This window comes from Microcaecilia unicolor, chromosome 5 (assembly GCF_901765095.1).
Source record: "Microcaecilia unicolor chromosome 5, aMicUni1.1, whole genome shotgun sequence".
NCBI lineage: Eukaryota > Metazoa > Chordata > Amphibia > Gymnophiona > Siphonopidae > Microcaecilia > Microcaecilia unicolor.
The window spans coordinates 61,743,434-62,031,791 of record NC_044035.1 but is presented as its reverse complement, the minus strand read 5'-3'; the positions used below and the strand labels follow the sequence as shown (position 1 = coordinate 62,031,791).

General features: G+C 43.3%; 2 protein-coding genes across 2 annotated transcripts; both read right to left on the bottom strand.

The window, feature by feature from the left end:
• Positions 1–35,245: 35,245 nt before the first annotated feature.
• On the bottom strand, positions 35,246–37,383 carry FOXI2 (forkhead box I2). The gene is made up of 2 exons (XM_030204801.1): positions 36,789–37,383; positions 35,246–35,806 (listed from the first exon to the last, which is right to left on the bottom strand). Exons 1-2 carry the CDS (start codon positions 37,381–37,383, stop codon positions 35,259–35,261), a joined length of 1,143 nt encoding a protein of 380 aa, XP_030060661.1. The 3' UTR covers positions 35,246–35,258.
• An 18,648-nt stretch (positions 37,384–56,031) lies between these two features.
• Positions 56,032–267,965, bottom strand: LOC115470067 (WASH complex subunit 2A-like). Its single transcript, XM_030202955.1, has 31 exons — positions 267,868–267,965; positions 267,463–267,599; positions 260,397–260,561; positions 259,853–259,918; positions 248,375–248,548; positions 241,032–241,125; positions 240,836–240,894; positions 224,287–224,334; positions 207,718–207,816; positions 206,091–206,175; positions 194,326–194,400; positions 187,396–187,511; positions 186,578–186,647; positions 182,362–182,427; positions 174,169–174,324; positions 166,811–166,956; positions 157,957–158,049; positions 148,203–148,307; positions 145,009–145,125; positions 141,882–142,048; positions 135,213–135,318; positions 132,211–132,390; positions 115,935–116,105; positions 110,531–110,659; positions 109,987–110,085; positions 105,016–105,129; positions 103,459–103,521; positions 102,836–103,039; positions 84,342–84,971; positions 67,801–67,993; positions 56,032–57,641 (listed from the first exon to the last, which is right to left on the bottom strand). The coding sequence occupies exons 2-31, from the start codon at positions 267,577–267,579 to the stop codon at positions 57,502–57,504; spliced, it is 4,047 nt and encodes a 1,348-aa protein (XP_030058815.1). The 5' UTR covers positions 267,580–267,599; positions 267,868–267,965; the 3' UTR covers positions 56,032–57,501.
• Between the last annotated feature and the right edge of the window lie 20,393 nt (positions 267,966–288,358).

The following is a 288,358-nucleotide window of genomic DNA, read 5'->3' as shown; positions in this document are numbered from 1 at the left end:
TGTTAAATTTGTGCATGCAACTTTAGTGGCCATATATAGAATCTGGAGCTCACTGCACGTTCTGTTGGTGCATTTACCACTTCCTCAAGAGGAGGAAGTAAGTGCTTCCAGGCTAATTGCAAGTAATCGTAACATGCAATAAAATCTAAGAGGCCCTTTTACTCAGCTACGGTAGTAAATGGGCTTACTGCGTTTTAACACGGGACTTTCCCACATGCTATGCAGGGTCCCCGAGAGAGGGGCAGGGTGGGGCAAGATTTCTCAGGGCCTGGCCTCCAAAGTGGGCCCGGTGCTGGGTTCTGTCTCTCTCCTGTTCCTGACAGGACCCGGGTGATCGTGTCCCCTCAGGAGCAGGAGACAGAAAACGCCGGCACCAGGCACCCCTTAGAGGCTGAGGAGGAACAGACACAGAGCTTTGGGGCTGCTTTTTCCCTCATGTCATGCAGGCTCAAACTGAGCATGCATGGCGTGAGGGGAAAAGCAGCCACAAGGCAGGCAATGTGGTGGAGAACAGCGCTGGAAGAAGGCTTCTGTTGGCGGGGACCCCCCCCAGCCAAGGTATGTTGGTTTGCAGTGGGGGGCAGGGAGGTGGGGCAAAATGTGCCCCCCCCCCACTTTGGGCTCTGCCCCCCCCCCCCCCCAAGTTTTGTAGTCTGGCTACACGGCAGTCTGGGGGGTGGCAGTGGTGGTCCTTGGGGGACCGGCAGCGGCAGCCCTGCCCCGGGCCCGGCTTAGTCTCTCTGCGGCCCTGGTGCTAAGCCCATTTCTTATATCTTTTTTTGGCCAAGCACACAGCCACTGAAAAAAAGTAATGCAGAAGCACTTACCATCTCCTATTTAGGAGGTGCTAAGGGCTCCTGCATTAAGTCAGCATTATTCAGCTAGCGTGTGCTAATGTCAGCGCAGTAGCTGAATAGCACTTCCATGCCCACTCTCCGCACCTGATATGCCCCTCCCCCAAAAAATAAATGTTAAAAACCCACATGGCTAGTGTGCACAAACGACAAAACTAATGCAAAATACTTAATGGCATCCTACGTTAGGCCATTTTTCCCACATTAAGGGGTGAATTCTATAAATCGTGCCTAAAAAATTGGCACGGAAAAACAACCCACTTAAATGCTATTCTGCTATAAGTTAGGCACATTTTATAGAATAGCGCTTATGCGTAGTGGTCATACCTAAATTTAGGAGCGTCCATTTGCACCAATGAAAATGTGGTGCAAATGCCCCTGCCTAAATTTACACACGGAACTCCCTTATTCTATAATTGCACATGTAACTGGAATCCATGCCCACGCACTGCCTCAAAATGCCAATGACTCTCTCTTTTCCACACCCCCTTTTCCGGGACACACGTTAAGGTTAAGTGTGGATCATGCGCTTAAATTTATGCACATACATGTTAATTAATTTCAATTAACACCTATAATTGTTTGTCATAAAGCCAATTATTGGCACTAATTGGCTTGTTATTCAATTAAATTGCACAAGCAAATTGGGCACATACTCAAATTTGCACGCGCAAATTTTGGCGACTTTTATAGAATTAGGGGGTAAGTGCACATTAGCGCTTAATGTAGCTTAGTAAAAGGGCTCCAGGGGTCTTTTACTAAGCTATGCTAGGTGGTAATATGTGCCTAAGACCGCCATGGGATGCACTCAGGCATCCTGCTGTAACTCCAAAATGTGCGTGCATTAACCATGCACTAAAAAATATTTCATATATTTAAGGGGGCATCATGAGCTGAGAGTGGGCATTCCTGTGCTAACCAGTTAGCGCATCCACATTACCATGCACTTACTGGTTAGCGCAGGAGTAACGCGTGAGTTCTTACCGCCTTCAAAATGGGTGGCGGTAAGTGCTCATGAAGTAATTTAAAAAAATAGTCACATGGTAATGATGAAATGGAGAAGCTCTGTCAAGCCAAGCCCATTACATTTAAGTTGCATTTTTTTTTTCAAAAGAAATGTTGTTGGCTGCTGAAAAGTCTTATTAGCTGCTAAAAAAAATATAATTATTATTTTTAAAAAATGTCCATAACAGAAAGAAAATGTGAGTATGGGAGGGTTTTATGACTGATGATGACAATGTCCAGTTTACTATTAAAGAGGTAACTGTGCTTCTGAAGTCTTTTCCTTCTCCTCAATAAGAATTCAGTAGTTGAAATATTATAGTATAATAGTGACAGAAATAAAAAGACTTAGGGCCCTGTTTACTAAGCAGTGTTATAGGCATGTTAATGTTTTTAACACGTTAACCATGTATGCATGTTAACCATGTACGTGCCTACAATATCCCTATAGGCGCCTACATGGTTAGCACGAGCACTAAGTATGGGTGTGCTAAAAACACTAACACACCTTAGTAAACAGGGACCTTAGGGTCCTGTTTACTAAGCCACTCTGTAGGCGTGCTAACTTTATAGCGCACAATAACACTAGAGACATATGGGTGTCTCTAGCATTAGTGTGCACGCTAAAACGTTAGTATGCCTATAGTGTGGCTTGGTAAACAGGGCCCTTATATTTATAACATTAGCACAAGACCATTAATACAAAAAATAGAAAATCGGCCATTTTACGGCTGCAGTAAAAATTACCTTGGTGCGTGGGAAACACCCATATAAGGGCACACTAAGGCCACTTTTTGCGTAAGCTTAATAAAAGGTCTCCTAAAAAAAATAAAGCCTAAGAAGGTGTTGCCATGATAACATATGGGTCCTTCTGATTTCAACTACCAAGTTTTGGCCATTAGACCATGCCTCATCCCTCCTGCCACCTATTCATGAGAGGAAAAACCAAACCTCAATTAAAACAAAGCCAAGACATGTTTAGATAATGCTTTTTGGTATCTCAATGATTTGTGAAAAATATTCACCTCACAGTTTCACACAGAAGCCTTAATTACACAACACATTGCTTTCTTTTAGTTGAAAGGTCATGCTGATATAATAAACTTCAGATTTTTAAGTTTTGTTTTAGAAACAAATAACTGTGCTTACGCCAGACACAAAGAAGGCCTTTTTAATGGCTTGTCATTGCATATACATGTTTTAACACATTTTTGATGAACCTAATAATATTCCCAAGCATAAATAATTGTACTCATTAAGAAAGCTACTTGGGTTTTTTTTTTTGTAATTTTAAATAAATTTCACAGTTTTTGAAGCAAAGGATTTCAGTTTATGTGCTGGAAGGTTTCGCATAGGCACTCACTGTGACATCTTGAACTTCCTAGTCAACCCAAAGACTTGGGTGTTGCCTGCTACATTGGGCATCTGATGTCAGGACCCCGGAAGGGGCTCACAGATACTACGGTGATTTTAGCACATTGGATTAGGGAAGTGATTGTGTCAGAGTATGTGCCGGAAGGGCACTGGGTTCTGGGGGCCTTGTGTGCATATTCAACGTATACGGTAGCAGCCTCTTGGGCGGAGTAGGATTTTTTCCTTGGAAGATATCTGTGGTCACTTGGGTCTCTCTGCATTCTTTCTCTTGGCACGATGATGACGATGGTGGCACAATGGGATTCTCTGTTTGGCGCAGCAGTATTCTCTGATGGGGGTATCTGATCACCTCCCTTTTTAGGGACTGCTTTGTTACATCCCACTAGTTCTGCTGCTGATGTTAAGGAAGGTAAAATTATGCCTTACCTGATAATTTTCTTTCCTTTAGTCACAGCAGATGAATCCAGCTACCCTCCCTCTCTGCTGTCTGTGCAATAAGTCTTGCCTTTCTCATGTTTAGTCTTTGATTTCTTTTTCTGCATGTGTGTTCAACACAACCTGAAATCTGCAATTCCAATTTCCTAAAACAACAACAGCAAAAAAAAAAAAAAAAAAAACCCCTACAAAAACAAGAACAACCCCTGAGGTTTCTGTTTCCTTCCTCTTTTGGAGGATTTTTACATCTGACGAGCTGCTTTGACCTGTCCGCATTAGCTCAGTCCTGGTCCTGGAGGGTCAAGTTCATGGGGTCTGCATAGAACAGAGGATGGCCGGAGGGCCAGGGTCAGACCAGGCCCGTTTCAGGCAGTCTCAGGCCTGGTTCAGTGGCTGCTGTGGTAGTGAATGTGCTGGCTTTAGGAGGAGCTGTCTGTCCTGTGTCACTGGGATGGAGGTCTGTGATCTCTGTCTCCGCCTGCTGGTGGACGGATATCAGGGGCGTAGCTAGGTGGGGTCACAGGCCCCCACAGATTTAGTCCTGACCCCCTCTACTTTCAACCCCCCCCCGCTGACCCTTCCCCACCACTTTCGACCGCCCCCCCCCCCCACTGCCGCCGCCAGGTACCTTTGCTGGAAAGGAATGGGCAGGACATGCTGGACGTCAGGACTCACAGCACAGATCAGCGAATGGGCCGGAGACCGGCGCTGAAGAAACCTAAGGCTGGTGGGGGTTGGGGACCCCCGCCAGCAAAGGTACCTGGCAGCAGTGGTGGCAGGGGCGGCGGGGGGGTTGAAAGTGGTGGGGGAGGGTCAGTGGCTGGGGGAGGCTGGCTTAAATGTGCCCCCCCCACCTTGGGCTCTGGACCCCCTTCCCGCTGAAGTCTGGCTATGTCCCTGACAGATATGGCCCACTGGTTTCTGGATTCCTCTGCTGTGACTAAATGAAAGAAAATTATCAGGTAAGGCATAATTTTACTTTTCCATCCATTGTGAGCTTGCCTTTAAAAAAATTCAAAATAGAAACAAAGACATGGTTATTTCACCAAGCCTTCAGTAAGGGGTAGGTACAGGGTCTCACTCAGTGGTCACAATAAAGTGGTTGTGTTCGTTATCTCTGTCATTCTTATCAAATTAATGTTATTTTATGATAGTGTTTATACCTTTTTTCTCTGTCTCTTCTCCTATTCTTCTTCTTTTAGCATTACTAGTGTGATAGATTTTCTTTCCTGTTATATGTTTTCTAATTTTAGCCTGTACACCGCTCAGTTCTGCTAGTTAGTTTGAGTGGTATAGAAAATGTTTAATAAACTATAGATATTTTGCCCTCACATCGGACTCTTGGCTGGCGATGGGATCATTTGGCTCATTGTTTACAGGAGTCAGATTTAATGCACTAGTGAACTACTTCACCCCTCCTCCTTCTTCCACCTTCTCTTCCAAAAAAAAAAACAAAAAACAAAAAGAAAAAGAAAAAAAGTCAGGTTTCCCCGGAGCACCTGAGGCTGTCTCACCCAGGCCCCATTGTCAGTCACCTTTCCTCATCAAGGATGGAAAAAATACTGCCTAAAGCAACCCAACTTCCTCCACATTCTTTCTGAGAAAGCATTTCTCTCTTTCACATTCCTTTATTAAAAAAAAAAACATGTTCAGAGAAGGACTATTTTGCAAATGTACTAAATAATGGCACTTAATTTGTCAGTGTCAGGGCAGGGCAGGGCAGCGGTCTGCTATTTTCTAGCAACAATAGTCCTACTGGCTGCTAATGCAGTTTAGGACTCTCTAGTTTGGGGTTTTTAACCTTTATTGGCTTCCACACCCCTTTATCTAATCAATGAAACCCTTACATCACTTTCCTAAGGGGTCCCTTTACTAAGGCGCGTTGAAAAATGGGCTGTGCTAGTGTAGGCGCGTGTTTTGGGCGCACACAGATCTATTTTTCAGCGCACCTGTAAAAAAGGCCTTTTTAAAGTTTTTGCTGAAAATGGACGTGCAGCGAAATAAAAATTGGCGCAAATCCATTTTGGGTCTGAGACCTTACCGTCACCCATTGACTTAGTGGTAAGGTCTCATACGGTAACTGTGTGGTATTCATCTACACGCATAGAATGACGATTACTGCCCGGTTTCTGCCACGCGCAGGAAAATAAAAAGTATATTCCAGCACGCTCAGCGGACGCGCATAAAAAACAAAATTACTGCCCGGACCATGCGGTAGCCGGGTGGTAACTCCAAATTGACGCACTTAGGGCGCACATAGGTGCCTATGCGGCTTAGTTAAAGGACCTATAAACCAGGGGCGTAGCCAAATGACAAATTTTGGGTGGGCCTGAGCCTAAGGTGGGTGGGCACAGAATTCCCCCCGCCCCCTCCGATTTGCTCCTCTCGCCACCCCTCCCTTCCCACAAACCCCAAATATTAAATATTTGAGCTGGCGGGGGATCCCCAAACCCTGCCAGCTGAAGATTTCCTCCTCCTCTTCGAGCAGCCAGCACTCTTTGAAACAGCAGACTCAAACTGAGGCTGCTGCCAGCAGACTGTGCATGCTCAGTGCTTTTGCAATGTGCGAAAACTGAGCATGTGCAGAAGGGTCATCTCAGCATCAGCTCAAGGTAAGTGCTGCAGGCTGACATTTGGAAGAGCACTGGCTGCCCATGGAAAGAAAATCTTCAGCTGGCAAGGTTTGGGGATCCTCACCAACCACAGCAAGAGTGTTACGATTTTGAGTGGGCCTGAGTCCAAAGTGGGTGGGCCCCTGCCCACCCAGGCCCACCTGTGGCTACGCCACTGCTCCAAACCACATATCGACTAATGACAGCTACATATGCCGTTAGTTGCTAACAGTACTAACTGCTAATATGTCACTACAATTGCAGAAGTACACAGTTATACTACCAATAACTGTCTTAATAACTACCTTCATTCTGTTTTGAAAGCTTCAATAAATTGCCTCAGATTTCGAGACCCTTCTTCGTACCCTGTTTGAGCCAATAGCATAACTAACCAGGGGGCACTTTTACTAAGCCGCGTAAGCATCTATGCATGCCCAACGTGTGCCAAAATGGAGTTACTGCCCGGCTACCATGGGGCTCATGCGGTAATTTCATTTTTTGTGCGCATCCGATATGCGCATCTGAAATTTTTTTGGGACGCGCGTATTGGATGTGCGCCAAGTGGCATTTGATGCGCATAGGTCATTACCGCCAGGTTACCACATGAGTCTTTACTGCTAGGTCAATGGCTGGCGGTAGTCAGACATTGCGCTAGTGATAAAGCTTTTTGAATATTTTAAAGAAAAGTTAACAAAATTCAAAAATGTATTAAAAATAAAGGATGGAGCGATGAAGATTTACACATCGTTGCTTTTGAAGATTTTGACAGCAACGTTGATGCTGTGAAGTCTGATGATCCTTGTAGGAGTTATTTGAAAACTGTGAAAATATGCTGAGTATATTGTAAGAAATTTATGAAGGGTTTCTGATTTAATCCATACTCTGTTGTTGAATTGTGCTGAGGTAAACAGTTGCCTGGGATAAAGATTATTGCAGTATTTATGTCCCTGCACAGCTAAATACTTTGTCCTTTCTACTGGATTTATTAAGCAACACAGGCAGCAGCCATTTGTGAAAAAACTTAGATTGAGCAAGATCACGGTCAGAGGCACAGGTGTCAATATTAGAGCTAGGAATAGTACAATGAGAAGTAATAGCAGCTAGTGCTAAGAATAATTTCATAAGAGGAGTGTATAAGGATCAATCAAGAACCAATATTTGGGGTTATAGCGGTCCCCAAATACAATATATAAAATAAGTAATTCAATATTGACAGTAACTCTGGCCTGCGCTACTGTCTACTGCGTTGAAAACCTCATGTTAGATGCGTAACACAACTTAGCAGAAGAGCCCCTAAGTGTTGCATTATTAGAAAAGACTATTTTTAAAATCTCTTCTTATGCCTTGGAATGTACTTGCTCAGCATGGGGAACAGTGCAGATCAATGTTTAGGCTGCATTCCAGTCTTTCTTATGAAGAAGTACAAAGACCTTCCATGTGCATAAAAAGTAGGTTCTTGGTATCCAGCTCTCCCAGGCAAACCTGTCTATAGCGACACTCGGATACTCTTCTTGCACCCCTCAAAAGAACCCATTTTCCACAACACTCTGACCCATAACCCTCTTGGTACTTCTTTGCCCTACTCATAGAGGATCTGGGAGGTCCATGCCAATATTGGTACCACTGTAACCCTCTCCTGGTGCCTTGGGGTCCTCCTATTGTTGTCAATGCTGTTTTGCCCCTCTTTTGCTGCCTTGGGGTCTTCTCTGCCAATGCTGGTGCTTCTTTATCCTTCTCCCAGGGCTTTGGAGTCTTTCTGACAATATTACTGCAGATTTTCCCTCAATTTATGTCTTGGGGTCTTAATTCCACTCTTTGTTCCACTTTAATCTTCTCACAGTGGCTTGGAGCCTTGATGCCATAATTTAGTGCCATTTACTCCTCTTTTGGTGCAGTGAGGTCTTCAATCCACTCTTGATGCCTTGGAATGCTTTGGAGGTATGTTTATATTTTGTTTATGTTTATTAAAACTTTATTAATCACTTTTTGTTTCATATAACAAACTTTATTAATATCAGTATATACACAGGCAGAATGCCAACTTGAACTGCAATCACAACATAAAACCAAATAAAATAAAGACAGAGTTATAATAGCAAATTAATCACTTTTTAATGAGTAAATCAAAGCAATGTACATAAGAAAAATAAAAATCATCAAATATTAAAAGAACTCCAATCAATGATAGGAAAGAGCGCATTCACAACAAGAACACACACCCAATATAGCAACACACAAAACACGTTTTAAGCAATTGTGATTAAAAATAGATGGAAAACCCTATTGTTAGAATGTTAACTTGCTTGCCCTGTTAAGTTTATGGATTTGAATGATCTGAGTAATTTAGAATTAAAAAAACCCAAAACAAAACAAAAAACAAATAGGTGAGTGAACTACGCTTCAATTCTTTTTGCTAAGGATGTAAAAAGAATTGAAGCGGTGCAAAGAAAAGCTACAAAACTGGCGTGGGATTTGTGTTACAAGACGTATGAGGAGAGGCTTGCTGACCTGAACATGTATACCCTGGAGGAAAGGAGAAACAGGGGTGATATGATACAGACGTTCAAATATTCGAAAGGTATTAATCCACAAACGAACCTTTTCTGGAGATGGGAAGGCGGTACAACTAGAGGACATGAAATGAGATTGAAGGGGGGCAGACTCAAGAAAAATGTCAGGAAGTATTTTTCACGGATAGAGTGGTGTATAGTTGGAATGCCCTCCCGCGGGAGGTGGTGGAGATGAAAACGGTAACAGAATTTAAAAAATGCATGGGATAAACATAAAGGAATTCTGTTCAAAAGGAATGGATCAACAGAAGCTTAGCAGAGATTGGGTGGCAGAGCCGGTGGTGGGAGGCGGGGCTAGTGTTTGGGAGGCGGGGCTAGGGCTGGGCAGACTTCTACGGTCTGTGCCCTGAAAATAGCAGATACAAATCAAAGTCAGGTATACACATAAAGTAGCACATATGAGCTTATCTTGTTGGGCAGACTGGATGGACTGTACAGGTCTTTCTCTGCCATCATCTACTATGTTACCACGTTACACAGGAACAGAACCAACATTTTTTGGCATGCACATTCCTATGTTATCATGCATTCATTGGGGGTGAATGAAAGCACAAACCAGACCCAACCCATTAAACTAGTTAAACAATGTTTCACTTCTGACAGAGAACATCATGAACACTATTGCAAACTGTAGGTATTTATGTCCATTCATTTAATTTTTATGGCACTGATACCTGCAGATTCCCAAAAGAGTTAATAATTCCCATAAAATAGCAGCTGATAGTATAGGTTTCTTAAGATTATTATGTTTCTTTCAGTCATCTGATTACTTGATTTGATTTATTAGAGGTGACCTTGGGTGAAATCATTCTATGTACTTTGAACTATGTTGATAGTAAATATAATCAGGACTTGATATGACTATTAGACAGAATAGGAAGGCAGGTGTCTTCATTTAATCCCATTATAAAAAAAACAAAAACATATATTTTGTCTTGAAATATTTACTGTAAATCACAGTGCATTGAGAGTTCATGTATGACCAACACAAATAGGCCTGATCTGGAAAGAAAGCATGTCCTGCAAGATGTTCCATATACTTATATATATATATATATATATATATATATATATATATATATATATATATATATATATATACACACATATATATACACAATTCAGGCATGGTACATTTTCAAACTGTGTGATGCAAGGCATTCGATTGGATCAGACCTTTAGCATTCTCTGTTGAATTACATTACATAATAACATTTATTCCCCAACACATACTGGTGGGATATAAATGGTTCATGTAGCTTACAGAATAAGAAGCTGGGCATACCCAAGACAGTGCTATAACATAGTAGATTAAAAACAAAAGTCCACTAGAATCAACTACATCCCTAAATACTTTTTAAACAATAGGGTCTTTAACATCTTATGAAAGTGCCTATAATTCATTTCCATCCTAATCAGGCATGGAAGATCATTGCAGTGGTTGGCTGCCTGAGAGCATATAATGGGCAGACCACACTGGGGAAAGCAGATTTGAATTCTCACTCGAGCGTGTGCCTTTGGGCTGTTTTTGTTTGCACTATATCTCTTTGAGCTGATACCTTCGGGCAGTTTTGGCAACACATTACTAACAGAAGAACCTTACGAGACTGGGAGACTGGGCGGCTAAATGACAGATGACATTTAATGTGAGCAAGTGCAAGGTGATGCATGTGGGGAAAAAGAACCCAAATTATAGCTACATCATGCAAGGTTCCACGTTAGGAGTTACGGACCAAGAAAGGGATCTGGGTGTCGTCGTCATCGATAATACACTGAAACCTTCTGCTCAGTATGCTGCTGCGGCTAGGAAAGCGAATAGAATGTTGGGTATTAGGAAAGGTATGGAAAACAGGTGTGAGGATATTATAATGCCATTGTATCGCTCCATGGTGCGACCGCACCTTGAGTATTGTGTTCAATTCTGGTCGCCGCATCTCAAGAAAGATATAGTAGAATTGGAAAAGGTGCAGCGAAGGGCGACTAAAATGATAGCAGGGATGGGACGACTTCCCTATGAAGAAAGACTAAGGAGGCTAGGGCTTTTCAGTTTGGAGAAGAGACGGCTGAGGGGAGACATGATAGAGGCATATAAAATAATGAGTGGAGTGGAACAGGTGGATGTGAACCGTCTGTTCACGCTTTCCAAAAATACTAGGACTAGGGGGCATGCGATGAAACTACAGTGTAGTAAAAGTTTTCTTCACCCAACGCATAATTAAACTCTGGAATTTGTTGCCAGAGAACGTGGTGAAGGCGGTTAGCTTGGCAGAGTTTAAAAAAGGGTTAGACGGTTTCCTAAAGGACAAGTCCATAAACAGCTACTAAATGGACTTGGGAAAAATCCACAATTCCAGGAATAACATGTATAGAATGTTTGTATGTTTGGGAAGCTTGCCAGGTGCCCTTGGCCTGGATTGGCTGCTGTCATGGACAGGATGCTGGGCTCGATGGACCCTTGGTCTTTTCCCAGTGTGGCATTACTTATGTACTTATGTATTTGATGTAGGTGTTTTGTGACGCCGAAACACGGACCATGTCGGGTCCCCTGTATCAGCAGTAATAAAGTTTCGTAGCACTAGCTCCAGCATTGGACTCGTCTTTTGATCAGGCTCCACTCTTGCTTGCTTGGACGATTTGATGTAGAGGTTCTTTCCTGTTTTGGTGTTCCTGAGAGGCAAATGTAACAGAAAAAAACTGTTTTATAAATTAACCTCTTCGGACTAGGAAAATGCAGGATTAAGAATTCTCTCGATACAGGATCAGAATTCCTAGCAGATAAACATATCAGTGATAACATATAATTTGAGGCTAAACCATGTAGTATTAAAAATACCAGAGAACACATTTTTAAAGTAAAACGTTAATGTGTTGGTAACCAATGCAAACACCTGAAAAGAGGTGTCGCTCTTTCAAATTTTGACCACCTAAAAATCAAATGAGCTGTAATATTTAATAATATTTGAAACTTCTGTATAACATCCTCTTTGCAACCAGGACTGGTGTTAGACATTCAGGGGCCCTGGGCAGAAACCGTGGAGGTACCCCAAAAGCTATTCTTCAGCTTATCAGGCTTATTTTCGAAAGAGAAGGACGCCCATCTTTTGACACAAATCGGAAGATGGGCGTCCTTCTCACAGGGTTGTCCAAATTGGTATAATCGAAAGCCGATTTTGGACGTCATCAACTGCTTTCCGTCACAGGGATGGCCAAAGTTCACGGGGGTGTGTCGGAGGTGTAACGAAGGCGGGACTTGGGCATACCTAACACGTGGATATCCTCAACCCATAATGGAAAAAAAGGGTGTCCCTGACGAGCACTTGGACAACTTTACCTGGTCCTGTTTTTCTTACGACTAAGGCACAAAAAAGTGCCCAAACTGACCAGATGACCACCAGAGAGAATCGGGGATGACCTCCCGTTACTCCCCCAGTGGTCACTAACCCCCTCCCACCCTCAAAACAAATCTTTAAAAATATTTTGTGCCAGCCTTTTTGCCAGCCTCAAATGTCATACTCAGGTCCATCACAGCAGTATGTACTGTAGGTCCCTGGAGCAGTTTTAGTGGGTGCAGTGCACTTCAGGCAGACGGACCCAGGCTCATCCCCTCCTACCTGTTACACTTGTGGTGGTAAATGTGAGCCCTCCAAAACCCATCAGAAACTACCCACTGTACCCACATCTAGGTGCCCCCCTTCACCCATAAGGGCTATGGTAGTGATGTACAGTTGTGGGGAGTGGGTTTTGGGGGGCTCAGTACACAAGGGAGGGAGCTATGTACCTGGGAGTAATTTATGAAGTCCACTGCAGTGTCCCCTAGGGTGCCCTGGTTGGTGTCCTGGCATGTCAGGGGGACCAGTGCACTACGAATGCTGGCTCCTCCCACGACCAAATAGCTTGCATTTGGTCGTTTCTGAGATGGGCGTTCTTGGTTTCCATTATCACCAAAAATCAGAAATGACCAAGTCTAGGGACAACCATCTCTAAGGACGACCTAAATTTCAAGACGGGTGTCCCCGACTGTATTATCAGAACGAAAGATGGATGTTTCCCTGCCCCTTCATCTGGACATTTTGCGAGGACGTCCTCAGCAAAACTTGGGCGTCCCTTTTGATTATGCCCCTCCACGCCTCCTTTAGCTTTAAATAGGTTTGGGGCCCCCTATGGTATGGGGGCTCAAGGCAATTGCTCTGTTTGACAGCCCTCCTAACGTTGGCCCTGTTTGCAAACCAAATAGATGCTGTTGCGATAATCCAGATGAGCTAAATTCATGGGGGCTCCTAAAAGCTTCTTGCGCTCTAAATGCTAAGAAGTCCAGTTTATTATCTTTGGGTTTCTTAGCATTTAGAGCAGACTCAGGGCTGCTGAGGGGGGGGGGGCAGGGGGGGGGGGGCAAAATTCCCTGGGCCCGGGCCTCCAAGATCAGGATCAAGGCTGGAGCAGGCTTCAATGGCAACTCCAGTAGTTGGGAATTAGGACCAGTGTCAGGCAGACCTTCTACAGTCTGTACCCCAAAATTAACTGGGGAGAAATGGAGATTAAATATACCAGTGTTTAATCATGAAGAAGTGGACTCTGTGCAAAGTGCCAGATTCAACTCTGGCCATCTTGTTGGGCAGACTAGCTGGACTGAGCAGGTCTTTATTACTACTACTACTACTACTATTTAGCATTTCTATAGCGCTACAAGGCATACGCAGCGCTGCACAAACATAGAAGAAAGACAGTCCCTGCTCAAAGAGCTTACAATCTAATAGACAAAAAATAAATAAAGTAAGCAAATGAAATCAATTAATGTGAACGGGAAGGAAGAGAGGAGGGTAGGTGGAGGCGAGTGGTTACAAGTGGTTACGAGTCAAAAGCAATGTTAAAGAGGTGGGCTTTCAGTCTAGATTTAAAGGTGGCCAAGGATGGGGCAAGACGTAGGGGCTCAGGAAGTTTATTCCAGGCATAGGGTGCAGCGAGACAGAAGGCGCGAAGTCTGGAGTTGGCAGTAGTGGAGAAGGGAACAGATAAGAAGGATTTATCCATGGAGCAGAGTGCACGGGAAGGGGTGTAGGGAAGGACGAGTGTGGAGAGATACTGGGGAGCAGCAGAGTGAATACATTTATAGGTTAGTAGAAGATTTATCTGCAGACATTTCTACATTACTATATTCAAATGCACTGAGCAGATAAGGTTTTCAAGTTCTCAGTAATGTGAGAACATTTCAAAAGCATGAAATACCTCACACCCTTGGTGAAATTCTGACCTATTATCCTTTCAGGGGAAAACTGTTGGAACTGTTTTAAATTGATGACTGGATCATTTTGGATCATAAGTCATTTTTGTATCCCTTTCATGATATGTCTATAGACTGTGGTTTTTTGATGATTTGTGATTGTATTTAGCTAAACTTTAAATTATATCATGTGTATCTGCAACGCCACACATTAAAGTTGAGAAGCACATTAAAGATGAGATGGGATTACAATACAGTCATTTTGAAATATGATAAATTCACTTCCACTGCTGACAGGGTATTTGAGTAAGGTTTTATATATATAACTTTTGACAAGGGTATTAAAAAAACTAGAAACTTTTTTTCAGACAGATGTTCCTTCCTCTCCTTCATATTTCCAGCTTAATCAGAAATAGAGCTTTGATCTAATTCCTTGAACCTTCATTCACAATACAAGAGGATTTGTCCCCTATTTTTTTTATTCTCCCCCCATGTACCTAGTCTAGTCCACTGCTTATTTCTAGGATAAGCAGCATAAAATCTGTTTTACTGTTTTGAGATCTTACCAGATATTTTTGACCTGGATTGGCCACTGTTGGAAACAGGATACTGGGCTTGAGGGACCTTTGGTCTGTCCCAGTATGGCAACGCTTATGTTCTTATATTCTTATGATGTACACAGTCTCACAAAGGTGAGATTTTAGAAAATATCTAATTATTTTCTATTTTGAAAAGTCTTAAAAACTTATTTATTCTCGCTGTAAGCACTATGTTATAAAATTTAAAGGAATAATGTAGATCATATCTGATTGAGATATAATCTTTTGTTGTAAACTGCCTTGAAGATGAGATTAAAGGCGGTATAAAAATATCAAAATAGAATAGAATAGAATAGAATAGAATAGATTTGAAGATGGCCAGAGCTGGAGCTTGACATACTGATTCAGGAAGGACTTTCACATGGAGGACTATAGCTGATTTTTCTGTGTTACTGAGCATATAGAGGGGCATTTTCGAAAGGGACGTCCATGTTTTGATTTGGACGTCCTAGCAAAACGTCCCGATCTAGGGGCGGGGAAACCTGTATTTTTGAAACAAGATGGACGTCCATCTTTCATTTCGAAAATAACATCAGGGATGTCCAAATCCTTAAATTTGGTCATCTCTAGATTTGGTCGTCCCTAGACATGGACGTTTCTGATTTTCGTCGATAATGGAAACCAAGGATGTCCATCTCAGAAACGATCAAATGCAAGCCATTTGGTCATGGGAGGAGCCAGCATTTGTAGTGCACTGGTCCCCCTGACATGCCAGGACACCAACCGGGCACCCTAGGGGGCACTGCAGTGGACTTCATAAATTGCTTCCAGGTACATAGCTCCCTTACCTTGTGTGCTGAGCCCCCCCAACCCCCCCGAAATCCACTCCCCACAACTGTACACCACTATCATAGCACTTACAGGTGAAGGGGGGCACCTAGATGTGGGTAGAGTGGGTTTGTGGTGGGTTTTGGAGGGTTCGCTGTTTCCTCCACAAACGTGGGGGGGCGGGGGGGGGGGGGGCGGGGGGAAATGGTGCTGGGTCCGCCTGTCTGAAGTGCACTCGCACTAAAACTGCTCCAGGGACCTGCATACTGCTGTCACGGACCTGAGTATGACAGTTGAGGCTGGCATAGAGGCTGGCACAAAGTATTTTGAAAGCTGTTTTTTGAGGGTGGGAGGGGGTTAGTGACCACTGGGGGAGTAACAGGAGGTCATCCCCGATTCTCTCCGGTGGGCATCTGGTCATTTCGGCCACCTTTTTGTGCCTTAGTCGTAAGAAAAACAGGTCCGGGTAAAAACGTCCAAGTGCTCGTCAGGGATGTCCTTCTTTTTTTCGATTATGGGTCAAGGACATCCAAGTGTTAGACACGCCCAAGTCCCACCTTTGCTACACCTCTGATATGCCCCCCTTGAATTTTGGCCATCCCTGCGACGGACTGCAGTTTGGGACATCCAAAATCGGCTTTCGATTATACCGATTTGGCCGTTTCTGTGAGAAGGACGTTCATCTTCCGATTTGTGTCGAAAGATGGGCGTCCTTCTCTTTCAAAAGTGAGCCCATTGGTGTCTCATAGGCTCATGTAGCCTCTCATATGCAAACAACTAAATGTGTTCTGAATTGTTGCATATCTTTACTCTCACCAAAATGACCTTGGAACACATGTAAGAAGTACTTCAGAGCTAGATAAGTAAACAGACTGTCTGAAACTGTCCACCCTGTATGCAGGAAAACTTACACATCCTGTTCAACACTGCATGTACTTTTACTGCATGTTTTTGTGAAGGTGTTCCCACAGTGAGATAACTTGGTCTGAGCAATAATATATATACCAGCTGATATCCAGCCTGCAGCAGTCAGCTTTTTTTCTGTGAGCAGAAACCTCCCCTCCCCAAGATTCCAATCCCCTTCCCTCCCTTCCTCTGACCCACCCCCAACAACTGTAAAGCCCCTTCTGATTCCCCTGCCTCCCTCCAAGCAACCAGAACCCCACCCCCAGAATCCTTTTGGGCCTACCTGTGCCCAATCCTTGGTGGTTGTTATCGTGGGGGAACGGGCTGGAGTGATGTCCATTTGCTCCTGCCTGCAGCGACTGCCTCTGTACAATGGCTGTCGTGACCTCTAGCAGAAGCTTCCACTCTACTCATGATTTTGTAGACCTCTATTACATCTACATTTCAAGGCAATTTAATATCTAACAGTCAGTATTCAAAAGCACCTGCTACCTGTCTAAGGGCTGCTGATTGGGACATTTAGCAGCACTATCTGGATAGTACCTCTGAATATCTTTAATGACCACTTCTGTGCTGCCAGGGCAGAGCATGGGCGGAGCCAGGACAGTCCTGGAACTTATCTAGATAGCGGCAATATAAGCATTAGGGAAACTGGTTTACCAAAGGAGAGACAACCACTTGTCTGTGGGGGTAAAAGGAAAATTTAACTTAAAGTTGTAGGCAGAGACCTGATACTAAAGTGCATCCCTGTTGTACCCTTGAAGATTTAAGCACTGTGCATGGAAAGGGCTCACAGGTGCATCCTTAGCCTCCCAATCAGAGTTAGTTACTACCTGTGCGACTGACTGGGTTTTGTACTTGTGCACATGTGGATGAGAACAAGTGACTCCCCAAGTCACATTACCTCCTTCTAAGAGGCACACCCTTCTTGGTCAAAGGGCATAAAGGAGTTTGTGGTACTATTTTGTTGTCCAGAGCAGAGTCTATATGCTGCTGGCGTGATACAAGGGCCAATAACTATTTGAAGGGGAAGTACTGTCTCTCTAAGGAAAGAGGAGATAGAGAGAAGAGTTCAGTACCCACTTGGGAGCCAACAGAGGAGAATCAGGAAGGAGAGGGTAAATGAGAGCCTAAGTACATAGATTTATTTTTCTTGTTTATTGTTTGCCTGAGGTATGGACTTTGTGATCTTCTTTTGTTTGGGGATCACCCAATAATGGAGTTTCACTTAAAGATACTATTTGAACCTTTTTGCATTTTTGTCTTTTATCCTTTATTTGCTCCAGTTTAGGCCCTCAGCTAAGTCTCTCCCTGTCCCCCAGGACCATTTTCACCATTCTTAGGTGCTCTGCTGGTTGTTTTGTACTTTTCTCCTTTAAAGAGACAGGAAACCTTACAAATTTTTCTTTTGTGCCCAGTGTGTTTTTTCTAGCAAAAAAGGTGCCGGTACTCACATGCCAGGCCACCCTTCAGGGGTGGGGTGATCACTGAAGGACCCACCCCACAATAGCCAGGCCCCCTGCAACCAGTCACAGAATCTATGACAAGGCAGAATTGTTGTGTAGAGCCTGAGCTCTTTCATTATAATTTGGGGACCATGGGTCAATTTTAGCAGACAATGGAAAAGGTGCCAGTACTCAGTACCCTCAAGTACCCCCTCAAAAAAAGCCCTGTTTGTGCCACACCTCCAGGATTACCCTCACCCCTTAGGGAGAAGTTGGCTACAGAGGTAAGAAAAGTCCAGAAAGGTAGGGTGTGGACTGGAATTTAGTGTGATGCTTATTACTGCCCACCAGATTCCTGAATCCTTACTTCCCCAGTCATGTTCAGGTTTTTCTCAGAGGGTAGCAAATTGTGTGTTTGCGACCCCCCCCCCTCCCTTTTCCTTTTCTTCTTTGGTGGCCCCATCCTTAGATGACCAGTACTTCAATTTATCTGAGGGGGGGGGGAGGCACTACACTCCTGATCATTGTCCTGACATATGCTATGCCTTTCCCTATAGGTGGTTCCCCACTCAAGAATTTGTCAGAGACAAGGAAAATTAGGGAAAGAGCAGCAGAGCCTGTCAACAAGGACCCAGCAGAATCCATTTCATTATCCAGGGGAAACAGCTCAGACTTTCAATAACTGATTAGAAGTTCTGGGTCCCAACTAGGTGATGTTTAGGGAAAGCAACAGGTAACAAGATGAATCCAAATGAATTCAGTGGCAGGCTCCAGAGAAGATAAGCCTTTTTTTTTTTTTTTTACTGTAGTGTTCTTTTCAGGCAGCACTAGCACTGGATTGAATCACATGGAGCTCAAGTTTGATGCCAGCAGCTTTCCAAGCCATAATGTGAACACAAATGAGAGCAAAACAAAGAGGAAGGTAAGTAATTCTGCTCACCTCCTTTAAAATTTTGTTTTCCCCTGTTTCTTTCTCCCAGCTTAAATGCCAGGCATAACATTCCCCATTGACTTCTGATATGAAAATCAGAAGTCCCATGCTCTCATGAAACCTCATGAAAAGACCCTTCGAAGGAGAAGCGTAGTGTTGTTCTAGATTTGCTGCCTTTGCAAGCAGTACATGAGCTTGCAACTTCCATTAGGATTGTTCTTTTAGGAGGCATAAGCCAGAAGGATGATTGGGTGCATGAAAAGAGGAATGGCCAGCAGGGTAAAAGGAGGTGATAATGCCTCTAAATGAAGTCTTTGGTGAGCCTTCACCTAGAGTACTGTGTACAGTTCTAGAGACCATACCTTCATAAAGATATAAACAGGATGGAGTCGGTCCAGGGGGCAGCTACTAACATGGTCAGTGGTCTTTATCGTAAAGCATATGGGGAAAGACTTAAAGATCTCAATATGTATACTTTGGAAGACAAGTGGGAGAGGTTAGATATGATAGAGACATATAATTTTCTCCATGGCATAAATGCATAGCACATAAGTCTCTTCAATTGAAAGGAAGCTCTGGAATGAGGGGCATAGGATGGAGGTAAAAGGAAATAGACATAGGAGTAACTTAAGGAAATGCTTCTTCGTGGAAAGGGTGGTGAATGCATGGAACACCCTCCTGGTGGAGATGGTGGAGCAAAGACTGAATTTGAATTCAAGAAAGCATGAGACAAGCACATAGGATCACTAAGAGAAGTGAAGGGATAGTAGATGGTATAGGTAGACTAGATAAGCCATATGCTCTTTATTTGCCATCAATTTTCTCTGTTTCTGTGTTTCAGTTTTCAATATCTGACATTGTGCACCAACTCCTATTTGGTTTCCCTTTGAATGTAGCAGATGCATAAGAACATAAGAACGTAAGAATAGCCATACTGGGTCAGAACAATGGTCCATTTAGCCCAGTATCCTGCTTCTAGCAGTATCCAATCCAGGTCTCAAGTACCTGGCAGAAACCCAATTAGTAGCACCATTCCATGCTACCAATCCCAGGGCAATGTCCATCTCAATAACAGACAATGGACTTTTCTTCCAGGAAGTTGTCCAAACCTTTTTTTAAAAATATGCCAACCACTGTTACCACATCCTCCAGGAATGAGTTCCAGAGCTTAACTATTCTTTGAGTGAAAAAATATTTCCTTCTATTTGTTTTAAAGGTATTTCCATGCAGTTTCATTGAGTGTCCCCTAGTCTTTGTACTCTTTGAATGAGTGAAATATTGCTTCATCTCCACCTGCTCCACACCACTCAGGATTTTGTAGACCTCAATTATATCCTCCCTCAGCCATCTATTTTCCAAGCTGAAGAGCCCTAAGCTCTTTAGCCTTTCCTCATATGGAAGGATTTCCATCCCCTTTATCATTTTGGTTGCTCTTCTTTGAACCTTTTCTAATTCCGTTATATCTTTTTTGAGGTGCAGCGACCAGAATTGAATGCAATACTCAAGGTGAAGTTGTACCATGATGCGATACAGAGGCATTATAACATTTTTAGTCTTATTTTGCTTTTTAAAAACATCCATGTACTTTGTTGTACAAGGACAAAATAGCATGCACACTTTTGCAAATCTTATGCATGTTTGTTATTTCCTCCTTAGATCTAAACATGCTCATGGGAACACTTTTTTTTTGAAGTGGTTGATGGTAGGCATGCTTTGGAAGCTGCACTTATTTTCAGTGACATTTGAGTAGGGCCATTTTCAGTCAGGCAAACACAAAAGAAAGGCACCGATCTGCCTACTTAAAGCCAAAAATCAAAAGAAAGCAGACCAAGTAAATACAAAGAGAAGTGGTTTATTATAACAATTACCCAACGTGGCCATGTTTTGCCCTCGGGCTGCGTCAGGGGTAAGAACTAAAAGGGATTAAAATAAGGCAGACCCCTAAAAGTTAACATTTAAAAACTCTGCTCACTTCTCTAACCAGCGTGCATTACTCGCATCTGTTAACTGGCAGCCCGAGGGCGAAACGTAGCCATGTTGGGTAATTGTTGTAATAAACCACTTCTCTTTGTATTTACTTGGGGGCCCTTTTCTAAGCTGCATAGGCACCTACACATGCCCAGCCTGTGCCAATTTTGAGTTACCGCCCGGCTACCACATGGCCCTTGTGGTAATTTCATTTTTGACGTGCATCCGCTAGGCACACCAGAAAATATTTTTATTTTCTGGCGCACGGGTGGTAATCATCATTTTATGTGTGTAGACCATTACTGCCCGGTTACCTCCTGAGACCTTACCACTAGGTCAATGGCTGGTGGTAAGGTCTCAGACCCAAAATGAACACGCGACAATTATCATTTAGCTGCACGTCCATTTTCAGCAAAAATTTAGAAAAGGCATTTTTTACAGTTGTGGTGAAAAATGATTCTGCACTGCCCAAAACGCGCATCTACACTACTGCAGGCCATTTTTCAGCTTGCCTTTGTAAAAGGGACCCTGAGTCTACTTTCTTTTGATTTTTTTCCATTTTCAGTCAGGACACTTTATCCATGCACTTATTTCCCCAGACAAATGCTATTGAAAATTGCTGTTGTAAGCCATATGTTAGGATTCATTGCACATTTCTGAGCATACAGATAAAAAGAAGATTGAAGTACTTTATAGATACAGTGGGGGAAATAAGTATTTGATCCCTTGCTGATTTTGTAAGTTTGCCCACTGACAAAGACATGAGCAGCCCATAATTGAAGGGTAGGTTATTGGTAACAGTGAGAGATAGCACATCACAAATTAAATCCGGAAAATCACATTGTGGAAAGTATATGAATTTATTTGCATTCTGCAGAGGGAAATAAGTATTTAATCCCTCTGGCAAACAAGACCTAATACTTGGTGGCAAAACCCTTGTTGGCAAGCACAGCGGTCAGACGTCTTCTGTAGTTGATGATGAGGTTTGCACACATGTCAGGAGGAATTTTGGTCCACTCCTCTTTGCAGATCATCTCTAAATCATTAAGAGTTCTGGGCTGTCGCTTGGCAACTCGCAGCTTCAGCTCCCTCCATAAGTTTTCAATGGGATTAAGGTCTGGTGACTGGCTAGGCCACTCCATGACCCTAATGTGCTTCTTCCTGAGCCACTCCTTTGTTGCCTTGGCTGTATGTTTTGGGTCATTGTCGTGCTGGAAGACCCAGCCACGACCCATTTTTAAGGCCCTGGCGGAGGGAAGGAGGTTGTCACTCAGAATTGTACGGTACATGGCCCCATCCATTCTCCCATTGATGCGGTGAAGTAGTCCTGTGCCCTTAGCAGAGAAACACCCCCAAAACATAACATTTCCACCTCCATGCTTGACAGTGGGGACGGTGTTCTTTGGGTCATAGGCAGCATTTCTCTTCCTCCAAACACGGCGAGTTGAGTTCATGCCAAAGAGCTCAATTTTTGTCTCATCTGACCACAGTACCTTCTCCCAATCACTCTCGGCATCATCCAGGTGTTCACTGGCAAACTTCAGACGGGCCGTCACATGTGCCTTCCGGAGCAGGGGGACCTTGCGGGCACTGCAGGATTGCAATCCGTTATGTCGTAATGTGTTACCAATGGTTTTCGTGGTGACAGTGGTCCCAGCTGCCTTGAGATCATTGACAAGTTCCCCCCTTGTAGTTGTAGGCTGATTTCTAACCTTCCTCATGATCAAGGATACCCCACGAGGTGAGATTTTGCGTGGAGCCCCAGATCTTTGTCGATTGACAGTCATTTTGTACTTCTTCCATTTTCTTACTATGGCACCAACAGTTGTCTCCTTCTCGCCCAGCGTCTTACTGATGGTTTTGTAGCCCATTCCAGCCTTGTGCAGGTGTATGATCTTGTCCCTGACATCCTTAGACAGCTCCTTGCTCTTGGCCATTTTGTAGAGGTTAGAGTCTGACTGATTCACTGAGTCTGTGGACAGGTGTCTTTCATACAGGTGACCATTGCCGACAGCTGTCTGTCATGCAGGTAACGAGTTGATTTGGAGCATCTACCTGGTCTGTAGGGGCCAGATCTCTTACTGGTTGGTGGGGGATCAAATACTTATTTCCCTCTGCAGAATGCAAATAAATTCATATACTTTCCACAATGTGATTTTCCGGATTTAATTTGTGATGTGCTATCTCTCACTGTTACCAATAACCTACCCTTCAATTATGGGCTGCTCATGTCTTTGTCAGTGGGCAAACTTACAAAATCAGCAAGGGATCAAATACTTATTTCCCCCACTGTAAGTAGCCTAACCTAAAATGATTATCCAGACTAACAAAAAAAATGTCTTGGCTCTTGGAAAGTTCATCACCCCATTCTACATCTGCTTCAGAACATTGATCATCCTTATTGTCCATCACTTCCCAGAGACTGGCAGCATGAGCTCCCTGTATCATGTGGTCATTCCCAGAAATACTCATGGTTTGTGAGCATACTTTGAGAAATTATGTAACTGAGACGATTTACGGTTGTAGAGAGCTATTAGATTCAGGTATCGGATATGCATTTCATCTCTATTACAGTGGTGTGAAACGATGAGTCCATCCCTCATGGAACAGCAAGGATTCACCCTTAGCTGTCATCATACTGTACAGGTAGACGTTCAACTGCCTACGGAGAGTAGAAAGATGTGCCTGAGCTTACCAGCACTGCGCAAATGAACAAAAGACTTTCAAGACTATTTACAAGTTTTCGACTGGTGTACTTTCTTTTTAAAAATTGTTTTAATCTATATTTTCAGACTTTTACAAGAGTAGAGAGATGTGGTAGCCGTATTAGTCCACTGGGAAGATTAGGATATATAACTGTTTGTTTATTGAGCCTCAGCAAAGAGACTTTTACAATAAAGTGTACAAGGAAAACAAACATTATAACATAAATTAGGATAATTCCACTAAACAAAATAAAAATAAATGCAATGAATCATGAAAAACAATAATATCAGATCCCTGTTGCCATTCTCTGTACTCACCCCTCCCATGCCCCCATCTACCTTCCTCTGACTCTCATTCCCTCCCTAGCACCGGCACCAGCACCATCCCTGTCATACAACCCTCCTAACATCCAATATTGCAGCCGGGAATGAGAATGGCAAGAATATTGACAACAATGTTCTAAGCAGGGGGTATGCCTTGACACAGTTGAAAAGCAAAACATAGTCTATGTCGGATCCCCCTCTCCCCCCCCCCTGGCAGTTTTTCATCTTTAAGATGAGTATTGAATTCTAACTAACTAATGGATGCATATACATAAAAAAAATCTTTTGATATAAAATGCATAATAAATGATATCAGAGAGAAAAAAATTATTACCACATACGAGTCTAGAAGTGGATGTGTAATTCTCGCTGACTTGAGATACGTATCAGTAAGTGACACCACTGAAGTTGTGGTGTAGTTTATCCTATATGGGAGATTTATTGTGATTTTACAATTGGAAAATGCATCAGAAAATTACCGTTGTGAATGGCCAAATTTAAGAGTATTCTCTTTTATTCAAAACTTGTGGGAAACATTGGACAAGGTTTAATATTTAGACATTACTGCTTATCTAATTCTTCCTACTTTTGAAAAATCTTACTCAAGGTGGCCATAAAATACACTTACTATGATAAAAGTAAGAAAACATTAGCATGTCAGAGAGCAGACAGCTGGCGTGATACTTAAACCCAGCCATGCTGGGCATCCTGTAAAACTACTTGGCTAAACTGTTTATTTTCTCAGTCTTTTAACCCCCTTGTGATAGTTTTCTCCCTCTTCCTAAAATATAGGTAGGCAAAGTGTCACCTAAAGGAAAGGTCCTGACTCCTTTCAAAACTACAAAGAAATAGATCCTCCAGTTTAAAAAAATCCTTAATTTAAAACTGTCCCAATGAATCTGAAACCTTTCATTAAAGTATTACTCCTGCTTGCTCTTAGGTCTGTTTTCATCTAGTACATGTCCTGAGGCTTGTCATAGTGGAAAGGTTTCAGCTAACAAACCAAGGTTAAGTCAAACAGGCAGAGGCCTTCTGGCTTAGCTGCTAAAGTTAATGTACACCTTAGGGAGATGCAAAGCACTGATGCATGTACAGTAGCAATGAAAACCTAAGCTGCACCTCATAAATTACGTTTCCTCAAAATCTAATGTTGGTGATGGCCTGCTTATTTGACAACTGGAGCATCTGATATATTATATACAAGTAATATAGCAAGGATTGTTTGCTTTCTTTGCAGATGTAGATGGACATGGTTTATCTACAATAAATCTAGCCTAGTGTCTGTGTATGTACAGTCCGGTACATTTTGGATGTGACGCTGACTGAAAGGATGGGAGGAATTAGGTTTCCCTGTTTCAAAAATCCACAGACTTAACTAGTTTATTACACTTGAAGGAGTTAATTCTCTACAGGTCGCCTAAAGTTAGGCACTGAGATGATGTGGGCTAAGGGCCAGATTCTATATATGGCACCTAGAAAATCCACGTGGAAAATATTTCCATGTAAGTGTAGTCTATAAGCGGTGCCTAGATTTAGGTGTAGTATATAGAATATGCTTAGTTGATATCCTAGCGCCTAAAACTACATGCCTCCATTTACACCAATGAAAATGTGGCGTAAATCCTGGCACGTAGATTTAGGCGCAGAGGGCTATATTCTATAACAGTGCGCATGTATTTTGGAATGCCCATTTTCCCACCCATTTTCCGCCCATAACTATGCCCCTTTTTGCCTGCACGCTTTAAAAGTTAGGTGCAGTGCGTTACAGAATACACTTAGGGAGTTATGCGCATAAATTCAAACTATTGCCAATTAGTTCCCATTCTTGCTTGTTAAGTGCTGTTAACAACGCTGATTGACTTGTTAAGTGAATTAAGTTACATGCGTTGTTACAGAATACGCTTGGATTTCGGCATGGAATGCTAGGCACACTATATAGAATCCAAGGGTAAGCGCAAATTTTATATCAACAATTACACACGTAATTGACATTATAGAATACTAGCGTTACGTCCACAGTTGAATGCTTAACTTTAAAGAACAAAAATGGATTTTCGATCTGAATACACTTCACCCTGCGGGGTTGAATTCAGAACTAGATTGGTGGTCATTGATCTGATTGGTTAGAAGAGGTGGGTTAAACACACCAATCAGGGGTCTGATGATGATCAGCTGACGAACTTTAAATGGCTGGCTTACGGAAAAGACGCCGCAGCCATTTTCTCTAATGATAATGAAGAGGTTAGGAAAGCGCTGAAAGTGAGTACTGGAAGAAGGAAGAGAGAACATTTCAATAATAGTAGGAAGATTGGTTGAATTTATAACTAATATCTACATTATTGTTTGCAGAGGACCTGTACCCTGACAAAGAAATAGCGAAACCTAGCCAAGTCGGTTGGGGTTTCTGGGTTTACGGTTTGCTGCCTGCCACCAGCTAAGTAGTTGATTATGTTGAATACAATTGACTAAATTAGATTAAAGATTGTTCCCTAACGATAAGTGAAGAAGTGACGTGGGATAAAAAGGAAAAAAGAAAAAATGGAGGTGACAAAGTAGTAAAATTAAATCTGGTTTAAAAAAAGAAAAAATGTTTTTAAAAAAAGGTGTTTCACATAATAATGGATCAATGAGGATTTGCAAATGATTGCTAAAAAATGTATGTTTTGCAATTAAGAAGCATAAAGTTTGAAGATCCATCACAGTACTCCACTCTGGTATAGCTGAAGATATGTGATCCCCGCACCGTCTATTGCATATTGTTCAAATCTAGGTAACTTTAAGCCTGAGCACTTATGGAGTAACCTAATGGTTAATGCAGAGGACTTTAATCCTGGGGATGTGGGTTCCATTCCCACTACAGCTCCTTTTGCTTTCATTGCCACAGGTACAAATTAAGTATCTGTCTATAATATGTAAACCGCTTTCAATGTAGTTGCAAAAACCACAGAAAGGCGGTATATCAAGTCCCATTTCCCTTTCCCTATTTGAGATTCTAGATGGAATGTTGCTACTATTGAGATTCTGTTGCTACTATTTGAGATTCTACATGGAATGTTGCTATTCCACTAGCAACATTCCATGTAGAAGTCTGCCCTTGCAGGTCAGCAACGCGGCTGCGCAGGCTTCTGTTTCTGCGAGTCTGATGTCCTGCACATACGTGCAGGACGTTAGACTCACCGAAACAGAAGCCTGCGCGGCCGCATTGCTGATCTGCAAGGGCAGGCTTCTACATGGAATGTTGCTAGTGGAGGAGTAGCCTAGTGGTTAGTGCAGTGGACTTTGATCCTGGGGAACTGCGTTCAATTCCCACTGCAGCTCCTTGTGACTCTGGGCAAGTCACTTAACCCTCCATTACCCCTGGTACCAAATAAGTACCTGAATATATGTAAACCGCTTTGAATGTAGTTGCAAAAAAACCTCAGAAAGGCAGTATATCAAATCAAATTTCCCTTTCCCTATTTGAGATTCTACATGGAATGTTGCTACTATTGAGATTCTGTTGCTACTATTTGAGATTCTACATGGAATGTTGCTATTTCACTAGCAACATTCCATGTAGAAGCCTGCCGCATTGCTGATCTGCAAGGGCAGGCTTCTACATAGAATGTTGCTACTGGAGGAGTAGCCTAGTGGTTAGTGCAGCGGACTTTGATCCTGGGAGAACTGAGTTCAATTCCCACTGCAGCTCCTTGTGACTCTGGGCAAGTCACGTAACCCTCCATTGCCCCAGGTACAAAAATAAGTACCTGTATATATGTAAACTGCTTTCAATGTAGTTGCAAAAACCTCAGAAAGGCGGTATATCAAGTCCATTCTCTTTCCGTTACACTAGCTCAATGGCTGGTGTAAATGCTCGCACCTAACTGCTGTCAGTAGATGCCTAACTGATAGTATTCTATAAGCTGCACAAAGAAGTGCTAGGCACTCCCCTGACTCACTCATGCCCTTCCCAGATCCACACCCTCCTTGCGGTTGCTGCAATGGATTTTGCACGCTGAGGGGACAGATGCTCGAAATTCCAGCACTGTACAAAACAGTGCTGGAAAATACTGCCCTTCAACGCCAAAAAAAGAACTCTCCAAATCTGAGTGCTAATGATATGCAAATGTTATGCATGCTGTTAGCGCTGAGCATTGGGAAGTAAGGGTGGGGGAACATGTTCAGCACATGTGCACTAGACCTGTGCATCCCATTTCGCGAATCAATATTGATAACAAAATATATGCAAAGATTCTGGCCATGCGCTGGAATATTTTAGCCTCCGCTGAGCACTCCAATGATTCCTTTTTGGCTGTCTCTCTAGATGCTGAAAAGGCATTTGACAGGATTGAGTGGGAATATTTATTTTAGGTTTTGCATTGGTATGGTTTCAGTTCCAAATTTTTTGCAATGATTCAACTTCTGTATCATATGAAAATCTACTGGCAACTATTGCTCTTAATGGTACAGTTTCTAAATTTTTTCCACTTAAAAGAGGAACTAAGCAAGGTTGTCCCCTATCCCCCCTTTTATTTAATTTAGCCCTGGAGCCCCTGGCCACTGTTATTGGAGAGACCAACCTGACATTATAGGTATTTCTGCAGGAGAAGAAAATTACAAACTTTCCATTTATGCGGGTAACATTCTCACCTACACCACATAGAATCCCTTCCTGTTTTACTTAATGTCAATGATTCTTCTTCCCCAATTTCAGGTTATAAAGTTAATTGGCTAAAGCCTGCTGTCATGCCCTTAAACCCCCATATTCTTAAACATCAATTAGATCATTTCCCTTTTTTCTGGGGTGGTGGGGGTGGGGGTGGGGTTAAATATTGAGGTATTTGGTAGTCCATGTCATTAATCAGTGAATGTATTCTCCCAACTACTAAGACCCTATTAAATTCCTGGTCACCTCTATATCTCACCTGGTGGGGCAGATCAGAAGCCATCAAAATGGTTCTGGCTCCCAAATAAAACTGTATTTTTAGTATGACTCCTTTGTTTTTCCTAAGTAGTCTATATAAATAGATTGATTTGTTTATAAATAAATTTCTCTGGAAGTATAAACCTCCCAGCATCTCGCTTAATAAACTCAAGCTTAGCTGTGAAAAGGGAGAAATTAATCTTCCTGATCTAAAAAAATATCATACCATCTTTAGATTTTCTCAGTCATTGCTATGGACACAAAGAGGGGTCCTTTTACCAAGCTATGGCAAAAGGGGGACTGCGCTGGTGTCAGTGCGTGATTTTGACGTGCGCCGAGGCCCCCTTTTACCACAGCAGGTAAAAGGCAGGTCTTTGTTTTTTTTTTTCAAGAAATGGCCGTGCGGCAAGTGAAACGCTTGCCGTATGGCCATTTTTAGGGGGGGGGGGAACACTTACCATGACACATTGAGGTGGCGGTAAGGGCTCCTGCGCTAACCCGGCGGTAACCGGGCAGTGTGCGTCTCTGCTCCATTACTGCCAGGTACACACTGGCACTACAAAAATTGAAATATTTTTGTGCCCTCTGGTGGTAATTTTGGACTTGGCATGCACCCATACCACCGGGACAAATCTTTTTATTATTATTTTTATATTTATAATGTATTTATAATTATTTGGGAAATATTTTTGCAACTCCGGAAATGGCGTGCACTGGGGGAGGGAACTACCACTGGGCTGCTGTGGTAGCCCAGTGGTACATCCCTTTTAGCGAGCAGTAAGCCCGTGTTGGGCTTACCCGCTGCTTTGTAAAAGGGTCCCTGAGTATCTATGGCAGAGATGTATCCAGATGGCTTTTTTTTAAGGCATATTTGCTGCCTACTTCCTGTAATGGATAAATACAACTACCCTAAGCCCCCTTCGTCTCCTGATGGCCTCGGCCTACACTATTTGGGAACTCTGGAGCACCATTAAGATTAAAGATAATTATTTGAGGAAGTCCCTCTGTGGCTCAACTCTTTATTTGATTCATCCTGTTTGTCACAACAAGAATTTATTTGTAAATCCAAAGGCTTATGGTATCTGTCACAATTTTTCAAAGATGATAAGTTACTTTCCAATGATGATTTAAATATGTTATTTTACTTGCCATTAACCCAATTTATTCAATGGACACAGGTTACTTCATATATTTCCAGAAAAACTCCTCTTTTCACTCCACCATCTCCAAGTTCTCCTCACTTTGCCAACACATGATAATGGGCAAAAAGAAAGCATCAATCCTATACAAAAAAATTATACGATTCTCTTACTAATAGTTCTCCCCTGGGTGAATCTACACGGGAGAAAGAATTTGATATACCTGCTACTGAATTTGTCTGGGCATCCTTCTGGTATAAAGTACTCCGACCAACAAAATCTGCAGCAATTACTCAATCCTCCTTCACAATCCATAAGGCTTATTGGACTCCCTTCGAGACTTGCCAAAATCAAGAACATGCCAACTCTGGATACATGTTAGTCCTGCTCTTCTGCACAAGGCTCCCTATTACACATGGTTTACTATTGCAATGATGTTAAAGCCTACTGGAGCCTTATTTGGAAGAGAATGGTGACTATTTTTGACCTACCTATTAATTTTAAAATTAGTTACAGAATAATTATTCTACTTTCATCTGACCCTAGCATTCACTTTGAAGCTGATTAATGCAATTTGTTTAATATTATCCCCCCTGTTTTCTAAGCCGCGCATCAATGCCAACACAGCCCATTCAAAGTGAATGGGCTGTGTTGGCATTAGTGCATGACTTAGTATAAACAGTGGGGTATGCTTGCGACTGCTCTGCACCTCATTATGTGTAAATGGAAAGACAACTCGCAGTTAAATTTTTCAGAATGGTGAAGCCACATTCATGTAATCAGAAAATATGAAGCTCCTGTGGCTCCCAATCAGACTTGGGCACTACTGGACTTTTATTGTGTAGAGTTAATAACTAGAATACTCAGGGGTCCTTTTACTAAGCCTTGGCAAATAGTGGCCTGCGGTAGTGTGAATGTGTCTTTTGGGCACATGTTGGGCCAGTTTATTCCACGTCTGGGGAAAAAGGGCTTTTTTTCAATGGCCGGGAAAAGGGTCTGTGGTAAAATCGAAACCAGCGTGCATCTACTTATGGCCTGAGCCCTTAAGACCACCCATTGATGTAGCAGTAAGGGTGCATGTGCTACACGTGCGGTGACTGGTCGGTGTGCGCCAACTTACGCCTGAAATGTTGTGCGCAGTAAGAAGTAAAAAATGATTTGTTCCGGTGGTATGGGCGCATGCCAAATCCCAAATTACCACCAGGGGGCATGCTAGCCTGGCAGTAGTCTCATTTTTGCACAGGTTGCACTAGCATAGAGCCTACCGCATCTTTGTAAAAGGGCCCCTCACTTACCTGCACTCATAAATAGGTTAATGTTTATTACACATTTTTATAAATGTAGCCTACTAGTAATTTTATATTACACTTGATGGATGCTCTCTGTTACTGTTTTGTTTTCTAGTTTCCCCCATTCTCTATCTCTGTTAATGGCTTTCACATCCTCCCTGTCTCCTCGGCTCGTAACCTTGGAGTCATCTTTGATTCCTCTCTCTTCTTCTCTGCGCATATTCAACAGATTGCCAGATCGTTTCTTTATCTACAACATTAGCAAAATTCGCCCCTTCCTTTCTGAATACGCTACCAGAACCCTTATCCAAACCCTTGTCACCTCTCGCTTGGATTATTGCAATTTGCTTCTCACTGGTCTTCCACTCAGCCATCTCTCTCCTCTCCAGTCTGTCCAAAATTCTGCAGCACGACTCATTTTCTGCCAAAATCGTTATACCCACACTAGCCCACTACTCAAGTCACTTCACTAGCTCCCTGTCCGCTTCCGCGTACAGTTCAAACTTCTCTTACTGACCTTTAAATGCATCCATTCTGCAGCCCCCCATTACCTCTCTACTCTCATCTCTCCCTACATTCCTCCCCGTGAACTCCGCTCACTAGACAAATCTCTCTTGTCATCCCCCTTTTCCTCCACTGCTAACTCCAGACTTCGTTCCTTTCCCTCGCGGCACCTTATGCCTGGAATAGACTTCCTGAGCCTGTACGTCTAGCCCCATCTCTACCTGTTTTCAAATCTATGCTGAAAACCCACCTTTTCACCACTGCTTTTGGCTCCTAGCCACTACTCAATTGCCCTCCCCTTGTTCCTTCTCACCCAGTACTTCCCTCGCCCTTAATTGTCTTGTCTGTCTGTATTTTTAGATTGTAAGCTCTATTGAGCAGGGACTGTCTCTCTGTGTCAGGTGTTCAGCGCTGCATGCGTCTGGTAGCGCTATCCAAATGCTAATAATAATAATAATAATTATTATTATTATACTTACAAAAATCTCAATAAAATGTAAGAAAAATGTGTAATATGTAATATTTCAGTAGACTTTCCAAGAAAGTTGAAGATACAGTATATTAGAGGAAACAGAATCATTTCACGATGCTACATTGAGAATCTATGACTGTCCGCATCACCTTGAGGCCACCTGCCAACCTGTCACATTTTCTGCTGGCTACCTTCTGTTTTTGTGACACCTTACCATAGGGAAAGGAAAGGGGATGGAATTTGATAGATACAAATGAAGTAAATTGCACACAAAGCATTTTGGCAGTCAAAACCCTGAAAAAAAAATTAACTACAATTTTTGAGGGACAGTTATATATATATATATATATTTTTTTTTTTCCAAAAACCAATGTTCCAACACAATTTCCCATGCCAGGTTTTCAGAAAGCGTGTTAATAAGAGCAGCTTTGAGTTCGACATTGTAGCAGCTCCACCTGCAGTGGTCTGTATCTCAACAAAGGATGAGCCCAAATTTGCACATCTTTTTCACAGGCGCACTGCACGAAAAAAGGTACAGTATGATGAAATGTCAGCCTTTTTGGTGCATTTCCACGTGTTGAAGGGTTTTGGTTTGCAGGACACCTCTGCTGCTAAAGGTTTGGCCTCCTTACTGATCGGTGTAGGTTTCCTTTCAACACCTATTTATAGAATTTCTCACACTTGATTTCTTTGTTTCCCTCTGTTCTTTTTTTTGGGGGGGGAGGGGAGGAGCGGTGGGGGTTACAGTGGTGGTAGGGGGAGGGATAGTTCTCTCAAAACGCATAGAACAATTTCTACAGTATTACTTGCATGCAGAAAGCACTTTGCTAAATAAAATTACAAGAAACTGTCCTCCTACGCTCCACCCCCAAAAAAGCAGCCAATAAGAAATATGCTACAGAAATAAGTTAGAAATGCAGTCGTAAAAACTGATTTTTAAGGATCATTAATTAAGAACACGGAAAAAACCATGAGCAGAAGACAGAATGAAATGTGTAGGTTTCTTATGATTCTTAGATTAAAAACGAGCATATATTTTTTAAGTCACCTTTTTAAAGTCAACTGCCTTTGTCAATGCAGATGTAAAGGTGAAAACCTGCTAACATCTTTTCCCTGTTCATTAAATCTTCCTTTAAAGTCACAATAAATGCTAACTTTCAAAACGAAAGAGAAATATGTCATTTCATAGTTTCCAGCAGTTAGTTCACATTCGTTTGCAAATTAAATTTACTTTTGTTGTGGAACTACATAAAAATGATTTTAGATAAGTCATTTTTGGACTAAATTGATTTCTGAAACTGGTATACCAAATGCCCTTTTAAACTTATAGATAAAACAAGTATGGAAAAATAAGCTTGCAAAGTTGTATGGAGAATGTCATTACTGAAGAGGTCAACATTTCGGACACCACTAAAGGACATGAGAGAGCAGCTGAGGTTTTTTTTTAAACTTTTTAATACAAGTAACTTGTCAAGTCTCAGAACTGCCACATAGATGATATAAAATAGCACCTCCGAGTTAAAACGGTTACTGTAATCACTGGAAAGTTGAAATATCATTCCCGGGTACTCTGAAATATAAAACTGCCATGAACTTTTAGGGCAGGGTTTCCGAAAAAGTTTTTTCGGCGTGTAGATAAAATGGAAAAATATGTTCTCTGTAGGAAGCTAGCAATTGCAAATCTGACCGACCCTGGTCTTTCTTTAGAAGAAACAACTTTGTATCAGTTCTTTATTAAAATAAGGACTGGTTAATGTTAGTTTTTATTTCTTACCAAGCGCATTATTATGTGAAATATTTGCATGGCGAGATCGCTTCAAACATTATATTTACAGACGTCAGAGATGCAATACCTATATAACTAATAAATTTGAGACAATTATCCAGCCCCCGACTGTACATTGTGGTATAAATGTTTCTAATATTGTAATTCTACTGTTTCTATTTAGGTTTTGCTGTACAATTTAATTTAAAAATATGCAGATCCCATATTTACAGAGTTAGCAACTGTCTTTAATAAACCGCTGTATTATTGGAGACAAAAAAAGGTGAAATTTCACAATCGTAAAAGAAAGTAAAACACTACAGCATACACGTTACAAACAAACCTTCAATATAAAATGAAAGCAGGAAATCAGAAAGGCTATTTCCAGTCATGCAAAGTACAAACTGCTTAACCTTTCCCGCACGATTTCTCATCTTGAACTTCGACATTTTTTTAAAAAATTTGGTTGGATCTTTGAGATTTTATGACAGCGGTGAAGTAAAATCTGTAGCAATGCCTTCTATCCGACTAAAAAAAAACAGTCTGATTAACTCAGAATGAAAGTTATTGCTTCAGATTCTACAAATTATTGATATGTTAACCATCCAGGTTAGTGGGCACGAGAGAGATTTAGATAATCAAACTAAGATGTTACTGTATAGCAATAAATGCCCCTGAGAACATTGGGGGAAGAATTATTTAATCGGTTTTCGATTTAATAATTCATACATATTGATGCATCCAAATACGTAAATAATTCTCATTAACCGGGCTGCTTTAAGGAAGCTCTGAAAGTGATGTAAAATGACCTCACCTGTAGCCATTAATTTGATTTGACGTCCCGGAGAAGGATTTCTTTTGGTATTAATAAGCTATAAGAAACCCATAGTTCATCCTTCCATTCGAAGATAGTGCTTAACAAAATCAATAGGATTGCGGGGTGTTTTTTTTTTTTCATTGTGCATGTTTCAATAACACCTAAAAGAAACGAAAGTCTATCACTTTCTCTTTGAGAATGATTTTAAATCAAATTATGTCAAAATTTCAGAACTTTAATTACAAGACGGTGCATGCCAGAAACTGATGCAGCAGAAAGGTATTTATAAACTGAGAATATTGTTGCATGGATGAATGATGGGACACTTTGAACACAGGTAAAGTCTAAATCCCTCTTACTTATTCAAACATGGTCGAATTATTCTTAGAAAGGAATAAGCATGCCTGACTTTTAATACAAATATCTCTATTTTGCCCATTAGTGCATTTTCCTTTCCCTCCGATAACCTCAACCTATTTGCATAGTGCCGACACAGTAAACAAACCATTGAATTAGGGCTGTAAAAAGATTTCAGAATGAGTCTGCAGGCAGCTGCATTTTTCCCCCTTTAAGATGTGGTAGCGCAGTATTTGGAAATAGTCAAGAAATTAAGCGCAACACCGTTGCAGCCTGCGCTTTCCGGTTCCGATGTTGCTTTTCACACTTCCGCGTCTTCCTTGTTGTACATCAGGCTGTTGACGTGAAAATTGTTCACGAGGGATATGCTGAGCCCACCTTGCTGGCTGGAAGCATTGCAGTTCATTCTGGAAAGGGCCTGAGGAGTCAGTTCGGGGCAATGTGCCAGGCCGTGAGAAGAGGAATTAGAACTGAGTCCAGGTAAGTGCTGCCTTCCATAGGTGAGGTCCCCTACCAGGCCGCCCGAGAACGCCCTAGTGAAGCCACTGGCACTAGTGAGCACAGCGCTCATACTGGAGGTAAAGTTGGTGAAACACGGGTTGGAGTCCGGAGTTTCTGCTGGAGAAGCTTTGGGCTCAACCCCAGAGGCGCGGGAGCTCTGTGGCTCGAGGGATCCAGATCCCTGAAGCCCAGCTCTGTCTGCAGGGCTGAGGGAGCCGTCTCCCTTCTGGTTAGCTTTTGAAGCACTCGCTCCCACACTTTCACTTCTTCTTTTCCTCTTCCTTCTAAAATTTCCGTTATCGAACATTTTCTCACAGTTGGCGTCTAAAGTCCAGTAATTTCCCTTACCTGTAGAAAAAGATAAATAATTGAAAAGCATCAACTGAAGTTAAGACTCGGAAAAAGTTTTTTTTTATTTGGGTTGAAAAATAGATACCGATCACAAGCCCAGCACCCTTCAATCCCCCCTCCCCACCCTGTACGGCAAATGCAAGGGTCATGCGAAGCATCTGGCCTGCAGTTACCGCTCGGCAGACAGCATTAGGGCAGTGTTACATGCCTGGGCCAATGGTGTCCTGCTCTGTGTGGGGCATTAACCATGCGGTAAGTGCAAAATTAATCGTGGCTTTAATTCAAGGGGGGAGGGATTGGAAACTGCAGAGGGAATGGAGGCTGCAAGGATAATCAGAAGCTAAAGGGGAGGATCAGAAGCCGTGGTGGGGAATCAGAGGCTGCAGGGGGGGATTCGGATGCTGCTGAGGGCACTGAAAGCTGCGAAGGATCTGAGGCTGTGGGTGTGTGTGTGGGGGGGATCAGAGGGTGCCAGGCTTGTGCGAGGAGGGGGGGGGCACCAATTTGTAGTGACACCCCTGCCAACTGTTAATGTCACAGTTAGTACCGGGGCTGTGTTACATACCTGGGCGGGTAGGTGGAGAGTCATGTAAAAAGGTGCCCCATGCGGTAATTGCAGTGTACATGTAGGGTTCACCCCTACATTTACTACACAGCCTTTGCACTTATGGCATATAGCTGTATGGATGTAGTTTAGCCACATTTCCTATTTCAACATGCAGGTTTTGTATTAAACACAAAATATGCACACAATGCAAATAAAAGACTGAACTCAAAATATACAGTGTAAATAGATGAATGACAGGTTAAGAGTTGTTCAAGGTTTATAGCAAAGCATGTTCAGTTCAACTTTTTAAAAACTGACCAAAAAACAACGCAATAATTTATACAGATAGATAGATCTATTTAACAAGTTTGGTTAACTGATATTCAAAGGACATATGTCTACAAACAGGAAGGGAAACAGATCTTTCGTTACCTGGATCGTTTTCATCTCTGGGCACCTTCTTGAAACAATCATTGAGTGACAAGTTGTGTCGGATGGAGTTTTGCCAACCAGCTTTACTTTTCTTGTAGAATGGGAAGTTTTCTGCCACGTATTGGTAAATTTGACTTAAAGTCAGTTTCTTGTCCGGAGCATGTTGAATAGCCATGGCAATGAGAGCAGAGTAAGAGTAAGGTGGGCGCACCATCTTGAAAAAATCCTGTTGGCTTGACAAAGAGAACCAGTTGAGATCTGCCCCCCCAAACCCTGAAGTGGGCGCTAAGAACTGTCTCTGAGGCCCACCGTAACCAGACGGGATGTAAGGAGCCCCATTAGATCCCCCCAGGTAAGGAGACGAATTGATAGCTGCACCATTGAGCCAAAGGTAAGGGTTGGTGGTCGGGGTGCTGTACTCGCTCAGCCCGTAACCTGGTGGGTGTGTGGAGGGTCTCTGAGGGTGGTGGTGGTGATGCAGGTTTTGCTGATACACACTGAAATTATCACAGTACACCGCCATCTCCAGTAAATCCTGAGCATTTGGATGCGGAGCTAACTGGGAATTCGTAGACTGCTGGCCAAAAGCGTTCATAATCCCTTGTGACGGATGAAGCTGAGAAGAGCAGGTCCCTCCGACACCTCTCAGTTTAAAGAACTCTTTGGCTCACTGAGGTGTTTAAATCAACAGCTGGTGCAGAACTTGCAGACCAGACCTGGGGAAACAGCTACACAAGGTAGCACCGCCCATCTCCCTCCCTCTCCATTACACACAACATTTCACACCTTCACTGGGAACTTGCACTGTGTTGACAGCCCAGCTGGACAAAAGTACTGCAACCGATACATTTTGGATCGTGAACGTTTAGTTGGTTCTCTTCCTCACCCCAAGTAATTTAGACGCACAATACAACACGGATATCGGTCAATTTTGTGCTTCACTTACTGACTTTCTTGCTCCTTGACACTCCTTAATAACCAAGCGACTTCGGTTTATCAAATGACCAAATCCTGTGCTACCCGCCCCCCTTAAAAAAATCAATCACTAATTTTACTATAAGAAAAAGGTTCGATCTCACAGAGAAATCAAACGCCAGCCAGGCATATGTACCCGATGAGATAAAAAGCCAAGAAGTTTTCTTGTTTACAAACTAGTTGAATAGCTTGATCTGATAGGTTAGAGCTGTAGGTTAGGTTAATACATTAAAAGAAATATAAAATGATGGCCTTTTTATTGTACTAACAACACAAATCTTAACTAGCTTGCATGAGCCAACACCCCCTTTCTCAGGTCAGATGAAAGACTTCCAAAACGGAGCTTTCCCGGGGGGGGGGGGGGGGGGGGGGGGGGGGGGGGGGGTCGTCTGTCATCCTTCTTTTAGTGCAGGATACAATTACTGAGTTTTGCCAGAAGAGAAGGAAAGGTCCTGCCAGCCTTTGTTTACCAGAAAACAACTGGGTTTGGAGAAAAAAGTACTATTTCTTTTTCAAAAGTGTAAGTGTGATTAGTGCTGTCCAGGAAGAAAAAAAAAAACAACACATGGGTCCATTATGTAGGTCGTTGTTATTATTCTAAAACAAGGTGTTGAGATGTTACCGACATTTCCGAAAAACTATGCATTACTTTTCTAACATGAAACCCATTCATTTGCATTTCAGTACAAGATGCAGCCTACTCTTTTTTTTTTTAAAGATTACTCCTGCTCTTAAAGCAGTGAAATCTAAGTAGCATCCTAAACTGGTTAGTGAAGCCCTTTTATACAATGGGGCTCTTTTACTAAGGTGCGCTGAAAAAATCGCCTGCGGTAGTGTAGACGTGTGTTTTGGACACATGCAGAATCATTTTCAGCGCACCTGCAAAAAATGTCTTTTTAAAATTTTTGCTAAAAAATGGACATGTGACAAAATGAAAATTGCCGTGCGTCCATTTTGGGTCTGAGACCTTACCGCCAGCCACTGACTCAGCGGTAAAGTCTCAAGCGATAACCGGGCAGTAATGACCTATGCGCGTCAAATGCCACTTGGCATGCACCCAATGCGCACAACCGAAAATAACAATTATTTTTTCGGATGCGCATATCAGTCGCATGCCAAAAGTGAAATTACCACAAGAGCCACACAGTAGCCAGGCGGTAACTCTATTTTGGCACGGGTAGACACTTTCGCGGCTTAGTAAAGGACCCCAATGTTATTTATGCATGCTGCTGGACTGGTAGTTCATTGTCACTGACTTTTAGGTATCATAGTAACATAGTAGATGACGGCAGAAAAAGACCTGCACGGTCCATCCAGTCTGCCCAACAAGACAAACTCATATGTGCTAGTTTTTGTGTATATCTTACCTTGATTTGTATCTGTCATTTTCAGGGCACAGACCGTACAAGTCTGCCCAGCACTATCCCCAACTCCCAACCACCAGCCCCGCCTCCCACCACCAGCTCTGGCACAGACCATATAAGTCTGGCCAGCACTATCCCCGCCTCCCAACCACCAGCTCTGCCACCCAATCTCGGCTAAGCTCCTGAGGATCCATTTCTGCTGAACAGGATTCCTTTATGTTTATCCCACGCATGTTTGAATTCCGTTACTGTTTTCCTCTCCACCACCTCCCACGGTAGGGCATTCCAAGCATCCACCACTCTCTCCGTGAAAAAATACTTCCTGACATTTTTTTGAGCCTGTCCCCCTTCAATCTCATTTCATGTCCTCTAGTTCTGCCACCTTCCCCTCTCCGGAAAAGTTGCTTGTTGAGTATTAAGGCTGTCTTTTTAAAGGAACAGAGTCTTTGGGATACAGAATTTCAAGGGTGGAAGACATGAGATGAACTCGGTTGTTAGAAAAAAACATTTATTGCTACCAGAAGCGGAGCCAGGTTGACAGCACAGGAGGAGCGAAAGCAGCGCGAGAGTGGACTTCCGCCGGCGCACATTTTCAATACAACACGATGAGAAAGAAATAGGCGCCGGCAGAACTCTGTTTGGGGGAGGGGGTGGCAGCTCCCCTGGAGCCCCACCTAGCTACATCACTGATTGCTACCCTTTGGTGGAACTGGATGAGCTGTTGGGGCTGGATTCACCCTGAGTGGTTTTGGATCCAAGGACGCAAACAGAAGCCAAGTATTGTATTTTTCAAAATATCTACTTTTATATAAGGGAATATTCAGCTGCTGTTTGGTGTGTTTTTAAACCAGTGTCACCTTTAGGCTGGTCAAAATTGTGTGATTGCACCAGACCTCTAGGCTAGAGGAGCACCATAGTAGTCACATCATTATTATTATTATTTATTGCACTTGTATCCCACATTTTCCCACCTCTTTGCAGGCGCAATGTGGCTTACAAAACATCATGGATAATGGAAATGAAAAGAGAAAAGGCATTTGGTGTTACAGAGGAAGTTGGATTGCATGGTAATGGAATACATGATAGTAATATAATAGAAGGCATTATTAACATTTCTAGAAATGTATAAGAGTATCACATGATTTGATCTTTGTGGTATATCTTGTCGAAGAGATGTGTCTTTAGTAGTTTACGGAAGTTGGTCAGTTCATAGGTTGCTTTTAGGTTGCGTGGCAATGCGTTCCAGAATTGCATGCTCATATAGGAAAAGGTTGATACGTGCATTAATTTGTATTTTAGACCTTTACAGTTAGGGAAATGAAGATTAAGGAATGTGTGAGATGATTTTTTAGCATTCCTGGGTGGTAGGTCTATCAAGTCTGACACGTAGGCTGGGGCATCGCCATGGATGATTTTATGTACTAGGGTACATATTTTGAACGTAATACGTTCTTTGAGTGGGAGCCAGTGTAACTTCTCTCGTAGGGGTTTTGCACTTTCGTATTTTGATTTTCCAAATATGAGTCTGACCGCCGTGTTCTGGGCTGGCAAACCAAAACCAAAAAGAAAGACCGACACACCTGGGGCTGGCAGCAGATAGAGTAAGCATGTGATATGGCTCTCCTTGGGACAGCTAGTAGGTAGATAGAAGATAATGGAATTAGAAAAGGTACAGAAAAGGGTGATGGAAATGATAAAGGGGATGGGACGACTTCCCTATGAGGAAAGGTTAAAGTGGCTAGGGCTTTTCAGCTTGGAGAAGAGACAGCTGAGGGGAGATATGATTGAGGTCTACAAAATAATGAGTGAAATGGATCAGGTAGACATAAATCACTTGATTATTCTTTCCAAAAATACTAGGACTAGAGGGCATTTGACCTGTTGATACTTGCTGACTCTCTTGCTTTTCCTCCACAGCGGAAATTAAGTTGGTTATGCATTGCTGTGGAGGAAAAGCAGTCGATTGATTTGAGTTTAGTAAGGCCAGTTTTATTGTTGGCTTTAGATGTGATTTGAGATCATTTATGATCTCCCGAATGGTTCACAGATTGTTGTCCCTTCTTCAGTGTTGCATCCTTGAGCAGCCAATCATCCCCAAAAGGGAACCATATACCCCCAGTCTGCTATGAGCACTGTTAAATGTTTGGTGAACACTCAAGGTGCTGACCCAAGGGAAATGGCAGTATGTAGTACTGGTAGCTGTGTTCTCCTATGATGAAGAACAGATACTTTCTGTGGCTTAAGCCATTTCAAATAGATATGAGAATCTAGGATATGTTTTTATGGAGGCCATAAAAGTCCTGTCTCTGGATTTAGATGTTACACAGGTTGGGACATTTGAGTCCTCTGCTGCTTGGGATGAGAATGAGGAATGTGTTGAGACTAGGAGTGGGAGGGTTGAGAAAATCTGTACCTGAGAGTAATAGGATTTCTGTTGCCCTCTGCTCTGATACCTCTTAGAGGATACTTTCTGAGAAGGTCTGAGAGAAGAGGACATCTCTGTGGGTAAGTGACATTATTTTATTTTGAGCTCGGTAACTTAAAGATTAGGGTTTAAAAGAGGAATTATAGGATATTGACAAACACAGTTAGAATTTTAAAATAAAACAACAACAAAAAAAGCAAGCAAACTTTATTAGCTAGTCTCCTTACCCTTTTCCCCATAGTTATAAAACTTCAAGTTTCTGTCACAGCTTAAAGATTAGGGTTTAAAGGAAGAATTGTAGGATATTGATAAAGGAAAAGTCCATAGACCATTATTAAATTGACTTGAGGAAAATCCACTGCTTATTTCTGGGATAAGCAGCATAAAATGTATTGAACTTTTTCGGGATCTTGCCAGGTACTTGTGACCTAGATTGGCCACTGTTGGAAACAGAATGCTGGGCTTGATGGACCTTTGGTCTGTCCCAGTGTGGCAATACTTATGCACTTATGATATGAACTGGGCCTGGAGAGAAGTGGGCCTGTTGAAGGTTTTAGGGGTGTCACTATGCTGCTTGATGAAAGTAGCAGCTTCTTGAACCTTATCTCAGAAGAGATTCTCCCCACGGCATGGCAAGTCAGCCAGCTTTTTCTGCATATTTTGTCTGAAGTCTGAGGACCACAGCCAGATGAGCCCGTATACACCAATACCCATACCAGACTCTCAAATCCTGTAGGGTTTTTTTTTAAGATACTATAGTCTTTATTATTAATAGAAGAAACAGAGAGGAGGATCTCCCATACTTTCATCTGTATGTCCTTTAGGAGTCTGAATGGGCTCAGTCACAGCTTCCTTAGGGGGCTTGGGGAATTGGAGGATATCTAGTGTTTCTACCCTGGGCTCCTCCTCAATCTCTGAAACTGAAATAGGATGGCCTGAACCATTTTTGATATAACATACCATCTTGGGATGCCAGCTAGGCTGTTTAGGATGGTTGAAAAACATGACATTAAATGCAAGAAGAAAACCTAGGATAAATAGAAAAAGGAGAAAAGAAAATATGCATTGTTGAAAAGCATAACAAAGAAATGTAATAAAGAGCCCAGTTCCATCCTTACTTACCCCATGTTTGCAGGCATAGAAGACAATTATTGGAAAAACTAAACTACCTGTAGCAGAGACACATTGGGTCCGAAGAGCTGGTGGGTCTTCACCCATTTGAGGATTTTTTGCATCAGCTGGGGTAGCCACAGTTCCCTTACCTTTCCAGAATAAAGCAAAAGATCGACACCACACTCCGCTGCTCATCACTTTCCTTTATCACTGGGAGAAGAGCCCCAGCACTCCAACATACACCACTCATTGCTTTCCACAAAGAATCAATTCCACTCACCAACTGCTATAACATGAATGAAAGAGAGCTCCTTTGGTGGGGATTTGTGTCTCTCATGTGATGGAGAGGGCTGGATCAATCCTCCAAAAAGCTCGAACTTTTCTTCAGACTTTCAGGAGCATTGTGACTCAGACACATAGAAGAACTCAGTGAAGTTTGAATTTCTTCTTGTCTTGCACTACTGATAGAATGGTCAGGCCTCCTTTGACAGCAAGACACCAAGGATTACCAGTGCCTTAGTGAGGTTTCCTCCATCAGTGCACTAGAAATAAATACTGGTGCAACCAACCTCAACTCTGAACCCCATCCAGACCTAGACGTCAAGGTATCTCCTTCAGACAAGGCATGGTTGGATCTTGGTTGGATCATCCCTGCTGTCGACATTGACGATGTTGACACTGCAGCACTGCATCAGTCAAAAGAAGTGCTATAACTTTTGCATGAGTTGCTCCTTGAATGCTGCCATCAACAACGGGGAGGGGAGGGGGGGGGGGTACATTTCACTTTAGGAATATTGAAACCCAGTTCTAGGGTACATGGATATTGACACATCCTCTATGATGGCCCAAAGGGCCTCAAATCGATGTCAAGACATCCAGCCTCCACCCAGTGCCCTGCACTGCACACTCTTAGCACCAATGAAGATGAAGTTGAATCCTCTTCTTTGGGTGTGAACCAGACAATAACCATTCCTAGTAGGATCTACTGATGTTCAATATTGAGGGTGACTGAGGCACTTGATGTCAATGCATTCTTAATGTCCAATTCAACTCCTGGACACATGGAGTCCAATGTTTCCAATATCTTATCTCTGAAAAGCTTTCCTCTACCACAAATCCCTCCAAAATCTGCAAACAAAGAATTCAATGAGAGGGATCATGATCAGGTTTATGAACAAAGAATACGATGATAGGGATCATGGTTGGATCTCAGGAATTGCAGGCAACATGAGTGGGTATCCATAACTGATATGGTCCAGTTGCACCAGGAACACCCATCAAAGCCACCAGGGCACTTCTTTTGGGATATTACATTTGGAAAAATAGCCACAGTGAAATCAAATGACTCAATTTGTGACAATGATACCCCGCTGAGTGCTGAAGGCCAAAAAAGTGGCTGACACTGAGCTGAGGCAGAAAAGAAAAGAAATAAAAATTCAACAAAACCTTAAGAAACTATTGAATAAATATGAAATACCATGTGACAGTGACATGATGTACAGATTTTAACTGAATATAAACTGAGGTGACCATGATGCACAAACAAGTCTGATCAGCTCCATGGAAAAGATTACACTGAGGAGATCCCACATCACAGACGCTGGCGGGTACAGACATATGCACAGTAAATGTCCCAATTTCTTCTAGAAAAGTTGCTGGGGTATTGTTTCCCACACCGGAGTCCATCAGTGACATCACCCATATGTGAGGCTTCACAGTCCTGCTTATCCTCAGAGAAATAAATAGTAAAGAACCTCAGAGCAATGGAGTTGTTAAAGCATTCAGTACAATAACTGTTTTAAAGCAACTCCTGCGTTCCATCATTGTTTTAAGTTTATTTTTTGTTTACTACCCCACCCATCAGATGAGCCTTACAATCTAAAATGAGAGTATAGGGAGACTGACAACCAAGATAATGGAGAGGAGAAAGGGAGAACTACAATATTGAAAATAGGATAGGAGGAGAGGGAAACAAATGAGGTTGCAGGTTCTTCAACTAACAAATACATTTGTTTAGACAAATTTCTATCTATATATACAAATATGTCATAAATTGTAAGACACTCATCTGAAGCTCAAAGTTGCCCTCCCCTCTCCTCCAATGATCTTCTGCATGCAGCCAACTCTTAACTGTGGAGTTTTAGAACCAGCTGCATGCAGATGATTGTTCAGCTTTGAGCTGCAGATAAGTGTTTTACACTGTATGATATATTTTTATATGCATATAAATTTTTCTAAACAAATATAGGGCTCCTTTTACTAACAGGGGGATGATCAGAAGCAAAGGCCAGTGCTAGAGGCTGTTAGCACCATACTAGCACCGGCGTTTGCTACCACCCCATGATCAGAGTCCCCGAGTGCGTAAAACAATGCGCTCAAGGGCTCTGAATGCAACTAGCATGCAAATGCAAGCAAAACAGGGCTAAACATATTCATCCCCAATGATCAGTGACCAGCATGCCAAAGATTGGGTTGCTGGCTGCGGCAAACCCTACGCCAGCTCCGAGCTGGCGTTAGACTTTGCAAACCATTGGGGAGGAATGGTGAGCCCTGTCCAGCATGCATTTGCATGCTAGCAGGCCCCCATTTCCCCCAGCAAAGCAAACCCAAAGACCCCCCAGCGACAGGGGGCTGGAGGTCCAGCAGACCTCCTGTCCCCCGACAATCCCCTCCAGGTTCAGGGAGATCTGGTGGGTCACCAGCCCCCCTAACTCCCCTCAACATTTCCAAAAAAGTCCCTGGTGGACCTCCGGACCCCCCGACTCCACCCTGACACAATTCAGGGAGGGCTGGAGATCCAGTGGGTCTCCAGCCCCACCTAACCCCCCAGCATTGGCAAGGGTCCCTGGTGGTCCAGTGTCAATCCACTCCCATCCCTACCCCCTACCTTGGGTTGGAGGAGGGAGGTAGCCTGTCTCCCTCCTCTTCCTTCGACACCGCAAAATGGCAGTGCCCAGCTCTGCCCAGTGTATCCTGGGATGCACTGGGTGGGGCTTCACACCATATAAGGGAGAAACCTCTACCCCATGATCAGAGATAATTGCATGCTTAAATTTGCATGCAATTATCTCTGATCATAGGTCTAATGATGCCCTACGTTATTCCAGCGCTATTTTTGGAGTGCTGTTTGGAACAGCGCTGGGCTTTTGATCATCTGTCTGTAAGTGCGCTAACAGATTTAGTGCATGCTAATCATTAGCACGTGCAATGCTAAGACGCCCATAGGAACATAATGGGCGGCATGGCATTTAGTTCACACTATTACTACTACTACTTATGATTTCTATAGCGCTACTATATGTACGCAGTGCTTTACCCTGGACCATGGGAGCCAACTTTTCAAAATTATCAGGGGTGCTAAGCCCAGTGGAAATAACCCCTCCCTGGCCATATACAAGGAATTTTCTCAATATTGGGGGTGCTCAAGCAATCAAAGAGCCGGCTTCTATACACTGGACATAAAGAGACATTCCCTGCTCGACAGGGCTTACACTCTAATTAGGACAGACAAAAGTACACATAAGAGATAAGGGAATTACTAAGGTGGGAATGATAAAACATAGGCACCTTAGTAAAAGGACCTGAGATTTTTTGAAGGACTTTGGACTGATGGAATGCTGAAGTTGCTTTAAGCAGTTACTGAACTGAATGCTTTAACTCCATTCTTCTGAGGGCTGTTTTCTGTAATTTATTTTGGCTGGTTGGTCAGAGTGCATTTTTGTTACTGTTTCTTCTGCTTTCACCATTTAAATGTAATTTTTGTTAATGATACATATATTTCTAGTTGTTGCTATGACACACTTGAGAATATCAATATTGGACTACTAGATTAACACAAAGACAGTAATAAAGTACTCTTTAGGCTAAACAAAATGTTTCTAGCTTTAAGCCTTTTAAGTACAAGCATTTAACTAGAAGCTACATAAAATAGTTCAAGCACTGCAACATATGTATGTAGTTAAGGTAACTCAATATTTTGGCCTAGAGTGTTTCAATACTGCTGGTAGCTCAGTAGGTTCCTAAGGCATCATGTGACGAAGCGTATTTTCAAAGCACTTAGACTTACAAAGTTCCATAGGTTACTATGGAACTTTGTAAGTGCTTTGAAAATGTGCCCTCGAAAGTCAACAGATTATTTTACAGGGTTAAATAACAATAGACAAATTTGTGCTAGAACTGGCAAAAAAATGTGTGACAGACAGTTGGAAAGTGCTGTAATTCTCAGACACTTGAGTGTCATCAGAGGAGGAAATTAGTAGAAAATTAATCCCTCTAGTGAGGTGGAGAGCTTTTTGAAAAAAAAAAAAAAAAGCTTACTTGGATAATGATGCTTCAGGGCAAAGTACAAGAGTAAATGAATTAACACCTCACAGCCTCAAGGTAGTAGGTGAAACAACTTACCAGGCACTTTACTAAGCAAGCAGGAGAGACATATAAGTTAAGGACATCATTCACAATAGGACACAGCCCTTCTGGTACAGATAGTGTCTCCAACAAAATGTAACTTTATCTTTCTCATGTCACTACAATTGATGGAATTTTAGGTCAGAGACTGAGATTTTAACACTCTACAAAGTTCAAACACTCAGCCACCCTATTATTCTTACTGGTGACTGGATATGAATTTGTGTCACATCTCAGATGTCTGGGTGCTACTTTTCAGTAATCAATCACATGCAGATTGGAAATCTAGAAGCACCATAAAGAAGTAAGTGAGACAAATGCTACATTTTTCAACAAAGATACTTTTGTTCATACAGAATTGGCCTTTAGGGTTTTGTTGAAGGGGGAGGTGGGAGTTTGTATCAGCCCACTAATGTTTTTGAAATTGAAATTTAGTATCATCTTTTTAAGGATAATAATTACAAAATAAAATAAAAACAAATCATAAATTAAGAAAAAATAACAAGAGATTTATTTATTTTTGTTACATTTGTACCCTGTGCTTTCCCACTCATGGCAGGCTCAATGTGGCTTACATGGGGTAATGAAGGGTTAAGTGACTTGCCCAGAGTCACAAGGCGCTGCCTGTGCCTGAAGTGAGAATTGAACTCAGTTCCTCAGGACCAAAGTCCACCACCCTAACCACTAGGCCACTCCTCCACTATATAAGGTATCATATATAACATATCATATCCTCTATATAACATATCATATAATCCACAAGAAGGCGAGACAAAGGTCAGCATGTAAAAAGAAAAGAAAACTATACAGTACTGGCTAGTGCCATTGAAATTTTAATGCATCTATACTCTAGAGCAGGTGGAAGGATGGACAATCTCTAGGGCTGCCTCTCTTTCCAAACCAGTCTTGTGTAAGAAGACAGACCAAACCAAACTCTTTCCAACACATTTCTCCAGTTACACATTATAGAAATGATCAGCATGTGGAGGATAGCCTAATGGTTAGAGCAGCCAGCTAAAACAGAGTTTAACTGTACTGGCTCAAAAAAGTTCTTACACTGATATTTCACTAAACATTTTAGAAAACATAGCCTAATGGTCAGTTCAGTAAACTGAGATCCTGGGGGATTGGGTTTGATTCCCACTGCAGCTTCTTGTGACCCTCCATTGCCCCAGGTACAAAAATACACCTTAGGATACTGAGCCCACTAGGGTCAGAGAAAGTACCCGCATACAATGAGCACAGCACTGCATATGTCTAATGGCGCTTTAAAAAACTGAAAAGCTCCAAAAGAAATCACCTGAGGACATAACTGGAGAAATTCCTTTTTCCCTCATCTGTGTACTAGGGGATAAATCAAGGAAGACCCTAATCTTGTGCTCTGACTCATTACCCAATGGTGCAGTTTAAGGGGTACACTTAACACATTTAATCCAATTATGACAATGAGTTTGGTGAAGTTACATTGAGAAACAAATCTGTCCACTGGTCAGATGATCAAATGTCGGCATTCCATATAAAGGACTGTCAATCAGAACTGACATCATATAGGTTTACTGTGATAAGAGGGCATTGTACCCAAATGCTAGAAAGGGGTCAGGATTAAACCCCTATGGATGAAACCACAATTGTATCAATCTGATCTTTTACACTACCAATTTTTCTCTACTAACACTTTCTATTAAAAACTGCAGCAAAGGAAATCTTTAGGCAACTGACTGACTTGCTAAAAAAGGTTAATGCATTCACACAATACAATCCAGGCTTAGGAAGTTTCATGGTATGGAGTCAACTTTATTACCCGGGTAAATGAAACTGTGATAACTCTAGATGCTAACAGAATTACAAGGTTAGTAGGTCTACATTTAAGCACTCTATTTAAGCTTGTAGATGGCTGTTACAATCATGTTGTGTTAGACAGGCATCTGCGATACAGCTCTTAAGACAGTTTACATTTTTAATGCAAAATCATTCATTTTCAATATTCCGGAACTCTGGAATTTTCAACATCTCTTTCCAGTGGCCATAGCCAGAAAGATGCTAGGTTGCATCAAGAGAGGAGTAACCAGCAGAAGAAAAGAGGTGTTGAATCCCCTATACAAGTCGTTGGTGAGGTACCACCTGGGGTATTGTGTTCAGTTTTGGAGGCTGTATTTTACTAAGGATATAAAAAGACTAGAAGCAGTCCAGAGGTGCTCGATAAAACATATGAGAATAAACGAGAAGACCTGAATATGTATAGACTAGAGGAAAGATATGATACAGATGTTTACATACTTGAAAGGTATTAATATAAAAACAAATCTGTTCCAGAGAAGGGGAAATGGTAAAACTAGAGGACATGAGCTGAGGTTGTGGGATTGGTAGACTCAGGAGTAATGTCAGAAAATTCTTTTTCACAGAGGTGGTCGATGCCTGCAACACTCTCCTGAGGGAGGTGATAAGAGACAAAAACAGGGATGGAATTCATAAGGGCATGGGATGAACACAGAGGAACCCTAGTTAGAAAATAGATGGTAGAAAACAAAATTAAATTAAAAACCCCAGCCTTTAAATGGCTGCAGGGGGTGGATGTGTGAGTGACACTTGGACGGTGAAGAACTAAGGCCAGTGCCAGACAGACTTTGTAGGTCTGCATTTGTATATGGCAATCCAGTTTAGGATAGGCTGGAAAGGGCTTCAATGGCAACTTCAATAGGTGGAACCGAGGACAGTGCTGGGCAGACTTTTACGATCTGGGTCTCGCAAATGACAAGATGGATTTGGATAGGCTGGAATGAGCTTTGACGGTCACTCTAATAGGTGGAACAAGTGGACTTCTACGGTCTATGTCCCAGAAACGCCAAGGAAAGACTTATGATAAAGTATATATCACATTCATTGTTGATTTAATCGTGAATTGATAATGAGTGTGATTGTTGGGCAGACTGGATGGACCGTTCAGGTCTTTATCTGCCGTCATTTACTATATTATGGGGCTCATTTTCAAAGCACTTACTTCCAAAGTTCCATGGGTTATCATGTAACTTTGTAAGTCTAAGTGCTTTGAAAATGCGCCTTAAATGTTAGACTTTGGACTGCCTCAGGGCTGAATTCTGGCTTTGACATTATTCAACATCTTTTTGGGCCCACTATCTACTCTAATCCAGAGCTATAGTATCAGTGGACACTATTAAACAGATTACATCCAGTTGGTGTACTTTCACTGATCCTACTGTTACAGACCTTACAAAGTTGCTGTGTCATGTTCTTTGAAAAAATACAAATGAAAATTAAATCTTTGGAAGTCTGATTATTATGTGTAACATGTAGTGGGCACGTCCCTTCCATGGCTTCAGTCTTAGGTGTAATAATTATTTTGCAGAATCATATTTCTTAACTAGTATATTGTAATTTTTTAAAATATTTGGATTAGATCATTAGGTCCATATTTGCAGGATATAGATTTACTATAGCAAATATATATTCTGATTACTTTCATCTCAACAATGGAAATGTACTCACTCCCTAAAACAGCTGCAGCAAATTTATTAGGATTTATTTACCACCTTTCTGAAGGAATTCATTCAAGCTGGTGTATACAATTCAGTCATAAAAATGGTTTCTCATACACATCACTCTTTTTAGTAATCTATCATTAGCTACCTATCAACTACAAAATTCTGACTAAGATCCTAATCATAGTGTTCAAGGTGCTGATGACCGATTGTCTTCCATACTCAGTTGATCTCTTGATTCCATATTTGCCTTTAGACACATTGGAGGGACTCTACAAATGGCACCCAGAGTTAGGCACTAGGAAGATCCGTGATAAACTAGTATTCTGCAAAGGGTGCTTTGTGCAGAACGCCATTTACAGAATACTAGCTTAGCACGGATCTCGCGCCTAACTTTGGGGGTTTGGCATTTATGCCTGCTGAAACCTGGTATAAATGCTGCTGTGCAACTAGTGGCAGTTGAACAACTATTAAATTATCAGGAACCAATGCTGGATTTTTCAATTAAAAACGTTACAACTTCAGGGATTAAATGCAGAGTTGGCCCTCCCCCCTCTGATCAGTATTGGCCTTCTGTGTCTCCATCCCCTCTCTGTCCAGCATCTTCCCTCTATCTCTGTCCCTATGCTCCTTCCATGCCCAACATCTTTTCTCTGTGCATTTCTCTCACCTCTCTATTCTTTTCCGCACACATCCCCCAACCCTTTGGCTAGTATGCCTCCCTCTCTCTTCCTTGCTCTCTCCGTGATTCGTATCTCTCCCTTCAAGTCCAGTGTCTCTCCTCCTCTTCCCCCAATCCAGTCTCCCTCTCCCTTCTCCACCCCTTCCCCCCAGTCCAGAAGAAGCCAATCTCCTAACCCTCTCCACCCCCAGGAACCAGCAGCACCTCTCCCTCTCTACCTGCCCCTCTCAGGAACAAGCAGCACCTCTCCCTCTTTACCCCCCCCCCCCAGGAACCAGCAGCACCCGTCCCTCTCCACCCACCCCTCCCAGGAGCCAGCAGCACCTCTCAATTTCCACCCCACCCCAGGAACCAGCAACACCTCTTCACTTCCTCCCACCCAGATCCAGCAGCAGCAGCTCCCCCTTTTTGCCTCCCCCCAACTAGCAGCAGAACTCCCTTTTTGTCCCTCCCACAGACTGATTTAATATGGCTGGAATGCTGCCAATAGCGGTAGCACAGCAAGTCACTCAACCAGCCTCGGGGGCCTTTGCTAGGCTACAGCCTGCCTCCAAGGAAAGAGGAAGCTGCATCATTGGAGGTTAAGAATGGCCTAGTGAAGGTTCATGAGGCTGGCTGAGTGAATCACAGCGCTGCCACTATCGGCAGCATTTCAGGCAAGCTGGTTAAAACAAATCGAGGGAAGGACAGAAAGGGAGAGCTGTTTGTCCGGGGAGGGGGGGGGGGGGGGGGGAGGCAAAAAAGCAAAGGTGCTGCTGGACTAAGGGGAGAAGGAAGGAAGGTAGGAGACATGTGTACCACATGTTGTGAACCTCTGCCCCAAGGGAATACTGATCTCTAACTGGACTACTGCCTTCCATGACCCACCACCTTCAGCTTGGAGAAAAGGCAACTGAGGGGAGATATGATAGAGGTCTATAAAATAAAAAGTGGAGTTGAACGGGTAGATGTGAAGCATCTGTTTACGCTTTCCAAAAATACTAGGACTAGGGTGCATGAGATGAAGCTACAAAGTAGTAAATTTAAAACACATCAGAGAAATTTTTTCTTCACTCAATGTGTAATTAAACTCTGAAATTTGTTGCCAACGAATGTGGTAAATGCAGTTAGCTTAGCAGAGTTTAAAAAAAAGGTTTGGACGGCTTCCTAAAGGAAAAGTCCATAGACTATTATTAAATTGGATTTGGGGAAAATCCACTGTTTCTGGGACAAGCAGTATAAAATATTTTGTATTTTTTGTGGACCTTGCCAGGTATTTGTGACCTGAATTGGCCACTGTTGGAAACAGGACGTTGGGCTTGATGGACCTTTGGTCTGTCTCAGTATGGCAATACTTATGTATTTAAGAGAGAATTTGGGGGTTACCAGATCCTCACTCTCTTACCAATTCCAAAAGCCCTTATTTAATGAGAAGGTGATCGGTCATGCCTGCCAAGTCAGCAATCTTCTCCACTACTTGGTTCACACAGTGAGATGCCCCAGCACCCAGAATCCTGTTCAGGACAACCTGCAGCTCCTGCAAGTTGGGCACAGATTAGGGTTAAGGAAGGAACAAGGAAGACTCTCTTATCCTTTTTCTTTATTCATGTCTCCCTAAGTAGACTTAAGACCCCTCAGGTGGTCATACACATGGCATTAGCAGCAGAGAGAACCACAAAATGGAAAGAACACCAGAGTCCCACAGGAAAAAAACACAGCAAATGTTTTTAAAGACTCCTGAAACACTGCTGAAACATGGTACCATGTTGAGTCACCCTCAATAAAACTGTTTAACTTCACACTGAGACTCCTTAGTCTGTTTAGAAGAGCTTGATCCAGTTTCCAGTCATCAGCAGTGGACAGTCAGCGATGCAGGCCACCCCCAACACCATTTCCCTGAGTGGGGAAGGGGGCGGGGCACAGAAAGATATGAAGACACAGGCATAGAAGCTCCAGCAACAGTATACTGGATCCTGATCCTCCAATCCTCACTAACAACCCAGAGGCTAACGAGGAGCATAAACCCTCTTCATGCTGCATACAACATCCAGTGTCAAAGCAATCTAGAATTGGATGCCTCTCCAACTTTGTCTTTTTCAAACATTTTTTTTAATATACTTTTTGACTTATCACCACTTACTGCCCAGGCTCCGCTATCAGCGTGGTCCCCCGTAGGGAGAGGTTCGACTGCCTCTCCCTGCACCGAGGGCAATGCATCAAATATATACAGCACAAAGTTTGTGAACCTTGAGTAGAGAATTATATATTTTTATTATGATACCTTTGTTTGAAACAAATATTTCTTCTTATGTAAAAGTATAAACAATTCTATATTTCTTCAGCTAAAACATACATTCTATGAATGCCTACTTCAGAATCAATGTGTAAACACCAGTGCTCTGATTTACTAAGCTGCGCCAGTAGCTGTCTGTGTGCTAGTGCTGACACAGCCCATTCACTTTGAATGGGACAGATAACACGTAAACCACCCTGCAGAATAAAATCTGTACAACTAAGTTTGGGCATCCTGCTCTACCTAAGTCCAAAATGTCAGAGTTTGAGTTTCATTAAATAAAGTTAGTGGGTACTCATTGACATAATCAAAATAAATTTTAGAAGACCTATGAAAAAGTAGTTGATGCTCATCGGTCTGGAGAGGGTTGCAATAACGTTTCTAAAAAGTTGGGGTACTATCTCTTCACCGTCCAACAGATAGTTTACAAATAGAAAATGCTGAATCTACAACAGAGCAATTGTCTTGCCAAGAGCAGCAAACCCCCCAAAAATCATCCATGAAGTCACAAAGTACCCCAGAGAAATATCTAAAACTTTGTAGGCCTCTTTCACAGTGGATGATGTGTGGGTTCATGCACTAACCATCAGAAAATGATGAATGGGAACAGTGCTCATGGAAGGATGATTAGAAAGAAACTACTATACTCTAATAAGGAGAGTATTGCATCTAACTTCAATGTTTTATCTTACTTGGATCAACAGTCACCAGTTGAGGAAAGAGCAATTGAAACATTAGTGAAGAATTGCATTTGGAAAGATGGCTATGAAAGACATGGACACAATTTTCAAATGCAGTCGCCCCCCCCCCCCCCCCCTCCCCAACTGTATGTCTGTGAAAGTTGAATAGTAAAGAGACAACATGTGAAAAAGATCAATCCATTTGAATTATGATGTTTGAGAAGATTACTAAGAGTACCACGGACTGTAAAAAGTTCAAATCAGTCTGTTTTGGAAGAAATACAACCAAATGCTCCCTAGAGGCCCAGCTGGTTATATTTTGCTTATATGAGAAGACGACTCAGTTGAGGATTTTATGCTGGAAAGAACAGAAGGACAATGTAAAAGAGGAAGATCAGCCAGATGAATCAGCTTAACTACAGCGATGAATACCACTTTAACAGCAAACATCACAAAGATCAGCACATGTAACTGTACAATCGTTAATATATATAGGATTGTCTTATAACGTCTTTTGCTGTAATACAACCATGTACTTCACCACCATGTAACCCTAACCTTCCATAAACCAAATGTATATTCTCTTCTATTTCCAATATCCACGACGAATTGTAAGCCACATTGAGCCTGCAAAGAGGTGGGATAATGTGGGATACAAATGCAATAAATAAATAACATCACAGAAAACTGAATACTGTATTGGGGTCCAGAGAGTTGCTATGAGTTGGACTCAACTTGTCGGTACTTAGGACAAGATGCACAAAGGCACCCTTATATGGTGCTTAGGCCCCTCTCAGTGCAGCCCAGGATGCACAGGTTAAGGGCTGGGCTCTGCCATTTTGGAAGCAGGTAGGCCCGAGGCGGTCCTTAAGCCTCCTGCGTCGAGTTAGGTGGAAGGTTTGGGGGTAAAATCCTGCTAGACATCCAGGGCTATTAGTGGCCAGCAGAGAATGGTAAGTTACTATGCATTTACTGTTAACACAGCAAATAATGCAGATCATTTCATCTGAATAAGTAATGTCAGTAAAGAACTTCACTCCTAGCTAGATGGAATATGATCTCAGTCTCAAATGGAGGAGTAGCCTAATGGTTAGTACAGCGGGCTTTGATCTTGGCAACCTGGATTTGATTCCCATTGCAGCTCCTTGTCATTGGGCAAGTCACTTAACCCTCCATTGCCCTAGGTGCAAATATTTAGATTGTGAGCCCTCTAGGGACAGAGAAAAGTACCTGCATATAATGTGTACAGCGCTGTGCACATCTTGTAGAACTATGTAAATGAGTAGTAGTACCTTCAGGTTAACCAATAGAACCTGGTTGATTCACAACGGTCTGGAATAATGTTCTTGGAACAGATGACTCAAAAATGTTAAATTTTCAGTCATAACAACTTAAGTTGTAATTTTTTGCTTTAAATCAGAAAATTCTCGAGGAGAATTTCAGGTCAACTGTCCCTGAACTGAAACTGAGCCTAATGTAAGTCATGCAGCAAGATGATGACCCTAAACATTCAGATCTACTGTAGAACATCGGAAGGGGAGATTTCATATTTTGAATTACTGCGTGGCCATTAGCATGGGACCCCTTACTGCCATCTATTTACTAGGCAGTAAGGGTTCCTGTGCAAAGACTGTGCTAATTGGCAGCACCTAACGATTTGCCAATTAGCGCGGGGCACACTTTCTTTCCTCCCCCAAACACGCCCCCTGCGCTACAAAATATTTTATATTTTTTAGTGCGAGATTGGCATGCGCCAATCCCAAAACTACTGTGGCAAAGCCTTTTTAGCATGTGTTAGTGCTTACTACCACTTAGTAAAAGGGCCTCTAAGGAAATAAGAGGAATTCTCCAGTATTACAGATCTTTACTTTGTTAGAACAATAACAAAGACTGCACTGAATAATTAAAGATTTTAAGATTTTCTCATTTGTTTTCTATTTGAGAACAGATATTTGCATTTTAATTTAATTTGGCATTTATAACCCACTTTACTGACAAGTTCTTTAATTCATGTATAAAGGATGTTCCGTTTTGCACAGATTCAAAGTTTCAAGATGCAATAAAGTAAAAAAACAAAAAACAACCACCCTACTACTTTGTTTTACCACAAAATGGTTAGTTCACAGTGAGTAACGTTCAATTGAGAAAATATTATCAAGTCGAACCTATTTGTTAGTATGAGTCCAACAAATTCAAACAGGAAAATGTGACCAGTTTAAAATTGACAGCAAGGTACCAAAGTCTTCAAATTCAACAGATCAAAATGGCAGAATTGGAAATTTTCGTTAGCAAACCTTGGAGCCACCAACAGCTCATGTAAGCAATTAGCAGTTACAAGTTACTGCAGATTATTAAAAAAAAAATGCACACCTATTCTGCTATAGTGTATATGTGCTGCATTAAGGGCAAGCAATTCTGACTGGCAGAATAAAAGTCTAAAAACAACAAATATTTTAGTATAATTTATCTTTTATAAACATTTTAGTGATTTTTTAATAGGCATTTTAAAGCAATTACAATATACATATTATAGATTACATATTTCGGGAAACAACTGGACTGTTACTCCTGTACTGAATCTCCAAAATAAATTCACAGTAATACTAGTCAGATCACTGACTGCTGTCTGTGTATTTATCAAATGTTATGCTTCAGTTTTGAACGTAGAACATCAATTTCGTATCTGTGGTATTCTCTCTTTAAAAATGATATAATAAAGGAGCCACTTTTCATAAGCTTGGTAAAATTTGGTCACAAAGTGCAGCATATACATCAAAACCTGCTTTTACTACTCAAATGAACCGTTATACTCCTTGAACAAAGCATTTAAAAAAGTTTCTCTGTTATTAGGTATGGAAATATACACTAACAACTGCATTTCATACAGCTTCAAATTACAAACTAAATGCTATTAAAATTTGGGCACTCCTTTGGTTTTGCCAAGCTCCCCTTGATGCACACTAGTTGGGTAACTTGCATGATCATTACAGCACATGGAGATGTCTTCAGCAAGCAGGTATTGTTTGCCTCAACTGGATGCAGACATTTCATTTGGTTAATAACATAATTCATGATTGCTTTAATCGATATATTCTATTCATCATTTTTGTTAGATCCTGCAAATGTTGCAAATTTAATTTTTAATTTTATAGTTTAATATAGAAATATACAAGTTGTTTAGTTGAGTAGATTTAATAGAAGTTGTGTCATTTGTTTTGTTAGGTACTAACAATATAACATAACAAAAAAAGAACAAATATGTAATAAAATGGTTGTTTTATTTTCTCTGTTGTCTCCTCTTCTACATGCCTCCAAATGCATTTAATGGATCATCAAATATACTTTCCACTTTGTTTTCTACTTTAACTCCAGAAGCTGACTTTGAAGATCGATCTTTAGGTTTTGGCATCTTCATTTGATTGCCAGATGTGAAGATATCATCTTAAGAATAAACAAAAGGTGGATAAGCCTCAGTAACAGCAACCAAAAGATATGTGAATACATTATGATGATTACGTTACTTTGTTGATACAGGGCATCTCAACAAGCTTATGTCCATCAATGAAAGTAAGCTTTAAAAACTTCAGTGACATCACTATGTGCTCTGACCTCCACAAGATTTCATGGCCTATATGTAGCATGTTACATAGCTAGCATTTCAAAATGATTGGGGGTATCAAACACAATACAAATTATACTCCATGCTCAATATCGGGGGTGCTCAGCACCCACTGGCACCACAGAGCTGGCTTCCATGCATGTTGCTATATTATAAAGTATGTGATCAGAAACTAATTTGCACTTACCAAAGGTCTTCTTGATACCACAATGTGATCACTATTGAACTAAACTGTCTACAACCAGTTTCACTACAGAAATCTAATCTAAAAGCTGAGTACAAGGGGTGTCAAAGTGTTAGTCTGGTGTTCAAGTTTGAATGAAACTGGATGAACCCAATGTTCTTAGGAAGGGTCCCAGCCACACAGTGAGCTTATGCTACCACTTTCCCTGCAGGAAGGAAAATAAACTAATTTAGAGGCCTGTGTGTTAATGGATGTTAATTTTAGTACATGCACATTAATAATGACCGTAGTGCTGATGTTACTATCAATTTACAGGCAAGTGTCACAGATTCCTAGATGCATAGGCGCCAGTTCTATAGGTGTCTGGGTACCTACAATATTCCTTCCTCTAGGGCTGTAGATTTTGAACAAAAACCTCCATTTTGCAAGGTTACAGGGGAAGGCAGGAAGGAAGGAAGGCTTCTATTGACTGATGGGACGCAGGGGTAGGAGGGGGGGTACTGTAGCCTAGGACAGACATACTTCCTGCTTGCAGCAGACAATGGGAAGGGGAAGTGATACAGATATAGTAGTGAGGAAAAGAAAGAAAAGTAAATCAGGTAATTTTACTGGCATGACAATTTTACATGTGTTGAAAAATAATATGTTTTGCAGATAAAGGTGAGGCGGAAGGGGCAGTCTGCCCCAGGTGCAAGCAACAGGTTGCATAGAGCAGTTGCGCAGCTGTCAGCTCCACCAGTCCTCTGCCTACTCTAATGTTACTTCCTGTTCCGGGGCAGACAGCTGCAGCGACTGCTTCGTGTATCCCCTTGCTAGGAGGAAGGTGATTGGTCTGATGTGCATCGGGGGTGGGTGTGTGACACACATTGGGGGTGATACATATTGGGGGGGGGGGGGGGGTGGGCGCATCTGTGACCCATCCCGGGTGGCAGGCAAGCAAGCTAGGTACACCACTGAAAAAGACAGAAGCATTAGGAGATGAATAGACAGACTAGGAAGTGGTAAAGGGAATTCCCTGGGAGACAGAATGATGCTTCGAAGGGCTAGAAGAGGCAAAAAGGAGTAGTAAGGGGACGAGAGACTGGATGATGGGAACAGAGATTGGTAGTACAGCTGTGCCAGATCAGTAGAAACAGGCTGTGAGGGTGAGAGGAACTCAAGAGAGGGCATGGGTTGTGATGGAGAAGGGAACTAGGATAAGGGGACATGACCTGGGAGACAGCAAAAAGAGCAGGTAGAGGAAACACAAAGCTGCAGATAAAAGAGGAGCTGAAAGAGATGGAGAGTAGCTATGTGGGACTGGAGAAAGAGGCTATGAGAAAGGTGAGAAGAAAGGGAATTCCTGGTGGAGAGAAGAGACATGAAAGTGAGAAAATGGTGAGCAGTGAAATGAACGGGTGAAACTGTAAGCAAGGTAGATGAGAGAAGGTAGAGAGCTAGGCTATGAAGAGACAAACACGTGGAAGAAAGAGAAATTCTTAAGCGAAGGAACGTGAAGACAGAGAAAAACTTCAAAGAAGATCAATAATAACCAGAGGCAGAGGACAGCAAACAAACTAAAGAACAAAGGTCGGAACATAGTTTAAGTTTAGTAAATATTTCTGTACTAGCTAGGCAGAGTCAAGGGTGGGGTCTAGAGGCTGGTATTTGGCTCTTTCCTCTTGCCCTATGGTAATCAACATTAATAAGTTATTTTACTTGAGGGTCATGGAACAAAGGATTGCAGCATGGTCTGAAAAATCTCTTTAACACTGCTCTTTGGCAGTTCTGTAATGGAGAGGGGACTTATAGACAAATCTCAAATTGAAAGGGGAATGTAGAAGAACACCATCTCTCTTTCTCAGAAAATAAAACATCATCCCCCCTATTACATACAGTGGGGATGGACCATGTGGGCTAATTATGCTTCATCGGCCTGAAGAAATAGCATGGCAGTAGCAGAAAAGGTGAGAAATGGTTGGAGTTTAAAAAGGAGCAAAGGATACCCCTGCCCCAAACTATACGTATTTCTTGGTTTCGTTTCCCTTTTGACTCAACTACTAAGCCCCAGCATCCTTTCTTGCTCCCAGCACAGCTTTGCAGCTAGCTTCTGAGGTGTGTAATCTATGTGGCTGTGTAGGGAACCATAAAAAAAGAGGTATTGTTATAGTGGTGCCCCAACTCCATATCCTTCTACATAATGTGGAAGGTAAAGAAGGGATGGGAGATAATAGAAAAGCATTGTGCCAAAGCTACCACCACCAAAGGGGGTGCCAATTTCCATTTTTGCATAGGGCACATATTGGCCTAGGACCACTTCTAACTTGGCTTCTTAGGTCAGTCACTTATCTGTGTACCTTACAACTATGTCAGAGTCAGATGGCGGGTCCTCTTAAAGATTTGTTTAATATATCCTTGCAGACGGGAGAGGTTCCGAGGGATTGGAGAACGGCGGATGTGGTCCCTCTTCACAAAAGTGGTGATAGGGAAGAAGCTGCAAACTACAGGCCGGTAAGCCTCACTTCGGTTATTGGAAAAATAATGGAAGTGATGCTGAAGGAAAGGATAGTGAATTTTCTGGAAGCCAATAAGTTGCAAAATCCGAGACAACATGGTTTTACCAAAGGGAAATTGTACCAAACAAATCTCATTGAGTTCTTTGATTGGGTGACAGGAGAATTGAATCAGGGATAAGCTATGGACGTAATCTACTTAGATTTCAGCAAAGCTTTTGACACGGTTCCCCACAGGAGGCTCTTAAATAAACTGGATGGGCTAAAGACAGGACCCGAAGTGATGAACTGGATTAGGAACTGGTTGACGGACAGACGCCAGAGGGTGGTGGTGAATGGAATTCGCTCGGAGGAGGGAAAGGTGATTAGTGGAGTGCCTCAAGGATCGGTGCTGGGGCCGATTCTGTTCAATATATTTGTGAGTGACATTGCCGAAGGGTTAGAAGGTAAAGTTTGCCTATTTGCAGATGATACTAAGATCTGTAACAGAGTGGACACCCCGGAGGGAGTGGAAAACATGAAAAAGGACCTACGGAAGCTAGAAGAATGGTCTAAGGTTTAGCAATTAAAATTCAATGCGAAGAAATGCAAAGTAATGCACTTAGGGTGTAGAAATCCAAGGGAGACGTATGTGTTAGGCGGGGAGAGTCTGATAGGTACGGATGGGGAGAGGGATCTTGGGGTGATAGTATCTGAGGATTTGAAGGCGACAAAACAGTGTGATAAGGCGGTGGCCGTAGCTAGAAGGTTGTTAGGCTGTATAGAGAGAGGTGTGACCAGCAGAAGAAAGGGGGTGTTGATGCCCCTGTATAAGTCATTGGTGAGGCCCCACCTGGAGTATTATGTTCAGTTTTGGAGGCCGTATCTTGTTAAGGATGTAAAAAGAATTGAAGCGGTGCAAAGAAAAGCTACGAGAATGGTATGGGATTTACGTTACAAGACGTATGAGGAGAGACTTGCGGACCTGAACATGTATACTCTGGAGGAAAGGAGAAACAGGGGTGATATGATATAGACGTTCAAATATTTGAAAGGTATTAATCTTCAAACGAACCTTTTCCGGAGATGCGAAGGCAGTAGAACGAGAGGACATGAAATGAGATTGAAGGGGGGCAGACTCAAGAAAAATGTCAGGAAGTATTTTTTCACGGAGAGAGTAGTGGATGCTTGGAATGCCCTCCCGTGGGAGGTGGTGGAAACGAAAACAGTAATGGAATTCAAACATGCGTGGGATAAACATAAAGGAATCCTGTTCAGAAGGAATGGATCCTAAGGGACTTAGCCAAGATTGGGTGGCAGAACCGGTGGCGGGAGGTGGAGATGGTGCTGGGCAGACTTATACGGTCTGTGCTAGAGCCGGTGGTGGGAGGCGGGACTGGTGGTTTGGAGGCGGGGATAGTGCTGGGCAGACTTATACGGTCTGTGCCAGAACCGGTGGTGGGAGGCGGGGCTGGTGGTTGGGAGGTGGGGACCGTGCTGGGCAGACTTATACGGTCTGTGCCCTGAAAAGGACAGGTACAAATCAAGGTAAGGTATGCACAAAAAATAGCACATGTGAGTTTATCTTGTTGGGCAGACTGGATGGACCGTGCAGGTCTTTTTCTGCCATCATCTACTATGTTACTATCAAGCTCATTTTCAAAGCACTTAGCCTCCCAAAGTTCCATAGAAACCTATGGAACGTAGCCTCCCAAAGTGCTTTGAAAATATGCCTCTATGTGTACCTTACAACTATGTCAGATGGACTGGCACATGGTGGATTGATATGAATGCACACTTTTGTGTCCAGGGATTGTCGGCTCAGAATATGGTCCCTGGAGGTTTCAGGCTAAAGAAAGGAAACATGTGCAGCTGTGGCCCTGGGGCTGTGCAGCTGCTGACTGTTGGTCTTTATGCAGGAGCTGGAGCAGCTCATATAGACTTGTTGGACATGAAACTGTGCTGTCCTGCAATCTGAGTTCTGGAGACGTGCTGCAGAGGATGGGAAGATAGCAGTGGTGTCGTGGAATAGAGATGTGGTGTCAGGGAATAGAGATGCTCTGTGACTCTGAAAGGGGAATAGGAAGGTGATCCATGCCGATGAGTAATGAAGAATAAAAAAATTGAGATGAACCTGCTGAGGAGAGATGACAGATGGGTAAGCCTAGTCTGCAGGGGAGGGGCACTGATTCAGGAGGGGTGAGGGGAAACTTAATGGGAAGAGGAACTAGTAGGGGACAGAACAGTGCAGATCATGTCAGGAGGAAGCAAAGTTCGAGATGGTGGATATTATGCATCCTACCTCCAAACAAAAGGTCAAAGAATGCACATGAAATAAAAAGGCTAGAGAAAATAGGATAGGGAGAGTACAGAAAGAAGAACAGATTAAGAGGGGGAGTGAGAAACAAGTGAGGGTGATCTTGGGAGAAGTGTTCAGTGTGGATGGGCTGGATAGGGAAGAGAGACTGTTAGCTGGGAACAGGAGATTTGGATGGCATAGACTGGACTGGAAGGGATGGAAAGTATGTGTTGTGAGGAAGAGAAGAGCGAGGTGGAGACATAAACTGATGGGGATGAGTTGGGGTTGGGAGGACTGGTAGGAATTTTAGTGCTTCTCTAGTTACTTTGGCCATGAGTCATCCCAGTGTATGCACTACCTGCTATGCTCTACATTTAAATACAGTCTGGCCACTCATTAATTCATTAAATTATTTATGCCCATGATGGCCCACCATACTTTTTCTTTTTAAGGACATAGTAATGTGTGTGAAACAGAGCACCCCCCATCATTCTGAAAAGTTGGCTCATGCCCAGATGGCTACACTGGCAGTGGATGAGTAGCCTAATGGTTAGTGCAGCGAGCTGAGAACCTGGGGAACTCAGTTTGATTTCCACTGTGGCTCCTTGTGACCCTGGGCAAGTCACTCAACCCTCCATTGCCCCAGGTACAAAGCTCAGATTGTGAGCCTACTAGGGCCAGAGAAAGTACCCTGTATATAATGTGAACAGCGCTGTGTAGGTCTAGTAGTGCTACAGAAATAAATAGTAGTATTAGTGGTAACACTAACCTGCAATAAACAGGAAAAAAAAATGCAAATGCCTTGTTAGATGTTATTGCTGGATTAATATCCAGTGTTAAAACGTGGACTAACTAAAACTTAACATGCACAGAGGGCTCCTCCCAAAGACTGTCTTTCCTCAACCACTTAATCCCCCTCCCCCACCAAATTCCCCAAGATACCAGGAAATCTTCAATGGGAAGTGAGAAACCAGCTGACTCCTGCCAGTGAAGAGTTCTTCAACATCTTTAAACTGTGTGAAGAGAGGAAAGGGTGTGCACCTAGAAGCCAGTCTTTGCTTCTGAAGGTAGAAGTGTAGTGAGTGACTATCAAATCTTGTTCTTTGGTAGCAATGGGTGGGGGTCCTTTCAGTAAAATAACTTATTAATGTTGGTGACCACAGGGCAAGAGGAGACAGCTAATAACCAGTTACTCCCCACCCTTGACTCAGCCCCGCTAGAACAGAAATATTTACCAAACTTAACTGTTCTACATTTGAGCAGTTTGTGTGGGGAAAAATGAGCTGTTCAGTGCACTCATTATAATGGTCACAGCATCTTTAATGCTGCCATGCTGTAGAAAAACTGGGACTTAAGTCCCACTCTGAATATCTATGTAAAACAAGTACATGCGCTACTCGATTTTACAACAGTTTAGCACACATTCTCAAGTATCAAATGATAAATTATTAGACTTAAACAAAAATCAGCAGTGGAAGAATCAAATTATATCTAATATAACTAGCTGAGTCTTAAATGTATAAATTCTAACAACTTCTACTACAGGCAGGAGGCTAAAACATTGCGTATTAAAAGTCTAAACATTTAAATAAGAAAAGCCTGCAAACCAAGTTTTTCAAGAGAGAAAATGGGTCAAGTTTTTAAAATTCACTGGCCAGAACTGTATACCAGTAGTATCTGGAGAATGGAAATTCAGAATCTGGTATCAGATTTTCTAATTTTAGAAGACTACAGATACTTCAAAATGGGGGACTCTAAAACACATAGCTCTATATTTAACCTTGTATGTAGAAAAGTTGATTGATCTTGAGCCTCCCCTCCCCCCCAAGTCAGTAAACAAAGGAGAAAGGGATGTTCTCTATGGACAGCAGGATAAGTCTGCCAAACTTTGGTGATGTCATCTGACAGTGCCCTGGTCACAGTGCCCTAGAGCTCAGAAAAGCTAGGAAAGGAGACCTTCTAAGCATATACCAACAACCCCCTTCACACAAGCCATCTGTTTCCTCTCTGGTACAGTAAGTAGGGGCATCCTACATGGAAGGTGGGTGGATTTGTGTGGCTGACTTATCCTGCTGTCCATGGTTAATCCCTGTTACAAGTAAACAACCTCATTTCCTCCATGAACAATCAGGATGACTTAGCCACACACTGATGACTTCCAAGTGAAGAGCTGTGATGGGACATTCTGAGGAGAAATGTGCATCATGAGGCACACTGAGTGATGTGAAAGGATGGATCTACATAGAGCAGAGAGGGTAATGAACACCAAGACAACTACAATTTTTATAAAGGAAAAACCAGTCAGGTCAATCAGAAGCCCAACACAGACTAGTGAAGGAAGTCAGTTAACAAATGAATTAGAAAATTTACTGAAAAACCAGTGAAACAGAAGATGAAAGTGTGAACAAGGTGAACGAGAAGTGGAATCCTGTGTGTTATGGAAAATGAAACGGTGATCATCCCAAACACTCAGATGCAGGATGGTGCTTTGACGGTGTTATGGTAAACTGCTGGAGAGGTCTAAGGTGGAAGCACAATTTTGAGGATACTTTGGCAAAAAGGCTGTCGGTGAGAGTCTATTGGCAGAGACAATAGTGTCTGGTCAAAGAGTGCATACAGAGGACCACATTGTAGCCTTGTAGAAGTCCTCCATGGGGAGGATAGAGTGAATGTTTGTTAGGGTGGTTGCCATGGTCTCAAAGTGGTGGACACTGACCTTGTTGGTGAGCTGGAGGCCTGTTTGGTCACTGCAAAAGGAAATACAGTTAGAGATCTATAGGGAGAGGGTCTGCTTGGTGATTGGGACACCTGGACTGTTGTGGTTAAAGAAGAAAGAGTTGCCTGTTGCTCAGGAGAGAAGTAGGGGAGCACAATGGCCAGATTGATGTGGAAGGTGGAGAGTAAGACCACCTTTGGGAGGAACACCAAGTGTGTTCTGAGAGTGAGCTGGTCATGAGAGAAATGGGTGCAACGTGTGTAAATCATGAGTGCCTATAGCTCACAGATGAGTCAAGCGTAAATGATGGCAGTGAGGACAATTTTTTTCCATGTGAAAAATTTGAACAGGGCATCCTGTAGAGTTTCAATTAGAGTATGAGCTGGTGTAGGACAAGTGTGGGGTAGGCCAGCAGATTGGAGGATAGAGATTCACTGGGCCTCTCATGAATCTGGAAATCAGTGGGTGAACTAGGATAGAGTTACTGTCCTGTCAATCATGGTAGGCAGCAATAACGCTCAGGAGAACCCAAATGGAGGTGGCTTTGGGGGAAGCATTAACGAGAATGATAAGGCATTGGAACAGGAGAGGCAAAGGACAAAAGAAAGGGTTCAATTGTGCTGATGTGCATCAGGCCCGGAACCCTTTCCACTTGAGCACATATGATTATCTCCTCAATTACCTGTTTGCTGGGAGGATCAGTTACATCTCCTCAGATGGAGGGAGCGCAAAGTCATCATTTTATCATCCATGCAATTAAAGCAGTTTGGAGAAGAGTGTAGCCCTCCTTCCCCCCTACCCCATCTTGTGCGATAATGTTTGGAAAGGCCAGTATTCCGATAGGCAGGAGGATGGCTAGATGTTGAAGGTATGAAAACAGGTATATCTGTCTGTCTTGGCCAGTGCACAGTGAGGAGGAGGATGATTGCCTGGTTTCTATCAGGCCATAGTAAGACCTTACCCTGAGTAATGTGTGCAATTCAGGTCACCATATCTCAAAAAACAGAGTGGAATTAGAATTAATTTGCTTTAATTAATTTGTATTAATTTGCTTCTTGAACTTATTGTAATTTGTGTTATATTCTGTACATTATTATGTTTTATTCACTTTATTGTTTGTTTGTAAGCCACATTGAACTTGAGTCTATTTCAGGCTAATGTGGGGTATAAATGTCATGAATAAATAAATAAAAGATTCAAAGAAGGGCGACCAAAATGATTAAGGGCTTCCAGGATGTATATGTTGGCTCCATTATTTCATTAGCTGCCACTGGAGGGGAAGCATATGAAGTTTGATTAGTGGGACCCCATGTACAGCAGCCATCAGGTAACGCAAGAGACGGAGAATGATTTTAGCCATAACTGGTGGAAGTAGAGAGGTGGGGTGGACCAGAGAGGTTATCACCTCTAACCATTGGCTACGAAAGGCGGCCTTCGACAAGGCCTTTTGGATGCCTGCCCACTGAATTCTAGTAGCTGCAAAGGCTGGAGGTATGATTTTTTTTTTTTTTTTTGCTGTTGATGATGAAAAAAAGAGCCTGTAGCAGCCAGGTTGTCTGAGGTACAGAGGCTTCAGTTTGCAGGCATATAGGCCCCACTATGAACCAGTCATCTAAGTAGATGAATATGCATATCCCTCTTTTGCAGAAGTGTGCAGCAGCCAATGTTACACACCTGGTGAAGGCCCTGGGTGCCGAAGATAAACCAAATGGGAGGACACTGTATTGGTAATGTCTGTCCATGAGAAAAGGCATACATACAGCTTCAGTGTTGGATGGATCAGTAAGAGCATATCCTGGAGGTCTAGGGAGGCTAGCCAGTCTGTTTGGAACAAGGGAAGAATAGTCCCCTGGGCATGCATTTAAAAGTTCTTGGTAGATGAATCTTTTGAGTTTCTGAAAATCCATGATGGAGTGGAGGCCTCATATTTTCTTGGGGACTAAAAATATCATGAGTAGAATCCCTGGCTGGTCTCTACAACAATGATGGGTTCTATCGTTCTTGACTGTAATAGGGATCTAAGCTCCACAAGAAAGACTGGGAGATGCTGGAGACCCCAGAAGATTTGTTAGGGAAGGGAAGGGGAGCTGCTAGACTATAGCAGGGCAAGAAGCATGGCTGATGGCTCACCTATGGCAGCAGATATCCTTGGGCTGGCCATGTTAATCTGAGTAATGTTTTTTTTGTGAATTCAAATATTTTGGGAAAAACTAAAAAGGCACTTGCTACTCAAATCCTAGAAATGAACATTGTGTTGGGTGGTTTTGGTTACGAGTACACTTTACTGTTCTGATATATAAGTAAAGCCTACCCATTTCATCGTCAAATATCGACTTGGCTTCCACTTTTTTCTTCTTCTTGTCTTTTGGTTTTACAGTTAGGTCAGCAAAAATATCTGTGCTAAAAATATCTGTGCTGTCACCAAAGAGATTAGACTTTGCTGTCTTCTCCTTCTCATTTTTTTTCCTCATTGGTTTAGCTGCTTCTGTAGCAAATATATCATCCTAAAAAGACAGAGATAAAACAAATTGTAATTATACCAAGTAGAGTACCATAGAAATGCTGAGCAAAACAAGTGATGCAAAATGTATAATGTGAAAATATACAGGTTGAGTGTTTTTTTTTTCCCTTCAAACACTGAACTATAATCTCTCACTGTATAATCCACCTTAAAGGAAAAATTTGGTCTCCCCTGTTTTCTTTGAGTCCAACCAGACAAGCCTAGAACTGATGGGCTATGTCCATCAGCCAGCAGAAGGAGAAAAACTAATGAGCTGTGAGCTCTGCACTATAAGAGCCCATGTGCAGACTCCACAGCTCAGTATTCCTATAAGAAAGCGGATATACCCCTCTCCCCACTACTGTTCTACACCCTTATAACATGAGGGATCTGCCCCACTGTGACAGATCACAATCTGGAAACACCCAAATAGTCCTATGCCTTCTGCACTACAGTGTTTACATTAGCGCATAGCCATTATCCATTCACCTATTCTATAGCGGAAGGGGACTCAAGCGTTCAGTTTTGGTTGCCATATCTCAAAAGATATGGCAGAATTAGAAAAGGTTCAAAGAAGAGCGACCAAAATGATAAAGGGGGTGGAACTCCTCCTGCATGTCCTCTTCAGCTTCGAAAAGAGACGGATTAGGGGAGGTATGATTGAGGTCTACAAAATCCTGAATGGTGTAGAATGAGTAGAAGTAAATTGATTTTTTACTCGTTCCAAAAGTACAAAGACTAGGCGACACTCTAGGAAGTTACATGGAAATACTTTTAAAACAAATAGGAGGAAATATTTGTTCACTCAATTTGCCCCAATTTGACTGCCCCTATCGGACTGACTGTTCACTTGTCTTTTAGATTGTAAGCTCTTTGAGCAGGGACTGTCCCTCTATGTTAAATTGTACAGCGCTGCGTAACCCTAGTAGCGCTTTAGAAATGTTAAATAGTAGTAGTAGTAGTCATCGAATAGTTAAGCTCTGGAACTCTTTACCGGAGGATATGGTAACAGTGGTTAGGGTATTTGGTTTTAAAGAAGGTTAGGACAAGTTCCTGGAAGAAAAGACATGGGGAAGCAACTGCTTGCCCTGGGATTTGATGGAATGTTGCCACGATTTGGGTTTCTGCCAGATACTTGTGACTTGGCTTGGCCACTGTTTGGAAACAGGATACTGAGCTAGATGGACCATTGGTCTGATCCAGTATGGCTACTCTTATGTTCATAATCAGTTAACATGCGACAATGTAGCTGCGCTAACCAATTAGGGAGGAACACGCCCACTCTCTGCTTCCCCAGACACATTCCCTGCACCAAAAAATAAATTTTGTTTTAGCATGTGTGTAGCTTACGCACATGGCAAAATTATGGGATGCCTCAGCACACCCTGTGGTAAGTCATTTTTCGCTTTAAACAGCACCCATTACTGCTTACAGCAGGTTTGTAAAAGGGCCCCATGTTATTTGGATGATTTTATTTGTATGTTATTTTAGAACATATATTACATTTGTTTCATCTAGTTTTACATATTATGTTTAAAAGTTTTATAATGAATGTTGACATGTACTCCATCTTGTGAAAAGTGGAATATAAATAAATAATAAAACAGGTGGAATACTTTTGGTGAAGCTGCCGGCCAAGATAGCCACGTTATTTTGAACTCCTGCATTCCCTGCCTGTGAAAGTCCTCTACCTGCTACCCATAAGTGTTCTTCGCAGGATTCCAGGTTCTGGAGATATTGGAAGGGTTGTTGAAAAGCCAAGAGAGGGGTCACACAGTTGGCAGTGACCTGGCAAGATACCAGAACAGTAGAACAGATTTTATGTTGCTTATCCTAAAAATAAGCACATCCAAATATTGGCTTATGGACTTTTCTTTTAGGAAATTATCCAAACCTTCTTTAAACCCTGGTAAGCTAACTGCTTTTACCACATTCTCTGGCAACGAATTCCAGAATTTAATTACTCGTTGAGTGAAGAAATATTTTTTTGATTTGTTTTAAATTTAATACTTAGTAGCTTCATTGCATGCCCCCTAGTCCTAGTGGAAAGATTAAACATGAGATTCACATCTACCTGTTCCACTCCATTCAGAATTTTATAGACCTCTATGACATCTCTCCTCAGCCATCTCCTCTCCAAGCTGAAGAACCCTATCCACTTTAGCCTTTCCTAATAAGTAAGTTGTCCCATCCCCTTTACCATTTGTCGCCCTTCTCTGTACCTTTTCTAATCTCGCTATATCTCTTTTGAGATATGGTGACCAGAAATACACACAGTATTCAAGTTCTAGTAGCACCACAGAGAGATACAAAGGCATTATAACATTCTCATTTTTGTTTTCCATTCCTTTTCTAATAATTCATAACATTCTATTTGCTTTCTTAGCCAGCGCTGCACAATGAGCAGTGGGTTTCAACGTATCATCTACAATGACACCTAGATCCTTTTCCTGGGTGATGACTCCTAATATGGAACCCTGTGTCATGTAGCTATAGTTTGGGTTCCTCTTTCTCACATGCATCACTTTGCACTTGCTCAAATTAAACATTGCCATTTGGAAGCCCAGTTTCATAAGGTCCTCTTGCGATTTAATAACTTTGAATAACCAAGTCATCAGCAAATTTAGTTACCTTACTAATTATTTCCATCTCCAGATCATTTGTAAATATGTTAAAAAGCAGTGGTTCCGGCACAGATGGTAAAATTATATCTTACCTGATAATTTTCTTTCCTTTAACGCAGCAGATGAATCCAGGAACCAGTGAGTTAAGTCCGCCTACCAGCAGGTGGAGATAGAGATAAACTAAAGGCAGTGATGCCAGACGGCCAAGCTCCTTCCTCAGTTAGTATGTCATTCGTAAGCATTTGCCAAGGCCAAAAATATGAAACCAATAACAACCAGAAACCATCCTCACTATGAAAAATAGAGAACCAAATAAGAACTTCGAATTAACTGCAACTTGATTCAGAAATCTGAATCATTTCTGTGTTCCCATATCTGTCTGAGCTCTGCAAAAGAGAACCCGGAAGGAAAAAATAGCCACACTGCGTGGAAAATGAAAAATCTGTCGGCTGAACTAGGGAGGGATCCTGGATTCATCTGCTGCGTTAAAGGAAAAAAAAAATATCAGGTAAGACATAATTCTACCTTCCTTGTCACTTGCAGCAGATGAATCCAGGAACTACTGGGATGTACCAAAGCATTCCTTAAGTAGGGTGGGAAGCCGACGCTCCCCGCACCAACACTCCCATCCCAAAACTTGCATCTTCCCGAGCAGACACGTCTAGCCTGTAATGCTTCGCAAAAGTATGACGGGACGCCCAAGTAGCCGCCCGACCAATCTCGTCCAGAGATAAGGCCTCCGCCTCCGCCCAAGAAGCCGCCTGTGCCTGAGTAGAATGTGCCTTCAGGGCCACTGGAGACGCCCGCCCTTATAGCAGATATGCCACTCCAATGGCTTCCCTAATCCAGCGAGCAATGGAAGCCTTAGAAACCGCCTCACCTCTTTTCGATCCTGACAAGAGCACAAAGAGATGATCCGAGCATCGAAACTCGTTAGAGATCTGCAAGTAACGAAACAAGGCTCTCCGCACGTCCAGGAAACGTAGCGAGGCAAACTCCCCCGGATAATCCTCTCTTCGAAAAGACGGAAAATAAACCGCCTGATTGACATGGAAAGCCGAAATCACTTTAGGTAGAAACGACGACACCGTCCGGATCGACACCTCTGCTTCAGAAAACTGCAAAAAAGGATTTCTGGAAGACAAAGCTTGAATTTCAGAAATCCTCCTAGTCGAAGCAATGGCCACCAAAAACACTGTCTTAAGTGTTAGATCCTTCTCAGAAACCTTATTCAATGGCTCAAACGGTGGGGCCTGGAGGGCTTGCAGTACCACATTCAAATGCCACGCCGGGCACGGCTGCCGCAGAGGAAACCGAAGCTGAAGAGCCCCGCACAAAAAATGGACCACATTAGAGTGGAACTTGCTAAAGAGGAACTGTCTAGTTTGCCCCTAAAACAAGCTAGCACGGCCATCTACACTCGAAGGGAATTATATGCCAATCCCTTTTGAAGACCATCCTGAAGGAACTCCAGAATAACCGGAATGTCCGCCTGAAAAGTCAATTCAGCACACCACGCCGAGAAAGCTTTCCACACTCGCGCGTACACTGCTGAAGTAGACTGCTTCCGTGCCTCCAAAAGAATGGCAATGACTGGTCCTGAAAATCCCTTCTTCCTCAGCTGCTGCCTCTCAATAGCCAGGCCATAAGACCAAAGCGAGACGGATTTTCCATCTGAACTGGCCCTTGATGCAGCAGATCGGGAGTCACCGGAAGTTGCAATGGTAGCTCTGAGAGTGCTCGAACGAGATCCGCATACCACGGCCGTCAGGGCCAGTCTGGGACCACTAAAATGACTGGCCCCCGATGCTGCCCTATGCGGCAAAGAACTCTCCCTATCACAGGCCACGGAGGAAAAACATACAGTAGCTGTTGTTCCGGCCATGGCTGGAGAAGAGCGTCCAATCCTGCGGATCCTGGCTGCCGTTTGCGGCTGAAGAACTGGGGAACTTTGGCATTGCAAGCCATGGCCATGAGATCCATTACTGGTCTTCCTCAACGTTGACAGATCAGCCGAAAAGCAGAGTCCGACAGCGTCCATTCCGCTGCGTCCAAAAGAGTCTGGCTGAGAAAATCTGCTTGAACATTGTCTTGATCCGCAATGTGCGCTGCCGACAGACTCTGAACATGTGCTTCTGCCTATACTAGAAGACGAGATGCTTCCACTGCCAAGAGAAGACTGCAAGTTCCCCCCTGCCGATAAGATGTAGGCCACCGCCGTGGTGTTGTCCAAGAATACATGAACTGCCTGCCCCCTGCAGAAGGTCCTGAAAACTCCGCAGCGCATTCATGACTGCTCGCAACTCCAGACGATTTATCGGTCAAGTCGCTTCTAGAGGGGTCCACGATCCCTGGGCTACTCGATGAAGACAATGGGCTCCCCAGCTCGCAAGGCTGGCATCCGTCACGACTACCAGCCAATTGGGAGATGCCAGAGAAACACCCTTCTGCAAACTGGCTGACCGGAGCCACCATGCGAGACTGTCCCTGGACCGGCTCGACCAAGGAAGACGTCGTTGATAATCCAGCGACGTCGGTGACCATCTGCTCAAAAGAAAATTCTGAAGAGGCCACATGTGAGCTCTTGCCTATAGAATGACCTCCAAGGTCGTCGTCATGGAACCGAGGAGCTGAACATAGCCCCACACTCGGGGAGTGCGACAACTCAATAAAGTCCGTACCTGAGAAAGCAATTTGATCCTTCGCCCCTCGGGGAGAAACACCTTCCCCCGCTTCGTATCGAATTGCACTCCAAGATACTCCAGACTCTGAGTAGGAACCAGATGACTTGTCCATATTGACCACCCAACCTAAGGATTGCAACACCGCAATCACTCGGTCGGTGACCACTTGACTCTCCTCTGCTGTCGTTGCCCGAGTCAGCCAGTCGTCGAGATAGGGATGCACTTGAATCCCCTCCTTCCACAGGAATGCCGCCGCCGCCACCACCACCATGACCTTGGAAAAAGTGCGTGGGGCAGTGGCCATTCCAAAAGGAAGGGCCCAAAACTAGAAGTGCTGACCCAGCACCGCAAATCTGAGAAATCTCTGATGGGGCTGCCAAATGGGAATGTGCAGGTAAGCTTCCCTCAAATCAAGAGCCGTCAAAAACTTGCCTGGTTGAACAGCAGCAATAACTGCCCTTAATGTCTCCATGCGGAAGTGACGAATCCGCAAAAGCTGGTTTACTTTTCTGAGATCGAGAATAGGCCAAAAAGCCCCTCCCTTCTTTGGAACCACAAAGAAGATGGAGTACCGACCTGTGCGCCTTTTGAGAGGAGGAACAGGCACGATAGCTCCTATCCTTTGCTGGTCTCGCAAACACTGCAGAACTGCTGTCCTCTTAGGCCGCGATACACAGCGGGACTCCAGAAAAAAGTCTGTGACGGGAGAGAAGAATTCTAGCTTGTAACCTTCTCGCACCACATCGAGGACCCACTGGTCTGAAGAAATTCTGGCCCACTCTGGAAGAAACAGAGAAAGCTGACCACCGATCTGCTCTTCTCCCGAGTGAACCTGCGCCCCATCATTGGGAGGCCCAAGAAGGAGCCCCCTGACGAGAGGGGGGTCCAGCTGGACGCTTCTCGTTGCAAAAGGAAGAACGCTGCCCAAAATGAGGACGCTGAAAGGCTGTGTTGGACCGCCCCGGGCGATACCGTCGCGTCTCTCTGAAACGTGACCTCGAGGCTCCCTGCCTAGAAGTAGACTTGGGTCTATCCTCTGGAAGACGCTGAGATTTGGAATCCCCCAAATCTTTAACAATTTTTTCTAGGTCTTCCCCAAAAAGCAATTTCCCTCGGAAAGGCAATTTAATGAGCTGTTGCTTAGAGGCCATATCTGCAGCCCAATGACAGAGCCACAGAAGACGCCGAGAGGAAACGGTCAAGGCCATGAGTTTGGCCAAAGCACGGACCAAATCATACAAGGCATCCATTAAGTACGCCATCCCAATATCCATCAGCGACATCTACTACTACTACTTAACATTGCATCTGAGGAGTTCCTGGCATATCAGACTTCGAAATCGAATCCATGACAGAATGTAGCCAAATGAGACAAGCTCTAGCCGCATAAGAACTACAAACAGAAGCTTGACGTGTCAAAGTGGCCACCTCAAAGGCACGTTTTAAAGAGGCCTCTAGCTGTCTGACTTCCATATCCTTAAGTGCCACACTACCTTCCACTGGAAGAGTAGTCTTCTTAGTGACCGCCGTCACCAGGGCATCCATCGTAGGTTGAGCAAACTGCTCTAAACGGTCTGCTGAAAACGGATACAGCCTGGCCATAGCCCTGGCTACTTTAAGCCCCCTATCCGGACCCGCCCACTGGGCCGAAATCAACTCTTCAATAGCTTCATGTACCGGAAAGGCCTTAGAAGGTCGTCTGGTACTAGCCATCATGGGGTTGACCGCCTGAGAAGCCGCAACCTCAGGGTCCTCTATATTCAGGGCTTCCAGCGCCTGAGAGATAAAGGAGGACAAACCTCCTTATGGAAAATCTTCACGGTGGAAGAGTCCTCTGGTTGGACAGTGAGGACACCATCCTCCACGTTCTCTACCCCCGTCTGCTCCGAGAGAGCCACCACGGAGGAAGCTGCAGGCGACCATATGCAGGACCCCTCCTCAGACCCCAAAGAAAGCCTAGGTTTTTTAAGGGAGGAGAAATCCTCTGGGGAAAAACCCGAAATCTCTTGGTTACCCCCAGACCCCCTGAGAGAATCAAAGGCCGAAGCTGTCGCAGCCGTGTGAGGAGGGGGCAAGGCCCTTTTCAACAAAAATGCCTGATGGAGTAGCAAAATAAACTCTGGTGAAAACCCCTCCCCCGCAACGGAGGTCGCAGCCATGGCACCTGCACCACCGCCCACAGGAAACCACGCTCTCGGGGGGGGGGGCACTGCTCCGTTGAGTCCTGCAAAATCAGCGCACCCTGCGCTGCAAAGGCCCGCTGCCGAACGCCGTTTCCCGCATCGGGAACAGCGTTTTACCGCCCTGTCCCCGAACAGGAACCCAGCAGGATTTACCCCGGACTGGGAAAGCGTGGGAAAAAACTCTCCGACTCCACTTCGAGGCAGGCTCAGACAAGCAGGCAACAGAAAACAGGACTCGGACAGCAGTAACACAAATCTGCTCTCAGCAAAAACACACTTCCCTGTGTTTCTCTTAAATAAATTCTATGGTTCTCTCTTTTTTTTTTTTAAAGTGAGGAGGCAGAAAACAAACAGGGAAGGAAAGGAACAGCAAACGCCTGTTCAGAGGGAATTTGAGGTGCAGCAGGGACCCAGCAACTGGGTATGCTGCCAAAGGGGACACCACCAGTCCGCCACCCCCGGCTCAAACTGGCCACCGGCCCAGGAGCACCCTCAGAGGCCTTGGGCCCAGGAGCTGGAGAAAAAGCTGTCCACCACCTGCTGAGATAGAGACATACTAACTGAGGAAGCAGCTGGCCGTCTGGCATCACTGCCTTTAGTTTGTTTATCTCTATCTCCACCTGCTGGTAGGCGGACTTAACCCACTAGTTCCTGGATTCATCTGCTGCAAGTGACAAGGAATGCTGCTTTTTAACAAGGCAGTCAGAAGCGCACCCTCAACCCTAGGGGCACTGAATGGGAATCTGAGATAGCTGCGGAAGTGCAAATGGCTGTGGACCATGCTATAGGAAAGCAATTATAACAGATTATTGATAAATTAGATGGAATGGATAATCACTTCACTACACTGAGAAAGTAGATACAATCAGTTCATTAGTGTGTGGGGGATGTGGAGATGTCGATGCAGGAGACCTCTCAGGAGGTTAAATGCCTGTGGGAGCTGATGACTATACTGGAGGAGAAACTAATTGATATGGAAAACCAAACCCACAGGAATAACTTAAGACTGGTAGCTGTACCTGAATCAGTTCCAGAGGCTGAACTGAAGGGCTTTTTGGAACCCTCGTTCTCCACAGAGTTAAAGCTCCAAAGCATAGCCAACTGTTTACGGACTGAAAGAGCACATAGATTGGGACCTAAATGTAGAGTTATGGATCACCCTCAAATAGTGATTTTGAAGCTTCTCAAATATCATAAGGTGGAAATTTTGCAGGCCCTGTGTGCGGGTAAGACTTTAGAATAAAACAGTAAAAAGATTTTTTGCTTCCAGGATTACTGCGCAAAAGTATCCCTTCAGCGCAAACAATTTGCTCCTTTATGTGGCTGTTTGCATAAACTCCAAGCACACTTTAGTTTGTTATATCCAGCTAAGCTGAGGGCGATATCAAATGGTGTTTCCACCTTTTATAATATGGTGGCTGCAGTTCAGGCTTTGGTGGAACAACTGGAATGTGAGAAGGGAACTGCTTCCTCATGAATTATCACCTTTACCAATAACTGGAGAAACTAATTCACAGAGATAAGCAAGGGATTTGGCAATAAAGTTAAATTTACTGCGATATAGATGCTGTACGAGCCTTATAATTATCCTGGCCAAAATCTATCCTTCAGGAGCTGTTGAATGTTAGCTTGGCAATGGTGTACCATGGACCATTCACAGGATCTAATATCCAGTATTAAGCAAATGGATAAACTAGTTGTCTGCATGGTCTAACCCAGTGTTTCCCAAGTCAGTCCGAGAGTAGGGAAATGGGACTTGATATACCGCCTTTCTGAGGTTTTTGCAACTACATTCAAAGTGGTTTACATATATTCAGGTATTTATTTTGTACCGGGGCAATGGAGGGTTAAGTGACTTGCCCAGAGTCACAAGGAGTTGCAGTGGGAATCAAGGTAAAATTATGTATCATACCTGATAATTTTCTTTCCCTTAATCATAGTCGATCAATCCATAGACTGGTGGGTTGTGTCCATCTACCAGCAGGTGGAGATAGAGAGCAATCTTTTGCCTCCCTATATGTGGTCATGTGCTGCCAGAAATTCCCCAGTATGTCGATATCAAAGCTCCATCCGCAGGACTCAGCACTTAGAGAATTACACCCACAAAGGGACACTCTGCCCAGCTCACCACCGCCGAAGCGGGGGAGGGAAAATATTCCAGCGCACCACCGCCGGGGCGGTGGGCGGGAAACCATACCTGCCGACGCGGGGGGAACTGGCTTATCCTGCTACTGCAACCGCGGGAGGAGCTGGCTTACCCTAACACCGCCGAAGCGGGAGGGATACAAAGCTACCCTACAGCCGCACGAAGTGGGAGGGAGCGCCGGCATAATTTAGTTATCAATCCAGCCACCGCCGAAACGGGGGGAGAGGAAACAGCAGCTCACTGTAACACAAAATCGTCTCAACTCGAAGAGACTTCAATTGGAAGAACTTGAACACGAAGTCCTCGTGAACAGGAAATGAAGACTGAACTTGAACCTGAAATATAACCAGAACACAAACAATACAGATATCTGGGAGGGGCTATGGATTAATCAGCTATGATTAAGGGAAAGAAAATTATCAGGTACAATACATAATTTTACCTTCCCTATCATCAAGCCGATCAATCCATAGACTGGTGGGATGTACCGAAGCAGTACTCACCCAGGGCGGGACATGGAAATCCCTGAACGCAACACTGAAGCCCCAAACTGGGCCTCGGCCCGAGCAGCCACATCCAAGCGGTAATGTCGTGAGAAGGTATGAGCCGACGACCAAGTAGCCGCTCTGCAAATCTCTTCCAAGGAGACAGATCTGGACTCTGCCATCGAGGCTGCTTGTGCTCTAGTAGAGTGTGCCTTCAGCTGAATAGGCGGAATCTTCCCCGCCGCCACATAAGCTGACGCGATCGTCTCCTTGACCCAACGTGCCACTGTAGGCTTAGATGCCTGCAGACCCTTACGAGGGCCTGCGAACAGCACGAACAGATGATCCGACTTCCGGAAATCATTGGTCACGTCCAAGTATCTGATGATGACCCGTCTAACATCCAGGTATTTGAGCGCAGGGTACTCCTCTGAGTAATCCTCCCTACGAAACGGAGGGTAGGTAAAGCTGCTGATTCACATGGAATCGAGAAACAATCTTGGGCAGGAAGGAAGGCACTGGGCGAATCGATACTCCTGCCTCAGTGAATCGCAGGAACGGTTCTCTACACGAGAGCGCCAGGAGCTAGGAAACTCTTCTGGCTGATGTGATAGCCACCAGGAAGACTGTTTTCAACGTCAGGTCCTTCAGCGATGCCCTTGGCAAGGGCTCGAAGGACGGCTTCTGCAAGGTCCGTAGTACCAGATTGAGATTCCACGTAGGCACTATCGATTGCAGAGGGGGGCGCAGGTGATTAACTCCTTTGAGAAAGCGTACCACATCCGGCTGTGAAGCCAGGGAAGCCCCCTTCAGACGACCCCTGAAGCAAGCTAGAGCCGCCACCTGGACGTTCAGCGAACTGAGCAACAGGCTTTTCTCCAGCCCCTCTTGCAGGAACGCCAACACTGAAGATATTGGAGCAGTGAAGGGCAATATAGAGCCTGCCTCGCACCACGACGCAAAGGTATGCCAAACCCTGGCGTAAGTGGTGGAAGTAGAGCGCTTCCTCGCTCTCAGCATAGTGGCGATGACCTTGTCTGAGAAGCCCTTCTTCCTCAGCCGCTTCCGCTCAATAGCCAGGCCGTAAGACCAAAGGGGGAGGGATCCTCCATCACCACGGGACCCTGATGTAAGAGGCCCCGCTCTGCTGGCAGCCGCAGAGGGCCGTCCACCGAGAGTCTGACCAAGTCCGCATACCAGGGACGTCTGGGCCAATCCGGACCCACCAGGATCACCCGGTCCGGATGCTTTGCCACCCGGCCTAGCACCCTGCCCATCATGGGCCAGGGCGGGAACACATAGAGAAGCTCCTGTGCCGGCCAATGCTGGAGAAGAGCATCGACTCCCAGAGATCGAGGGTCCCGTCCTCTGCTGAAAAAACGCAGCACTTGGCAATTGGCCGAGGACGCCATCAGATCCAGGCTCGGCTGGCCCCAGAGTTTCGTGATGTCCAAGAATGCCCGAGCAGACAGTTGCCACTCTCCGGGATCCAAGGTATGGCGACTGAGAAAGTCCGCCTTGACATTCATGACTCTCGCAATGTGGGCCGCCGACAGCTGTTCCAGATTTGCTTCCGCCCATAGGCAAAGCTTCATGGCCTCCTTGGCTAGCGGGGCGCTCCTGGTACCTCCCTGGCGATTGACATAGGCCACAGCCATGGCATTGTCCGACAGGACCCGTACAGGCCTCAGCATCAGTACCGGGAGAAACTCTAGAAGCGCCAACCGAATGGCTCGGAGCTCCAGGAGGTTGATGGACCATTTCGTCTCTGCAGGAGACCAGAGCCCCTGCGCTGTCCGTCCCAGGCAGTGGGCTCCCCAGCCCGTCAAGCAGGCATCCGTCGTGATGACAACCCACTCCGGGGTCGTAAGAGGCATTCCTGCGGACAGGTTGCCTGGCCTCAGCCACCAGCTCAGCGCCTTTCGCACCGCTGGATCCAAAGGAAGGCGTAATCCTCCGAGACTGGAGTCCACTGCCGCAGAAGAGAGTGCTGTAGTGGTCTCATATGAGCCCTGGCCCAGGGCACTACCTCCCATCGTGGCCGTCATGGAGCCCAACAGCTGCACATAGTCCCAAGCCCGAAGAGTAGAGGAGGCTAGGAACTGGCCCACCTGGGTCTGAAGCTTGACGCTCCGGTTGTCCGGCAGGAACACTCTGCCCACTTGGGTGTCGAATCGAACTCCCAGATACTCCAGGGACTGAGTCGGGCGCAGCTGGCTTTTCTCCCAGTTGATGATCCATCCCAGGGAGCTCAGAAGAACAATGACCCTGTCTGTAGCTCTCCCGCACTCCGCATAGGAAGGGGCTCGGATCAGCCAGTCGTCCAGATAGGGATGGACTTGCACTCCCTCCTTGCGGAGGAAGGCTGCGATGACCACCATTACTTTGGAGAAGGTCCGCGGAGCCGTAGCCAACCCGAACGGGAGGGCTCTGAACTGGAAGTGTCGGCCCAGCACTGCAAAGCGCAGAAAGCGCTGATGAGGCGGCCAGATGGGAATATGTAGGTAAGCTTCCTTGATGTCCAGGGAGGCCAGGAATTCTCCCTTTTTCACCGCAGCTATTACGGAGCGGAGGGTCTCCATCCGGAAGTGCCGAACTTTCAAGGCCTGACTGACTCCCTTGAGGTCGAGAATAGGCCGAGCAGATCCTTCTTTCTTTGGCACCACAAAGTAAATGGAGTAGCACCCCTTGCCAAGCTGATCTACTGGCACTGGGACCACCGCGCCCAGGCGGATCAGGTTGCTTAAAGTCTGCTGCACGGCAGCTGCTTTGACTTGAGACTTGCAAGGAGAGTTTACAAACCCGTCTCTTAGGGGTCGGCAGAACTCTAGCTTGTAGCCGTCTCTGATGACTTCCAGAACCCAACCGTCTGAAGTTACCCTGGTCCACTCGCCCAGAAACAAGGACAACCTTCCTCCTATCTGCACTGGGCCATGGACCAGGTCCCCGTCATTGGGTACGCGACCCTGGGGGCGGGCCGGAGGACGAACCTCCGGGACGGCGGTCCCTACGAAAGGAATTCTGCTTGGGGGAGAAGTTCCGTTTGAAGGAAGCGGAGGCAGAGGAGGCCGACTTGCTCGGGCGATACCAACGGGCTTCCTGGAATCGGCCCTTAGAGGGACCAGGACGGGCACTGCCGGCCCGAGCCCTGACCTCCGGAAACCTCTTGCCCTTGGACGTGCCGAGCTCCGTCACGATCTTGTCCAGCTCGTCCCCAAAGAGCAGCTTGCCTTTAAAAGGCAACTTGGCTAGGCGAGATTTAGAGGCATGGTCAGCAGACCAGTGCTTAAGCCAGAGCCACCGCCGCGCAGAGACTGTCTGAGCCATGCCCTTGGCCGAGGCTCTCAAAACATCATACAGCAAGTCTGCCAAGTAGGCCAAACCTGACTCCGGGGTCGGCCATTCCGCCCTCCAGGAAGGGTCCGAGGGGGAAGCCTGCTGCAAAACAGTCAGGCACGCCCTAGCCACGTAGGAGCCGCAAACCGAGGCTTGCAAACTCAGAGCGGCCGCCTCAAAGGACGACTTTAAGGCCGCCTCCATTCTCCTGTCTTGGGCGTCCTTCAGGGCAGTGCCACCTTCCACTGGCAGCGCCGTTTTCTTAGTCATGGCAGTGATTAAGGATCTACTGTGGGCCAGACAAAGGCTTCCCGTTCCCCCTCAGGAAAGGGGTACAGACGGGACATAGCCCTGGCTACTTTCAGGCTCGCCTCAGGGGCATCCCACTGCGCTGAAATTAAGGTCTGCATGGCTTCATGAACGTGGAAGGTTCTAGGCGGGTGCTTCGTTGCCAGCATAATTGCGGAGCCAGTAGAGGCTGAGAGAGAGCCTTCCTCCGGAGAGGCAATCTTCAAAATGCTCATGGCCTGCACAAGCAGGTTGGGCAAATCCTCTGAGCGGAAAAGCCGCGCTGAAGAGGGGTCGTCCGCTACATCCGAGCGAGGATCAGTCTCTTCCATCGATTCCGCTAAGGATCTCTGGGAGAACTCAGACACGCTGCCGTCATCCACATCAGAGGAGACCGAGTCCCCCGAGGGTGGAAGATCCACCCGAGGGCGCTTAAGCATAGAGGCCTCATCACCCCGATCAGAGGGGTGGGCAGGGGCAGTGTTCTGCATAAGAAAGGCTTGATGCAGCAGCAAAATGAACTCAGGGGAGAAACCCCCCAGTCTGTGCATTTCTGCAGCCTGTGCCGCGGCCCTAGAGGCGCCCTCCATCTGCGCTCCCAGTAGCGGGGGAGAGGCATGTTGCGCTTCCAAAATGGCGTCCAGTGCGAAACTCCGAGAAGGAGCCGCACGGGAAGAAGGGCGTTTTAATTTCGCCGACTTCTTACTGTTGCCCGATTCAAGGGCGACCAAGCTGTTAACGTCTCCCATCTCGAGGGCGGCCCAAGAAGAAGCCGACCGAGCCGCGTGGCTGGTCACGACCGGGAGGGCGGCCAGCGGGGGATGGGTGCCTAAGGCGGGAAAGGCCGCTGCGCCGGAGGAAAAACCGGTGAACTCTCTCGGTTCCGAAAGGGCGCCCAAAAAGGGCAACTCTACCTTCGATCCCCCCGCTTCCCCGCTAGGCGCGCGAACGCGTTCCGGGGAGCGTCTTTTCACGCCCTTGCCATCCGCGGCCATAGCCACATGGAGACCGTTTGGGGAACCCCCTGCCCGCTAGTAAAAGGTAAAAATTACCTATTTCTTGCTCCGAGCAGCGACGACTTGTTCCAGTGAGCAGCTGCAAATGGACGTCCTTTTTGAACGTTAAAATTTTTTTTTTTTTTTTTTAACGGAGCTAGCGGGAGGGGGGAGAAAAAAAGGGACCTGGCACCACCAGGTTTGCACTTGCTCACGAAGAGCCCTCAACCCCAGGTACTCAACAAAACCTAAACAATTAGGCTTGGAGACCTAGCCAGAGCTGCTGCTGTGTGACCACACACCTGCTGAGATAGAGAACATACTGGGGAATTTCTGGCAGCACATGACCACATATAGGGAGGCAAAAGATTGCTCTCTATCTCCACCTGCTGGTAGATGGACACAACCCACCAGTCTAAGGATTGATCGGCTTGATGATAGGGAAACTCAGTTCCCCTGGATCAAAGTCCACTGCACTAACCACTAGGCTACTCCTCCACCCCTTTGCCAGTCAGATTTTCAGGATATCCACAATGAAGAGATTTGCATACATCGGAGGCAGTCTAAGTAAATCAATCTCATGCATATTCATTGTAGATATCTTGAAAACCTACTCCAGGATCAACTTGGGAAACACTGACCCAACCTGAAAGTTAACCTAAGGATCCAGGGACCACCCAGAGAATTAGCTAAAGGTTTCTGGGAGATATTGCAAGCAGCTCTTTGAGCAGGGACTGTCTCTCGAAATGTTAAGTAGTAGTAGTAGTAGCTCTGACTTCACCCCCCACCCCAGTCAGATCCCTGGTGATGTCAGTGTAGGTAGACAGACAGGATGTCTCCTACCCTTCTGGACTTAGTTTATATGTTTTAGGACTAGTGCTCAGGAAGAACAATAGAAACCAGACAACTGGTCTCCAAGAACTGGGCCTTCAAAGAAATACACACCCTCTTGGTAATCAGGAGATATCAAACCAAAGAAACCAACTTATACATAGGAAGATGCTGGGAAAAAGAATTCAGATATTTAAACCCAGATAGGGTCAGGACAGACACAGACATTCTCACACACAAACCCCTTCAGATATCCACATGTACCCCTCCCTCAGCTACCTCCAGATAGCTCTGCTCTAAGGCCCAGATGCTCAAACCTTTGGTGCAGTACTGAACAGTGCCAGAACAGCGCAGAAGAACAGCTCCCTAATGCTGAACATTAATAAGATGCAAATATAGGTGCGCTCAAAGTGTTGAGCATTAGGGAGTTCGGCAGGAGGATAGCGTCTCTGCACATGTGCTCAAGATTTGCGCATTAAGCACATGCCCAGAAACCATCTTCAGAGAAAAGCCCTGGTGGTCCGGTGGACCCCAGACCCCTCCACACCCCTCCCCCCAAGACCTAAAGCCCTGGTGGTCCCCAGACCCCCCGAAAATAAATAAAGCACTGGTGGAAGCCACTGGAAGAATGTTACCACAGAATAAAAGTGCATGATAGAATTAATGATCTGAATGTCTAAATTTCTGACAGATATGCCAGTAGACAAACTTGAACATGAAACACACAATAAAATTAATTCAAAAATTTTAACTTATTTTCTTCCATAAAGTTTTCATTACCTCAAAAATATCTTGAATATTTGGTTTCAAGTCCTGCTGTATCTTGGATTTTAAATCCTTTTTCTGTGCAGATTCCTGTCCACCAAAGAGATAGTCTTCACCTTCCTCATCCTGAAAAGGAATGGACTTAATTTTTTTTGAAGGCTTATATTTTGCAGGCTGGAAAAGGTCACTGTCATCGTCCTGCTCATTTAAACCTGAGAGGATCATTTTCTTGCCATCTATTTTTGCTGGTTTGGTTTGTAAACTGTCAGCTGGTCTGTCCTGTGATGTGGCATTCCGAGTTGATTTTGATACCGAACTTATTGCAAAGAGCTCATCAGAATCAAACATGTCACTGATGCTTGGAGTTAGGGATTTTGTGGATGAACTTGTGTCCATTCCAGGGAATAAGTCACCACTGGGTCTCACTGTGGAAACCTTTTGCATTGCATTATCTTTTGCAGTTCTTGTTTCAGGCTCTGTGGTCTCAGTCTGTCTTACGTTTGGGATCACAGTGGTCACTTTTGAGACTGGTAAATGGGGCTCTACCAATGGGCTAATTTCATCTGTCTCACTGGAGCTCTGAGAAGCTAATCTCCTTCCTGGCCTTGTAGGGGGTCTTCGTTTTCCAGTAACTTTGACTCGATTCTGTAATTAAAAATCAAACTTATTACCTGATAAACATTTAAAATCAAAAGTGCTTTAAAAGAAATGCATTTTAAAGCAGCAATAAGGCAGCTAAACTGTCCTTTTGAGAAATGTGTGCAGCACAAGTAACTAATGCTAAATCTTAGAACGTGATAAGTAGCATGAATGGGTAACAGCTAGATCACAAAATTATTTATGACCTCAGTTATGTGATCTTGTCTAAAATAGATGGTGGTGATAGCGAAGTTACTCACCTGTAGCAGGTGTTCTCCGAGGAGAGCATGAGGTGAAGCCATCCAACACAGCCCAATATGGACAAAGCCTAGCACGTTTTGCTTAAGAAAATTCCAGCAGCGTCCCACCATACATGGACAGGTGTGGGTCCATCAGTCAAATGACACAGTTGACGAAGACAACTCCTAGGGGAGATAGGAGGGTAAGTGAGAATACTTGGCCTGCTGTCTTCGAAGAACATCTGCTACAGGTGAGTAACTTTTGCTTTCTCTGAGGACATGCAGGCCAGTTGTATTCTCACATGTGAGAATCCCTAGATAGCAGGTTCACCAAAAAACAATACTAGGACAATTGAGGCTTGAAAAGTTGAGGCTTTGAAGTCAAATAATCTGAAACCATATATAAACTGGTTGTGAAGGTGAAGCCTGAAGTTGGATTCTAGACACCAATGAAATTCTGCAGGACTGTCTTACAGAACCAGCTATCACAATAGGTATCCAGCTCTGAGCAGGAGTATGATGTGAATGTGTGGACTGACACCCATGTCGAAGCCTTGCAAATCTCCTCGATGAAGGCTGGATCTCAAGTGGGCTACCGATGTAGCCATGGCTCTGTGATTATGAGCCGTGCCATGATCCCCGAGAGTTAGCCCAGCCTGGGCATAAGCGAAGGAGATGCAATCTGCTAGCCAATTGGAAATTGTGTGTTTGCCAATGGCTACCCCCATCCTGTTTGGATCAAAAGAAACAAAAAGCTGGGTGGACTGTCTATGGGCTTTAGTCCACTTCAGATAGAAGGCCAAGGCTCACTTGCAGTATAAGGTATGCAGTACACGTTTGCCAGGATGGGCAGGAGGTCTGTGGAAAAATATTGGCAGAATGACTAACCAGTTGATGGAACTCGGACACCACCTTAGGAAGGAACTTATGGTATGTGTGAAGAACTACTCTGTTGTGATGAAACTTTGTGTAAGGTGGATCAGTTACTAGAGCCTGAAGCGCACCGACTCTGCAAGCGGAAGTTATTGCCACCAAAAACACAACTTTCCAGGTCAGATATTTCAGATGACAGGAGTCAGGTGGCTTAAAAGGAGCTTTCACGAGCTGGATGAGAATGACATTGAAATCCCATGACACAGTAGAAGGTTTGACAGAGGACTCTGTCAATAGTAGACCTGCCATGAATCAAACAACTAGAAGCTGTACAGAGGTGGGTTTACCCCCTACACGGTGATGGTAAGCATTGATTGCAATAAGGTGTACCCTTACAGAGTTGGTTTTCAAACCAGACTCAGAGAGGTGTAAGAGGTATTCAAGCAGTTTTTGTGTAGAGCAATTAAGAGGCTCTAGGGCATTGCCCTCTCATCAGATGGCAAACTCCCTCCATTTAAAAGAATAACATTTTATTTATTATTACATTTGTACCCCGCGCTTTCCCACTCAAAGCAGGTTCAATGCGGCTTACATAGTAATAGGGATTACAGGATTTTGATAAGAAAATAAAAGTTAAATGTAACAATGACAAAAGTTGATAGGTAGGTGGTAGAGACTATTATAAATCTCTTAGTGGAATCTTCCTTGGAAGCAAGCAAGATTCTGGAGACATCCTCAGGCAGATTCAAGGTCAGAAATTCTATGTTCTCAGCATTCAGGTTGTGAGGGCCAGAGACTGGAGAGGCTGGGGTGCAGAAGAGACCCATCGTTCTGTGAGATGAGGGTTGGAAAACACTCCAATTTCCACAGTTCTTCAAAGGACAATGTCAGAAGAAGTGAGAACCAGATCTGTCTTGGCCAGTATGGAGTGATGAGGATCATAGTTCCCCGAGCTTGCTTGAATTTCAGCAAAGTCTTCTCAATGAGAGGTATGGAAGGATATGCATACAAAAGACTCTTCCCCCAATGAAGGAGAAAGGCATCCAACGCTACTCTGACATGCTATCTCAGCCTGGAACAGAACTGAGGGACTTTGCTGTTTACATGAGTGGCAAAAAGATCCACTGAGGGATTGCCTTACTCTTGGAAAATCGTGCAGGTTATGCCCATGTTGAGAGACATGTGAGGTTGCAGCACCCTGCTCAGTCTGTCTGCCAGCCAGTTCTCCTTGCCAGTCAGGTATGTGGCCTGCAGAACCATCCCATGAAGGATGGCCCACTGCCACATCGTCGCTGCTTCCTGACACAAGGGGTACAATCAGAATCCTTCCCCCCCCCTCACCCGCTTGTTCACATAGTACATCGCAACCTAGAAGTCGGTTTGAATAAGAATAATTTCGTTCAGCAGCCAAACTCTGAAAGTTCTTAGAGTGTTCCAAATGGCCCTTAGCTCCAGAAGGTTTATGTGAAGTTCTCTCTCCTGAGCAGACCATGCCCCTTTGGAGTGAAGACCATCAACATGAACTCCCCATCCGAGGCTGGATGCATCCATTGTCAATACCTTCGGAGGTGGTGAAATTTAGAATGGCAGTCCAATGGTTAAATTCAGCTGAACTGTCCACCAGAGTAGGGAGAGAACTATCTCTGGAGGGACAAGGATAACATCCACCAGGTTCCCTGTAGCCTGAGACCACTGGGAAGCCAGGGTCCATTGGGCCCCCCTCAAATGGAGGTTTGCCATGGGAGTGACATGCACTGAAGAGGCCATGTGGCCCTAGCGATCTCAACATTTGCCAAGCTATGACCTGCCTGCTGCTGCGGAACTGCAAGGTGAGTGCATCTAAGGCATCCACTCTTACTTGTGGTAGGAAAGCCCAAGCTTGCACTGTATCTAGCAGGGTGCCTATGTACTCCAACTGATGTACTGAAGGCAGATGGGACATGGGGTAGTTTATAAAGAACACAGTTCTCCGCATGGATTCCTGTGCCCATTCCTGCAACATGCTCTTAACCAGTCAATTGTCCAGGTAGGGAAACATATACACTCCCAGTCTGTGTAAAGACCCTGGGTGCTGATGTGAGGCCAAAAGGTAGAATGCAATACTGGTAGTGGTGTTACCCTACTCAACATCTGAGACACTTCCTTTGACCAGAAAGCATTAAAGTGTGGGTACAGGTATCCTTTAAGTCCAGAGAGAATAGCCAATCTTTTTCCTGCATCATGGGGAGATGAGTGCCCAGGGAAATCATCCTGAACTTATCTTTGACTAGCAATTTGCTCAGGGCTCTCGGGTCTAATTTGGGATTAAATTTTCATCTTTTTTTTTGGCACAAACAAGTACCTGGAAGAGAGACCCTTCCCTTCTTCCACTGGTGGCACAGGTTTGACCGCACTGGCCTGTAGAAGGGCGGAGATTTCCTCTACAAGTACCTGCTTGTGCTGATGAATGATGCCCTCGGTGATGCGTAACAGAGATATACTATTTGAAGAACCCACGTCAGTGGTTACAAAGGGCCACCTCTGATGGAAAAAAATTCAGCCTACCCCCCTACTGGCAGGCTATCAGTGACGGTTACTTGGAATACGGTTATGCTCTTCTGGAGACAGTCAAAAACTCATCTTTTGTTTTGACTGGGGAGCCAGCTGGGGCATTTGGGTCCAGGGCTGACAAGGTTGTGACCACTGGGATTGTGACTGCTGGGTAGAGTGGGAAGGTGGTGGAAACCTACACCTTTGAGAACAGTAGGGTCTCCATCTAGGCTCATTAGAGAACCTCCTAGTTGAGGAGGATGCAGCTGGAGGCTGCTGAGAGGGACTAGATGGTATCAGTATGCTTTTTTTTTTTTTTTTGAGGTCAGCGACCTCTTCCACCTTGCCCCCCAAAAGGTTGTCACCTTGGCATGGTACGTAAGCTAATCTCTTTTGAACCACTGGTGCCAGGTCAGAGACACAAAGCCATGAGTATCTACACATCCCCCACACCCATGGCAGGAAGCCTGGATGTGATATCAAAAGTATAACAGATGCCCTTGGCCAGATATGTGCTGCACTCAAACTGCTTCTTGGCCACTGGTGAAGCTCTGTGATCTGCTCCTGAGAGAGAGAATTCATGAGACAGAGTATTGCATACCAGAGTCTTCAAGTAAATGCTCGCATAGAGCTGTTAGGTCCGGATGTGAGCAATAGTATCAAGACCTTTTAAGAAAAAAATGTTTCCTCCCAAACGAGCCCAGAGTCTGGCCTCTCTATATGGGGGAACTAAGGCATTAGTCCTGGAACTTCTGGCTCATTTGAGAGTGGATTCAACTACCAAGGAGTGGTGAAGCAATTACGCCCTTTCAAATTCGGGAGCCATTTGGATATGATTTTCCATATCCACCTTCTTTGGCACGACCTGTACTGAGAGGGGAGATTCCCAGTTCTTCATCAGCACATCCTTCAGGATAGGGTGTAATGGAAATGTGACCCCTTTCTTGACAGGAGATTTGTAGTCCAAGATTAATAGCATCTCAGCCCTGGGTTCCTCTTCTGTCTCCAACTTAAATGGGATGGCAGAAGCCATCTCCATAACAAAACCATTGGAAAAAACCCTCAGGTGGGGATTTACGCCTCTTGTGGCAGGGAATGATCAGAAAAGATACCATAAGCCGCCTCCAAGAAGTTATATGGATCGTCCTCAGACTCCCATGAATGGTACACAGCAGACTCTTTGAAATACTCTGAATGGACTGAGTCTGCACCTGGCCTGGGTCAGTGGCACAGTGTTCACTCCCTGGAGAGGTGCCAAGGTACAGCTCTACCCTCAGACACTAGGAAGCTTCCTCACCCAATATTGAGAGTGGTACTGCATAGGTCAGGGTCAATGTCTGTTGAGGTGCCGGCGTCAAAGTTTGCTCCACAGGCAGAGTCTGGGCCTTGAGCTGCAGCAAGCGCCCTCGATGCCTGAGCGGAGTGCAACTAGAACATCTGGGCCAGTTCCTCCCTGAGCATGGTCCGGTAGTGTTGGAGGGCAAGCGTTGGCAAAGGCTGGGGAGCTGGTTTAGAGACAGCCTGAGGAAGTGTTGGTATCAAGGAGAGAATGCAATGATGAGTCCTCGAAGAGACTAATGGACCCACACCCCTGCATACACAGTGGGATGCTGCTAGACCTTTCTTAAAGCAATACATGCAAGGCAGAATCCACACCGGGCTCTGTCAGATGACATCACCATATGTGAGAATACAACTGGCCTGCTTATCCTTGGAGAAAAGGCAATTATACAGTGCAGAGAGTTTGTGGATCCCCCAAGATGTTTGGCTTTTTAGCACAATATAGAACCAACCTAGATCCTAACGTAAACCCTGATAAAAGGAAAAGTAATTAGACAGCTGGGTAACTCATACTAGACATTTTGACATTCCACAAAAAGATTGAATAGTAAGCATCCTTATGGGAACGGTGAAAAGTGTGTCAACGCCTAGTTTCCTTAGCACAATTAGTTGGCTAATTAAAATCAGGTATTTAAATGGTCTAACAAGTAAACCACTGTGTAAAGTACATCTACATAACTGTTTGGGTATCCAATTCTGTAGGCTCATGAATTAACTGAGCAGCCTGGGGTGTGTTCCAAGGTGGTAAAGTAGATTAGAAATTAGCTGACAGATGACAGGTGGTGGTAGTGAAAGGTATTCATTTGGAGGAAAGAGGTGAGCAGTGAAGTACCTTAAGAATTGGTGCTGGGACCAATTCTTTCAATTTCTTTGTAGGTAATAGTAAGAGGGTTAGAGGAAAAGTTTACCTTTTTGCAGACAACATGAAGATCTTGCAGCAGAGTAGACACCTGACAGATATTAGACAACATTAAAAGTGATCTACAAAGTGGAAGACTGATCAACTGCTTGGCAATGAATCTTTAATGTGAAGCGATACACCTCAGTTGCAGAAATCCAAAGGAACTGTAATGAAACAGGAGGTGAAAGCCTGACATGCATGGACCAGGAAAGAGACTTTAGGGAAGGGTGCACAAGTTCAATCCTCAAGGGCTGCAAACAAGTAATGCTTTGAGAATACTCCTAATGAATATGCACGAGATAAATCTGCACAATGGCAGAATGACCCCTAGCGGCAATACCACAAGACTACTGCTAGGGGGGTAATAGGTGCAATTTTGAACACTGGAGGCCCCAGGTTGTGAACACAGCAAGACTACTTCTGCCCTAGTCCACTAGACTATCAGGGAGTACCCCAGCTAAGTCACAGGGGGATGGGAGGATGGTCAGGCTTTGGTGGGGAGAGGGGTGCCTATTGGGGCACCGGTTTTATTGGTTTGGCATGTTTGACACAAGGGTGAAGAAGTGGTGACGTGAGACTGCTGAGATTATTCAACATGTCGTTTGATATCTGGAATGAAATTGAGATACGTACTTGTGTTATATTATTGATGAATAAAGTTGCAAGATTATAACATGCATGGTTTATGGGGAATGTCGATGTGCTGTAATGGCTCCCTTTCTGAGACTCACTTTGCCATGTAATGTAAACGTTACCTGAGCACATTCAAAGTTTATTTATATATTTATTATAATATTGGATATTTGTGTTAAGTTCTGTGATATTTGTAGTATTGGTTTCCATTCAGGGCACAGGGTTAGTATAGTTTTGCTCCTTTTTTTTTTTTTTACTTGTTTGAATAAAGGTGAGCCAGACAATAGTGTAACTGGATTTTCAGTTACCTTATTTTTTTTCTGGAATGTGGGGGTGCAGTGGCACCCAGTAGTGAGATTATAGTTCCTGACGAGTATATATTTTATCTACATTTTGGTAGATTGGTTCCTTCCTATCATACTATGGAGTTCTGCTTTTAATTTCACTTATATTGTAAACTACTCTAAAATGTATTTCAAAAAGGGTGGCATATTAAATGGAGATAAACAATAACCTGCAGACCTCATGGCATACCCTGAAGAAAGCCACATCCTTACATTTGGCGGGCTTTACAGCGTCCGTTGAGTTTTCACTGCTTAACAGCGGTTTTATCATTACAAGGTATATCATTCTACATTCTGCACCTATACTGTGTTTTTCAGTTGCAAGCGTTTGACCCCTGAGGCAGATGGTTGTTCTGTCGAAACACGGCCCCATGTCAGGTCATATACATATCTGGTGCTGAATAAAGTTGCTTCAACCCACCTTTGGCTGATGAGATTTCCTGGTCCACCCTTACTTTCCTGTATTGATATCTGAAGAAAGCCACAGCATAATGGCTGAAACATTGGTTCCACTTACTCAGATGCGGAACGACCAGGACTACTGCAACAATTACACAAGCTGCATAAGCTTAAGAGAACAAATAATCATCCTGTCCTCAGAGAACTCTTTTCAAGTTAGAATCTTTGCTTTCTCCGAGTACAATCAGGATGATATCCTCTTACTACTGGGAATAGATACCAGGCTGTCTTAAGGCCTGCAACAGGCAAGGTCTATGATCAGAACTAATTAAAACTAATACATTTCTCTCTCATTTTTTGTAGATTGCCTAGAAATGAAACAAATGGGTCTAGGAGGTACAGCTGGATTCTAGACCTGAAAAATTCTGAAGGACTGTGCCTAAACCAGCTGTTGTATTGGGAATCTTGTTCTAGACCAGGGGTTCTCAACCCAGTCCTCAGGACACACCCATTCTGGTTTTTAATAAATCCACATTGAATATGTATGAGATACATCTGCATGCACTACTTTCACTATACGCAACTCTCTCTCATGCATATTCATTGGATGTATCCTGAAAATCTGACTGGCTGGGTGCATCCCGAAGACTGGGTTGAGAACTCCTGTTGGTATTGATGGTATTGAGATGTGAAATGTGTGATCTGAACTCAAAGCTGCAGGTCTTTAGATCTCTTCTACTGAGGCTGACCTCAAGTGGGCTACTGACGCAGCCATGACTCTAACTTTGTGAACCATATGACCCTCCAGTCAGCCCAAGAAGGCATAAGTGAAGAAAATGCCATCTGCCAGCCAATTTGACAGTGCATTTACTGATAACAGCACCCATCCTGTTTGGGTTACAAGAAACAAAATGTTGGGTGGACTTTCTATGAGAATTAGTCCACTCCAAATAGAAGGCCAAGGTCCTCTGGGAAAAATGTAGGCAGAATATTTAACTGATTAAGATGGACTTTCAATGCTACCTTAGGAAGGAACTTAAAATGTGTGCACAAAACCACTCTGTTGTAAAACTTTGTGCAAGGTGGATCAGCTACTAAGGCCTGGAGTTCACTGACCCCGAGTGCTGCAGTGGCCGCCACCAAAAACCTAGATTTTCCAGGTCAAAAACTTTAGGCGACAGTTATCAAGTGGCTCAAAGGGAGCTTTTATTAGATGGGTAAGGACATCTGAGATCCAATAATACTGTTGGGGGCTTGATGGGAGGCTTTAGTAAAAGTGAACAACTAAAGGATGAGCAGAGGGGTTTACTCTCTACATGCTGATAAGCTCCAAATGCAATGAAGTCTTTAGACCTGACTGACAGATGTATTCAAGCTGGTTTTGTGTAGGTCAGGAGAAGGTATCTAGGGCTTTACCCTCACACTAGAAGGCAAATGTCTTCCATTTGAATCCATCAGCACTCTTAGGGGAATCCCTCCTAGAAGCAAGCAAAACCTGAGACATACCCCTCATGGAATCCACCTCTAACCTCTCAACATCCAAGCCATGAGGCTAGGGACTGGAGGTCAGGATATAGGAGGGACCCTTTGGATTTGAGTGATGAGGGTCAGAAAGCAGTCCAGTCTCCACAAATCTTTGGAGGCTAGCTTCAAAAGAAGAGGGAACCAACCTGCCTTGAATGACCGACACAGTGGTGAGGCCTGGAACGAGGGCATCGAGGTACTGGGGAATCTCATTACCCTCTGGTAGCTCTTCTCCCTCCCCCCTGGAGGGACTGGAGATAAAACACTGGCTTGGTGCACACCAGCTCCAAAGCTCTTTGAGGCCTCAGTGTTGATGTGCTTCCCTCAGGTGGTGCATTGGCATCCAGAATAGGTACCTGAGATGCTGGCACTGATGCTCTCAATGTTACAGCCTCCTGCTGAGCAAACAGGTACTCCATCTCCTCCTGCAGCATGGCCCTAAGCCGCTCCTGGAGGGCTAAGGCTAACCCCCAATGAAGGCTGGGGGTTATGTCCTTCGAAGGTATTTGGGGCATATCGATGACCCTGTGTTGACTCATTGGAGTCCGTTGCATCCTGTATGTTTTCCTGATGCCTCGGTTTTCTCAGTGTCACATTTCGAAAGGAATAGATGTCTATGTTTCCTGGTTTCTGCCCAACACATCTCAAAGTTTTTCAGTGTCAACAAGGATGATGACAAATCCTTCTCTGCCTCATATAGGGGAATGAGGATGTTCATCCCTGGCGGCCACTGTTGATGCTCGATGTTGAAGAAGGCGGAGGCCCTCTAAATGTCAAGCATCCCCAATATTCAATGCAGGTCCCGGAGCCATACAGACCGATGCCGAACTCAATGGATTGGACTTCTTAATGCCAAAACTTCTTTTGCGCGGCTTCTCAAACCTTTGACGCCTCTTCCTAAGACCTGCAAACAGGATTTACAAGAAGAAGAATCAAGACTGGGGCACCAGGCATTGCAAGCACCAGATATGTGTTTCTGTCATGGACACGATCCTATTGCACCGCCTGTACTTTTTGAAACCAGTGAGAGTTTTGTGGGACAGGAAAAATAGCTTTGTCAGGTTCTCAGGTTCAGAGCCCTTGGGCTGGGCTCTGGAGCAAACGTGAGCCCTTGGGCTGCTGACGAGGAGCGACAGCAGCAGGCAAAACCCACCAACCAACGCTGGCCAAGCACACCGACACCGGCAGGGACTGTAGGCACCGCCCAGCGAGCCGGAACACATGGACTGGAACACTGGACTGAAATTCCCCGAACTGGAGGACACAGGACTGGAACCCCCCAGACTGGAACACTGGACTGGAATCCCCCGGACTGGAGGACACAGGACTGGAGCACACCGGACTGGTCCACACAGCTTCACCTGCACTTAGCTACTAAGCCCCCCAGGAGTTGAGCTCCTGGGTTCGAGTAGCCAGCAGGGCTTACTGGATACCGGATGACACAGGGACCAGGAATGGAAACAGAAGTGCTCCTAAACCTAAACTGATCTACGTGCTCCCAAGCCCTAAACCAGCAGGACTGTTCCTAACAGTAAACAGACAAAAGGACTTCCCAAGCCCTATACTAAACAGGAGCTCCTAAGCCCTGCTCAAGAAAGGGACTTCCTAAGCCCTAAACTAACAGAGCAGGGAACTAAACACAAAGCTAACACAGGTGCTACTAAGCACCAAGCTACAAGCAGAGCTCTACACTAACAAGCTAAACACAAAACTAACAAGCTACCTAAGCACTGCTCTAGCAAGCTAGATACAAAACTAACAAGGTGCTTCCTAAGCACTACTCTGGCAAGCAACCAGAAGAGCTCCTAGCACTAAAAGGGAAGACAGGGGAGCCACAAGGAAAAAGCAGGGAAGCTAACACATACGCCAAAAGTGCTTCCAAAGCACTAGACTCAACCGTGCTGCTAACGCACCAAACACAAACAGCAAAGACTGCAATGCTCCCAATAGCACAAACACCAGAAGTACTTCTAACAGCAAACTCTGCAGTGTTCCTAACAACACCAAACCCAGGAGTACTTCTAACAGCAACAGAGCTTCGAAAGCCCTACACACAGCAAAGCTTCCAAAACCAAGAGGGAAAAGCAGGGGAACCACAAGGGAAAAGCAGAAAAGCTAAACACACAAACACCAGTGCACACTGCACTAACACTAACCTGGACCTTAGCAAAAGCAAGCAGGGAAACTAGACACAAAGTCAGAAATGCACACTGCACCGCTCTACCTAAAGCAAACACCACCGTTGCAAAGGCTCTGAAGGAAACAACACCACTTCCTTATCAAGGCCCTCCCTGATGATGTCACACTCCCTAGACCTAGGCAAAAGCACACTGACCCAGAGAGGCCCAACCCACACCAATGCAAAACCGTGAAGCACTTGAAGCCAGTACACCCAAAGAGAGGTAGAGCTAACTCAGTCCACCCACACAGCTGTAGTAAAGTGAAACAATTAACCCCATGCTGCTGGAAGCTGCCAGCACAGAGAGACAGAGCCAGCTCAGACAGGACAGACAAAAGAAACAGAAGCCAGCTAAGAAGCTGACCCCCAGGAAAGAAATAAGTTTGAGAGGGGTTCTGACCCCAATCATAACAAGCTTCAGGGAACACAAATAGCTTGATTGTGAAAATTCTAACTGGCTGGGTACCCAAGGGGGCCTAATGGGCCTTGGAAAAGAGAGAAACTTTAAAAGCACCGAAAAACCTAACTAAGGAGAACTAAAGGTAAGTGGCGCCGTGTGATCAACTTACACACTAGAAGCAACTGTGAACACAATACTGGTACAGCAATAGAAAATCAAAGCATTGAGCATCGGAGGAGGCAAGATGGTGAAAGAGAAAAACATGTTGAGAACGAGCTATCTTTTTTCCTGAAGAATTTGCTCACCTTGGTGTCTAAAAGTTGGGGTAGGACTAGGGGACCTCTTCCCACATCACAGTCTGCCTGTAATTACTACCTCTGCGGTTCCCTTTTGCTGTGGGTGAAGATGTAATCAGGGTGACAAAGAGCCCTGACCTGGCCAGTGAAGCTTCACCCAGCCCTCATGGTTCCAAGCCCCCTTCATATCCTGGGCAATGTGGACAACAACTACTGAGTATTGAGGAGCTAAAAGTGTAACTGGAGGCATAAGCAAAGTTGTGCAATCAACATCCGAAGAATCAAACTTATTTCAGCATTCTTGTTGCAAGAGACGCCTACTATGGATAGAGGCACTGAAAGCGTCTGGAGTCTGGGAAATGTTGGCCATAACAGCATAATAAGAAATAATGCAAAAACTCAGGTTTCTCTGTTACCAGTGGTGACTTCTCTGAAGGCCTCGATGAAGCCAGAGGTGGTAACACTAGATGCACTGTGGAAAGCCATAAAGAATCTGCATAAGGTTTGTTCCTCTTTTGTTGTTATTTCTACATCCCCCATGAAAAAGCATCAGTAGACACTAAACTGAATTTACAGACTTCCAAGAAAGGCATTTCAAAGTACTATGTCTCAGGATAAAGGCTTATTATTATGGAAAATAGAGAATCTGGAAAATTACAATAGGAACCTTAATCTGAAATATCCCAGAACCGTCTCCCCACATTTACCAAAAAAAATCTATTATCTGGCTCAAATAAGTAAACTTGAAGACAGGTCTGAAATACTGGATGGTCCCCATTGGAATCCTTGGAGGAAGAGATTAGAACATTGGAATCCTTGGAGGAAGAGATTAAAAGCAGATTTACTTTGTTAGTATTGTTTGTTTCTTCAGGATAAAGAATCAATTTTAAAACTTTATTATCAGGACAGAGATACAAACGTTTTTTTTTTTTTTTTTGGGGGGGGGGGGGGGGGGGAAGTTAAAGTATTTCCATATGTTTCCAAATTGACGCAGCTCAGGAGGAAGGTATTTTTTGAGTTCAAATTCTCTTGAAGCATCCTTTCAATTAAGATTTTCTTGTAAATGAATTATTACCTTAAAAAATGTTCAATATGCATTTTATGAGCCTTCGCCACTGAGATTTTTCTTAGAAGGGCAAGGTGCTCCTTTTTAATTAAAATCTGAGCCATCGGTGCTTTAGTTCAGGAAAAATTAATTTTCAGCAAGAATATATTTGCTCCTATTACCTGGTTCACAATTGTTTTATGTCTACCATCTTCCTTTGGTTTGTGATTCTTGCTTCTTCCAATTGTGGACTATATATTTTTGTTTGTTTGTTTTCTGTAACTTTATTCTAAGCTTCTTTTCAAAGTTTATTGAGTGTACTTACAAATGCAAAAAGGTGAGCTGCATGGACCACAAAAAAACTGCATTGCCTGACTGCTCTGCACAAAAATGAAGACTGAGCTGGTCTCGTTTGATAACGGAGGGCAAGAAGGCGCACACGTGCGCTGTATTGCTGCCAAAGGGCTTTTAGAAAAAGACAATGGGGAGTGTTTCCATGCCAGGTTCCGTCAGATGACATCACCCAGTAGCAAGATATCATCCTGCTTGTCTTTGGAGAATGTAAGATACTACAGAACAGTGTTTCCCAAGTCCAGTCCTAGAGTACACCCTTTGCCAGTCAGGTTTTCAGGATATCCACAATGAATAAGCAAGAAAGATTTGCAAATAGTGGAGGGTGTATATGCAAATAAAGCTCATGCATATTCATTGTGGACATCCTGAAAACCTGACTGGCATGGGGTACTCCAGGACTGGACTTGGAAACACTGCTATAAAATAGCATCCTACTGATAAAGAACACTGCGTAATTCAAAAGGTCCTAAGTGTCAGAAAAGCTGACTTAGTTAAGATGAGAGAGTACTGCCACTAGCTGAATGGGAAAATCTAGTGGAGGTTAGAGTTGTGGGCAAAATTGAAAGGAGATAGTTTAAAGCAAACATTTTGTTATGAAAGTAAATAACGCTATGGTGTTTCATTTTTTGAACTACTGCAATGTGCTGTAGATGGGGCTACTAATCAAAATGCTAACCATATTCTAACATGAACCAGAAAGAGATGAGTGAACAGCCATCTCTAGACAGACAGCTTCACTGGTTTCCAGTAAAAGAAAGAATACAATTCAAATGGATACTCCCTGGTAGACAACTTCACTCCGCCCAAGGTCATTTACTGGGGACTAAGACTTTCTCCGTTGCAGATCCTGAGCACTGGAAGATAACAGGGGCTCTGCAGAAAGAAGCAAACGTTCTCTTAAAAAAAAATAAACCCCTTAACGTTCTCCTGGGAACATGTGGTAAGAGGCAGTGGGCATTCTAGGTTACTCAGGAAGCAAATGGAAGGCAGGTGAATGGGCTCCTGTACGCTGAACAGTCCTGGGGATTTTTTTCTCCTTGAGGTCAGGTTAGGTATGACTTAGATTTAAGTATGAATGTTGGTGGCTTTATGTCTGGATTGGGTGTTTAATGCTGTTATGTTAGCTTTTTGTTCATTATAAATAAATTCAAGATAAGAAGAAAAAGGGGCTTTTCTAAAGTAGTAGTTGAAAAGCTAAGGAGAGAAAGGTTAACCTTCATAGAACTACAAGAATTCAAAGAAAGAGGATGACTGACTGACTACAATAACTGGAAACGCTAAGAGAAAGCTGGGAAAGTAGGGAAAGTAGTTGAGAGTGTGAAGTTACAAATTGTTAGTCTAAACTTGTTGGTGAATAAGTTAATGGAATTGCTGTTAAAACAAAGGACAATGCAGTTTTTGGATCTGACGCAGCATGGTTTTAACCATATGAGGGCATTGACAGAGGAATCAGATTAATTTCTTTGACTGGATGACCACTAAGGTGGATTAGGGAGAACGCTAGATGTAATGTCCTTGGATTTCAGCTAACCATTTGACAAGGTTTTGCATAGGTGGCTTAGACCTCAATGCCCTCAGCATAGGCACTAAAAATAACTAACTGGTGTTAGAAACTGGCTGAGTAGGAGGCAACAAATGGCAGTTTTAAGTGGAGTCCAATGTGAGGAAAGAATATTACAGCAATGTGCCACAAGGATCTGTCCTTGGACTGGTTCTTTTCAATATTGCTGGAAGCAATATTGCAGGCCATTAGGAAATATTTGCCTTTTTCCAAATACAGTGAAACCTCGGTTTTAGTTGACTTTGGATTTCGTCGGTTTCGGTTATTGTCGATTTTTTTCGCGAAAATTTAATCTTGGTTTTCGTTGATCGCCTCGGATTTTGTCGGCGTGCCCACGCAGCTAATCTTGGGTTCTCACGTGTCGTTCTGGGGCGTTGTTTCCGGTTGTGGGATCACACTGCTGCTGTTTTCGGACCCAAATTTCGTCGTTTTGCCACACTACTGCTGCTGCTGCTGCTGGTTGAGTGCCTGTATCAAAGTCCCTGCAGGTATTAGGACCTAAATTTCGTCGTTTTGCCACACTACTGCTGCTGCTGGTTGAGTGCCTGTATCAAAGTCCCTGCAGGTATTAGGACACAAATTTCGTCGTTTTGCCACACAAAAGCATTGTTTCAAAGGTGCTTTGAGGTGACATCAGATACAGAATTGTCCTTAAGAGAGTTCTGGAACAATTTCGTCGTTTTGCCACACTACTACTACAACTGGTTGAGTGCCTGTATCAAAGTCCCTGCAGAAAGGTAAATGCCATGTTAAATGTTTATTTATTCTATACACTAGTCTTTTTTATTCATTTAAAAGAAAAATTGCTTGTTGCCTCGTTTTTCGTCGATAGTTATGGGATGAAGTATCGACGAAAACCGAGGTTTCACTGTAATACCTAAATCTGTGATAGTGTAGGTACCTGAGGTGGTGTGGAAAACATTAGGAGGGATCTACAGAAATTCAAGGAATATTCTAGCATTTGGCAATTAAGATTTATGCTAAGTAATGTAGGCTCATGCATTAGGGTTGAAAAAACTCAAGTAGTACAGGACAGGAGGTAAAATTCTGTACATGAAACAAAAGAGCAAGATCTTAGGGTGATCATAGTTGATGATCCCAAGGTGATCAAAGAAGTAGATGAAGTGACAGCAAAATCTAGAAGGATCCTTGGGTGCACAGAGCGAGAAAAGGGCTGCAAGAAAAAGGTGGTGATAGTCCTTCTGTGTACAGTTCTGGAGACCTGAACTGGATGGAGACTACTAAAATGGCCAATGGTCTTTTCATAAAGCAGATGGAAAAAGACAAAGATCTAAATGTGAACAACATGAAGGATAGGGGAGATACGAGACATTTAAATACCTCCAAGATATAAATACACGGGAGTGAGGCCTCCTTCTACAGAAAGGAAGCTCTGGAATAAGTACGAAAGGGAGCAGACTCAGGAGCAATCTAAGGAAATATTTCTTTACAGAAAGGCTGGTGGATGAATGCAACAGCATCTCAGTGGAGGTAGCGAGGACAACAGTATCTGAATTCAAGAAAGAATGGGATAAGCACAGAGGAAGATAGTAGAGTTGGGCAGTTGGTATGGAGGGAAATATTAGATAAGCTGTTATGGGTTCTCTCTATTGGCATGTCTATGTTTCTATAATAGAACACAATATTGAAGAGTCCAGTAGTATTGCAAAGACATATATTACTGTTTTTTCTTAAAACGAGAAAAAGACCTCAAAACACCCAAATGCTTACTTAGATTTTAGCATCTTTCACTGGGGTTGTGGTATACATGAATACCACAACCCCAGTGAAAGACATTAAAATCTAAGCACGAAGTTTTTAGACCAATGATGAATACCACAACTCCAGTGAAAGACACAATTCCTCACAGGAGGCTCTTAAATAAACTGGACAGGCTGAAGATAGGATCTGAAGTGGTGACCTGGATTAGGAACTGGTTGACGGACAGACGCCAGAGGGTGGTGGTTAATGGAATTCGCTCGGAGGAGGGAAAGATGAGTAGTGGAGTGCCTCAGGGATCAGTGCTGGGGCCAATTCTGTTCAATATATTTGTGCGTGACATTGCCGAAGGGTTAGAAGGTAAAGTTTGCTTATTTGCGGATGATACTAAGATTTCTAACAGAGTGGACACCCGGGAGGGAGTGGAAAACATGAAAAAGGATCTGCAGAAGTTAGAAGAATGGTCTAAGGTTTGGCAATTAAAATTCAATGCGAAGAAATGCAAAGTGATGCACTTAGGGAGTAGAAATCCATGAGAGACATATGTGTTATGTGATAGTATCTGAGGATCTGAAGGTGACGAAACAGTGTGACAAGGTGGTGGCCATAGCGAGAAGGTTGCTAGGCTGTATAGAGAGAGGTATGACCAGCAGAAGAAAGGAGGTGTTGATGCCCCTGTATAAGTCATTGATGAGGCTCCACCTGGAGTATTGTGTTCAGTTTTGGAGGCCGTATCTTGCTAAGGATGTAAAAAGAATTGAAGCAGTGCAAAGAAAAGCTACGAGAATGGTATGGGATTTGCGTTACAAGACGTATGAGGAGAGACTTGCTGACCTGAACATGTATACCGTGGAGGAAAGGAGAAACAGGGGTGATATGATACAGACGTTCAAATATTTGAAAGGTATTAGTCCGCAAACGAACCTTTTCCGGAGATGGGAAGGCGGTAGAACTAGAGGACATGAAATGAGATTGAAAGGGGGCAGACTCAAGAAAAATGTCAGGAACCATTTTTTCACGGAGAGAGTGGTGGATTCTTGGAATGCCCTCCCGTAGGAGGTGGTGGAGATGAAAACGGTAACGGAATTCAAACATGAGTGGGATAAACATAAAGGAATCCTGTTCGGAAGGAAGGGATCCTCAGAAGCTTAGCCGAGATTGGGTGGCGGAGCCGGTGGTGGGAGGCGGGGCTAGTGCTGGGCAGACTTCTATGGTCTGTGCCCTGAAAATTACAGATACAAATCAAGGTAAGGTGTACACAAAAAGTAGCACATATGAGTTTATCTTGTTGGGCAGACTGGATGGACCGTGCAGATCTTTTTCTGCCGTCATCTACTATGTTACTATGTAAGTAAGCGTTTGGGTGTTTTGAGGTCTTTTCCAAACAGTAATATATGTCTTTGCAATACTACTGGACTCTTCAATATTGTGTTCTATTTGATGTTTTAGAGCCACAGTTTTCTTTGTTCCTCTATTTTTGACACTATATTTCTATAATAAAATATTTATCATCACTCAAATATGTTGCAGTACCTTATTAGCACTGTGCAAGGTGTCAGCCTGTGGAGGGGTATCGAAGCTCACACCATGCTCTTCTTTCTTACTCACAGCAGATGTTACAGCACTCGGCATGTCATCAAGCTGTGATAAGCTGGAATCTGGAACTGCTGACTTTGGCCCAGGAGTTTTCAGAACTGCACCAGGTAATAGGGAAGCTGGGTTAATTGCCAAATTAGCCTAGAAAAGCACAAAACCAGTTAACTGCTGATGAAAATATACTTCCTTTGTTGATGAAAATATACTTCCTTTAAATTAATAAAGAAAATAAGCATTGCCATATGTAGTAGGCAGCTGTCAAAATCAGAAACTGTTAGTGTAAAAGAGAAAAAACATGCTAGAAAGGCAAATAGAGCATGCTAAAGAATACATTACTGAGTCCACATTCAACTTAATTGTGATGACAAATGGTACTCAAGGTCGAGGATATAAAAGGTAAAAAGAACAGTGCTAGAAAGGTACATAAAGACACCAACATAAAACTTGGGAAAGGCTGGGGAAAAATATCAGGACACTAATGATTACAGTTGCACAGAGAATAAAAACAGCTAATTCTGATAGCTAATAGTGGTTTTTTTTTTTGTAAATAAAATAGTTACTTGTAGTTGTCCAATCCGAGAGGAAGGCTCTTTTGTTTTAACTGGAACTGGGCCTGTGTATTTCTGCACAAAATTATATTATACTGGATTAAAAAAGGTTGAGTAAAACAAAGTAGTATTAACATTGCTTTCTAACCAGTGACTAAAAAAAAGGTTTACTACAGTATACCTGCAAGGATAACTGGAACCTTCCCTCTAGCACGGACATATGAGGAAGCAGATAATTCTTCAGCCTCTACATCTCTCTTCTAGGCCTACAGAAGTCTCGGTTAACCGACTGTCGGTTCACCAGGTTCCACCCTGCGACTATATTAGTTGCACAGAGCAGCACTCAGCATATTCTATATACCACACGGAAATTTAGGCTTATTCCATAAAGTACACCTAGATTAAGGTGTACTTTATAGAATATGCATAGGCAAATTTTATTTCTGCTCCAATTTTTAGGTTGATAAATAGAATCTAGTCCAAAATGTGTATGCACAGACTTGGACCCTAGATACCTGTTACAAATTTTGTGTTTGATAGTCAGAGCTTTCTACTGTTTTTTTTCTGGTACAGATATGTTCTACTTAAGCAGTTGCACTATGACAATTTTTCTTCTACTTTTCTATTTTTGAATTTTCTTTTCTTTTATATATGACCTGCCTTGCTTGCAAGAAGGTTTCTATATTTTAATGTGAAAAATGCAGTCAATTAGAGTGAACACGAATTAAATATGTGGTTCAAAGTAAAGCAACATTATTGAGAACTCCTGTGCTATATTGAAATAATAGTATTATTGACTATCCTGTATGCTTATTCCTCATTATGCAAAATACCGTCTGAGAACTGGAGTATTTCAGTAAATTATGTTCTAGTGCCGACATTATTATATTCGGGGGCTTAAAATATTCCTGGTACTCTAGTTTCTGTTCCTCATGGCAGAATATTTCTGAGTTGCCTGGATTTTGGATGGCAGCCTGGACCCTTGCTCTGCTCCGTAGTTTTGACCTTTCTCAGCTGTGACTTCTTGGTGTTACCAGTTCAATTTTTTTTTTCATATTTCTATTTCTAATTTGCAACCTGTATTTGGTGAGGGTCTGAACTTAGTTCCCACTGATTTATTTTATTTTTAAAGATAAGAGGGTAGTGGATGGGTGGGGAAAGTCGCATTAAAATTGTTGTTTTCAAATGCGTGTTATTAGTGGCTATAAAAGTAACAATGTTTAAAATTACTGAACTTCAAACACAATCTTAATATTCCATTTGTTAAATGATAAAATATATATCCTTAAAAATACTGATGGTGTGCCTTGACAAATTTTGCACCTTGTAAGTGTGCCACGAGGTGAAAAAGGTTGAAAATCAATGTAGTAGGCACTTTCTAGGCACATAAGCCAAAATGACACAAAAGTGGCTACTGGCTAGACAGAATGCCAAACCTCTTACTGGATAGCTCATAGAGATTTCCATGTGATAAGCAATAATTACATTAGATATATGATTGCAGTAAGATAATTATAATTAGTTTAATACATGCAATACTCTGGTTTTGAAAAGTAGGTCAACACTTACCTCGTTCACATTTGATCTGGGCATATTTGGGTCATGCTTTATGTTTTCATGAATTTTACTACTATTTATCATATCGGAGCCATTTTTCTTAACTGTCTTCTTTTCTGGAGTCTTCTAAGTTAGATAAAAATATAAATAAATGTTATTAAAATTATGACAATTAAATTCTTACTCACAGGTCATACGTTTCTAACTAGCTGCTGAAAAGTGTTAATCTCAAATCTGAGAAGAAAACGAGCAACAAATGTGATTTTAAAGACTGCCTCAGTTCAGACCCCCCATGCGCAGGAGGCTTAGTGCAGAATTTAATACAGGTTTTGTGAACAGTTTTCTGTGCTATTGTAGCTGACCTATGCCGAAAACTGTGTGCAAAGGTTATACAGACATCAGTGTACTGCTTATTTAAACCCACTGGCAGAAGAACTTAAGGTCAAATGCATGATTTTCTACTGCTGTGGTTTTAACATGCGGTCTGAAGAGGAGAAAAAGTTAGTTTGTTCTTCTGCCATCAGCATGAGAAATTTCCTGCTTGGTTCTTCTGTCCTTTAGTCTCTTCATATTGGGGTTTTGGTGCAAATGGCACACTGTTTTTGGTAGTCCTGTGTTGTACATCTCTTCTAGAACTGGAAGATATATACAATATTCCAGGTGAATGCTTACCAATGCCCTGTACAACTACATAATCACTTGTTTTTCTTACTAGTTATGCCTGTCCCTACACACTCTAGCATCTCTTTGGCTCTGATCATGGCACTGTCCCAATTATTCACTAACTCAAAATGAGATATAAGTCACCACTAGATCTCTTTCCCACTTTCTGAACATAAATCTTTCGCCCATTTCACATACTGCTCCCCTAGACTTGTGTTCTCCAAGTGCCTAAGTCTGCATTTATTATTATTATCATTGTCTACTTCCTCAAGATGTAGATTTCAGCTGTCATGCATAAAACCCCCATTTCTGCAATATTAATTATACACAGTACAGGCCCCAGGAGGAAAAGGGGTGATATGATACAGACGTTCAAATACTTGAAAGGTATTAATCCGCAAAAAAATCTTTTCCGGAGATGGGAAGGCGGTAGAACGAGAGGACATGAAATGAGATTGAAGGGGGGCAGACTCAAAAAAGATGTCAGGAAGTATTTTTTCACGGAGAGGGTGGTGGATGCTTGGAATGCCCTCCCGCGGGAGGTGGTGGAGATGAAAACGGTAACGGAATTCAAACATGCGTGGGATGTGCATAAAGGAATCCTGTGCAGTAGGAATGGATCCTCAGAAGCTTAGCCAAAATTGGGGGGCGGAGCAGGTGGGGGAAGAGAGGTTGGTAGTTGGGAGGCGAGGATAGTGGAGGGCAGACTTATACGGTCTGTGCCAGAGCCGGAGATGGGAGGCGGGACTGGTGGTTGGGAGGCGGGAAATACTGCTGGGCAGACTTGTACGGTCTGTGCCCTGAAAAAGGCAGGTACAAATCAAGGTAAGGTATACACATATGAGTTTATCTTGTTGGGCAGACTGGATGGACCGTGCAGGTCTTTTTCTGCCGTCATCTACTATGTTACTATGAAGTACTCCACTCATCCTCTTTTCTTCAGATTGAACTTATTTACCACTAGCCTCGAGTCCTTAACCACTTTCTAGTCCAATCTACTTTAGAACCTATCCCTAAACTGTTCAGTTTATTTGAACGCCTCCTATGTGAGAAAAAGTTAACAAAAGCTTGCTGAAACCCAAGTACAGTAATGTTGCCTACCAGTAACAGGCGCTCTCTGTATAGAACCATATTAATCATGCACATTAAGTGGGTGATGTCATCTGACAGAACCACAGCAGAACAGCTCTTCACTGAGTTCAGAACTAGTATAAAGTTCTGAATAAATGTGTTCTTTCCTCTGCGTAGTGGCCTCCTCAGTCCCTTCAGTTCTGTAACTCAAGTGTAAGTATAATTTTTATTGGCAGCAGAGAGCATGTCTGATTCTTTCTGCTGTCTAGAGAAAGTGAAATTTAGGAATAGGTGTGGTGAAATAGGTGATGACTTATGTCTATGATTTTTTATGTGAATGTATGACGTTATTTGTTTCCCAGTGCACTTCCCTTGTTTGGCCAGCAGATGGTGTTTGTCCTCTGTTTTAAACCTGTTCCAGAAGTGACTGTTTTTTTCAGCTTAAGCTCCGAAAAAAAGTAACCTGCACTGCTATTGGCCAGAAACCCCTCAATGCTCTTGGCTCTGATTGGCCCTGCAGTTCAAAAACCAGCTAGAAGTTGCTGGGAGCTCTCAGTCTCAGAGAGGGAGTGGATAGAGGAAAGATCTCTTCAGAGGGCCTGTTCAAACCTGTGAGAAGTTAAATATTTCCTGAACTCCCCAGGAACTAGGGAAAGTAGGAATAATGAAGAACATGCCGGTACCAATGCAGTGTAGAACAGAAAAGGGTTCAATGAACATTACCCTTGACAGCGGAGTCAGGATTTCCGTAGTCAGGCACGGGAGGCCCAACAAAAGGAAGCAGCAACGACCAACTCTCCAGTTTCAGATCTTGAGCCAGTCCAGGTGGAACCAGCTGACCAAGTGTCAGGATGAGGCACTCCAGTGCTTCCAGCAGAACCAGTTCCTGAAGTGACCGGGACTGTGAGTATGGGACAGCCTGACTTATCTGACAACAGGACAGAAACATGCTTTTCAGGAAGCACAACAGCCTGACCCTGACCTGGAAGCCTTGTGGCAGAAGGCTGGTCAGCCAACTGTACAGAAAGAGACTGATCCTGTTGATCCTAACAGGCTATGGACAGCAGGCAAACAGCTCACAGTGCCCAAATTATACAGAGAACAGCTCCTACAGATTACACATGACATTCCATTAGCAGACCATCAAGGGGTGACACGCACATGCACTAGACTGACACAGAACTTCTATTGGCCAGGAGTATCTTGAGCCAGAGCTGACTATTGTTGAACCTATGATGCGTGTCAGGGAGTAGGTATCACAAAACGCCTAGCACCCATCTGAGGTTAATCCTGCGACCACCCCGAGGATCTGTCCCCAGCATTGCTCAGGTCCGTATACTAGCACCCTCCTCCCACCTATTGAACATTCGGTCTTACTGAAACTTTGTCCTCAAATGTTTGCATTAGCTGGGCCAAAACTTTAGAATTCTCTAACAAGATACTTAAGAGCTATTACTTACAACACAACATTTCTTAAGTTAAAGGCATACTTTGTTCTCAAGGCTTTTTCTGTGCTTATACACTGATGTCTTTCAGGTTAATTTTTGTAGCTGTTCTGTTTATGCCAGAAAGCAGAAATGGAGATTATATCCATGGTTGATTCTGTGCAGAGTCCTTGTCTACTGATTGCTATGGCTTGTCATTTCCAGTATTATATATTGATTTCAGGAATTATCGATGTGGTTAGAATGGTAGATTGGGTTATAAGTACTTTAAATAAATAAAAGTGAAGACTTCTTCCACAAGATAAACTGCAAAATCCAATATAGTCAGTCCAGAAGGTTCAGTGGCATCGATGGATCACTGCCATAAACCTAATTAGAAATTCTAGGTCACATGGCTTCTACAGTGCATGCGGGCCCTGGCTGAATACTGACTAGGACCCAAATAAGTGATGCAGCTAGGATATGTCAGGTCATACTCAGATATTCAATGTCTGTGACTGGACCTGGCATGAGATTGAACATCTGGTTATACTATAGTCAGCACTTCAATGCTAACTACTGCCAGCTGAATACTGACCAGCGAATTGTCTGGCAAAGTGGTGATGTACTCAGCAAGTGGTGATAATACAGAAGAATCCTTTCTTATAGGTGAAGTATGTGTCTACACCAGCTCTGCCCTGGAATTTGTTCTGTGCAGAAATGAGTGCACATCCCTTGAACAAGAAAGGCCTGTGCCACACTGCACTGGAATGCTATACTAGTTTTAGCTCTGGGAGAATACTTTCATGCAAACACTGTTGGATGTCACTCTCTCATGGGAACTAGTCAGTCCTACTTGTCAAAGGAGAAACCATATCTAGCATCTGCACCTGATTATCTGTTTACCAAATTAAGGGAAAACTGTTCAGATCCTTTTGACACCATCTTCCTTTAGTAAAATCATGCTGCCTTCAGTTCTCCCTCCTTCAGAAGAGCTTCTATTAAATTTACACACTTTTTAGGTCAGTCTAAAGGACAGTATTCCAAGTCCCTTCGAGTCACTCCTATCACAAAAGACCTACTGATTGGATCCGTAAAAGGAGTCAAGGAGCCTGCACTGTGGCTCTATCCACTTTTCAGCATTTCAGGTTCTACACACTTTTCCATAAATGGCACATATCCTATCATACGTACTCATACAAACCATAAGCAGTCATTATCCAATTTTTCTTCAATGCATACCAAACCCCCATATTCCTCCCTTTTTTTTCCTCTTATCTCAATTTTTTCTGATTTCTCAGTTTGAACATCCCACATCTGCCTTTTTAACTTTCAATATATCAGGAAAGGGTCTTTGATATCTTACTTTACCTGTGCTGATATCTTTTATTCTATTTGTGCCTATGGCACCCTGACTACATGCTCCACCTCTCCTTCTCAGATGCCTTGTATGTTTTTCTGAATGTTATTTTAGGTATGAAAATGTTTACATTTAACTGTGAAGAACATGTTCAGTTTTACAAAGATGGTAGCACTGGTACAGTGAAAGGGGCATGTTTTGGTATAACACCAAGGAAGTCATGTCACTAAACTAACTGCATGTACTTTGTTCAGTACTACTTTTTTTCATTCCTATCCAAACGTAAACTGGCCCTTTGATGTATTGAAGTTAGAAAAACTAGGCAAAATTTTTACAAAGACATGATTCTGAGAGATGAAGTGCAATGCTGAATATAACCTGGTCGATTCTAAAAATAAGCTACCATGCATTTATCTTTACTTAATATTGCCCAATGACTGAAGAAAAAAAAATCAAATATTTTACCGGAGGTTTCTTAGATTTAGGTTCACTGAAAAGATCTTCGTTTTCTTCATCACCAAACAATCCAGACTCAGGTGATTTTGCAAGGCCAGATTTTTCAGTCTGAAATGAAGACAAAAACCATGAATTTTAAATCATTGCTAAAGCAGACATGAAACACTGGATGGTCAAACCAAGAGTTAAAGGTGGTGACTATATGTCTGAGTAGCTGTGGGGATGAATTAGCAGTACAGAACTTCTGAGCTTCCATAACATTTTTTAGAAGTTGATTAGAGTTTTTATCAAGCAAGGCTTCATGGGCCAGGGATTGTCAGCAAGAGCTCAAGCAATAGAATGAAAGATTATTCTTCACTTCACTAAAAATTTCTCATGTAATAATTTAAAAAGTGAACTTCTTACTCTTCGATTAAGCCTCTAGGCATGCTAATTTCCAGTAAGATGCAAAGATACATTTCTACAGTGATTGTGCATGCATTCTTCAAAATAAGGAAGCGTAGAAACCCAGAAATTACATTTCTAATAAAATGGATGAGAATTTTATACTAACCACAGGCTTTATAGTATTCGCAAAGAGGTCCACATCAGGATCATTATCTTTCTGCAGCTTGTGACTAAAAAGTAGCTCTTCATCTTGAAAAACTCCTGTGCTCTTTGAATAAGTGTTTTTTTCAAAGGACTGGAAAATACAAAAAGAAAAATCTATATTTCAGTTAACAAGCTCACCCTCATCCAGTTTCACCTGTCAATAGTAGGCAAAATCAAGCCTTTCCCATGGAATTCCCATGGCAGATGGAGGACTAGAGTGCTAGCTGCCCTGTCTCTCCCCCAGGTAAAGCGCCGCCTTAAGTTGCATCCTTAAGTACATAAGTATTGCCATACTGGGACAGACCAAAGGTCCATCAAGCCCAGTATCCTGTTTCCAACAGTGGCCAATCCAGGTCACAGATATCTGGCAGGATGCCAAAAAAGTACAAAACATTTTATGCTGCTTATCCCAGAAAAACTGCATTGGCTACCAATCAAAGAACGTATCACCTTCAAAATCTGCACGACTGTTCATAAAATTATTTATGGTGAGGCACCTGGATACATGACAGACCTTATTGACCTGCCAACCAGAAACACCACAAAACCTGCACAATCATACCTAAACCTCCACTACCCAAGTAACAAAGGACTCAAATACAAATCCACCTATGCATCCAGCTTTTCCTACTTAAGCGCACAACTATGGAACGCACTGCCAAAAATAGTAAAAACTATGCCAGACCACCTTAAATTCTGGAAAGCACTAAAAACAGACCTCTTCAAAAGAGCATACCCCACCGACCCAACATAAAAAGACATGGACACCTGCGACACAATGTAACCAAAGAATGTAATGGACATTACCTGACTCCTCCTCACTCCCTAAATTCCCCCCAATTGTACCTACCATACATGTACCCTTATCAACCACAATATCACCTTGTATTCATTCATACCATGTAATTGTTCAGACCGGAATCAGCTAACGCTGTTAACGGTAATATGTAAGCCACATTGAGCCTGCAAAAAGGTGGGAAAATGTACGATACAAATGCAACAAATAAAATAAAAATAAATAAATAAAATAAGCAGTGGATTTTCCCCAAGTCCATTTTAATAATGGTCTATGGACATTTCCTTTAGGAAGCCGTCCAAACCCTTTTTCCAATCTGCTAAGCTAACCGCCTTTACCACATTCTCTGGCAATGAATTCCACAGTTTAATTATACGTTGAGTGAAGAAACATTTTTTATGATTCGTTTGAAATTTACTACTTTGTAGCTTCATTGCATGCCTCATAGTCCTAGTATTTTTGGAAAGAGTAAACAGATGCTTCACATCTACCCGTTCCACGCCACTCATTATTTTATAGACGTTTATCATATCTCCCCTCAGCTGTAAAATCATCCAGAACAGCCACTTTGACGGCAGCTATGCTGTCTTGGAGCCAGATGAAAGCTCATCCCTTGCTTTGACTGGGAAGCCAGTTGGGCTTTTTGTGTACGCTGCTGACGAGAGAACAAGCGCACTGGGGCTGAGCAGGTGGAGAGGGGTGAGAAGGAGAGTACCTACGCCTTTGAGAGTAGTAGGGACCTCACTTCAACTTGACAGAAAATCTCCTAGAGGAGGGCACAGAAGGTGCCAACTGGTAGAGGATATTGATGGTATCAGTATACTTTTTGGTAATGTCTGCGACCTATTCTACCTTTTCCCCCAAAAGGTTGCCTGCATGGCTAGTAGCATCTGCCAATCTCTGCTGAACCACCGGGTTCAAATCAGAAACACGCAGCCATGAGCGTCTGCACATAGCTATACTCTGAGCAGAGATCCTGGATACTGTATCAAAGGTGTCAAAAGCACCCCTTATTAGAAACTTAAAACAGACCTTCTGCTTTCTGGCGAAGTGATTTGGCCTGCTCTGTGGGGGAGTGTCCACCAAATCAAACATACTACATACCAAGGACTGCAAGTAAAGGCTCATGTACAACCAGGGGCGTATCTGCGTGGGGCCTCAGGGGCCTGGGCCCCCGCAGATTTTGCCCTGGACCCCCCTACCGCCATCAACCCTCCCCCGCTGCCGTTGCTTACTTTTGCTGGCGGGGGACCCCAACCCCCGCCAGCCGAGATCCGCTTCCACCTGCCGCTGCCTTAAAAACTACTTCTTCAGCCGGCGGGGGACCCCAAACCCCCGCCAGCCGCCTTGAGGTGTTTAAAATTCATCTTCGGCCTCCGTGGCCGTGCTGCTGTTGATAGGAGCTGTTGAATCCACTTCAGAGTCTGATGTCGTTGTACGTTGTACGTGCTGCGACGTCAGACTCCGAAGTGGATTCAATAGCTCCTATCAACAGCAGCACGGCCACGGAGGCCGAAGATGAATTTTAAACACCTCGGGGCGGCTGGCAGGGGTTTGGGGTCCCCTGCCGGCTGAAGAAGTAGTTTTTAAGGCAGCGGCAGGTGGAAGCGGACCTCGGCTGGCGGGGGTTGGGGCCCCCCGCCAGCAAAGGTAAGCAACGGCAGCGGGGGAGGGTTGGCGGCGGGAGGGGGGTCTAAAATGTGCCCCCTCCCCCTCCCTCTGGCCCCCCCTACCGCCGGAGTCCAGATACGCCCCTGTGTACAACTGGCATGATTATATATACGAGATGAACATTGAGACCTGGTACATCTTACGCCGAAATGAATCTAGTGTCCGGGCTTCTCTGCCTGGGGGAGCTGAGGAAAAAGTTCCTACAGCTCCTGGCTCGCTTGAGCACGGACTCAACCACCAAGCAGTGATGAGGCAACTGCAGCCTAGCAAACCCTGGTGCACTTTGAATCCTATACATGGTGCCAATATATTTTTGGGCATTACCGGGACCGAGAGGACTCCCGATTCTGCACCTGAACATCATGTAGGATCTTGTGAAGAGGGACAGTCATGTAGATGACACAGGGGCGAAGACTGTCCCCATAAGCTCGGTCCCCATCCTGGTCCTGCAAGTTCCATCACTGTACCTGCCCTTCCCCATGAACACCATCCCTGTCCCCGCGAGCGCTGTCTGATCCTATCTGCAAAAGCCTCAAACAGTTATGATTGTATAATTAAATCATTTTATTAAAGTATAAACACAAGTAATTTTCTGTACAACTGTCATTTTATAAAGCAAACAATACAGTACAAGTATCAACAAAACTCCCTGTCTTCCCTTCCCCCTCAAAATCTTCCCTCCACTAACGGAAAAACTGATTACTACAGAGTGCTACATAGAAAATTCATGCACACAGAACACCTCAGTCATGCACAGAGAACACAAATGCCAAAAATGGAAAACATAAATTAAATCAAAATCTCAAGAAGCAACATCTCACATGTAGTACACCACCAAAGAAATAGAAAGATGCATTTCCTCCTATACCATGCAAAATATAAAAATGATGCATGCCAGGAATGGTGCTAGGGAAGTGCAACTAGATTAACTGCCCCCTGGCCAGAGAGAGCCCTAAGCCTGCTGGAGGCTGAGGAATGCATAGCCTAGTAGGACCCCCTCCTAAATTTCTGCGCTGGGCCCCAGTCATGTCTAATATCAGCCCAAATTTGACATATTTTAATCACAAAATAGAAAATAAAATTATTTTTCTATATTTTGTTCTCTGGTCATTTTATTTTTCAAATCATGCTGGTTCCCCAGGCTCTGGTTTCTGTTTCCCTCTGTCTTTTCTTAACTCACTCGACAGGATCTCCTGCCCATTTGGCATTTCTTTTTTCTCCATGCTCACCATCCATCATCCATCTCTGTGTACCTATATTTCCCCATGTTCAGGATCTCTCTTCTCTGTGTCCCTTATATTTTCCTGTACAGCTTCTCCTGTGTCCATCTCCCCACACTCATCACCACCTCTCTGTCCCTATCCCCTCCACGTGCCCAACATCACTCCTCTTTGTCCCTATGCCCTCACCCCAAGTCCAGGATTTCCCTTCTGTGTTCCTATTCTCACCCATGTATCCACATATCCCCCTCCCATGTCTGGCATTGCCCCTCTGTGTCTACATAGCATCTGCATGCAGCGTCTCTCCTTTGTATTCCTGTCCCTATACTCCCCCCTCTATGCCCATCATCTTCCCTCTATTTCTGAATACCTCCCTGTGTCCAGTTTTTCCCCTATCTTCCTCTCCCAAACCAATGTATCTCCCTCCTTCTGCTGTGTGTTCAAGTATTTCATTCCCTCTTCCTTCATTCCTTGGTTCAGCATCTCTTTCCCTTCCCTCCAACAGCCTCCCCCCCCCCCACAGGCCCAGAGCCTCTCTCCCTGCCCCCAGCCCCCATGGGTCCAGCTTCTCTCTCCCTTTCTTCCAACCCCCCCATCTCTCCCATCCCATCAGCTCCCCCATGGGTCCAGCACCTCTCTCCCTTCACTCCAGCCCCCCAATGGGTCCAGTGCCTCTCTCCCTTCACGACAGCCCCCCATGGATCCAGCGCCTCTCTCCCTTCACTCCAGCCCTCCCATGGATCCAGTGCCTCGCTCCTTTCACTCCAGCCCCCTCATGGGTCCAGCACCTCTCTCCCTTCACTCCAGTCCCTCCATGGGTCCAGCACCTTCCTCTCTTCCCTTCCCTCCAGCCCCACTGCAGGTCCATCAGCCCTCCACCTTTCCAGCTCTCCTCCCTCTCCGCGTGTCCATCAACCCCCCTCCCTCATTTCCAGTGCTCCCCTTCCCCATGGGTGTGGCACTTTTGTCTTCCTCCTCCCACCGCAGTAGCTCTCTTATGCAAACAGCTGACAGCGATCTCCACAGGCTTGCTCCGGGGCCTCCTCTCTGCTGGGTCCTGCCTTCTGATACAACTTCTTGTTTCCACTAAACAATTTGATATACCGCCTTTCTGTGGTACAACCAAAGCAGTTTCCATATATTATATGCAGGTAATTTCTCTGTCCCTAGTGGGCTCACAATCTAAGTTTTGTACCAGGGTCACAAACAGCCACAGTAGAAATCAAACCCAGTTCCCCAGGTTCTCAGGCCACTGCACTAAACATTAGACTACTCCTCAGACAGTTCTTCAGTATTGTTTTTCCTAAGAGAGAGACTCCTGCATCAGAAGGCTGTCCCTAACCAATCACCTAGAAGAAAGAGATCCGATATCTGTGATAAAGTAATGGTGGTGGTTCTGTTAGTCCGCTTTAAATATTAAAATGAAGCAAATCAAAATAAACAGAAAAAGTTTTAAACAATTAGACAAACTTAATACATGCTTTCACTAGCTTTTGGAGTTTAAAAACCTCCTTGCTCAGGTCAGGGTATCTATAAGAGATCTGTGAGACAATGATGTCAAAATGTGGTGTTTACCCCATGCTCTGCTATGATACTTCAGTCCTGGACAAAAGACCCAAGACATTAAAATCTGCTATTCTTCATATGAAACTCTTAAAAAAAAGTTTTAATATGCATACCTTCACTTCTTTCTGTGAATTCCTGGTGCTCAGTTGATCTTTAGTATTCTCTTCTTCCTCCTCATCTTCCTCAAAGAGGCTCAGAATATTTTTTGTCTTGCCCTTCATCTCCTTATGTGACGGTGGTGAAGCTGTAAACAAGTCTTTATTCTTATCTTCCTGTCCTATGATCTGTATAAAAAAATAACAAAATCAACAACCAAAAAAAAATGGTCAATGCAAAATATATGCAATTTATATTTATTTATTACATTTGTATCCCACATTTTCCCAGGCTCAATGTGGCTTACATAGTACCGTAAAGGCGTTCACCAATTCCGGTATGAACAAATACAGTAATGTTGTGGTAGAATAAGGTTCGTGTGTACAGACACAGTAGGGAATCGTAGAGAGGAAACGTTATTATATGTCCATTACGAGCTTTGGTTTCGCTATGCTGCAGGGTACAGGCATTTAAGTTGGGTCTGTAGGGTATGCTTTTCTGAATTAATGATTTCCGGAAGTTTAGGTGATCATAAGTTGTTTTCACGGCTTTTGGTAATGCGTTCCATAGTTGTGTGCTTATGTAGGACAAGCTGGATGCATAGGTTGATTTGTATTTGAGTCCTTTGCAGCTTGGGTAGTGGAGATTCAGGTATGTTCGTGTTGATCCTGTTGTGTTTCTGGTTGGTAGGTCTATGAGGTCTGTCATGTATCCCGGGGCTTCGCCGTAGATAATTTTATGAACCAGGGTGCAGATTTTGAAAGCAATACATTCTTTGATTGGGAGCCAGTGCAGTTTTTGTCGGAGGGGTTTGGCGCTTTCGAATCTCATTTTTCCAATTATAAGCCTGGCTGCTGTGTTTTGAGCGGTCTGAAGTTTCTTTATAATTTGTTCTTTGCATCCCGCATACATTCCGTTGCAGTAGTCTACATGGCTTAGTACCATTGATTGTATCAAGTTGCGAAATGTTTCCCTCGGGAAGAATGGTTTCATGCGTTTGAGTTTCCACATTGAGTGGAACATTTTCTTTGTTGTAGATTTCACTTGGTTCTCTAGTGTGAGGTTACGGTCGATTGTAACACTGAGAATTTTCAGGCTGAGATAGGGAGGGTATAATCTGGGGTGTTTATGTTTGTGGATTTGTTCGTACTGTATCGCGATGAGAGGATGAGACAGTGTGTTTTTTCTGTGTTGAGTTTTAGTTGAAATGCGTTTGCCCATGAATTCATGATATTTAAGCTGAGCTTGATTTCGTTGGTAATTTCTGTTAGATCACGTTTGTAAGGAATGTATATTGTGACATTGTCTGCATAGATGAAAGGGTTAAGGCCTTGGTTGAATAAGGATTTGGCTAGTGGGGTCATTATTAGGTTGAAGAGGATCGGTGATAATGGTGATCCTTGAGGTACAAAACAAAAAAAACAAAAAGGCACACAACTGCTTACAAAACAGTAGATGAAAAACAACAAAGCAGTGGAATCAAATGTATTTATTGGAACAATACCCGACGTGGCCACGTTTCGCCCTCAGGCTGCGTCAGGGGTATAAACTATTAAAAACAAACAAAACACAAGTATAAAAACATGTATAACCATACATATTAACAATGTCATAAGCATGATTCAACTAATAAAAGGCAATTATATAAAAAAGAGATTCAACATATATAAAACAATCCTTTAAGAGTTCTAAAAAAACATGTATAGACATACATGATATCATCTGTAAAACAAATATTTATAATTATCATTAAAATCATACATCACATAAAATATTTTATCAGAACATCTACAATTACTCATATCACATTTATAACTCTCAATAAAAAATGTTAAGATCATACAATTAGAATCAAAACATTTCAATGAAGAGGGGAAGAAATTTCTTTATACATACCTATCAAAAGTGTATGTAAATATATCATACACACTAGTAGTTCCAAAATCTAGTTCTACACAGATATAAAAACAAAAGATAAAAATATCATCAGACAAGAAGTATATCTAAATGTGCACAAAACCTTTAAAAGACTCTAGACATTCTAGTTTCTCCACTGATATTCTTAACACAAAACCAAAAAACCTCCTTAGAAATAAATAACCAGTCCACATTACTGCTAGAGGCAGGAAGCAGTTCACTAAATAAAAGACTTCTCACAAAAATATAACAACAGAGGAAGCACTGCAAGCACTCAATCTTCAAAACAACATCTAGTAGGTCTCCATCAGATCACAGCTAGACTCCCTACATATTCCAAAGATGTGCAAGATGAACAGAAATAAAGCAAACACTTACCCACTTATCTGCTACTTCCAACTAAACTGATATGCATTAGCATTGCTAGCTTCTGAGACCCATGACTCATATAGCATCATCATAAGGTTAAAGGTCATCTCCAAGCACATTGCAAGTATCTTAAAGGGCCAGATAGCTATTTTACATTGGAGAGCCAGATTTTAAAATAAACAGTGCTTAATTGTGAAATGTTCATAAAGATTACAAAACTGATGATCTAAATCAATAAAAGCTTACAAATGGGTATAAACACAATGCTTTCAAAACCAAAAACTCTAGGAATAAGTAATGTCCACATTACTGCTAAGGCAGGTAACAGTTCACTGAATGAAACATTTCTCACAAAAATGTAACAGCAGAGAGAGCACTGCAAGCACTCAATCTTTAAAAACAACATCTAGTACGTTTCAATGAGATCACAACTTGACTCCCTACATATTCCAAAGGTGTGCAAGATCAACAGAGATAAAGCAAACACTTACCCATTTATCTGCTACTTCCAACTGAACTGATATGTATTAGCATTACTAGCTTCTGTGAGACCCATGACTCATATAGCATCATCATGAGGTTAAAGGTCATCTCTAAGCACATTGCAAGTATCTTAAAGGGCCAGATAGATATTTTACATTTGAGAGCCAGGTTTAAAATAAACAGTGTTTAATTGTAAAATGTTCATAAAAATGGTGATCTAAATTAATAAAAGCTTATCTAAACAAATGGCTTTATCATAGAAAAACCGAGTAGTCACTCTCTTGATTTAACCCATATGGTTTCACTGTATTAAATTTAAAAATAAGCCTCTGTTCTGCCTTTAACAGCAATTTGTTGACATCTCCACCTCTCCAATGTGTTTTGATTCTCAATAATACAAGAAATCTCAATTCTTCAAAGGAGTGCATAAAATCATTCATATGTTCTACCAGTGGTTTTTCAAACATCTTGTTTTTTATGGCACTCTTATGTTCTGCAATACGTTTGTTGAATATACGTACTGTTTTACCAATATATACAAGTCCACAAGGGCAAATAATTGCATAGACAACCTGAGATGTTTTACAATTCGAATATTGTTTTAGTTCAAATTTTTCTCCTGTCTTTGGATTTTCAAAAACTTTTGCTTTCAGATTTACTGTACAAAAACAACAATTCAAGCATGGGAAATGCCCCCAAACTGGATCTTTCCTTATAGGTACTGGTAATGCTGATGGTGCTAAGAAATCTTTTAAATTTCTATTTCTCTTAAATGCTATCATCAGTTGTTTCTCAGAAAAGCTCGGTATATTCTGAACAAGTGTCCAATGTTTTCTAAGTATTTTAATAATATCACGTGACACATGGTCAAAATAAAGGGTACACACAATTTTATCTGTATTCTTATCAGGAATATTATTATTTCTATGGAGGAGGTTACCTCTTTGATGTTCTTTTGTTTTTAGCATCCCTTCCTCTATGTATCTATGTGGATATCCCCTCTGTTTAAATCTATCAGCCATTACATGCATCTGTTTCTGAAAATCATTAGTATCTGAACATAATTTTTTAACTCTTAAAAACTGACTATATGGGAGGTTACGTTTCAACGGTTGGCTATGACAGCTATCATATTTCAAAAGTTTATTCCTGTCTGTTGATTTACGGTATATTGTAGTTTTAAAATTACCATGTTCAAATTGTATTTTTATATCCAGATATGGTATTTCTTTTCTATTAAAATACATTTGAAATTTCAAATTATTATCACGTGTATTCAACCATTCGTGAAACTCTCTCAGCTGTATTTCACTACCTTCCCATAACATCAGTATGTCATCTATGAATCTCCTCCATGTTAAAATGTATTTTCTCAAGGGACTAGTCTGTATATATTTCCTTTCAAAATTACCCATGAATAAGTTTGCCAACGATGGGGCTACCGTTGCCCCCATGGCTGTCCCTTTCACCTGTTGGTAGTAACATCCTTCAAATTTGAAAAAATTTTCTTTTAAAGCTATAGTAATTATTTGCATGATGAATTCTGTGGGTATTTTTCTATATGATTTCCTTTCAAGCAATGCTTCTTGAATTACTGCCAATGCTTCATCTTGTGGGATACTTGTGTAGAGAGACTCGACGTCAAATGTAACTAAAATAATATTGTTATGAACCGGACCCAATTCGTCCAAAATATTAATAATGTGCGTCGAGTCCCTCACATAAGATGGAATAGAGGGAATGAGGGGTCTAAGAAATGAATCCGTGAATACAGACAGTGGTTCTAAAAGAGAGCCAATGCCTGACACAATTGGCCACGTCGGGTATTGTTCCAATAAATACATTTGATTCCACTGCTTTGTTGTTTTTCATCTACCGATCCTTGAGGTACTCCACATTCTGTTTCCACGGTGGTGATATATAAGAGCAGTTTAACAGTCCAGATAACCCTGGTAATAGAAATTATGGGTTTGGTAACAATGTCCAGGACTTACAAATGAAAAAAGAAACCCCTCCCAATTAATTTATAAATAACTTCACCAAAAGAGAAGTAGATTACTATAAAATGAGAACTTTGAAAAGAACAGCAATACTGGAATTGTTACAAACACAGGAACAGAAAAGGCACAAGTGGAGTATTCATATTATCAGCTCTTCTTATATCACTTAAAAGGTGACACTTTGAGCCCAGATTTATAATCATTCCATATAGGGGTAACAGTGCTCCCATATATTAGCACCTACTTTCCTTTACTGAATATTAGCTGGGTATATATGCGCCTATAATTTAGGCAGAAGAACTTATGCCAGCCACAGAGCTTGCACCTAAATGCTAGAGATACACACTTGCAGAAAGCCACACTTCAGCTTCAATTTCTGGGTTACACTGTACTTGAAACTTGGATTGTATGCTGTTTGAGTCAAGAATGCTCATTCCCTCTGTTTATGGAGTGCAGTGGATTCAGTGGCGTAGCAAGGGCGGGTGTGTGTGTGGGGGGGTGCTCCGCTCCGTCCATCCACACCCCCCTTGGCATGGAACTGCCTCCCTCCCCCCCGGCGCAGTCCCCACCTGCCAACCAGGTTCCAGCTCCGTCCACCCCAGCTTGGCGCCTCACATCTGCAGCGCTGCTGTAAAAAGAAGAAAATCGCCTCCTCGTCGGCCCTTCCCTCACTGTGTCCCGCCCTCTGACATAACTTCCTATTTCCTCGAGGGTGGGACACAGTGAGGGAAGGGCCGACGAGGAGGCGATTTTCTTCTTTTTACAGCAGCACTGCAGATGCGAAGCGCCACGCTGGGGTGGACGGAGCTGGAACCTGGTTGGCAGGTGGGGACTGCGTCGGGGGGGGGGGGGGGGAGGGGAGGCGGCGCCAGAACTTGGAAGGCAGGGGGTGTGTGCGCCATGTTGCCCTGCACCCAGGGAGGGGGTGTGCGCAGTGGCGATCCGCCCTGGGTGTCAGGCAACCACGGAACGCCACTGAGTGGAATATCATAAAAATGCACTCAATATTGTTAACTATTACTATTTATAAGCTTGATGGGATGTCCCTTTGTAAGACCAGAGTAAATTGTTTCTTAGCTTTTTCTTTAAAATGGTTATATTATTGTTAATTGTTTTTATCCATGTTTCTTTCCATTCCCCAAGTCATCTGCCTTGCTTTGTTTTAATCAATATGTGTGGAGAGGAGAACGGAGCTTAGCACTTTCCCTGTTGTTCATCCTGGTTGTGGGAGTTTATGCCTTTGAGCTGCATGTTCCCCGCTCTTACCTTGAACGACTCCAGCAAGCTGTGTCCAGGTGGTCTCGCGTTGGGCACATCAGGGTCTGGCTGACCTCTCCGGTGGGGGTCCGCAGAGGTGCAGTGTGCTGCCAGATGTCCTGAAGTTGGCCACGCCGTGCTTAGATCGGAGGCTTGCGCTCGGCAGCAGTGCCGTGCAATTGTGAACTGGGTCCGAAGTGGTGACTGGCATCACTGGTTCCGTTCCCAAGGGACTTCCCGTGTGGAGGTGGCGCTGTTTAGTCTCTACCTGGTTTGTTGTCCGTGTAGGAAGATGATGTCACTTTGATCCCAGCAGATCAGGGGGACCTGGTTAGAAGCAGCGTGCAGCGCTGCCGGCTCCCCCTGCCTCCGGGGGGGGGGGGGGCATATCCACCATTGGCCGCGAGTCTTCCCAATTTGGCTTGTGAGGCGATCTGTGCCGCTGTCTTTCCACCGGGTCTCCGGTTAGACACCTCACCCTTGGCAGATCAGGGGGATTCAGTCAGGAGCAGCGAGTGGCGCCGCTGGCACCTCTCGCCTTCAGGGCCTCCAGCGAGAGGGTACATCCGCTGGAGGCCACGTGTGTTGGCAGCCGCATGTCCCAACTTGGCCCGTGGCCTTCCCACCTGGTCTTTGGCTGGGCGCCTCGCCCATCAATTGCCAGGGCGCCCGTCTGCGGCTGGGATGAGTCAGGCCCATCAGGGTCCAGGAGCTTGTCAAGGAGATGCCTGCTATGCAGTCATCTTGGACTTGTTTCCACCTTGCTACTCTCCCATGAAACCCGTTTTGCCCAGTCTCTTTCTTTTTGTTGCATCGTGTTGAGGCGTTATGAACACTGACCTTAGCTGAGGTTAGAAAGGCCTGCAGTTCTTTGGATGGTCTTCTGGGATGTTCTGCAACTTCCCGGAAGAGTTGCTGCTAAACCCTTGGAGTAATTTTGGCAGGCTGGCCACTATTGGGAAGATATACTGGTAGGGCTGTACTACTGTCCCCCTGGACAGAATGTCCAGATGGATAAAGAAATGTTTACAGAAATTAGGAAAGCTGGCAAATTAGGCAAAAGTATAATATGGATGATATCAATTACTCCAATATTGACTGGATAAATTTACTTCAGGGAGCTCTAGGGAGGTAAAATTCCTAGATGTAATAAATGACAGTTTCTTGGAGGAACTGGTCCAAGAACTGACAAGAGGGGGAGCTATTTTAGATCTAGTCCTTAGTGGAATGCAGGGCATAGTACGAGAGCTAATGGTGTTGGGTCCACTGGGAAACAGAGATAACATGATAAAATTTGAGCTGATATCTGGAGTGAAGTCAGTAAGGAAATCTACTATAGCAGCATTTAATTTCCAAAAGGTCAACTACGATAAAATGAGGAAAATGGTTAAAAAGAAATTAAAAGGATCAGCTGCAAAGGCTAGGAATTTAAATCAGTGATGGACGTTGTTTAAAAATACAATAATGGAAGAGGAGACAAGATATATTCCATGTATTAACAAAGCTGAAAAGAAAAGCAAATAACAACATGGTTAAAAAGTAAAGTGAAAAAGGCTATTAGGGCCAAAACAACATCCTTCAAAGAATGGAAAAAAGATACGAATGAAAAAAAAAATAAGAAGCAACATAAGCATTGTCAAGCTAGATGCAAAGCATTGATAAAGAAGGCTAAATGGAGTGGAGGAGTGGCCTAGTGGTTAGGGTGGTGGACTTTGGTCCTGAGGAACTGAGTTCGATACCCACTTCAGGAACAGGCAGCTCCTTGTGACTCTGGGCAAGTCACTTAACCCTCCATTGCCCCATGTAAGCCGCATTGAGCCTGCCATGAGTGGGAAAGCGCGGGGTACAAATGTAACAAATAAATAAATAAATGAGAATATGAAGAATAACTTGCTGCACAGACAAAAACTCATAAAAACACATTTTTCAGGTCATCAGAAGCAGAAAGCCTGTGAGGGAATCCATGGGACCGTTAAATCATAAAGGAGCAAAAGGGGCACTCAGGGAGGACAAGGACATAGTGGAGAGATTGAATGCTTGCTTTGTGGTAACAGGAAATGAGGGCGGGACCAGAGGCAGAGCTGAGAGAGAAGGGAAGGCAGGATGAAGCGCCGACTCGCCAAGCCTGCTCGCCTTTCACTGCTGCCGCCGGAACCCAGAGGTAAAATGACTTTTAAATTCTGGGCGGGACGCAGGAAGGCGAGGGGCAGGCGGAGGACTGTTTTGAGGGAGAAGAGGGCGGGCAGCGCAGGTCGGGCTGGCTCCTGGCTGTGAACTTCCGGTTCCGGCAGGTCAAATATTGGGGGTGCTCGAGCACCCACAGCACCCACGGAGTCGGCGCCTATGAATGGGACAGAGTCAGCATGGGTTCAGCCAATTTGCCTCACCAATTTGCTTCATTTCTCTGAAGGATATTAGAGCTAAAAGAAAATCCTTCAGCAAATAGGAGGAGGATCTGACTGAAAATAATAAGAAACAGTATAAGGAATGGCAAGTCAAATGCAAAGATAAGGAAGGCAAAAAGGGACTTTGAAAAAAGACTGCGTTGGAAGCAAAAACACAGAGCAAAAACTTTTTTAGGTATATTAGAAGCAAGAAGCCGGCAGAATCAGTTGGACCGCTAGATGTCCAAGGGGTAAAAGAGGCACTCAGGGAAGACAAAGCCATAGTGGAGAGATTAAATGAATTCTTTGCTTCAGTCTTCACTGAGGAAGATTTGGGAGAGATACCGGTACCAGAAATAGTATTCAAAGTAAACAAGTCAGAGAAACTGAATGAAATCTCTATAAACCTGGAAGATGTAATAACACAATTTGACACAAACTGAAGAGTAGCAAATCGCCTGGACCAGATGTTATTCATCCCAGATAGCCCTGAAATATGAACTTGCAAAACTATTGTTATTAATATGTAATTTATCTTTAAAATCAAGCATGGTACCGGAAGATTGGAGGGTGGCCAATGTAATGCTGATTTTTAAAAAAAGGTTACAGAGGTGATCTGGGAAATTATAGACCGGTGAGCCCGACGTCGGTACCGGGCAAAATTTTATTTATTTATCTATTATTACATTTGTACCCCGCACTTTCTCACTCAAAGCAGGTTCAATGCGGCTTACATAGTAATAGGGATTACAGGATTTTGATAAGAAAATAAAAGTTAAATATAACAGAATGACAAAAGTTGATAGGTAGGTGGTAGAGACTATTATAAAGAACAAAATTACAGAGCATATTCAAAAGAATGGATTAATGAGACAAAGCCAACATGAATTTAATGAAGGGAAATCTTGACTCACCAATCAATAACATTTCTTTGCAGGGGCGTACAAACGTGGATAAAGGTGAGCCGGTTGATATTGTGTATATGGATTTTCAAAAGGCATTTGGCAAAGTACCTCATGAAAGACTCCAGAGGAACTTGCAGAGTTGTGGGATAGAAGGTAGTGTTCTATTGTGGATTAAAAACTGGTTAAAAGATAGACGAAAGGGAGTAGGGTTAAAAGGTCTGTATTCTCAATGGAGTACATAGCGGGGTTCCCCAGGGATCTGTGCTAGGCTGCTGCTTTTTAACATATTTATAAATGATTCAGAGATGGGAATAACTAGTGAGGTAATTAAATTTGCTGATGACACAAACTTATTCAAAGTTGTTAAAATTAAAGAGAATTGTGAAAAATTGCAAGAGGACCTTATGAGACTGGGCATCTAAATGGCAGATGACGTTTAATGTGAGCAAGTGCAAAGTGATGCATGTGCGAAAGAGGAACCCAAACTATAGTAACGTGATACAAGGTTCACATTAGGAGCCACTAACCAGGAAAGGGATCTAGGCGTCATCATTGATGATACGTTTAAACCCTCTGCTCAGTGTGCGGCGGTGGCTAAGAAAGCAATTACAATGTTACGTATTATTACGAAAGGAACGGAAAAAAACCTGACATTATAATGCTCTTGTATTGCTCCATGATGCGACTGCATCTTGAATACTGTGTGCAATTCTGGTCACTGCATCTCAAAAAAGATATAGTGGAATTAGAAAAGGTACAGAGAAGGACAATGAAAATGATAAAGGGGATGGGACAACTTCCCTATGAGGAAAGGCTAAAGTGGCTAGGGCTCTTCAGCTTGGAGAAAACATGGCTGAGGGGAGATACGATATAGGTCTATCAAATAATGAGTGGAGTGGAACGAGTAGACATGAACTGCTTATTTTCTCTTCCTCAAAATACTAAGACTAGGGGGCATGAGATGAAGCTGTAAAGTAGTAAATTTAAAACAAATTGGAGAAAATATTTCTTCACTCAACGTGTGATTAAACTCTGGAATTTGTTGCCACAGAATGTGGTAAAAACAGTTAGCTTAGTGGGGGTTTAAAAAAGGTTTGGATAGCTTCCTAAAAATCTGTAAGCCATTATTAAGATGGACTTGGGGAAAATCCACTGCCTATTTCTAAGCAGCATAAAATGTATTGTACTGTTCTGGGATCTTGCCAGGTACTTGTAACCTGGATTGGGCACTGTTGGAAAGAGGATGCTGGGCTTGATGGACCTTCAGTCTGTCCCAGTATGGCAACACTTATGTTCTTATAAGGCGTGAATAAGAATGTGGATAAAGGTGAAATGGATGATGCAAATGTATCTTGATTTTCAGAAAGCTTTTGACAAAGTTCCTCATGTGAAACTCCTCTGAAAATTAAAAAGTCATGCAATAGGAGGCAATGTCCTTCTGTTTTATAGAAATTGTTATTGGTCAGAAAACACAGGGTAGGGATAAATGGCCATTTTTCTCAATGGAGGGGGGTGAATAATGGAGTGCCGCAGGGATTTGTACTGGGACCAGTGCTATTCAACATATTTATAATTGACCTGGAAATCAGAATGACAAGTGAGGTGATTAAATCTGCAGATGAAACAAAACTTTTCAAAGTTGTCAAAACACAAGCGGACTGTGATAAATTGCAGGAATACCTTAGGATGCTGGAATACTGGGCATACAAATGGCAGATGAAATTTTATGTGGACAAATGCAAAGTGATGCACACTGACTGGGAAGAATAATCTAAATTATAGTTACCTGATGCTAGGGTCCAACTTAGGTGTAAGCACCCAAGAAAAAGATCTAGGTGTCATTGCAGACAATACGCTGAAATCTTCTGCCCAGTGTGTGGCGGCCAAACAAGCAAACAGGATGCTAGGAATTATTAGGAAAGGGCTGGAAAATAAGATCAAAATTATTATAATGCCTCTGTATTGCTCTATGGTGCAATCTCACCTTGAGTATTGGGTTCAATTCTGGCTGCCGTATCTCAAAAAAGATAAAGGGGAATTAGAAAAGGTTTAAAGAACAGCAACCAAAATGATAAAGGGGATGGAATTCCTCCCATATGAGGAAAGGCTGAAGAGGTTAGGGCTCTTCAACTTGGAAAAGAGATGGCTGAGGAGGGATATGATTGAGGTCTACAAAATGTTTAGAGGTGTAGGACAGGTAAAAGTGAATCGATTTTCACTCTTTCAAAAAGTATAAAGACCAGGGGACTCAATGAAATTAAACAAAAATACTTTAAAAACAAATAGGAGGAAAAATGTTTTCATTCAACAAATAGTTAAGCTCTGGAACTCGTTGCCGGAGGATGTGGTAACAGCAGCTAGGGTATCTAAGTTTAAAAAAGGTTTCTCCTGGAGAAAAAGTCCACAGCCTGTTACTGAGATAGACATGGGAGAAGACACTACTTGCCCTGGGATTGGTAGCATCAAATGTTGCTATTATTTAGGTTTCTGTCAGGTACTTGTGACCTGGATTGGCCCATTGTTGGAAGCAAGATACTGAGCTAGATGGACCATTGGTCTCACCCAGTATGGCTTTCCTTGTGTTCTCATTCACCACAGCTACAAGACTCCATTTGGAAATAATGGCTCTAACTATGGTGGAGCCCTAGTGCATCTTCTCATCTCTTCTGGAAATTTACTCTGACTGTGGCATAGTATCCTTGAAGAAGCTTTTGTGTCACTACTTCACTCTCATGGTAAGGTTCAATATATAATGAGGTTTAAATACACAACAGGACTAGCTACAATCAAGCCCAGCTTATCAGCTGAATTTAATTATCAATTCAAGTTGGTCAATTTGTTAATTAACTAAGGGGGCAGTTATTTTTTCATGTAAGTAATATGAGTGTTGGACAACTTTCTTCCTTAAATAAATGAAGTAATAATTTAAAAACAGGTTCTCTTTGTTTAATATTACATTCTGCTTAAAGATCTTAAAGATCAGAAACCATTCAGTTTGAAGAATTCAGGAGGGGGACTTTTTACATTACTGAGCTCCTTCCTCAAGAGAAAAAGTGAATTTTGTTCATTTTTGTAAGAAAGTAAATTTCTGTGCCTTTTCCAAAATGGAGTGAATATATATGTGCTGTGTGCTTGGTAGGATGCTATGAAAGATTAAAGCAATGGTAAATTAGTTCTTACTTGCTAATTTTATTTCCTTGAGTACCTCCAGACACATCTGGACTGGTTTGGAGGGACAATATTAGAACATTCTGATGATGTCACTTCTAAAAACTTACACCTTGAGAGCCTCTCAGCTCTTTTTAGGACAGATTTGACCAACACTATGTGGCAAACGGAATTGTTCAAGTCTCCTGGATACATTACTCAATGCCTATTTTATGACCAGGAATTATTTGTGTGGTTCCCCAATCTCACATCCTTTCATGTTGTGTATAGACAAATACTTCCACCAACCTATTAGGGGCATTCAGGTTCTGAAGGAGACAAAACAAAAGTCCAAGATTCAATGCAATTCAAATCAGTAGACTATGGAGGCCAAGAATGGCATCATGTTCAGATATTCAGGACAAGTCTTTACTTAGGCATCTGATTACCAGATCTCTCTGTTTTAGAATGAGGAAGAAAAGGAAGAGTTGCAGGTTTTGACCTCTGAACCCCCCTCCCCCCCCCCCACACACCTGGAACAATGCGGCAGATAACTTTGGATGAAATGCGAGGATACTTCCAAAGGCAGTCAAGAGTCCTGAAGAAACTGGTGCGCATGCTTCTACGGACTACAGCTTCGAAGGGGTGATGTTGAGCTCTGAGAGCCATGTAGCACCTTAGCAGACTGAAGTCGCATCAGGGAGGAAAAGTAATGTCTCTTTTGCTGATGATACAAAGGGAGTCAGGGAGTCTCCAGCTTTGACGTCTTCCCCTCTTCCTTATGGAGAATTTGAGTCAGGAACCATTGCGAGACTCTCGGCGGAGATGGTGAGTGTGGGGAAGGATTTACCTGGTATTCCAAGACAGCTGGTTAGACCTGTGGCAGTGACACTCTGGGATGCTATGCAGACTCTAAATAACTCCTTTGTTTCTGTGGTTGGAATGACGGTGGGTCACAATTCAAGTTTTTCAGCTACAGTACCTGCTCATATTCAAGCTACTGAAGTTCAGGAGGTGAAACGAATTGTCTCCATGATTCAAGAACAGAAAAGTATAATGATTAGAGACCTTAATTGACCTTAATTATATCCATAGGAAGACTGAGTATCTGGAAAAAACAAATTAGTAAGCTATTCTTTCATTTTCTTAATTTTCCAAGATTCCCAAGTTATTTTCCCCACTGATATGGTTTGGAGATATATGATGAAGGTTTTGGGGTTGATGAGTAGAGGAGTGTGGTAGCCGTGTTAGTCCATTCTTAAGGTTATCAATAGAAATCAAACAAAATAAAACATGGAAAAGAAAATAAGATGATACCTTTTTTATTGGACATAACTTAATACATTTCTTGATTAGCTTTCGAAAGTTGCCCTTCTTCGTCAGATCGGGGTTGATGAGAAATTCTTTACCCAAAATAAAAGCTCAATAAATCAATATTGGTAGAAATAACCCAGAACAACAGGGAAGACCTGGAAGTGAGATGAACTTAAAGGAATTTTTAGAAAACTCCTTAGAAATAGTGACATAGAGAATTACTTTGGTGGCTACCTTTGCGCTTGAGCTGAAGAGTAAGTAACACTGTATTTAAATTATACTATACAATGTAAATAATTTGTTTTTTTGGATCAACCATATGTTTCCTGATCTACCTTGTGCTACCCAGAAGAGATATCAGGAATCCTAGGCTTTTAAAGAAAGCGTTCTGGTACTGGGAGCAACTTTTCTATTGAGGTTTCCTTGCAACTGTGTGGTAGTTTATGAAGGTTTGACCCATATTTACTTTGATCCAAAGCAACTCAAAGAGTTTGTCTTTTATGGAGGGTATGAGGGGAGTTGGGTTTAGTGTCTCAGAATTAATGTAAGTTGTTAACAACCGGCAACAGGAATCCTTTGAAGTGCTCATTTGGTTTTTCCTTTTCTTATTTGATTTCTTACTTGGTGGGCCGAAAGTTGTTCAATAATTGCCTGTTGGATTTATTCCAATTATTCTTTGTTCCTTTTTTTCAACTACATATTGAGGTGTGTGGAGGAGTGGCCTAGTGGTTAGGGTTGTGGACTTTGGTCCTGGGGAACTGAGTTCGATTCCCACTTCAGGCACAGGCAGCTCCTTGTGACTCTGGGCAAGTCACTTAACCCTCCATTGCCCCATGTAAGCCGCATTGAGCCTGCCATGAGTGGGAAAGCGCGGGGTACAAATGTAACAAAATAAATAAATAAATAACATTAAAAAAAAGAAAAATAAAGAAATTCAAATTGAAAATGACTTTAGTGATAACCAGCAAAAAAGAAAATCTGAAAAACTCCTCAACCTCAATGAGGAAATCTCATGACTCTTCAGAATTGGGCAAACAAGAACCTGGAGGTGTAGTCTGAGCAGGCAGCATTTGAGTTGATTGCCTTTCAGCGTCAAATGACAACTTATAGGGCCTTGGGAGTCAGCAGGTACTGAGAAACTAGAGAAGCTTCCTTCTCTGAGTCCAACTGGCTCAGATGCCATAGAATTATATTCTCAGCACCAAAAGCATACAGATGGCTAAGATGGTTACTAAGGCCTGAGGTGGGACTTCAAGATATAATAACAGCAAATGTCCTAGAGAGGCAGTGCTAAATTCCACGTGTAGCTAGTTTGGAGGTTGGTGAGAAGCTTGCAAAGCTACCAATTCTTAGAGCTATGAACTATGTGCAAGATGTATGCCCAAGTTTCAACACTTTGATCAATAAGTTCCCACTCACATACTACATTTCCACAATCCCCTAAACATTAGGCTGAACATCAATAACCACACTCCAAACAACTTCCCACTTATTAATTGAGCAAGCAACAAAATATAAAAACTCTACATCAGCATAAAACTATTTACTTCAAAATTCAGTTAGTACATTATAAGAACATTTTTCATTGCATATTATATCCATTGAAACAAACCTAACTCAGAAAAAAAGGAAGTGGAAAAAACAGAAAAACTACAAAAGATCATCATAGGGTTGCCACTGCTGCTCTGAGGAAAAGGGTGTGTTCTGCCAGCAGGAAAAAAAAGTAACTTAGAAATGCTGTGGAGTATGACTGCACAAGAAAGAATTCTGCATGCTCAAATGTTTTTACACTTGAAAAGAGAACATATTCCATGAACTAATAATTTATTAGTGATCATACAGTTAGCTGTTAAATCAGAGATCGTATACACCACATGATGCTGAACATTTTTTTCATATGTTCTCATTTTTAGTCCTTCAGAAGTCTTGGTTACTGTCCCCTTATCAGCTAGCCCTCTCCTCTTCTAAAACTTGGAATGGTCTTCCTATACAGATTATCTTCCTATTTTCTTTTTCTTAAATATTTGAAAACTGTTTCAGAAATAATCAGATTAAAATCAACTTTTTAAAATATTTTGAACTATATATTGTGAATCTCAACTAAATAAGATGACCTTCTTTTGTTAAGCTGCTTCGAATCTTAGTGAAAGAGGCAGGTTATAAAACCTTGGAATAGAACAGAATAGCCTAGGTGAATCAAAGGACTTTTGCCAACCTGAGCCTGATGGGCACACTTCCTAATGTGCCCTATCAGTGTCACCTATTGGCCAGCAAAACCTGCTATAGTAGCAACAGCCAAATTCCTTCCTCCCTGGGCCAAAGTACACACTCACTGTATTCCTAAGACTAACTGGCTCACATGGGTGAAAGATCTGGCCCCAGATCCTTGTGTTGTAGAATTGAGCACTATGATTTCAGTGACAGGGGTATCCCAAGCACTATTTTAATACAATGAAATACATCTAACAATAAAGCAAAGTATGGGAAGTTTCTGTATATTTGTAAATCTATCCTCACCTTTCCCTTCTGTTCAGGCATATTAGTTCCAGAGAACACCCCACTAGTTCCACCGTCATGTCCTTCCTCTGTACTTGCTATTTCTTCTACTGCTGTCTTTTCAGATTTCTCAAACAGAAATTCCTTTTCCTCTTTTTCATCTAACAATGCTGGATTCACCTGCTGTGGTTCCACTTGTTCCTATAAAATGGAGTATGTAAACTGCTTAAACAGAAGTATACATGCACTTGGAAAATTTTCATATTCAGAGAAACTGCAAATAGCAATAATTTAGCAAGAACTTTTTAGAAAACTATATTCAAAGAAATTTGTCAGGGTAAATAAAAGATTAGTTTAAGACCCTGTCCTAAACCGCCAGCTGGATGAAAGATGTCCTTGGCCAAAGTAGCTAAGAGTATGTGTATTATTGCACACTAGTAAAAAAGGCCCATTTCTTAACGCAATGAAATGGGCGCTAGCAATGTAATGAGTTCCTGCCATTAATGTTTCCACGGTTGTATTCTGAATATAATTGTTGTTTACATGTGTAAGATTTCTTTATATACAATATTTTTTGTGTAATGTGTGTTACAATGTGGTAAAAGTTTTCCTTGTTCAGGCCCTTCAATCAGTTTAACAATCACATCAGAAGAGCTCCTTACTCGTGAGAATGCAACATACAGTTGGCCATGTGAGAGAATGAGAGTGACAGTGTGTTTTACAGACAGTGTAAGACAGAGATACACAGAGTGATTGAGTGTGTGTGTATGTGTGTGATGTCTGTGTGTGGGTGATGTGTTTAAATGTTTGTCTTCCCTTCCGTTCTGTGCACTTGCCTCCACTGATGTTCGTACCTCCCTGTATATGATTGTTTGTTAGTGATGCAATCCACTCCACTTCCCTCCTCGAAGTTCCGTTCTGTCTGATTGGTTCTTCGTTCCTGTGACGTCACGTTTGTTTGCTTGGCAACTATGCAGCATTCCGTTTCCGCGACGTGAGGGCGGGGACAGTGAGAGCCAATGAAACGCTGAACTACAGAGTTAGGAACCCTACACTGCCACAGTGCCACAGAGTCAGCTTCAGAATGTTGGAGGTGCTTTTTATTATATAGGATGGTCCTCTCCCCACCCCCACCCCCACCCCCACCATTCTGGTATCTATTCTTCTCCTGCTCCTACCATCTTGGCATGTCTTCTCCCCATCCCCACTCCCCCAGCATCTTGGTATATCTTCTTCTCCTCCCCCCCCCCCCCCCCCCCCCCATGGTGGCATCTCTTCCTCTCCACCCCCCAGCATCTTGGTATATCTTCTTCTTCCCCTCTGCCAACATCACGGCATCTCTTCCTCTCCCCTGGCTCTTGGCATATCTTCTCCCCCTCCCAAACATTGTGGCATCTCTTCCTCTCCACCCACCAGCCTTGGTATTATCTTCTTATCCCCCTCCACCAACATCACAGCATCACTTCCTCTTCATCCCCTCAATCGTGGCATCTCTTCCTTCCCCTACCATCCTCGCATCCTTTCCTTTCTCCTCGCCCAACTCTCTCACTTTTCTTCCCCTATTCCCACAGCCTAGCATCTGTGTCTCAGTTTCTACAGTGCCCCCCCCCCCCCCCCGTGATCCTCGAACCTTAATTGTGACTGGTAGCGCTGAAGACACAGCTTTCGACTGACCCGGTGTCTTCCCTCTGACGTGCCCCGTCTGAGAAACTGGAAGTAGCATCAGAGGAGGTGAGAGACAGCAGGGCAACGAAAAGTCTCGAGTAGCCGGAGGACCGCATGCGCGCCGGACTTCAAGCTGGAGGGGGTGGAGGAGTGTGGCGAGCGAGCTCGTGCATGGATGCGGGCGGCGCGGGAGAGCACGCCATCGCTCTGACGCAACTACGGGACCTCGTGCATTCGTTGAACCGGTCCGTATTCGGTAATCACCGCCGGTTACTAATAGTGTGTGAGAGCGATAGCGAAGGTGTAGGGAACGTTTGGTCACGACGTTACTTTCCTTACGGGATGGAAAATCAGGCCACCGCCATTATTGCCTGCAACCTGGAGGAAGGTGTCTTCTCAGGAGGCGTGTGCAGGGTAAGGCCGGGGCAGATGTGCAGGGACTGGTGCCAAGGGCCACAGTTTACAGCAACAGACGGAGGGCAGGAGTGTCCCCAGAGACCTGGGTTGGTGAACTGATTGGGGTATTGTATGTAAATGTGTGACCACGATTTTTATCCTTGTGCACATTCTTTTTTTAATTGTGTGTGTGTGTAATGCTGTAGTTAGTGTTCTGGTGTCAGTCTAATCCTGATGCGGGGTGGGGGGGGGGTGTAAAGAAGAAAGGTGGCTTTACAGACCTGTGCAGCTTCTTCTGGCGTCTGTTGTGCAATACAAATTTTCCTTGGGGCACCATGTGTTGTTTTGTCGGAGCAGTCAGGTGATTGTGAGGGAGGGGGAGGAGTAGGGAAACTACTCCCCCCTTTTCGTTGCGTTCCTTAATAGCTCCGCCTGCGACGTCATTACGTTCAACGCGAGGGCATGACAGACATGGTGAGTGGAGAGGCTTCACCACCATGAACTAACGAACTGCTGACGGAAGTGGCTGGAGCTTGGGTCCTCAATAGAACGTTGAGGTAGCAAATTATGTCCGGAAGGGGCGTGGCTGGGGGGCGGCTGAATGAGTGACAGTGACAATGAGTGGTGCTGACAGGCTACAACAGTACAGGCTTCACTGTTTCCCAGCCTCACTGTGAGCTTCAGAATTGGAGGTGAGAATTATTTATATAGATACGTTCTGTTGCAGTTAAAAGAATCAGGGTTGAGGTTAGAGTGGGATAAGCAAAGCAATGTATTGGAATTTTGTTTGGAAACCCCCATGCATACTTTGCATCTACTGTAAAGTTGGAACTGCATTTTCAAAGGGAAGAAACATGGAGAGTTGCCTTAGCAGAGAACAGGCTGGTGAATCTACAAGCTAATTTTCAGATTTTGAAAACTGCCTCATTAAAGAACGTCATGGTTGAACAGAGAAAACTTACCAATGTTTGGGAGGAAGGGGTATCACTTGGTTTAATTCCAAACAGAGACCCTTCATCATTATTATCCTCTTCAAACAACAGGGAAGCTCTGTGGTGCTTCTTCTGACTACATTAAAAAAAGAATATTAATTGTGTGAACCATATCTACTATTTATTTAAAGCACTCATCCTCTTCCTTCAATGGACACTGTAAATATGAAGCAAATAGGGATAGAACTGATTTTATTTTTCATTATGTGTTCTTTAAAAAAAAAAAAAAAGTCATAAAGTTAAAATGAAGATCTAGTTAACAAAATAAGTTCCAAGAGCACAGGGAAGATTCAAGCCAGACACTGGGAAGAACATTCCACCAGTAAAGAACTAAATCAAATTACTCCTTCTCTGCACATATTCAGCATCCTGCTAAAACCTGTCGTTTCTTTCTCTATAATATCAGCAAAATTCGCCCTTTCCTTTCTGAGCACACTACCAGAACCCTCATCCACACTCTTATCACCTCTCGCTTAGACTATTGCAACTTGCTTCTCACAGGTCTCCCACTTAGCCATCTCTCTCCTCTTCAATCTGTTCAAAATTCTGCTGCACGACTAATATTCCGCCAGTGTCGTTATGCTCATATTAGCCCTCTCAAGTCACTTCACTGGCTTCCTATCCGTTTCCGCATACAGTTCAAACTCCTCTTACTGACCTATAAGTGCATTTACTCTGCAGCTCCTAAGTATCTCTCCACTCTCATCTCTCCCTACATTCCTCCCCGAGAACTCCGTTCACTGGGTAAATTTCTCTTATCTGCACCCTTCTCCTCCACTGCTAACTCCAGACTCTGTTCCTTTTATCTTGCTGCACCATATGCCTGGAATAGACTTCCTGAGCCGGTACGTCAAGCTCCATCTCTGGCAGTCTTCAAATCCAAGCTAAAAGCCCACCTTTTTGATGCAACTTTTAACTCCTAACCCTTATTCACTTGTTCAGAACCCTTATTTTATCATCCTCACTTTAATATTCCCTTATCTCTCTTGATTGTAAGCTCTGTCGAGCAGGGACTGTCTCTTCATGTTCAAGTGTACAGTGCTGCGTACGTCTAGTAGCGCTTTAGAAATGATAAGTAGTAGTAGTAGTAGTACTCAGGGGGTGATAAAATCACTACAATTTTTTAAGCATGGCTGTTTCCTCCTAGCTGGACTTCTAGCTCAACAGAGCCTATGGCATTTATCTGTAACTAGGACTTATACTCCTATTTATATCTCTTGCAACTCACCTAGCCCGGTCACTGCAAAGACTGCCCTTGATTATGGTCACAAACCAGGGATTCTTTTGGAATCATGCAAATATGGACCCTAGATTTAGCCACTAGGTGTCGCTGCTGTGCAATGTCTGGGATTCCAAACTCATATGGTTTGCCAAAGTAGCCTCTGCAGAATACCTCCCCCATCACCCCCAATCGGCCTAGAAGTGCTGTCCGGAGTTCTGACCCAGGAAATAAATGTAGGTCCCATTGTCACTGAGTCAGCTCCTCTTTCCTCTATTTGTCCTCCATCTTTGATTCTACTACTACTACTATTTAACATTTCTAGAGTGCTACTAGGGTTACGCAGCGCTGTACAAATTAACGAATAAGGACGGTCCCTGCTCAGAAGAGCTTACAATCTAAAGGACGAAATGTCAAGTTGGGGTAGTTGAGATTTCCTGAGAAGAGGTGTAGTGATTAGGTGCCGAAGGCGACATTGAAGAGGTGGGCTTTGAGCAATGATTTGAAGATGGGTAGGGAGGAGGCCCGGCGTATGGGCTCAGGGAGTTTGTTCCAAGCATGGGGTGAGGCGAGGCAGAAAGGGCGAAGCCTAGAGTTGGCGGTGGTGGAGAAGGGTACTGAAAGGAGGGATTTGTCTTGAGAGCGGAGGTTAAGGGATTCCTCTCGAGACAGCATACTTTTGTGTTTTGCAACACACACAAGCGACTCTGAAGTTATTGAACATACTGCAGAAGCACTGGAATGTATTATCAGTACATCAAATTTTCTGAAAAGAAATTAAGAGTTGCTTATTCATGTACAAACCATTTCTATTCAATAAGATTCACTTAAAAATAGGTAGTAGGTAGAAAATATGTTTTAAATCATTTTGCTAACAGTTTCAGTTTATTTGTTATGTTATTAGATGTCCACGTGACACGTTTTATGTTGGGAAAAGAACATGCCCACTTAGAATTTGTATCACAGAATACTGCAATGCAATTGATAATAATGTAAAGGAAACTCTATTATCAGAAAACTAATATTGAGAAAAATTCTTTTGAAACCTTAAGGTGTTTTGTTATTGATCATGTTTTAAATGACATAAGAAGCAGTGATCTAGCTAAACTTTTGTTTCAAATGGAGCAATGGATTTTTCGATTATGAAGCTTGGAGCCCTCTAGATTGAATTTGTCAGTTGGCTGGACTGCCTTTTTCTGAAAGATATTTTAAAAGTATAATATCAAACGTATTATCAAATATAAGTTTGTTAAATGTTTTCTTTCAGCCATCACAGCCAGGGTATTATTGGATGTTTACTGCCCCACTGATCCAACGCCTAGTGCAGTTATAATAGATCAGGGAGATATAAGTAAGTTTGATCACAGATAAATGATAGGGGTTTAAAATCTCAGTCTCTTTTTGCTTTACTTTCCCCTATATAGTGGATTAGATTTTGTTTGCGATTGTAAATTTGTTTCCTTATTAGTTTTTTTCTTAGTTATGCATGCTTTCACAAAATATTCTGTACAAGTAGTAGCTTGGTGATTGTTATTTTGTTCAAATTTGCAAATATACTTAAAAAAAAAAAAAAGGGCATAATGATTTTTGGCCTTACAACAGTCAAGGGTCAAAAATACTGCTATTAACAACTGAATAGTAATGTTTTGTTAAAAGGAGGCCTGGAACCGCAATAAATGAGCCTATGGTGTAGAGTTGGATTCTAGACCCCAAATAGATTCTGACGGGCTGCCTGGCCAAACCGACTAATGTTGGGAGTCCTGTTCCAAATAATGAGATGTGAAAGTATGGACCGAAGACCACATGACAGTTCTGCACATTTCCTCCATGGAGGGTGATCTCAAGTGGGCTATCGATAGAGTCATAGCTTTAACATTATTTGCTTTGACACAAATCTTCTGAGATGGTCCCCACCTGGGCATAAGTGAAGGAAAAGTGTGTTTGCTGATGGTAGCCCCCATCCTGTTTGGGTCAAAATAAACAAAAAGATGGGTGGACTTTCTATGGGCTTTAGTGTGCTCCAGATAGTAGGCCAAGACACTCTTACAGTCCAAAGTGGGCAGTGTATTTTCACCTTTATGGGCATGAAGCTTTTGAAAAAAAGTGTTGGCAGAACAACTGACTGATTAAGATGGAATTCCCACATTACCTTAAGGAACTTAGGATGAGTATGCAAGACCACTTTATTGTTAAAACAAATACGTAAGCTATATCGGCTACTAGGGCCTGGAGCCCACTAAACCTATGGGTTGAAATGACCACCACCCAAAACAGGACCTTCCAATTCAGATAGCAAGTATCCAGTGTTTTAGAGGGAGTATTCATCAGCTGGGTTAAAATGACACTGAGGTCCTATGACATTGTAGGAGGTTTGATAGGAGGCTTCAACAGAAGCAAGCCCCACAAACAGTGAACTAAAGGCTAAGCAGAAATGGCTTTACCTTCTACCTGGTGATGAGCGCCCAAGTGCACTAAAGAGTTGGTCTTGAGAGCAGACTCACAGATAAAGAAGGCATTGGACATGAAAAAGGATCTAGTGCCTTATCCTCACACCAGACAGCAAACCTCTTCGATTTAAAAATAATCTCCTAGTGGAAACTTTTCTGGAAGCCAACAGAACTTGAGAACGAAGGAATCCAATACTACCTTCTCAGCATCCACACTATGAGGGGGCTAGGACTGAAGGGTTGGGATGTAGTAGGGATCCCTAATCCTGAGTTGTTTAGTGTTGGAAAACAGTGAAGTCTCCATGGATGTCTGGAGGAATCCTCCAGAAGAAGGAACCATATGTGCTTCACTAGTCCCTCCATCCTGTGTGAGTTTCAGAACAGTTTTTATTAAGAGGAATTGGTGGATAAGCATATCAAAGCCTTCCCCCCCCAATGAATGAGGAAGGCATTCAAGGCTAGTCTGTCGTGTGATCCTAGTTTAGAGCAGAACTGAGGGACTCTGTTGTTGTGAGTGACAAGTGCCCCACTCTCTAAAGATCTTTCAGGCTACACCTTCATCTAGTAACCACTTATGAGGTTGCAGAATACGACACAGCCTTGTCTGCCAGACAGTTGTGTTTACTTACCAAATATGTGGCTCAGAGACATTGGAGAGATGGCCCACCTTCACATTGTGATTGCTTCCTGACACAGGAGGTATGAACCCGTTCCTCTCTGCTTGTTGATGTAATACATTGCAGACTGATTGTCTGCATTAGAACTACTTGATTGGATAATCAATCTCAGAAAGTCTTTAGAACATTTCAGATTGCTCTTAAGCTCCATGAAGTTTATCTGATGAAACTTTTCCTGAGAAGAGCACAGGCCCCGAGTGGGAACTCATATGAGCTCCACTTCCCAGGGTGGACGCAGCCATCAGCAATACCTTTTAAAATCAAGAAATTTGAAAGGGAATACGTTTTACCAGATTAGATCAACCAGAAGACCGGTGAGTCCCAGAGTGGAGTGGTGATGGAGATGAAGTCCTGAAGATTCTCTGTAGCTTCTGTCCACTGGGTGGAGAGTCCAGTGAGCATGATATGGGAGTTATATGAGCTGTGAAGGCCATGATCTAGCAGGCCACAACCTAACATTCTCAATATCTGACCAGCTGATGCCTGCTTGACTAGTGCACTTCTACTACCGATACAAGAGTCAAGATCTGCAGTTGTAGAAAAAAATGCAGATGCCAGAGTTCTGTCTACTATGGTTCTCATGAATTCCAATTTTTGAGCAGGGCTGAGTTGAGATTTTGGATAGTTTATGACAACCCTAGTAGTTCCAGCACCCGGATGGTCATGTACATTGATTCTTTTTTATCCTGCCAAATCATCCTGGAATGGAAACATGCACACTTCTAGTCTGAATACTTATTGTTGATGCGAGGCCAAATGGCAGTAAGTGATCCTGGAATTGGTGTTTCCCTACTGTGAATCTCAGCTACTTCCTGTGATTTGGATGTGTCTGTACATGGGTATAAACATTCTTTAAAGTTCACAGAATATAACACTCTCCAGGTATGAGGGTGCTGCACAAGGAAACCATCCTGAACGTTTGCTTGGCCAGAAACTTGTTCAGGGTCCTTAGATCTAGAAAGGGATGAAGTTCCTCCCCCCCTCCCAATCTTCTTTGTGATCAGGAAGTACTTTGAATTAAATTTCTTCCCTCTTTCCCCTAGTGGAATGGGTTCAACTGTGTTTGCTGCAGAAGTGAAGAAAGTTCCTTGGTAAGCAATTTCTAAAGCTGAGAACTTAATTTTGATGCTCTCAATGGGCAATTTGGAAGAATGTGATCTCTCTCTCAGTGGGCAATTTGGAAGAATGTGATCTAAGTGCATACAGTAACCTATCCAATTTTTAGAACCCACCAGGTTTGGTTATAAGGGGCCACCTTGCTTGCAAAATATTCAGCCTCCATCCTACCGGAAGGTTGTTCAGGACTGTCACGGAGACTGAAGATATGCTTTGCTAGAGCCAGTCAAAAGATTTTATCTAGTTTTGACTGGGGACCTGGTTGTGATTTTTGGGCCCTTGACTGTCCAGTGTGACAGTGAAGTCTATGATAGGTTTGGGAAAAGTTGGTTGGGGGGGGGGGGGGGGGGAGAGATACCTATGCTTCTGAGAGTAGAAGGACCTCTGTTGCCCTCACTGAAAAGCTTTCTGCAAGAGATGGTCAGGCCAGGAGTGGGTCTGGGGTTTTAACAATGACCAAGTGTTGCTTGATGAGGGTAGCGGCCTCATGCACCTTTTTCTCTGAAAAGACTCTCTCTACAACACTGCACATCTGCCAGCTTCTTACTCTTGGCTTCAGGTCGAAGGCTCACAGTCATACAATCCTGCAAACACCAATCTGTAGCAATATCCCTGGAGTTAAGGCTAGAATCAAATTTTGGCTGTCAGGAAACATTTCTTCAGCAGAAATTCTAGTATAACTTTTTCAGGGGGTACAGAAGAATAGATATTACTTACCTGATTTTCCTACTGGAAGGTGAAAAGAGAGGTTTATTATTTGTTGTTTTCTTTAACCAATTATTTATGTATTATATTGTATATATCTTTGATTGACGGATGGGATGAGGAAGGTGATAAATAAATAAATCCATGGCCAGTCAGCAGTGTAGTGGGGACACACACTGCAGGAATTCCTGCACATGCTCAAAAAATTATTTTTTTTCTGAGCTCCAAAGGCTACTCAGTTTTGATGTTGCCCAGTTTGCATGGCTGATACAGCTCATCAGTGGAAAAAATTAATGGCCAAAGGAAAAGAAAACATTTTTCATATTCCCTTCAGCCTCCTATCTTTTTGAAAATTTGAATTTAAAGGAAGGTGGCAGCATTGCTACTTTAATCCTGGTAAGAGATACTGTTGATTTAATTAACCTTCACCCAAATAAATAAATTATGAAAAATGTAAGTGTTAAGTTCTTTTTACCTGTCTTTAGTGATTGCAAATAAATCATCTTCCTCAACTTCAATGAACAGACTTGTCTTATTTACAACTTTTTCTCTCTGATCTTCAGCAATTCCAGGTTTTGTAGCCTCCTTTTTCTGTCTCTGCTCATCAGTTGTTTTAGCCTGTTCTGGGCTGACCCAGTGATCCTGGATAAATCACAGGAATATTTTCTTAACATTAAATTTCTTCAACTTGGTGCAATTACTTTCTCACTTAATGTACTTTGCTAATAAAGCTATCAGTAGGCATTGCTACACCCTCTGTCATCAGAATATATATTTCAGCATTCTCACTCAATTTTAATCCTACACATATAAACCTTTGCTATTTGGTTTTAACCAAGGCATCTTACAGTAGTAAGAACGGTACAAACATAAGGCATCCTGGAAAAATATTATACATTTTTTTCCATGCATTAAAGGGTTTTTATAGAACTAGCCCATGAGGTATGGGTGCACTTCTACATGATTCATATATAGGTGTGTTCTGAAGTGGAGTTTTTTTTATAGAATACGAGTGGTCACACAGATTGTATGCTGTAAATATACATATGCACAAGCAGCAAAGGTGACAAAAAAAGTTCTAGATCAAAGGATGTGGTGCAGAATTTTATTGGTAGCGACTAAATACGAGCCATATTTCGGTCACAAGGCCTACCTCAGGAGTCAGTACCAGCAAATACACAATGGTTATAGTTGGATAATGCAATTAAACAACTGCACCAATAGTACGCATTCAAAGTATCCCCCCCCCCCCCCACCTTATATTAATGCTGCAAAACAGCACTAATATAAGGCGGGATACTTTGGATGAAGAAGTGTATAAGGTAGTTAAAAAAAATTATGGTTCCTCCATTTTAATCATTTCAACACAGAAAGCTCATGGGGTCTTGTAAAATAACTGCTATTGAAGTGTTTAGATGTTTGAGAGCAATCTCAGCAACCTTGTTATTGCATATGGTTGGTTTTGGTTCTGCAAATCATATTGTATATAGTACAGGAAACTGCCGACACCTCTGGTGTATGTGCATCTACTAAAAGGGCATTTTTGTTATTCTTATGCTATTCCAAAATGATTTGAGATTGTTCTTCTTGTAAAAACACAATAATCCTGAATGGACAGTTACAGAGTCGCCACTCAAGAAAAAGATCTAGGTGTCAACATGGACGATACATTGAAATCTTCTGCTCAGTGTGTGGTGGCAGTCAAAAAAGTAAATAATGTTAGCAATTATTAGAAAAGGAATAGAAAATAAAACAGATTATTATAATGCCGCTGTATCGCTCCATGGTGTGACCTCACCTTGATTACTGTGTGCAATTCAGGTCACCTCATCCCACAAATGACAGCAGAACTAGAAAAGGTACAAAGAGCAGCAACCACAGTGATTAAGGGGATGGAACTCCTCTTATATGAGGAAAGGCTTAAGAGGTTAGGGCTTGGAAAAGAGACAACAAAAGTGTGTGCGTGGGGGGGGGGGGGGGGGGGGGGGAGATATGATAGAGATCTACAAAATCCTGAGTGGAATAAAAGAGGTAAATCTAAATCATTTACTCATTCAAAAAAGCACAAAGACTAGGGGACATGCCATAATGTTACATAGTAATACTGTAAAAATAAAAAATAAATAAAAAGTAGGAGAAAATATTTTTTTCACTCAAAGAATAGTAGCTGAGTTTTAAAAAAATATATAAAAAGTTTTGGATAAGTTCCTGAAGTCCATGAATTTATTATTAAGATAGACCTGGGGAAAGCCACTACTTATCCATGAGGGTCAGTAGCATGGAATCTTGCCACTTCTTGGGATTCTGCCAGGTATTTGTAACCTGGCTTGGCCATGGTTGGAAGATAAATAATGGGCTAGATGGACCCTTTGGCCTAACCTAGAATGGCAATCCTTACGTTCTAAAAATTAATGTTTAATGTTACTAGAGGGGATAGAAAAAACTGAAAAGGGTAGAGCCTTAACCATCAACTTAAATCAGCTCAAGGAGCCTTGCTCTATGTGCCATCATTTAGACCCAAGTCCAAACTAAATCATATATATAGAAAAGATCTTTTAGTACCAAGAAATGCGGTGTAAGACCAAGAAAATGTGGCAGAAAGAAATTTCTCAATGTTGGGAGCAACAGGCTTGATTGAAAAGGATTTCCAAGTACACTTTGATACGTTACCTATACTTGTAACATCTTCTGAATTCCAGAAAGAATTTTTCTTTGGCACAATGCAAGTACTATGGCAAACATTAGCAGTAAATTGGAGACTGAGATCACTTGCCACCTAGCTAGGAGTGAGGTTCGCTACTGACATTGCTCACTTATTCAAATGAAATGATCTGCATTATCTGCTGTGTTAACAATAAATGCATAATAACTTATCATTCTCTGCTTGCCACTAATAGCCATGGAGGTCTACCAGAATTTTACCCCCCCCCCCCCTTGAACCTTACGCCTACCTCGACGTAGGCGGCAGAAGGACCACCTGCTACCTCGGGCCTACCTGCTTCCAAAATGGCAGAGCCCAGCAACTACCCTGTGCATCCTGGGATGCACTGGGAGGGGCCTAAGAACCATATAAGGGTGCCTTTGTGCATCTGGTCCGCAGTACCAACAAGTTGAGTCCAACTCATAGCAACTCTCTGAATCCCAATAGAGTATTCAGTTTTCTGCGATGTTTGATAGCTGTTAAAGTGCTATTCATAGCTGTTGTTAATGAGCTGATTCATCTGGCTGGTCTTCAGTGGGAGGAGGGTGCTCATGTACAGCACAAGTGGCTGGACTTCAGAACACATTTAACAGAGCTTCTGGTGATCTAATCAGGACTCCTATATTATCTATCATATTTGATAGAAAATGTCACAGCACTACGATATAAAATGTAAATTAGGCTCACAAATCATCTTATACAGATTTATAAGAATGGGAGAGCCAGCTTGGTGGCGGTTCAGGAAAGAGGAAGCTACAGCTCATAAAAAACCACCATAAAAAATAAAGCAAAACCAAATGAAAAAAAAAAAGACTCCAGAAGCATTTTCCCTATTTAGTTTGGATGGGTGTCCACACTTAAAATGACTAAGTCCAAGGCAGCCCCCTGACTCCTCATTTACCTCATCATCACTGCTGAACAATAAACTTGATGTCAATGGTTTTTTAGCAGATGGCGTCACTGGCGGTTTTACAGTTGTTAATTGATTCTTAGTTGGTGCAGCACCAAAAAGAATGTCCTGAAACAAAAGAAGGAATCAAATAGAAAAATAGCAAGTTATATGAAATTAAGCTCAATTGTGATGTTATTGAGCCACATTAAGGGCTGGATTCATCCAGAACTGTCTTATAATATCTGCTTGTTATACTACTATCATGTTTTATCATTATAATGTTACCCAAGATCCTTCTGTAATACTAAATGTCTATTTTCCTATATACTTCCACCATTCATGATGTATTGTAAGCCACATTGAGCCTGCAAAGAGGTGGGAAAATGTGGGATACAAATGCAATAAATAAATAAACGGTACTCAAATTTGATGCTGAAAAGAAATCAATACTAAATAGTATTCTACAGTGGGCATGCCAGGATCAGCACCCTTTACAGAATAGCGTGAACTTAGCAAGATGAACATGCAAATCAAAAATGTTGCCAATTAATGCCAATAATTGACAGCACCCAATTAGCATTAATAGGCACGTTAGACAATTTAGTTGAGCACACATTGTAGGATAGCATGCAATTTTGCACGTGGAAATTTGTGCGCCATTTATAGAATCTGGCCTTAAATTCACCTGAATATGATGGATTTGCCTCATTTCAACTTGGAAGAACAGTCTTTGCAGATTATGATGTTTACAAAGATGTTACAATGCACAAATGAATGAACCTCTCTAGTCTGGAAATAGTCTACAAATATTCCAGTTTTCTCCAGGACTAGTATGGCTACTAGAATTCTAGACAAAAGCCTTACTTTTCTGTAAACTGTGTTTTGAGAAGGTTTTCCATTCATCAATTTGAATTCTGTGTCTCCATCTGCTAAAAAGGAAGGCTAAGCCCACAGTCTGGGTGACAACTAGTGGAACATACAAAAAAGTTTCTTTCTGCCAAGACGTTAAGAGCATAATACTCTCCAACATACAGATCAGTAGAATGCTGCTACACTTCCTAAGTGCTGTATCCACATTCTATACCACAGATGACAAACTACAATCTTGAAAGGCTACAAAAACCAGTCACATTTTCAGGATCTCTCTACTGAATATGCATAACAAACGTGCACACAATGGATATAGAACATGTAATTACATGAATACTCATTGGGAATGTCCTGAAAACATGACTGGTTTGCAGCCCTCCAGGATTATCTATTTCCAGGATACTAGCCTTCAGAACAGTATTAAATGCTGTGACAAAAGAGTGGATTTTAAGTCTGTGAAACTGTACTATTTCTTGAAGTTTATTTCTCTAGTTTGGCCAGCAGGTGTGCATGTTTATGTTTAAAGCAGTTACCGAGAACTGACTGTTCCCTCTTTAGTTAACACAGATAAGAGGTAACTTGCAGTGATGTGACCAGCTATTTTTAAAACTTATTGTTCTGGGCTCTGATTGGCCCAGGAGCTCAAAATTCAGCTACAATGCACGGGCTCTCTCTCTAGTCTCTTTACTGAGACCTGTTGGCAGTTATATTTCATAACCTGTGACCAGCTACATCTCCTGTACTTCCCAGGTATTAGATTGTAAACACAAATTTATCCATATTCAGTTACCTGTTATTTTGTGCTGTATTGTTCCATCTGTTTTTATGGCTCACTGTTCAATATTTTTTTCACGAAAATAAACATTTTTAGTTTATTGCCTCTGCTTGTCTGGACTAAGAATTCTGGTGGTTTATGTGTTGGGTCTGCGAGTGGTTTCTGGGAACGGTGGGACCACTGGAAGTGTGGCCACCAGTAACCTAGAAATCACTGGAGATAATTTGTGAGTGGGAGACTTGCCCAGAGGTAGTTGGGACCCTGTCAGTGGGAGGACGGTGCTCATGTACAGCACAAGTGGCAGGTGCAGGTGGACCTGAGCTGTGCTGGGGACAGACCCTCTAAGTGGCCACGGGTAGCCCCAGGCAGGTGGCTAGGCGTTTCATGACCAGTGTTACTTGGCCAATGAGTGCCTGCCTTCCACACCCAACCTGGGACCTCACATCACAGATCTGTTTATTCATTTACCAGAGACAGTTTGTGTCAAGCTCTATAGATTTTTTTTCTTGGTGATGAAGTGTAAATGACTTTACTACATGACTGCTGTGCAATCAGTTTGGACTTTATCAATTAAAGATAATCTCAATCTGTATCATAAACTGAGGCATTGAAAAAACATATTTAGGAAGAATAATTTATGCTCATTAAAATTTTCCCTGATCATTTCTCCTTTCCTCTAAAATATATATATATTTTTTAAATCCTTCATAATTGTTTGTAAAGACACGTGTTCTGGGTCTATCTCTGCCATCCTCTCCTGAGTCACAGCATTTCCCAGATCATGTCGGAGTTTCTTCGAGGTAGGCCTAAAATTTTATTTAGGACATATCTCAAAGATGTTCTGAACATTGCTGAATCTGAACAAATTATGCTGTCTTGACTCAGACCTCAGTTCAGAATAGGGCTGAAGGGGAAATTGATGTGTTAGCACCTATGGGGAAGGGGGACTGAACTGCTTCTCTCAAAGATTATTCTGATACTACTTTTCTATAGCTAGGCGCCTGCTTACTTTCTCTTCTGAATCTGATAACATTTTTGGTGTTTAAATATTTTAAAAATAAAGTTTCCCCCTATTGTGGGCAGAAGGTTACATTTTCCCCAACGTTTCCCTCAGTACACAGGGCAAGCAGCCTAGCTTTTGATAAGTAATTATGAAAAGCTAGGCTGTTTGCACTGCAAGGTTTTTTTTTTTTTTTACATTTCCCCTATAAATGTCTAATTTCCTATAGAATGAGAGATTTATATCTTTTTCATCCAGGACATCTTGAGAAATGCATACAAGATAGAGAAAATTCTTCCTCTTATGTTTAATGGTGGTGTAGGGGATGTGTTAGGAGTCAAAATGTAATTCTGGCCAATATGATTAATGGAATGTCATTAATCTTTTGCCTTAAATTAGTTTTTATCCTTGAGACACTGACGATAAATTTATAATTATCCATTTTTCTTGTTTGATGATTATTTCTTGTGATGCTAATGAAAAATCAAACACAAATCAACCTAAAGTCTATATTATCTTAGTTACAATCCTGTTTCTTCTGCTGGAAACTGGCATTACCTCTTCATCTTCATCAAAGAGGGAAAGTGCATTTGTTGTTTTCGCTGTTGGCAACGATGCAGCTTTCGATTTAGTTGCATTTAGTTTTGGAGAAAACAAATCTTGCTGAAACCAAAAATAAAGTGTTTAACAAGACAATATTTCATACCAGATTTAGTATAAAAACTGAATATTCATGACTATTTTTCGCTATTTTTAACATAATATAAAAAAGGGACAAAATGCTATCTTATGTAGTGCATCAATTCAAGGATCACTCATGACATACAGAATTAGAGGCTCGAATAGCTTAGTCAAAGATTACTTCAAGGATTGTAATCTACCTAAACATCAGGAAATCACTAAAAACTAACCTATTCAAAAAGGCATACCCTAATGATCCAAATTAAATGCCTGAACCCTTCTACACAAGGAACTCGCGCTAGTAAAGGACATAACACAACTCTTCCTCTCTATGATTCCCAAATGTGTCTGTAACAAATGAACCTTATTCTACCTTAACACCATCTTGTATTTGTTCTTACCGACTTGGCCTTATGGTACTATGTAAGCCACATTGAGCCTGCTAATAGGTGGGATACAAAGGTAACAAATATATAAATAAAATATTATGGTGCCCTTCTGCTAAACATGTGCCAAACACAGCGTAGGTGACAAAAAAGTAGAAGGTAGACGATGTTCAAGGTATAAGAAGTTTACATTTTCAAGCGAGTACATGACAGAACTTGGTTGAGAGAGATCCTTTGTTCAATAAGGTGGACTTTATTTGTGATGTCTGGAAAGTTAGCACATTCAGAAACATCCAAAAGAAGACTCCTGAGGCAGGCCATTATGGCCAAAACACGACTCGTGTCGAGTCATTGGATGGTTTAATAAACTTCTTATATCTTGAACATCGTCTAGCGTCTACTTTTTTGTCACCTTCACTGTGTTTGGCGCATATGTGTGAATGCGAGAGGTCCTTTTCTTCTGTTTCCTTTGTCACCTTTTTACTAAAGGGCATTAAGCCCTAATGCACAGAAAAAAAAACCAGGCTCCCACAAATGCATAGGAGTGTTTTGTGGCATTTTGCCTCTATGAACATGCTAACTTGACATTAGCTATTTTTCAAAATACTTTTTGGGAGCAGCATGCCATAGGCAGAGAATGGGCGTGAAAACATTAACCAACATGTTATGACTAGCGCGTGCTAACTGGTTAACACAGAATTAATGGAGGAGCACTTACTCTCCAAAGTTAATTTTTTACAGGTACCATGTGCTAATGCAAATATTAGCACACAACCTGAAATTTAAAAAATAGAAAACACCCTATAAAAGTGCCTCATTAAATCTGGGCTTAGCATGTGGGAAAGTCCCACATTAGAACACGTTAAGCCCAGATTTTGGCTCACTTTAAAGCGTCCCCCTATCTAGCAGGAAAATTATGTAAATAAGAAACTGATATAAGCATAGCACACGAAAAAGGAACACCAGAGGTCTTACTGATCTGCAGACTATAGTGGTCAGGAGATTTATTTATTGCATTTGTATCCCACATTCCCCCACCTATTTGCAGGCTCAATGTGGCTTACATAGATTTGTTAACATTGTCATTTCAGGATATCAGATCAGATACAGTTAGTAATGTGTAGCGATTAGGAAGGGAAGAAAAGAAGAAGGAAGAGAGTGACTAGGGTAGTTATAGAAGGTAAGCGTTCATAATTGAGTGGGTTGGTGGGGTGACTTAGTGAAGCTGTAGGTTCTCATTGTAGGCCTTGTTGAAGAAGAATGTCTTCAGAGATTTTCGAAAGATAGTTGTTTCGTTGATTGCTTTCAAGTCTGTTGGTAATGCATTCCATAACTGTGTGCTCACGTAAGAGAAGGTAGAGGCGTGCATCAGCTTGTATTTAAGACCTTTGCAGCTGGGGTAGTGCAAGTTGCGAAATTTGCGGGATGATCTTGTGGCGTTTCTGGGAGGTAGGTCTACGAGGTCTAGCATGTAGATTGGGGCGTTTGCGTGGATGATTTTGTGTACAATCGTGCAGATCTTGAACGCGATGCGTTCCTTAAGTGAGAGCCAGTGAAGTTTCTCTCTTAGGGGTTTTGCACTTTCATATTTAGTTTTTCCAAATATGAGTCTGGCGGCCGTATTCTGAGATCCTGAACACTTTTGAAAAATCAGTTTTGAAAGATACAGGGCTGCAATTTAAAAGGATCTGCAGTTTCAATAGCAATACTCTCTTCCCCCAAACCAGAGTTTAATTCAGGTATGACATCACATTAGAGAGACAATCATAGTAATTCAACTATCATTTACAAAGATGAGAAGTTCTTGCCCCACCCTCTTGATTTCTCCAATTATTGCATATATGTCACAATGAATGATTTCTGATCTTTAAATAAAATGGAATATTAGACAAAGGGAACCTGAGTAGACACTATAGTTCTTAAACTACAGTATTATATTATTTAAGGAACAAACATCACCCATGTGAAAAACTGCCTCCTAAATAACTAGTTGCACCACCTTTAGTAGCAATAATTGCATCCAAACCTCTTCTATAATTTAATATGTCTTTCATGTTGTTGCTGAGGAATCTTAGCCCACTCCTTGCAGAGCTGTTATAATTCACAGAGAGATTTTCATGCATGAACTGCTTGTTTCAGGCCCTGCCACAGCATCTCTATTGGGGTGAAGGCAGAATTTTGACTAGGCCAATCCCAAACATTCTGATGTAGCTTTGTTTTTGTGTTTTGGATCATTGTCTTACTGCATAACCCAATTATATTTCAGCTTCAGTTCATTTTTGGTACAATGCAGAATTTATGGTTCCTTCAATAATGACAAGTTTTACAGGTCCTGGGCAGCAAAGCATCCCCACACCATCACACTACCACCACCACCATATTTGACTGTTAGTATGATGCTCTTACTGTAGAATGCTTTTTTCTTTATGCCAGACGTAATGGAACCTCTGTTGTCCAAAGAGTTCCACTTTCAACTTGTTTGTTCAAAGAACATTATCCCCAAAGCCTTGGTGATCATCCAGGTGTGTCTTTGCAAATGTGAGGTGAGCAAGTATTGATATTACTCTTTCTGCCTTGCGACTCTCCCATTAGAGAGGCCTGCAGTTCTTTGACTGTTCCTCTGGGATGTTTTGCATCTTCTCAGATGAGTTGTCACTGCACCCTTGGAGTAATTTTGGCAGACTGACCACGCCTGAGATTTACTACTCTTCCAAGTCTTCTCCATTTGGAGATAATGGCTCTCAGTGTGGTCGGTGGAGTACCAGAACTTTGAAAACTTTCCACACTGATGTTTCAACAACTTTTTTTTCCTCTTGTCTTCTGGAATGCCCTTTGATCATGGCATAACATTCTTGTAGGAGGCCGTGGTGATACAGATGTTGGATAACTGTTTCTTTAATAACACTGCAATTTAAATACTAAAGGAAATCACTTTTATTACTGTTGCCTACTGATCATCCTCTGTATGTACACAGATTGATATTTAAAAGCACGTGCATTATCAGCACCTGATTTTTTAAAATTTGTTTTTAATTCAGTGCCAGCTAAAGAATAAATTTTGCCCAGAAACCTCAATGTCCAGCCAAAATGTATCTGTTTAGATTTAGAAAGAACCAGGGATATTTCATAACAGGGCCAAAATTTATCCAGATGACAGAAGTATCATGACACTATCTGGATAATTAATCCATTTAGAATACTATACTAATAGTAGCCCTGATTTAATCTGATAGGGCCACTGAATAGCTGCAGGAACACGGGCTGAAAGCCAGCACGAGCGAATAACCCGAAACGACCTGCCTGCTGTTTGCCACGAGGTCAAAACGCATACCCGGCCGACAAGGACCACCAGAGCACATCTAAGCCTGCCTGGATCAATCTGATCAACCCCGGCTACGCTGAATCTGGAGCTGAGACCGCAGCTGAAACCGACCGGTGGAACACCGGCGGTCCGATCGGTCTGAAATCCAGCCGGACCGAGGCCGATCGACGGACTAGCGGGAGACCGCCACGAGGCTGACCACGAGGTTGCGCCCCCGCGATCCGAATCCGGAGCACCGAAGAGACCATCAAAACCAGTGTGGAGAGGGAGAGCCCAGAAGTGGAGAGCCCAGAGGTGAGCCGCGACTACATCTTAAAACTCCGTGCGGCCACTCAGTGAGCTCGGGGAGCCGTGTTCGCGGCACCGGGGACGATCTAGCCGACCACGCGACTGGTGGAGAATCGGCCAGAAAGTGGTTCGTTGCCCGAAAGACCGCGGAACGAGCGGAGCGCCGACCGGCCTGGTTGGCCTGAAGTCCGGAAAGCAGGAGCAGCCTATCCCATATGCGGCGCGCTCCTGAATCGTCCGACTGCTGCCCAGGAAGCCACGAGCGGATTGAGGGAAGCGGGCGCACCCCGCACCCGACTACTCCACGCTTCGGAACGCCGACAGACAGGAGTTGATCAGCTCGAGGAGCGGCAAAACGACGACGACTCCTGAGCCACACGCAAATCATGTGGTGGCTGCGTTAAAGACACCGAGCACCAGACAACCGAGCCACTGGTCCTCTGGCCGCCGTTCGGGACATCAAGGCCGACTGCTGACAACCAAGATCGACTGAGAGGAACAGGAGCCGCCTGCCGAAGCTGAATAGAGTAATAAAATACCTGCTCATCTTATATGCATGCATTGCTCTAGCATGATTTAAAAATCCTCGCTCTACTCTGCTGTGTCTTATGGCAATATAGCACCTTTAACTGTTGCCATGCTTTAACTTAAATTGCTGCTAAGACTAATGCAAATGTAAATCTTACCTCATTGCATAACAGCGAAATGTTACCAAGCAAGCTAGTATGCACTGCTTTAATTTAAATTGCTGCTAAGACTAATGCAAATGTAAATCTTACCTCATTGCATAACAGCGAAATGTTACCAAGCAAGCTAGTATGCACTGCTTTAATTTAAATTGCTGCTAAGACTAATGCAAATGTAAATCTTACCTCATTGCATAATAGCGAACTGTTACCAAGCAAGCTTGCATGCACTGCCTTAGCTTTTACATAATTTGAAAAATCCTTGCTTTACCCTGCATTGCTCTGCTTACTCTAAACTGAAAGCCACAGCGTCCTATGCCAAATTAGCACCTTTAGCTGTTGCCATGCTTCAATTAAAATTGCTGCTAAGACTAACGCGAATGCAAACACTACCTCATCTGCCTAATAGTGAACTGTTGGCAAGCATTCAGAGTAAGCTCGCCCAGCAATAAACTGTTGACAAGCTCTAAATTAAATCATTGCCATGCTTAAATACAAAGTTAAGTAACACTGTTGCTGCCAGCTTTGAACTAAATTGTTGCTAGATTAACTGAAAAATGTTAGCACTACTTCGCTTAAATTGTAACCAAGCTCAAATGCAATTGTAACGTAGTATTGCTCAAATACACACCAATCACTTATTTGCCACAACACCCAACACATAGAAATGAACACCAGCAATACACTCATAACCATCCAGTGTCTCATTATATTCTCATACGCAATCACAACACAAAACCTAGACAACAACTCCACTACTCACAATCCGCATGACACTCACACACACACCATGCACACCCAAAACAACAACCACAACAATCCACTTACATATCACCAAGCCCATGCACAACCTTTAAACAACCTACCAAATCAAAGACACAACAACCAACCAACAGGATCAAAACCCGGATATTTACGAGAAAACAGGGAAAACAATGACAACAACAAATTCAACCATCGAAGACACAGACAGTTAATAAAAATAAACACATCTAACCCCGCCTTGGAACCACATCACCAAATCAAACTAGGATACGTCAATGCAAGATCAGCAGTAAGCAACTCGATAGACATACTAGATTGGATCACCACAGACAAACTAGACCTCTTATTTATCACAGAAACCTGGTTCCATAGTCCTACGGACCCCGCCATCCTACTAACGTGCCCACCAGAATACAAAATCACGCACTGGACAAGAAATAGAGAAAAAAGAGGAGGCGGAATAGCTTTAATATACAAACCTGAATTCACCATCACAATCACAGGCGAATCTACCTCACCACAACTTGAAATTGCATCGACAAGAATCAACCATCCAAGTCTAATAGGACACCTTAACACAATCCTATTCTACAGGCCACCAGGAAAATGGCAAGATGCCCAAGCACAACTCATGGATTTCATCTCGAATACCTGCGTATCAACCTCAAACATCCTCATACTAGGAGACATCAACTTACACCTAGAAGATGACACCCTACCAAGCACACGAGAATTCAAAGAATTCCTACAACTCTGGGATCTGCAAACACCCGACGTACAACCAACACACGAAAAAGGACACACACTAGATATCATAACAAATAGACTCGAACCAAACTCAGCTATCACACTCACCAACACAAGATGGACACCCACACTGTGGTCAGACCACCATAAAGCAAATGTCACACTTTACTGGCAAAAAACACAACCGAACACAATCAACAAACATGAGCGAACAACCTACACAACAAGGGGAAAAATAGACCCCACAACATTCTGGCAACAGATCTACCAGAGTGAATGGACTGCAAACGCTGGCACCATCCAATTCCTCCAAGAATGGGACGATATAAGCACAACAACATTAGACAAAATCGCCCCAGTCCAAACCAGAACATCACACAGGAAAAATGCAAATCCATGGTTCAACGAAGAGCTGAAAAAACTGAAAACACAAGTCAGGAGACTTGAACGAGCCTGGAATAAAAAGAGAGATGAACAAACACTAAACGACTGGAAACAACTTCGGAGAAAATACAAATACACCATCAAACAAACAAAAAGACTACACTATAAAACATTAATAGGACCAAACTACAAAGACACACATAAACTCTTCAACCTCGTGAACAAACTGTTAGACACCACACCAGTTACAACCAACGGCAAAGATACACCAAGTGCTGACAACCTTGCAAAATACTTCAAGGAGAAGATTGTGCAACTACGACAAAAAATACCCGCCAGCACTACAGAATACACCACTCTCCTAGACTGTCTAGATCCAGAAGAAGGAACACACCCAGCAGACAGAACCTGGACCGAATTTGAACTATTACCAGAAGAACTCATCTCTAAAACTCTCAAAAGATATGCCAAATCCAACTGCAAACTAGACATATGTCCAAATAGCCTCATGCAAACTGCTCCTCAACAATTCATAACAAACCTAACAAATCACATAAACTACATGCTACAAAATGGACTCTTCCCAAAAGAAAAAGGAAAAATCCTACTCACACCAATTCCCAAAGACACAAAGAAAAACACAAACGAAATAACCAACTACAGGCCAATTGCATCCATACCACTAATAACCAAGCTAACCGAAGGTATGGTAACCAAACAACTCACAAACTATCTAGACAAACATTCAATACTGCATGATGCCCAATCAGGATTCCGTTCGAATCACAGCACAGAAACAGTATTAGTCACCCTAATGACCAGATTCAAACAAAGAATTGCAACCGGCAACAATATACTCCTCTTACAATTCGACATGTCCAGCGCCTTCGACATGGTTGATCATGAAATCCTAATACACATACTTGAATACTTTGGCATCGGAGGAAATGTCTTGAATTGGTTCAAGGGGTTCCTAACCCTGCGCTCATATCAAGTCACATCAAATTTAACCACGTCCAAGGCATGGACACCTGAATGTGGAGTCCCACAGGGATCACCTCTCTCTCCAACTATATTCAACCTAATGATGATCCCTTTAGCAAAACTCCTATCAAACAATAACCTCAACCCGTACATATACGCCGATGATGTGACAATATACATCCCATTCAAACAAGACATCAAAGAAATCTCCAGCGAAATCAATAAAAGTCTACACATCATGAACACATGGGCAGATGCGTTCCGCCTGAAACTGAACGCAGAAAAAACTCAATGCCTGATACTCACCTCCCAATACAACACAACAGAATTCAACGTGATAAACACACCAAACCTAAAACTTCCAATCTCAGAAACACTAAAAATCCTTGGAGTGACCATCGACCGCCACCTAACACTCGAAACCCACGCAAACAACGTAACCAAGAAGATGTTCTTCAGCATGTGGAAATTGAAAAGAATTAGACCATTCTTCCCAAGATTCGTCTTCCGCAGCCTAGTGCAATCCCTCGTCCTTAGCCACTTGGATTACTGCAACTCATTATACGCTGGCTGCAAAGAGCAAATACTAAGGAAACTTCAAACAGCCCAGAACACAGCAGCCAGGCTCATCTTCGGAAAACCGAAATATGAAAGGGCAAAACCACTACGAGAGAAACTACATTGGCTTCCACTCAAGGACCGCGTTACTTTTAAAACTTGCACACTAGTCCACAAGATCATTCACGGTGAAGCCCCAGCGTACATGTCTGATTTAATAAACCTACCACCTAGAAACGCCAAAAGATCATCCCGAACTCACCTCAACCTCCATTACCCAACCTGCAGGGGCTTGAAGTACAAGACGATACACGCGTCAACCTTTTCCTACAAGAGCACGAAATCTTGGAATACATTACCACGCAACCTAAGAATGATCAATGATCAAGCCTCCTTCCGTAAACTACTGAAGACACACCTGTTCGAACAAACTTATGGAAAGAGCCAAAACACATAGAGACCACGCATTGTCCACAATGCAATACACATCCGCATCTGTTCCATCATCCCTTTATCCAGTCATCCATACATTCGTCCACGGAACTATATACACTATATGTCTAGGCGCCTAATAACGCCTAATAATGTTTTTTCCCATTGTTTCCTTCTAATGTTTCTATGTTTTGTCCCATTGTTATACTACCAACGATATTCGAATGCCTCGCACAACTCTGTTCAATGTAATCCATAACTTATTTGTAACAAATGTATTTCTATTATTCAAGTCTTATTGTAAGCCACACTGAGCCCGCAAATAGGTGGGAAAATGTGGGATACAAATGCAATAAATAATAATAATAATAATATTGAGCATAAATTTAAGTGGATACATCATCTGTTTTTGTTTACATTGAGGCCATGGCTCTGAATACTGCCCCCATAGTATCAAACATATAAACGGCGAGGGACCGTACTCACTCGCAAATGCGCAGTAGAGACTTCCCTCTCTGTCCCGCCCCCGCGTCAATACGTGATGACGGGGGTGGGACAGAGAAGGAAACTGCACTCCCCCCCCCCCCCCGAGGTCGCCGCCACCGGTAACCCCCCCCCCCACCTCGAGTCGCCGCCGCCACCACCCCTCCACCCGAGGTCGCCGCAACTGGTGCCCCCCCACCGAGAGTCACCTCTGCCGCCACCCCTCCACTCGCCCCGTCTCATCGCTATTCAACTTACATCTCCGCAGCAGGCAGATCAGCTGAGCTGCCGTTGGCCTTCCTTCCCTGCCTGTGTCCCGCCCTCGCCGACGTTACGTCACACGAGGGCGGGACACAGGCAGAGATCGAAGGCCAACGGCAGCTCAGCTGATCTGCCTGCTGCGGAGGTTTAAGTTGAATAGTGATGAGACGGGGCGGCAAACTCGGGGGGGGGGGTACCGGGGGCGGTGGCGAACTCGGGTGGGGCGGACAGCGGCGACCCACCAGCCCGTTTTAACGGGCTCAATGGCTAGTATATCATAAACAAACTACAACACGTCAGTGTTAAAATATTATTTAATCTTTGTACAAGCCTACCTCAGAATCTTCCTCATCAGAGAAGAGACCTCTAGTTTGTTTCATAGGGTTACGAACAGTGAGAGGTTTGATATGTTCAGGAGCTTGTTCAACCTAAACAAAACAAATACTGCCATCAATGTTATTATATTTTTTTTACCACAACGCACATTGAGATGCAAAGTATGCAAAGTCATGCAGAACAGCTCATTACACAAAATGAATAAAGCAGATCGTGTTTAACCTCAAAAGCTGCATTATTCATAAAAGATTAATACCATCTTTGGTGTAAAGGGTGTGGGGCAGGTGATTCCAGTATAAGTGAAATTATACCATGGAATGATACAAAGAAAATATGATATTCTTTGTTTTATTCTCTATTCCTTTCTTAATAATTCCTAACATTGTTTGCTTTTTTGGCCTCTGCCACACACTGAGTAGAAGATTCAACATGTTGTCCACGATGACTAAATTATTTACCTGGGTGGTGACTCCTAATGTAGAACCTAGCATTGTTCAGGTCTAATTTGGGTTATTCTTCCCTATATGTACCACTATGCACTTGTCCACATTAAATTCACCTGCCATTTGAATGCTCAGTCTTCTAAGGTCCTTCTCACAATTCGCATGTGATTTAACCACTCTGAATTATTTGCCGTTATCTGCAAATCTTATTTCACTCATTCTTCCAGATCATTTATAAATGTGTTAAAAAGCATTAGTCCCAGTACAAATCCCTGTATTCACCTTCCTCCATACAGAGAATTAGCTGTTTATCCCTAGTCTCTGTATTCAACTACTTTCTGAAGTTGGTAGCCTAGTGCTTTAGAGCACTGAACTGTCAACTGAGGGTCAGTTGAACTCCTGCTGCTGCTCCATGAGATTTTGTGTAACTCACTTAACCCTCCATTGCCTCAGGTTCAAAACTTAGATTGTAAACCCTCCAAGGGACAAGGAAATACCTAGTGTACCGGAACGTCACTCACCTTGAGTTACTGCTGGAAAAGGTCTGAGCTAAAACCAAATAAATAAAACCAGCTCGCTAATCTACAATCGAACATTGCCTTCTATTCCATAGCTGTTAATTTCCTCAATTCTCTCATGAGGGATTCTATCATTTTGAACATTGTCTCATAGTTCTGGATCTTTCAATCAGACTGTGGGCAGGGTCTGTACCCTGATTTCAGAAAAATGAAAAACAAAAATCCATGCCGGCAGTGAGTGATGACATCATCCAAGTGTACCCAACTCAACCCTGCTTGCCAATGGACAAAGTAAAATGGTACTACAAAGCGACATGTTTCATGAAGAAAGACTAAGGAGGCTAGGGCTATTCAGCTTGGAGAAGGGATGGCTGAGGGGAGACATGATAGAGGTATATAAAATAATGAGTGGAGTGGAACAGGTGGATGTGAAGCGTCTGTTCACGCTTTCCAAAAATACTAGGACTAGGGGGCATGCGATTAAACTACAGTGTAGTAAATTTAAAACAAATCGGAGAAAATGTTTCTTCACCCAACGTGTAATTAAACTCTGGAATTCATTGCCGGAAAATGTGGTGAAGGCGGTTAGCTTAGCAGAGTTTAAAAAGGGGTTGGACGGTTTCCTAAAGGACAAGTCCATAAACCGCTACTAAACGGACTTGGAAAAATCCAAAATCCCAGGAATAACATGTATAGAATGTTTGTACGTTTGGGAAGCTTGCCAGGTGCCCTTGGCCTGGATTGGCCGCTGTCATGGACAAGATGCTGGGCTCGATGGACCCTTGGTCTTTTCCCAGTATGGCATTACTTATGTACTTATTAATCAAATTTTTTCATTGCTGTGCCAATGGGGATAGAAGTGTCAGAACACCTGGAGGCCAGTGTTGACTATTAGGGGGGTAGAGAGAAACATAGGGATAGGGGAGCCCAAAGGATCATTCTGATATTAAGAGCAAGAGGGGCACTTCGACATCCCCTTTGTTAAATATTAGTGTGCTCAATCCTGTTGACATGCTAAACGTTCACCACCAACCCTCCTAAATTTACCATGGCCTCATGAACTAACTAATATTTACCTCTTAGATTAGAAGAAATAGGATGATAAATGCTAAATGAGCCTTTCTGAATGCTGTCCTTGTATGTGCATACACCTATGACCAATTTAACAAGGTTTCTCACCCATATGGAACAGTGAATCAGTCAATATTTAGTGTGAAAATATGAAGGGTAATTTTATAAAAGGTAGACTAGGTTGAGAATCCAAATATACATCTATTTTAAGGCTAACCTACATAGGTGTTTTATGTATCTTTACAGAATACCATCAAAACGGCTGCTTAAGAGCTGATGTAAGTGTACACGGCTGAAATATAAATGCAGGGCATATTTTAGTAGTTACATACTTATGTTGACTCAACTCTGGCTCTGCTTCTAAACATGGCCACACCTGAATCAAGTAAAAGTACATGCTGTACTGATAATGCATGTACGCTTTACATGTGGGGTAATTTTATGAGGCTTTTTATGCACACACAAGGTTTACACATGAAAATAAAGCGAATGCTACATACCTGTAGAAGGTATTCTCCGAGGACAGCAGGCTGATTGTTCTCACTGATGGGGTGACGTCCACGGCAGCCCCTCCAATCGGAATCTTCACTAGCAAAGTCCTTTGCTAGCCCTCGCGCGCCCGCGCGCACCGCGCATGCGCGGCCGTCTTCCCGCCCGAAACCGGCTCGAGCCGGCCAGTCCAGTATGTAGCAAGACAAAACTCTGAAGGGAAGACACAACTCCAAAGGGGAGGCGGGCGGGTTTGTGAGAACAATCAGCCTGCTGTCCTCGGAGAATACCTTCTACAGGTATGTAGCATTCGCTTTCTCTGAGGACAAGCAGGCTGCTTGTTCTCACTGATGGGGTATCCCTAGCCCCCAGGCTCACTCAAAACAACAACCAAGGTCAATTGGGCCTCGCAACGGCGAGGACATAACTGAGATTGACCTAAAAAATTTACCAACTAACTGAGAGTGCAGCCTGGAACAGAACAAACAGGGCCCTCGGGGGGTGGAGTTGGATCCTAAAGCCCAAACAGGTTCTGAAGAACTGACTGCCCGAACCGACTGTCGCGTCGGGTATCCTGCTGCAGGCAGTAATGGGATGTGAATGTGTGGACAGAAGCCCACGTCGCAGCTTTGCAAATTTCTTCAATGGAGGCTGACTTCAAGTGGGCTACCGACGCAGCCATGGCTCTAACATTATGAGCCGTGACATGACCCTCAAGAGCCAGCCCCGCCTGGGCGTAAGTGAAGGAAATGCAATCTGCTAGCCAATTGGATATGGTGCGTTTCCCTACAGCCACTCCCCTCCTATTGGGGTCAAAAGAAACAAACAATTGGGCGGACTGTCTGTGGGGCTGTGTCCGCTCCAAGTAGAAGGCCAATGCTCTCTTGCAGTCCAAAGTGTGCAGCTGACGTTCAGCAGGGCAGGAATGAGGACGGGGAAAGAATGTTGGCAAGACAATTGACTGGTTCAGATGGAACTCCGACACGACCTTTGGCAGAAACTTAGGGTGAGTACGGAGGACTACTCTGTTGTGATGAAATTTGGTGTAAGGGGCCTGGGCTACCAGGGCCTGAAGCTCACTGACTCTACGAGCTGAAGTAACTGCCACCAAGAAAATGACCTTCCAGGTCAAGTACTTCAGATGGCAGGAATTCAGTGGCTCAAAAGGAGGTTTCATCAGCTGGGTGAGAACGACATTGAGATCCCATGACACTGTAGGAGGCTTGACAGGGGGCTTTGACAAAAGCAAACCTCTCATAAAGCGAACAACTAAAGGCTGTCCTGAGATCGGCTTACCTTCCACATGGTAATGGTATGCACTGATTGCACTAAGGTGAACTCTTACAGAGTTGGTCTTGAGACCAGACTCAGACAAGTGCAGAAGGTATTCAAGCAGGGTCTGTGTAGGACAAGAGCGAGGATCTAGGGCCTTGCTGTCACACCAGACGGCAAACCTCCTCCAATGAAAGAAGTAACTTCTCTTAGTGGAGTCTTTCCTGGAAGCAAGCAAGATGCGGGAGACACCCTCTGGCAGACCCAAAGAGGCAAAGTCTACGCCCTCAACATCCAGGCCGTGAGAGCCAGGGACCGGAGGTTGGGATGCAGAAGAGCCCCTTCGTCCTGCGTGATGAGGGTCGGAAAACACTCCAATCTCCACGGTTCTTCGGAGGATAACTCCAGAAGAAGAGGGAACCAGATCTGACGCGGCCAAAAAGGAGCAATCAGGATCATGGTGCCTCGGTCTTGCTTGAGTTTCAACAAAGTCTTCCCCACCAGAGGAATGGGAGGATAAGCATACAGCAGGCCCTCCCCCCAATCGAGGAGGAAGGCATCCGATGCCAGTCTGCCGGTGGCCTGAAGCCTGGAACAGAACTGAGGGACTTTGTGGTTTGCTCGAGATGCGAAGAGATCCACCAAGGGGGTGCCCCACGCTTGGAAGATCTGGCGCACCACTCGGGAGTTGAGCGACCACTCGTGAGGTTGCATAATCCTGCTCAACCTGTCGGCCAGACTGTTGTTTACGCCTGCCAGATATGCGGCTTGGAGCACCATGCCGTTCCGGCGAGCCCAGGTCCACATGCTGACGGCTTCCTGACACAGGGGGCGAGATCCGGTGCCCCCCTGCTTGTTTACATAATACATGGCAACCTGGTTGTCTGTCTGAATTTGAATAATTTGGTGGGACAGCCGATCTCTGAAAGCCTTCAGAGCGTTCCAGATCGCTCGTAACTCCAGAAGATTGATCTGTAGATCGCGTTCCTGGAGGGACCAGCTTCCTTGAGTGTGGAGCCCATCGACATGAGCTCCCCATCCCAGGAGAGACGCATCCGTGGTCAGCACTTTTTGTGGCTGAGGAATTTGGAAGGGACGTCCCAGAGTCAAATTGGTCCAAATCGTCCACCAATACAGGGATTCGAGAAAACTCGTGGACAGGTGGATCACGTCCTCTAGACCCCCAGCGGCCTGATACCACTGGGAGGCTAGGGTCCATTGAGCAGATCTCATGTGAAGGCGGGCCATGGGAGTCACATGAACTGTGGAGGCCATGTGGCCCAGCAATCTCAACATCTGCCGAGCTGTGATCTGCTGGGACGCTCGCACCCGGGAGACGAGGGACAACAAGTTGTTGGCTCTCGTCTCTGGGAGATAGGCGCGAGCCGTCCGAGAATCCAGCAGAGCTCCTATGAATTCGAGGTTCTGCACTGGAAGAAGATGGGACTTTGGGTAATTTATCACAAACCCCAGTAGCTCCAGAAGGCGAATAGTCATCTGCATGGACTGCAGGGCTCCTGCCTCGGACGTGCTCTTTACCAGCCAATCGTCGAGATATGGGAACACGTGTACTCCCAGCCTGCGAAGTGCCGCTGCTACCACAGCTAGGCACTTTGTGAACACCCTGGGCGCAGAGGCGAGCCCAAAGGGTAGCACACAGTACTGGAAGTGGCGTGTGCCCAACTGAAATCGCAGATACTGTCTGTGAGCTGGCAGTATCGGGATATGTGTGTAGGCATCCTTCAAGTCCAGAGAGCATAGCCAATCGTTTTGCTGAATCATGGGGAGAAGGGTGCCCAGGGAAAGCATCCTGAACTTTTCTTTTACGAGATATTTGTTCAGGGCCCTTAGGTCTAGGATGGGACGCATCCCCCCTGTTTTCTTTTCCACAAGGAAGTACCTGGAATAGAATCCCAGCCCTTCTTGCCCGGATGGCACGGGCTCGACCGCATTGGCGCTGAGAAGGGCGGAGAGTTCCTCTGCAAGTACCCTCTTGTGTTGGAAGCTGTAAGACTGAGCTCCCGGTGGACAATTTGGAGGTTTTGAGGTCAAATTGAGGGTGTACCCCTGCCGGACTATTTGCAGAACCCACTGATCGGAGGTTAAGAGAGGCCACCTTTGGTGAAAAGCTTTCAACCTCCCTCCGACTGGCAGGTCGCCCGGCACGGACACTTGGATGTCGGCTATGCTCCGCTGGAGCCAGTCAAAAGCTCGCCCCTTGCTTTTGCTGGGGAGCCGCGGGGCCTTGCTGAGTCGCACGCTGCTGACGAGAGCGAGCGCGCTGGGGCTTAGCCTGGGCCGCAGGCTGTCGGGAAGGAGGATTGTACCTACGCTTGCCAGAAGAGTAGGGAACAGTCTTCCTTCCCCCGAAAAATCGTCTACCTGTAGAGGTAGAAGCTGAAGGCTGCCGGCGGGCGAATTTGTCGAATGCGGTGTCCCGCTGGTGGAGAGACTCTACCACCTGTTCGACTTTTTCGCCAAAAATGTTGTCCGCACGGCAAGGCGAGTCCGCAATCCGCTGCTGGATTCTATTCTCCAGGTCGGCGGCACGCAGCCATGAGAGCCTGCGCATCACCACACCTTGAGCAGCGGCCCTGGACGCAACATCAAAAGTGTCATAAACTCCTCTGGCCAGGAATTTTCTGCACGCCTTCAGCTGCCTGACCACCTCCTGAAAAGGCTTGGCTTGCTCAGGGGGAAGAGCATCAACCAAGCCCGCCAACTGCCGCACATTGTTCCGCATGTGTATGCTCGTGTAGAGCTGGTAAGACTGGATCTTGGACACGAGCATAGAGGAATGGTAGGCCTTCCTCCCAAAGGAGTCTAAGGTTCTAGCGTCCTTGCCCGGGGGCGCCGAAGCATGTTCCCTAGAACTCTTAGCCTTCTTTAGGGCCAAATCCACAACTCCAGAGTCGTGAGGCAACTGAGTGCGCATCAGCTCTGGGTCCCCATGGATCCGGTACTGGGACTCGATCTTCTTGGGAATGTGGGGATTAGTTAAGGGTTTCGTCCAGTTCGCAAGCAATGTCTTTTTTAGGACATGGTGCAAGGGAACGGTGGACGCTTCCTTAGGTGGAGAAGGATAGTCCAGGAGCTCAAACATTTCAGCCCTGGGCTCGTCCTCCACAACCACCGGGAAGGGGATGGCCGTAGACATCTCCCGGACAAAGGAAGCAAAAGACAGACTCTCGGGAGGAGAAAGCTGTCTTTCAGGAGAGGGAGTGGGATCAGAAGGAAGACCCTCAGACTCCTCGTCAGAGAAATATCTAGGATCTTCCTCTTCCTCCCACGAGGCCTCACCCTCGGTGTCAGACACAAGTTCACGAACCTGTGTCTGCAACCTCGCCCTGCTCGACTCAGTGGAGCCACGTCCACGATGGGGGCGTCGAGAGGTAGACTCCCTCGCCCGCATCGGCGAAGCTCCCTCCGCCGACGTAGTCGGGGAGCCTTCCTGGGAGGTGGCCGCTGCCGGCACCGCACGCGGTACCGACGTCGGGGACCTCAACCTGGGCGATGGGCCAGCCGGCGCCACGCTCGACGGTACCGGAGGCGCAAGCACCGCCGGTACCGGAGGGGTAGGGCGCAACAGCTCTCCCAGAATCTCTGGGAGAACGGCCCGGAGGCTCTCGTTTAGAGCGGCTGCAGAGAAAGGCTGTGAGGTCGATGCAGGCGTCGACGTCAGGACCTGTTCCGGGCGAGGAGGCTGTTCCGGGCTGTCCAGAGTGGAGCGCATCGACACCTCTTGGACAGAGGGTGAGCGGTCCTCTCGGTGCCGATGCCTGCTGGGTGCCGAATCCCTCGGCGACCCAGAGCTCTCGGTGCCGACGCGGGGAGGAGACCGGTGTCGATGCTTCTTCGACTTCTTCCGAAGCATGTCACCGGAGCTCCCCGGCACCGACGAGGAGGACGTAGAATCCATCCGTCGCTTCCTCGGGGCCGAGGCCGAAGAAGGTCGGTCTCGGGGGGGCTGTACCGCAGGAGCCCTCAGGGTGGGAGGAGACCCACCCGAAGGCTCACCGCCACCAGCAGGGGAATGGACAGCCCTCACCTGCACTCCTGACGATGCACCACCGTCCGACGACATCAGCAGACGAGGTCCCGGTACCACCGGCGTCGATGCAGCTATCCGATGTCTCGGCGCCGATGCAGAGGCCCGATGCCTCGATGCACTCGATGCAAGGGCGGCCGAGGAAGATGGTCTGGACGCTGACGACGTCGATGCACTCGAAGATCCCGGTGCCGATGCCGACGAAGAGCCCGAGAACAAAACGTTCCACTGGGCTAGTCTCGCTACCTGAGTCCGCCTTTGAAGCAGGGAACACAGACTACAGTTCTGAGGGCGGTGCTCGGCCCCCAGACACTGAAGACACGACGAGTGTCGATCAGTGAGCGAGATAACCCGGGCGCACTGGGTGCACTTCTTGAAGCCGCTGGAAGGCTTCGATGTCATGGGCGGAAAAATCACGCCGGCGAAATCAAAGTCCGAAATGACGGAAAAAGAGCACCAAAAACTTTAGAGGGAGAAAATCTCGACCGAGGCCGAAAAGAGGCCTACCCCGACGACGAAAGAAAACTTATCGGGGCCAAAAGCTGGAAATACGGGAAGGATTGAAACGGAACCCGGTGGAGGGGTTCCGGAGCACTTCCCGAGTAGAAGAAAAGCTTTTCCGAAGAAAAAACACGTTCAACAATATGGACGCGCGAGGTCGACTCTCCGGGGCTCGACACGGCGAAAAATACGACCGTACCGAGTGCGGACAAAAGAAGACTGGCCGGCTCGAGCCGGTTTCGGGCGGGAAGACGGCCGCGCATGCGCGGTGCGCGCGGGCGCGCGAGGGCTAGCAAAGGACTTTGCTAGTGAAGATTCCGATTGGAGGGGCTGCCGTGGACGTCACCCCATCAGTGAGAACAAGCAGCCTGCTTGTCCTCGGAGAAAAACCTTTATAAAATTATCCCCTGTAAGATTTTAGCATACATGCTGTTAGAAGACATTTTCAAATCACATCTTAATCTTCCAAGCTGGCTGCTGTTTTTTTTGTTTTTTATTTTTAAATAATTACCTTATTCTTCGTAATGCCTTCTTTAGGCCTTTCTGCTTCCTTAGCTGTGCTATCCAGAGCAGTAGGTGGGATACTGGCCTTTTCCTGGAACAAGTTACTACCCATATCTTCATCCGCAAAGAGATCAGCTACAGGGTTAGCCTTAGCTTTGAAAAAGGACACACCAATAAATCAAACGCAAATCTGAGGCAGTACTAACGCCACTGAAGCAAACTTTAAACATTTAGCGACTATGATATTGTTACCAGGAAGAACTTTTGAGAGCTGGAGAGTGAACTGGGCAGAGTGGTTGGGGCTAATAAATACATCCAGCATAGATTTATAGGCCCCCAACATAAAAAGCAGACCCAGGTAATGCCCTAGGCATGTACTGCCTCTTATTCCATTCTTTTCCACATATTAAAGCTCTAATTCTTGATTATTGCCCATTTTGGGAAAATGATTACATTAAAAAAGCAGCTTCTGACACCTGTAATAATGCATCCTCCTGGCAAAACATGCATTTCTCTCAAACCAAAGTAAACAAAGTTCAATGCACATGCCACACAATGATTTGGAAGCACCTTAAAAAGTAAAGGTACATTTGAGGGCAAAAATTTAGGAACCCCTAGTCAAATTAAGTAAATTACAATGAATTTCTAAGTGAACAGAAGGAGACAATCTATATTAATAAATCCCACCTTGAACGTTCTGAAGCTCACTCCAAGGCAGAGAAGCACAAAAATCCTGTAGTCTTCATAGGCTAGGACCAGTAACCCTCACTCATAGACCCACCCTCAGCCACGCCCCATCTGTACATAAAACGCTACCTCAACATTCTGAAGACAACCTGCTGAAGCCATCTGCAAAATCCCTAAACAGTTCGTAAGTTCATGGTGGTGAAGCCATCCAACTCACCATGTCTCTCTGCCCCACCCTCGAGGGCGGAACACAGAGAGTAAAGGGATCCTTAAAGGCACCCCTACCAACTGGCAACCCCCCTCCAACAAACAACGACCCAGGCAGGGGGAGTGTTTCCGTACTGCTCCCCCTGCCTAGGAATCGCTACAGACTGCTGGCAAACTCCACAACCACACGACCACAAAAGCCACCCGCAACCCCCCCCCCCACACACACACAAACAAACACACACACAGAAACACATAAACACACACACTGGGCAGGGCTTCACACCAGCGTAGGCCCCATTTTGCTGCAGCTTCATAAAAAGACGCCTAAGTTAGTAGCTTGAGACATTGCTGCAATTGTTTCAGCAATTAATCAGTTTTACTGTGATAATAATTTTGATTAAGAAGCAAATGGTGATGTTTGCATCAGATGGTGCACTAGTGATGCTTGGAAGACAAAATTGTGTGGCAGCAATTTTGCATCAATCCTTTCCTCATCTCATTAAAAAAAAAACACTAATACAATGAGGATTTAGGCATTAATGATGCCTGGAAACAGATTCTGTTCATGAGGGGTATAGCAAAATTACTCAACTGTAGCAGGTGTTCCCCAAGGACAGCAGGACATGTGTTCTCGCATGTGGGTAATGTCATCCACAGAGACCTGGAGTGGATGTCATCCACAGAGACCTGGAGTGGATGCTGTCCAACTTTCTTTCAACTTCTAGAATTTTGTGGCAGGCCTAACTGCACATGCACTCATGCCTTCCTGCCCACACAACTTGAGCGGGACCCTCAGATAGAAAAAGCATAAAGAATTCAACTCCTAAGGGAGGTGGGAGGGTACGCGAGAAACCGTCCTGATGTCCTTGGGAAAACACCTGCTACAGGAGAGTAACTTGGCTTTCTCAGAGGACAAGCAGGATATGCTCTTCTTACATGTGGGAATCCCTGGCTACCAGGCTCGCCAAATACAACCATGGTCAATAGATACTTGCAACGGCGAGGTCAATCAGAACCAATAAGAGTGGAGGAGTGGCCTAGTAGTTAGGGTGGTGGACTTTGGTCCTGGGGAACTGAGGAACTGAGTTCGATTCCCAGCACAGGCAGCTCCTTGTGACTCTGGGCAAGTCACTTAACCCTCCATTGCCCCATGTAAGCCGCATTGAGCCTGCCATGAGTGGGAAAGCGCGGGGTACAAATGTAAAAAAATAAAATAAAATAACACTAATACCACAAATATTCTTGTTGTGAAGGTGCAGCCTGGAAAAAAAAAGAATGGGCCTAGGAGGCTGAAGTTGGATTCTAGACTCCCAACAAATTCTGCAGAACTGTCTGACCAAACCAGCTGTCACATCAGGTATCCTGTTCAAGGCAGTAGTGAGAAGTGAATGTGTGGACTGAAGACCACGTTGAAGCTTTGCAAATCTCCTCAATGGAGATCAACTTCAAGTGGGCTACCAACACAGCCTTAGCTCTGACACTGTGAGCTGTGAAATGACCCTCCAGAGTTAGCTCAGCCTGGGTATAAATAAAGGAGATACAATCTGCTAGCCAACTGGAAAAAGTATGTTTATCAATGGTTGTCCCCATCCTGTTTGGGTCAAAAGAAAGAAAATGCTGGGTGGCCTGTCTATGGGCTTTAGGTGCTCCAGATAAAAGGCTAAGGCTCTCATGCAGTCCAAGACATGCAGTGTACTTTTGCCAGAATGGACATGAGGTTTCAGGAAAAGTGTTGGAAGGACAGTTGACTGATTAAGATGTAAATCCAACACTATCTTAGGAAGAAACTTGCAGAGAAGGAAAAATTAGTTAACTATCTGATAATTTTCTTTCCTTTAGTACCAGAGGATCAGTCCAGACAAATGGGTTATGAACATCCACCAGTAGGTGGAGATAGAGAATTCTAATGAGTTGTGCCTCATAGGTATTTGGAAAAGGGATTTGATGTATCACTTTCTTGTTGTGTATTCTGATTGTCCTAGTTCTACGTCTAGTAGCGCTTTAGAAATGATAAGTAGTAGTAGCATTCTGACTATCCTAGTTCTGCTGATGGCCCTAATTTGGGCATTTCAGCGGCAGATGAGGGTGATGATTCTACTGTAGCTAGGCTGTTTTTGAGAGAAGAGTTACCTCTGTTGATCACAAAAATCTTTGGAGGCTTTAAACATTTCTTCCCCTGCTTATCAGTCCTCTAGTCCTGCTCCATCTATTATGTCAGGTACTAAGAGACCTCCTGTATATTTCCATATTCATGAGGCTATGTAGGAGGTTGCTTCGGCTCTGTGGTTGACCCTTGATTCTAACCTCCGGGTGGCTTGCGCTATGTCCAAATTATATCCCCTTCTGCCGTCTGATTTAGAGCAGCTTGCTCTGCCTAAGGATGATGCCCTTATTACGGTGGTTACAAAACGCACCACTATGCCTTGTGAAGGCGGCAGTGCATTAAAGGATATACATGACCGCAACCTTGAGGCTTCCTTGAAGCTTGCCTTTCAATTTGTGTTAAATTCTCAGGCAGTAATTTCTTCTTTTGTAGCTGGGGCTTCTTTATCGTGGATTTAACAATTGATCATGCTGGACTCACCTCCAGACTTTCTCCCTACCCTAGAGGCAGGGTTGTCCTATTTGTCAGATGCACTTTATGACATTGTACGAGCATCAGCTAAGGGTATGGCCTTGGCTGTTTTGGCACAATGATGGCTAAGGTTGAGGCATTGGGCCACTGCTGTGGCATTCAAATCTCATCTGGCGAAGTTGCCCTTTAGGGAGAAACCCTTTGGTGCAGATTTGGAGAAGACTGTTAAAGACCTGGGAGATTCCAAGGTCCAGTGGCTATCTGAGGATAAGCCTAAGCCTTATCTCTGGGTGGCTAAGTCTCATTTTCGATACGCGTGGAGGTATAGACCAAGAAAAGCTAGTGCTTCCGCTCAAAAACCTCTTTCCTCAGACTCGGTCTTCCTTTTGAGGCAAAAAGTCCTTTTCTGCTTCCTACCTCTCCCTGTTTGCAGCCCTCACAATAACGCTATTAAAATGTTCTATTACATAGTGTGTTGACGTTGTAAGTAGTATACTATGCCATACTTTGTATCGTTATTTGAATATTTTTTACTGCTGTAATTGTCTATTGCTTATGTTTGACTTATTCTTGCTGTATACCACCTTGAGTGAATTCTTTCAAAAAGCGGTAAATAAATCCTAATAAAATAATGCCAATATCTGGTTAGCACAGCCAAGTTTAAAAAATGTTTAGACAATTTCTTGGAGTAAGTCAACAGACAAGGTAGCCCTGGATAAAGCCACTGCTTATGCTTTGGGGAAAGTAACATGGAATCTGACTACTTTTTGGGAAGCTGCCATGTGCTAAAAACAGGATACTGGGTTCCCGTCTGGCCCAGTATGGCAATTCTTATATTAGGTTTTCAGGATATCTACATTGAGTACCCAAAAAACACAAAGGCAAGTGGTCTGCAAGATCCAGAACAGCAGAAAAGAAAAGCAGACCCAAGTGGTGAAATAAAACAAAATTTACTCAATGCAGATATAGCTTGGGAAAGACAGCTCACTGATTGTGAGCTTTACTCTTTTTACTATACTGCACTAACCAGACAGGGAAAACATTGGTCTGTTACTGCTGGTTTCATGTTAAGCCCCTGACACAAACCTTGAGAGGGAGAAATATGGCCACGTTGGGTGGTTAGAGGAAAGTTGTATGCTGATTTTATGTATCTATGTTGAAATTTTGTTTCTCAAGTATGCATGAGAATTTGAATATACTGAGTCTCCAAGAAATGTAAAAAACAAACATTCATACATACATACAAAAAAACCTCATGGATATTCATCGGGATATCCTGAAAAGCAGCCTGTTTACTAAGTGTCGTTAATATGGGTCTTGTGGCAATTAATTCTCCCTTGTTTGGTTAGGTGACTCCACATGTTCTAATAGCAACATGGTGAACCACTTCCGATGTTGGCACCAGGCCAGACAAGGTAGGGATCACATCTGTCCCCCTCTAGGAAAAGGGACTTTTCAGGCGAGTCTGGGTCATAGACAATATTTTACCAAGGAAATAGCTTGCATGGTGGTAATCGGGCATTGCTGCATGCTACCCGGTTACCGCCAGGTTAGTACAGGAGCTCTTATTGCCATCTCACTGGGTGGTGGTAAGGGCTCCCCATTGCATGGCCACATGGTAAGAGTTCTCTTACCGTATTGGCCGTGTGTATCTGGGGGCTTTTTACCCGCTGCGTTAGAAAGGGCCCTGGAATGTGGGAAAAACGTCCTCCACTGCTAGCGCAGGGCCCTTTTTCCCGTAGCTTGGTAAAAAGACCCCTAAGTTAGCATGGCATATCCTCAAACTATTAACTAAGTGCCCCTTTTATATATGATGAAGCTCATTCAAACTGAATGGGTTGTGTTGTATTTGCCGCACTGGGAATTACTAGCATGGTTTATTAAAAGGGGCCCTAAGTTTGGCAAATTTTTCTTTACATTACTTTAGTGTATAGCCATTAATACAAAAAAATAGAAAATTTGGCCATTATATGGATGTGGTAAAAATGGTCTTAGTGCACGGGATAAACCTACGGAAGGACGTGCAATGGCCACATTTTTCTGCAGCTTTGTATTCTTTGAAATAAAATGGTGGTATTTTAATGCTACTTCATAAACAGCCAACAGTGAGAAATTCCAAGAGTAAAATTCTCAAAAAGTTTCTGGGTTCCATTTTTGACCTTCCCAATACACTACCAGGCAAAAAGGACTATTTTAAATGTCTGGCTAATTCATTTTGAAAATAAAATTTTATTAAAAACTATTGGCCTGATATTCAGAGTGATTTAAGTGAACAGGAGACGTTCCAGGCTGCTTAAATCGCTCTGAACTGCCTAATGATATTCAGCAGCACTAAACTGGGCAATTGTCTCTGACTGCCCATGTCAAAAGTGGGCAGGTCAGGGCAGTACAGGGGGCAGAACTGGGGAGGAGCAGCAGTTATATGGGTGACAGCAATATTCAGTGCTGGGATCCATGTAGCTAGGTCGGCCAAGTAAGGATGGTTCAAAAGCTGTCCTAATTTTGGCTGGCCTAGCTATGCAGGTCTCGGCACTGACTATCTGCTGGGACCCACACAACTTCTTTTTTTTTTTTTTTAAAGCTCCCGGATCCTCTGAAAAAGCCACCTTTATGCCCCCCCCCCCCCCCCGTCCACAAGTCAAACCCCCTCCCACCTCCCTGCCCCCAACTTGGTAGGCCTGCCTGCCTCAACCCCACTATACCACCAGGGATATCAGGTAGGCCCGGGGGGGGGGGGGGGTCATCTGAGAAGGATGGGAGGAGGTCTATGACTCATAGGTTGAGGGGAGAGAAAAAAAAGAAAGGGGGGGGGGAATTTTTCAGGAAATCAGGGAGCTAAAACAAAACAAATAAGTTATGCAGGCCCTGGCTGAATATCGGCTGGGACCCACATAAGCTCTGGCAGACAGGGCCCTTTCAGTTATAAGTACATAACTTCATAAGTGTTGCTATACATGGACAATTCAAAGGTCCATCAAGCCCCGTATCCTGTTTCCAACAATGGCCAATCCAGGTCACAATTACCTGGCAAGATCCCAAAGCAGTACAATACATTTTATTCTGCTTATTCTAGAAATAAGCAGTGGATTTTCCAGAGTCCATTTTAATAATGACTTATGGATTTTTCTTTTAGGAAGCTATCCAAACCTTTTTTAAACCCCGCTAAACTAACTGCTTTTAGTACATTTTCTGACAATGAATTCCAGAGCTTAATTACACATTGGGTGAAGAAAATATTTCTCCGATTCGTTTTAAATTTACTACTTTGTAGCTTCATTGCGTGCCCCCTAGTCCTAGTATTTTTGGAAAGAGTAAACAATCGATTCATGTCTACCCGTTCCACTCCACTCATTATTTTATATACCTCTATCAAATCTCCCCCCTCAGCAGTCTTTTCTCCAAGCTGAACAGCCCTAGCCGTTTCAGCCTTTCCTCATAGGGACGTCGTCCCATCCAGTTAGCCCTGGATGTTCAGTGCTAGTGCTCTGGCATAGCCAGGCACGGAATATTTGGGGCTAATCTAGCCGGCGAGGGTAAGCATTTAAAAAAAGGTTTACCGCTGCCAGTTGAATATCAGCCGGTATGTTTTAAATGGTGTACTTGTACGCTCTGAAGATGCTCTGTTAGGTGTCTCAAAAGTTCTGCTGTTCAATAATTTAATGCAGCTAGTCTGTTTTTTAGGATATTTTTAACATACAAGAAAATGCTACATATGCAAATCTTATGCGCGTTCATTGTGGAAATCCTGAGAACACATCTAGTCAGTGGATCCCCGCTAAGCCAAAGAAGGCAAAGCCTTGCCATGCGCAGCACAAATATCATAGTACTTACACTTCTGAAGTGGAATATATACAACATAACACTAATCCTGTAAGCCATATATAAAAAATTACCAGAATTTGATGGCTTGGTATTTGAATCACCAAAAATGTCATCAAAGAGGCTGGCACTTCCTGCTTGCTTAGAATCCATGTCATGTTTCCGTGCCACTAGTTTCTTTCTTTCTTTCTCTGCTAGAACTGAAGAGGAACTAAAGACATCCTCACCACCTGTGATGAAAAGAAAAGTATTGTGACAATGCAATGGAATCTTGGCACCCAGATGACAGCATAACGTTCAGCACGCTGCATCTAGGCATCTAACTTATGGCACCTAATTATAGAATTGCCCTCTTTAAGGGTAATTCTGAAACTGGGTGCCCACATTTACCTGCCACTTGCACATATAAATATGTAGAATGCTAGCATTTTAGAAGTTAAGTGTATACTTGCAAGCACAGGTGCTAGCAGGCATCTAAGCACTATTCTCTAAGGGTGAGTGTTAAGTGCTATAGCAAATAAATGCAAGGGACTGTACACATGGGTGGGTAATGGACAGGGCTCCCACTTATGCACGTAAGTTATAGAATACAGCAAAGTTTGTGTGCCCTTGCCATATTTATTTACCCAAAGTTATGCTAAAGACTATGGCTGGTATAACTGTAGGTATGTAAATATTATGAATGCTGACAGCAGGTTATGCCAGTATTCTATATCAGAATATAGATATCTTGAAGCTTTACAGAATAAGCTCTCACCGCAAGGCATTGGAGCACATAAAAGGAGGCACCCACTTACTGAATTGCCCTGTATGTAACCAAATCATTCCTACAATGCTGGTTATATGGTGCTCAGAAAAAAAACAAGACTCCCAACATTTTTCCAAATAATCCAAACACTTCCCGCTGTAGCAGAAACTTCTGCCTGAAATTTGAGACATTTCTGAGTACTTTATTTTTCAACAGGATGGAGCTCCAGTGCATCAAGCTCGCAAAACAGTTGAGCTCTTAATTAATGAAACCCCAGAATTCATTCAGCCAACAGATCAGTGGCGTCAAAAGACTTTCTGCAGCTTGAAGGATACTTTGAACACAAATAATACATTTTGAGGCAGATTTTAGAAAGGATGTACAAATCAGAATTAAAATGTCCAGGTTTGGAGGTGTCAAATTCCACTAGTATTGTAGAATAAAATCTGACTTAACGCTTGTTCTAAAATACATCCAGAAATGGACATGTATGCTCCAGTAGCATGCGGCGGGAACATTCATTTTAAAAGCACCAATTTTCAATGGGGTGAACACAGTAACATAAACGTGTATGTGCTGGCACAAGCACGTGTATGTTAGCTAATTTTGGAATATACATATTTTCTGACACTGTCACAGAGCCCAATACCCTTTTGCCATATCACTTTTTTTTTTAGGGGAAGGAGCAAAAACACTGGGAAAGTAAGGGGAAAACCACCCCTAATCCCTCCAGTGGAATGCTGCACAAAACGAGCAACTGGAAGCAGGTGTAGATCCCAACATTCATACATTCGGTGAACATAAAATAGGTACGCTCCTTCTGAAATGGGGAATGCATATTTATCTTTCTGACCCACCCTAGTTGCACCCAGACCATGCCTTCTTGCCAAATGCAAACAGGCTTCTAAAATCATTTAGATGTTTATACAAACGACACGTCTAACTCTAAAATGACAACATTTATGACAACTTTCAAATGCCAGAACCTTTTTCCTCAGGTCAGGTGGAGAAGTAAGTAAAAATGTATGCAATTTCTAAGGATAACAGAGAAATTTCCTTTTGGGAGAATAATTTACCTGGCTAGCAAAATTAAGATCACGTTTCCTCATCATGCCCTAAGAAACTCAAATGTATTCTGACTACGAACATAACAAATGTAGTCTGGCAGCAGAAGCACAGCCTATCCTCCAGAGCTGCACACTGTTTCTCACAGCTCCAGCTCATATTATTATGATTTTTTTTTATATCAGTCTGTCTTATTTGGTCACCTAATTTACATGAGGATCTGAAAATTGGACAATTAGTTATTTAAAACGCATCCTGAAAAATATCAATTCATTGTGAAAGTGAATTTTGGCTGTATGAAGAAGACCTGAAAGGTCTAAATCAGAGGAGTAAGATGTTTGTATCATTCACTAGACTTAGGAGTCATTGCCTGAGTGAATGTGAACAACATCTAAACTTCCCATCTGCTAAAATTATAGACATCCTCATATTACAGTACTTAATTTTAAATTTATTTCAGGGTCATGTACTGCACATTATCTTTTGCAGGGTGTATGGAAATAAAATGTGATCTGAGGCAGATAATGCAAGACTACAGAATTATACAGTGCCAACCATTAGTAAGGCAAAGTTACTTACCTGTAGCAGGTATTCTCCCAGGACAGAAGGCCAACTGATCTCATATGTGGACGACATCATCCATGCAGCCTGGTGCAGAAATGCTGCCCAGCATACTTTACCTTTAAGGCAGTGCTCCCTCCACACATCTGCGGGTACCTGCCCACCTGACTCATGAGCACAGAACCAGCAGTACTATAACATAGCTAAAAACTAAATTCAAATCCTAGGGGAGGTGGGAGTGTGAAAGGGGTCCAATAAGGGACCAATGAAAAGTGGCGCATTTATGTCAGTCATATAAAGAATTATTAAATTATTCTGATGAGAACTGTAACCTACGAGGGAACGAGCTGTGAATATTACTTTTTTAAAAACTTTTTATTTATCAATATTTCTAATTACAATCAAGCAGAATACTTGTATAGAAAAGTAAGAGTCCCAGCAATAACAACAATAAAGGAAAACAATACTAAAAAGAAGAAAACAACAATATACACTGGTAATCTAACTCAAACTGAAGAGTAGTAAATCTCCTGGACTGGATGGTATTCATCCCAGACTACTGATAGAACTGAAAAATGAGCTTGCGGAGCTATTCTTAGTAATATGTAATTTAGCCTCAAAATCGAGCGTGGTACCGGAAGATTGGAGGGTGGCCAATGTAACATCGATTTTTAAAAAAGGTTCCAGAGGAGATGTGGGAAATTATAGACCGGTGAGTCTGACGTCGATGCCAGGCAAAATGGTAGAGACTGTTAAGAACAAAATTACACAGCATATTCAAAAGCATGGATTAATGAGACAAAGTCAACATGGATTTAGTGAAGGGAAACCTTGCCTCACCAATCTACTACATTTCTTTGAAGGGGTGAACAAACATGTGGATAAAGGTGAGCCAGTTGATATTGTGTATCTGGATTTTCAGAAGGCATTTGACAAAGTACCTCATGAAAGACTCCAGAGGAAATTGGAGAGTCATGGGATAGGAGGTAGTGTCCTACTGTGGATTAAAAACTGGTTAAAAGATAAAAAACAGAGAGTAGGGTTAAATGGTCAGTATTCTCAATGGAGAAGGGTAGTTAATGGGGTTCCTCAGGGGTCTGTGCTTGGACTGCTGCTTTTTAACATTTATAAATGACCTAGAGATGGTGAGGTAATTAAATTTGCTGATGACACAAAGTTATTCAAAGTCGTTAAATCGCGGGAGAATTGTGAAAAATTACAAGAGGACCTTACGAGACTGGGCGTCTAAATAGCAGATGACGTTTAAAGTGAGCAAGTAAAAAAGTGATGCATGTGGGAAAGAGGAACTCTAATTATAGCTACGTCATGCAAGGTTCCACGTTAGGAGTCACAGACCAAGAAAGGGATCTAGGTGTCGTCGTTGAAGATACGTTGAAATCTTCTGCTCAGTGTGCTGCTGCGGCTAAGAAAGCAAATAGAATGTTAGGTATTATTAGGAAAGGAATGGAAAACAAAAATGAGGATAATGCCTTTGTATCGCTCTGTGGTGCGACCGATATCATAAAAAGAAAGAAGCTCATATCTCAAGCACCCCTGGTTTTAACAACAAATATTGCTGACACCTCTTCTGAGTATCTCTAGAAATATCAGGGAAGATTTGAATTCTAAATCCCCAAAATATCTTCTTTTTATTTTTAAAGTATATTCTCATTAACCAATTTTTATAAGGCGCCAACACCATGGTATTCCACCAAGGTTGATGCTGTCTCCAGTGTCTGAAGATTCCAAAACCGCTGAAACATCCAACTGTGAAGCACTCTGAACATTCTGTTTGGTAGCCAAAGATTTAGAAGGTAAATAATATACTTGCGAAAAAGGTGGAATATTTTCCTCAGCAACTCCCAAATTTCTTTTATATATCTTTTAAGCATATCTCAAGGAGTAACAGCCAACACCTTAGGAAAATTTAAGATTTTTCACACGATTCTGCTTTCCTCCTTAAATAAGACACATCTTTCATAATGTTAGTTTGAAGGTTACTAATATTTTCCAACTCTTTTTCTTGCTTCTTAACTTGCTCAGTTAATATCAGTTTCTTTTAACTTCCTCTCCAAACTAATCAAATCCTGGCACAGCATTTGGGCTCTCATGTCGGGGCTGAGTGAAGCCTCTACCTAAGTGAGTAGAATGAAGCCTCCAACTGCCCCATACTGCTCCAGCAGGCTGTTCACAGACTCTGTTGGGAACCCAGCTCTCTGCAGAAAAGAGTCGATTGCTCCAATAACAAAAGGAGTACTAAGTCGCTGAGAGGCTCCAGCAGCAGACCGTCCCCTTCTCTTCGGCACTACAAAGGAAAAACAGGAGACTGCAGAGAGATTCCACACCTGTCAGGTGCATGCAGCAGCCATCTTGGATCTTTGAAAGTGAGCTGTGATTATTATCTGTAACTCCTGATCCAGAATGTACTATACAGGTCTTTGAGCCCATGAAACTAGGCATAAGGGAGAAATGTGTGTGTAGTCTAGCCAGGAAAAGATAAGGTGTGCTGTAAATGTTATAAGCAAATGTGCGAGAAACAGTGACGTATACTGTTTATCACTTAGTGATTATGTAATGGAATGTGCAGTCATGCTTGATTATTGCTGAGAAGGGAATTCAGAAGTCAGTCTGCAAGGCAGCAGGACTTTGTAGCTATATATATATATATTTTTTTTTTTTTTTGGTGTCTGGTTTATTCTTTCCTCTAGTACAGACCTTTGGCTCTGAGACACAAGAGCCAAGGACAAACATATTGGGTACCTGGACTAGAACTGGACCGCAGAATTTTGTACCATGACTCTGATGTCGGAGCCCAGCATCTGTCCAACAGAAATCACCAGTGGCGTAAGTAAAGACTAAGGGGAATTCACTGAGAAAAAGCATTAGTAGAGAGTGTCAGATGCAGTATGAAGAGTGGCAAAAGAAAGAAATGAACTGCCAATAAATTAAAAAGTCCTAGCAATTGGTTGTTGTACAGTCATGGTGAATAGGCACTGGAACAACTTGCCAGGTTGCACGCTATGACTAGTGGTAATACTACCCTTCAGTTTCCGTTAGGCAACACTTTTGTCCTGGATAAATTGAGATTCAGAATACCAGATAATGTTGACCGATTTAGGACAGCCACTCACTAGCCATGAGTGAATCATATTCTTTTGGTGAAAACATATGGCCCATGAAGAGAATGCAAAAATGGATCAGAACAATATAAAAGAGTTAAGAAATACTGTTTATAAACTTAAAAAACAAACGTATCAAGGCTGCACAGTCTGATTCAGAGGTGCCGTCAGTACCCACCACTCCGCCTGAGGTTTTGGTGTATATATTGGCAGCGGGACTATGTTCGACCATCAGCCCAGTATGTGCTGCCTCCCCCTCTATACTAAGGTAGGGCCATGGATTCTTGTTCAAAATAACATAAGGAATTGTTACAGGATAATAGGAGAAGCCACTGGTCAAAGGTGGCTGACCAATTGGAGTAAAGATGAAGAGTCATGGCAAAAGAGCACTTGTTTCCATCCCTCAATGGCATTGGATTACTGAGGGTAGTAAGAGGATACAGCTTCCTCGTAATGGAATCTTTCCCGTGGACAAACTGTTGTATGTAGTGACTCAATTACAATCAGAGTGCCGTGCAAGGGATTGGAAAAGTCATAACTAGCAGATTTTGAGCTGATGGCAAGAGACTGCACAGGAAAGGAATAGCATAATGTCTAAGTTCAGATCTGAGGATGGAACTAAAGTTAGAAAGTTGGAAGATAAAATCCAACAGCTTACCATGTCACTGAGTGAAAAGGGAAAGTCAGTCCCAGAACAAACTTTGCTCCCACCCTTGTTGGCACCAAGTGTTCCTCCCGCTTAGGAGGAGGAAGTCCAGCTAGTCAGTGCTGTTCTGTCTGATGCTACAATGGTGGGACCAAAACAAAAAGAAGACAGTGAATCTGAATTAAGACACAATCCCACAAAGATAGACATGAATCAGGTGTTGAATGCTTTGCTTTGAGGATAAATTCAGTTATGGTAAATGAGGAAAAAAAGAATCTGGTTTATAGGTGCTGTAAAATTCTGTCTAATGAAACCCCTGTTTCTACTGTAGTAGCACAGGATTGCATCCTAGAAGCTCATAATTTGGAATATTTTATTTGTATTTGTATGTGAGTGGGTGTGTATGGTAACTTGAGTTGCAAATATTGTGTACTGTTCATTGAATCTGCTTGTCTTTGACAAATAGGGGAGTATTTTTGTTTCTAGAGCTGATAAGAGCCAAAAAGATTTGTAAAATTGCAGAGATTGCTTTAATAGGGAATTGACTAATAAGAAAAAGGTCATCTCTCTCGTCATTTTCCCCCTAATTCTATAAAAGTCAGAAAAAAATTACGTGCTCACCAAATTTAAACAAGTTAATCAGTGCAAACAATAGGCTTTTTAGCAAGCAATTATTGGCACTAATTAAATTTAATTGAACTTTACAAGTGATTTGAAAAAGGGGGCATGAAATGGGAGGGACATGGGCAGAACAAGACGACCCTAAAATTAACATGCATTGTTATAGAATAACGGGGATGTGCGCCTAATGTAGGTGCATTTCAGTTGATGCAAATAGAGGGTAAGTGTTCCTCTCAGTGCCAATACTTCTCGGGTACTAAAGTCTTCGAAGTTTTGGAACTTCTGAATTAGAGTATGCAATGACAATTTCATATTTGAAGCTTAGGCATCTTAAACCCCATTGTTACAGACTCAACATTTTCCTGACTTTTTCTCTTTCAACATATGTTAGTGTCACAAAACCCTGGAGCTCCTGGCACCGTGCATCAAAGGAGACCAATGTATATGCATCTTGGCTTTTGCCCGATGCTGAGCATCACCGTCCCTCGGTGCTGACAAGAATGATGTCAAATCCACATGCCTCCTCGGTGTGAGGTTCAATGTGACCGGTCCCGGGGACCCTGCACAGTGGCTGGCGTCAAGGCAGGTGGATGCACATCCACTCTCAGCATCGGACATGGTCCCTATTACTACCAAACCCAACGCTTTCAACGCTGGTGCAGACGACAAGGCCGGTACCGATGCCAACATCGATTTAGACCTGGGTCCTAAAATCTTTTTTTTTTGAGCCTCTCAAACTTCTGGGTTCTTTTTTGCATATGCAAATAAAGAATACAATTTAGATGGTTATGGTCTGGCTCCAAAAACTGGGTACACCAGGAATGGGTGTCAGCCCCAGATATGGTCCTACTGCACCGGTTACAGCGCTTAAACCCATTGGGAACTTTAGAGGACATGGAAGGGAAAATGGCTAAAGCAAAATCAAACAGCTCAATGGTGAGGTAAAAAAAAGGGCACAGCTCACATGAAAAATAGTCAATGTTACCAGGCCGGCACTGAGACCTAAGAAGGGCCTTGCAGCAGAAAAAAAGAAAGGAAACTTAAAAGTGGGAAAAAACACTAAGGAAAAAAAGATAGGGAGGAATAACTCTAAGAGTACAAACTGAAACAGAAAAGACAAAAATCCCACAAGGGAAAGCACCTGAAAAGATATCAACGAATGTGCTGAAGAAACTCTTAAAAAACACAACCTTGTCACCAGGGATGAAAAAAAGACTAATGATCCCGCACATGTGATTCGGGCAGGAAGGCAACTGTGCATGTGTGGTGGGAGCATTTCCTTAAGGTCCAAAAGGAAAGTATGCTGGGCAGAGTTTCCGCACAGGACTCCATGGATGATGTCACCCAGACGTGAAATTAATATAGGCTGCTTATGCTGGGAGAAATGACCCTATCAAAGTTTTATTCAGATTCATTTTCAATTGATTTATTTACACTTTATTATAAATTTTTCTTTTTTTTTTTTAAGCTAGCATTTAAGTAAAAACCATGGTTAAAAGAATCATACCTGGGAAAAGTGACACAGCACCCACAGGCACCTTCCTTACTGGACTGGATGAGCTTTGCTCTTTACCTATTAAAAATATATATATTATACACCCATTTATATAGCTTCTTAGTAAATTTAATTCACTAGTGATTAACTTGAATATTATACACAACTGTAGTCACTAATGCATGATGAGGGCAATTTTGAAACAGAACGTTTCAAAGTCTGACCACAAAATCAGTTTTATCACTCCTTCAGACATTTCTCTCTGAAAATCCACTCAGTTTGCACAATTGTAGGTATAAAAGTATGCATATGAAAACATACATTGAAATTTCATGATGAAACTTCCATGCATACTTTTATCTGTCCAGCTGTTCAAGCCACACATACTTTTATCCACTAAAGAGGGTGGAGGTCACTTTGAAAGGATTTTATTTCTAGATATTGCCTCCTTAGTTCCAGAAAATGATCTCTCATCTGCAATTTACTAGTTGACCTTTACTTTATATGCACCTATTTGAACTGTATTATCTGCTTTGCATCTGAATGACCAAGTTCTTTGAAACTGCAAAAAAATAATAATAATAATAAAAGAATGTCAAAGTTCTAATAGTACTTAAAATTTTGGGATATAGCTTTAAGAACATATTCTTAAACCAGTCCTCAGGACCAATCTGGTTTTCAGGATAGCCGGTAGGAATGTGAAGTTTACTTTTTATTTATTTCTCAGATTTTATATCTTGCCTTCCAAAAGAGTACTGAAAGCAAGTTACAATAAGATTCCACAAGTCATTAATAAATAGTATTAAATACAAAATTAAAAGACAATAAAATAAACCCTGGTTATCTTGGAGATCAGCCAAATACCCGACAAAAAGCCAAGTCTTCTAAAACTCAAGTAATACATTTCCAGATATGTCCAAAAGAAGGTCATTCAAGACTTCTAGAGCATATTAATAGGTACATTTATTAACCACCTCTCCCCCCACCACAAAAAAAGAAAGAAAAGTACAAATGGCTTACAACAGAGGGAGGAGAGGGGGCAGGGAGGGAGTATACTGTACATACTCAAACGTAAGCCTGAGTATAAGCTGAGTTAACAGCTTTCTCCCAAAACAGGGGGAAGGGAACTGTTAACTCTAGTACAAGCTGGGCACAGTGTTAGGGAGTACTCTGGAGGACATGCCCCCTCCCCAGCTTCTCTCCCAGTTCTTCTCATGCCTCCCTCCTCATCATTCACCTATATTCTCTCCACTCCCGCCCTCCTGTTTAACTCTACAGCAGAGCTTGGGCACTAAGATTTTTTTTTTCTCCTTCCTCGGTGCAGCGTCAAAGTCCTTGTCTTCCCCTGAGCGGCTGGGCTCTGCAGATACTTGAGCATCACGGTGCAGGAAGATGAGAGTCTCAGATTCAAGTCCCACGAGACTTCTTCAACTTCCTGCATGGCGTGGCTCAAGTATTTTATATCATAAGAGCATAAGCATAAGAATAGCCATACTGGGTCAAACCAAGCATCTAGCCCAGTATCCTGCTTCCAGCAGTGGCCAATCAAGGTCACAAGTACCTGGCAGAAACCCAATTAGTAGCACCACGCTACCAATCTCAGAGCAAGCAGTGGCTTCGTCCATATCTATCTCTCCCCTTATGTATACCTTACAAGTGTCCCAAACAGTATGAAAGTTTTGAAAACCCATATCACGACAATGAAAAAAAAAATCCTGTTTCAGTTATTAATTGCAGGAATTCCTGATCTGCCAGTAAGGTAACATTTAACTGCCATCGAGGAGGGCCTCTGATAGAAGATTCAAATCAATAGCCAAAGTAATGCAAGCACGGTCAGAAATGCCAAGGAACCCTAACACGGGCTTCCTGTACCTGGGGGCTTAGACATTTTGAGATTAGAAAAAAAAAAAATAATCTACACAAGAATGAGTGTTATGGTGCAGAGAGTAATACAGTGGTGTTCTTAAGCCCTACATTTCTTGGCTGAAATTTGATTTCACAGTTTAAAATACATTTTTAAGTTGTGTAACTATTTCATGTTGTTTTGTTCTAATTTCTATATTGGGTTATTATAGACCATCATTTGCAATGTAAATTACTGTTGGTACCCCTATGGCACTAATTATAAGCGTGGAACGTGTTACTACTTGCTATTTTGAATTTCCACATTATATATGACCAGGTACATTGATAGAGTTGCCTTATTGTAACCATGATATTTTTAATATCTATATGTTTTGCTTTTAAATTTAGACCTAAAACAACTGTTTCTTCTGTATTTATTGTATTCAGTACTTGATTGGCCAGCCTTTACTCTTGCAGACAAATCGACATCACTTTGGCATGGAGTGGACAAGCTTCACAAGGTGGTCATGTGTGATAATCCTTTTCCAGGCTGCAATTAGTGACTATGAGTTCATGCTTTGCCATTGCCTGTCCTTTTCCACTGATACCTTGTGCCACAGATTCACGATGGGATTAAGAGCTGGGGATTGTCATCCTGGAAGACTTAATCACCAGAGAACAAATATTCTTTACTACCACATCCACTCCTCCAAACTTTGGTCTCCTCATTAACAGATAATTCTTAATACTAATCCTCAGAGCTTCAGTTTTTAAAGAGTTACCCTTCAATTTATTGTGCTTCAGCCACTGACTGACCATTGCAAGATATGTTAAATTAACCGCTGTGCTCACAGAGTCTGCACATCATCTGTATAAGCAAAGCATTGAATGTGATAACTTTTAATCAGGTCTAGTAATTTTCTTCTCTACATATAAATAGCAGTAAGAGAACATGGTTGTCTGTCTATGTCAAGTGATGTGAGCATGTGCACATTACCCTGGAGGTTGGCCATCAGGACTGTAGGCTGTGAAGTGTTTGTGGTACAAATCCCAGAAATGAGGGATATGATATCACTGCCAGTGATCTTCACATACAAAAGTCAAAAGCAGATTTGGCCCTTCACAGCAGACAGACCCTAGTAAGAGGAAGTGGGAGGTGTGCACCACTTCCTTCATAGCATGCATGGTACTGAACAGCCATAGTGCCAGGGAAGGGAAGAGAGCCATGGAGGGAGGGGGAAGAGAGAGAGAGGGAGATGTGTCTAATCTAGTCTGTGTACTTACATTGCACTCGCTCCCTATTACAAAGGCCCAAAGCAGATTACAAAAAAAAAGCAAAAAAACCCCATAAACAAATGAAAATAGAAATCAAACACAGAAGCAACAAACAAGAAAATCTAAACAAAATCACTTCTTATTAAAGATTTATACCACTATATCCAGAGAAAATTAATCTAAAAATGTATAAAATAAGAAAGACTAGCTTGCTGTTAAAAACCACATAAGGAGTTGATAATCTCTGGTCAAATTATTCCAAACTTAAGCAGCTTGGTAAATGAAAGAAGTATCCATTATGCTTTTATAACATAAGGCCTTCACATTGGGGAAATATAGAATTAAATTATCCCCTAATAATTCTAGATGTAGCATATGAGATGTGTACAATACTCTAATCCCAAGGGGGGGGGGGGGGTGTGTGGTGTGTGTGTGTCGTGGAAGGAAGAAAGTGCATTTCAAAGGGGAAGGAAAGGAGAGATTATGCCCTGAGTACTGAAAGGGAGAAGAAAGAATGTTATTAAGGTGGGGGGGGGGGGGGGGGGGGGGGGGGGGGGGGGGGAGAAGAATGATGGGGCCATCACAAACTTTTTTGGGGGCATTTGCTAGTGGTAATAGTGAATTCTAGGACAAACAGGTGCCACCGAAAGACCCACTAGTAAGGAGTTTTTAAAAAATTACAGAAAAGAAACAGGATAGTAGAGAGGCCACGCCTCATCACCCAAAGATGAGCCAGGATCACTACTGAGAAAGAAGAAACCAAGTTTGGGGGGGGGGGGGGGGGGAGGAGACTCAAACCCTGTGGTACAAGAAGAGAAATGAGCTGCAGCAGTGACATCTTCCCCCCCGCTCTCCTGAACAGGAAGAGAAAAGGAGCCACAGCTGCAAAATCAGCAATCTCCCAATGGGACTCAAGCCTCACCAGCAGTGGAAAAGGAGATGTGTGGTCGCAAAATCAGCTGTGGGCTAACACTGACTCGACCCTTATTGGCACCTGAAGACATTTGAACCCTATCACAAACTACCATGGAAATTCCACTTTTAAAATGTCTATTTAGAAGTGAAGGCTTAAAAAAAAAAGTACTGATGTTAACAGATTCATCCTTACTTTCATTCACTAACAGCTTGGATTCTTTTTCTTTATCATCTTGTTTTGGAGCCTCAGCAAAAAGATCACTCTGGTTAAAATAAAAAGGCACAGACAACATAGGAAACCGTTAACCTTTAATAAAGGAATTCGTAGGTACCAAATTAAGAGCATAGGTTCCCAAACCTTTACTGGGGAAACTCAGTCAGTTGATTTTCAGACTATCCATAATGAATATGAAATAGATTTGTATACAATAGAAGAAGTGCATTCAAATTTCTCATATGCATATTAATTGTGGATAGTCTGAAAACCAACTGGCTGGGTTTCCCCAGGACAGGTTTCGGAACTTCTGAATTACAGTATGCAATGACAATTTCATATTTGAAGCTTAGGCATCGTAAACCCCATTGTTACAGACTCAATATTTTCCCGACTTTTTCTCTTTCAACATATGTTAGTGTCACAAAACCCCTTGCCACCTACCTGGGGCTACCCCACGGCCACTTGGAGGGTCTATCCCCAGCACAGCTCAGGTCTGCCTGCACCTGCTGCTTGTGCTCTACACTAGCACCCTCCTCCCACCGACTGGGTCACAACCACCTCAGGGTGAGTCTCCTGCTCTCAAATTATCCCCAGTGATTTTTAGGTTACTGGAGGCCACACTCCCAGTGTTCTCACAGTTCCCAGAAAGCACTGACCCAACACACACACCACCAGGATTCTTTATCAGTCCAGACAGGCAGAGGCAACAAACTAATAGTGTTTATTGTCATAAAAATATTTTGAAATTGAACATTTTCATCTTTAGTGATCCCATTTTCAGCAAGTTTACTAACCTCATCATCATCATCAAATAGTCCTCTCCCTCCGCTGAAAAGGCCACCTTTAGCACTGAAGGGTGAGAAATCCTCATCTGTCAGTTTTGGGGGTTTAAACATATCATCATCATCATCTAGAAAATAAAAATGAAACAACCAGTATACTCCCTGTGATTTTAACACAATGCTTATTTTAATTAAAAGTGGATACTTATATTCCACTTTTATTATTTGCTTTGAACTCATTTTTTTGAGTAAATGTTAAGAAAAAATAGCTATAAAACCTAAAAGCAAACATATCAAATACAGAGCAATAAAAACAAATATAAAACCACTATTATTCAACAAAATACATTCCAATATCACTCCTTGTGATTTTAACCCTCCATTACCTAAGGTACAAACTTACACTGTAAGTCCTCCAGACAGGGAAATATCTACTGTACCTGAATGCAAATCACTTTCAGCTACTAACAAAAAAAAAAGGTGTGAGCTAAACTCAAATTCAAAATAAAAAGCATATCAAGCAAGCATGGAACCAATCAACCTAGGAGTAGTGTATGCAACAGGACACTTCCACACTCAATGAAAAACAATGATGCAGTCAAGATGTTCACAAAAAGGTGGTCTTTCTTCTGGGAATAAAAGACTCAACATGGCACCGTGTTTCGGCCACATGCCTAACTCAGGAGTCTTGAAAATTTATCACAAATGTGTGAACCAATAAAACATGTGCTAAGAATGCAGCAGTCTTTGAAAAGACTGAGGTGCACTTCTAAAGCATAAAACAATCTGGTGATTTTCTTTGGGGACCAATCAACCTAGAAGATATGTATATCACTGTCGTATGGGTGCAGCCTGGAACAGAATAAAAATGGGCATAGGAGGATGGAGTTGGATTCTAATGTCCAAACTAAGTCTACTGAACTGTCTGATTGAACCCAACTAACACTGGTGCGCTGAAGCTCTAAGTGCCGGAAAGAATATTTGAAGCGGGGGAGTCGGAGAAACTAAACAAACTCTCTGTAACCTTGGAGGATGTAATGGGTCAGTTCAGCAAGCTGAAGAGTAGTAAATCACCGGGACCTGATGGTATTCATCCCAGAGTATTAATAGAACTAAAAAATGAACTTGCGGAGCTACTGTTAGAAATATGCAATCTGTCCCTAAAATCGAGTGTAGTACCGGAAGACTGGAGGGTAGCCAATGTTACTCCGATTTTTAAGAAGGGTTCCAGAGGAGATCCGGGAAATTATAGACCGGTGAGTCTGACGTCGGTGCCGGGCAAGATGGTGGAGGCTATTATTAAGAATAAAATTGCAGAGCATATACAAAAACATGGACTGATGAGACAAAGTCAGCACGGATTTAGTGAAGGGAAGTCTTGCCTCACCAATCTAATGCATTTTTTTGAGGGGGTAAGCAAACATGTGGACAATGGGGAGCCGGTTGATATTGTATATCTGGATTTTCAGAAGGCGTTTGACAAAGTGCCGCACGAAAGACTCCTGAAGAAATTGCAGAGTCATGGAATCGGAGGTAGGGTATTATTATGGATTAAGAACTGGTTGAAAGATAGGAAGCAGAGAGTAGGATTGCGTGGCCAGTATTCTCAGTGGAGGAGGGTAGTTAGTGGGGTCCCGCAGGGGTCTGTGCTGGGTCCGTTGCTTTTTAATGTATTTATAAATGACCTAGAGATGGGAATAACTAGTGAGGTAATTAAATTCGCCGATGACACAAAATTATTCAGGGTCGTCAAGTCGCAGGAGGAATGTGAACGATTACAGGAGGACCTTGCGAGACTGGGAGAATGGGCGTGCAAGTGGCAGATGAAGTTCAATGTTGACAAGTGCAAAGTGATGCATGTGGGTAAGAGGAACCCGAATTATAGCTACGTCTTGCAAGGTTCCGCGTTAGGAGTTACGGATCAAGAAAGGGATCTGGGTGTCGTCGTCGATGATACGCTGAAACCTTCTGCTCAGTGTGCTGCTGCGGCTAGGAAAGCGAATAGAATGTTGGGTGTTATTAGGAAGGGTATGGAGTCCAGGTGTGCGGATGTTATAATGCCGTTGTATCGCTCCATGGTGCGACCGCACCTGGAGTATTGTGTTCAGTACTGGTCTCCGTATCTCAAAAAGATATAGTAGAATTGGAAAAGGTACAGCGAAGGGCGACGAAAATGATAGTGGGGATGGGACGACTTTCCTATGAAGAGAGGCTGAGAAGGCTAGGGCTTTTCAGCTTGGAGAAGAGATGGCTGAGGGGAGATATGATAGAAGTGTATAAAATAATGAGTGGAATGGATCGGGTGGATGTGAAGCGACTGTTCACGCTATCCAAAAATACTAGGACTAGAGGGCATGAGTTGAAGCTACAGTGTGGTAAATTTAAAACGAATCGGAGAAAATTTTTCTTCACCCAAGGTGTAATTAGACTCTGGAATTCGTTGCCGGAGAACGTGGTACGGGCGGTTAGCTTGACGGAGTTTAAAAAGGGGTTAGATAGATTCCTAAAGGACAAGTCCATAGACCGCTATTAAATGGACTTGGAAAAATTCCGCATTTTTAGGTATAACTTGTCTGGAATGTTTTTACGTTTGGGGAGCGTGCCAGGTGCCCTTGACCTGGATTGGCCACTGTCGGAGACAGGATGCTGGGCTAGATGGACCTTTGGTCTTTCCCAGTATGGCACTACTTATGTACTTATGTACTTAATGAGGGAGTGGATGCATCCACATTCTCTTCTGGCTTTTGGCAGGCCCTCCGATGATGGCTGCACTACAGGCCTGGAGGACTTAAGGGTCAACTTTCCTCTGTTTAGATAGTCTGTGATCCCTCTGGGAAGTTGGAGTGTTGAAATCAACACACCCAGATGCTGAAGGCCACTCCAAGGAAGATCTGACTTGTATGCGTGTGGGTCACCAAGGAATGGAAAGACCTAGTTCTCTTCTTGCTTCTGAAGACATACTAGGATAATGCTTGCAATCCTCTTCAACACTGTCCAGACCCAGACAGAGCAGACACTTTAGAATAAGTATCAAAGTTGTAGATCTTTCTACACATTTTGAGCAAGGCCAAAAAGCCTAACTTCAACAACATTCTTTCTTTTGAAGAAGAATGCATTTATTTTATTTTACAAACAAAATCGTGGAGCTGAGGAGACTGCTGCGCATAAGAACCACCACATATTCTCAGGCCACACCCTTCCTGCGGACACTGCACTGCACAGCGCTGCGTATGCTTTGTAGCGCTATAGAAATGCTAAATAGTAGTAGTAGTAGGACCAAACTTTAAACTCTATATTCGATTTGGAAAGGTCCTCAGACAAAATGGATCACAGTACCTAAAGAATAAATTAGCCCTGGACACACGTTTGAAGCTTTTAAAGGCAACCTAGTCCTCAGGGCACATCCGGCTAGTCAGATTTTCAGGATATGCATGAGATGGACTTACATACCAAGGAGGCAGTGTACATAAATCTCTCTCATGCATATTCATTGTGGATATCTTGAAAACTTGACTGGCTGGGTGTGTCCCAAGGACTAGGTTGAGAAGCACTGCTCTAAAGTCCTCTCAAGGAGCATCACTATTTTGTATTCTTGTCAAAAGAAATCACACGATATGATCATCACCAGCCAGCCTTCTCAAAAATAGCTCCCCCACTCAGGAACGCACTATCAGAGGGGCTACACCCAACTCAAGACTACTTTATTTCAGAAAGCAAATGGAAGCTTGGCTCTTCTCCTAAGCCTTTAATACATGTGGCAACTGATTATCCACTCACTCTGAATCTGAACTAGCTTGTTAAACACAGTTCCCCCGATACGGAAAACTATTTAACTAGCAAGAAGCCATTCCTGGCCGATTAAATGTTTTAAGTACCTAAACATGGATATTCAGCGGGAGATAATCAGGCCTATCTTTGACAGATAAAAGTTAACTGGTTAGCAATGAATATCAGCATACCCAGTTAACTTTTTTAGCAGCCAAAATAAACTCGGATATTCAATGCCGGTCACTGGATATGGCCGCAGACAGCAGACGCACTGCCTGCCACCGACTGAATATCGGGCCCACTGCAACTAAGACCAATTCCTCATATCTTATTCATCTGTACATATAATTGGCCTTTGGTTTAGCCACTCATCCATTTATACCAATAACTCTGCCCTACCCATCTTGTCCTACTTATATGTCTCAACTACACTTGCCATCTTGGCTGCCTATTAAGATATTTCCTTCTACTATACAAACAGTGAACGCGTCATATCTATATTACTGATCGATCTAATGCATGCCTGTTAAGGAGTTTAGTTAGTATTGTACTGACCTCCTGCGTATCACATCTATGTTTTATGAACATTCCTTGATTTTGCCTATCTAATATAATAAAACGCACCGTGAACGTTCTGAAGACAACGTTCTGAAGTCACTCAAACACTCCCTGTAGGGTTCGTGGATTCATGGTGTGAAGCCAGCCAGGCTGCCAGCCGTCTCTGCCCCGCCCTCGCGTCAAACGTCATGACGTCGAGGGCAAACGTCATGACGTCGAGGGCGGAAAAAAAAACAAACAAAGCGCAGCGTCAGGGAAGGAGGCGGCGCTCCCGACGTCTCTAGCCTTCCCTTCGCTGTGTTCCGCCTTCTTCTGACGTCAAGGATGACGCCAGAAGAAGGCGGAACACAGCGAAGGGAAGGCTAGACGTCGGGAGCGCCGCCTCCTTCCCTGACGCTGCGCTGCCAGAACCGCCACCGAGGTAAATTTAAAAAGAAAAAAAAATGTTGGGGGGAGAGAAGAGGGTGGTCAGTAAAGTTGAACAATGGGAGCGGGAGGGCAGGGGAGAAACGACAGCATGGATGCGAAGGGGGGGGGCATGGATGCGAAGGGGGGGGAGAAGAGGGCGGGCCAGGCTGGGACATGGGAGAGAGAGGAGCGGGTCATGGAAGGGAGAGAGGGGAATTGCTGGAAAAGGATGAATGGAGGGGGCAGGGGACAGAGGAGCATGGATGGGCATGGATTGGGATGGCAGGGGCAGGGACAGAGGGGCATGGATTGGGATGGCAGGGCTCAGGGAGAGAGGGGAATTGCTGGAAAGGGATGAATGGAGGGGGCAGGGGACAGAGGAGCATGGATGGGCATGGATTGGGATGGCAGGGCTCAGGGAGAGAGGGGAATTGCTGAAAAGGGATGAATGGAGGGGGCAGGGGACAGAGGAGCATGGATGGGCATGGATTGGGAGGGCAGGGCTCAGGGAGAGAGGGGAATTGCTAGAAAGGGATGAATGGAGGGGGCAGGGGACAGAGGAGCATGGATGGGCATGGATTGGGATGGCAGGGCTCTGGGAGAGAGGGGAATTGCTGAAAAGGGATGAATGGAGGGGGCAGGGGACAGAGGAGCATGGATGGGCATGGATTGGGAGGGCAGGGCTCAGGGAGAGAGGGGAATTGCTGGATAGGGATGAATGGAGGGGACAGATGGGCATGGATGGATATGGATTGCAGGACAGGGCTCAGGGAGAGAGGGGAATTGCTGGATATGGATGAATGGAGGGGGCAGGTGACAGGGGCATGGATTGGGAGGGCAGGGCTCAGGGAGAGAGGGGAATTGCTGGATAGGGATGAATGGAGGGGACAGATGGGCATGGATGGATATGGATTGCAGGGCAGAGCTCAGGGAGAGAGGGGAATTGCTGGATAGGGATGAATGGAGGGGGCAGGTGACAGAGGAGCATGGATGGGCATGGATTGGGAGGGCAGGGCTCAGGGAGAGAGGGGAATTGCTGGAAAAGGATGAATGGAGGGGGCAGGGGACAGATGGGCATGGATTGGGAGGGCAAGGCTCACACTCTCTCTCTCATATACAATGTCTTTCTGACTCTCACTCTCACACACTCTGTCTCACACTGTATCACATTCACTCTCTATGTGCCACACAGTCACTCACACACTCGCTTGGTCTCATACACTCACTCTCACAGAGAATCTGTGTCTCACACACACACACACTCTCTCTCTCTCTCACACTGTCTCACATACACACTTGCACACACTCTCATTCTCACACACACACACTCTCACAAACACACTCACACCCAGACTCACTCTCTCTCTCACACACACACACTCACACTTTCACTCTGACTCTCACACAGTCACTCTCACATACACTCTCCCAAACATACACACTCCGAGGAAAACCTTGCTAGCGCCCGTTTCATTTGTGTCAGAAACGGGCCTTTTTTACTAGTTATGTTATCATTTGTATCCTGCTGACATTTATAATATTTGTTATATGATTGACGCAATCTGTCATCTCCAAGTTTGTCTCACTGTATTTATGCTTGTATTTGGCCATTTTACTATAGTTATGCTGTTAACAACATTGTAAGCATTATGTCAAGCTGTACACCTACTTAGGTAAATCTTTTTATTAAAGGCAGTTATAAAACCCAAGAAATAAATAACTATTCATAGCCATGGGAGAGCACTTCCATCCTGTGCTATCAGATGACACCACTCACTTGTGTGTCTGACTCAGGCTTGTTTGTCAAAAGAAAAAAATAATCACAAATCACTTTTAAACCTCTGCTTCTGTTTCACTCCACTAACTGACCAATCGTGGGTCATCTGCGAACACTCTTTATCCTTTTTATGTTCTCATTCTTTTGCCAAGGCAACTATAAGAAATCTGTTTTGGCCCCTAACCCTCAGTAAGCACAACATCTACATGCCAACAGTCAGGCCTACTTAGGGATTAAGCTCAAGGTCACAACATTTCAGTTATGCATTTCCTGAAACTGAGGTATACTGTCTACAGAAAATACATTGTGGCCAACATTATAATTTTAAAAATGTTTCAGAATCTGGATTCATATATGTAATTCATGAGGGCAGCCAAACAGCACAGTGTTTTCTAGCCTTACAGAACTTGTTATATAGGAAACAGTCTTACCATCTGTTGAAATTTTTCTTGCTTCTTTTTTCTCTTTGATTTGCTTTTTAGTTTTCCTTTCTGCTGGAAGTGGTACTTGACAGAAATGAGAAATAAAACAAATAATTATACAACCTTTGTGGTTACTCTACGTACACCACCAAACCCCTTAAGAAAGCTTCAAATGAATGCTATTGTCTTTTTTATACAGCTGATGTTCCAGAGAAAGCAAAGTTATCACCAACAGAGACAACTTACCAGAGTTCTTCCCTAGATAAACTGAATTTTGGACCATTCTGGGCATGTGAGGGGTATCCCGCACAAAAGGGGCCCCATCAGTAGATAATCTGATCAGGCTGTCCTACAGTTGTTATCACTGAAGATGGTGAAGTTTGTCCAGAGGGAAGGTGGGATGCTTGGGAGAAGAAAGCTCCAGGGCTTTTGAAAGAAGCATGGGTAGGAGTAACCCTCAGGCTATTGTTGTTTTCTGGGGGTGGAAAGTGAAATGTTATCCTCTTCTCCAGCTCCCCAATCTGCAGATTCCTGCCCCATGCGGTGCTGTCTGAGTAATGCGATGTTGGAGACCAGGAACCTTCTTCCTCTGTAATTGCTAGGGGGGTGGGGGGGTCCCTTTAGACATGGAGAGACTAATGGGGCTGTGCAAGAGCAGGGGAGCACAGCTGATTCTTGAAGTAAGTTTGTGGTTTCAGACACACATTTTTTGAGTTGTAAAACATAGCTCCTGAATCTGGAGGGGCCAGGATGAGGGAAGCAGAGACAAACACAAGGAGTGCCATCTGTTTCTGGATTCTTGCTCCGAGGCTTAAACCCAGTGATAGCACTTTCTAGCTGAGAAGCATCTGCAACCCTTGCTGTTTGACTTGCTCTGAACCCCCAAATGAGTGGGCCTGCATTCTGCTGAAGAAAAGGCAGCCTTCAGGGTGTTGGCAGCTTTACATAGCTTTTGTTTTGAGGGTTTTCTGAAAAAAGCCCCTGTGTCACCTGGGCGAGCATCTTTCTGCCTCATGCAATGGTGCTCCCCAGCACAGGAGGGGCTGAGGAGGAACAAAGGCTGACCTTTGAGGTCTAGTGTCTTGCTGGGTTTAGTAGTTTTGTCAAGAGTTTGACAGAGGGAGCCAGGAAGGAGACTGTAGGTCTTCTAGCCTCTCCAGGAGCTTGGAATGAATCCAGGAGGGTGTTCTTGGCCCTGATGCAGCCATGTGCTTCGAGGAAGCAAGTGTTTTGCCCCTTGTGCAGCAGGGGGATTATTTTGGTGGATATTGGCACTCTATACATTTGTAGCAGATTGTTTTTTTTCTGGCTTTTTTTGTTGTTTTTTTTTGCTAGTGTGAGGCCCCACAGACAGGAAAGCCATGACTAGCATTGGAGAACGGTTAAGGTAAACTAATCCAGACACCTAACTGGTGTGTTCCTCTAGCGCGGGAACCCCTGTGTATGCCTAGAGGACTAAAATTCAGTTTAGCTAGGGGAGAGCTTTGGAATAACGACTCCGTCAGTGTTGTCACCAATTAGCATGCCTGCATCTCTCCTGCTTGCCAACAGAGAACCTCTGCTTTCTATTACCAAATAAGTACTGTGTTTCACAAACTGGCATTCTGTCATATCCCCACTCAGAAAACAGAACCTGTTAAAAACCCATGAACCTTCATTACCTTAAATGCCAAAAGCAGAACCAAACCTAGTTCTCCCATGATCTAAGCCACAGAAAGATAGAAAAGATGTCTTTGTTAACTCTTTAAAATAAAATTCACACAAAAAGCACAACTCGATTTACATTTAAAAACAATTTGAACATGAAAGACTAACAGGTCAATATTTAAACACTATCTGTAGCATTTAAATATATATGTAAACATTCAGTACATGCTGAACATCCAGGTATGGTGGCAACCACCACCGTGACCTGAATAAACTTAGGATAGTGGGGGAAAAAAAGCTGTCTTAAGTTATCCGAATAATCTGCCACTTCACCCAGGCTTTGCCTCCAGACTACTCTGCATAATCCTGGAAGTACTGAGGTATTCCGTAGTGATTTTTAGTGGTATTATTAGGATAATGCTGCTGAAAACAAATCACTGACTAACCTCAATCAGCTGCATTTACCCAAGCAGTAGGCACTGCTACCCAGATAAACACTTTGAAATATTGGGCTCCTGATTTTTATTCATACAAATTAGAGGGCTTTTTAAATTCTAAAACTACAAAAACACAGATCAGTAAGACTCAACATGCGACAATTCAGGATTCTATGTGGGCCTTCAATTCAACTGTTTTCAGAAAGTTAGTCACAGATATATAGTTAGCCCAACAAAAATACCTCACATCTAGATTGTTGATATTTATTTACATTTTAAAGTAGGACAGAATAAAATAGTGGCAATGGAGAAATTAGGTCTTACTTGATCACTTCTTTCCATTAGTCCTTCCCACTGTTCCAGAACCTGTGGTAGTTGTGTCCATCAACCAGCAGGTGGAGAAAGAGAACTGAAAACTGAGCCGAGACATATCTCTCTTAGCATCCAGTCTAGCTCCTCAGTATTTAACATAATCAAGCACTAAGGAGAAACTCAGAATAAACACAACCACCTTAACAACTCGCTAACCTAACACTAAGCAGACGAACAAACACGTGTTTACCTCTCATTTCTGGACAACTTGTAGAGAACAAGTGATATGCAGGAAACACCATGCAAGGTGACAGTCATTGTTTGATCCATTACTCTATACCAACCATCTCTGAAATCTCAGGTGGGCCTCTGGAGTAGTGGGAAAGACTAATGGAAAAAGAATGATCAGGTAAGACCAAATTTTTTCTTCCATTTCATAGCATCCTACTATTCCAGAATCTGTGGGATGTTTAAAAGCATCCCTAGAGTGGGTGGGATCCTGGCACCACCCTGATGACCAAAGCCTCAAAAAAACTGGCTTCCAAGCAAGCTGCAACGTCCATCCTGTTGTGCTTGGCAAAAGGAATGCAGCATCTACAATAGCGCCACCTTGAAAACATCTGCCGGAGACAGTAAGTTAGCCTCTGCCCAGGATGTCATAGTACACCTTGTAGAATGAGCCCACAAGGTCTGAGGTGTCTGATTCCCTGCAAGCAAATAAGCTGACGCGATAGTCTCCTTCAGCCATCTATCAATTATGGGCCTGGAAGCAATGAAGCCAAACCTCTGTTTACAAAAAACATAAACAGTATGTCCAATTTACGAAACTCTTTCTGACTTCGAGAACTAATGAGAACTCTATTTCACACTGGAAGCTTCAAGGAAGAATACTAAACCTCCTCGTCCTCTCTGCAAAAGCATAGAAGCACCACAGATTGCTTGAGATGAAGTGCTGATATTACTTTGGGAAGAAAGGCAGGAACCATGGACAGGGAGACCCCCCCCCCCCCCCCCCCGTCTCCAAAAAGCAGAAAAAGGTATCCCAACAAGAGAGAGCCTGAAGCTCCAAAACCCTAAGTGCTGACACAACAGCCACCAAGAATGCTTTCTTTAGCATAAGATCTTTCAAGGAGGCCTTTCGGAGTAACTCAAAATAATGCTTCTGAAGAGCCCGAAGGACTAAATTAAGGTTTCACTGGAAATGGCGGATGAAAGGGAGATCACAAGTGGCCCGTTCCCTGCAAGAATCGAATAACCATGTGAGTTGCAAGAGATCTTCTATATTCGGCTCCTGAAACAGGCCAAAGCTGCAACCTGAACTTTTAAGAAACCTAACGCCAATTCTTTCTGAAGACCTGCCTAGAGAAACAATAGCACGTGCGAGATCTGAGCAGAGAAGGGAGACATTTTGTGTTCAGAACACCAGCCCTTTAACGTCCTCCACAACCTTGCAAACGCAATGGATGTAGAGAATTTCCGAGCCTGAACTGAAGTAGCAATGACCGAATCAGAATTACATTTTTGGCTCAACCAAGCCCTTTCAAATGACCAAGCCGTAGGACCAAAGAGGCACGGATCCTCCATAAGAACTGGAAATTGTTTCAGTTGGCAATGAACCAGCAGAAAATGGAGAGGAATAGTTGAATCATGTCCGAATACCACGGTTTCCACAGCCAATCCGGGGCTACGAAAATTATTCGACCCATGTGGAATGCGATCCTTTTCAACATGTGGACTACCATAAACTGAGGGAAGACATACAGTAGATTTGTCTCCAGCCAGGGCTAGAGCAGGGCATCAATCCCTGTTCTTTCCAACAGCTGAAGAACTTGGGCACTTTGGCATTCTTTTTCGTTACCATCAAGTCTAGAAGCTGAGAACCCCATTGGTCCAGTATCAGCTGAAAACCCTGGCTGGATAGTTCCCATTCTCTTGGGTTCAAGGAGTGACTGCTGCGAAAGTTCAACTCCACATTCAAGGACCCAGCGATTTGAACTGCTGAGAAGCAGAGCATTTATCCAACCAACTCATGAGGGAGGCCGCCTCCACCACCATCAGATGGCTGAGGGTCCCGCCTTGTTTATTGATAGAAGCCACTGCCGTCGCATTGTCAGAGAAAACTTGGACAAGGGCCCCTGTTAGAAAGGAAGTGAAGTCACGTAATGCATTCCGCACTGTGCAGAACTCCAAACGATTTATCGACCACTGACACTCCTGTTCTGTCCAGGTACCCTGTGCCATATAGCTTTTAATGAGTTCCTCAACCTGACATGCTGTTGTCCATTGTCACCATCTCCCTTTGTTAACAGAAAGGGAGCTCTGATGGTCAAACTCCTGGGCGACAACCACCATTGCATACTCCATCTGCCAACCAGTGTCCAAGAAAGCTGTCGCACTTCTGTGACACTGGAGACAAGTAGTTGAGAAGAGACTACTGTAATGGCCATATATGAGATGCTGCCCATGGCACCACTTCCATCGCTGCTGTCACTGAACACAGATATTCATATCAGTTTAATGTGTTTTGATTGTAGACTCCTGAGGCAGACACACTTGTGCTGAAACACGGTGCCATGTTGAGTCTTGTGCACTGATGAGTCTTCTACATTAAATTTTATACATCTCAGCAATAAATTTGGTCTGTTGATCCCGTCGTTTGTCCAGCCTTCCTTCATTTCCCACTTTCTGGTGTATCACTAATCTGTTGAACCAGCTTCGACTTCCTGCGCTCCATGAGGAAGACCCTCTTCCTTGCTGTATTGAATAGAGTGCCCAGATACTCCAGCATCTGCGATGGAATTAGTCTGCTCTTCTCAAAATGTTTGCTCAACCCAACAACTGCAGAAGGTAGACAACTTTGTCTGTCACCACCACGCTGACTGAACAGGATGACATACGAATAAGCCAGCCATCAAGATATGGGTGAACTGATACCTTGGCATCAAAGGAAGGCCACCACCGCCACAAGCATAACCTTGGCAAATATTTTTTTTTAATTTGACTTTAACACTTTACATATCCACCAAAAGAACAAGAGAATTGGAATTTCAGGAAAATATAGAAACAGAATTACAAAACTGAAACAAATGTTCCATCCTTAGAAATCCAACTAGCCCACATCTAAACGAAAAATTCATCTAGATAACTAAGAAACAACAAAGCAAACAAGTCAGCAAAAACTATTACATATAGCGTATATATACTATATTGTACTCTACTAACTCACAGAATCTCATGTCCCTTAAGAAACTGCTCAAGTTGTAGCGAGTCCAAAAATATATATTCAGGACCCTTGAACGTGAGAAGACACTTACAGGTGTATTTCAGAAAAAAAGAAGCATCTATTGCTAACACTCTAGACTTAACAATTTTATCTTTTTCCTGTCCAAAGATCGCTAATAGAGTAGATCTAGTTTTTATAGTATCTTGAGAATCTTCTTAAAATGTTGTTGCGACCAATTGGTCAGCCACTTGTTGAACATCAGAAACTTTTTTTTTTTAAATCAGGTAAATAATAACAGTTTACTATATGAATCATATCAGCTATAGATAGCCTGAGAATCTCAGATATTTCCTCAAGAGAATCTCAGGAGACAAAAGAAAATTACAAGGAAAATTCAAAAACCAAAGCTTCCTACTCCTACTGGCATTTTCCATCAATTCTAATTTTAAATGTAAATTTAAGGAATCCATAAATGCTGAGAGAAGTAGCCTGTAGGGTAGCAACCTGAGTTTCTACACTTATACAACGCTTATCCAAGGTTTGAATATTTAAATCCACATTAGCTAATTTTTCCACAACGTCTTGAGAAAAGACAACACTGAGTCATTACCGCTGTGAGCAAATCCTTCATCTGACAATTAAGGTCATATAAGTTTATCAAAGAACTTTCCTGTTTAACTCCCAATGGCTGTGAATTTTGGCCTATGTCAATCATCTAAAAAGGAGAAAACTTTGCATAGGAAAGTGAGATTTTATCGGTAGGCAAATTACAGCCAGAGCGGAAGGAAATTATTGCCCCTATCACACAGGATACAGGCAGAAGAGGGGGTACATTCATGAAAACTCAAGGACGTGCCAAATGGAGAAAGTTTGTAATGTACCTGTTCAGATGGCACCCCAGAAACCACATGCTTGCCCATTGGGCCCACTGATTTAGGTGTGGAGATCTTCGGTTTGACCTTCCATTTCCCCATTTAAACCAAAGAAAAAAAAAAAAAAAAAAAGAGAGACAAAACTCACTTATTTCTCCTTGTGCTCCTCAGTGCTTCCAAGGGGCATTCCTCTTAAGGCACAGCTGTTTGGCCACACTCTGTGGCCATGCACCACAAGCAGCGCCGGCTCTTGAAGGCAAAATCAAGACCCCAATGAAATGAACAGGTGTTCTACTGGTGCCTAATGGAAACGGCCACAAGTGCTCCTTACGAGGAGCCTCCTCTGCAGGAGGAACACGCTTCTCACACTGTGCACTGAAGGGATAACTCTTTTCCCCTTGGCAAACATTCTTGGTGCCATGTTGAGATCAAAGGGCAAAGACCTGAACTGGAAGTGATGGCTCAGAACTGCAAAATACAGAAACCTCTGATGCAACAGCCATATGGGTATATGCAAGTATGTCTCCTTGAGTTGAGGGTGGTGAAAAATGATCCCGCTTGAACCAAGGCTATGACTAGTATTTGTTTCCATGTGAAAGTGGGACTCTCTGAGGCAGCAGTTTAGATCTCTGATATCTAAGACTGGACAAAAGATGCTTTCCTTATTTGTGACAATGAAGTGGATGGAGCATCTTAGTAAGTTAACTGCACAGATGAGAGGCCAGTTGGTTTCTTTTCAGCGATGCTGGATGCCCTTTCTCGAATGGTACCAGACTCTGCCCTCCAGAGGCTATCTTCTTGGGAGCTCATATCTGATGCCTTTTTTAATGCCATGCTCATTCGTTGTCTGTGTTTCTGCTTTGTATCCATAGCTCTTGGTTGCATTCTGGGCTTAGTTTTGGGGTGAGGGTGGGTAGGGGAGTATTTTCTTGTTTCTTGTATTAGTACAGATTCTAGTGTTTAGTTCAGCAGTGATTTTTTATTTCTTGTTGTAATGTTAGATATTATTACTTTTAACTTTGCAATTTTGGCTTGTTGGTTGTATTACAAAAACTTAATAGTTTCAAAAAATTACAAGAAGGCAAGATAATTGTGGTCATGTGCCATGATTAACAGCTCACTTGGATCAACGAATGACAAAAAAAACACTATGAACATAGATTAAGCCTCATACATTTTTCACATTCAGCTGTCTCAAAAACAATTCATAATGCATTAAAGTGAGAGTTTTTCACTCATCTATACAACACTTACAGAAATATTATAAATGAAAAATATGAAAGCAAATGGTTCTCTTAGGCTTCTGTGGCTGGCGTCATGATTGTTGCAGTCATCCGGGTCTTGCCACGTCAAGACCTGAACAACTGCAATAATCATAAAAGCAAATGGTCTTGACTGAATAAATCTTCAAACCTTTTTACTGGACACTTTGTGGAAGCCTTCCTTTGTAGTACAGCAGTCGAGTCGTTTAGGATAAGTGTATATCAACTCTGCACAGCAGAATAGTGCTTTTTTGCCCATTCTTCACGGCAGAATAGCTCAGGCTGTTTCAAGTTAGCTGGAGATCACCTGTACACTTCAGCCTTCAAGTCTTACTAGAGATTTTATACTGGATTAATGCCTGAGGTTTGACTTGGCCACTCACTCTTCTTTCTGTCACTTCATTGCTGCAAAGCAAACACCCACAGAAGGTGATCTCTCCACAGGAGAAGCAAACACAAACATACAACAGTGGATCCAAAAAGAGTCCTCTCACAGTTGGTGTCTTCCTAAACAAGGTCTTTATTCAAATCAATAAAAACAACCCGACACGTAACATGTTTTGGCCGTGAAGGCCTGCGTCAGGGGTCTATTGATTTTTTATGCAAAATAACTTGTGAAGCAGATGACTCACAGTCAAATATCTGTTAACAGAGATATCTGAACTTTTTGAGTCAGGAGATCTTGCTTGCGGGTTCATCACTTTGTGCTTAACACCACTGATGGCAGAAATATGAATCTTTTCTCCAGTCTATGTCAGCCTTGAACAGGTTTTCTACCAGGATCTGCCTGTACTTTGAGGTAATTTTGCCTCAATTTCCACAAACCTCCCTGTGCCCAGTGCTAAAAAACAACCTCACAACACAATGCTGCCACCATCATGTTTTTGCAGGGTTTGTTAAATAAAATGTGTGGCACAAAATATGAAGACCAAATAGTTGCTTTTGGACTTCGACCACAAAACCTTCTCCCTCATCTGTGCAGTGACCCCAAAGGTTTTTCTGCAGCACATACATCTTTTCTTCATCAGTGGCTTTCTTCTCATCACCCTATCATACAGGCAAGCCATGTTTGTCGAGTAATGTTGATATTGCTCTGTCAACATTTTCCTCATCTCAGCCAAAGTCCTCTACAGTTGTTTCAAAGTAACCCCAGGTCTCACAGTGACCTCGTTCAAGTTTCTTCAACTCACATTTACCAACTTTGGAGAGACAGCGTGATTGAGGCAGTCAGTGTCTTTGTGGGGCCAACTTGTTTTAATTTGACAATAAAGAAGTACCTGACAGTGCACCAAGGAATATTCAAACATATTTAAATTCTTACAGCCTTTCCCCCTTTTGAATAACTTAATACCCAAGAATTTTTAGCAGCTGTTTGGCATGTTTACAGCTTTGTTTCAAATTTACTGTTCATAACAGAAATAGCTTGACTACTACTGTGATTGGAGAGAGGTGAATTCTATTTAACTTATGAGCATTAACTCAATTTTTAGAAAAAGAAAACTAATTTAAAAGTTTGCTATTATGAAAGTCATGAAGACATATATTACTTTTTTTTATTCTTAATTACCTTTCAAATATTTCTATGCATGCTTCTCTTTCATACTGAAAAGTATAACGTATGTTGCATAGATCAGTGAAAAAGTCTAATGCATTTTGAAATATAATTTTTAAGAAAGCAGAAAAGTATCTGTATGTATTTTAATTAAGTTTTCTTCACAAGAGACATCTGCTAGACGTTCCTGGACAGCTGATCTGTGGGCACAGACACTGAGCCAGGAGAGATGATGCACTGCCACTGCTAAGGCAGAAATGCATAAAGAGACATAAAAGGCTTGCCTTGCCAGATATTTACATCAGTCTAGAAGATTTTTGTGAAGTTTATGGAATTTCTCAACTCTTTCAGGGAAAAGGAATTTTGCAAAACATCGAGTATTCTGTATTAGAAATTTTAAATAAATTGTGTAATAAAATTGACAATCCAATATGCGACTGGTTAGCACTGAAGCCTGAAAATTTTTCTGCCAGAAGAGTCTAATGTTCTAGCTTCTCTTCCTGGAGCACAGCATGAGATCTTGCACTGTGAGTGCGTTTTAAAGCTGATTCCACAACTAGGGAATGATGGGGTAATTGTGTTTTTTCAAATCCAGTGGATTTCTGCATCCTATACATTGTATCAATTTTCTTTGGGGCTACCTGAACTATTAGTGAAGTCTCTCAGTTTTTGAACAGAGTATTCTTTATAAATGAAGTGGAACAGTGATTCCTTTTCTGGGAGAATCATAATCAAGAACTTCAAAAAGTTCTGAACAAGGTTCTTCCTCTGTTTCCAATCTGAAAAGGTATGGCTTGATCTATCTCTTGATCAAAGCCAGGAAAAGAGATACTCTCTGGAGGAGATCTATGTGTTTCAGGTGGCAGAGAGGGATCAGATGGAATGCCATAAGATTCCTCAGCTGAGAAGTCCTGTGGGTCTTGATCCATCTCCCAGGAAAGGTTAGAGTCCGACTCAGACTCTTCAAAGTACTGTTCACGGGAAGTACGTGGAAGAGTGACTAGAGTGCTGGCTCTGTGTCAAGGTGCATTGAGGCAGAGGAGTCTCCAAAGTTGGAGAAAACTCATCCGGTGATATCGATGCATGCATAGGTTGGGTTCATGATGCAACGGATGGTTGACATCAAGTCAGAGTGCGGGACCTCTCCCGTGACCGTCTCTTCAATGCACTGACAGGCCGGGCTGAAGCTGGCGCAAACACCCTGTAAGCCTGTACACACTGAGAATGCAGTAGCCCTGAAAGCTCCACCTTGAGAATAGCCCAGATTTCCTTCTGAAGAGAAGGCGTTGGTACCAGTTGAGAAAGCGGTGTGGATGCAGCCAGAATTATAGCCTGTGCAGGTGTAGGAGAGCTCAAAAATCTCGAAGGCTGTCAGTGAGAAATGAACTGGAGAGGAGGAAAGGGATCACTGCAGCATGGATGTGTCCAGTGCATTGAGGACATTGATGCAGGGGAGGTATGGGCAGAGTGTCTAGAGGGAGGACGATAGAGATGCTTCTTAGGTTTTTTTATGCTGCAGGTCCCTCGATTCACGCAACAACAACGACAAGGATGTAGAGTCCTTACAGGTTTGCGGTACCAAGACTGATGTCGGGCCTTCTTGATGCCGCATTGGTGCATCAAATGTCATTGCCCGCACCAGTGCAGGTTTCGCGTCAAGTACCAAATCCCCAGCCATGCTCGATGCGGATTCTGATGTCGAAGCAGAACAAAAAAAAAAAAAAAGTTTTTCTTGCTGGACTATGTGGGCTTTAAGAGACCTTGCTTGCATGCAGAAGCTGCACTGTGTGTCTCAGTGCTCTGGACCTAAGCACTGAACACACCAATTATGGGAGTCTGTGCCTGAAATAGTCCTATCGCACTGAGTACACTTCTTAAAGCTACTGGGCATCCTCGGTGACATGGAGGGAAAAATGGCCAGCACTAGGTCAAAAGGTTCTATGACCTGGGGAGCTACAGTAGTCACGTACCCGAAAATGGTCGATTCTTCCCAAGCAAAAGAAGCGTCTCAGAGGCTCCAAAAAGCTGAAAATTGAAAAATGAAAAATAATTGAAAAAATGTATAATTTGAACAACTTCATACTGAAAAAAAAAGAAGAATATGAAGAAAAAATGTCCTGAAAAAGGGAAGGCACAAGGCAAAAGTTTAACACACTGGAAGATTATAAAAGCAACCTCTCTGCTCCGTGGAAAACGATAGATAGGTCCTGCACTCAAGTGCTGGGCAGGAAGACACTCGTGCATGCTTTTAAAGTGTGACAATATTATACCAGCTTAACATCAGAAAACAGGCACTACCTGATCTTTAGATATACCTTTACTTCCCCACAGTTAAGGATTCTTTTTGATTGCCGTATGCTTTCTTGAAATTGTGGCAATATTAGAGAAGAAGACTTGACTATTCCTTTAAGATTGGGCATAGCTTTTCAAAGAGACTACTATATTAAAGCAAGATACACAGAAACTTACATGCTTGGTCCTCACGCTCATTAGGCATATTCCCTTTGATACGTGCTGCCAACTCATCAGCAAAAGATGTTGGTCTTGTTCTTTTCTACAAAACAAAAGCATTTACTGCAGAGTTCATAGCACTAGCTAATGCATTTAAGTGTGGTATCAATCAGGTAAGACATTATGGGGCTCATTATCAAAGCACTTAAGACTTACAAAGTTCTATAGGTTACTATGGGCTCCTTTTACAAAGCTGCACAAGTGATTCCCGTGCGGCAAATGCAACATAGCCCATAGGAACTGAATAGGCTTTGTCACATCTGCCATGCCAGAATCATTAGTGTGGCTTTGTAAAAGCCGCACTACAGACCGCCAAGGATACTAAGGTCCTCTCAAGGACTATCACTAACCACACCCTCTCCAAAAGACATTACACAATGTGATACCCGCAAGCGAGCCTTCTCTGCAGTAGCCCCCACACTCTGGAATGTACTGCCTGAAAGGCTCCACTTAACACAAGACTATCTCTACTTCAGAAAGCAGGTGAAACCTTGGCTCTTCAACCAGGCCTTTAATGGAAGAAGTAACTAACTTGTTAAGTCTCACTCACACACACAAGGAGTGACTCGGGCTGCATATACTGCAGCAGGACATGTTTATCCACTCCTACCCTAGCTGAGATAATATTTAACCATCTCTCTGACCTCATGTGCAACTTACTTTAAATCAATCACCATACTTTCTAACTCTTCTTACTCTCTTACCTATCTATATGTTACATTTTTGCTTTACCCTTCGCTGTCAATTAAAATGTTCTATTACATATTTTGTTGACATTGTAAGTACTATACTACGCCATACTTTGTATTATTTGAATATTTTTACTGCTGTAATTGCCTATTGCTCATGTTAATCTATTCTTACTGTACACGAGTGAATTCCTTCAAAAAGGCGGTATATAAAGCCTAATAAATAAATAAAACTTTGTAAGTCTAAGTGCTTTGAAAATACACCTGCATATAAGCCCCTCTTCCTGAATTGAATGTTGGAGTTGTAAAACAAGCCGTAGTGACTATGGACTCACTATGGGACCTAACTTTTTCGATGCACTCTTCACTACCATTCAGTGTTGATAAAAAATGTTGGTGAAATTAAAATTCTATCAGAAGCCCTATTGTCTCAGGAGCAGATTAATGCCCGACATTTGTCTGATAAACAATTGCTTGAGGATAAAATTCGAAGTTGGAGAATTTGAATAAAGCCACAATTAAGGACAGTAATTTTGTTAAACAGAAGATGGAACATTTTGAGAACCAGCAAAGACGACTTAATTTGCGGCTTATCAATTTCCCCAGGTCTCCAATTATTTCCGCTATTGACATGTTTAAAAAATACTTGAAGGAAGTTCTAGAAATACCCAGTGAGACCCTCCCACCCATTACAAGGGTAATATATCTCCAGACTTTAATATCATCTAAATCTGGAAATGACCACGGAGTTATGGAGGGAGGAATGAACTTGACGTCTTTTTTAGAGTCTTCCTTGGGGGTGGTTACTCAAAGGACACCAGCAGTGGTAACATTTGCACTTGAGATACATAGGGAAATGGTATTAGCTAAACTTCTGTTTTCTGTCCTATACTCACAGATTTTAGATTTTCTTTATCCTCGGCTTCATCTTCTTTCTCAGAATCACCAAAAAGATCAGAGCCATCATCCTCCTCCTCGTCATTTAATGTGGTTCGCTAATTACAGTGTTTGCAAAAAGAAAACAAAAAACAAATATTCTTAAATCAGAATAACCCAAGAAAATGAAGGCAACATTTACAAATTCAACCTTCCTTAGTATTCTAACCAAACCAGTACAGAACCTGTGGGCTATGCCTACCCACCAGCAGATGGCGACAGAGAAGAACGGTCTGCATACTTTACTCAATAAGGGCACCAACACAGCCTTAAATTTTATTTCTATGTGTCCAGCAGATGGTGGCAGATGGACCATGGGGCTTCTGGACTGATGACTGAAGCAGCTCCTGACTCAGAAGTTGGGTTTCAGATAACTCTCTAACCTCTGTTTGCTAAGCCTCACGGCAATGCTGACATAGCCCATTCAAAGTGAATAGGCTGTGTCGGCATTGCCGGACTGCCAGCCACTAGCACGGCTTAACAAACGGGGGGGGGGGGGGGGGGGGGGGGGGGAGGGAGGGTAAAGGTTTTGAGCTCCTTACAAAAAAATAAAATAAGTCTTGTGGCTTGCAGTATGAGTGCAACTCGACAGATCTGTATTTCGGCAATCAATGTCTGTCTCAGGAGTCAGATACTGGGCAAAAGAAATGGCAATAATAGGTAAAAATTAAAACACAAACATGATTAAATGCATAATGATTAAATGCATAACAAAATATGATAAACTTACACAGTAACAATGGAGCATAAAATTAAATATTATAATAGCAAAAATCAAATTCTTAAAGGGTGCGTAAATATCACAGTGAAATGAAACAAACCAATAAACTTACAAGACAAACGGTAGTTGATGTTAACGTGATTTAAATAGTATTTCATTTGTACCTATATATGGTTTAAAAGAACAGTGTAACGAGGAGTGATGCAAATGATAATGATAATAAAGACACTCATTTGAATGTATGTGTTTATAAAGGCAAATATGACTTACGCATAACCCAAAGAGCAAAAAGGATGCTTAATAACTTACAAATCAACAGAGTGTAGTGGAAAAAATTACATTAAACAGTGAAATAATAAAAACAAAATGTTACTGGAAGTGCAACCAAGAACAAGAACTTTACTAAGGGAAAATTATCACAAAAAAGATCGTACCTAAAAATGCCGTAGTGCCAAATTAATATGTAGTATATCCTCCAAGGAAAGAAAATATACTAAAATAATCATAACAAAACTGATAACTTAATAAACTGATTAAAGAAATGATTAAAATAAATCACACCTAAGAAATACTTAAAAATAAAAAGAATAACCTATGAAAACCAATTGTAACCATTGAACAAGAGAACTATAAAATGAAAGAAAAAAGCAGCAATTGTGACAGCATCTTGTTAGAAAAAGACTAAAGCCCCTCAAAGCACGGCACAAGCAAACTGAATAAACAAACTATTCAAAGGACCAAAAGTTGTAAAGAGTGAGACTACACACATAAAAAATAATAACTTAGTTGAAAAATAACATGGAACAAATTTAGAGAACGATATATGCTGGTGAAAGCTAACCTTCCATAAATTAATCATAGGTTTACTCAGATAATTACAAAATACAAGGATGCAGATACCAAACATAGCTGCTTACAACAGCAAGGAGAAAAATGCACGCACTAAGGCCCCCGTTTACTAAGGTGCACTAGCGTTTTTAGCATGTGCTAATGCTACACACACCCATATATTCCTATGGGTGTCTCTAGCGATAACGCTCGCTAAAAACACCAGCATACCTATACTATTACTACTACAAATCATTTCTACAGCGCTACCACCTATAGCTTGGCTTAGTCAACAGGCCCCAAATGAAACTGGCAAACATGGGGTTATTTGACACAAATATATGGCCAGTATATGAGGCTCATTTTCAGAAGAAAAAATGGGCAAAAATGGCACAAGGGGAAGATAACGTGTTTATCTCAGGAAAACATTTAAACCATATAATCAAACAAAAAACAAACATAAAAACGCATAGGTGCAATATTCGTTCAGAGAAAAGCACTTTGAGTGTAGATATTTCGGGAGTGTGTCATAGGTGTGAGATGGTAAAATTATGTATCATACCTGATAATTTTCTTTCCATTAATCATAGCTGATCAATCCATAGACTGGTGGGTTGTGTCCATCTACCAGCAGGTGGAGATAGAGAGCAAACTTTTGCCTCCCTATATGTGGTCATGTGCTGCCGGAAACTCCTCAGTATGTCGATATCAAAGCTCCATCCGCAGGACTCAGCACTTAGAGAATTACACCCACGAAGGGACACTCTGCCCAGCTCACCACCGCCGAAACGGGGGAGGGGAATTAACCCAGCTCATCCCCACACAAGTGGGGGAGGGGAATCCGTCCAGCTCATCCCCGCGGAGCGGGGGAGGGACACCACACCCGCCGATGCGGGGGGATCTGGCTTATCCTGCAACCGCAACCGCGGGAGGAGCTGACTGACCCTAACACCGCCGAAGCGGGAGGGGTACAAAGCTGCCCTACAGCCGCACGAAGCGGGAGGGAGTGCCGGCAGAATTTAAATCTCAATCCAGCCCCGTAAAACGGAGGGGAGAGGAATGCAGCAGCTCACTGTAACACAAACTCGTCTCAACTCTTGAAGAATCCAAGTGAAAGAAGAACTTGAACACAAAGTCCTCCTGAAGTAACTGAAGGCTAAACTTGAACCTAAAATTCAACCAGAATATAAACAGTACAGATATCTGGGAGGGGCTATGGATTGATCAGCTACGATTAATGGAAAGAAAATTATCAGGTATGATACATAATTTTACCTTCCATATCATCAAGCTGATCAATCCATGGACTGGTGGGATGTACTGAAGCAGTACTCACCCAGGGCGGGACATAGAAATCCCTGACCGCAACACTGAAGCTCCAAACCGAGCCTCCGCCCGAGCAGCCACAGTCAAGCGGTAATGCCTGGCAAAGGTATGGGCCTTCCCCGCGGCCACCTAAGCCGCTGCAATGGCTTCCTTGCCCATCTTGCCACTGTAGGCTTAGAATCCTGCAGACCCTTACGAGGACCTGGAAACAGGACAAACAGATGATCCGATTTCCGGAAATCATTGGTCACTTCCAAGTATCTGATGATGACTCGTCTCACATCCAGAAATTGAGAGCAGAGTATTCCTCTGGGTAGACCTCCCTACGAAAGGAAGGGAGACAGAGCTGCTGAATCACATGGAAGCGAAAAACAATCTTGGGCAGAAAGGAAGGCACTGTGCGAATAGTCACTCCTGCCTCAGTGAACTGCAGAAAAAGCTCTCGACATGAGAGTGCCTGGAGCTCGGAAACTCTTCTGGCTGAAGAGGTAGCCACCAAAAAGACTGCTTTCAACGTCAGGTCTTTCAGAGATGCCCTCGACAAGGGTTCAAAAGGCGGCTTCTGAAATGCTCTTAGCACCAGGTTGAGATTCCACGCAGGCACCACTGAGTGCAGAGGAGGGTGCAGGTGATTAACTCCCTTGGGAAAGCGCACCACATCTGGCTGCGAAGCCAGGGAAGCACCCTTCAGGCGGCCCCTGAAGCAAGCCAGAGCCGCTACCTGAACTTTCAGGGAACTGAGCGACAGGCCTTTGTCCAGACCTTCTTGCAGGAACGCCAACACTGAAGAAATTGGAGCAGTGAAGGGAGAAAGTGAGCCTGCTTCACACCACGCTGCAAAGATACGCCAAACCCTGGCGTAAGCAGTAGAAGTAGAGCGCTTCCTCGCTCTCAGCATAGTGGCGATGACCTTGTCTGAGAAGTCCTTCTTTCTCAGACGCTGCCGCTCAATAGCCAGGCCGTAAGACCAAAGGGGGAGGGATCCTCCATCACCACGGGACCCTGATGTAACAGGCCCTGCTCCACTGGCAGCCGCAGAGGATCGCCGACTGAGAGCCTGATCAAGTCCGCATACCAGGGACGTCTGGGCCAATCCGGACCCACCAGGATTACCCTGCCGGGATGCTTTGCCACCCGGTCTAGCACCCTGCCCAACATGGGCCAGGGCGGGAACACATAGAGAAGCTCTTGTGTCGGCCACCGTTGGAGAAGAGCATCTACTCCCAGGGATTGAGGGTCCCGTCCTCTGCTGAAAAAGCGCGGCACTTGGCAATCGGCCGATGACGCCATCAGATCTAGGCTCGGCTGGCCCCAGCGCTTCGTGATGCCCAAGAACGCCTGAGCAGATAGCTGCCACTCTCCGGGCTCCAAGGTATGGCGACTGAGAAAGTCTGCCTTGACATTCATGACTCCTGCAATGTGGGCCGCTGACAGCTGTTCCAGGTTCGCTTCCGCCCACTGGCATAGATTCATGGCCTCCTTGGCTAGAGGGGTGCTCTTGGTACCTCCCTGGCGGTTGACATAGGCCACAGCCGTGGCATTGTCCGACAGGACCCGTTCAGGCTTCAACACCAGTACCGAGATGAACTCCAACAACACCAACCGAATGGCTCTGAGTTCCAGGAGGTTGATAGACCACTTGCCTCTGCAGGAGACCAGAGCCCCTGCGCTGTCCTTCCCAAGCAGTGGGCTCCCCAGCCCATCAAAGAGGCGTCTGTCGTGACGACAATCCACTCCGGGGTCACCAGAGGCATTCCTGCAGACAACTTGTCTGTCTGCGTCCACCAGCTCAGCGCCTTGCGCACTGCTGGGTCCAAGGGAAGGCGCACAGCATAATCCTCCGACATCGGAGTCCAGCGCAGCAGCAGAGATTGTTGTAGTGGTCTCATATGAGCCCTGGCCCAGGGCACTACTTCCATCGTGGCCGTCATAGAGCCCAACAGCTGCACGTAGTCCCAAGCCCGAATAGGAGAGGCTACTAGGAACTAGTCCACCTGAGCCTGAAACTTGACAATCCGATTGTCTGGCAGGAACACTCTGCCCACTTGGGTGTCGAATCGAACTCCCAGATACTCCAGGGACTGAGTTGGGCGCAGCTGGCTTTACTCCCAGTTGATGATCCACCCCAGGGAGCTCAAAAGAGCAACCACCCGGTTCACAGCTTTGCCGCACTCTGCATAAGAGGGGGCTTGGATCAACCAGTCGTCCAGATAAGGATGGACTTGAACTCCTTCCTTCCTCAGGAAGGCCGCAAAGACCACCATTACTTTGGAGAAGGTCCGCGGAGCAGTAGCCAACCCGAACGGGAGGGCTCTGAACTGGAAGTGTCGGCCCATTACTGCAAAACGCAGAAAGCGTTGATGAGGAGGCCAGATGGGAATGTGCAAGTACGCTTCCTTGATGTCCAAGGATGCCAGGAACTCTCCTGCCTTCACTGCCGCTATAACAGAGCGGAGGGTCTCCATGCGAAAGTGCCGAACTTTCAAGGCCCAATTGACCCCTTTGAGGTCGAGGATAGGCCGTACAGAACCTCCTTTCTTTGGAATCACAAAGAAAAAGGAGTAACATCCCTTGCCAAGCTGATTTTCTGGCACCGGAACGACCGCCCCCAGGCGGATCAGATTGTTCAAGGTCTGCTGCACTACCACAGCTTTGACCGGAGACTTGCAGGGAGAGAGTACAAACCCGTCTTTTAAAGGTCGGCAGAACTCTAGCTTGTAGCCGTCTCTGATGACTTCCAGCGCCCAAGCGTCTGAAGTTATTGTGGTCCACTCGCCCATAAACGAGGACAGCCGTCCTCCAATCTGCACTGGGGCGTGGACCAAGGCCCCGTCATTGGGTACGAGACCCTGGGGGAGGACCGGAGGAAGCACCTCCGGGACGGCGGTCTCTGCGAAAGGAATGCTGCTTGGGGGAGAAGTTCCTCTTGAAGGAAGAGGGGGCAGAGGAGCCCGACCTGCCCGGGCGGTACCGACGGGTTTCCTGAAACCGTCCTCTGGAGGTACCAGGGCGAGTACTAGCCCGAGCCCTGACCTCTGGTAACTTCTTGCCCTTAGACGTGCCGAGATCGGTCACGATTTTGTCCAGCTCGACCCCAAAGAGCAGCTTGCCTTTAAAAGGCAATCTAGCCAGGCGGGATTTAGAGGCGTGGTCAGCAGACCAATGGTTCAGCCAAAGCCACCGCCGCGCAGAGATTGTCTGAGCCATGCCTTTCGCTGAGGCCCTCAAGACATCATACAGCAAGTCTGCCAAATAGGCTAAGCCCGATTCCAGGGCCGGCCAATCAGCCCTCAAGGAAAGATCCGAGGGGAAAGCCCGCTGCACCATAGTCAGGCACGCCCTGGCCACATAGGAGCCGCAAATTGAGGCCTGCAAACTTAAAGCAGCTGCCTCAAAGGACGACCTTAAGGCCGCCTCCAATCTTCTGTCTTGGGCGTCCTTTAGGGCCGTGCCACCTTCCACCGGCAACGCCGTTTTCTTAGTCACCGCAGTGATTAAAGAATCCACGGTAGGCCACAGATAGGCCTCACGTTCACTTTCAGTCAAAGGATAGAGGCGGGACATAGCCCTAGCCACTTTAAGGCTCGCTTCCGGGACATCCCATTGAGCCGCAATTAAGGTGTGCATGGCATCATGCACGTGGAAGGTTCTAGGCGGGCGCTTCGTCCCCAGCATAATGGCAGAGCCAACAGGGGCTGAGGGAGAGACGTCCTCCGGAGAGGAAATCTTCAAAGTGTCCATGGCCTGTACCAACAGGTTGGACAAATCCTCTGAGCTAAAAAGCCGCGCTGCAGAGGGGTCATCCGCTCCATCCGAGCGGGGATCTGTCTCCTCCAAGGAATCCATAAAGGACCGTTGGGAGACCTCAGATACGCTGCCCTCATCTACATCGGAGGAGACAAAGTCCTCCAAGGCCTGTGAATCAACCCGAGGGCGTTTACCTCTGGGAACCTCAACCTCTTTACCAGACGAGGGAGCAGGGGCAGCGTTTTGCATAAGGAAGGCCTGATGCAGCAGCAAAATAAACTCGGGGGAGAAACCCCCCAGACTGTGTACTTCCGCAGCCTGGGCAACAGCCCTAGACGCACCCTCAACCGGCGCTCGCAAGAGCGGGGGAGAGACATGCTGCGCATCCAAAATGGCGTCCGGCGTGACACTCCGCGAAGGAGCCGCGCGGGAAGAACGGCGCTTAACTTTAGCTGCTTTTGTGCCGTCGCCCAAATTAAGGGCGTTTATGGCATTAATGTCTCCAACCTCAAGGGCGGCCCAAGAAGAAGCCGTCCGAGCCGCGTGGCCGGCCAAGATGGCGGAGGCGAGGAGCGGGGGATGGGCGTTTATGGCGGGAAAAATCGCCACGCCGGAGGAAGGACCGGGACATTCATCGGCCACGAAACTGTCACCCAACAAGGGCGAATCAGGCTTTAAGACCCCCGCATCCCCTCTAGAAGCGCCCAAGCGATCCGGGGAGCGACTCTTTACGCCCTCGCCCTCCGACGCCATATGCCACGTGGAGATAAATCGGGGAACCCCCTGCCCGCTATAAAAAGGTAAAAATTACCTGCTGTCCGCTCCGAGCTGTAACGACCTGGTGTCCCAGTGAGTAGCTGCAATAAACGTTTAAATAAACGTCGAAATAAACGCCTTTAAGGACGTTCAAAATTTTTTATTTTTTTTTTTAACGGAGCCAGCGGGAGGGGGGAGAAAAGGAGGGACCTGGCACCACCAGGTTTGCACTTGCTCAAAAGAGCCCTCAACCCCAGGCACTCAACAAAACCTAAAAATTAGGCTTGGAGGCCTAGCCAGAGCTGCTGCTGTGTGTGACCACCACCTGCTGAGATAGAGAACATACTGGGGAGTTTCCGGCAGCACATGACCACATATAGGGAGGCAAAAGTTTGCTCTCTATCTCCACCTGCTGGTAGATGGACACAACCCACCAGTCTATGGATTGATCAGCTTGATGATATGGAAGGGTGGTTTTGCGATAACAGCAAAACAATTTCCTTGTGCTGGAAAGAAAAACGTTGTGAATTAGACCTTTAAAAGCAACTAGTGTCACGGCCCTGGCAACGCACTGACTTCAGGACGGGGGTTTGCAGCATCTCTTGCTGGGGTGGGATGCTGGTGGATCCACTCCGGGGCATTTCGTGGACAATACAGGTTGCACTGGCTCGGCCCTGCCAGGGGGCGGGGTCTTCTACACGCATACTGAAGGTCAGCGCTGTTGTAGTCCTGTGACTAGAGTTGGGCTACTGCGCTCCTCACTGATGTCAGGTCCTTCCGGCCTATTTTATTTATTCATTGGGATTTATTAACCACCTTTATGAAGAGATTCACCCAAGGCGGTGTACAATCAGTACAGTTTAACATCAAGCTTAAAATTTTGTTAACAGCATAACAATAGCAAAATGAACACGTATAGACAGACTGAAAGAGCAAATTGAAATCAGCAAATTGAGACCTAATAATAGGACTTCCATGAACCAGGATCAAAATAACAGCACTGAAATTCAAATAACACAGATATAATACAAAGAAAGCATAACAACGATGGAATATCTAATAAGTACACAATTAGAACATTCAAATAACATTGCTATGATACTAATGCTTTTCTGTAATACAGCTTGTCATATAGCTGAGGGGCCAAACTCAAATATATAGAAGAGGACAAGATGCGCAATACAGAGTCAGTTGGGATAAATAGATGGGTGACTAAACTAAAGGCAAGTTCTTTGTACAGCTAATCAACATATAAGGAACTGGTCTAAGTTACAGTGGGTGTAGCAAGCAAATTCAGGTGCAGAATGGGAGTATAGTCAGTCACCCTATGTATTAAAGGCTTGGGAGAACAGCCAGGCTTTCATCTGCTTCCTGAAGCAGAGGTAGTCTTGAGGGCAATGGAGGCTGCCATTGACTGCTTTCGCAATGGGTCGCTTTTCCTAGTTGCTGCCTTGCCCTGATCCTGCTTGCCTATCTCCAGCTCCAGCCAAATTCGTCTCCAGTTCTAGTCAAGTTCGGCTCTGGCTCCAGTCCCAGCCAAGTCCAAGTCCAGCTCCAGCTCAGTCCAGCTCCTGCTAAGTCCACCTTCCCTTGTTTCAGACAAGTCCACCTTGCCTCGGTTCCAGCCTACATTAATGCCTGGCTTCAGTTCTTGCCAAGGTTCCAGTCATACCACGGTTCCTGCCTTGTACCTGACAGGGGGACTTGTCTGTCGCAGTCGGGGTCCAACTGCGGCCCAAGGACTCACCTTTCCTGTGTGCCTGACAGATTGCGAAGGCCATGCGCTCCGACGAGTCACCTGACATGCAGCTGCTTCAGCAGCTACTTCAGCATTTATCTGGTTCAGTACATGGATCAGTTCCAGCAACTTGAAGGGGCATGCTTTGATCAATCGCCTGGACCACCAGACAGCTGCAATGTTCCAGGCCTCAGCTTCGCCTCCAGGTCCTGCTCCAGTGCCATGTCCACCACTCCTGGGGTTAGTCTTGTGGCTCCTTTGAAGTACAATGGGGACCCTAAGGACTGCAGAGGATTCATTAATCAGTGCTGGATAATTTTTGGACTCCAAACAGAGGTTTCTTCTCTGAAAGGGCCCGGGTGGCCTACATTATTTCCTTGCTGTCTTGCCAAGCCCTGACATGGGCTTCTCCACTCTAGGAACAGAATAACCTAGTGCTCGATGACCTCCACAGTTTTCTGGAACACTTCAAGAGGATCTTTGAAGAGCCTGGGAAAGTCACATCAGTAGACTCTGAATCTGACTGAAGCAAGGGCCATGGATCCTAGGCGATTATGCTATTCAGTTCCGTACCTTGGCTTCTGAACTGAGTCGGAATAAAGAGAGTCTCGTCACTGCTTTCTGGCAGGGGTTGGCACCCCAAATGAAAGATGAGCTGGCCGGGATAGACGTCCCAACCAGAATGAATGACCTGATCGAACTCTGTAATATCTGGTGGATGGATATCTGGTTCTGGTTCCAGAAGCGAGCCCGGGAACAGTGCTCCTTGGAGTAGACAATTTTGAAGATCTTCAGCCATCACTACTCTCCACATACTCCTAATCAGAGGGACGGTCCACCTCTCAATCATGAAGAACCCATGCAAGTGGACCACACCCCTCCCCCTTTCCGTGCAAGAGAATCAAAGGCAATGGAGCCTCAATTTATGCTTCTATTGTGGTGAGAATAGATACTAAGCTCTCATATGCCCTAACAAACCTGAATCTTCAAGCCAAGTCCTGGCTGGAGAAGCTGCACTGGGTCCACCCCCTTAACACAGCAGCTGTAGTTTCTGGCGCCAGTAGTCAGCAAGCTGCACATTTTGGGCCAGAAGTTTGTTGGCCAGCCACACAACCTGTGGCAGGACAGTCCCCTACAGGTCAGCTGTGGGCTCCTCTTCTGGCTCTTTAGCATCTGGTATATTTGGGCGGGGGGGGGGGGGGGGGGTAACCAGCAATTGGTCCTCCTCTTCCTCCCCTGTAGGCAGCTCCTGGCTACTGTCTTCAGCGGAATCTTCTGCTGGTAGTGCCCTCCTGCGACTTCTCTGCTGCCACCAACTCCCCCTCAGCCTGAGACGCCTGCGCTGCCTGCTAGTTGCTGGTTCCAGCCATAGGGAAAGCAGAAGAAATGTGTCTATTGCACTAGGTAACCTGTCAGTCTGTTGCAGCCTTCCCAAACATATCACTCCATGTGCACTCAGGTGATGAGGGCTACCATTGTCATGCCACCACATAATGTACACCTTCACATTCCACACTGCAGGAACCAAGTGGTATGTTGCACTATGGACCTCAGAAACCATGATGCCAGACAGCCAGGTGGGTAATGGAGAAAGGATAGTGGTAGTGGTCTGGAGAGCACAATGAGAGGGAGAAGATTGGTATAGCATGCCACTATCTCACTAGGAGCTCTATCTCAGCATCACTAAAATTGAGCTTCCTGCTAGGGGCCTTCTTTTTGGATGCCACTGCAAGTGTGGCTATGACGGTTTGAAAATCACAAGATGTACATTTTTATAGGGCACTTTAGATGTATTGGGGTGTTGGAGACCCTGGGAATGGGTCTGTACACCATGTGCTCCTCAGAGAGGTTCACATATCTGGCAGATTCTATCCAGCTTTGCCTTCACATTCCTCTTCAGCTGCCTCCTGTTTTTTTTTGGCCAGTCCTCAACTTCTCCATTTGTGTAATAAACTCCAATAAGCTTAGGGCATGTGGCCAAACATTCCCAGTATCGAGGTTTACAATGTCCAGTATTGTGTGCCTATATTCCTGTCCTGGCCCTCAAGTTCAGCAGACCCCCCCGAGGCCAGGGCCCCTGTCCTAACGTTAGGATTCCCTAAAGCTGCTGCTGCAGCTACAAAGGACCTACTTGGTTCCCACCTGCTGTCTGTGGTGGCAGTTGCCTCTGGGGGCCTCACCGATTCCAGCGGGAGGGTCATGCTACTGCTTGGGGGTGGGTGGGAGTGTGCTGGACAAGGTCTCAGTGTGTGTACCGTGCCTACACTATTCCCCTGCTCTCCAGCCTACTGAACACAGAGTAAAAGTGTAGTCTGTGCAATGGCAAAAGAGGCCTACTGGTTTGTATCTGACTAGCTGCTATTGTGAGACAACAGACATGTGTTTAATAGTTCCATTCCCTCCCCATGTATACATACCCCATATTTTAAATAGTTGTTTCCTTTCCCTTACCTGTAATTTTTTTTAATCATCCCAGCTGTGACTTTATGTTTCAACATTTTTATTGATGACAAAGCATCTGAAAAACATATAGCATCTGGCAGGAACAGAATGCCAACAGCATAACATTCATAACATATTTAACTGATAGTGTCCGTCATCAACTTAATCATTTTCTCCCCTCCCCCCACATATGCTCTATTGTTCCTATTGATTGGTAACCGGTGCAGGCACATATATTCGACATCACACATTTACTAATGGAAAGGTATACCAGGCCGCCTAACAATAGAAGGATAAGTATCTTCAATCAACCATTCCCCCCCCCCCCTCCCCTTTTTGTTGCCTCTCATGGAGCTTCAGTAGTACTTTACTCAGGAAGGTTACCGGAGCTCCCGCGTCATCCCCTATCCTGTCATAGTAGGTTCAGGAGCAAGCTGCGGCCCCTTGGGCTAAGACTGTAATTTATTCCAAGTTTGTAAAAAATTATTTTTCCTCTTTAGGGATCCCCGCACATCCCTGGCCTCCCAAGATGCCAGTAAGTGCACTTGGTTCCTCCAGTGCCAGTAGGCTGGCGGGTCCGGGGAGACCCACCCTTACCTGTAATTTTATATGTTTAAAAAATGTAAATATATAGATAGGAAGCAGCTGTTTGTGCATCTTCCTACGCGCTTAGCCATAACTAGTTATGGGCAAGGCATCATGCTGAACAGAGAGTAAACAAACTTTTACTTAGATTAGTTGTATGCAGTCTGGCAATTGGGTGTGTGGTTGCAGGGTGGACTCCTGCTACAAGTTGGTTGGCACAGACATGTTAATGCTTAGGGTGGGCCAAATGTGGCCAACACCAGTAACTGCTGCACCCTTCCCTGAGGATGCCAGTGAAAAGATCTACTTACCCTCTTTGTCAAGGAACACCTGTGATGGTTACTTGGTTCCAGGCTCCAGCATGGAGCTGAACTGGGGGCCCAGCATGCTGGTTTCCACAAGTGCTTAGGTTTCTGAGCTTGAAAACAGTATTTCATGAAGCGTATTTCTCATAATTGGCCAGCAGATCGTGGCTTGTTTTGAGTTTTAAACTTATTGCAGAAAAAGACTCTCTCTCTTCCAGTTTCAGCTTAAGGAAAGGCAAGCTGCAGTATCATTGGGCAGCTACTTTTAACATTGATACCCTGGGTTCTGATTGGCCCTGGATTTCAAATCTAGTCAAAAAATACTAGATTTTCCCTAGTCTCAGCCAGGGAGGGAAGAGAGAAAGATCTCTTTACTGAGGCCCTGTGAGCAGTTATCCTATATAATAATTCTCACCTCCAACGTTCTGAGGCTGCCTGGAACCGTGGTCTGCTAGGTGCTGTAGATCAAACTGACGTCATGAATCCCAATGATTGGCTGCGCCTCGGGTGAAGTCACAAAGCAAGCAAACCCATGAGATGCTGCAGGACGTTTAATAGACAGGAGTGGAAGTGAGCAAAGCAAGTCTATGGTAAGCAAGGAAGCCCATTGGTTAATCTCTGTTTCCACTCCCCTACGCAGCCGTCATTGGTATACACTCAAAAACAAGCAAACCTAGGAACTGCTGCTTTCACATTGTCGTTTTTAAATTGTTGTTCCATCTGAAACAAGTCTAAAGCTGTTTCAACTGGATAGACAGTGCCTTAAAACGTGGAGGACAAAAGGAGGGGGGAGACAGACAGACCCTGCAACTGGGAAAAAGAGAGGGAGGAAGGAAGGGAGGGAGGGAGGGGGGACCCCCCTGCAACTGGGAGGGAGGGGGGGACCCTGCAACTGGGAGACAGACCGGGAGAAGACAACGACCATGGAACTGGGAGGGAGGGGGGACCCTGGCACATACTCTCATTCTCACACACACTCACACCCAGTCTCACTCTCTCTCTGTCACACACACTCGCACATTCACTCTCTCTCACACAGTCACTCTCTCAAACATACACAGTCCGAGGAAAACCTTGCTAGCGCCCGTTTCCTTTAAAACAGAAATGGGCCTTTTTTACTAGTATGTTATAACTTGTGAGCAGCTACATTTCCTGAACTCCCCAGGTAGTAACAAGTAACAGATAGTTTTAATGTTGATCCTTGTTTTGGTTATCTGTTATTGCTTGCTGTACTTTTTCCACCTGTTTTTTTTCAAACATTCACTGTTTTACTGTAACAATAAACTGATTCATTTGTTGGCTCTGCTGACCAGGACTAACTAAAAATCCTGGTTTGTGGGTGCTTTCTGAGAACTTTGGGACCCCTGGAGTGTAGACGCAGTGTCCTAGAAATCACCAGGGAATAACCTGAGTGGGAGACTAGCCCAGAAGCAAGTGGGACCCAGTAGGTGGGAGGAGGGTGCTAGTATAGAACGAGCCAAGGTGCAGGTGAGCCTGAGCAGTGCTAGGGCAGACCCTCCAGGTGGCCACAGGGTAACCTCAGGCAGATGCTAGGCGTTTCATGGCACCATCCAACCAGATTAACCCCAACTGTCCCAGAGACCAGATCACTGTAGGCAGCATTGTTATAGTTATGCATAAATTGTGAAGTCAAGGGAACAGAGGGTTACAGAGTGCATGGTGACGTAGATGGGCAGTCAGCCTTATCCTGTGACCCACAATGCTGTTTCTCTGAACTGCTTTGTCTTCTCAATTCCAAGTTACTGTAGCTACATACAGAAAGATTGACATTTTTCATTTCAGCTGGCCACCCTCCCCCAACTCCCTAGAGGGACACTGGCTGTTGGGCATCTGTGAGTGAGGCTTTTCCCGAGACGAGACCTTGGGCCAGATATTCCCATGTCAGTTCCAAGGGAGCACCCCCAGGTGGTGAGATGCCCAAGGAATCTGAAAGAGATGTGCAGGCAACGGCAGCACATTCTCTCCACTTGCAAAATGTGGTTTTATGATTTGACTATTTGATATTGTTATGCTTTTACTGACTCATTTTTATGTATTTATTAATAGTTTTATGAAACTCTTGACGCAGCCCTTGAAAGGGTGAAACATGGCCATGTCGGGCATCGGAGTTTTACATGTGTTAGTTTTGATGTGATGAAGAAAACTGGATCCTTCTTAGTATCCAGTATACTGACGGTAGCAGGAAAGGGGAGCACTGTCCTATGGAGCTGCCTCAGGAGCATGGGAGTTATGGAGGTGTGAGGGAACTGCCGAGGCTGCCAAGGGCTCAGTCGAAAGCACCCAGATCAGAGCGCAGCAGCAGCGACAAGAGAAGGGGCAACGTGGCGGAGGCCCCAGAGCCAGGCTCCGAGGGGCTCAGAGCAAGCAGTAGCGGCAGCCTGAGTCTGCTGCTGCCCCCCTTTGGTGTCTACCTTCAACACATGACACAGCTCCCAGGGTTGTGGAGTCTCTGTGCCCTGGGCAACGCGTCTGGTCACCAGACCATGAGTAAAGTGCCTATTATATTTCAAGATATTAAGACTTTATAACCGACTAGGCTTGAAAGGCCTGACAGTAAAAACCAAAGTAAAAACTGAATAATTGCTAGTGAACTGAAGACACCTTCAGCTGGATGGGCGTGCCTGAGAAGGAGCCTTTTGCACTGCATTTGATCAACCGGAGAAGGCAGGCTTGTGAGGAGAGCATATTTGGGCAACACGGTCTTAATAGAATCCACAGGAAATATATACCATAATGAATACCCTCAAACTACTCCTAATAAGCTACTCCCTAACACTGATCCACTTAACACTAACCACCCCACTTGCAGAAAACAACATCATACCCATACTACACAATCATCATAGACTGATCAACTACACCACACCTCACCAAACTGTTAACAACCTAAACAAAGGAAGAACACTTACATGCGAACAACCACAACAGAAGGGAAAGAAGGGCCCAAACAAAGAAACAACAACTAACAAAAGTCCACTTAACAACAAATACAGAAGACCCATTCCAAACAATCCAAGTGGGCTATGTCAACGCCAGATCCGCTGTAAATAAAACAGCAATACTAACAGACTGGATCATGTCAGAAAACCTCAACCTACTCTTCCTCACTGAAACTTGGATCCATGACCAAAAGGACCCTATAATCCTAGACCTGTGCCCTCCAGGATACAAAAATCACACACTGGACCAGAAGCATAGCACTAATCTATCGGTCCCACTTTATCACCGAAACCTCAACTTGAAATTGCCTCAATCAGAATCCACAACAAAACCCTACGCGATCATGTGGATTTTGTCTTGTTTTACAGACATACAGGTAATTGGAACTACTACTACTACTATTTAGCATTTCTATAGCGTTACAAGGCGTACGCAGCGCTGCACAAACATAGAAGAAAGTGCCTAAACCCTGCTACACAACGAAACCAAAGCTTGTAATGAACATTGCAAAACTCTTCCTTATTAGGCAAAGTTTGAAGGACTTTCTCTGTCTCCATCTACTGGTGGACAGGTATAGCCCACAGGTTCTAGACTGGTCTGGTTTGGTGGGATTAAAGGAAAGAAAAGTTAAGTCCTAATACCTCCATAAAATATACTGACATCTTACTGTTAGAATAACTCAACTGTTAACGTTAATGTCATTATTTTCTCTTAAATGATGAACCCTATTAACAATCCATCTACTTGTCTCAGGACCATGGAATCTCATACAAGAAATTCCTCGCATGGCGGCTATTAACAGCTGTTTTATTTTCACTTTGTTTTCCCTTCAGGTCCTTCACTGGCAAAGGAAGTCAAAGAACAGTGATGTAAAAATGTATGTTAAACATGGTAAGTTTTAAAAGAATTGATGAGTTTAAGAGAACCAATGATTGAAGACAATAGCCAAAAGACACAACACTGAAAAGCTGTTGCTGCAGCTACTGATGGTCTTTTATTACTCTTTAACACAGAACATTTTGAATACAGGATGTTCTTACAGATCTGGATTATTGGGTGGATGCAATTTGGTATTAATGATAACCCAAAAATCTGTGTTAAGAAAATATATTTCCCTTACCATTCTTTGCTCATCTTCAGATTGATTTCCAAAATCATCACTGGATTCCTATTGCATAAACAAAACACTCAATATGAACTTTTGTATGCACATTTGAAAATAGCACTATGTCAGTGCAGACAATAAAAAATATAAACTTTTGACTCTCACATTTTAATGGTATTGAAGCAGTACTACCTAGACATGTGATAAGCAACCCCTGCCTTCAAGAACTACAGACAACCTTGGTTTTTAGCATATCTACAATGAAAATTCATCAGGCATACTTGCATATGTTTATTCTAAGAACCTGATTAACTTGCATAGCTTGGTTTGTGGGCAAGGACCAGAGCTGCGGACCTACAAACCAGATTTTTCAGATCATCAACTTGGTATGCACTTTTATCCTGCCTGATCTGAATCCTGAATCGTCTGTCCCAATATATTTTATACTTTTGGGTTAACACAATGGGACAGGAGTGTCTGTGGACTGCTCCTGTCCCCCACTAGCCACCAAGAAACCCCTGGTAAGAGACAGTGGATAGAAGTCTTCTTGCTGACATTGAAGTGGATTCAAGGAGTGTCTCACCAGCCCCTTAAAGAGACAGCAGATCCAACTTGGGAGACTGCTATTTATAATACTGAAACCAGGAACTTATGATGCTCCTGGCTACAGCAACACAAATCTATTAAATCAGGATGCTCTCTTTCAGCATCTGCTTCTCAAATCGCTGCTCCCACTGTACATACCAGCAAGCATCAGTGCATTGGCAGATACCCTGAACATTTATTTATTTATTTTGCTGCACTTGTATCCCACATTTTCCCACCTATTTGCAGGCTCAATGTGGCTTACAATATAATACAACTACAATCACGTTGATGGAATACAAAATCAGAGTATATATAACAGATAAGGTGCAAAGGAATATTATGGTAATCATATTAAAGGAGAAGAATTTCAGAATTATTGCTGTTAAGATTCATACGGAAATTATGTTAAGAAGTGGGTAGATGGGTAACAACATAACATAATGATATCAGGTCAAGGTATAATTGTCAGTAATTGGGATAAAAGGATAACAATATAACATAATGATATCAGGACAGGGTATGATTATCAGTAATTGGGTGTAAATAAAATAGGCAAAATGAAAGAGTTCTGATATACATTGTGTCTGGTGTAGTTTAGGAGTCACAATTGTTATGAGGGATCCATTTTGTACGCCTTTTTGAACAAGTCTTCAGTAGTTTCCAGAAGGTCATCAAGTCGTGTGCTTTTCTTATAGTGGTTGGTAATTCATTCCATCGTTGTGCACAGATGTATGAGAAGCTGGATGTATGTACTGACTTGTATTTAAGTCCTCTGCAATTGGGATAATGGAGGTTTAAGAAGGTACGTGATGAACTTTTGTTGTTTCTCTCTGGCAGATCTATAAGGTTTGACATGTACGAAGGGGCATCTCTATAAATAATTTTATGAACTAAGGTGCATATTTTGAATGTCTCAATTCCTAATTCAAGAACTTTGAGGGCAGAAAAAGCATTTCTGGGTATTTGAACATTGCTTTGCTGGGAGATTTTGAGGCATATTTTCAAAGCACTTAGACTTACAAAGTTCCATAGGTTACCATGTAACTTTGTAAGTCTAAGAGCTTTGAAAATGAGACCCTTGCTGACTTAAATCTTGGAACAGAAAAGAATTTGTGGGTTTATTAATGAAATCAGATTTAATTTCATCAAACCAAGCTTTGCTCTTCTGTGATGCAGGCAGCGGTGCCAGGTTTTCAAAATGGCTGCGAGACTGCCACCGGAAGCTGGCAGCCATTTTTAAAATATGGCGGTGGGACCCGTGGCGCAGAAGAGCAAAGCGGAGACTGAAGAGTGGCAGAGGGCAGGAAAGAGTGGGATTCTTTCCTGCCCCCGCAGAGGCCACTAAACCACCAGGGTGGCCTTCAAGGACCAAAGTAGGTCTTCTTGGGAGGGCTGTAGTGTAGCACAGGATAAGCATGGCAGTTTCTGGTGCCCCTTAAATGTTGGTGCCCCCCCTGCTGTGCATACCCAGCTTACTGCCGGTCCTGATCACAGGAAGTATCAAAATGTGTGTATAAGCTTCCTTCAAGTCCAGAGAGTATAGCCAGTTTTTTTCCTGAATTAGAGGAAGAAGGGTGCCCAGGGAAACATCCTCAACTTTTCCTTGACTAGGAATTTGTTCAGGGCCCATAAGTCTAAGATAGGCCGGTATCCCCCCCGTGTCACAAGGAGTACCTGGAACAGAATCCCTTCCCTTCTGCTCCCTGGTGGTACGGGTTCAACCACTCGGGCACATAGAAGGACAGAGATTTCCTCTGCAAGTACCTGCTTGTGCCGAGAGCTGATGAAAGACGCTCTCGGTGGGCAATTTGGAGATCTCTGAACCCAATTCAATGTATACCTGAGACGGACTATTTGAAGAACCCACCTGTCTGAGGTTACACATGGCCATCTCTGTGGGTAAAAAGTGAGCCTCCCTCCAACCCGAAGGTTGTCCAGGATGGGCACTATGCTCCGCTGGAGCCAGTCAAAAGCTGCCCTGTTTTGACTGGGAAGCCAGCCATGACTTCCGAGGATGGGGCTGGCGAGGTCTGGGATGCTGGGCCCGAGTCGCCTGAGTGGAACAAGTCGGAGGCAGGAACCTATGCCTTTGAGAATAGTATGAACGTTGCCTAGACTCGGTCTAAAAATTTTCTTGCTGAAGAAAATGCAGATGGAGTACGCTGAGAGAGAGAGAGAGAGAGTGTGGATAGTAAGAGAGAGAGAGGGTGGTCAGCGACCGCCAAACATGTTGTCCCCTTGGCATGGTACGTCCAACAACCTCTCTTGAACCACTGGTTCCAGGTCAGAGACACATAGCCATGAGAGTCTGCACATCCCCCACACCCATTCCAGAGAGTGTGGACAAGACATCAAAAGTATAATAGGTGACCCTGGTCAGATAATACCTACACTCCATCTGCTTGTTGGCCAACTGGCAAAGCTCTGCGGCTTCCTCGGAAGAGTGAGAGTCCGCCAGAGTCCGTTTACTGTTCACCAGAGACTTCAAGTAAAGGCTTGTATAGAGCTGGTAGGACTGGATGGAGGCAACATCAAGGTCTGAAAAAAAGTCTTCCTCCTAAACGAATCCACGGTTCTGGCCTCCCGACCCGGGGATGCCGAGGTAAGAGACTGAACTTTTGGCCCATTTGAGAGCAAATTCGACCACCATGAAGTTGTGTGGCAACTGTGCCTTCTCGAATCCGGGAGCGTTCTGGATACAATACTGAGTATCCACCTTATTGAGTGCAACCTACAGAGTTAGGGGTGATTCCCAGTACTTCAACAGTGCATCCTTAAGGATAGAGTGCATTGGTACAGTGATCCCTTCCTTAAGAGGAGACTCATAGCCCAGGACAGACAATATCTCTGCTCTGGGGTCCTACTCAGTCTCAATTTAAATGAGACAGCTGCAGCCATCTCCCTCACAAAACTGGTGAAACAGCGCCTCAGGTGGAGATTTTTATCTCTTGAAGAGGAGGGATCAGACATAATTCTATATGACTCCTCCTCCTCCAAGAAGTAATATAGCTCCTCATCTGACTCCCATGAACAGTGCTAATCTGACTTCACCATACTCAGGTGCAGGTAAACGAGTCTGTAAGCGACCTCAGACTGGTGGAACGATATCCACATTCTGAAGAACTATGAAGAGCAGCCCTACCCTCAGGCTCCAGAGAAGCATCCTCCCCCGATGTAGAAGGTGGTACTGCCTGCCCTGGCATCAACGCCAACACCCTTTGAGGCGCCGGCATTGAAGATCTGGACACCAGCACCGAAGGTGTCTCAAAGAGGGCTTGGGGATGTTCTGCTGGTCGTGAAAGCACCCTTGATGCCAAAGCAGGAGCCCCCTGAAGCAACTTCATCAGTTCTTCTCTAAGCATGCTATGGAACAGCTCAAAAGGTGGGCATCGGCAAAGGTATGGGAGCCAGGGCAGAGACAGTCTGAGAAGATGACGCTGCCGAACCAATGGCGGGGACCGGGGCCACTCGATGAATTGTGCACCTGCACCTCTAAGGAGGGGGAGTGCTCCTCCTAGTGCCAGAGCTTCTCGGGTACCGGAGGATCTGACATCCCGGTGCTCCCAGGATGTGTCAAACTTCTTGGTCTTCCCCTGATGCATAGAGCCTCGATCCACTGTGCCAATGAGGACGCTGCTGAATCTGTACACGTCCTCAGTGGTAAATCTGATGCTGACCAGTCCTGGGGGCCTGCTACTAAAACCCAATGTTGAGGCAGCTGGAGATCCATTCGATGCTGGTGCACACCCAGTAGATACTGAAGTCAGAGCAGCCACGGAGGTTGATGCTGCCGGTGCCGAAGTCGATGGTCCAGCCTTCGAGGAGCCAAAAAGATGCCTCAAGAACACCTGCTGAGTTCTCACCTGCATTTTTAAACAAAGAACACAATCAAAGGAGTCATGATCTGGCCCAAGGCACCCTATGCACCAGATGAACAGGTCTGTGGCAGAAATCACAATTCCAAACTTTTTGCACCTCTTGAAGCCACTGGGGGTCCTTCTGTGACATCTAAAAAGTATCTAGACTAAATTAAACTCCTCAATCTTGAACTAAGAAAAGAGTGGCAGTGTTCAAACTGAGGACAGGGCTGTGGCCTAATTGTGCAGCTACACCCGGAAATAAAGGAAACTAAAAAAAAAAATAGAGGAAATGGGAAAAAACCCCAGAAATCCTAGAAAATATGAAGGTAAATGAAAAAAATGAAATACCCACAAGGGAATGCAAGAACAATAAGCACAGCCTGAGGGAGAGGACACAAGAACACATCCTCTCAGCTCCACGGAAATACTAAAACTGGAAGACCCATGCTCGCGCTTTGGGCGGTAAAGCACCTGCGCATGTGCGGTGGGATGCTGCTAGAATTTTCTACTGTACTCGCTAGTCAACGTCCACACTGGGCTCCGTTAGATGGCATCACTCAGATGGAAGAATAAGAAGGCCTGCTTGTACTCTGAGAATAGTCTCTTTCACTTCTCCATTTAAACCATGCTGGCTGTCGTTTGCTCTTCTTTCTACCTTTATTAATACTGGAATACATCTGATCTGGGCTTCGTAACTGCACTCCAGTTGTTATGTCAAATTTGATTATGTTATAATCACCATTTCCCAGAAACCCAACATCATTACCTCTTGTACTCTGCATACCACCAAGAACGAGAGCCAAAATAGCCCCTCCTCTTGTCAGTTCCTGGATCAGTTACTCCAAGAAGCAGTCATTTATTACATCTAGGAATTTTACCTTCCTAGAACTACCTGATGTGGCATTTAACCAGTCAATATTGAGGTTAAAAAAACCATTATACTGTAGCTAAATTTGCTAGTTTTTTTCAATTTCTGTTAACATATCTTCATCTGTCTGATTGTTCTGGTCTGGGAAACGGTAACATAGTAAGTGACAACAGATAAAGTCCATCCAGTCTGCCGAACATCACATTCATTATCAATTCAAGATTTAAAACAATGAACGTGATATTATTTACCTGCCCAGCTCTGTCATTATGTTCCAGCTACTGGAGTTGCCGTCAAAGCCCACTCCAGCCTATCCAAATGCGTCTTGTCATTTGTGGGACAAAAACTGTAAACATTTGGCTGGGACTGTCCTCACGTTCCAAACCACTACAGTTTTTGTCGAAGCTCTCGCTAGCCGACCCTAAACAATATAGCCCTACACGTATATTCTTTCCCTTCACACACGGAATTTCTATCCACAATGATTCCATGTTGCTGTCTGTTTCACGCAGAATCTTTATTTTGTTTGACTAAATTCCCTCTAAGATAGAGAGCAACACCCCTTTCCCCTCCAATTTAGTCTACTCTATCATTGCGATATAATTTATACCCTGGTATCACATTGTCCCCATTGACTGCCCTCCTTCAACCAGGTCTCTGAGATAACAATTATATCTAACTCTTCATTTAAGAACATAAGTGTTGCCACACTGGGACAGACCGAAGGTCCATCAAGCCCAGTATCCTGTTTCCAACAGTGGCCAATTCAGGTTACAAGTACATGGCAAGATCCAAGAACAGTAAAACAGATTGCTGTTTATGCTAGAAACAAGCAGTGGATTGTCCCGTCCATTTTAATAATGGCTTATGGACTTTTCTTTTAGAAAATTATCCAAACCTTTTTTAAATCCTGCTAAGTGAACTGCTTGTACTACATTCTCTGGCAAAAAATTGTAGTTGAGTATTTTCTCCGCCTTGTTTTCAAATTTACTACTTAGTAGCTTCATTGCATGCCCCCTAGTCCATGCAATTCACATCTACCCATTCCGTGCTATATACTCTAACTCTCCTATCTTACGTTTTAGGCTTCTAGCATTTGTATACAGATACTTTGAAGGTTTTTTTTTTTTTTTTTACCTTACATCTACAAGCTGCTTAGAAGTTGACAGGGGATAAATCTGTAACCCTTGCTCTGTTCTACCCTGAAACATTCCTGGCTTTCTTTCACCTTTGTTGAAACCTCTCTCAGGATTCTCTAAATGTCCTGTTATATTAGTATCCTTCAAGGATACTTCACTCCGAACCATGCGCTACTGAGCAACTGTCAGCTTTCCCTCCCGTTCTAGTTTAAGAGCTGCTCTATCTCCTTTTTAAAAGTTAGTGCCAGGAGCCTGGTTCCATCCTGGTTAAGGTGGAGTCCATCGCTCAGTTTCTAACAAATTTAAATCCCTCCTCCCTGCACCATCGTATCATTCACAGAGACATCAGAGCTCTGCCTGCCTCTTGGGTCCTCAACATGGACGGGGAGCCCTTTTGAAAATGGTATTCTGGAGGTTCTGGATTTTAGCTTTTTACCCAAGTTTAAATTTGGTTTCCAGAAATTCCCTCCCGCAATTTCCTATGTCATTGGTACCCATATGTATCAAGACAGCTATCTCCTCCCTAGCACTGTTAAGCAACAAATTATTTTCAAAACAGCTGTGTTGGCTTTTAATGCCTTCCACCATGGACTTCCTGATTATCTTGCCCGCCTAACCATTCCTTATTCTCCCTCCTGTACTCTCTGCTCCTTAAACGACCACCGGCTGGTTCTTCTTGGTCCCAAACAAGCATATTATGAATCCACTAGACACAGTGCATTTTACTTTCTTATGTCTGGAATAACCTTCCTCTCCTCCTTCGGTTAGAATCTTCCTTCAAGGCCTTTAAGGTTTCTTTAAAAACCTGGCTGTTCAATCAGGCATTTGGTGGATCAGAGTGAGCTGCAGTACTGGAATTTCACTGGTGGCTTCTCCCTTTTCAACTTCCCCTCTCTTCTTTTTCTCTCTCTTTGGTCTGATTAAGTTTTCCTATATGAAAATGGAGTTCCTTTCCTTCTTCCCAAATTTTAGAATGTAAACCTCTCTGTTCTGCCTTTGTCAGCTATAGCTGTCTAGTAAGATTTAATAACTAAAAAAATAAATAAGGTCTGCCAGCTTCACACCAGGCAGGGAAGTAACCAAGCAATCCTCATGTACACCAGCCACCCACATGCCTAATGATTGAATTTCCAACTAATATGGCCGTTCTAACCCTTCTTTCCTGGGCAGAAGCCCCTAGAGACACATCCTCTGTGTGAGAGGATATTGCAACCTTGGGGAGGGGGGGGGGGAGGTCCTAGCTACAGGATCACTTCCTGCCTCTCCAAGGTGATGCTCTCCATTCAGGTGACCTTTCTCCTCATGGCAGCAGAGAGGTTCCCAAACTAGAGGTGGAACTTCTCTACTATATCCCTGTAGGCCTCCTCTATATACTTCTCTGTCTGCCTGTGCTCCTCCAAGTCTGATACTCTAGCCTCCAGAGGTCAGACCCATTCTCCGAGTGCCAGGAGCTCTTTGCACCAAGTAAACACACATGACTTCTCACCAACTGGGAGATAATCAAACATGTGACATTCAGTGCAAAAGACTAGATAGCCCCATCTTTCTGCACCTTATTATTAATAAGATCTTGATGCTAATGGAGTAGGAATTTGTAGACTGAAGTCCATTATATTTTAGGCTATGCTAATAGTTAGGGGGTTTTATTTTGTAGGTTCCCCTCTACTACTACTTATCATTTCTATAGCGCTACTACTATAGCGCTACTAGACGTACGCAGCGCTGTACTATAGACAGACTATTTCTAAGTGCTAATTACTGCCTGATAGAGATGCCCTAATTAACTTTCTAGCCTCTTAATTAGTTCAAGGGCCTATATATCATAGATCAAGCCAGGGGTGGGTGAGTCGGAGGGAAGGAATTAAACTTTAAACTGGAAAACAAAAATGAGGACGTTATAATGCCTTTGTATCGCTCACAACTGCACCTCAAATACTGTGTTCAATTCTGGTCACCTCATCTCATAAAAGATATAGTGAAATTAGAAAAGGTACAGAGAAGGGTGACAAAAATGATAAAGGGGATGGGATGAGTTCCCTTTGAGGCATCTACACTGATGCTGGGGTAAACTCTAGAACAGTCCCTTAACGTCTAGCCTATGGAACTGTAATAGAGACTTCAAATGGTAAACAAACAAACAAAAACCCTACTGCTGAAATTGCCTTTGCTAAATAAGCAGAGTAACGTAAGAGACTGAGATTACCTATTTAACTCTAAGTCTACCTTTCCCAAGTTTAAAAGCAATTTCCCAGCAAATATCAATAAAATTCTGCTTTGGAAGTCCTCACAGCACCTCTTCTGGTCATGTTATGAACACTATTTCCAAGTGGCCACAAAACAGTTACCTCTGTCAAGTCCTTTATTGCATTAAGAGCTAGATCTAAACTAGCTCACTGTCTTTGTCAGTTCCCGAACCAGCTGCTCCATGAAGAAGCCAATTATTTCAACCAAGAACTTTAAATGTCACATCAGGAAATGCTTCAGAAGTATTCAGTCAATACTGGAGTAAATAAAATCACCAAGTGTTCCATTATCGCCAAGTTTGTTAGCTCCCGCAATTTCTGTAAACATTTCATCATCTGTCTGTTCATTCCAGCCAGGTGAATGGTAATATAGCCTCACCAGTATTCTCTTCTCCTTCTCACATGGAATCTTTTTTATAAACCCTTAGTGCCACATGTGTAAAACAGTCAAATATGCAACCAGCAAAGTATGTACAACAGGTAATTTTATAAATGATGTTAGCGTAACCCTGGTAGCGCTTTAGAAATGTTAAATAGTAGTAGTACTATGCTGGTACATTTAAAAAAACATTGCTACTTATATGTGCAAATGGTGCTATATCTAAATGTATTTATCCTTACCTGGGATATATGAGAAGATTCTTTGCTCCTCCTCCCCCCACCCCACCCCCCACTGTTGATTCAACTATCACAGAAGTATAATAAAGCTGCACTTTGTGGAAGCCTAGTTGGCTGCATTTTCATTTCAAATCCAACTTTTTAGAAACAGATTGAACAGAACTAGTTTGACATATGCAAAGCTTTTGCTCCAGTGGAAACTAACTATAAACCAAAGGCTTTATCGCAAATGAATGGAGAATAACCACAAACGAAGATAAACAGAGGCCTTTACTACAACAGGCAAATAAGACTATGCCAGTGTCAGCTCTGTGCTGTGGCCACTACATCAAAGATTTCTGTGTTTTAGTTCAACAAATCTCAGCCAAGATTCATGCGAGTCAGAGGATCCATGGGGCTGCCCTTTCATGACTGAAATTTTGAAAACACCATGCAGGGGAATAGAGTGCTTGATCTCTGCAAAGAAGTCAACTTCACTGCTTTCTGCACAAGCAGGAGCCTTATTTCTGTCCAGTGGTGATTATGAATGAAAGCCTTCTGTAATAACAGACATGCTTCAGCAGAACATATATTCAGTCTGCTTAAGATCAGAGCCTAAAGGATGTGATCTCTGGAATAGATGTTGAAGTTCTGGATCTTTCTTCCATAATGGGGACATGGTTTAAACTGACTTGGATCTGTGCCATGTTCCACAGGAAGAATGAAAATTCTTAAAAACAAAATCCTTTAATTTTTTGACAAATGAAACATGTCAGAAGACCAAAGAAACTCCTGAAAAAAGTAGGACAGCTTTGTTTCCACATCCCATTGAGTATAGAATAAAAAACAAAAAAAAGAACAGAAGACCAAGACCACTGTGTGCAGGAAGGACTGCACACACTCACAAATGAACACTAAATTTGAGCTCTGGTAGGGTTGTTCCATCCCAGCACCATGCAAGGATGGCACCCACCTGTGTACTTAAATACTACTTGCTGAGGGAGAAAAAAAAATTGTTATCCTCCCAAAAGTTGCATAATCTCCGTTTTTCTGAAACCAAAGTTTATATTTCACATATTCTTCTTACACTGATGTATAAAAGGTCCCCCCCCCCCCCTACACATACCACCCTCCTGATTTTCCCTATACTGCACATTAGGGCTACATTTAAATTAAAAGTTTTAATTGCAATTAGTGATTATTCATAAAAGAATAGAGAAGAAAACTGAGAACATCATTATGCCTCTGTATAGGCCCCTGGTGTGACCACACATGGAGTATCCACACATTGAGTATTGTGTGTAGTGTACAGTTACAATTGCTCCATCTCTAAAAGGATATAGTGGAACCAATAAATTCAGAGAACAGTGACAAATATGATAAGGGGGATAGAATATATCTTTTAGTAAAAACAGGCTAAACAAGTTAGGGCTCTTCAGCTTGGAGAAAAGACATCTTCGTTCATTTTACTATTGTTATGTTACTACTACTACTATTTAGCATTTCTATAATTGTTATGCTGTTAAAACTGTAAATTGAATGTTAAACTGTAAACTGTCTTGGGTGAATCTCTTTATAAAGGCGGTTAATAAATAATTGCATAATTAAATGTTATTTATTTCCAACTGCAGCTCCTTGTGACTCTGGACAAGTCACTTAACTGTCCATTGTCCCAGGTACAAAACTGATACTGGTATATAACATGTAAACCATTTTGACTCTATAATCATGAAGGTGGTATATCAAATCTCATTCCCTTCCTTGAAGGACTGAATCTCTCTCCCTCCCATTGCCAGATCCATCTCTCCTTTTCTATTCCTTCTCTCCCTCTCCTCTTCTCACAGGTTCATTATCTCTCTCTCCCCCCTTCCTCCCTCCCTTCTACCCCCATGAGAAGCGACACAAACTTGGTGGTAAATAGCACCAAGCTCTTCTCGTGGTTGCTAGAGCTCACTGCCTTGGCTATAGGTTCCACTCGTGGCCCCTCTAGTTATGCTCATTGTCAGCAGCTCTTTCTCCCCACCCCCCCCCCAGGGTTTGGCATGTTCCCCCTCTCAATCCCCCCCAACCCAGGGTTTGGCAACTTCTCCCTCTCAATCCCCCCCCACCCACAGTTCAGCATCTTCCCCCTCTCAATCCCCCCCCCACCAGTCTACTTTAAAGATGATCTTATGTTGGTCCCTGGTAGTAGCAGCATTACACATATGCTGCCTGCAGCCTGCTCCAAAGCTTTCCCTCTGGCCCATCCTGCCTCCTCTGACATCACTTCCTGTTTGTGCATGTGCAACCAGTTAAGTTCAGGGGGCAATTATTTTTTCACGAGTGATATGGGTATTGGGATAACTTTGTTCCCTTAATAAATGAAGTAATAATTTAAAAACTGTACTGTGTTCACTCAGATTGCATTTGTATAATATTACATTTTGTATAAGGATCAGAAACAATTCAGAGTGACACAAATGCAATAAAAGGGGAAGTTAGGAGAGGGGGCAACCTTTTTCACACTACTGTATTTTATTAAGCATCAGTAGTTCTATGGAACTTGTCACCCCCTTTTTATTTTGTCTTGATACTGTAAACATAGGCTATTGATTATGCTTCTACTGGAAACCTGTAATATTTAGCTTGCACATTTAATAAGATAATTTCTCAGAGCCGAGTCAAAGCCATGCTGCTGCCATATAACTACAGTGGTGGAAATAAGTATTTGATCCCTTGCTGATTTTGTAAGTTTGCCCACTGACAAAGACATGAGCAGCCCATAATTGAAGGGTAGGTTATTGGTAACAGTGAGAGATAGCACATCACAAATTAAATCCGGAAAATCACATTGTGGAAAGTATATGAATTTATTTGCATTCTGCAGAGGGAAATAAGTATTTGATCCCCCACCAACCAGTAAGAGATCTGGCCCCTACAGACCAGGTAGATGCTCCAAATCAACTCGTTACCTGCATGACAGACAGCTGTCGGCAATGGTCACCTGTATGAAAGACACCTGTCCACAGACTCAGTGAATCAGTCAGACTCTAACCTCTACAAAATGGCCAAGAGCAAGGAGCTGTCTAAGGATGTCAGGGACAAGATCATACACCTGCACAAGGCTGGAATGGGCTACAAAACCATCAGTAAGACGCTGGGCGAGAAGGAGACAACTGTTGGTGCCATAGTAAGAAAATGGAAGAAGTACAAAATGACTGTCAATCGACAAAGATCTGGGGCTCCACGCAAAATCTCACCTCGTGGGGTATCCTTGATCATGAGGAAGGTTAGAAATCAGCCTACAACTACAAGGGGGGAACTTGTCAATGATCTCAAGGCAGCTGGGACCACTGTCACCACGAAAACCATTGGTAACACATTACGACATAACGGATTGCAATCCTGCAGTGCCCGCAAGGTCCCCCTGCTCCGGAAGGCACATGTGACGGCCCGTCTGAAGTTTGCCAGTGAACACCTGGATGATGCCGAGAGTGATTGGGAGAAGGTGCTGTGGTCAGATGAGACAAAAATTGAGCTCTTTGGCATGAACTCAACTCGCCGTGTTTGGAGGAAGAGAAATGCTGCCTATGACCCAAAGAACACCGTCCCCACTGTCAAGCATGGAGGTGGAAATGTTATGTTTTGGGGGTGTTTCTCTGCTAAGGGCACAGGACTACTTCACCGCATCCATGGGAGAATGGATGGGGCCATGTACCGTACAATTCTGAGTGACAACCTCCTTCCCTCCGCCAGGGCCTTAAAAATGGGTCGTGGCTGGGTCTTCCAGCACGACAATGACCCAAAACATACAGCCAAGGCAACAAAAGAGTGGCTCAGGAAGAAGCACATTAGGGTCATGGAGTGGCCTAGCCAGTCACCAGACCTTAATCCCATTGAAAACTTATGGAGGGAGCTGAAGCTGCGAGTTGCCAAGCGACAGCCCAGAACTCTTAATGATTTAGAGATGATCTGCAAAGAGGAGTGGACCAAAATTCCTCCTGACATGTGTGCAAACCTCATCATCAACTACAGAAGACGTCTGACCGCTGTGCTTGCCAACAAGGGTTTTGCCACCAAATATTAGGTCTTGTTTGCCAGAGGGATTAAATACTTATTTCCCTCTGCAGAATGCAAATAAATTCATATACTTTCCACAATGTGATTTTCCGGATTTAATTTGTGATGTGCTATCTCTCACTGTTACCAATAACCTACCCTTCAATTATGGGCTGCTCATGTCTTTGTCAGTGGGCAAACTTACAAAATCAGCAAGGGATCAAATACTTATTTCCACCACTGTAACTGTTATTAAAATATTATACCATAATACACACCATAAGTTTATTCAGAAACAATAATAGTGGACCAGATGATTTACAGTGGTGGAAATAAGTATTTGATCCCTTGCTGATTTTGTAAGTTTGCCCACTGACAAAGACATGAGCAGCCCATAATTGAAGGGTAGGTTAGTGGTAACAGTGAGAGATAGCACATCACAAATTAAATCCGGAAAATCACATTGTGGAAAGTATATGAATTTATTTGCATTCTGCAGAGGGAAATAAGTATTTAATCCCTCTGGCAAACAAGACCTAATACTTGGTGGCAAAACCCTTGTTGGCAAGCACAGCGGTCAGACGTCTTCTGTAGTTGATGATGAGGTTTGCACACATGTCAGGAGGAATTTTGGTCCACTCCTCTTTGCAGATCATCTCTAAATCATTAAGAGTTCTGGGCTGTCGCTTGGCAACTCGCAGCTTCAGCTCCCTCCATAAGTTTTCAATGGGATTAAGGTCTGGTGACTGGCTAGGCCACTCCATGACCCTAATGTGCTTCTTCCTGAGCCACTCCTTTGTTGCCTTGGCTGTATGTTTTGGGTCATTGTCGTGCTGGAAGACCCAGCCACGACCCATTTTTAAGGCCCTGGCGGAGGGAAGGAGGTTGTCACTCAGAATTGTACGGTACATGGCCCCATCCATTCTCCCATTGATGCGGTGAAGTAGTCCTGTGCCCTTAGCAGAGAAACACCCCCAAAACATAACATTTCCACCTCCATGCTTGACAGTGGGGACGGTGTTCTTTGGGTCATAGGCAGCATTTCTCTTCCTCCAAACACGGCGAGTTGAGTTCATGCCAAAGAGCTCAATTTTTGTCTCATCTGACCAGAGCACCTTCTCCCAATCACTCTCGGCATCATCCAGGTGTTCACTGGCAAACTTCAGACGGGCCGTCACATGTGCCTTCCAGAGCAGGGGGACCTTGCGGGCACTGCAGGATTGCAATCCGTTATGTCGTAATGTGTTACCAATGGTTTTCGTGGTGACAGTGGTCCCAGCTGCCTTGAGATCATTGACAAGTTCCCCCCTTGTAGTTGTAGGCTGATTTCTAACCTTCCTCATGATCAAGGATACCCCACGAGGTGAGATTTTGCGTGGAGCCCCAGATCTTTGTCGATTGACAGTCATTTTGTACTTCTTCCATTTTCTTACTATGGCACCAACAGTTGTCTCCTTCTCGCCCAGCGTCTTACTGATGGTTTTGTAGCCCATTCCAGCCTTGTGCAGGTGTATGATCTTGTCCCTGACATCCTTAGACAGCTCCTTGCTCTTGGCCATTTTGTAGAGGTTAGAGTCTGACTGATTCACTGAGTCTGTGGACAGGTGTCTTTCATACAGGTGACCATTGCCGACAGCTGTCTGTCATGCAGGTAACGAGTTGATTTGGAGCATCTACCTGGTCTGTAGGGGCCAGATCTCTTACTGGTTGGTGGGGGATCAAATACTTATTTCCCTCTGCAGAATGCAAATAAATTCATATACTTTCCACAATGTGATTTTCCGGATTTAATTTGTGATGTGCTATCTCTCACTGTTACCAATAACCTACCCTTCAATTATGGGCTGCTCATGTCTTTGTCAGTGGGCAAACTTACAAAATCAGCAAGGGATCAAATACTTATTTCCACCACTGTATAATCAAGGAAAATGCATCAGAAAGTAATAGTGATAGCAAACCACTGTTTAATAATGAGTGGAGAATGTTTTAAAAAGTATTGAAGTACCACATTTTCGCTGCTTCTGGACTTGAACAGAGAAAATACTGTATATATACAATTAAACCACAGTAAGTACTGTGGTTTAATAGGATATATACAAATTGGATATATACAAAAGTTCCTCTTTTTAAAAGATCTAGGGGTCCTTTTACCAAGCTGCAGTAAAAGGACTCCTGCAGTGGCATCTGTGTGCGGATTTGAGGTGCGCCAAGGCCCCCTTTCACAGCAGTGGGTAAAAGGAGGGTTTTTTTAAAAGACAAAAATGGCCATGCGGTAAACACTTCTCAAGCAGCCATTTCCTGGGGAAAACTCTTACTGCTTTCTATTTAGGAGACTGTAAAGGCTCCCGGTGCTAAAATAATTAAAAATAAAAAATTCTTGAGCCCCTGAAATGGCACACGGCCCACACCAGAAATACCACTGGACTTCTACGGTAGCCCGGCAGTACAGCCGATTTGTTGCCATTGTTCACAGTAACCCTACCGCGGCTCTGTAAAAGAGGCCCCTAATAATTCAGTGGTATGTAAAGTACTAAACACAATTAATCTCCACAAGACAGAAGAGCCAACCCAATTAGCTTTTTCTGAAGCTTGACAAAAATGAATATTTAGAGAAATTCAGTTCATGGCAGGACATTTAAGAAGATATCCCAGAAACTAAGGGCCCTATTTAATAAGCTGTGCTAGAGGCACACTAGTGTTTTTAGCACACGCTAAGCATTAGCGCGCTTTAACCATGTAGATGCCCATAATATTCCTATGGGCGTCTACACGGTTAGCGTGTGCTAATTTTTAGCATGCGCTAATAACGCTAGCGTAAACAGGGCCCTAAGTATTTTATATTTATTTATTTTTTTTAATTTACAAAAAGTCTTAATACCTCAAAAGAAAAAAAAAGTCATGTATTCTGAGCACATGGGTTTTCTTTTTCCTTTTGAGGTATTAGGGGTTTTTTTTTCCCATAAATTTTTAAAACATTTATTAAATATTAAAAAGTTTTACTTTGGTGGCCTGAGGTTCTTTGATTCTCTCATTTTTGCTTTGTAGACATTTAGGAACACTTTCACTAAAAGCTTAGCACGTGCCCATTGGCTTCTTAGAACTCAGTGAATGCTAAGCTTGCATTAAACTTTAGTAAAAAGGATCCCTTAAGCAGCTCAAGAATTTTGCCAAAATGAGACTCCACTGCAGTCAGAAAGATCACATTTATTAAACAAAAAGGACTTTTCTTACCGCTTCATCCTTCTCTTCACTGTCAATAACACTGCCACGATCACTGTCTACTGACCCTTCTGTTTAAAAAAAAAAAACAAAAAAAAGCCTCAATATACATTTCAAGGTAGAATTGCATCCTATTCACTATAAGCCTGACAAAAAAAAAATCAATGCACAGTGATAATTTATTGAAGTCTAGAAAAATGGAATTCACCTTCACTAGAAATATCACCAAGACCAATATCCTCTTGCTCCATGAACAACTGTGTACCAATTAAATAAGGCAAGGGTCTGTCAATGTATAGGTCCTATAAGAAAGTGAAACAAATTAGTAATCATACTGGACATATTTACAATGCGTGTGATGCAAAAGAATTGTGAATACGTAAAACAAACTGGATCCTACCCTATTTGAAAAAAATTGTCCAAAATCACTAGCAATACTGAAGTAGTACCAAATTTAAGGAAAAATCAAGATGGAAATGCTCATCTGCAGACCATTCTTCTTGCCAAACTCTATTTAGAGATAAGCATGATTTTGTACAACAAAAAGTATAAGATCAAGGAGGGGTAGTGATTATCTTTCCACTCTACACAGACCTCTTCCTCCTCCTCATCCCTTCCCACCAAATCAGCAGGCGGGTGAATGCCTTCAGACTTCAGCAACTTCAATAACAGCTCTATATTCAGTGGGTAACAAGATATCCCACCTTCACACTAAGCATTTCTAAAACTTGGGAGGTAAAAAATTAGGGGTTAAGAAACAGCACTTCTCAATACTGGCAGCCAAAAAATACTGGTCCCCAAGTTCTAAAAAATTTTGTAGTGTCTTGAATATATGGCACCTTTTCTCTGTGGCAATTAATGATATTCAAAATTGCCACAGTATGAAAACATTCTAGCCAGTAACTTTATCTGACCCAGTATAAAATCACAATTGTTTAAAACCTGCTTTAATTAGGCATATTATTTGATTGACAAAGTATAACAACGTAATGCCAAAGTACAACAATGAAATGCCTATCACCCACCTCCCTACGGCCATTTAAGGGGTCTGCCCTCAGCATTACTGAGGTCTGCCTGCACCTGGGCATGTGCTCTACTCTAGCACCCTCCTCCCACCGACTGGGTCACAACCGCCTCTGGGCGAGTCTCCTGCTGTCAATTATTCCTGGTATTTTCTAGGTTACTGGGGCCTCCCAGTGGTCCCACAGTTCCTAGAAAGCACTCAGACCCAACACACAAATCACCAGGATTCTTAGTCAGTCCAGACAAGCAGATTTAATACACTAAAAAAGATTTGTCACAAAAATATTGAACAGTGAACCATAAAAAAAAAACCAGATGGAACAGCAACATCACACATAACAGGTAACTGAATATGGATCAATATTAAAACAATCTAAACATTTAGTCACTACTTGGATAGTGCCTGGGGAGTACAGGAAATAATGCTGCTCATAGGGTCTCAGTGAACAGATCTTTCTCTCTCCACTCCCTGGCTGAGACTGGAGAAAAATCCAGTATTTCCAGCCTGGATTTGAACTCCTGGGTCAATCAGAGCCCAGAAAAACATTTTTTAAAAGTAGCTGGCCACATCACTGCAGGTTACGTCCTTTCTGTGTTAAACTGAAGAAGGAACCGTCATTTCTCTGTAACAGCTTTGAACATAAAACATGCACCACGTGCTGGCCAAACTAGAGAAATACACTTCATGAAATATTCTTATAATACACATGCTACTGGAAACCCACTATTTCACCACATCTATAAAATTACCCATTCCACTTCTTTCATAAACTGTGTGCATGGTACCGAAGATTGGAGAGTGGCCAATGCAATGCCAATTTTTTTAAGGGATTCCAAAAGTGATCCAAAAATTATAGACTGGTGACCCTGACGTTGGTGCCAAGCAAAACGGTAGAGACTACTATAAAGAACAAAATTACAGAGCATATTCATAAAGAAGCCAACATGGATACAGTGAAGGGAAATCTTGCCTCACCAATCTACTATGTTTCTTTGAAGGGGTGAATAAACATATGGATAAAAGGTGAGCTGGTTCACCTGTAACTGTCTTGTCTGTCTGTATTATTTAAATTGTAAGCTCTTTTGAGCAGGGACTGTCTCTTTGTATCAGGTGTTCAGCGCTGCGTGCGTCTGGTAGCGCTATGCAAATGCTAATAATAATAATCTGGATTTTCAAAAAGGATTTGGCAAAGCACCTCATGAAAGACTCCTGAGGAAGTTAGAAAGTCATGGGATAGGAGGTAATGTCCTACTGTGGACTAAAAACTGGTTAAAAAATAGAAGACAGAGTAGGGTTAAATGGTCAGTATTCTCAATGGAGTAGATAGTGGGATTCCCCAGGGTCTGTGAATGGACCACTGCTTTTTAACATATTTACAAATGATCTAGAGATGGGAAAAACTAGTGAAGTTATTAAATTTGCTGATGATACAAGCTTACTCAAAGTTGTTAAACCACAAGAGGATTGCGAAAAATTGCAAGAGGACCTTACGAGACTGGGCATCCAAATAGCAGATGACATTTAATGTGAGCAAGTGCAAAGTGATGCATGTGGGAAAGAGGAACCTGAACTATAGCTATGTGATGCAAGGTTCCACATTAGGAATCACCGCCCAGGAAAAGGATCTAGGTGTCATCGATGATGATACATTAAAACCTTTTGCTCAGGGTGTAGATGCGGCCAAGAAAACAAATAAAATGTTAGGAATTATTAGGAAAAGGAATAGAAAAGCAAAAGGAGAATGTTATAATGCCTTTGTATCGCTCCATGGTGTGACCGCACCTTGAACACTGTGTGCAATAATGGTTACCACATCTCAAAAAAGATATAGTGGAATTAGAAACGGTACAGAAAGGGTGCAGCCCCTCCTTACCTCTCAACCCTCATCTCCTCTTACGTTCCTACCCGTAACCTCCGCTCTCAAGACAAATCCCTCCTTTCAGTACCCTTCTCCACCACCGCCAACTCCAGGCTCCGCCCTTTCTGCCTCGCCTCACCCCATGTGTGGAACAAACTCCCTGAGCCCATACGCCAAGCCTCCTCCATGCCCATCTTCAAATCATTGCTCAAAACCCACCTCTTCAATGTCGCCTTTGGCACCTAACCACTACACCTCTACTCAGGAAATCTAGACTGCCCCAACTTGACATTTCATCCTTTAGATTGTAAGCTCCTTTGAGCAGGGACCGTCCTTCCTTGTTAATTTGTACAGCGCTGCGTAACCCTAGTAGCGCTCTAGAAATGTTAAGTAGTAGTAGTAGTAGTAAGTAGTACAGAGAAGGATGACGAAAATGATAAAGAATGTGGTAAAAACGGTTAGCTTAGCAGGGTTTAAAAAAGGTTTTGCACGTAAACTAATTAGCCAATAAGGCACCAACAACTGATATTAACAAGCACTTAATTGACACTAATTAGGAGTTACACGCAAATCAGCCCTATCTCCTAACACGTTTGTCTACTATCATAGCACGCAACTCCAAAAAGGAGGCAGTCACAGAATTTAAGCACGATGTTATAGAATACCTGCACTTGCACGCCTAACTGCCATTAGTTGGGCGCAAGAATTTATACCAGTCTTTGGAAGGCGTAATTTCTCACACACAATGTTAGGTGTGAAATGCACACTAAGCTACTATTCTGTAAAGGGTGCTCTGTGCAGAGCGCTCTTTACAGAATACTAGCTTAGAATGATGATCCCAGCACCAAACTCCCTTGTACATGTACACTTCATATAAGCATTTCTGGAGGTATAGTTTGGATGGAGCTGTAATGTATGGAAAAGTTTTCTTACCTGATAAACTTTCTTCCCTTTAGTCCTACCAGACTAGCCCAGTCCAACAGGTTGTGTCCCTCTACCAGTGGATGGCGATAGAGGAAGAAAACAGTTCTTGTGACTCACTCGTAGACCGGTCAAGATGCTTAGTAGGTGTGCATAACCCAAGACTCTTGACCAGTCTGGAGGGTCTAAAGGAAAGAAAATTAACAAGTAAGATCTAATTTCTCCATAGAGGTGATGGCAGCAGGAGCAACACAGGTAGATGTTGCAGGACAGCTAGACTGGGAACCGCTTTAGGAGAGAAATATACAGGTGGTTGCTGCTACAGTGGGAGCAACCCAGAGGAGTGCTGCCATTATGTAATACAGGTGGCCATCGCCACTGTGCAACCAAGACGGTTACTGCAAATGTGCAAAGGCGGTGGCTGCCATCATGCAAAACAGTTGGATGTCATCACTGTGAGTGCAGTTAGCGTGTAATACCACTGCCATGGCGCAACGTGCCTGTGGATGCAAGTGTGCAACCCAGGTGGCCACTAAACACATAGGGACTGAGAAGCCCAGGAAGATAGAAAAAAATGTGCACTACCCCCCGGATTCTATATAGCTCGACTGAAATTCAACGTGCAAATCTGGTCGTATTATGGATTTGCAGGGGCAATTTAATTACTTAACAAGCCAGAGATGATACAAGCAATTATTGACACTAATTGACATTAATTAGAATTTACATGCACAACTTGCTAAGTGTATTCTGTAAAGTGGTGCATGTAAATTGTAATGTTGCTGACAAAAAAAAGTGTGTGGCCATAGGCGTGGAATGGGCAGGTAGTGGGCGTTCCAAAAATGTATACATAGGATTATAGAATACACCTGCTCCGCACCTAACTAGGCGCTAGTATTTACACCAAGCTTTACTTGGCATAAAATGGACACACCCACACTTAGGCGCAGGCATGGCCGCAAGTTATTTATTTATTTGTAGCATTTGTATCCCACATTTTCCCACCTATTTGCAGGCTCAATGTGGCTTACATTATGCCGTGATGGCGATCGCCATTTCCGGGTACAGAACTACAAATGGTATTGCATTAAGGTGCATACAAATACGTTGTGGTATTACATAGAGGTTTCTGATTGACCTCCTTTTCCGGGTACAAAATTACAAATGGTATATAGTCTATAAACCCGCTAGGTGTATTCTATTTAGGCATGGTTTATAGAATTAACTTAGGTGGAAGTTTTTTCAGCGCCAATTTTGCAGGCGCCATATATAGAATCTAGTCCTATATGTGGAGGTGAACCACAGTTGAATGGAAAAACTGCAACTGAGCCAGCTCTGAAATCAGTGGCTACCAAACTTCTTTGGCTGCACTACTTCCATAACTGAAAAAACTAATGCAACTATTCTGAATATGGCAAGCCAGACAAGTAACTCATGTTGAAACAGAGTGCACACAGGACTGGCGTTTTTGGTGCCAACGGATCACAGTGACAGTAAACTTTGTTCAACTCTGTTCGCAGTAGTCTAAGTGTTGCATCTGACCACTGAAGCAGGCGAGCACACCTGCCGAAACACGGCCCCATGTCAAGTTTCCTGTTGGTGCCACTGTTGGAAACAGGATGCTGGGCTTAATGGACCTTTGGTCTGTCCCAGTGTGGCAATACTTATGTACAATAACGATTCCTTTTTGACACTGTCCATGTGGAAGCCAGTGTGTTATCCTCTGCTTTTTCTTTGGACCTGCATAGAGGCTTTTTCCAGTTTCCTTTGTTAATTTTGAAATAGTGCACCCATAAAATTTGGTAGAACACAGCCAAGAGTTGTATTGTATAGCTTTAACCAGATTAAAAACATTTTTTTTTTAAAGAATACTGGTGATGGGGGAAAGACAGAAGCAAGTTTGGCTATTTATGCTAAAATAAAGCCAGCTGGCTGAAGATAAGAATAGTTAATTCTTAGGAACTCCATATAGGAAAAGCTAAATACATTTAACTGCAATTAATGACCGACTGCTACACATAAGAACAGACTTAGCCTAATTGATATTCAAATTAAACAGAGAGAAAAGTAGTAGAGTCTGTATCTACTATTCAGGCAGGTACTGTAACCATTGAGGTGACTGTACCAGATATTACAAAATTAAATCAAGTTGTAGCATACAACTAAAGAATAGGAGCACATGTCATAAGGGGTATATTTTTTTTAACTTGAGAGATAATAAATGTCTGGATTTGCTTACTATGAATCAAACAACCAGGAAAACACTTGAAAAAATAAACAAACATCAGCTGACAAATGGAAAAAGAATTCTGGCGGGAAAAATTACAGTCTGGAACATTGAGGAAAATTTAATGTCACGGAAAAATAGTAGGTAATCCTCCATATAAGAGAGTCAAAGAAATATTCACTGATTATAGATAGTCACATAGAATATTTCACTGCATATAGAAACCAAAAGAACAAAGATTCCTGTCAGCGATCTCTGCAGTGAGAATCAAGCTGAGAGATCTTAATAAGGAACAGCGGCACAAACACCAAAGCACTGATTTAGAACAGGCTCACCCAATGCAGGCTGACTTCAATAGATGGTGGTCCAGTGGGAGAGAGGAAATGGAGAGATGGTAGGGATCTCAGATCTCTAAGATATACCCCAGCTCCACAGGACAGCTGCCTTTTTAAATATTAAGCAGGAGCTTATGGCAAAGAAGGAACCCTAACTCAACTGAACCCCAGGCATTAAAACTGGGTCAGGAGAACACTAAATAGGCACCCCCCTTACCCAAACTCAATTAAGTCTCAGTAGCAGAAAACACTAAAAAGGTAGTTAAAGCTCAACTGAAACTAGTTAGAAACCAGGTCAGGAGCAGGGCTGTTAGCCCGTCATCCATCTGCTTGGTAGACAGAGGAAATACTAAAACATTCTATGCTGCATAATACCCTTAAGGGGTGAGTCACAAGAAGTATTTTCTTCTTCTGTCTCCTTTCACTGGATGGATCTGAGGGCCTATTTTATACAGACATATATGTACCTAATGTTATAGTTATAAAGTACAATTCACACCAAACGTCCAAAAGGAAGCAATAATGTAAACAATATTCTTCAAAAAAACACTTCCAATTGATACACAAATATTTTCATATCATTTTTTAAAAAATTCTTTAATCAATGGAGACAGCTCACTTTTCAATTGTTAAGTGATATATTGCAATAATGTATTTAGTGATATACATGAGGAGCTTCTGGGTAGATGATTACAATTTTGGAAGACAATAGAAGAAGTCTCTGTATATTGGGAGCTAGCCTTTTGCCTCATATATGATTACCCCAGAACTGAAAAGATACTTTTTTCCACCGATTAAAGAAATTAAAAAAATATATGATAATTTGTGATATTTATTGGAAATCCTTTTAGAAGAATATTGTTTACAGTTATAAAGTAGGCATAAACTAGGCATTTTTTGGATTTTCCATGGTTATAAAGTTATTCCCATAATATGTATTTTGCACAATTGTAGAGCACCTTGAGTAATTGATGGAAAAGTGTTTTTAAATTGTAATAAATCCCTAAGAAGGGGCAATTATTTGTCTTCCACGTATTTCCTGCAAGATCTATTTTTGCAGTGAAGAAAATAAACTGTTTAAAATGCAGATTATATATACTGCAGGACAAGAAGAAAACTATCATTAACAATTAAAACTGCAGGCAAGTAGTACTATTAACCTCTAGATGGAAACATACTAGTTTACCTTCGGTTCAAGTATCAGTTCTACTCGTTCACTTCCTTCCTCCTCTTCTGAATCTGAATTTCCTGCTTTAATATCCAGTTGCTCAAATGCAGTGTCTAATACTTGCAATCCATAATTCACGGCTTCTTGGATCTTAGGAATCAGCTCTGCTTCCTTTTGTTCACGTGTTTTCTCCTTCATAACATATACAAAATATACCATGAAAATAAGATTTTATAAGAAGACATCTAATTGTAGGTACGAATAGATAAAAAAACGCAACATTTTTGTCACAGAAAAGCAAAAAGTAGGGACAGAAAGCCTTCCAAATGAATCAATCAGGGGTACTCCAGAAAAAAATGATGTTAGCAGTTAAACTAGAGGCATAGCTAGGTGGGGTGAAAGGGGAGCAGCCGCTCCCCCAAATATATTTGGGATGAAACGACGTCTATGCGGCTCAGTCCTTCAGCTTCGCAATGGTGCCTATTTTACAAAAGGTCTGCTCCTCTTGACCTCAAAACCTGGCTACTCTCTCAAGTCAAACATTTATTGAAGCATCAAACTAAATTAAACACTATAAGAATTGGAAGTATCGTAAATTACTCTTATAATTGTGCAAAATGTAATGCTGATTTTTAAAAAAGATTCCAGAGGTGATCCAGGAAATTATAGACCGGCGAGCCTGACATCAGAGGTCTGGGTAAAATGGTGGAGACTATTATAAAGAACAAAATTACAAAGCATATTCATAAGCATAGCTTAACAAAGCCAATCTACTACATTTCTTTGAAGGGGTAAACAAACATGTGGATAAAGGTGAGCCGGTTGATATTGTGTATCTGGATTTTCAAAAGGAATATGACAAAGTACCTCATGAAAGACTCCAGAGGAAATTGGAGAGTCATGGGATAGGAAGTAGTGTTCTATTGTGGATTAAAAACTGGTTAAAGATAGAAAACAGAGAGCAGAGTTAAATGGTCAGTATTCTCAATGGAGAAGGGAAGATAGTGGGGTTCCCCAGGGGTCTGTGCTGGGACTGCTGCTTTTTGCTGACGACACAAAGTTATTCAAAGTTGTTAAATCGCAAGAGGATTATGAAAAATTACAAGAGGACCTTAGGAGACTGGGCATCCAAATGGCAGATGACGTTTCGTGTGAGCAAGTGTAAAGTGATGCATGTGGGAAAGAGGAACCCGAACTATAGCTATGTGATGCAAGGTTCCACAATAGGTGTCACCGACCAGGAAAGGGATCTAGGTGTCATTGTTGATAATACCTTCAAATCCTCTTTTCAGTGTGCAGCAGCGGCGGCTAAGAAAGCAAATAGAATGTTAGATATTAAGGCATGGAAAACAAAAATGAGGACGTTATAAATCCTTTGTATCACTCCATGGTGCAACCGCACCTCGAATACCATAAGCAATTCTGGTCAAATCTCAAAAAAGATGTGGAGGGACATTTTCAATATGACATCTTAGTCCAACTTTGGATGTTTTGCTAAGAAATGTCCAAAATTCAAGTGGGGAATATAGCCATTTTCAAAACAGAAAAACGTTAATTTTTTTTCCGAAAATGGCTATTTGCTAGATGTTTTTGTGTCCTGTGCATTTATCTTTTTGGTCCATTTCTGAAAAAAAAAACATACAATTGAAACACACACAAAATCAAGCTATTGGGATGTAGGAGGAGCCAGCATTCTTAGTAGACTGCCCTCACCGACATCGCAGGAGAGCAACTGGGTATCCGAGGGAGCACTGCAGTGGACTTGAAATAAATGCTCCAAGGTAGACATCTCACTGTTGCTCCCTTGTCTGCTAAGCCCCCCAAAACCCAGTACCAACAACTGTACACCACTACAATAGCCCTCACGGGTGAAGAGGGCACCTATATGTGGATACAGTGAGTTTCTGGTGAGGTCTGAAGGGCTCACAGTTTCCACCACAAGTGTAACAGGTAGGGGGAATATGTGCCTGGGTTCACCTGTCTGCAGTGCTCTGCACCCAACACTAGACGTATGTAATGTTTTTAATCACATTTCTTGGGGGTGGGAGGAAGATAGTGACCACTTGGGGAATAAGAGGAGGTCATCCCTTATTCCCTCCAGTGGTCATCTGGTCAGTTAGGGCACTTTTTTGTGGCTTATTCATTAATAAAACAGGTTTAGACCAAAACGTCCAACTTATAGCTCTGGATGTTTTGTTCAATTACAACAGAAAAATGTCCAAGTGTTAAGAGCACCAAGATCCCACCCTTAACATGCCCCCTTGTGATTTCAACGCACTTCTGATGGACTTCACAGAAAAATGTCTAAAAATTGGTTTTGAAAATACCAAATTGGATGTTTTTGTGAGAAAAACGGCCAAATGCAAATTTACGCCACTTTTGGGATGTTTTTCTCTTTTGAAAATGAGCCCCATGGTAAAATTATGTATCATACCTGATAATTTTCTTTCCATTAATCATAGCTGATCAATCCATAGACTGGTGGGTTGTGTCCATCTACCAGCAGGTGGAGATAGAGAGCAAACTTTTGCCTCCCTATATGTGGTCATGTGCTGCCGGAAACTCCTCAGTATGTCGATATCAAAGCTCCATCCGCAGGACTCAGCACTTAGAGAATTACACCCACAAAGGGACACTCTGCCCAGCTCACCACCGCCGAAACGGGGGAGGGGAATTAACCCAGCTCATCCCCACACAAGTGGGGGAGGGGAATCCGTCCAGCTCATCCCCGCGGAGCGGGGGAGGGACACCACACCCGCCGATGCGGGGGGATCTGGCTTATCCTGCAACAGCAACCGCGGGAGGAGCTGACTGACCCTAACACCGCCGAAGCGGGAGGGGTACAAAGCTGCCCTACAGCCGCACGAAGCGGGAGGGAGTGCCGGCAGAATTTTAAGTCTCAATCCAGCCCCGTAAAACGGAGGGGAGAGGAATGCAGCAGCTCACTGTAACACAAACTCGTCTCAACTCTTGAAGAATCCAATTGAAAAAACTTGAACACGAACATGCATATTTTCAAAGCATTTTGGGAGGCTAAGTTCCATAGGTTTCTATGGAACTTTGGGAGGCTAAGTGCTTTGAAAATGAGCTTGGAAGTCTTCCTGAAGTAACTGAAGACTAAACTTGAACCTGAAATGCAACCAGAACATAAACAGTACAGATATCTGGGAGGGGCTATGGATTGATCAGCTATGATTAATGGAAAGAAAATTATCAGGTATGATACATAATTTTACCTTCCATATCATCATGCTGATCAATCAATAGACTGGTGGGATGTACCGAAGCAGTACTCACCCAGGGCGGAACATTGAAATCCCTGACCTCAACACTGAAGCTCCAAACCGGGCCTCCGCCCGTGCCGCCACAGTCAAGCGGTAATGCTTGGAAAATGTATGGGCCGATGCCCAAGTTGCTGCCTTGCATATCTCTTCCAAGGAGACGGACCCGGCCTCTGCCATCGAGGCCGCCTGAGCTCTAGTGGAGTGAGCCTTCAGCTGGATAGGCGGCACCTTCCCCGCGGCCACATAAGCCGCTGCAATGGCTTCCTTGACCCATCTTGCCACTGTAGGCTTAGCAGCCTGCAGACCCTTACGAGGACCTGCAAACAGGACAAACAGATGATCCGACTTCCGGAAATCATTGGTCACTTCCAAATATCTGATGATGACTCGTCTCACATCCAGATATTTAAGAGCAGAGTATTCCTCTGGGTAGTCCTCCCTACGAAAGGAAGGGAGACAGAGCTGCTGATTCACATGGAAGCGAGAAACAATCTTGGGCAGGAAGGAAGGCACTGTGCGAATAGTCACTCCTGCCTCAGTGAACTGCAGAAAAGGCTCTCGACATGAGAGTGCCTGGAGCTCGGAAACTCTTCTGGCTGAAGTGATAGCCACCAAAAAGACTGCTTTCAACGTCAGGTCTTTCAGAGATGCCCTCGACAAGGGTTCAAAAGGCGGCTTCTGTAATGCTCTTAGCACCAGGTTGAGATTCCATGCAGGCACCACCGAGTGCAGAGGAGGGCGCAGGTGACTAACTCCCTTGAGAAAACGCACCACATCTGGCTGCGAAGCCAGGGAAGCACCCTTCAGGCGGCCCCTGAAGCAAGCCAGGGCCGCTACCTGGACTTTAAGGGAACTGAGCGACAGGCCTTTCTCCAGACCTTCTTGCAGGAATGCCAACACTGAAGAAATTGGAGCAGTGAATGGAGAACATGAGCCTGCTTCACACCACGCTGCAGAGGTACGCCAAACCCTGGCGTAAGCAGTAGAAGTAGAGCGCTTCCTCGCTCTCAGCATAGTGGTGATGACCTTGTCTGAGAAGCCCTTCTTCCTCAGACGCTGCCGCTCAATAGCCAGGCCGTAAGACCAAAGGGGGAGGGATCCTCCATCACCACGAGACCCTGATGTAACAGACCCTGCTCCACTGGCAGCCGCAGAGGATCGTCGACTGAGAGCCTGATCAAGTCCGCATACCAGGGACGTCTGGGCCAATCCGGACCCACCAGAATTACCCTGCCCGGATGCTTTGCCACCCAGTCTAGCACCCTGCCCAACATGGGCCAGGGCGGGAACACATAGAGGAGCTCTTGTGTCGGCCACTGTTGGAGAAGAGCATCTACTCCCAGGGATCGAGGGTCCCGTCCTCTGCTGAAAAAGCGCGGCACTTGGCAATTGGCCGATGACGCCGTCAGATCTAGGCTCGGCTGGTCCCAGCGCTTCGTGATGCCCAAGAACGCCTGAGCAGATAACTGCCACTCTCCGGGCTCCAAGGTATGGCGACTGAGAAAGTCCGCCTTGACATTCATGACTCCGGCAATGTGGGCTGCTGACAGCTGTTCCAGGTTCGCTTCCGCCCACTGGCATAGATTCATGGCCTCCTTGGCTAGAGGGGCGCTCTTGGTACCTCCCTGGCGGTTGACATAGGCCACAGCCGTGGCATTGTCCGACAGGACCCGTACTGGCTTCAACGCCAGTACCGGGATGAACTCCAAAAGCGCCAACCGAATGGCTCTGAGTTCCAGGAGGTTGATAGACCACTTTGCCTCTGCAGGAGACCAGAGCCCCTGCGCTGTCCTTCCCAAGCAGTGGGCTCCCCAGCCCGACAAAGAGGCGTCCGTCGTGACGACAATCCACTCCGGGGTCACCAGAGGCATTCCTGCAGACAACTTGTCTGTCTGCGTCCACCAGCTCAGCGCCTTGCGCACTGCTGGGTCCAAGGGAAGGTGCACAGCATAATCCTCCGACATCGGAGTCCAGCGCTGCAGCAGAGTGTTGTAGTGGTCTCATATGAGCCCTGGCCCAGGGCATTACTTCCATCGTGGCCGTCATAGAGCCCAACAGCTGCACATAGTCCCAAACCCGAAGAGGAGAGGCTACTAGGAACTGGTCCACCTGAGCCTGAAGCTTGACAATCCGATTGTCTGGCAGGAACACTCTGCCCACTTGGGTGTCGAATCGAACTCCCAGATAATCCAGGGACTGAGTTGGGCGCAGCTGGCTTTTCTCCCAGTTGATGATCCACCCCAGGGAGCTCAAAAGAGCAACCACCCGGTTCACAGCTTTGCCGCACTCTGCATAAGAGGGGGCTCGGATCAACCAGTCGTCCAGATAAGGATGGACTTGTACTCCTTCCTTCTTCAGGAAGGCCGCGATGACCACCATTACTTTGGAGAAGGTCCGCGGAGCAGTAGCCAACCCGAACGGGAGGGCTCTGAACTGGAAGTGTCGGCCCAGTACTGCAAAACACAGAAAGCGTTGATGAGGAGGCCAGATGGGAATATGCAAGTACGCTTCCTTGATGTCCAAGGATGCCAGGTACTCCCCTGCCTTCACTGCCGCTATAACAGAGCGGAGAGTCTCCATGCGAAAGTGCCGAACTTTCAAGGCCCGATTGACCCCTTTGAGGTTGAGGATAGGCCGTACAGAACCTCCTTTCTTTGGTACCACAAAGTAAATGGAGTAACGTCCCTTGCCAAGCTGATTTTCTGGCACCGGAACGACCGCACCCAGGCGGATCAGATTGTCCAAGGTCTGCTGCACTGCCACAGCTTTGACCGGAGACTTGCAGGGAGAGAGTACAAACCCGTCTCTTAAGGGTCGGCAGAACTCTAGCTTGTAGCCGTCTCTGATGACTTCCAGCACCCAAGCGTCTGAAGTTATTGTGGTCCACTCGCCCAGAAACAAGGACAGCCGTCCTCCAATCTGCACTGGGGCGTGGACCAAGGCCCCGTCATTGGGTACGAGACCCTGGGGGAGGACTGGAGGGAGCACCTCCGGGACGGCGGTCTCTGCGAAAGGAATGCTGCTTGGGGGAGAAGTTCCTCTTGAAGGAAGAGGAGGCAGAAGAGCCCGACCTGCCCGGGCGGTACCGACGGGCTTCCTGAAACCGTCCTCTGGAGGTACCGGGGCGAGTACTAGCCCGAGCCCTGACCTCTGGTAACTTCTTGCCCTTAGACGTGCCGAGATCGGTCACGATTTTGTCCAGCTCGACCCCAAAGAGCAGCTTGCCTTTAAAAGGCAATCTAGCCAGGTGGGATTTAGAGGCGTGGTCAGCAGACCAATGCTTCAGCCAAAGCCACCGCCGCGCAGAGATTGTCTGAGCCATGCCTTTAGCTGAGGCCCTCAAGACATCATACAGCAAGTCTGCCAAATAGGCCAAGCCCGATTCCAGGGCCGGCCAATCAGCCCTCAAGGAATGATCCGAGGGGGAAGCCCGCTGCACCATAGTCAGGCGCAAACTGAGGCCTGCAAACTTAAAGCAGCCGCCTCAAAGGACGACCTTAAGGCCGCCTCCAATCTTCTGTCTTGGGCGTCCTTTAGGGCCGTGCCACCTTCCACCGGCAACGCCGTTTTCTTAGTCACCGCAGTGATTAAAGAATCCACGGTAGGCCACAGATAGGCCTCACGTTCACTTTCAGGCAAAGGATAGAGGCGGGACATAGCCCTAGCCACTTTAAGGCTCGCTTCCGGGACATCCCATTGAGCCGAAATTAAGGTGTGCATGGCATCATGCACGTGGAAGGTTCTAGGCGGGCGCTTCGTCCCCAGCATAATGGCAGAGACAACAGGGGCTGAGGGAGATACGTCCTCCGGAGAGGAAATCTTCAAAATGCCCATGGCCTGCACTAACAGGTTGGGCAAATCCTCTGAGCTAAAGAGCCGCGCTGCAGAGGGGTCATCCGCTCCATCCGAGCGGGGATCCGTCTCCTCCAAGGAATCCGCAAAGGACCGTTGGGAGAACTCAGAAACGCTGCCCTCATCTACATCGGAGGAGACAAAGAGGCTCATTTTCAAAGCACTTAGCCTCCCAAAGTTCCATAGAAACCTATGGAACTTAGCCTCCCAAAGTGCTTTGAAAATATGCCTCAAAGTCCTCCAAGGCCTGGGAATCAACCCGAGGGCGTTTACCTCCGGGGGCCTCAACCTCTTTACCAGACGAGGGAGCAGGGGCAGCGTTTTGCATAAGGAAGGCCTGATGCAGCAGCAAAACAAACTCGGGGGAGAAACCCCCCAGACTGTGCACTTCCGCAGCCTGGGCTACAGCCCTAGACGCACCCTCAACCGGCGCTCGCAAGAGCGGGGGAGAGACATGCTGCGCATCCAAGATGGCGTCCGGCACGACACTCCGCGAAGGAGCCGCGCGGGAAGAACGGTGCTTAACTTTAGCCGCTTTTGTGCCGTCGCCCAAATTAAGGGTGTTCATAGCATTAACGTCTCCCACCTCAAGGGCGGCCCAAGAAGAAGCCGTCCGAGCTGCGTGGCCGGCCAAGATGGCGGAGGCGAGGAGCGGGGGATGGGCGTTTATGGCGGGAAAAATCGCCACACCGGAGGAAGGACCGGGACACTCATCGGTCACGAAACTGTCACCCAACAAGGGCGAATCAGACTTTAAGACCCCCGCATCCCCTCTAGAAGCGCACAAGCGATCCGGGGAGCGACTCTTTGCACCCTCGCCCTCCGACGCCATAGGCCACGTGGAGATCAATCGGGGAACCCCCTGCCCGCTATAAAAAGGTAAAAATTACCTGCTTTCCGCTCCGAGCTGTAACGACCTGGTGTCCCAGTGAGTAGCTGCAATAAACGTTTAAATAAACGTCGAAATAAACGCCTTTAAGGACGTTCAAAATTTTTTATTTTTTTTTTTAACGGAGCCAGCGGGAGGGGGGAGAAAAGGAGGGACCTGGCGCCACCAGGTTTGCACTTGCTCAAGAAGAGCCCTCAACCCCAGGCACTCAACAAAACCTAAAAATTAGGCTTGGAGGCCTAGCCAGAGCTGCTGCTGTGTGTGACCACCACCTGCTGAGATAGAGAACATACTGAGGAGTTTCCGGCAGCACATGACCACATATAGGGAGGCAAAAGTTTGCTCTCTATCTCCACCTGCTGGTAGATGGACACAACCCACCAGTCTATGGATTGATCAGCATGATGATATGGAAAGTGGAATTAGAAAAAGGTACAAAGAAGGGCGACAACAATGATAAAGGGAATGGGATGGATTCCCTATGTGGAAAGGCTAAAGCAGCTAGGGCTCTTCAGCTTGGAGAAAAGACAGCTAAGGGGAGAAATGATGGGAAAGATCTATAAAATAATGAGTGGAGCAGAATGAGTAGACATGAATCGCTTGTTTACTCTTTCCAAAAATACTAGTACCAGGTGGCACGGAATGAAAGTATAAAAAACAAATTGAAGAAAATATTTCTTCACTCAATGTGTAATTAAACTTTGGAAAATGAGCAAGCAGATCAGTATATTATCCAAAATATTTTATTGAAGATACCATATTTAAGACAGTTGCAACTGGGCAACTGTCTTAAATACAGTATCTTCAATAAAATATTTTGGTTAATATACTGATCTGCTTGCTCATTTTCCATGTTGGATTTCGCAGATCGTTTGCCTTGCTGTTTTCTGGGACCCTAATTAAACTTTGGAATTCATTGGCAGAGAATGTAGTAAAAGCAGTTACCTTAGCGGGGTTTAAAAAAGGTCTGGATAACTTCCTAAAAGAAAAGTCCATAAGCCTTTATTAAGATGGACTTGGGGAAAATCCACAACATATTTCTAGGATAAGCAGCATAAAATGTTTTGGTATCTTCTCAGGTAATTGTAGCTTGTATTGGCCACTGCTGGAAACAGGATATTGGACTTGATGGACCTTCGGTCTGTTCCTGTATGGCAACACTTCTGCTCTTATGTAGAGATTTCTGGTGAAGACTGGTATTCCTACTGTTTCTTATATAAAAGGTAGTACTCATATGGTAAGCATCTTTTCTGATCAAAATGTCCAAATAATTATCTCATGAAAATCATGCTGTATTTTAAAGAATAAATTTTTGTCTCTTGTATTGAGTCATGCATGAAAATCATTGAACTCATCAAGGTCGCAATGCCAGAGTAAACAAATATTACTGATACATCTTTTGTAAAAACAAATGTTATTTCTAAGTGGGTGGTCTTGCAAAAAATGTGCTTTCAAAGTTGGCCATATACAAATTGGCAATATCAGGGGCCATTGTCGCTCTCATGGCTGTAACCTTTACCTGTTAGTAAAAGACTTCCTGAAATTTGAAATAACTCTTTGTGAGGGCAAAGCTTGCAAGAGCAAAAATAAAGTGATTGGGAATTCAGTGATTTTCAGTGTTACCTCTTATGTTTTTTTTCAATGACTAGAAGGTCCTCAATCTGCAGAGTGACTAATATAATGTCAGACAGGTCTCCATCAAACTCACTGAAAAGATTAATCATATGTGACAAATCCCTCACATAGGAAACACAATCTGTGGTACAAAAGGATGCACAAAAAAGTCAACAAAACGTGAAAGAGGTTCTAGGATAGAACCATTACCAGATACTACAGGTCTCTCAGGAGGGTCTGTCAAAGACTTGTGGATTTTGGGTAGCATATAAATGATAGGAATAACCAGGTGCTTTGTGACCAAATTACTCTCCTTTGGAGTCAGATGACTAGCTTTAGTGGCTATATCGTCCCCGTCTCATCTGCCCGCAACCTCGGTGTCATCTTCGACTCCTCCCTCTTTTTCTCTGCGCATATCCAGCAGATAGCCAAGACCTGTCGCTTCTTCCTCTACAACATTAGCAAAATCCGCCCTTTCCTCTCTGAGCACACCACCAGAACTCTCATCCACTCTCTCATTACCTCTCGCCTTGACTACTGCAACCTACTCCTCACTGGTCTCCCACTTAGCCACCTATCCCCTCTTCAGTCCGTTCAGAACTCTGCTGCACGTCTTATCTTCCGCCTGAACCGATACACTCATATCACCCCTCTCCTCAAGTCACTTCATTGGCTTCCGATCAGGTACCGCATTCAGTTCAAGCTTCTGCTACTAACCTACAAATGTACTCGATCTGCAGCCCCTCCTTACCTCTCAACTCTCATCTCCCCTTATGTTCCTACCCGTAACCTCCGCTCTCAAGACAAATCCCTCCTTTCAGTACCCTTCTCCACCACCGCCAACTCCAGGCTCCGCCCTTTCTGCCTCGCCTCACTCCATGCGTGGAACAAACTCCCCGAGCCCATAAGCCAGGCCCCCTCCCTGCCCATCTTCAAATCACTGCTTAAAGCCCACCTCTTCAATGTCGCCTTCGGCACCTAACCACTACACCTCTACTCAGGAAATCTAGACTGCCCCAACTTGACATTTCATCCTTTAGATTGTAAGCTCCTTTGAGCAGGGACCGTCCTTCTTTGTTTAATTTGTACAGCGCTGCGTAACCCTAGTAGCGCTCTAGAAATGTTAAGTAGTAGTAGTAGTAGTATATTTACATTTTCAGTGATGTCTTAATATTTCTTGAGTGAGATCTGAATCGAGCGGGGAAATAATATTCCCTGTCATTTAGTTGTCTCTACCTCTGAAGCACAGACAGTTCTATTCAAGAAGGTTCTATTGTCAGCAGGCTTTATTTGGGAATTGTGAGGTAATGACCGAACAGCTATATGTTTATCCTTGGTTAGATTGGAAAAACATTGCTTTTTCTTTTGTTCTAGTTTTTCAATGTCATGCTGAACACACTGATCAAAGACATGTATCAAGGGGGTCTACTGGACCAGAGGGTATCTGATACATCTGCCTGAACAGACCCATTTTTAGAAAAAGAGTGAACAATTTGTAAATTCCATAGAAAACAAAATAATCCAACACGAGTCTAGTGGATGGTTCAAACAACAGCTGCTTTATTCTTGCTCTTGCAAGCAGTGCCCTCACAAAGAGTTATTTACAATTTCAGGAAGTCTTTTACCAACAGATAAAGGGTACAGCCACGGGGGCGACAATGGTCCCTGATATTGCCAATCTGTATATGGCCAGCTTTGAGAACTTGAATATTTAGATGCTTTATTTTAGTGAAACACAAATAATGCAATTTTGTAGTATTAAAATCTGTGTTATGTGCACTGAAATATGGAAGCTTTACTACAAATTTTATAATCCAATAATTAACAAAAGAGATGGCATTTATGTAAGTGGCAAACCTGGTCTTGCTTTTCGCCTGCTTCATGTCTGGGGACGGGTTCCTCAACTTCATCATCATATACCCTCTGTAAAGAAGTTAATTGGTAAATACTGAAACAAATATGTGTAAAATTGTACAGTGTTACTTTGCTGATATTATTCAGTATAATATTCTGTGATAATCCCATTAGTCCACATCATTTCAGGTGACAAAGAGCTGTATTTTCAAAGCACTTATACTTACAAAAAATTAGAAGCTGTCACTGTATAAACCAACCACTAAGAACGCTTTAAAGTTCATTCACTAACTATCTCAATAATATTTACTGAATGTATAATGAAAGATTCTGTTCAAATGCTTAGCGCAAAAAAACTGTAAACTATGTGAAGAGGAACCCTCATAAACAGACCTCAAGCCTACTGTATGGGACACTTGTAACTGCTATTTCAGGCTAAAACTCTACTTTATAATCACATAAAGTAGTCTTCAGCTAACCCAAGTGAACTGACAACCCTACTTAACACTGCCGTACTAAAAAATGGTACTGCCTTTATTTCACTTACATTCTCAATAAACTGAGTGTTGGACAACATAAGGAAGTCATTGAAGACACTGTGTAGGCGACAATCAGAGGCTTTTGTCTCATGAATCAGTTTGTCCAACTGCTTCTCAATTTCATGTGTCTGAGATATGGTTTGCTGAGAAAATTCTTGCAGAAAACGTAAAAGCTAAAATGGACATAAAAATCCAAAACATGTTAAAACAACAGAAGTTTCAGTTAAAAGCAGTGGCAATAAGTACTGTGTGTGAGTAATTAGTTTGAATAAGTACAGAGGGAGAGTAAAACCATTTTCACAGGAAAAACAGTGTTAACCCCCCCCCCCTCCCCCATTTCTTTTTTGAAGTAAAAGCATTTTTACGTGGGTAATAATAGCATGCCTACAGCACTACTATGCATCCAGTCTTTCCCACATCAAGGGGAAGTACTCCTGTGGACAGGGCTAAAGTTTAAGACCATGTGCATATTTTTGAATTTTGAAATGAATTTATGTATTTTGCATAGAAAACTAAATGCACAAATTATAAGGTGTAAATGTGTGAGGATACATCTATTTAGGGAATTTTCAAAGTTACACTTGTGTTTTCTCTAAGAAAATTAGTTTAAAAGTCAATGGGTAAAAAAGTACCTGAGAAATTTTAAGACTTCCTTCATTTGTGCAAATTTCTCAGGTACTTTTTTACCCATTGACTTTTAAACTAATTTTCTTAAAGAAAACACACATGTAACTTTGAAAATTCCCTAAATAAATGGGGTGCCTCCGGGACCAGGTTTGGGAACCACTGACTTAGTGTATCTTAGTGCAGGATTAGCATGTGAACCCTTATTACCTACAAGATAAATGGCGGTAAGTGCTCACATGCTAAGACCACCTTTTACAATGCTGTGGTAAAAAGTGGTTTTAGCATACCCAGGTCATTTTTACCGCAGCAAGAAAATGGCCAATACTAAAAATTAGCATGTGAGCACTTACCGCCATTTATCTTGTAGGTAATAAGGGTTCACATGCTAATCCCGAGCTAAGATACACTAAGTCAGTGGTTCCTAAACCTGGCCCCGGAGGCACCCCAGCCAGTCAGGTTTTCGGGATATCCACAATGAATATTCATAAATGATTTACATGCAGTAGAGAGTGCATGCAAATCTTTCTCATGAATATTCATTGTGGATATCCCAAAAATCTGACTGGCTGGGGTGCCTCCGGGACAAGGTTTAGGAACCACTGCACTAACTGATTAGCGCAGAAATGCTCACTCTGCCCTCCAGACATGCCCCCTCCACAAAAACTTAAAGAATATTTTTTGCGCACACACAAACCACACACTTTCAGAACTAATAAAATGGCTTAGCGTGTCCCGCAGTAAGCCCTTTTAAGCTGCAGTAAGTTCGATTATCTGCTTCTTTGGTTAGAGGTTCTTTTCCCCCCATTTCTATTAGAGCCTTTTTGAGAATTTCTTCATTGTCTGTTTACTTTAGACATTTTGTATTACATATATGTAAAATGCCACAACCTGAAACATGCACATGAAATCTTTTTAATTGACATTTCACAACTGATTTATTTGCTGTGCATATCCTTGCACCTTATGAGGTTAAACACTTTAAAAATGTTTAGTTTTTAATTTGACTTACTTAGGTATATTTCTTTGTTTCAGATGTAGCATATTGTACATGACTCTAGATTACACTAAGGGCTCTTTTTACTAAGCTGTGATAAGCATTACAGCATGCTTTTAATCTGCATTCAAAGAATGCTTCCCTTATCTTTCATCAGTCCTAAAAAAAAAAAAAATTCAGATTTTTACTTTTTTGCAATTATTTGTTGTACAAATATCTTAAGATGCAAAATAGTCCAACGGGGCCCATTTCACCATTCAAAAGGCTTCCTCAGGGGTTGCTATTATAAAAGTCGTTTTCCACATTCATGTCTTCTAACTGTATTCACATATCTTCTTGAGCTCCAGAAGATATTAACTGGGGGGGGGGGGGGGGGGGGGGGGGGCGGTTAGGACAGATGAAAGATAAAGGAACTAATCTTTGAATGCAGATGAAAAGTTCAATTATCTGCTTCTTTGAGTAGTAAAGTCCTTCACCCATTTATATTACAGCTTTTTCGAGAAATTTTCTGTTTACTTTAGACCTTACTGTTTGTATTAGTTTACATTTGGTCTAAGTTCATCTCTGATGATTTCAGTGAATATTTTTTTCATATGTGTCCCATTACCACCACATTTTCAAGACTATTAGGGAGGATGTGAATTCTTTTGGATACACTCAATACGCATGTATCCCACAAAGCAGACTATTTAGCTCCAGATGGAACTTTTTCAATGAAAAAAAGCCATCTTTCTAGAGATTTTCATTTTCTGATTTTATTATTTTACCAAGAATTTATGAGTGCTTATTACAGGAACAAGAACAGTAGGAAATTGGTGGTGAAAATGACTTTGTTTTTCTGATAAATATCCCAGTTTATTTTGGTAGACAGATTAAACTGGTCCTCCTTACCCCTCTTAATTTACACTCAGAGAAGCTTTTGCTACAACAGTACATCTGCACCACTTCCTGTGCTGTCATTACATAACTTAAAAATGCTATACAAACCCCTTGCACAAGTGGAAATGTTATGCAAGGATTTCTAGCCTGCCCTCCATAGACAACTGCTACTATTTATTAACTTGGTATTCTTAGTGGGCAAACAAGATGGAAGGGCACCCATGTTATCTAATTAACCAACAGCGCTGCCTTGATGTTAATTCAGAAGGCAGTATATCAAGATTTTTTTTTTTTTAATTACAGACCCACTAGTTTCTTCCTGCTTTTGTGTGCCCCCAACTCAACAGAAACCAGGGCTGGGATCTGGTGCCCTGAGCCTCCAACTGCAACTACCTAGGAATACCAACTTTTTCCTCTACCATCACAAAGCAGTGATCGTCCTAGACCAGGGGCCATATACAAGATTTCCTTCTGGAATCCTAAATCATGGGTCCTGAATCTGACCACTTATCAATGGCCATTACTCCCCTCCCCTACAGCAGAGTGAGGAGGGAAAGCTTCAAACACTACCTCCTCAGCATTCCCAACCCTGGCTGATACAGGGACCTCCTAAATAGCAGTGCGCAACACTTATCACTGAGCTACCAGCATTTTGGAGAATGAAGTCAGAAACCTTTTTCACTTGTCCCATTCTCTTCCAACTTTTTTTTTCCTTCCCCTCTATTATTTTTTCTCATTTCCTTTGTAGTCCAGCGCAATCTTCCTGCAGGTTGGGGTGTACCCTCTGATTCCTCCCCCCCCCCCCACTCCCGCAAACAATGAATTCCATGCATCATCAGGACAACCTTGTGCTTGGATTTTTTCCTGCCCTATCCACAGTCACGGGCTTTCTTACATGGTAGCCAGGGTTTTGCCATTTGATTTATGTCCTTGTGCCCAATAGGCTAATAGGATGGTAAGAATCAGGTGTATGGGCCTCAGGACATTACAACTGAAAGTCATTTAATTGAAATGCTATTATACCCTAGAAAAGGTACAAGTAATGTATAACCCTTAGGCGGCAAATAATATTAGGTGCTGAGGGGGTGATTTGGTTCTTTGTATGATACTACTAACACAGGGCTGCATTGGTTCCTCGGTGCCCCATGAGCTACTCCTTCCAGCCCTGCTTCAAGACCTCTGATGCTCCTCCATGCCCCAACAATAGATCCGGCTTTTCTGCTGGCCTGGAGACCTTCAATATTTCTTCCTGTCAAAGTGTACTCTTTGCAGCCCCAGTTCTTCCTTTATGCCCAGCTGCTGCTGCTGTTTCTGACCCGGCAGACAGAGGTTATGCTTTTTACTCACCACAGCAACCTGGCATAAAGGTTTTTTTTCAAGTCTTGTAATAGGTTATCACAACACTATGCACTTGTTGAGAATATTTCAACCTAGTCAATTTAGAGAGATCAATTGTTGCCTTTACTCTACACATCTAAGGATTATAAACTAAACATGTATTCTCCAAAACCAATATGATGCCACCTGGAGTACTGAAATGCTCCCTTTGGAATAACAGGCTTAACAAGGAAAAATGGAGATTTCAAATATATAGCAGTAACATTGCAAATGAAGATTTTGTCATGGTCTACAGAGAAACAATACATAGATCTTCCATGCAAGGCTGAAACAAATAAGAACCCAGGTTGTTTATAGCAATGAACATGTAATTATCTTCAGGGTCTGGAAAATTTCTCTATGATTTACTCATTATGCATTCCCATCACCTCCAACCCTATATTGTTTTGGGGAAGGGGCTGAAACGAAACAGTGGGAGTACACACTGAGTGCAATTCTTCCCTAGTGAGGGCACACCCCTCACCCCATTCCCTCCTTCATACCATCACTGCTAACCACCTCATGCATCTCTTCCCCACAACCTTGTCTCCGTAACCCTTTGTTTGCCAGGGCCTCAACTAGGGCCAAACAATATGGCCCCTTTCCTCTGCTGTGCCCCTATCAAGCCAAAGTCTTGCCCACAAAAATTACATTGGTATCTGATGACCAGGCAAATGGATTTTCAAGGGGGGGGGGGGGGGTGGGACACTTCACCTCTGCCAGCTCAAACTGAAATAATCTAGGTGTGTAGTTCGAAAAATATGGAAGAGGTGTACAAGCCAGACAAAATGCCTTTTTCCTCCCTTTCTTATGTTATTGTGATTTTTGTTTAACTACTAACCATACTGCTGCTTATGTCTGTAGCACTGCTAGATGTAGTTAGTGCTCGTAGGCGTAGTTTGGGATGGGAATGGTAGGCGGTGCACTCTCCCCCAACCCACCCAAAAAAAAGTTGCAGATACTTACACTGTACTTATCCTTCAGTCCCTGCTACCAATATGACTTCCCAAAATAAATCAAGCAATTACACCAATGGTACTGCTGAACAAAGAGAAGACTGTCCCTGGGAGTTTCTTTCAAGTATTCTATTCAGCAACATTAACCAGATACTGCTGCTGAATATTTCCTGTGACTGCTACCATACTATCTACACTATGCTGGTGTGGTCCGTGGCTTATTGTACCTCCACCAAAATGTTGTACGCCACTTTCAGCCAAAATTTGTTTTGGGATAATAGTGAGATACAAGAATGCATAAATAAATAAATCACACCCAACTTTAAATGTGGTTTATAGAATAGTGCTGAGCAGGGGGGTTTTCAGTGACAATTTTTTGTTGTTGTTGTTTGCGTGTGTGCCATATATAAAATTTAGTCCAAATATTGGGCTGTTGCCCACAGACCCGGTAATTTAAAGCAGAGCTGGTGCTTAAACGGCTAAAGGTAAGACGGAGGGTCAGTAGAAGAACTTAACGGTATGTATTTCTACTGATGTACCATAGAGGGGAGTTTGTGATTCTAAAATATTTTTTCTTATTCTGTGTAGGGGTCAGTCCTTGAAACAGCCCTAGAATAGGGCGAAACGTGCATGTCGGGCGTTAACATCAATCCCTGGGTCCAATACATCTAATTAAGATGAGTATTTGATGATAAAAATAAACGAAAATAAAAAGTTTTAAAATAGTAAATACGGAAACAAATCACGAATATTGCGAACCGGTGAAGAACTATGTGCAGGTTCCATTGCCATTAATAAAGATTGGCAGTGTGCACAACTGAGGTCACTAAGAAGTGGATATGCATTAAATGATTGATGAATGAAGTGTGGTGGTAAAGAAGCGAGGTGGTGGGAATGAATTACAACATTACAGTATGTTGTTACAGCATACGCTTAGAATAATTTCCCAACGTTAATGTATTATGCTCTCTCGCTGGCCATAATTAGATCTCACCTAAGGACTGATCTTTCTGAGGTTGCTTTTAAATCTTAATCCCTAGCTCTCCCTAGCCATAGCTTTGCTGATGTTTTGTCTAATAAGCTGGGGCAGTTATGTATATCTGTACAATAGAGCTTCCAAACTGAGGGTTGGGACCACAAAAAGTATCAAAAAACTCATATTTGGTGTCATGACCTGGGGTGGGCTTCATAGGCACAATATTATTCCGCATTCCTGGGGTCACACAATTTTATTTGGTGCCCATCATGGGGTCATGGTCACAAAAAGATTGACAAGCAATGCTGTACAGCACTAGCACTACCACTGTTAATTTGCTTGATTATTTTGGGAGGGCAAAGAGTAAGGAAGTTAATATAGGCAGAAGGAACTGAGGGCCAAGTTCAGCATTAGCATCTGCCACATTGGGGTAGGGGGAAGAGACCCATGCCCACCCCACCCTACATCTATGAGCACTATCTACATCTAACACAAAGATAAGCAGTAGTAGGGTTAGCAATCAGAGAATCACTATAACAACAATACATAAGATGGAAGAAAAAAAACATTTCAAACATATAGTTTGGCTTGTACAACTCTACAATTCTTTTCCTCATAAAACACCTAGATTATTCCAATTTGAGCCGACAGACATGAGCTTTCACCATGAAACGTTTTTTTGCCTGAAAAAAACAAAAAACAGTTCAAAATTTATATAACATATGAAATAGTACTACTACTAATCATATCTATACCTCTACTAGACATATGCAGCGCTATACATATTATACGCAGGTATAGTAGTATATCTTGCATAATACAACATGCATAAATACAAGATGTGTAGTTTGAGTTAAGTGATGTAGCAACCACATTAGGCCACTTTTAAAGGTAATAAATAAAAATCAAACAAAACAAAAAAGAAAATAAGATACCTTTTTATTGGGTTAAAGATACTTTTTTTTAGATTACCTTTCAAAGACAATACTTTCTGATCTGAAGAACTATATTGCCTTTGAAAGCTAAATCAAAAATGTATTATGTTAGTCAAATAATAAAAAGATATAATCTTTTATTTTGTTTTATTTTATTTCTACTTATTACTTGCAGTTTGGTATTACAGAACCGCTCACCTTATTATGCTGATCTCACAGTAACGCTAATAGAAAGCAAGAGTTTCTAACCCGTTGCATAAAAGACACTGCTCTTCCCTAAAACTCAAAACCCCGAGACTCACCCTTCGGGCCCAGAACTCATTGACTCACCCCAGCATCAGCTGCCAAGGACCAATTCTGACTGGTTTTGCGGACCTCTTCCACCGACCAAGCCCGTTCCCAAGCTAGCTCTTTGGGGGTCGCATCTAGTTCGCCAAGGCCATTCATTTTCACAAGGAGCTGTTCAACTAGAATAGAGAGAGCAAGTAAGTAAGCAGAAGCGACAGAAAGTCTCTTCTCACTGACGTCGGAGCGAAAGCAGATAGACCGGGAGTCCCGAACGTGACATCTCTACCTTGCGCACTACCACAAAGATACCAAGTCACACGCATTCGGGGAAATGGGAACCATCTCCCCTCCCCATGATCCGCCATCCCTCCCGCTACCTTCTGCACTCCTTGTCCGCGATCCGGCACCTCTCCCTCAAATACCCCCCTCCCAACACCAACTCATTACCTGAGGCCACCTACTAACAATCCCAGAGCTTTCCTTCTAAGATGCTCAGACCCTACAGTCTCACACAACTTTACTCTGACAGTAAGACATCTGACCCCGCCTTCTCGGAAACAGGAAGTTGCGTCAGAGAAGAGAGCGTGACTCTAGAGCAAGGAGGTTTAATAAACAGGAGAGGAAGCGAGCCTATCTGGTCCACAGTAAGCAAGGAAGCCAAGTAGGACAATCTATGTTTCCACTTCCCAGCGCAGCCGTCATCCCTGTTCACTCAAAACTAAGCAAGCAAACCTATGAGCTGCTGCATCCACATTGTCGGGGTTTATTATTATTATTATTATTATTATTGTTGGTACATCTGTAACAAGTCTAAAGGTGTTTCAATTAGGTAGGCTGTGCCTTAAAAGGTGGAGGACAAAGTTTTTGCTTTTTTTTTTTATTTACTTATTGGACAGCTTAAAATTTTTTTTAAATTATTAAACAGCAATTTAAAACTCCGTATTTTGTGCTCATTTTTCTACACTAAAAACTAAATAAATACACTGTATACAATACAGATGGCCAAATTTCAGTGAAGATATCCTGTTTCCTGATGGGTTTATCTTAAATGTTGTTGTAATCTACCTTGTGAAGCCTGATGTTATAAAGATGATGGACTATATTGAAATTAAATGGAAGTAGAATTAAACTCTCCTTTCAATGGGGCACATGGAATCACATCTTCATCTGTTTTGTAGAAGTTTACCTTTTAGAAAAGTATTTTCTGTCAATCAGATCTCTCATTTGTTGAAACATAACTAAATGGGCTATAAGCCCCCAATGCAGTCCATTGGTTTTCTTATATTTAATTCATGCGATGGCTTATACTGTGCCAAAACTGGAAATACAGTGAGACAGAATAATAGAATTCAGTAACATCCAAAACTTATTTTTTATGTTTTTAATCATTTTTATTAAAAGCAAAACATGTTGGTTGATAAGCTTCAAACAGAACAAGAAAAAAACAGTAAACCATCCAACAAGGCACAATAAAAACTTTCACAGAGAACATACCTCAAGAACCCTGCCTTCCCCTCCCTCCCTATAAGCCCACCTGACTGTTTCCACCCACCAAAATAACACAACAGATGTACAGATCAGTAGGACTCAAAGCATTTCATAACAAACACTGTCTCCACTGTATGTAAATCATTCTCATAAATATTCATTGTCGATATCCTGACAAACCTGACTGCTTTGGGCAGCTACAGGACCAGGTTATCCTAACTCTGTGATACTTTGTACCCATATATTGTAAGCTGCACTGAACCTGCCATCGAGCGGGAAAGACGGGGTATAAATGCTACAAATAAATAAAATAAAAACAAATAAAACTACCATAAGAGGCAGACACAGTCGTATAATTAACATTATAATTTTATTTGTATTTGGGTAATAACTGAGAAAATGCTATTCAAATTTATATTACAAAGCATGAAGTTGACTTGGTTAACATCTGCTGTATATCAACCAGTAGTAAATAATAGTAATCAACAATATTAAGTGCATTTTTATAATATATCACTGCATTCTTCAAAACAGAAGGATCAAGTTCCCACAAACTATCTTTCACTTTTGATCTAGGCACAGGAAAAAAAAAGAAGCTTTCAAATGCTCCCTGGTTTCAACTTAATACATGTTAAATGTGGGATATGAATGTCATAAATAAATAAATAGACAGAAACTCAATGTTGAACACCCGAGTCTCATAATATAATGTCTGTTTGCATTACCAGGAGAAAAAAAATCTCTGCACGAATATAACATGTTAGGGTGTTCCTGTAACCAGGCCCTCCAACTGATCACTGATTAAGATTTATAATAAATTACTACTCTACTTATGAACAGTTATTCCGCTATTATACTTCCTCTGTGTACATCCGTATGCTGCACAAGCTGACATATTTGAAAATATAAGTGAGATTATTTTTTTGTTACATTTGTACCCTGTGCTTTCCCACTCATGGCAGGCTCAATGTGGCTTATGTATTGTATACAGGTACTTATTTGTACCTGGGGCAATGGAGGGTTAAGTGACTTGCCCAGAGTCACAGGGAGCTGCCTGTGCCTGAAGTGGGAATTGAACTCAGTTCCTCAGGACCAAGGTCCACCACCCTAATCACTAGGCCACTCCTCCACACCAACAATAAAGAATGACAAGGTGGATGCAGCAGCTCATTGGTTTGCTTGCTCTGTTTTGAGTGAACAGGGATGATAGCTGTGCTGGGAAGGGGAAACTTAGAATGACCTAATTGGTTTCAGCGTTCTGACATCACTTCATCTCCTGTCTATTAAACCTCCTTGCTCTAGAGCAAGGGGGTTTGGTTGGCAAGGAGGTTAGATAAAAGAGGAGACTTAGAGGGGCATAATCGAATGTGAACACCCATTTCCATGGGCGCCTATCTCCGAGGACGGGTACACGAAGGGGCGGGACAGACCGTGTTTTCTAAAAAGATGGGCGTCCATCTTTTGTTTCGATAATACGGTTGGAGCTGGGCAAATGCATCGGATTTGTGTGGATTTGAGCTGGGCGGTATCGGTTTTCAGCGATAATGGAAACCGAAGGCGCCCAGCTCAAAAACGAACAACTCCAAGGCATTTGGTCATGGGAGGGGCCAGGATTCGTACTGCACTGGTCCCCCTCACATGCCAGGACACCAACCGGGCACCCTAGGGGGCACTGCAGTGGACTTCATAAAATGCTTCCAGGTGCATAGCTCCCTTACCTTCGGTGCTGAGCCCCCCAAATCCCCCCCCAAACCCACTCCCCACAACTCTACACCATTACCATAGCACTTATGGATGAAGGGGGCAACCTAGATGTGGGTACAGTGGGCTTTGGGGGTGGTTTGGAGGGTTCCCATTTACCTGCACAGGTGTAACAGGTAGGGGAGGGATGGGCCTGGGTCCACCTGCCTGAAGTCCACTGCACCCACTAACAACTGCTCCAGGGTCCTGTATACTGCTGTGATGGAGTTGGGTATGACATTTGAGGCTGGCATACAGGCTGGAAAAAAAAGTTTTTAAAGTTCTTTTTTTTTTGGTGGGAGGGGGTTAGTGACCACTGGGGGAATCAGGGGAGGTCATCCCCGATTCCCTCCGGTGGTCATCTGGGCAGTTGGGGCACTTTTTGGGGACTTGTTTGTGAAAAAAAAGGGTCCAAAAAAAAGTGGCCCAAATTCTCGCTTCTGCCGCCCTTCTTTTTTCCATTATCAGACAAGCGCGCCTATCTCTGCTCGGCCGATAAACCCACCCCAGTCCCGCCTTCACCATGCCTCCGACATGCCCCCATCAACTTTGTTCGTTCCCGTGACAGACTGCAGCTGGAGGCGCCCAAAATTGGCTTTCGATTATAACGATTTGGGCGCCCATGAGAGAAAGGTGCCCATCTCCCGATTTGGGTTGAAATATGGGCGTCTTTCTCTTTCGAAAATAAGCTGGATAGTGAGCTCATCTAGTCTATTGTATGAGCTGAAGCCAGCAGACGGAGCTTCCCGGCAGTAGGCCGAGCTTGCTGCAGGTATCTTACATCCAAAACTATAGCAAACGCTATTGAAAACAATAGGAAAAGATTATTAGAAATAAATGACTGCCTATACCTGGTCCATCTGTAAAAAGTCTAAAGCTGTTCCATTTGGATAGGCAATGCCTTAAAAGGCAAGATTTTTTTTTATTTTACAGCTTTTTAATTTACCTGAAAGCTTCCCATATGTAATATGTTGATATAAATATCATGAAATAAAAATTTAATATCACTAAAACAGCTTAAAAATTGTTGTAGCTGGTAGAAACAGCAGTTTAAACTCTGTATTTTGTGCTCATTTTTCTACACTGTTCTGTACAATACAGATGGCCAATTTCAGTGGAAATATCCTGTTTCCGGATGGGTTAATAAGTACATAAGTATTGCCATACTGGGACAGACCGGCGGTCCATCAAGCTCAGCATCCTGTTTCCAACAGTGGCCAATGCAGGCAGTGGTGTGCTGGTAAATGTTTAACAACAGGCTCTCTCCCCGGTCCCCCTCTGCACCCCCCTCCGTCCCCCTCTGCGCCCCCCCAAATTGCAGAGCTGGCTATAGCCGGGGAGAGAGCCTGGGGGAGGGTGGCAATGCATTACTCCAGGAAAAAAAAATTATATGATCCCAGGTTCCAATCTAATTCATGTTTAATGTGCGATAAAATGCCATAAATAAGTAAATAAATATAAACTTTTAATGTTGAGCACCTGATTCTCAAAGTGAACATTTTCCAAACACTATAATGAAAATAAAATGATTTTTTTCTACCTTTGTTGTCTGGTGACTGTTTTTCTGATCATGCTGGCCCAGTATCCGATTCTGCTGCAATCTGTCCTCTTAACTCCATTTCCAGGGCTTCCTTTCCATTTATTTCTTTCCTTTCCTCCTTTCTTCTTCATTTCTGGTCCTCAGCTTCTGTCTATTTTCTTCATCCATGTGCAGTTTTTCTCCTCTCTTCCTTTTCCCTCATCTCATCTCCTTCCTCACTCTTCCCTCCCCTCCATCCATGTCCAGCATTTCTTCTCTCTCCCCTCTTCTCCCCTGCCCTCCATCCACCCATGTCCAGCGACCCTTCTCTCCCTCTGCCCTGCATGCACCCATACCCAGTGACCCTCCTTTCCCCTGCCCTCCATCCACCCATGTCCAGCAGTGACCCTCCTCTCCCCTGCCCTGCATGCACCCATACCCAGTGATCCTCCTTTCCTCTGCCCTCCATCCACCCATGTCCAGCAGCGACCCTTCTCTCCTCTGCCCTGCATGCACCCATACCCAGTGACCCTCCTTTCCCCTGCCCTCCATCCACCCATGTCCAGCAGTGACCCTCCTCTCCCCTGCCCTGCATGCACCCTTACCCAGCGACCCTTCTCTCCCCTCCATCCACCCATGCCCAGTGACTCCCTTCTCTCCCCTGCCACCCCTCCCAAGTTGTTCACCGGCGACTTCTCCTCCCTCCCTCCGGATCCGTCCCTCACCGACCTGACTCTTCTAATTCTTCGGGTCAGGCAGTCTTGCCTGCCTGCTACCAGAGCTGACTCTCCCCTGCAAGTTCGCGCTTCAAAATGGCCGCCGAGCTATATACCGGAGACTTAATTGAACGCTGACATTGAGATCCAGGAAGTGCAGGATGTTTGTAGCCACAGCATGATCTCATGATAATAGAGAAGTTTGTGGCTTTCAGCACGATAAAGATAAGTTAATTTTTTCTGCACCAGATTAAGCTCTTTGTATGAGTGATGCAGTTTGTTAGTAGCACTGGATGGAAGTGATAGTGCATTTAGAAAATATAAATATAAAAAGAAAAAGTATATTTGCTGCACAGAGATATTCACAAGACATTTGAAGTATCAAATATATTAAAGGACACTAATGTTAGGCAAGTTGGGTGCACTATCGGTGGTTGGGGGCAGTCGATGATTATACATAGTCACAAAAGCAGAGGCTTGCAAGAAGCACGCTACAAAGTGCCTGTGTGACGGTATGAGACGTCCCCTTATCAAAGAATAGATGGTTGGTTGAGCTATAGTCGCTCTATCCACAGTTTGCTGTGTATGTTTCAAGCATTATAAGGTGGAGTGTTGCCATTTTTTGCTATTTTTTGATTAGTATCCCAGAAATAAGCAGTGGATTTTCCCCAAGTCCATTTTAATAATGGTCTATGGACTTTTCCTTTAGGAAGCCATCCAAACCTTTTTTAAACTCCACTAAGCTAACTGCCTTTACCACATTCTCTGGCAACAAATTCCAGAATTTAATTACACGTTGAGTGAAGAAAAAGTTTCTCTGATTTGTTTTACATTTACTACTTTGTAGCTTCATCGAATGCCACCTAGTCCTAGTATTTTTGGAAAGAGTAAACAGACGCTTCACGTCTACCCTTTCCACTCCACTCATTATTTTATAGACCTCTATCATATCTCCCCTCAGCCGTCTTTTCTCCAAGCTGAAGCGCCCTATCCGCTTTAGTCTTTCCTCATAGGGAAGTCATCCCATCCCCTTTATCATTTTTTTGTCGTCCTTCTCTGCACCTTTTCTAATTCCACTATCAGGCTTATTTTCGAAAGAGAAGGGTGCCCATCTTTCGACACAAATCAGGAGATTTATTTATTTGTGGCATTTATACCCCACTCTTTCCCGCTCAATAGCAGGTTCAATGCGGCTTACTTAGTATGGTACAAAGTATCACAGAGATAATACAGGGATGGAAACAATGTATCAAAGAAATGACAAAGTATCATAGAGATAATACAGGGATGGAAACAATGTATCAAAGAGATGACATAATTACTTAGATTAGGTTCAGTATGGTACGATGTGTCACAGAAATGATACAAAGTATAGAACAAAGTGTCGCAGGGACGGCATAATTTCATAGAGTGGGATAATTACATTGAGTGGGACAGTGGTAAGAGATGTGTTGAAGGGATTGTAGTGTGGGTGATATAGTGGAGTGGAGTTGTGTTTGAGAGTTAGGACAGGTTGTAGGCTTGTTTGAAGAGGTAAGTCTTCAGCAGTTTTCGGAAGGGTAGATGCTCAGTGGTTTTTCGGATGTGTCGAGGTATGGCGTTCCAGAGTTGGCTGCCAATTACAGAGAAGTTGGATGCGTAGGGTCCTTCTCCCAGGGTCGCCCAAATTAGTATAACCGAAAGCCGATTTTGGGCGTCCTCAACTGCTTTCCATCGCAGGGACGACCAAAGTTCACGGGTGCATGTCGGAAGCATACCGAAGGCGGGACTGGGGCGTGCTTAACACATGGGCGTCCTCGGCCGATAATGGAAAAAAGAAGGGTGTCCCTGACAAGCACTTGGCTGACTTTACTTGGTCCATTTTTTCTTGTGACCAAGCCTTGAAAAGGTGCCCGAACTGACCAGATGACCACCGGAGGGAATCGGGGATGACCTCCCCTTACTCCCCCAGTGGTCACTAACCCCTTACCACCCTAAAGAAAACCTTTTAAAAATATTTTTTGCCAGCCTCTATGCCAGACTTAAATGTCATACCCAGCTCCCTGACAGCAGTATGCAGGTCCCTGGAGCAGTTTTAGTGGGTACTGCAGTGCACTTCAGACAGGCCACCCAGGCCCATACCTCCCCTACCTGTTACGTTTGTGGAGGAAACGGCGAGCCCTCCAAAACCCACCAGAATCCCACTGTACCCACATCTAGGTGCCCCCCTTCACCCCTTAGGGCTATGGTAGTGTTGTATAGTTGTGGGGAGTGGGTTTTAGGGGGGTTTGGGGGGCTCAGCACCCAAGGTAAGGGAGCTATGCACCTGGGAGCATTTAATGAAGTCCACTGCAGTGACATGTCCTGGCATGTCAGGGGGACCAGTGCAGTACGAATGCTGGCTCCTCCCATGATCAAAGGGCTTGGATTTGATCGTTTCTGAGATGAGCGTCCTCGGTTTCCATTATCGCTGAAAACCAGGGACGACCATCTCTAAGGACGACCATCTCTAAGGTCGACCTAAATGTTGAGATTTGGGCGTCCCCAACCGTATTATCGAAATGAAAGATGGCTGTCCATCTTGTTTCGATAATATGGGTTTCCCCGCCCCTTCACGGGGACGTCCTGCGAGGACGTCCTGAGCAAAACTAGGGCACCCGTTCAATTATGCCCCTTCACATCTTTTTTGAGATGCGGTGACCAGAGTTGAACACAATATTCGGGGTGCAGTCGCACCATGGAGTGATACAAAGGCATTATAACATCCTCATTTTTGTTTTCTATTTCTTTCCTAGTAATATCTAACATTCAATTTGCTTTCATAGCCACCGCAGCACACTGAGCAGAAGGTTTCAACGTATCATCAACAACAACGCCTAGATCCCTTTCTTGGTCGGTGACTCCTAACGTGGAACCTTGCATTACGTAGCTATAATATGGGTTCCACTTTCCCACATACATCACTTTGCACGTGCTCACATTAAATGTCATCTGCCATTTAGATGCCTAGTCTCCCAGTCTCGTAAGGTCCCCTTGTAATTTTTCACAATCCTCTCTCGATTTAACAACTTTGAATAAGTTTGTGTCGTCAGCAAATTTAATTACCTCACTAGTTACTCCCATCTCTAGGTCATTTACAAATATGTTAAAAAGCAGCGGTCCCAGCACAGACCCCATGGGGAACCACACTAACTATCGTTCTCCATTGAGAATACTGACCATTTGACCCTACTCTCTGTTTTCTATCTTTTAACCAATTTTTAATCCAAAATAGGACACTATCCCATGACTCTCCAATTTCCTCTGGAGTCTTTCATGAGGTACTTTGTCAAACGCATTTTGAAAATCCAGATACACAATATCAACCGGCTCACCTTTATCCACATGTTTGTTCACCCCTTCAGTGTAATAGATTGGTAAGGCAAGATTTCCCTTCACTAAATCCATGTTGACTTTGTCTCATTAATCCATGCTTTTGAATATGCTCTCTAATTTTGTTCTTTATAATAGTCTCTACCATTTTGCCCGGCACTGATGTCAGGCTCGCTGGTCTATAATTTCCTGGATCACCTCTGGAACATTTTTAAAAAATCAGCATTACATTGGCCACCCTCCAATCTTCCGGTACCATGCTCAATTTTAAAGATAAATTGCAAGTTCATTTTTCAATTCTATCAGTACTCTGGGATGGATACCATCCGGTCCAGGAGATTTTCTACTCTTCAGTTTGTCAAATTGCCCCATTACATCCTCCAGGTTTATAGAGATTTCATTCAGTTCATCTTAAATGTTGTTGCAAACTGTCTTGGAAAGCCTGGTGTTATAAAGATTGGAAGTAAAATTAAACTCTCCTTTCATTGGTGCACATGAAATCACATCTTCATCTCTTTTGTTGAAGTTTACCTTTTTAGATAAACAAATAGATTATTCTGTTTTGAACATGTTTCAGGAGCAAGTGGTTTTATAAGTCAAAGTAAAAATAAATACTTTGTTTCATGCAGGTCTCTTTTGTTTAAACATAATTAAACGTAGGGTTGCCATACTTCTGGTTTTACCCAGACATGTCCGCTTTATGAGGATATGGCTGGGCAACTGGGCGGGTTTTGCCAGCCTGCCCGTTTTTCCAGATTTGTGGACAAATGGGCAGGCTGGACTCACGGTGTCCTATCCTCCCCTCCCCTCCTTTACCTTAGTGTGGTGCCCTGGTGGTCTACTGACCAAAATATAAGAAAAACAATGGACTGCATTAAGTATTTATAGCCCATTTAGTTAGGGTTATCATATTTGCCCTAAGTAAAAAGAGGACACATGTCCTGCCCCCAGTTACACCCATGCCACACCCCCTGTCACACCCTTTTCAGCCCCTTGTCACACCCCACCCCGTCCACTGTCACACCCCACCTGCTCCCTGTCACTTTGACCCCCCCCCCAAAGAAAGCCAGATTCCCTCTCTCTCACCCATGTAGATTCCCTCCCCAATTTTCCAGCCTCCCTCTACACACATGACTCCATTCACTATCCCTTCCCTCTTTTCCTTTACCTTAGTGTGGTGCCCTGGAGGTCTAGTGACCTCTTTGGGGCAGGAAAGAGCCCTTTCGTTCCTGCCCGGCGCGTCTGCAGACTGTCTTTCTTCCAGTGCCGATTCAAAATGGCTGCTGAGAGTTCAAGCGGCGGCCTCATGAGACTTCCACAGAAGTCTTGCAAGATCACTGCTTGTTTTCAGTGGGACACAGCAGCGATTGGATTTAAGCTAAGTGACATGTAGCTGTAACCACCGGGACTGATGATTATGATCGTTTAGATGCAAAATCTGCAATAAGAGAATTGTAAAGAATTGAGTATAGTGACATTCTGTGATCTACATAATATATGAACTTGCTTGTCATACAAACCCCGAGACACTAAGCCATTGTGGAGTTTTTTTGAGTCAGATGATGGTTCGCCGGGCCCATGCCTTATAGTCTGGAATTCTTGGGCTGGCTGGGTGGCGTTACTGAAGCTTTTTTCTCCACTACAAACCATAGTGAATCGTTATAGCGGGGGTGATAGTTTGTTCTCTTATTTATATATATGCACAATAGGTGTGAGGCTGTGGTTTGAGTTTCTAGTTATTTTTAGAGCTTGAGTGAACTAGTAGACAGTATAAGTTATCACAAGAACAAAATATAAGAAAACCAGTGGACTGCATTAGGGGCTTATAGCCCATTTAGTTATGTTTAAACAAAGGAAATCTGCATGAAACAAAATATGTATTGTTATTTTGACTTATAAAACCACTTGTCCCTGAAACATGCTCAAAAAAAGAAAATAATCCATTTGTGTATCTAAAATGTAAACTTCTACAAAACAGATAAAGATATGATTCTAGCAGGCTTATTTTCAAAAGAGAAGGGTGCCCATCTTTCGACACAAATTGGGAGATGGGCATACTTCTCTCAGGGTCGCCCAAATCGGCATAATCGAAAGCCGATTTTGGGCGTCCCCAACTGCTTCCCGTCACGGGGATGACCAAAGTTCACGGGGGCGTGTCGGAGGTGTAGCGAAGGTAGGACTGGGGCGTGCCTAACAGATGGGCGTCCTCGAGCGATAATGGAAAAACAAAGGGCGTCCCCGATGAGCACTTGGGCGACTTTACTTGGCCCATTTTTTTCTTACAACCAAGCCTCAAAAAGGTGCCCGAACTGACCAGATGACCACCGGAGGGAATTCGGGGATGACCTCCGCTTACTCCCCCAGTGGTGACTAACCCCCTCCCACCCTGAAAAAAAAACTTTAAAAATTTTTTTGCCAGCCTCAAATATCATACTGAGGTCCATCGCAGCAGTATGCAGGTCCCTGGGGGAGGGGGGGGGGAGGTGTGTGTGTGTCAGCAGAGGCATAGCAAAGGATTGGACATCCTTCTTCAAACATTTTGGACATCCTGAACTGCCCCCCCCCCCACACACACACACACAGGGATGGCCAAATTTCAAGGGAGTAGAGTGGAGTGGAGGAGTGGCCTAGTAGTTAGAGCACTGGTCTTGTAATCCAGAGGTGGTCGTTTCAAATCCCACTGCTGCTACTTGTGATCCAAAATCCAAATAAATAAATAAAGGGGATGTCGGAGGCATAGCAAATGCATGGACGTCCTTCTCACAGAAACATCCACATTTTGGATGTCCTCAACTGCCGTCGCAGGGACGGAGGCATAGCGAAGGACGTCCTTCACCCATACTCAAAAAAAAGACGTCCCTGATGAGCACTTGGACATTTTCAACTGGACTTGTGCTTTTTAAAGGTTGTAGACTGCAATTTATTTAAGGTTGTAGACGGCTATTATGCACGCAGCTTGTCTGCTTGGCTGCTCTGCACTGGCTTCCCCTCCTTAGGAAGGAAATCATGTGCAAATGAGCTAACAGCGAGCAGCTCATTTGCATGCGATTTCCTTCATGCATGCCCGTTCCTTTCCGAATCGCTAAGGGATCGGTAAGGGAAGGGCTTTTTCCGTTCAGTTAGTGCATCAGTTAGTCTACTGCAGTGCCCCCTAGGGTGCCCGGTTGGTGTCCTGGCACTACGAATGCTGGCTCCTCCCATGACCAAATGAGTTGGATTTGGTTGTTTTTGAGATGGGCGTCCTTGGTTTCCATTATCACCGAAAACCGGGGACGACCATCTCAACATTTATGTCGACCATCTCTAAGGTTGACCTAAATGTTGAGATTTGGGCATCCCCAACCGTATTATCGAAACGAAAGATGGCCGCCCATCTTGTTTCGATAATACGGGTTTCCCCACCCTGTTACGGAGCCATCCTGCGAGGACAGCCCCAGGAAAACTTGGGTGCCCCGTTCGATTATGCCCCTCACACGTTTCCCAATGAAAGGAGAGCTTAATTTTACTTCCATTTCATTTCAATATATTCTATCTTTACCAGGCTTCCCAAGGCAGATTACAACCTATCAGGAAACAGAATATCCTCACTGAAATATGGCCATCTGTATTGTATAGAACAGTATAGAAAAAGAGCACAAAATACAAATTTTATAAGTGTTGTTTCTACCAATTACAATAATTTTTTAAAGCTGTTTTAGAGATATTCAATTTTTATTTCATGTTAAAAAGCTGTCAAATAAGTAAAAAATGAAACCAAAATCTTTTGTCCTCCACCTTTTAAGGCACTGATTGGCATCAAATTCATAAAAAAGATCTCTGCTATCATTCCATTTACCAGGAGGACAATAGAACAGAACACAATTCCATGAACCCACAAAGGAATCATCATATGATACTGCTTCAAGGGAGGAAGAGTTAATTGAATCCAATAACTGAACTTTAATAAATGACTTGTATAAAATTCCAGCCCTGTCCAGCCTTGGAAGATGAAGAATTTTATAATCAGGGGGACATAGATCTCTGAGTCTAGGATCTTCCTTCATAGTCAGCCACGTTTATTTTAGGAAAAATAAACCTAATTGATTTTCAGTTAAAACATCTCTTAATGTATCGATGTTATTTACCACAGACCTGGCATTTATATTAGCACATGGGCTAGGTATAAAAGTATGATGGCCATCCAATGACCTGGAAATCCACACCAACTGCCTATGCCTATCCCTGATCCTTGCCTGGCCATGACCCCTATCAACCCTTTTCGTTCTCCTAACTGTAACTCTACTAAGAGTCTACCAGATTTTCTCTGTTAACTAAAGATGATCGTAGATGTTTATATGAAGCAGTGGTAAGGGTATCATGCCAGACCTTAAAATTTGCGAGAGCCATCCCCAAATCAGGGAAAACCCCAACAAATAATACAATAACCACTTCATAGTCAATTATTATTATGTACTGCTAATAAAAACCTTTTTAAAAGATCAAAAGAAAAAACTAAGGGCCCTGTTTACTAAGGTGCACTAGCGTTTTTAGCACATACTAAAAATTAGCACATGATAACCGTGTAGATGTGTGCTAAAAACACTAATGCGCCTCTAGTGCAGCTTAGTAAACAGGGTCCTAAGAACCCAGTTCTAACCAGTTCGAAACCAGTCCCATGCTGCGCTGCGCAAAGGAGCATGCTAAAGAGCATGCCTTTAAATTGCACCTGAGGCTGCGTGCAGGGTGCTGTGATTTTAAGTCCAATCACATCTGATGTCACTTCCGGGTGGAGCTGACATCCCACCCCCGGTATTGGATAGTAAGTCCTCTGATGTCAGGGAGAGATACAGCATAGGCAGAGATTTGCAACACAGCAGAATAACAGCAATAGAAAAGACAGATCATGCTCTGTTGTCAGTCAGTGTTAGTCTCTGAGAAGTGGTCAACACCCTGGGTACTGTACTGTGGACCAACTAGTATTCTTTTAATGTATTTATTTATTTATTTATTTATTTATTTTATTTATTTATTTCTATAATTTTATTAAGCAAAAAGAAAAACAATACATTCAACACTTGAACCCCCCCACCACCACCACCTACACACACACATAGCTCAGTATTCTTAATTGCTTTTTGAATAATTTTGTATTTGTTCTTTCACTTTCAAAAATATGTTGGGTAAATTAGTGAGAAAATAAAAAGGGAGGAGAAGAACCCTCATGTGCAACAAAAGCAATGGACAAAAAAAGTGAGGACAGCTCATAGAGGATATCTGGAAGTCTTTAAATTAGTGAAACAAGCTCCTACTTTAATACATTTTGAATTTTATTTTTTAGACAGAAAAATGTGAAAACTGTCCAGGGGTGTGAAGACTTCTACAAAGCACTGTATCTTGCCTTCATTGTCCTTTGTTCTCAAGCCCTCATCTTCCATTTATAAAGATAATTACACAAGAAAGAGTCACATATTTATTATCTGAAAGACTGGAATATCTTGGGTTTTTTTTTTCAGAACGAATAAGATTGCTATAGGTTAAATATCTCCAGAAATGAGACCATTTGCATGGCTCAGGAATTTTACAGAATTGAGGCTTCTTTAATTATAGTAATACACTGCATGACTGGTTTTATGCACACTGTAAATTACTGCAAAGATGATCCTATAGTTATTTTATTATTCTAAAGTTAGTTCAATGGAATCTGCACAGTACAAGCGTTACTTTTAAAAAGTAAAAACTCTCTGTAGTTAAAAAACGGTCTGGAAACAATAATTAAAGTGTATTATTATTCAGACATTGCCTGAACAATAACTTCTCTTATTCACATACATAGGAACCTCATAGTTTATGAAACAAATATGTTTCTTGTATTCATTATTGTAAAGATGTCATGTCTTTAGTTAAATGTTCCATCTTTCCTTTCCTTTTGCCTTGTCTGCTGGCAAAAACAATTATCCATGGCCTGGCATATGGTCCGGGGTGTTCCACAAGGATCACGTTTGTCACCTCTTCTGTTTAATTTATAGTTGAGTTCATTAGGGCTAATTTTGCACTCTTGCCCCTGGAATCTATATAAGGCACAGTGAGTATCGCGTGTTAAATTGGTCGTATACCATTTAATTGAGTAATGAGCTAATCAGTGATGATAATTGGCTGATAACTACCAATTATCAATACTAATTGCAATAATTGGAATTTATGTGTGCTTCTTTTCTGGCATATTCTACAAAGAGGCGCACATAAGAGGGGGTATGAAGTAACTATGTCTAGGGCGTGACCCTTTTCATGTGTGGTGGACATTCGACCAATATTTACCTTTGCTGATACTAGGTGGGATTTGAGGCAAATAACCCTTGGGTCATTTTCTAGTTCAAGAGGTAAGTTAATGTCACCCACTATCAGCAATCTGAGGAATTGCGAAAGGCAAGAGCTAAGAAGTTTGAGTAATTCTGCTTTTGCATTGTACCAGGGCCTCGGCGGTCTGTAGATTAATAGGACTCCGACAGTGCAGTACGATGATCTACAGTCATCTTGAAATTTACAAAGCATGTATTCTAAACTAGGTGTAATGTTAGAGTCGATTTGAACCAAGGGAAAGAAACTTTTGTATATTATGGTGAGGCCTCTTCCTGGTCTGTCAACCCTCGGGAAGTGGAGGACCCCATACCCTGGGGGGCATAGGTGCGGTAGTTCAGGGCTGTTTGGTTCCTTTAGCCAAGTTTCAGCCAGAAAGAAAAAACTGAGGTCTCTGGATTCTATCTGGTCTTGGAGAAGAAGGAGCTTATTTCTAACCGTCCTGGCACTGGTGTATATGCAAGGTACCCGGTATGAGAGGATCTCGGTGGAGTCATTACTGATTGCATTATTTATAAAATCACTTGTGCATATTTTGCTGGCTACACATGTAACACTTTTTTTTTTACATGCTGTACCAAGAGTTTATAAAATTATTTCCTTAAGCATAGCGGAAAGAATAAAGAAGTGAGGCTACAGTGAGTTGACCTTATATCAAGATCAACTCCACTTATAGCTTACATCTCTACTTCTTTTCTTAATTACAAGTGAATGGAGACTCTTCAGACTGAAAGTAGCTCAAAGAAGTTAAGGTCATCAGCATAATTTACCTGTTTAATTGTAGGGGAGACCAATTCAGCATCACCACCCAAACATTCAACTTTAATGGGGGGGTGCTGCTCCCCCCCTCCACTGTGCCCACTCCAGATTACACCTATGCAACAGTGGCAAGAACCCTGGTTGTGGGTTCGTATGTCTAACTATTCTTAGAAAAGGAGCTTCCAGATTACTATGTGCATCTGTACTCGGTATCTTTTCCTGGAACCTTAATTTCTTAGGTGTCCTTTCTGTTAAGTTGTACATCTTCAGTGATCTTTGTTATTCTGATTAATGCATTAATATATATTGCTTTTGTGAATAATTAATAAAAATACAGCCTGAAAACTAGCCTATAGCTCACTCTGATAATCTGTTATGCTGTTCCTCTCAATTTAGCTATGTATACGACATCATTAGGAAGAGGCAGTCTGAAAATATATCACACAGAAGATGGCTCTGTTCAAGGATAAAGAGGCCCAATAACTGGAAGGATGATCATTGGTTGTAAATGTCTGGCAGAGTACTGCAATGTAGTTTGTCAAATGATCATAATATTGGCAAAACTGTTAGATGCTGGAAATAAAATAGTGTTGAATTATGACATTGAAGATAAAGTGTGGCTTAAAAATCAAATAGCTCAAATCAAACTGTCACCATTGCTTGAAAATATAAGAACAGCTCAGCAACCATACAGTTGTACTGGCAGAGGCCTGAACTTACATCTACAGTATGTTGACAGGATGAGGGCTGATGGGAATATCATGTGCTTGTACGAAAAGGCCAAAAGGAGACCAGTTTACAAACACACATGCAAAGAATTTAGCCATTGAGTGCTAGAAAAAGGATTTTGTTATTTGCCCAGGGGTCAATAGTGTACAAAGTAATATATTTCTGAAAGAACACTCAAAAGACCCCAAATTAGTGCTGAAACGTTTGGACTTTTCTGATAATATGTGTATTTTATGTCATCTTATTACTACTGAGGTAACACAATGTTAAAAGCAAAGAGTTGTTACCACTGATCTATACAGTATGTAGCCTATTTTTTACTAGTAGAATTGCAAGGGATTTTTAAAGTTCTGTGCATGACAAGGTAATAGTCCAAGATATATTTCTGAGTGTCCGATGTCATACCAGTGAGATAGTAGACTGCATTCATCTTAGAGATCTTTGTATTCGATACCCACAATTAAGGAAGCATGACTACAGACCACAAACCACTAGGAAGTGCACATTTTCAGTGATGGCATTTTTCTGTTTGAGTCAGTTACCTGAACAGCTCCAGGAAGAAACTGATTATGTGCAAGGCAGTGAAAGCCTGATTATGGGTTTGAGCATATAGTTCTGATTATTGCCCATTTTAATACTGTATTTATTGTTATTTATTTGCTGATTTGGAAATTGCCTTGAGGATTTTCTTAGAGGTTATCAATAAATTGATGTAAATAAATATGCAAAAACAAATACTATATTCGTGTGTGTTTTATTTATATATTTAATAATAATTTAATTTATTTCAATGCTTGAGCACTTCCTGAGCAGATTCCCAAGTAGATTTGGGTGGGGTCTGGCACTCTTTCTATTTGTAGGGTCACATTGGGCAGAGGGAAGAAAAGTTTCCTACAGTAACTACATGTCGAAAAAACATTTTGTGTGTTGGGTGCCACAGAGTAGCAAATCACTACCTTTCCATTAATTTCAGTGCAATGTGCAGTTAGGGTTTCATGTGAGTTAACAACCAGGCTGAAACCCTTTCTGCATTGCTATCTCAAGGTAAAACTGTTAAATCTTTGGAAACTGGGCAGGAAGTTTTCTGCATTTGCTCTTCTTTGTCTTTCCTCCTTCCTTCCTTTCCTCTCCCTCTCTCTCTTCCCTCCCCCCCAATCCCCCTCTGCAGTGGTCCAGGACCTCTTCCTCTTCCCTTCCTCTTGCACCTTTCCCTGGAAATCCAGCAAGGGTCTCTCTCTCTCTCTCTCTCTTCCTTTTCTTCTGTCTCCCACCGGGACCAGCAACTCTCCCTCTCTCTTAAATTGTAGCCAGACAAAAGGTATTAATGATTAAAACAATCATTTTATGCAACAGATTATTTTTGATTGTCAGTATTAATGCAGTTCTGATTATTAGAACCAATGTAGTGAAAACCCTGAATAAGTATAAATACCCATTTAGATAATTCACTTCCAAGTTCATCAGTTTCTTTGCATGTCCAGCAAACATTTTTAGTTCAGGCAGATCCAGCAAATTATGTGGCTGCTTTTCAGAAAACCACTCATGTGCTTTATATCTGATGTTTAGGGGGAACACTAATTGCATTAAATAATAGCTGGTATTATTTACTGACTGCATTCATGCTTGCAAATGTTTTTTTTATAATTTGCTGAAACCAAATAAAAATGTTTTTATTTTGACGGCGATTGCCATGCTATTTATTTTCTAATGACTGAATTTATTAATATACAAATATAGGGGAAACTGTTGCAGCATGCCTGGTGGACTGGAACTACTCAACCCATGATGCATTTCATACAAAAACACTTTCATAACGGGGTCATATTAGTATAATCCAGTGGTTCTCAACCCAGTCCTTGGCACACACCCAGCCAGCCAGGTTTTCAGGATATCCACAATAAATATGCATGAGATAAATTTGCATGCACTGACTCCATTGTATACAAATATATCTCATGCATAGTCATTGTGGCTGTCCTGAAAACCTGACTGGCTTGGTGTGTCCCGAGGACTGGCTTGAGAACTTCTGCGCTAATCAGTGTTCATTAATACATTTATTATGCTGATTTATAGCTTTGTAAACTAGATGTTTTAAATTGCTTGAAAACTTAGGGATGCACCCAAAGAACTCCTCTCTATATAATTCTGGAAGCTACTAGGATGAACCATTTATTTTATGCCTATAGATAAGGCATGTTCAATCCAGTCCTCGAGACCCATCCAGCCAGTTTTCGGATACCCACAATTAATATGCATAAAATAGATTTACATACAAGGTATGTGGGTTGGTGATTTTTGATAGTTTGTTAAAATAAGTAAATATTTAAGGATATTTTAATAATAATAAGATGTTTTTATGTTGTAGGACCTTGCACCCTGATGCAGCGTGGTGAAACATGTTGGCGCGGGCCCAATTTTCATTTTCATAAGAAAAATATGTTTTATGAATATACTAATTAAATAATTTTGATACATTTAATACATATATGAGAAAATATTATAGGAAAGAAATAAAGTCATGAAATATAGGAGCCGATGACGATGTTGGCAAGCCACAGGGTTGTATCCTTGTGTGAAAAGAGTTGCTGCTGAAGTTTCTGCATGACTTCTACTGAGTTGCCTTTCTCACTGTTCCTTAAAAAAAGAAAATAAATGATATCCTTTTTATTTAACTAACTTAATACATTTTTTGATTAGCTTTCGAAGGTATCTCTTCTTCCTCAGATCAGAAATAAGTAAATGTTGGCAAACATCACTATATATATGTGAAACACAAAGGCATTTCAATACTGGTATTTTACTTATATATACTGATGTTTGCCAACATTTGCTTATTTCTGATCTGAAGAAGGGTTACCTTCAAAAGCTAATCAAAAAATATATTAAGTTAGTCCAATAAATAAGATATCATCTTATTTCTTGTTTATGTTTTGTTTTATTTCTATTTATTACCTTTAAAAATGGCCTAACACGGCTACCACATCACTTTACTCACTATTCCTTGAAAGAGTAAATTAAGTAATATTTATGTGTTGGGCTGCTGTTGATAATCTACATGTGCTAATTTTGCCATTAGCACACAGGCATTAAAAATATTAGTGCATGACCACTTACTGCTACCTATTTTGTAGGAGGTAAGGGTTCATGAGCTAATCCTGCACTAATCAGAGTGCGGTAATGTAGTTGGTTAATTAAGGGTCCTGTTAACTAAGCCGCACTGGAGGCGCGTTAGTGCTTTTAGCACATGCTAACCATTAGCGCGTGCTAACTGCGTAGGCACCCACAATATTCCTATGGGTGCCTACACAGCGAGTGCTAATTTTGTGCATGAACTAAAAACCCTAGTATACCTTAGTACACAGGGCCCTAATTAATGCAGAAACGTCCACTCTCCATGCCCAGATACGCCCTCCCTGCGATAGAAAATAAAATATATTTTAGTGCTTTGGGCAAGCAGATTCAAAAATTAACACAGGATACCTGAGCATGTCCCAGGGTAAGCTATTTTAAGTTGCAGTAAGCACATGATAGTGCTTTCTGCAGCCTAATAAAAGGACCCCTTAATTAATTATCAGTCTTAGTAATATATAACAAGTTAGTAAATCTTCATTCTGGCAAATTGATCTGTGTTGCATTTCTATTAGGAAGTCACAGGAAATATTGCTTTCAACATTGGAAGACTGATATTTCCAAGTGTTTAATGCCATGTAATAAATGGTAACATGCAGCACAAATGAACCAGTTTCCAAAAACCCATGGCAGCCTTGCTTTATTGCCTTAAATTAATGAAAAAAAAATAATGAATGTCTGTTGGAACCGTTAGTCATCGTTAATGGGATCTTAAGTCTCATGACAATTTATTACCTTCATAATCTACTCTACTTATATAATTCAAAGTGTCAAGAAGAAAATTAAGCTAGATGGTGTGAATTAACATTTATACTGCAGTAGCATCTGACAGTTTTTTTTCCTTTTTCTTTTGCCATATATAATAAATGTAAACAATGACATTCAGTTGTGAGAGAATCAGCAGAATATATGAAATGTTAAAGAAGATGTGAATGAGAAGCAAGGTACGCGGTGATATAGTAAAAAATAATTACTGGTCATAAATATCACAATTACTAGATGTTGAGTAAAACTAAACAAGTCAAATATCACTTACCTGAATTTCTTTGCTTTTTGGAAAAAGCTTGAAAATCTCAGATGAGTTTTATCATTCCTGCTAGAGTGCAAAATCAAAATGTACTCTGCCTGGCCTTGAATCAGGGTCTGCTCAGTCGGACAGTGATGTTTCTGTATT

Bases quoted from the DNA above. Each gene is read 5' to 3' on its own strand.
- FOXI2 (XM_030204801.1), bottom strand. From the start codon at position 37,383: ATGAACGCTTTTGGCCAGCAGTCTACGAATTCCCAGTTAGCTCCGCAT. The intron at 35,807-36,788 runs GTAACGAAAGAT...CTTTTTCTACAG, and splicing joins CAGAGATGAAAACGATCCAG to GTAAGGGAAATTACTGGACT.
- LOC115470067 (XM_030202955.1), bottom strand. From the start codon at position 267,579: ATGAATGGCCTTGGCGAACTAGATGCGACCCCCAAAGAGCTAGCTTGG. The intron at 224,335-240,835 runs GTAAGAAAAGTC...TTTATGCAATAG, and splicing joins GTGAAGAGAAGGATGAAGCG to GAATCCAGTGATGATTTTGG. The intron at 142,049-145,008 runs GTAAATGAGGAG...TGATTTATCCAG, and splicing joins TGTTCAGCAGTGATGATGAG to GATCACTGGGTCAGCCCAGA.